The 288,358-nt window shown below is 45.7% G+C and overlaps 2 protein-coding genes across 6 annotated transcripts; both read right to left on the reverse strand.

Annotated features, from left to right (window-relative positions):
- Positions 1-13,853: 13,853 nt before the first annotated feature.
- On the reverse strand, positions 13,854-128,716 carry LOC141101357 (uncharacterized). Of its 2 annotated transcripts, XM_073590419.1 has the most exons (28): positions 128,549-128,716; positions 125,953-126,054; positions 124,509-124,607; positions 123,797-123,910; positions 123,499-123,603; positions 123,191-123,289; positions 122,936-123,037; positions 119,071-119,172; positions 118,648-118,746; positions 116,017-116,217; positions 114,751-114,852; positions 92,675-92,773; positions 91,212-91,340; positions 90,952-91,077; positions 85,499-85,615; positions 75,476-75,574; positions 70,818-71,018; positions 70,293-70,391; positions 68,623-68,829; positions 64,140-64,241; positions 63,078-63,176; positions 39,589-39,735; positions 39,328-39,435; positions 38,994-39,191; positions 38,519-38,725; positions 36,242-37,610; positions 34,527-34,673; positions 13,854-18,361 (listed from the first exon to the last, which is right to left on the reverse strand). In XM_073590419.1, exons 1-28 carry the CDS (start codon positions 128,687-128,689, stop codon positions 18,150-18,152), a joined length of 4,932 nt encoding a protein of 1,643 aa, XP_073446520.1. In that variant the 5' UTR covers positions 128,690-128,716; the 3' UTR covers positions 13,854-18,149. The 2 variants fall into 2 exon arrangements, with proteins under 2 accessions (XP_073446520.1, XP_073446519.1); XM_073590418.1 differs by lacking the exons at positions 114,751-114,852; positions 116,017-116,217; positions 118,648-118,746; ... (6 more) ...; positions 125,953-126,054; positions 128,549-128,716 and adding an exon at positions 113,476-114,634.
- A 30,648-nt stretch (positions 128,717-159,364) lies between these two features.
- PTP4A3 (protein tyrosine phosphatase 4A3) lies at positions 159,365-225,299 on the reverse strand. 4 transcript variants are annotated; one of them, XM_073590422.1, is made up of 7 exons: positions 225,165-225,299; positions 200,956-200,984; positions 169,891-170,561; positions 166,791-166,883; positions 162,981-163,111; positions 162,050-162,124; positions 159,365-160,987 (listed from the first exon to the last, which is right to left on the reverse strand). In XM_073590422.1, the coding sequence occupies exons 3-7, from the start codon at positions 169,993-169,995 to the stop codon at positions 160,870-160,872; spliced, it is 522 nt and encodes a 173-aa protein (XP_073446523.1). In that variant the 5' UTR covers positions 169,996-170,561; positions 200,956-200,984; positions 225,165-225,299; the 3' UTR covers positions 159,365-160,869. The 4 variants fall into 4 exon arrangements, 3 of the variants coding, with proteins under 3 accessions (XP_073446523.1, XP_073446521.1, XP_073446524.1); XM_073590420.1 differs by having other exon boundaries at positions 200,952-200,984; XM_073590423.1 differs by lacking the exon at positions 200,956-200,984 and having other exon boundaries at positions 225,165-225,268.
- Between the last annotated feature and the right edge of the window lie 63,059 nt (positions 225,300-288,358).

Genomic DNA, 288,358 nt, shown 5'->3' on the forward strand with positions numbered 1-288,358 from the left:
TCCTGTATATAATTATATATGTACAGCCAGTATAACCTGGGCATCTCCTGTATATAATTATATATGTACAGCCGGTATAAACTGAGCATCTCCTGTCTATAATCATATATGTACAGCCGGTATAAACGGAGCATCTCCTGTCTATAATTATATATGTACAGCCGGTATAACCTGGGCATCTCCTGTATATAATTATATATGTACAGCCAGTATAACCTGGGCATCTCCTGTATATAATTATATATGTACAGCCGGTATAAACTGAGCATCTAATAACTAATAAGTCATGTCAGACTAACTTAATTTCCTTCTATGACGGTATCACTGATTGGGTGGATCAAGGAAATGCTGTAGATATAGTATATCTTGACTTCAGCAAAGCATTTGACAAAGTCTCTCATACAATCCTTATTGAAAAAATGACTAAGTATGGAATGGACAAGGCAACTGTTAGGTGGATTCATAACTGGCTTAGTGATCGGACCCAAAGAGTGGTCGTAAATGGCTGCACATCCAGTTGGAAGAATGTCTCAAGTGGGGTACCACAGGGCTCTGTCCTGGGCCCTGTATTGTTCAACATCTTTATCAACGATTTAGATGAAGGAATTGAGGGTAAACTGATTAAATTTGCTGATGACACAAAGCTAGGAGGGATAGCTAATACTAGAGAAGAGAGAGAGAGGATTCAAAAAGATTTAAATAAACTGGAGAAGTGGGCAGTAACTAACAGAATGGTTTTTAACAGGGAGAAATGCAAAGTACTACATCTGGGCAATAAAAATGAAAAAAGCATATATAGAATGGGAGGAATAGGGCTAAGTGACAGCACATGTGAAAAAGACTTGGGTATACTAATAGATCACAGACTGAATATGAGTCAACAGTGTGATGCAGCAGCAAAAAAGGCAAATGCAGTTCTAGGATGTATTAACAGAAGCATACAGTCTAGATCACGTGAAGTCATTATTTCCCTCTACTCCTCTTTGGTCAGACCTCATCTGGAATATTGTGTCCAGTTTTGGGCACCACATTTTAAAAAAGACATCAACAAACTGGAGCAAGTTCAGAAAAGAGCGACCAGAATGGTGACCGGTCTGCAAACCCTGTCTTATGAGGAAAGGTTGCAGGATTTGGGAATGTTTAGTTTGCAAAAGAGAAGACTGAGAGGAGACTTAATTGCTGTCTACAAATATCTAAAGGGCTGTCACATTGTAGAAGGATCAACTTTATTCTCATTTGCACAAGGAAAGACTAGAAGCAATGGGATGAAACTGAATGGGAGGAGACACAGATTAGATATTAGAAAAAACTTTTTGACAGTTAGAGTGATCAATGAGTGGAACAGGCTGCCACGAGAAGTGGTGAGTTCTCCTTCAATGGAAGTCTTCAAACAGAGGCTGGACAGACATCTGACTGGGATGATTTAGCAAATCCTGCTTTGAGCAGGGGGTTGGACCAGATGGCCCAGGAGGTCCCTTCCAACTCTACGATTCTATGATTCTATGATTCTATGATTCTATCTCCTGTCTATAATCATATATGTACAGCCGGTATAAACTGAGCATCTCCTGTCTATAATCATAGAATCATAGAATCATAGAATCGTAGAGTTGGAAGGGACCTCCTGGGCCATCTGGTCCAACCCCCTGCTCAAAGCAGGATTCGCTAAATCATCCCAGTTAGATGTCTGTCCAGCCTCTGTTTGAAGACTTCCATTGAAGGAGAACTCACCACTTCTCGTGGCAGCCTGTTCCACTCATTGATCACTCTAACTGTCAAAAAGTTTTTTCTAATATCTAATCTGTGTCTCCTCCCATTCAGCTTCATCCCATTGCTTCTAGTCTTTCCTTGTGCAAATGAGAATAAAGTTGATCCTTCTACAATGTGACAGCCCTTTAGATATTTGTAGACAGCTATTAAGTCTCCTCTCAGTCTTCTCTTTTGCAAACTAAACATTCCCAAATCCTGCAACCTTTCCTCATAAGACAGGGTTTGCAGACCGGTCACCATTCTGGTCGCTCTTTTCTGAACTTGCTCCAGTTTGTTGATGTCTTTTTTAAAATGTGGTGCCCAAAATTGGACACAATATTCCAGATGAGGTCTGACCAAAGAGGAGTAGAGGGAAATAATGACTTCACGTGATCTAGACTGTATGCTTCTGTTAATACATCCTAGAATTGCATTTGCCTTTTTTGCTGCTGCATCACACTGTTGACTCATATTCAGTCTGTGATCTATTAGTATACCCAAGTCTTTTTCACATGTGCTGTCACTTAGCCCTATTCCTCCCATTCTATATATGCTTTTTTCATTTTTATTGCCCAGATGTAGTACTTTGCATTTCTCCCTGTTAAAAACCATTCTGTTAGTTGCTGCCCACTTCTCCAGTTTATTTAAATCTTTTTGAATCCTCTCTCTCTCTTCTCTAGTATTAGCTATCCCTCCTAGCTTTGTGTCATCAGCAAATTTAATCAGTTTACCCTCAATTCCTTCATCTAAATCGTTGATAAAGATGTTGAACAATACAGGGCCCAGGACAGAGCCCTGTGGTACCCCACTTGAGACATTCTTCCAACTGGATGTGCAGCCATTTACGACCACTCTTTGGGTCCGATCACTAAGCCAGTTATGAATCCACCTAACAGTTGCCTTGTCCATTCCATACTTAGTCATTTTTTCAATAAGGATTGTATGAGAGACTTTGTCAAATGCTTTGCTGAAGTCAAGATATACTATATCTACAGCATTTCCTTGATCCACCCAATCAGTAATACCATCATAGAAGGAAATTAAATTAGTCTGACATGACTTATTAGTTACAAACCCATGCTGACTCTGTTTAATCACTTCATTCTTATCCAGGTATTGACATACATGTTGTTTAATAATTTGTTCAAAGATCTTTCCTGGTATAGAAGTCAGACTCACCGGCCTATAGTTGCCTGGGTCCACCTTCTTCCCCTTTTTGAAGATAGGAACAACATTTGCTCTTCTCCAGTCTTCTGGCACTTCTCCTGTTCTCCAAGAATTTTCAAAGATTATGGAGAGGGGTTCAAAAATTTCTTCTGCTATCTCCTTCAGTACTCTGGGGTGTAATTCATCTGGACCTGGAGACTTGAATACATTTAGGTTAGCTAAGTGTTTCCTCACTATCTTTCTGTTTATAGATATCCTGGATTCTTCTATTCCCTTAATAGGACAGTGAATAACAGTTGATGTTACATTTCCTTTCTGAGAGAAAACAGATGCAAAATAGGAATTTAAAAGTTTAGCCTTCTCAACATCCTGTCTTACCATTTCATCATTTTCATCCTGTAAAAATCCTATAGCATCTTTGACTTTTCTTTTACTTTTGACATATCCCCAAAATCCTTTATTATTGCTTTTGACATCTCTTGCAAGCCTCAATTCATTTTCAGCTGGTATATGTATGTATATGTACAGCTGGTATATCCTGGGCATCTCCTGTATATAATTATATATGTACAGCTGGTATATCCTGGGCATCTCCTGTATATAATTATATATGTACAGCTGGTATAACCTGGGCATCTCCTGTATATAATTATACTGTATATGTACAGCCGGAATAACCTGAGCACCTCCTGTATATAATTATATATGTACAGCTGGTATAACCTGGGCATCTCTTGTATATAATTATATATTTACAGCTTGTATAACCTGGGCATCTCCTGTATACAATTATATATGTCCAGGCGGTATAACCTGGGCATCTCCAGTATATAGTTATATATGTACAGCCGGTATAACCTGGACATCTCCTGTATATAATTATATATTTACAGCTGGTATAACCTGGGCATCTCCTTTATATAATTATATATGTACAGCCGGTATAACCTGGGCATCTCCTGTATATAATTATATATGTACAGCAGATAAACCTGGGCATCTCCTGTATATAATTATATATCTACCGCCGATATAACCTGGATATCTCCTGTATATAATTATATATCTACAGCCGGTATAACCTGGGCATCTCCTGTATATGATTATATATGTACAGCTAGTATAACCTGGGCATCTCCTGTATATAATTATATATGTACAGCTGGTATAAACTGACATCTCCTGAATATAATTATATATGTACAGCTGGTATAACCTGGGCATCTCCTGTATATAATTATATATGTACAGCTGGTATAACCTGGGCATCTCCTGTATATAATTATATATGTACAGCCGGTGTAACCTGGGCATCTCCTGTATATAATTATATATGTACAGCAGATAAACCTGGGCATCTCCTGTATATAATTATATATCTACCGCCGATATAACCTGGATATCTCCTGTATATAATTATATATCTACAGCCGGTATAACCTGGGCATCTCCTGTATATAATTATATATCTACAGCTGGTATAACCTGGACATCTCCTGTTTATAATTATATATTTACAGCTGGTATAACCTGGGCATCTCCTGTATATAATTATATATGTACAGCCGGTATAACCTGGGCATCTCCTGTATATAATTATATATGTACAGCAGATAAACCTGGGCATCTCCTGTATATAATTATATATCTACCGCCGATATAACCTGGATATCTCCTGTATATAATTATATATCTACAGCCGGTATAACCTGGGCATCTCCTGTATATAATTATGTATAACCTGGGCATCTCCTGTATATAATTATATATGTACAGCTGGTATAAACTGACATCTCCTGAATATAATTATATATGTACAGCTGGTATAACCTGGGCATCTCCTGTATATAATTATATATGTACAGCTGGTATAACCTGGGTAACTCCTGTATATAATTATATATGTACAGCTGGTATATCCTGGGTATCTCCTGTATATAATTATATATGTACAGCCGGTATAACCTGGGCATCTCTTGTATATAATTATATATTTACAGTCGGTATAATCTGGGTATCACCTGTATATAATTATATATGTACAGCTGGTATAACCTGGGCATCTCCTGTATATGATATATGTACAGCTGGTATAACCTGGGCATCTCCTGTATATAATTATATATTTACAGCTGGTATAACGTGGGCATCTCTTGTATATAATTATATATTTACAGTCGGTATAACCTGGGCATCTCCTGTATATAATTATATATGTACAGCTGGTATATCCTGGGTATCTCCTGTATATAATTATATATGTACAGCTGGTATAACCTGGGCATCTATTGTATATAATTATATATTTACAGTCGGTATAACCTGGGCATCACCTGTATATTATTATATATGTACAGCTGGTATAACCTGGGCATCTCCTGTATATAATTATAAAAGTACAGCTGGCATAACCTGGGCATCGCTTGTATATAATTATAAAAGTACAGCTGGCATATCCTGGGCATCTGCTGTATATAATTGTATATGTACAGCTGGTATAACCTGGGCATCTCCTGTGTATAATGATATATGTACAGCTGGTATAACCTGGGCATCTTCTGTATATATATGCACAGTTCCCCTGGAATAACCTGTATGAGGATGCATCAGATAAGGAGACACTTTATGTTCTGTACGAGGATTTTTTCGTTGCAGACTCTTCATCATGTTTCCCTGTAGGACAATTGCCATTTGTAATAAGACAGAAACTTCTCCTTTTTCTGCACACTCAATGTCGAGCTTGATACATGACAGAGGACAAGAGGCGACTTGTCCGCTGCCTATGATAACAAAACCCGGATTTGTAGAATTTAGTCTTGCCAGCTGCAGTCAGTCATCTGTAAGCAACGGAGAGAAGAAAATAGACATTTTCATCTAGAGGCCAAAAGGCAACTTGTTTCTGAAGCGTCCTCCAGCGTTCTGTAAAAAGAAACATTTATTGGCAGGACGCTTTGTTGAAAAGTCTATGGAAAGGCCATCGCCTCCATTATTCCCAGCCTCTAATATGATGACATCCCGGATTATTCCACTTCTCCATGTATGGTCACAGACCAAGGAGCCAAGGACGAGATAAAAGATCTTCCATTCACAGTGGGCTGATTATGGAGATTTTAGGATCTTCTCGTGTTGATTTCTTGAAGTCGAGATGTATAAAGCCCACAAGGTGGAAACTTGTTCATTAAAGGTTTCCAAAAAAGAGAAGAAATTGCAATGGAAATTTCCTTAAAAATGCCACTTTTTGAGCTTAAAAGGCACCATGGTCAACACCTATCTGGTGAGGAGAGTGTCTTAGCTCGTGAAATTACACAGTTGCCTCTAGACATGACAGACAATAACTGGACATCCCTTTTTAGACGTTTTCCTCCATCATCTGATCATTACAGGCTTGACTCCTGTCACCCTTTGTGGGGTCAAGCTTTGTGTCGCCTCTCGTTTGTACTTCACCATTAAATGGCATCCATTCATTACATGGTCATGTTGACTCTACCAAAGTAGAATCTGCTCTTTTTCCATTCTACATGACGGCACTACGAGAGAGGGGATCCACCCAGCGAGGACAGGAAACCTTCAAGATAAAAGGGGCGGCTCCTCTCTCCGCATTAGTTGGTTTCCTGTCCTCGATGGGGAACCCTCAAGATGAAAACCTCTTGAAGATTCTGGAAGAAAGAAGAAAGAAGAGGATGCCTGGGCCTGGGTGGGGTGATTACTGGCAGGCACTGGTCTGCTACACCTGTCACCAGGTACCGGTAGTCACCTCGGGGGCCATATATTCCTATGTCCCCCCTGAGCGAGTGCATGGCCACAGCCCGTGAGGCAGTTGCCCGGGTGAAGTAATGATGCCTCGGAGACCACGGTTCGTGTACCCTCCCTGATGACCAAAACTTGCCCCATAGAAGTCCACGGAGGCCACTGTCCGTGCTCCCTCCCTGTCGACATATACTGGCCATGCAGCCTGTGAGACACATCGGTGTCCAGGCAGAATTAAAGCTCCACAGAGGCTATGTGGGTGTGTTGAGACAGGCACTACAGAAACGGCCCTGATGAGGAAATACCTGGTTTCAGTGGTGGCAGTGGAGATGCTTCACCAGGCCGGACTACAGGTATGACGGGCGACAGCGGGGCTCTCCGATCCAGTACCCGTTATCAGTGGTAGTAGTGCAAGTGGCTTCTTCCGGTAAAACCAGTCGGCAGCTTTGACGGGCGACAGCGGGGCTCTCTGCTATGGTACACTGAAACAGTGGTGGCAGTGCAAGGTATGGCTGACAAACCACGTTATATGAGAGCCGCTCGGGAGGTCCATGGTGTCGGAACACCGAGAACTGACCGCAGGTACGCACCGGAAGCATTACGGGCGCATACCGGAAGTGACCCCTGACGTGCATCGGAAGTGAAGGGTGCACGAGTCAGGGGAACGTGCATCGCCGGGTGCGCCCTTCAGCAGCCGCGCTTACGCCCAAAGGGATACACCCAAAGGGGGCGAGGGCACCGGAGGAGGTTGCTGAGTGCGCGCATAGGCCAGCTATAGCGCGCAGGCGTGGGGGCATAACCAGGAAGCGCAAGCGGCCGGCAGGTGCAGGATCAACCAGGTGTACCAATTAATTAATTAAAAAAAAAAAAGAGAGAGAGAATATGCTGCTATTTATAGGCAACATATAGGAAGGAGAGAAGTCCGGCTTTCAGGATCGCGCTGTTCCAGTCCAAAGTTCACAAGGAGTTAATCCAAGGACCAAGCAGTGATTATAACTTTCTTTTTATTCCATAAACTCTACGCGTTTCGTGTACACACTGTACACTTCCTCAAGGATGCTTACTATCATGTCCCGATCCGGCAACAAGACCGCAAATATCTCAGAGTGGCGGTCCAGATAAGGTCTCAGTGGCGTCACTTTCAATACAGGGCTCTGCCCTTTGGTGTAGCGATAGCCCCCCGAATCTTCACAAAATTAATTGCAGAGGTCACAGCGCATCTCAGGGAAAAAGACACTTCTTGATAGTGGGAAGAAATTTCTCTCACTGTCAAGAACAAGTCAAAATAGTGATGGAGACACTACAAACCCTGGGTTAGCAACTGAACCTCAAAAAATCCAATCTGGTACCAGCAATGATCCAGATTTTTTTGGGTTTAACAATGGACTCGGTGGTACAGGAGTGTCGCCTCCCAGAGGAGAAAGAAGAGAAGATCAAAAATCTATTCATGGTAACATTAAAAAAAACAGAAATGACTCTGAGAAGGGCCATGTCAGTGTTGGGGTCCCTCACTTCCTGCATACCAGCAGTAAAATGGGCCCAGTTTCACACAAGAGAACTTCAGTGGTGTGTTCTACAAAACGACCTGAGGCTTCCAGGGCAGTTAAAGCAGAAGCTCACCCTCCCGGACCCTGTACTCCAGTCACTCAAGTGGTGGTTACAGATAGAGTCCTCTCCAAGGGGAGTGCCCTGGACATATACAGCCTCCAGAGTAGTGACAACGGACACCAGTCCGTGGGGCTGGGGAGCCCATGTAGACACACTATGGCTCCAGGATCCCTGGGTCCAGGAGGAAGTAAATCTATCCCCAAACGAGTGGGAGCTACTAGCCATCGAAAGGGTGCTGGATGGATTGTTGACACACCTAAGAGGACATCATGTGAGAGTCCTATCAGACAACTGTACAGCAGTCGCATATGTGAATCACCAGGGGGGCACCCGTTCTCGGTCCCTGATGCGAATAGCAAGAAGGATCATTACTCTAGCAGAACACCAGTTCCTTTCATTATCGGCCCTGCATATTCGAGGCGTAGACAACCTGAAGGCAGACTTTCTGAGCAAGAACCACCTGAGGCAAGGAGAATGGTGCCTAAAAGAGTCCATTTTTCAACGGATTGTGCATATGTGGGGGAAACCCATCATAGATCTCTTCGCCTCAAAAACCAACAAGAAGGTTCAAAAATTCTGCTCCCTAAGTCCAGCAGACAGGCCGTTGGCAGTAGATGCATTCAGGATAAAGTGGACACCAGGTCTCATGTACGCCTTCCCTCCAATATGCCTCATTCCAGCAGTTCTGAGGAAGGTCAAGGAGGACCAAGCCAGAGTAATTATGGGTCTTCCTCCCAGGGCAGTGGGGGTACTCGGTACTGGGCCGGTGTCAGGGGGATGGTCACAGCGGCGGGGACCCGGTCCGTGGCCCTGGGCGCCCAAATCAAGGGTGGTCTGTAATGTGGTCTATATGAATAGTTCATGACGCCACCTGTGGTGTTCGGCAAGTGGGATGTTAGGCCGACGCTGCATGCAGATCCTCTGGGGCTGGTGGTGTGTTGCAGCCTAGATGGTGTAGCTCCCCACAGGCTAAGCCCCAGGGCAGTGTAGTTGCAATGGAAGAGGAGAGGCGCAGGCAGTGTAGAGAATAGTACCCAGCCACAAATGAATGGAGGACACCGGGGCTTGTAGTTCCAAAGCTTTACTCACAGTCCGTTGTTCACACACACGGGTGCCTGCCTCCGGGCCGTGTCCTCCGGGTCAGAGACTCAGTCAACCTCCAGGCAAAATGGAATGCTCCCCTCCAACACTCCGCCAACATGTACCTTTCTGAATGACTCCTCTATAGCGCCTTAAAGTGTGAAGATCTTGACTGATGTTCCCAAGAACTCTACTTGCAGACAGCTGTAGCCTGCTTCGGGGACTCCCTTCTCCTGAGTCCCGGCTCTCTATACAGTTGCTGTTGTGCCCCAAGTCTTAGATGGGAGTAGTGCATTTACAGCCAACTACTCCACCGGTGTGTGCTGCAGAACCATAAGTGTCCATGCAACCTCGGGACCGGGCCCCGGCCTTGCGCTGAGAACCTATTGGCAGGGTTCCTCTTCCAACCCACGTCCTCTCTGTTCTCTCTACTCCTTCGTTCCATACAAATCTCTCTTTCTTATGGAAGCTTAGGGTTCAGTTCTACGTCTTTCCACCTTCTTTCCTTTCCCGTGCCAGCTGGCTCAGGTCACTGAGGCAGCAGCAGCACTCCTTCCTCCATCCCTTCTTCCAGGGATCCTCACTTCTGTCCGAGTGACTTCCTATTCGACTGACCTTCTGTCAGACTGACCTTCCACCCTACACTTTCCCAATCTTTTATGTTTCTTATCTCCACCCACCTCCCAGCACGTCCAGTGTTCCAAGCAGGGAACCACCAAAGGTGCTCTGCTACTCTCTAAGCATGGAGCCGCAATGTGGTTGTGCAGAACTACCCTGTTGTGCGGGGTGCGGGTGTTGGAGCGTGGAAAGGAGTTCCCACCTTACCCGGATGGTGGGGCACTACACCTTAGGAGAAGGTGCAGTACCTCTGTGGTGACTGAGCCTCAAGGGCGCCACAATTATGATAACTCCTTTTTGGCCGAAAAGACCGTGGTTCTACTGGCTGAGAGTGATGTCGGTGACGGACCCATGGGTGCTCTCAGAGGACCACGACCTGCTAACACAGGGTCCCTTCAATCACCTTCCAAAGTCCAGGCTGCATTTGACAGCTTGGAATTTGAAAGGTCACTGTTAGAGAAAAAAGGATAATATCCACCTTACTCAGTAGCAGAAAACCAGTGACTACGAAAATTTATGGAAGGATATGGAGGAAATTTTTATCTACCTCAGGCCTGATACGGTTGGGAGAAGTACCGATAGGGGCAGTACTGGAGTTTCTGCAGAAGGGTTTAGAGTTGGGGTTAGCTGTCAGCACCCTCAAAGTTCACGTTTCAGCCTTGGCAGCCTTATTCAACTATGACCTGGCAAACAATAGATGAGTGGCCAGGTTTATCCGGGCCTGTACTAGAGTTGACTCTGTCCCGTCTCCTATGCCTCCTCCCTGGGATCTAAATTTAGTTCTATCATCTCTGACAGAAAGTCCATTTGAACCACTAAACACAACATCAGATAAAGTGTTAACTTTAAAGACAGCTTTATTAGTGGCACTCACATCGGCCCGTAGGGTTGGGGACTTACACGCACATCAGACCCGCCATACACTCAGGTCATGGACGATAGAGTTGTGTTAAAATTAGACCCAGCATACCTCCCTAAGGTAGTGTCGAAATTCCACAGGGCTCAGGAGATAGTCTTACCATCCTTTTGTCCTAACCCTGGTAACCAGAAGGAGAAAAGACTTCATTGCTTAGACGTTAGATGTATCCTACAGTATTTAGAGATGACAAAACCTTGGGGAAAACAGAGGACCTTATTTGTCTCATACCAGGGGGCAAGAAAAGGCCTTAAAGCCTCTAAGCAGACTATAGCTAGATGGGTGAGAAAGGCCATCATGCTAGCGTATAGTAGTGCAGGCAGGGCTGTTCCAGAGGGCCTAAAAGCCCACTCCACGAGGGCCATGGTGAGAGAGCTGACGCCTCCATCGACCAAATCTGTAAGGCGGCCACTTGGTCCTCTCCATCTACCTTTTTCAAACATTACAGATTAGACCTATCTGCTGCCTCTGATCTCACATTCGGGAGAAGAGTGTTACAAGCAGTGATCCCTCCCTAAAGAGAATACAAATCTCTGTAACTCTCTCGTGGTGCCATCACGTAGAATGGAAAAACACGGGTATTACATACCTGGTAATGTGTTTTTTCATGAGACATGACGGCACCCTTATATTCCCTCCCTGTTGATCACGTCATTAGTTGGGTGCATTATTAGCATTATACACTCCCTTGGTGTTGGAAATTTAGTAGTGTAAAGATGTATTATTTATGTGTACACTAACCTGCGGAGTTCCTCTCGTGCTCTGTAAAACAACTGATGCGGAGAGAGGAGCCGCCCCTTTTATCTTGAAGGTTTCCTGTCCTCCCTGGTCGGATCCCCTCTCTCGTGGTGGCGTCATGTCTCATGAAAAAACACATTACTAGTTATGTAATACCCATGTTTTTCCCTTCAGCTGTTTTTTTTGGCTCTTTGATGTTTGTTTTGGCTCTTAGGTGGCACCACCTTATCTATAAGTCCAAGTATGGAAGATGGGATTTGGGTTCTCCATCCTTTCGCAAGATTATATTCTTCCTGGTACCATTGAATTCCACCATTCACTACAGTGGCACTTTCTAGGTTTGTCAAATTTGTATTGTGTCTGATAATCTGCCTAGAAACACCTCTCATTGAACATTTTTGGAGCCATTAAGTTAATCTTTCATGATCTGAGACAACCGTCAGCCTTGATCCAGTTGCCCAAAATATAGAGAACAGTGTGTGACAATGTTTCCAAACCTCCCTACAATCTTTCACCCATCTGCCACAAGTTAAACTTGAGCTGAACTTCTGAGGAACTAGCAAAGTTCACTGGTGTATCTACCATGGCAGCTGCTACAGTAGTTGCTACGACTGTGATCTTAGGGGGCCGCACAGGACCACTGGGGGACATGCCCAAGATTTTTAGCATGATACCCAAGTGAACAACACTTAAATATTGTACTCATGTCTTCGAGGTACTAATATAGCAAAGAACATGGGCAGAGAACCATCGACTCCCTGCCCCATTATTTACTCTGGTAGACCACAGGCTGGTTTGGGGCTTATGAGAAATTGGGAACAAGCTGAGGATGTGCTCGGCCAAGCAAAGGAAACACAAAGACGTCACGCCATCCTGCTGCTTGCGCTTTGTCGCTGATGATACCACCAGGAAGAAACATCCTCTTGTCACGGTACTACGGCTTGGTATATAGTTTTTTCAAGATTGTTGTAGTTTAGAAATAGTGAAACAACTTTTTGTAAAAATTTAAGTTGGAATTTCCTTCTAAAGTCCTACGTGTGTTTGGGATAAATCTATGAGCATTTATCTTGTACTGGCAAAAAAAAAATAATGACCTGATACCATCTTTGTGGGGACAGCAGAACTTACCATCTCCATGCTGCCTTTGGTTCCTGAGATTTTTCTGTTGGTGGCTTTCATGTGTGTAGCCCCAGTTGTGGTCAAGTGTCCTGCATGGATACTTCGGCTGTAATCTTGGTTCCAGGTTTAATCTTGGGTCTAGTCTTCTTGTTGGGTTGATACTAGTCCATCTCCTGGCTTTGAATAGTTCTGAATTGATAAATCCAGTTTGTCACCACTGGTTCCCAACAAGGACTTTAATTCTACTTATTTACCACCATCACTGTTGGTGAAATATGGGATGTCTAAACCCTGCTCCAGGAACACTCTTTAAACTTGAACAAATCCAATTTTTGGACAGGCGAATACAAAACCTTTTTTTTTCCTCAAATTGAGACATTCCCAAATATATTAGGATTGTTTACAAAAAATTCCCAGCTGTTGGAAACTACAGATTGACCTCACACAACATTATTATGCCATCACAATGGATGAGGGGCTAGATGTGTGCGTAAGTGGCAGAATGGCTGTCTTGATGTTTTGGTGGGTGCTGAGTGCTAAGATGGAGGACTGTGAGAGTCAGTGAATTGGTGGATGCTTGAATGTAAGATCCAGTGTGCGGCAAGTGCCTGACAATAGGTGTCTGGATCCGAGAGCACCTAGACTTGGTAAATGGATTAATGACGAATAAAATATGTTATTAGGAAAACGTAGAATGACACTCAGATCTCAGCAGTCTGACATTATCCTTTCCTTGTCTGTAAAAGTCCAGGAACCTCCTCAGTTGCTAAAATAGTCATGGAGGAGGGAGATGCAACTGCAGCTTCTCTCTCTCTCAGTAGGCCGTCAGATGAAGTAAGGTGAAGATGTCTGATTGGCTCAGAGCACAGCTGTGACATCACAGCAGGAAGTGCCCGCCCACACGGAGAGTTTGCATAATTAAAGGGAGAGGAAGACCCCAAAACACAGGATAGACACAAGACCCCAGAAAATGGCTGCCTCGTCTTACCCACCTGGAACACAATGGTCATCTACCCCGGAGGAACGTTACACAGGGAAACACAAATATCTTCTTTCTCCTTGAAAAAGTCTAGTTTTTAGCATGTCAGACGTGTATAATATACAAGCCAAATAAAATATTCAACGTTTATTGATTCATTACAAAAATAGCAATATGTCCCCTCCGGTAGTCAAGTGAGGGCAATGAGAAACAATGGTGGAGGAGCGGTCATGACATTCATTAATGATCCATGACTTTCCTCTAAAACGATCCTAAAATAATGTCTTTTCCCATAAGAGGCTGTCGTCTGAGCTGCAGATGAGGAACGCTTCATCTGGTGTCTGAGGTACGGTATGTAGAGAGCCGACAGCGTGTGTGTAGGTATAATGTAGGTGGCTGATATTGGAGACTTCCCATCCATAACGGTGCATGCCGACCAATGGCCCAACATCAGAGACCACCATTTGTTTCCAGAGGTTGTTATGTGTTCAAGCCAAGCCCCCGGGGTCCATAGTTCCTTTCACATAAACCCCTGCCCTGTAGTAAAGCAGGGTCTGGCTGCTCTTATTACCCCACAACAAGTGAAATCCAGGAACTGCCCCGACCCATATTTTGTAATTTGCCATCCTCTCTTTCTGATATATTGGTCCCCTTTCATAAGCATTCTGCCAGCATCATAGGTGCAGAAACTTCCTTTCTCTTTCTTCCCCAGCATGCATTTGGATCGCCCTCCCAGGGCTGTGAGGTACTCGATACCGGGCCGGTGTCAGCGGGATGTGTCACAGCAGCAGTGACCCGGTCCGTGGCCCTGGGCGCCCAAGTAATGGGGGGGTTTGAAATGATGAAATGTAATTGTTTGAATGAATGGTTCGTGACGCCACCTGTGGTATTCGGCAAGGAAGATGTTAAGCCGACGCTGCATGCAGATCCTCTGGGACTGGTGGTGTGTTGCAGCCAAGATGGTGAAGCTCCCCACAGGTGGAGCTGTAGTCCCAGGGCAGTGTAGATGTAGGGGTAGAGGAGAGGCACAGGCGGTGTAGAAGCTGGTACCCCGATGTAGTGGTACAGGGTGTGTTAGCGCGGGAATAAGTGGAGGACACCAGGGCTTGTAGTTCCAAAGCTTTACTCACAGTCTGTAGTACACACAGGTGCCTGCCTCCATGCTGTGTCCTCCGGGTCAGGGACCCAGTCAACCTCCAGGCAAGATGGAATGCTCCCTTCCAACACTCCGCCAACATGAGTCTTTCTGAACGTCTCCTCTCGTAGCGCCTTTGGTGTGAAGTACTCCTAATACTTAGTTACACTGGAGTTCCTCCTGACAGATGTTCCCAAGAACTATACTTGTACGGCAGATAGCTGTAGCCTGCTTAATCCTTACTCCTAATTCCCGGCTCACTATCCAAGTTGCTGTTGTGCCCTCAAGTCTGAGATGGGAGTAGTGCATTTACAGCTCACTCCTCCACCGGTGTCTGCTGTAGGACCATTAGTATCCATACAACCTCGGGGACCAGGCCCCGGCCTTGTGCTTAGAGCTTCTAGGCAGGGTTCTCTCCTAACCCACGTCCTCTGTTCCCTTTTACTCCTTCATTCCGTACTAGTCTCTCCTTCTTATGGAAGATCAGGTTTCTGTTCAATGTCTTTCTCCTTCTTTCTTTTCCTGTGCCAGCAGACCCAGGTCACTGAGATCTGCTGCAGCACCTCCTTCCTCCATCCCTCTCCCAGGGATCTTCTCTCCTCACTCCTCTGAACCCAACTCACTGACTGACCTGAAATCCTAAACCTTCCCGCGCTTTTATGTATTCTAACTCCACCCACCTCCCAGCACGTTTCGTGTTCCAAGCAGGGAACCACTAAAGGTGCTCTGCTACACTCCAAGCAGGGAGCCGCAATGTGGCTTTGCTGAACTACTGTGTTGTGTGGGATGCAGGTGTTGGAGCGTGGTCAGGAGCCTCCAACTTACTTGGATGGTGGGGTACCACACCTCAGGAGGAGGTGCAGTACCTCTGTGGCAACTGAATCCTCAGGGGCGCCACACATTGCTACCACTATTGTGCAATGGCTTCCCTACCTTTAAAGGGAGTGTCCATCAGTGAAGGTCCAAAACCACCAACCCCTTCCTGATCAGCGGTTATTTGCTACGGCTGTTACTTGATGTAAACACTTTGAATGGTGCTGAAAAGCTCATCTCCGCTCAGTGTGTAGTGACTGCAGAGCAGCTCCAATTCAAGAAAATGGTCGGTGTTCTGAAGTACCTGGACACGGCTGACACTCATTGAATGGAGCTACACCTTGCAACTGCATCCCAAGTGTTTGCATCCGGCAGATGCCAGAGAAAATAAAAGCTGATTGGGAAGGGGGTGTCAGAACCACCACCAATATGATATCCATGACCTATCAATATATTGTGGCCGGATGACCCCTTTAACTGAAAGCCATTAGTTATGACTCCATGCACTGTGACAGGCAAGAGATCTGAAACAGAGAAACATTGACTTGTCCCACTACCTGCAGAGAAACAAAGAGGCACCTGCACTCTCTGCGATCCGTCTCGCTGCCTCTGCTGCTGAAGAAGGATTACACTTTACAACAGGCAGTGGACAAAAGTGGCTGCCACTTTTGGGTGCGTTTTCAGGGTTAATGTGGTATCACACAAAGAGGCCGTTTCTTTGGGATACCGGATATACAGTGTGTTTTCATATAAATGCTGTGCATTTATGTGCATTTTAAATACATTGTGAGACCTGCTGACAGGCAGCACAAAAAGAATTAATCTTCTTCTCGCAGGCTTGATTAGGTGACCCAGCTCTGTTTTAATATGCAGAAGGTTCTAGAAAAACGCCTCAGAGCCAATGACTGCAGCTCTACAGTCATATAGAAGGGGGTGGATCCAAGTCCTGGGGGATAGTTTTAATTTGAAGTGGCAGTTGGTGGTCAGACATCTTGAGAAGAGGAAGCCATTTTGTAGGTGAAGGAATTACCTACCTTCTCCCTACCGGTTCGGCTTAAAAAGGGGAGTTAATAGTCTTCATATGAGGAAGACTACCATGGCACCTCTAGGAGGAGGAATTACCTCAGGGCAGAAACAAAGCACAGTGCTGAAGAAGAGATATTCAGACATAAGAAAACCAGAGGTTACTAAGATCTGCCTGTCTGCAGGTACACAGCAATCATCAACTGTGAGTGTAATCCTGTACCTCAGTTTCCTGCTGTTTGTAAATAATAATTTGCCCCATTACCTTCAGTAAAAAGACTTCTGTTTTACATTCTTATGGCTGCTTCATGACTGGGGCTCAAATGCACCAACTACTACCACCATCATCATCTTCTGCCTAGAGGTAGTTACTGTAGAAACATTTTTTTGTGGAGTTTCGTGTGTTTGTGTGTGTGTGTGTAATTTGAGAAGGAAAGCTTGGCCACCGTAAAATACATCATATCCTATCAGGAGTAAAACCCTTAGCCATACACCACATGAGTACGCCACATAAAACATCATATTGAAAGTCTGATTTGCAGATTGTATGTTTATCCCATTTTCTATCAAGTGAGATTAAATTGTCTGAAAGTAGTGTAACCATTTAAGTGCTAATGTGCATAACATATTGTGTGATGAGACCCGCCTCTATGGGGGCTTAAAAGTAGCCGCTTTGTCTGATCATAAACGTAAAGGGGTAAAATGGGAATATTCAGTTCAATATATGGAGAAAAGTATCGGGAGTGGACACATGTTAAACAATAAATTCAGCCCCTCGCCACCCCTGGTGTATAACTTCCGGCCCCTCTACCCCTGGTGAATAACCTCTGTCCCCTGGTGAATAACCCCTGACCCCTCGCTCACTGGTGTATAAGGTGCCCCTTACCCTCGGTGTATAGCATCCGGCCCCTCACCCCTGGTGTATAACATCTGGCTCTCACCCCCTGGTGTATAACTTCCAGCCCCTTGACCCCTGGTGTATAAGGTGCCCCTTACTCCTGGTGTATAACATCCGACTCCTTACCCTCAGTGTATAACATCCGGCCCGGAGTTTGGTGGAAGAATATGACCGGTCTCCCCATCCAATACCTAGAACAGAGATTGTGACTCCCCTCAACATCAGGGTCTGACCTCACAAATGCTCTTCTGGATGAAGGGACAAAGATACCTACAGACGCCTCCAAAATCTTGTAGAAATCCTTACCAGAAAAGTGAGAGCCATTATATCTGCAGAGGGGCGACTCCATATCTATGGATGTAGGATGGGAGGTCAGAAAAACCAGCTGGAGGTGGATATGGAGTGATCAATATTCTATATGGTGAAAAGTATGCTGAAGGCAACTGTCCTCGCGGGTTATTGCTTCTCATGCTGAGGGACCTATGCCTCATGGATCTAAGTTTTCTGGATGTTCATCCCATGTGTCGGAAACTTGGGAAATGTGATGGTGGGACTTGAGTTATTGACCACACGGTACAATATGTCCATTATGTTGCTCAGTCGGTGATTTCTTGTTGGTTCCCATGATGTGAGGGATGATGGGTCTCTCCGAACTCGTCACTCCATCCATCTGACCCTTCAGAGACATAAATCGTACCGCTACAGCATGCCAGTCTATAATCTCATTCACATGAACGGGGCCCGGAAATGGATGGCTTCTATGTATCTCACCTGAAGGAAGGAGAGAGGATTAGCTACATTCCCATATTCATACCTGTGTTCTCATGTGTCATAATGTGTAAATGTGATAGGAAAGTGGAGCGCCCCGCGGGGCCTGGGGGTACTCGGTATCGGTCCCGTCGACTTCCATGGGGGACGGTGTCACGGCGGTGGCGACCCGGTCCGTGGCCCAGAGGCGTCCAGTAATAAAATAGGGGAAACTTGTGTGGTATTTTTGGGGTAAAAATAAAGATAATGTTTATAGATGATGAAATGCGTGACGCCACCTGCGGTTTCTGGTCAGAGGTGACCAGCGCTGCGGTGTTGCTTCTCTGGGATGGATGTTGGGCGCAGCTATGATGTTGTAGCCCTCCACAGGTAGGGCTGTAGTCCCAGGGCAAAGATGTTAAATAAATAGTAAAAAATGGCTGTAAACGTTGGGGTGCAGTTAAATGAGAGAAAGACACAGAGGTGCAGTTTCTTTACCTTTTACTGGTAATAGGTTGCAGTCCGGAGTACCACATACAGGTGATGGAATGAGTCCGGCTCGCCTGGAGGCATTCAGGGGATCCACCTTGCCAGGTGGGGATTTAGGACCTTCCTTTCTGCGCTTTGTGTGTGGGTCTCCGCTGTATATAACTATGCTGTGACCCTCTATTCGTGATGGTTTCACTAACCTGTACAGCTGTCAGCGTGAGCCTATTCCACGGGTACCGTTCTCTTCACCGTCGGCCACGGGCTCCTTATCCGCTGACGTGCCCTCAAGTGATCAATGTGTACAGGAATTTACAATCCCCTGTACTTTCAGATTCGGCTATCAGGGCGTACAGTTCCTGTCAGCCTAGGACTCTGATGTCCCTTTTCTCTTTATTAGCGCTTCACTCAGGGGTCTGCTATATGCAATATTTTAGCTTCCCTACAGTCTCTCAGTCTCTGCTCTTGTCCTTTCCCTCTTCACAGATCAGCTTTGCCTATCGAGCTCCTCTCAGCTCGGCTCCCTGTCTTCATCACACAGGATCTTCCAGAAAGATCTCTTTACCTCACGTCCTCACGTTTAGCTATCATTATCATTTCTCCTCACAGCTGCTTCGTTTCCATGACAACCCCCTCAGCTGACTTCTAGCTGACTCACCAACGCCCTCTGCTGGCCAGAATTTATAAGGCATCTCCCTTTTCTGACCTGCAGCAGGAAATTGTGATTAAATCTATGCTGCCTGGCATGGGGGTCCCTTTCTGCCTCCAAGCATGACTTTACCCATTAGGGGGAGGTAATGTCACTGTGACAACCAGACTCTGGGGTGTCACATTCCCCCCAGTTAAGTTCAGTACTCCTGGACTGAGGAAAATATAACAAGAATTGTTAACAGCAACAATTAATGCAAATCTACAAAGTCTTAAAAATGTAAAAATTATCAAAAGCCAGACAAGAAAAAGAAAACAATAGCACAGTTACTGCAGCGACCAATCCTTAAGCTGCTGTCCAGAAATTGTCTTTGTGCTTGTACCTGGAGTTTGGTTGGTGGGAACCGCCTTAGCCCACTTTGTGTGTCGTCTCTGGGCGTGGCTACAGGGCACTCTGTAGATGGGCCTGTTTTTTGGCCACACCGGCGGCTTATTTCAAAGGCCTTTTTGGAGTGACTATTTACAAATACAGTTCAGACCACACATAGTCCTGTGGCCCAATTGTTCATTAACTGGTTATTGCGAATACTTAAAAAGGTTCTTACAGTAAGTCTCTGTAGGCTCTCATGCTTAACGGTTACAACTATACATTCTTATTACTTTATTTACATTATGTAATCTCTGTAACGGGCAGGGATCTGACCTCTAGTACTACGAGTGGATCTACGCAGTATAGGTATTTCTTATGACCTGACCTGTTCTCTGATGTCTACTGTTGGTGCATTAGTCAATACGCTATAAGTAGACTTGTGTAAGAGAGGTATTCTAGACTGCCTTCTTTCTACTCCTAGACTCACCATGAGATTGTCAGATTCGCTGTTAGCAGGGGACAGATTTCCGCATTCCACTGCAGATGTGGTATCTGTTACTGGAGCCATTTCATTTAGAGTCTCTTCTTCATCTGGTGCAGTAGGCTTATGAAAGGTTAGCACTGGTACTACTATTGTCTGATTTACTTGTGTCCACGTCCAAGGAAATTCTCCAAGTATAGTTTGAATCTTTTCTTCCACCTCTACTATGGGTTGCGGAGTGTCTTGGACTTCTTTCTTGTCCTTCAATTGATCAGGGCACATCTTTAGATGATCTCTTGAGACTGCTTCGAAGGTTTCTCCTCCATCTTTGCTGATGATACATACTTTGGTGTTATTAAAGTCTGAAGGTATCACGGTGTATGGCTCTGCTTCCCACTGGTCGTCTAGTTTGTGAACACGTCTCTTTCTTTTAAGTACTTGTTCTCCTGGTGTCAAGGGAACTGCAGGGGCGTCTTGGTTGTAATTTCTTTCCTGTCTCTGTCTTGCTTGGGACAAACTTTTTTCACAAATTCTTGTACCTTGCGGTATTGTTGCTGCCGCTCTGTATCCCAGTCTGCATCTGGTGATGTTGTTTCAGGCGTTAAGACTCCCATGTCTAAATCAATGGGTAACTTGCCAGGTCTTGCTCTCATCAAGTAGGCCGGAGTGCAATTTGTGGAGTTTACCGGTATATGATTATATAGATTTACCAGATCTGGCAACTTCTCTGGCCACTGGTTTCGTTCTTCCAGAGGTAAGGTCTTCAATAAGTCAATGACCACTTGGTTCATCTTCTCACACATGCCATTTGTCTGTGGATGATACGGCGTCGTTCTGATTTTCTTGCAACCGTACATGTTACAGAACTCCTGGAACACTTCTGCCTCAAAGGCTGGACCTTGGTCGGTGAGCACTTGTTCAGGGTATCCGTGCGGTCGACAAAAGTGTTGCTGAAACGGCTTGGCTGCTGTCTTCGCTGTTTGGTCTTTAACAGGTACGGCTACCAAGAATCTTGAGTAATGATCCACGATAGTCAAAGCATAGGTGTAGCCATTCCTACTCGGAGTTAACTTCACGTAATCCAAGGCTACCAATTCAAGCGGCTGTTTTGTGATGATCGGCTGTGTGGGGCTCTCTAGCTGCTACGGTCTTTTCTGCGCAGGTTGCATGGGCCACATTCTCAGCACCACTTCTCAATGGAACTCCTCATACCAACCCAGTAGAATTTTTCACGAAGTAGAATTTCCAACTTTTTCCAACCGAAGTGTCCTGCTCCATTGTGCTACGCCTCTAAGACCATTGGCACATCCCTCTTCGGGACTACCACCTGCCACACCAGTTCGTGTGTGCGCGAGTTGATGTTCCTCCGACACAGTTTACCCTCATAGATAAACAGCTTGCCTCTCTCCTTCCATAGTCGCTGTGTTTCCTGTGGGTCATCTGGACCAGGGTGTGCGTCAGCTTCTGCCAGCCACTCCTTTACTAGGCGAGCAGCTAGTTCACTGTCTCGTGTCTCTGCCCACTCATGATGGGGTAATGGATTCAATGCTACCTCTCGTACGATAAAGCGCTTATTCCTTACTCCTTGAGAGCGCTGGGCTGCAATTGGACGGTGGAAGGCTGGTAACTCGATTTCTTCGAGTTTTTTTGGATCTTCTCCCCCGTCTGGTGAATTAGGCATTCTGGACAATGCATCCGCATTAGCGTTCTTATGTCCTGCTCGGTACTTGATGGTGAACTCATAGTTGGACAGTCGGGCCATCCATCGCTGCTCAAGTGCCCCGAGCTTTGCCATTTCAAGGTGGGTTAGCGGATTATTGTCCGTGTACATGGTGAACTGTTATGAATGAGTCACCGAAGAGCAAAAAACAAAAATACAAGCTAAGTCCAGAAAACCAGAGCCAAGTAATGCTTGAAGCGCTCTGTTGCCGCCCAGACTATGGCGAGGAACTCCAGCTTAAAAGAACTGTAGTTGTCGGGGTTCCTCTCAGTGGGACGAAGCTTCCTGCTGGCGTAGGCAATCACTCTCTCTCTGCCTTTCTGCACTTGTGACAGCACTGCTCCCAATCCCACGCTGCTGGCGTCAGTGTAAAGTACAAATGGTTGGTCATAGTCAGGGTAGGCCAGGACCTCATCTCCTGTGAGGGCCAATTTCAACTTGGTGAAGGACTCTTCTATCCTTTTGTTCCACTCGAACGTAAGTTTTTTGTTCTTGACCTTCTTGGATTGGCCCACTAGAAGATCTTGCAGTGGTGCTGCTATCTTGATGAAGTTCTTGATAAATCTTCGGTAGTAGCCTACTAACCCAAGAAATTGCCTCACTTCATGGATAGTGCTGGGTCTTTTCCAGTCCCGGATAACGGTGACTTTGTCAGGATCGGGTTCCACACCTTCCGCGCTCACCACATGGCCTAGGTACTGCACCTTGGGTTTCAAAAGGTGACATTTGGATGGCTTTACTTTCAGGCCAAAGTTTGACAGGGCTTCAAATACCTCGGCTAGGTGCTTCAAATAGTCTTCGTAGGTTTTGGAGAAGACGATGATGTCATCCAGGTACAGCAGAACGGTTTCAAAGTTTTTACGTCCAAGGCAGCATTCCATTAACCGCTGAAATGTTCCTGGTGCATTGCTGAGCCCAAATGGCATGTAGTTAAACTCGCAGAGACCCATTGGTGTTGTAAACGCTGTCTTCTCTTTGTCTGCCTCTGCCACAGGAACCTGCCAATACCCACTGGTGAGATCTAAGGTAGAGAAATAATTAGCAATTCTCAGTGCAGCTAGTGATTCCTCAATTCTAGGCAATGGGTACGCGTCTTTATGTGTAATGCTGTTAATCCGCCTGTAGTCTACACACATTCTCATAGTACCGTCTTTCTTCTTAACGAGGACTAATGGAGCTGCCCAGGGGCTACAACTATCTCTGCTTACCCCAGCCTACTTCATCTCTCGTAACATACTCTTGGCACATTGATAGTGTGCTGTGGGTACAGGCCGGTGTCTCTCTTTAATGGGTGGATGATCTCCGGTGGGGATATGATGTTGGACCCCTTTTGCCTGCCCAAAGTCTAGAGGATGCTTGCTGAAAACCCGTTCAAATTCTCGAGCCACCCGGTAAGCCCCATGCTTTTGGTGCGAAGGGGTGGAGTCAGTGCCTACGTGTAGCTGCTGACACCAATCCTCCTGTTGCCATTCAGAGCCATTCTCTTCCACCTTGTGAGATGGAAGCAAGGGTTCTAGTGCCTCTATTGCATTGTTACTGACGGTGAACAATTTAGCAAGGGTGGCATACCGGGGTAACTGGACCTCTCCCCACAATTTAAGATGCGTATTGGTACTCTCCCCTTGCGGACAGCAACTACCCCTCTGACTGTCAGGATAGTGGGCCTACTATCAGAGTACATGGGTTCTACCAGGGCTTGGTAATCTTGACCCCTTAGGCCTATTGCTGCCCGACACCAAATTAACATTTCACTTCTGGGAGGTACTGCAATGGGGAAAGGATCACTTACTCTGACACTTCTCCACCAGACACCTCTACCTGTTGTCTCTGCATCAAGGCTCTGATCTCCTTTTGCAGGACACGCTGCTGACTGGAGCTGGCGGTCTCGGCTACCTGTTGTAACCAAACAATAATTTCTCCAAGACAATTTTCAATAACATTAGTGCCTAAAGTGATCATAGGATGGCATTCCCGTTTGTCAATATCAACTATTATCAAACCTTGCGATTGCAATTCTACTCGGCCAATCTTCATGGTCACCTCTTTATATCCCATCTGAGGCAAGGGCTGACCATTGCTGGCAAAAATGGTAAGGTCTTTATCTGGGCTATGAGTAATGTCTGAATCAGACCAGTACTGCTTAAAAAGAACATATGGTATCATTGTCACCTGGGAGCCGGTGTCCAGTAAAGCGTTCATCGGAAAACCGTCAATCACAACAGGCAAGACTGGTCGTCCTCCTATGTACTTGTCTCACCAATTTGGTGGGCCTGGTCTTCTTATTCCTGAGGGTTGGCCCTTTGCCCCAGGGGTTGCTTGTTTAAATGACAGGATCTGGCTAGGTGTCCTGCCTTGTTGCAGCAGCGACAGATGGACTGTCCGTCCTCGTCCTAACCATCACTGTCTCTCCCTCTGGTCGGCGGGATCCTCTTTTGCTGTCGCCACGGGACGTCTTCTGGACTGGAGGTCAGCTGGATCTTCTTCTTTGGAGTCACTTGCAGGGACTGCACAGTTTTTGTGAGTGTAGCCACACTTTTAGCTAGTTCCTTGACATGGAAACGTAAGTCTGCAGCAGAGTCATCATCTTGGGACGGCTTGTCAGTCTCAATAGAGGTCTTTTGAAAGGATGCTGTCTCCTGCTGGTATGTAATTGCAGGATGCTTAAAGGGCTCTGTCCTGCTAGGGTTCAGTTCACGCAGCACTCTGATGGCTCTGTTGAAGAGCCAATATGCGCAGCTGTGCCCTGTGGTTGTTAGACTGGAGTCCCTCTATGAACTGCTCTGTTAGTAATCTATCTTCATCTTGCACGCTCTCAGGGTCAACCTGCTTTACGGCCCGAGGTGCCTCCTGAAGATTAAGGGAAAAGTCCCCTATACTGTCCTGCATTCTCTGTTTGCACCCAAAGAATCTCATTTTTATCTCTGTTGCAGTGAGGGTATCAAAAGTGTTCTTCAGTCTGGCCAGGATTTGTTTGACAGTTCCTTTATCAGTGTCCGGCCAGGACTTTACTTCCCTCTGGGCCGCACCAGTTAACTGGCCAATGAGGATACTGACTTTTTGGCTTTCTGACAGGGGGTACACTTTGTACAAAGTACATAGTCTTTCTTTAAAATCGCTCAGGGTGTGCGACTCCCTGAGTACTGTGGTAACCAGGCCGCTCCTGGTATACACTGTGTTCCAAATTATTATGCAAATTGGATTTAAGTGTCATAAAGATGTTGTTTTTTGTTTTTCAAATAAACTCATAGATGGTATTGTGTATCAGGGCTCTTTGGATCACTGAAATCAATCTCAAATGCCTGTGATAATTAGTTTACCAGGTGAGCTCAATTAAAGGAAAACTACTTAAGAATGATGTTCCACATTATTAAGCAGGGCACAGGTTTCAAGGAATTTAGGAAATAAAAAGGATCTCTCTGCTGCTGAAAAGCATCAAATAGTGCAATGCCTTGGTCAAGAGATGAAAACATTAGATATTTCCCAAAAATGTAAACGTGATCATTGTACTGTTAAGAGATTTGTGGTTGATTCTGAGCACAGACATGTTTGTGCTGATAAAGGCAGAATGAGGAAGGTTTCTGCCAGGCAAGTACATTGGATTAAGAGAGTGGCTGCTAAAAAGCCATTACAAACCAGCAAACAGATATTTAAAGCTGCTGGTGCCTCTGGAGTCCCTCGAACCTCAAGGTGTAGGATCCTTCAAAGGCTTGCTGTGGTGCATAAACCTACTATTCGGCCACCCCTAAACAGTGTTCACAAGCAGAACTGGTTGCAGTGGGCCCAGACATACATGAAGACTAATTTTCAAACAGTCTTGTTTACTGATGAGTGTCGAGCAACCCTGGATGGTCCAGATGGATGGAGTAGTGGATGGTTGGTGGATGGCCACTATGTCCCAACAAGGCTGCGACGTCAGCAAGGAGGTGGAGAAGTCATGTTTTGGGCCGGAATCATGGGGAAACAGCTGGTAGGGCCCTTTAAGGTTCCTGAAGGTGTGAAAATGACCTCTGCAAAGTATATCGAGTTTCTGACTGACAGCTGTCTTCCATGGTATAAAAAGCAGAAACGTGCCTTCAGGAGCAAAATCATCTTCATGCATGACAATGCACCATCTCATGCTGCAAAGAATACCTCTGAGTCATTGGCTGCTATGGGCATAAAAAGAGATAAACTCATGGTGTGGCCACCATCTTCCCCTGACCTCAACCCTATAGAGAACCTTTGGAGTATCATCAAGCAAAAGATCTATGAGGGTGGGAGGCAGCTCACATCAAAACAGCAGCTCTGGGAGGCTATTCTGACTTCATGCAAAGAAATCCAAGCGGAAAATCTCCAAAAACTCACAATTTCAATGGATGCAAGAATTGTGAAGGTGATATCAAAGAAGGGTTCCTATGTTAACATGTAACTTGGCCTGTTAGGATGTTTTGGAGTTAAATAGCATTTTTGTTCGGTGAATGTGACCACCTAATGCTGCAAATTCCACAAATGAGCATTTTCAGTTCTTTAAAACAGATCAAATGTTTAGAAATTCTACTGTGCCTAATAATTTGGAACACAGTGTATATGGCATTGATAGCGGCATTATGGAGGCTGTGGCTGTGACCGCCGCTGAATCTTCGCCCGCGTTGAGCTTTTTCTTCCTGCTTTTTCACTTGCTCACTAACGTCAGAGCACGGGCAGGGGCTTCGCGTCGTGCTTTATTTCTGGCTCTGTCCACAATTGCACTTCCCTCTCTGCTCGCACGCTCAGTGTGACGCAGTTATGGCGGTTATTTGAAAGCTCATTAAAGTCTTTAGCACTCAATTTAATAAAGTCTATGGCGCACAGTACCCAGCTTTGCTAGGCTCGATAAATCCTGTTCATGACGCCAGTTGGAGCGCCCCGCGGGGCCTGGGGGTACTCGGTTCCGGGCCCATCGACTTCCATGGGGGACGGTGGCACGGTGGTGGCGACCCGGTCCGTGGCCCAGAGGCGTCCAGTAATAAAATAGGGGAAAGTTGTGTGGTATTTTTGTGGTAAAAATAAAGATAATGTTTATAGATGATGAAATGCGTGACGCCACCTGTGGTATTCTAGTCAGAGGTGACCAGCGCTGCGGTGTTGCTTCTCTGGGATGGATGTTGGGCGCAGTTATGATGTTGTAGCCCTCCACAGGTAGGGCCGTAGTCCCAGGGCAAAGATGTTAAATAAATAGTAAAAATGGCTGTGAACGTTGGGGTGCAGATAAATGAGAGAAAGACACAGAGGTGCAGTTTCTTTACCTTTTACTGGTAATAGGTTGCAGTCCGGAGTACAACATACAGGTGATGGAATGAGTCCAGCTCGCCTGGAGGCATTCAGGGGATCCACCTTGCCAGGTGGGGATTTAGGACCTTCCTTTCTGCGCTTTGTCTGTGGGTCTCCGCTGTTTATAACTATGCTGCGACCCTCTATTCGTGATGGTTTCACTAACCTGTACAGCTGTCAGCGTGAGCCTATTCCACGGGTACCGTTCTCTTCACTGTCGGCCCCGGGCTCCTTATCCGTTGCCGTGCCCTCAGGTGATCAATGTGCACAGGAATTTACAATCCCCTGTACTTTCAGATTCGGCTATCGGGGCATACAGTTCCTGTCAGCCTAGGACTCTGATGTCCCTTTTCTCTTTATTAGCGCTCAGGGGTCTACTATATGCAGTATTTTAGCTTTCCTAGAGTCTCTCAGTCTCTGCTCTTGTCCTTTCCCTCTTCACAGATCAGCTCTGCCTATCGAGCTCCTCTCAGCTCGGCTCCATGTCTTCATCACACAGGATCTTCCAGAAAAATCTCTTTACCTCTCATCCTCACGTTTAACTGTCATTATCCTTTCTCCTCACAGCAGTTTTGTTTCCATGATAACCCCCTCAGCTGACTTCTAGCTGACTCATAAACCCCCTCTGCTGGCCAGAATTTATAAGGCATCTCTCTTTTCTGACCTGCAGCAGGAAATTGTGATTAAATCTATGCTGCCTGGCGTGGGGGTCCCTTTCTGCCTCCAAGCATAACTTTACCCATTAGACGGAGGTAATGTCACTGTGACAACCGGACTCTGGGGTGTCACAGAAGCACCAGGACACCCCCGTCTGGGCAGCTAAGGACATAAAATGCAACTGGATGGGGAAAAAAATGACAGTGTTTTGGGTGTAAATGAGAAAATCAGATGGTAACTCTCCAGGGATCTTAGAATAATTTATCCACCACCCTAGACCACCAGGAATATTAAGTATTATCTGCTAAGACCTCCACAAATTGTACATGAATGATGGAAAAACAGTGTGATGGAATACATGTAGAACGATGGGAAAATTTGCATAATTGGGAATGGAGGGTGATCGGTCGTGAGCACCAACCCACCTGGAAGCCCCATGGATGGACGGAGGTGGTTGATTAAGCACTGAAGAATTGAGTAGTCTCAGGAGTCTACTTAAAGTTTTTTTTAAACCTATTGGTTCCTGTTACCAACCATATTAGGATGGGGTGAAAAATTCCCGGTGAAACTAGTGCAAGATCAATGGTAAAATCTACGTATAACCCACGCCATGGAATCATGAGCTGCCAAGTGGAGGTTTGAATGTGGACATAACCTTAAAGCCCTGCTGACTCCAGGGCAGTAGCCTCAATAAGTGGTTAACCACAGATGAAAAAAACAAAACATGATAATAGTTTTTTTGGGGTGGATGGTTTTGGGTCTTAACAGAGTGGGGGACCACCGAAAAAAAGCAGTTCTTACTCTGTTGGAATCTAACGTGGCCGCTAGGTCGGGTCTAGCAAATCGATTCACACCCAATTCTAATAAAAGGTGAAGAAACATTTGAAACAAAAAAAAACGTCAACAATCCATCAGATCGATGGTAAATTTTATAATTGATTAATTTATTGTCACACATCATAAGTGTAGCGCCGCCACATGGACAAAAGAAGATCATGCAATTTGAGGACAGAAGCATGACAAGAGAGAAACTTAAGGGAATTACCTACTTTATAAAATCCATTTTCGCATGAAAGTAAAAGAAGGTCTAGCCAATGTAGGATTTCCTTATTAGCCAGTGCAGAGAGTAGGCTGCAAAGATTTCTCAATGAGAAGGGTGCAATACTCCATTATTCCTTTGGGGGCACTGCAGGGAAATTTGAGTACTTGCTGCCTGATTTTAGCACAGATTCCAGCAGATCGCTGGCCATCCAAGCAGACAATCGATGATCAGCTTATGGCCTGCCTCTTTAATTTTTGCAAATTAGTCACAGAAAACTCATTGAAAAGCTTTAAAGAAGTAATTCTGCGATGTGTCATCATTTATTATAATCAGATGATATGTATCTCTGCTGATTGCGTAGTCGCTGGGGGGGTCACATAATTTACAGCCTTCCTGAAAACTCATAGAGGATTCCTCTCCATTTGTGTGGTTCATGAGTTTTCCATATTTGTCCAAGCGGCAGCTTATATAATCCTTGTAATAGGCAGTAAAGTTTAGAGCAACCTGACACGACAGCGGAGCGATTTATTGGCATATTTGGCGCAATAATTGGTTTCAGAGCCTCGTGAAAGATCTACATACACAGCTCAATAAGTTTTGGATAAAGTTTTCTGTGTCCTCAGTAATGTAAGGGCTTGGGTAGAGAGTTTGCCGATTAGTGACCACCATGAAGGGGGCTTCCATTTCTATATAACTAAAACTTAAGATCTGTCAGATGTTTTCTGCCCCCAGTCCATACAGTCCTGCCCCAGTTATGTCGATGTCTATATTTCTAAGACTAATTTAGATAAAACAGCAGCTTGCACCAAATGCAAATTACCATCCTGAAGTCACGTAGGTGGAGACGCGCCGAGAAGTCAAACCGTGCCGATTAGGGCTTGCCATAACCTAATTCCTCACCATTTTTACCCTGAAGACATTGTACATCATCTAACAACCTTTCATACAGGTTCTACTTGCCTCGACTCCACACGCTACGTGTGCTGGACTTAGACTTCCAACATTTTATTGAGAGGTGCCAATGGAAGAACAAACCCCTCAGATGCTCCAGCCAAATTTGACCACAACATCAAGGGGGTGAAACTGCCGGGAATGGAGCAGGAGTAATATACTTTGCTTCTGCCTTGGTTTTGTAATAGGCTACAGAAACTGTTCCATGTCCCTTAAAGTAGAGTATAATGTTTTACTGCTGTGTATGTATGTAACTCTGCTATGTGTTATGTATGTAAGTAGAGATAGGGTAAGTGTAGTACCCCGAATCAGACGCTAGATGGGGCACAATAGTATACATAGTTATTTAGAAGGAGCTAGCCATGGTTAAGAGTAGAAGTCTTCCTGTGGTAAGGGAGTAGGGGTCCAGGTGCCCATGTAGGGTGGATAGCTCCGCAACGTTAAAGCAAAGTACCCAGCCAAAAGTTCAGCTGAAGCAGAAGCGTTAAAGCAGTGTGGAGCAGAAGTGAGAGAAGAGGTCCTAAACAGTATGGGGACGCAGGCCGCTCATCATGTGGCAGATTAACGCATGAGCTGATGCCCTCAGATCTGGGGCGAAACGGACAAGGGAACCCCCAAGCGCAGTGAGTCTGAACAGGGAGGATGCTGCGTTACCACAAGACGCAGTACGACCCGGGCACGTGGAGGGACGTAGAAAGAAGCGCAGGGAAAGTAGAGAATGTAGACTGTATGGAATTCTATGCTGATGCAATATCTGTAAAGGATATGCTGCAAAAAGTGTAAAGTAAAGTTTTACGTTTTAAGTTTGAAATGCATTCCGTCTCTTTATATGCAACAACGCCAGCAGTGGAACTTCAGCCAACCCGATGGGACCCTGACGGTGCAGAAGGTGAAGCAGAAGGTATGCTGCAGAGGGGAAACTATATTCATGTGATGGGAGACAAGGGCGTGTTAAAGCACATACTCTCAGCCATGATTACGGCTTTGGCACTCCCTCACAGTTTCTTGGGACACTGGGCCGGGCACACAAGATCAGTATGATGGACATATCTCTGGCCCCCACTCATGGAGGATAAGTCCCCATCTCAGATCATCGGGCAGGGATTTGTTTCTTGGAGACTACAATGGCACATTAACCCCTTTCTGACATCAGATGCACTATCCCATCCATGGGAGCCGGGCCCCTATGCCCATGGACGGGATAGTACTTCTAGCGCGATCAGCTGCGCTCACGGGGGGGAGCGCAGCTGATCGCGGCCGGGTGTCAGCTGATTATCACAGTTGACACCCTGCACTATGTGTCAGGGGCAGTCACAGACCGCCCCGACACATTAACCCCTGGCACACTGCGATCAAACACGATCGCAGTGTACTGGGGGTTTAGGGAAGCATCGGGAAGGAGGGGGCTCCTCCGTGCTTCCCTGAGCCCCCCGCAGCAGCGCGATGTGCAGCGCTGCTGCAGGGGCCTCCTTCCTCGTAGGTCCCCGGATCCAATATGGCGGGATCAGCGATCTGTCACATGACAGTGGTGTCCCCCCTGGGACATTGTAATAAAGTTAAAAAAATAAAAAAAAGTGTAAAAATAATTTATAAAAAAATCGCTAAAAAAATGTACAAAAAAAAATTCCCTAATAAATTCATTTTTTGGAAATAAAAAAACCCAAAAACAATAAAAGTACACATATTTGGTATTGCCGCATCTGTAACGACCTGCCCTATAAAGCTGTCCCACTAGTTAACCCCTTTAGCGAACCCCTTAAAAAATAAAAGTAAAAAAAAGAAAAAAATAATGATTTATTTATCATACCGCCGAACAAAAAGTGCAATAACGCGCATCAGAAAGACGCATATAAATATGCATGGTACCGCTGAAAATGTCATCTTGTCCTGCAATAAACGAGCCACCACACAGCATCATCAGCGAAAAAATAAAAAAGTTATAGCTCGCAGAATAAGGCAATATAAAAATAATTATTTTTTATATAAAATTGTTTTCATTGCATAAAACCCACAAAACATAAAAAAAGACATTAATGAGGTATCGCTGTAATCGTACTGACCCGAAGAATGAAACCGCCTTATCAATTTTACTGCACGCGGAACGGTGTAAACGCACCCCCCAAAAGAAATTCTTGAAAAGCTGTTTTTTGTTCATTCTGCGTCCCAAAAATCGGAATAAAAAGCGATCAAAAAATGTCACGCACCCAAAAATGATACCAATAAAAACGTCAACTCGTCCCGCAAAAAATAAGATCTCACATGACTCTGTGGGTCAAAGTACGGAAAAATTATAGCTCTCAAATAGTGGTGACAGCTGCCAAACATAAAAACCGCCATAAATAGTAAATCAAACCTCCCGTTATCACCCCCTTTGTTAGGGAAAAATAATAAAATTACAAAAATGTATTTATTTCCATTTTCCCATTAGGGTTAGGGCTAGGGTTAGGGCTAGGGTTAGGGTTGGGGCTAGGGTTAGGGGTGTGTTGGGGTTAGGGTTGGAGTTAGAATTGGGGGGTTTCCACTGTTTGGGCACATCAGGTGCTCTCCAAACGCAAAATGGCGTCTGATCTTAATTCCAGCCAATTCTGCGTTGAAAAAGTCACATGGTGCTCCTTCCCTTCCAAGCTCTGCAATGCGCCCAAACAGTGGTTTACCCCCACATATGGGGTATCAGCCTACTCAGGACAAACTGCAAAACAACTTTTGGGGTCCAATTTCTCCTGTTACCTTAGGAAAATAAAAAATTGGGGGCAAAAATATCATTTTTGTGGATAAAAATATGATTTTTTTATTTTCACGTCCGGACATTATAAACTTCTGTGAAGCACTTGAGGGTTCAAAGTGCTCACCACACATCTAGATAAGTTCCATGGGGGGGTCTAGTTTTCAAAACGGGGTCACTTGTGGGGAGTTTCAACAGTTTAGGCACATCAGGGGCTCTCCAAACGCAACATGACACCCGCAAACGATTCTATCAAAGTCTGCATTCCAAAACGTCACTACTTCCCTTCCGAGCCCGACGTGTTCCCATACAGTAGTTTTCTCCCACATATGGGGTGTCAGCGTACTCAGGACAAATTGGACAACAACTGTGGGGGCCAATTTCCCTGGTGCCCTTGGGAAAATAAAAAAATTGGGGACTAAAAGATCATGTTTGTGGAAAAAATATGATTTTTTTATTTTTACGCCCGGGCGTTATAAGCTTCTGGGGGGGTTCAAAGTGCTCACCACACATCTAGATAAGTTCCTTATGGGGTCTAGTTTCCAAAATGGGGTCACTTGTGGGGGGTTTTCACTGTTTAGGTACATCAGGGGCTTTCCAAACGCGGCATGGCGTCCAATCCCAATTCCAGCCAAAAAGTCAAATGGCGCTGCTTCCCTTCCGAGCTCTGCCATGCGCACAAATAGTGGTTTACCCTCACATAAGGGGTATCAGCGTACTCAGGACGAATTGCACAACAACATTTGGGGTCCTGTTACCCTTGGAAAACTAAAAACTGAGGGTGAAAAGATCATTTTTGTGGAAAAAATGTGATTGTTTTAATTGTACGGTTGTACGTTATAAACTTCTGTGAAGCCCTTGGGGGTTCAAAGTTCTCATCACATATCTAGATAAGTTCCTTTGGGAGGTCTAGTTTCCAAAATGGGGTCACTTGTGGGGGGTTTCCACTGTTTAGGTACATCAGGGGCTCTCCAAATGTGACATGGCGTCCGATCTGAATTCCAGGCAATTTTGCATTGAAAAAGTCAAACGGCGCTCCTTCCCTTCTTAGCTCTGCCATGTGCCGAAACAGTGGTTCCCCCCACATGTCAGGTATCAGCGTGCTCAGGACAAACTGCACAATAACTTTTCCAGTCCAATTTCTCCTGTTACCCTTGGTAAAATAAAAAAATTGGACCTGAAGTAATTTTTTTTGTGACAAAAAGTTAAATGTTCATTTTTTTTTAAACATTCAAAAAATTCCTGTGAAGCACCTGAAACTTCTTGAATCTGGTTTTGAGCACCTTGAGGGGTACAGTTTTTAGAATGGTGTCAATTTTGGGGATTTTCTATCATATAGACCCCTGAAAGTGACTTCAAATGTGATGTGGTCCGTAAAAATAAAATGGTGTTGCAAAAATGAGAAATCGCTGGTCAACTTTTAACCCTTATAACTTCCTAGCAAAAAAAAATTTTGGTTCCAAAATTGTGCTGATGTAAAGTAAACATGTGGGAAATGTTACTTATTAACTTTTTTGTGTGACATATCTCTGTGATTTAAAGGTATAAAAATTCAAAGTTGTAAAATTGCGAAATTTTCAAAATTTTCGCTAAATTTCCATTTTTTTCACAAATAAATGCAAGTCATTTCAATTAAATTTTACCACTAACATGAAGTAGAATATGTCACAAGAAAATAATGTCAGAATCACCGGGATCCATGGAAGCGTTTCAGAGTTATTACCTCATAAATGGACAGTGGTCAGAATTGTAAAAATTGGCCCGGTCATGAACGTGCAAAACACCCTTGGGGGTAAAGGGGTTAAGGACACCGGAAAACTTACTTTCTGGTGATACCTGCATGGTCCTTTTGGCAGTTGTTCCTAGCCACCCAAATGACGAGTGGGCAAGGAGGTCAATGGAGCGAGTGTCGGAGAAGCCATCTGTGTCCTCATTCATTAGAGTCCTGGCATTAGAAGAACACATCTTACCTGTAATATAAGTAGGAATAAGAAGTAAAGTTTCGGTGGCAAGATGAATAGAAGGGAACCAAAACGTGAAGGGTATACAATTTCTCCTTGTGGAAACTACCAGGCTTTAAACTTTAAGGGGAAGCAATCATCAGAAAATGAGCTATTGTTTAAATCAAGATTTTGTGCGACATGTTGTTCTTAAATACTTTTAGCGGTTTTTTTTATATCACTATCCTTTAAAAAAAAAAAAAAATTTTGGTTTTGTTTTTATTATGACTCCTACATTCTGTTCAGGAAATGCACATGAATATTAGCCATCGTATACTGACTCTGACCCTGTCTTTTGTATTGAAGCATCTAATGTGTGGGTGCAAAGGACATTGTGAAAAGAGGGGGAGCTGTGACAATGCCTATTGTGATTGGTGGATCCTTTGTTATCTGTCATTGTAAGGCTGTGTTCACATGGAGTTTTTTTTTGCTCAATTTTAGGAAAAAGGAGCGCTTCCAAATATCTCAGCAAAAACATAAAATGACTCAAAAATGTGGAGTTTACGTTCCAAAAACTCAGCAAAAAGACTCATTGTGAACACATTTTAGGGGTATGTGCACCTAGAGGTTTTTTTGGGGGGCGTGGATCGTCTACAAAATCCTCCTCAAAAAAGTGCTTGATAAGTTCTTTGAAAAAAAAACACTATTCCAATTGATTTCCATTTAGCTTTATATTTTTTCCTGAAGGGTTTTTTTTTAAAAAACAAAACAAACAAAAAAAAAACAAACACCTGATGGGAAAAAAAGAAAGTGACCATCAACTCTTAGAAGTGGATCCTGGAGGAAACTGCTCCAATCTAGGCACTGTCGAATCAAAACGCAGAAAGAGAACATTTCTGAAAAAAAAACCTCTTCTGAACTGTTTCAGGAAACAAAAAACTCCTCCAAGAAATCCCCCAAAAAGGAGAGTTTCCTGAAGTGGTTTCTGCTTGAAACGTGGGATTTTTTAACTCCTCAAAAAGCTTTGTGTGTGCAGAGTCCAACCCAACCTGTGATGATAAGGAGCCTGCTGAAAACGTTTCCTGGAAAGACAGGAAGTATAAGTCTAAAATAGTCGTAGTGGCCAATGTGAAAATCGCAAGATTACGAATATTGATGAAAAAATATATAGTCAAGAGTTGTTTTTTTTTTACAATACATATAACTCAGAAACCTGATATAACCAATGGATCATTTTATGATGATGTTTTCCTTGAAAGCTAGAAAGACAATGCTGTAAATGTGGACTCTTTAACAAGCCTTGCCATATCATCCAGGAGATTTAGCTACAACAGAGCCTTCTACCATGAGGCATGGCTCGTTAAAGGGTTTACAAAACCACCCAGCTTTTGGTAATCTGTGGGCTACTTGCAATGTTTTTGAGAAGATAGGAAAACCTTTTTGGGTTGTCTAGAAGTTGGGTCCTCATCTTACATGTCTTGACTATTCTAATACTTCTCAGAGTAAGACTCTGCTCACACCTGATTTGGTGGCCTCGCCAGGACATTGACAGAACCAGAGTTAAAATCTTTTTAACTTTTGCTAATTATCGATCTTACCTTTATATTTACATAGCAGTTTGATGTAGTAAAATAGGTTGGTGAAGAGGTTGAACGGAGACGGCGTCCCGGGTTTCCTGGTCATATCTCTTATTAAAGTGGCCCTTCCAAATTTCCATTCCGTGTCTGATTGCGCTTGTATGCGTTGGTAAGTATCACTCATCATCGCGATCAAGAGATTGATAAGGACAATTAAAGTAACAACTAGGTAAACTCCAAACACAAAGCGGATGATGACAAAGGTGAACTGCGGAGTCCTGCTCAACGAAGGAAGACAATCAGGTTCCACTAAGCCAAAGAGTGAGAAGAACAAGAGGACAGTGATGTCTATCGGATCCTGGATATTGGTCTCATTTTTGTGATCTCCCGTTTCGCTGACTGAACGATTGGATCTGGGTTCTGGATACACCGGCTGATAGACCGCAGATAGTTGCATTGTGAAGGCCATGTGAAACAAGGCAAGAATTACTGCAAATCTAGTGAGATCCTTGATCAAATCTCTTATAATGATCGCCCATGGTCCAAAGAGGTGATGAAAGGTGAGGAACTCCAAGAACTGGACGAATGAGAGAGTCATGGCGATGCCAAGAAAGATGTTCCTGGCAAATAGGCAGTGTAAGCGATCAATATCTGTAAACAAGAATGCTAGTAGATGGCAAAAAAAGGCGAAGGCAGAAAATCCCAAGACAAATACACGTATCCAGGCAAGACCTGCCCTTTCACCTTGATGAGTAAGCTCTGAAACCAACGTCCCCGACAACCAAGCGAGCAGCAACCACTCATTCCAAGATGGGATCATTCGTCCTTCATAAATTGGATTCAAAGGAGGGTAGACGATGGTGATGATGAAGAGTACCAGCAAGAATATGTGTGATGCCAAGTAACTCATGAACTTCATGATGGGGATTTTGTTAAATCTATGTTTGAGAGGCAGAGAGAAGATGATCCAAACTGGAGGGCAAGCTAAGAAAGTAAAGAAGAGAAGGACCAGCTTCCAGGCTGTCCAGTCTAGATTTCCGTACCAGACGTCAGTTAAGTATTTTTGAACTGCAGGGTGGGCAACCACATTTTTCTGCTCACACTCAATTAAACAGTCCAATATGGTGGTGCCACGGTGGTCTATAGCTCGGAGGATGTATCCAGCATTTTTACTGCCAGAAGCTAAAGTCAAAAGTTCAGTGGCCATTGTTTCAGTGTACTTGGCAGCATTGAGTAGGTCGACTGCCCTCTCCTTTTCTCTCAGGGCAGTGATGGTAAGCGCTCTGGAAAGTTTCACGGCAGTGTCCAGGGGAGCGGCAGAATTCAGGATGTACTCTTCTATAATCTTGTTTCTATTCAGCTTCCCACAAACCATCAAGTCAAAAACAAACTGTAAAACAAATAAAAAAGTGAAATTCATGAATGCTCATGTAAACCATAGAGTTAGAGATACAGATAATAGGTAAGGGGCTTGTGACGCTAGTCACATTTCACGGTCAAGCCGTGAGTCGGGGTAGTCAAGAAGTCCAAGGTCATAAGCCAGGAGGGTACGTCATAAACAGAAGGAAGAGACAAAAGCATAGTCAGGTATTGTTCCGAGGTCAGTATACCAGGAGGATAGTGGATCAGAGCAGAAGTGGTTAAACAGACGGATGGTAAGAACGAGATCCAAGGTCAGGCAACAAAAGATCAACATAGAAAACTCAAGGCACAAAGGAAACAAACCACACTTAGCTGAATGTACATCTGGCAGATGTCTGGGAGAAACATGTTAGTTAAGTAGCATGGCAATCACCTGGGATAATGAACACTTGGAGACAGCTGACGCCTCACAGTCTCAGATTGGATAGTCAGGCTGTCAATCAACACACTGATAGCTCAGCACACCCTGGTACCAGATTGGATGGCTGAGCTGTCAATAACTGTATCCCAGACACAGTGAGGGTTGGAACCATGACAAAGCTTTTTTTAGATAGACTATTGATAGCTTTGTGATCACGTTTAAGACCTTAGATTTTTTTGGACTATGGAAAGTAGACGATCGATAGAAATTGTAGGGTGTTCATGAAGCACTCAGAACTAAGCCAAAAATATATCTCTCTTTTATCCAATCAGTACCCTGCTTTGTGCTGATGATGGGCAAGATCCCTGAAACAGCTGTCTACAAGTGGGTTTCTGAGTTTGGCTCATATCTTTAGCCCTGCTAGAAGACTCAAAATAGGGTCAGATAAGATCACCCCTTCTGTTTAGCGTTCACACACTACACTTGTCCACATGTCACATTTTGATGAGAATTACCTTCCTGTCTTCGGTTAGTTTCAGGGTATTGTGGCTTCTCTTCAGTAAGAAACTCACTACATCATAGTGGTTGTCACCAGCAGCGTACTGGATTGCTGTCTTCCCGTCATTACACTCCAATGCAGGATTGGCACAACATTCAACAAGAAACCGAACTGTTTCTAAAAAACCAGACTTGGCCGCGAAGTGCAGAGGAGACCACCCGTTCTGCCCAAAAAATAGACACAAATTTACACAGGAAAGGATATTTCTGTAACTTTATTCTTAGGTCTACCTGGCCTTTGAAAACATAGATTATTAAGAAAGAACCACATCTGGGTGATAATAGACATGATATTTTAGTTGGAAAGTTTGTACATTGTTTCCTATTTTTCCTTATACTCAACCAAATGTGTAAATGTAATACATTCCAAAGCACCAAGCCCCGCCCCTGAGGAGCGCATGACGTCTAAATCACTTTAGTAAAGAAAGTCACCTTGTCAGTCCCATTAATCTCTGCTCCTTGTCCAATAAGGGCTCTCATCATCTCAATGTGACCATTGGCAGCTGCTAAATGGAGACACGTCCTTCCTCTGTTGTCTTTTACATGCAGTAGAGAGATAGATTTACTGAGAAGGAGACCTACGACCGCTGTGTGACCATTCTGTGCTGCAAGGTGTATCGGAGTCGAACCCTATGGAAGAGAAATTTCGATCGCATTTTACACTTGATATTCTAGAAAACCAGAAGTAGAAAACTTAGAAAGAAATAATTAGTTTCTTAATTGTCAAAATGCCGAAACATAGCAGTAACAAAATGAAAACAGTCACCTGGCGCCTGGTGGCAGCATCTGCCTGGACTCCTGGGTGGTTTAGTAAAAGGCGTACGAGACTTTCATAACCGGATTGAGAAGCCAGATGCAAGGGTGTGTAACCAGACTGCGTACGAAGAAGACTTATTGATACATAGTAGCTGGGTAGAATGCTAATTATACATTATATATATAATATATACATACACACAAACACGCACACACACACATCAGAACATCCCATCATCCCAGGACTTTGTTGTTCTGCATACACCCTTACCTCTCCACCGTGTTCTTTTACAAATACCACGTCACCCGTGAATTTCGGGACCTCACTATGGATCGTGGCCGGGACCTTTGTTAAAATCTCTCTGACAAAATCTGTTTGTCCAAAATGTGCTGCGACATGAAGTGCGGTGAATCCGGTCTGAAAAATAAGTTAATAAATGATGATAACTACAGTACAATTTTGATTGAGCTCCAATACCAGGAATCGTTATTGAAAGATGGAGTGGTAAAAAAAAAAATCAGATATCAAATATTACATAAAATAACATATAAAAATATTTGCCAGTGACATGAGCAAATTATTCTGTGTTCCTTAACCCCTTCCCTCCAGGGTCATTTTCCTTTTTTTTTTTTGTTTTCGTTTTTTCTTTCCCTGCTTCCCAGAGCCACAACTTTTTTTTATTTTTCCATAAATATAGTCAAAAGTGGGTTTGTCTTTTTGTTGGACAAGTTGTACTTTTGATTGACACTATTAATTTTATCATATAATGCACTGGGAAGTGGGAAAAAAAAATTCAAGTGCGTTGAAATTGCAAAAAAAAAGTGCAACTTCACAATTATATTTTGTTTTGTTTTTTTTTATTTACCATGTTCACCATACAGTATACTGACCTGCCAATAAGATTGTCCAGGTCAGTGTGAGTACGAAGATACCACACATCCATAGTTTTATTATTTTTTAAAATATACAGGTGCTTCTCACTAAATTAGAATATCATCAATAAGTTAATTTATTTCAGTTCTTCAATACAAAAAGTGACTCTCCTCTATTCTATAGAGACATTACACACAGAGTGATCTATTTCACGTGTTTATTTCTGCTAATGTTGATGATTATGGCTTACAGCCAATGAAAACCCAAAAGTCGTTATCTCAGTAAATTAGAATAACTAACAATAAACACCTGTAAAGGCTCCTAAGGGTTTATAAAGGTCCCTTAGTCTGTTTCAGTAGCTCCACAATCATGGGGAAGACTGCTGACCTGACAGATGTCCAGAAGGCAGTCACTGACACACTCCACAAGGAGGGGAAGCCACAAAAGGCCATTGCTAAAGAAGCCGGCTGTTCACAGAGTGCTGTATCCAAGAATATTAATGGAAAGTGGAGTGAAAGGAAAAAGTGTGGTAGAAAAAGGTGCATAAGCAACCAGGATAACCGCAGCCTGGAAAGGATTGTTAAAGGGAATCTGTCACCCCTTTTTTGAGATATCATATAATGATATCATTCAATTGCGTGTCACATAAGGATTCTCTTAGTACTTTTGCTTCCCCCTGACCCCGCACCTTTCATGCATAAATACCTTGTTTATATCGGTTCAGATGTATGTAAACTGCCGCTGCCCGGTCCGATGGGCGGGGCTTATTCAACTGCTCCCCCTCCCTGTCATGCAGTACCCAAGAAGAAATGTGTAGAGCAAGACAGGGAGGGGGGAGCAGGTGAATAAGCCGCACCCAGCGGACCGGACAGCGGCAGTTTACATACATCTGAACCGATATAAACAAGGTATTTATGCATGAAAGGTGCGGGGTCAGGGGGAAGCAAAAGTACTAAGAGAATCCTTATGTGACACGCAATTGAATGATATCATTATATGATATCTCAAAAAAGGGGTGACAGATTCCCTTTAAGGAAAGGCCATTCAAAAATTTGGGGAAGATTCACGAGGAGTGGACTGCTGCTGGGTTATTGCTTCACACCACACACAGACGTATCCAGGACATGGACAACAAGTGTCGCATTCATTGTGTCAAGCCGCTCACGACTAATAGACACCGCCAGAAGTGTCTTACCTGGGCCAAGGAGGAAAAGAACCGGACTGTTGTCAGTGGTCCAAGGTGTTGTTTTCAGATGAAAGTAAATTTTGCATTTCATTTGGAAATCAAGGTCCCAGATGTAGCAGAGTGTATCTTTTGAGAATCCACCGGTACACAGGAAAACTTAACTGAGCAAGTTATCTTGAGTAAACAGCATTTAATTCTTATGGGTAAACATGACATAAGAATTAAGAAGCACACAGCCATGCTGCTGGTATAATACAGTCAAAAGCGAAAGTAAAAGGTAACAACAACAATAGAGAACTTCCCTCCCCACAATACAGCAAACATATAACTTCACACTATCGCCATCTGCTGTCAGGCTAGTGTAAAGTCCTCCTTTACATAAACAGTAAGTCCATTTCTGTTACATATGCCAACACCCTTTCTCAACAGTAAGCACTTATTCAGTCAAACACAACTTTTTTTATTAGCCTCTGGTGTTTATCAGCATTCAACTCCTTCGTGAAGATGTCTGCTGTCATTTCTTCGGTAGGACAATATTCTAACTTCAAGACTCCTTGTTCCTGATGATCTCTCAAGAAATGATACTTCACATCAATATGGTTGGTTCTTGGATTGACACTTTCCATCTGAGCAAGAACAAGACATCCTTGATTGTCCTCTTTCAATTTTGTCAGTTCCAACTGTGGTTGTCCTAAGTCTGTCAACAATTGTCTTAACCACAGAACTTCTTGACTTGCATGTGCTGCGGCAACATACTCTGCTTCTGTGGAAGACAGTGTCACAATTGACTGTTTATTACTTGTCCAACTTATTGGTCCACCTGAGAGGAAAAAAAATATGTCCACTGGTAGATCTGCCAGTTGGATCTCCAGCCCAATCTTCATCAACGTATCCTGTTAAAATGCAATTATCACTTGTGGGTAGTTTGAGCTTAACATTGCTGGTTCCTTTCAAATAATGCATTACTCTCTTCACAGCATTCCAGTCAGCTTTATTTGGTTTTGACACCTTTCTGCTCTGGATTCCTACTGCTGCTGCGATGTCTGGCCTTGTAACAGTCGCTAGATACAGTAGTTTTCCTATTGTTGTTCTGTACTCTTCATTATTTGGTAACATATTTTTCTCACTATTCATCTCTTTAAGATAATTAGTTTCCATTAGAGACTTTACTGTTTTTGCATCCTTCAATCCAAATTTTTCTGTTATGTCTTGAATCATGTGATTTTGATTCAGTAGGAAACTTCCATCTTCTCTTTCTATCTGTATTCCTAGGTACTGTTTCACATTTCCCAAGTCTTTGATTTCAAAATGGCGCTTCAGGAATTTTAGAATGTTTTCTTTATCCCTTTCTTGTTCAGAACAAATGAAAATGTCGTCTACATATATGAGTACATAAATCCATCTATTCATCAGCCTTTTTTGTGTAGAAACATGGATCAGCTTTGCTTCTTTGAAATTTTTCATTCGTAAGCACTTCTGTGATTTTGTCATTCCATGCTTTAGCTGCTTGCTTTAAACCATATATGCTTTTCTGTAGTTTGCAAACTTTGGGTTTCTTTCATCTTTGAATCCTGGAAGTTGTTCCATGTAAATCTCTTCTGTTAAATCTCCCTTCAAAAAAGCTGTCTTTACATCCAGATGTATCAATTCCATCTGTTTCATTGCTGCAACTGTACGTAAATTTCTTATTGTAGTATGTTTGACAGCAGGAGAAAATGTCTCATCATAGTCTTCTCCATATTGTTGAGAATACCCTTTAGCTACGAGTCTTGCTCGGTATCTTTCAGGTGTGCCATCTGTTGGGTATTTTACTTTAAAAATCCATTTACATCCTATGGCTTTTCTTCATTCTGGTAAATCTGTCAGTGTCCATGTATTTGAGTCATGCATAGATTTATTTTCTGTTTATGTTGCTTCTATCCATTTATTAGCTTCTTCTTTAGGGAGTTTAAATATGTCTTCCCAAGAGGTAGGCTCATAAATTTTACTTGTGTTTGTCTTGTATGAGAGACATTTTGGTGGTTTTCCTTTATTTTCTCTCATTGAATGTCTTGGTTCTGTGTCTGTTTGTAGTTGTATTTCTTCATTTTCAGTATTCTGTTCTTCATCAATTTCAACTACTTTCTCATCAGATACCTCTTCAGCTATGTCACTGCTGTTTTTCTCATTTTTTGTGTCAATTGAAAATCATAGTGTCTTCATTTAGATCCTCAATGAATGTCACACTGTTACTCACCGTGACTCTGTCTGTTTTGGGATCAAGGATTCTGTATCCCTTGCAATTTTCACTATATCCAACAAATATTCCCTCCATGGATCTGTTTTGAAGTTTGGAACATTTTTCTGTTGGAATGAATATAAAAACTTTACACCCAAAAACTTTTAAATGATTGACACTTGGTTTCATACCTTGCCACAGTTCATATGGAGTTTTCTTCAGTTTTCTGGAAAAAAGTCTGTTCTGTAGATATGTAGCTGTCATTGCTGCCTCACCCCAATATTTCTCTGGGAGTTTGGAATCTGTCAGCATACATCTTATCATTTCTGTCAGAGTTCTGTTTTTCCTTTCTGCTACTCCATTTTGTTCAGGTGTGTACGGAACAGTTTTCTGGTGTTCTATACCATTTTGTCTTAAGTAGTTTTCTATTTCATGACCTATAAATTCACCTCCATTATCCCTTCTGATGACAATTGGCTTCCTTTGAAATTTGTGACTCGACCTTGTTAGGTAGTCTACAAGTTTATCAAAAACTTCATTTTTGTTCTTAATTAAGTATGTGACTGTGTATCTTGAGTAGTCACCTATGAAAGTCACCATGTATCTATTTCCTCCTGATGTGGTCACTTTCATGGGTCCACATACATCAGTATGCACCAAATCAAGTGGTCTTTTGCTTTTCGTATATAGTAACTACTTGCGCTAGCTACGTAAATCCGGGAAAGGCATGTATATAAATTTGGATGTATATAATAAATGCACTCGCTTCTATTCCCAAGCAAGATGATAGCGTCCCACAATAGTTAAAAAACAGCGCTATATCAAATCGCAACACAAACAGAACGATACCTTCATTCACATAGAGTACGAGATGATTAAGAAGAATCCTGGCTCCACAGTGTTCCAATTAAAAAGCAACAGTTCCAGCAGCAATAGTTCAAACAATGAAGCCCGCAGTCCAAGTACCCGGAGCACACTTTGCGGTTTCTGAGCAGCAGTTCCGACGGGCCAGACTAGATTCAGGTGCCGACTCTCGAGTCCTTTAGAGTGCGGTTCACAACCGTGGGTATCGGACGCTGTCCCGGCCGGTGACAGACGTCCCCCTACACGCCTGGCAGCCGCTAACGGTGGCAGATAAGCAGCGCGTGTAAGTTCAGAGCCAGCAAGGTTCAGCGATCCCCACAGGACCTTGCGTGACATCACGGTCACGTGGAGCACCACGTGACTGGCTACTGAGCGCGGACCGGACCACAATACTATCTTACGCGTTTCGGAATCGTCGGATTCCTTCCTCAGAGATGGTCCATAGAAGTCAAACAAGCGCTTATATGCCCACAGGTTCCCGCCTCTAAGTTCATACATTAAAAGCAAACAGTTCGATTTCACTATTTAGACCATTGGGAACCAATGTATTCATTTCGAATATCAATCTGCTTTCTTCCCTTGACATTTGTTGGATAAAGTTACCTCTCCTCCAACTTTTTTTAACTACTCTTATGCCGGTAATTTTGATATTCTTAATGGAGCCACCATGAAAATTAGTGAAATGATGTGAAAGGGGGTGGCCAGCAAATTTGTTCCCAATGTTACGCAGATGTTCAGCTATCCTTACGTGCATCGGGCGTATAGTGCGCCCAATATACAATTTCCCACATGGGCAGGTGATCCCATATAGAACCCCTGTAGTGTCACATGTAACAAAATCTTTAATTGGTACCTCCGCAAAACTGTTAGTAATCGCTAGTTGTTTCTTAATAGCCAGTTTTTTACAGGGACCACATTTTTTACATGGAAAAAATCCAACGGGTAATTTATTTGATACATTCCTGCTCAGAGGATTAGAAATAGGGGGGGCTATCATATTGCCCAAATTTTGCGCCTTCCTAAAGATGAACCTAGGATATGGCGGTAAAGATTCCCCTATGACTTTATCATTCCCCAAGATATTCCAATGCTTCTTCACGATTTTTTTAAGGATTATACTGTTCACATTATATTGTGTAATTATTGGGATCTCTTCCATGATGGAGTTATCCATTCTTCTCTTCCGTTGTCCCAATAGTTGGTTCCTTGGGAAGAGTCTTGAGGAGATCATTTGCATATTCCCAGTGCCTTCTGGGATAAGTGAAGAGTCTCCGCGAGCTCAACGATCACTGGGTTTTGGCCGTTGCAGCTGAAAAGAGGAAATCGGAAAAAATTTGGGCTCATCTTTCATCGTTTTTAAGAAATCTCAAGATGGAAGAGGCCAGGAGCCATTTGGTGAGCTGCATTTCTTGCTACATGTTCACAGATTTACCAGTGGAAAAGCCAAACTTCACATGCCACAAATGCAAGCTTGTGTCCCTGTTGGAGGAAAAGTTGCAAAATCTCGAACAGAGGTTAGCTACGTTGAAGATCATTAACCCCTTACCTACAATTGACGTAATATTCCGTCCATGTGACCATGGACCTAATTACCATGGACGGAAAATTACGTCATCGCGATCAGCGGTGCCCACGTGGTGAGCGCCGCTGATCGCGGCCGAGTGTCAGCTAATTATCATAGCTGACACCCGGCACAATGTGTCAGGGGCGGTCACGGACCGCCCCCGACACGTTAACCCCTTGCACACCGCGATCAAACGCGATCGCGGTGTACCGGGGGTTAAAGGGAAGCATCGGCAGGGAGGGGGCTCCCTCCGTGCTTCCCTGAGCCCCCCACGGCAGCGCAATGTGCAGCGCTGCTGCGGGGGGCTCCTTTCCTCCAGGCCCCCGAATCCAAGATGGCGACGGGGCCCTTCGGGGACCTGAGGAAGCTGGCTTCCTCAGTGCCTGCAAAGCGCAGGCATGAGGAAGTCTGCAGCAGTGCCTGTGTCAGATCGCTGATCTGTCACAGTGATCTGTGATGTGACAGATCAGCGATCTGTCACAGGACAGTGATGTCCCACCTGGGACAAGGTAATAAAGTAAAAAAAAAAAAAAAAAAAAGTGTTAAAAATAATTAAAAAAAATCGCTAAATAAATTAGTAAAAAAAAAAAAAAATATTCCCCAATAAATCCATTTTTTCAAAATAAAAAAAAACAAAAACAATAAAAGTACACATATTTGGTATCGCCGTGTCCGTAATGACCTGCCCTATAAAACTGTCCCATTAGTTAACCCCTTTAGCGAACCCCTTAAAAAATAAAAATAAAAAACGAAGCAAAAAATAATGATTTATTATCATACCACCGAACAAAAAGTGCAATAACACGCGATCAAAAAGACGCATATAAATATGCATGGTACCACTGAAAACGTCATCTTGTCCCGCAAAAAACGAGCTGCCACACAGCATCATCCGCAAAAAAATAAAAAAGTTATAGCTCGCAGAATAAAGCGATACAAAAATAATTATTTTTTTATATAAAATTGTTTTCATTGCAAAAAACCGACAAAACATAAAAAAACGACCTAAATGAGGTATCGCTGTAACCGTACTGACCCGAAGAATAAAACCACTTTATCAATTTTACCGCACGCGGAACGGTGTAAACGCACCCCCCCAAAAGAAATTCATGAAACGCTGGTTTTTGTTCATTCTGCGCCCCAAAAATCGGAATAAAAAGCGATCAAAAAATGTCACGTGCCCAAAAATGGTACCAATAAAAACGTCAACTCGTCCCGCAAAAAATAAGACCTCACATGACTCGGTGGGTCAAAATACGGAAAAATTATAGCTCACAATATGTGGTGATGCAAAAACTATTTTTACAATAAAAAGCGTCTTTTAGCGTGCGACAGCCGCCAAACATAAAAACCGCCATAAATCGTAAATCAAACCCCCCGTTATCACCCCCTTAGTTAGGGAAAAATAATAAAACTAAAAGAAAATGTATTTATTTCCATTTTCCCGCTAGGGTTAGGGTAGGGTTAGGGTTAGGGCTAGGGTTAGGGTTAGGGCTAGGGTTAGGGCTAGGGTTAGGGTTAGGGTTAGGGCTAGGGTTAGGGTTAGGGTTAGGGCTAGGGCTAGGGCTAGGGCTAGGGCTAGGGTTAGGGCTCAGATTAGGGTTAGGGGTGTGTTGAGGTTAGGGTTGGAGTTATAATTTGGGGTTTCCACTGTTTGGGCACATCAGGTGCTCTCCAAAGGCAACATGGCGTCTGATCTCAATTCCAGCCAATTCTGCGTTGAAAAAGTCAAATGGTGCTCCTTCCCTTCCAAGCTCTGCCATGTGCCCAAACAGTGTTTTACCCCCACATGTAGGGTATCAGCCTACTCAGGACAAATTACAAAACAACTTTTGGGGTCCAATTTCTCCTGTTACCCTTAGGAAAATAAAAAATTGGGGGCAAAAATATAATTTTGCGGAAAAAAATGTTTTTTTTATTTTCACGCCCAGGCGTTATAAACTTCTGTGAAGCACTTGGGGGTTCAAAGTGCTCTCCACACATCTAGATAAGCTCCGTGGGGGGTCTAGTTTCCAAAATGGGGTCACTTGTGGGGAGTTTCAATAGTTTAGGTACATCAGGGGCTCTCCAAACGCACATGACACCCGCATACCAATCCATCAAAGTCTGCATTCCAAAACGTCACTACTTCCCTTCCGAGCCCCGACGTGTGCCCATACAGTAGTTTTCTCCCACATATGAGGTATCAGCGTACTCAGGACAAATTGGACAACAACTTTTGGGGTCCAATTTCTCCTGTTACCCTTGAGAAAATAAAAAAAATGGGGACTAAAAGATGATGTTTGTTGAAAAAATACGATATTTTTATTTTCACACCCGGTCGTTATAAACTTCTGTGAAACACTGGGGGGTTCAAAGTGCTCACCACACATCTAGATAAGTTCATTAGGGGGTCTAGTTTCCAAAATGGGGTCACTTGTGGGGGGTTTTCACTGTTTAGGTACATCAGGGGCTCTCCAAACGCATATGACACCCGCAGACCAATCCATCAAAGTCTGCATTCCAAAACGTCACTACTTCCCTTCCGAGCCCCGACGTGTGCCCATACAGTAGTTTTCTCCGACATATGAGGTATCAGCGTACTCAGGACAAATTGGACAACAACTTTTGGGGTCCAATTTCTCCTGTTACCCTTGGGAAAATAAAAAAATGGGGACTAAAAGATCATGTTTGTGGAAAAAATACGATTTTTTTATTTTCACGCCCGGACGTTATAAACTTCAGTGAAGCACTGGGGGGTTCAAAGTGCTCACCACACATCTAGATAAGTTCCTTGGGGGGTCTAGTTTCAAAAATGGTGTCATTTGTGGGGGGTTTCTACTGTTTTGGTACATCAGGGGCTTTCCTAACGCGACATGGTGTCCGATCTCAATTCCAGCCAAAAACGTCAAATGGCGCTGCTTCCCTTCCGAGCTCTGCCATGCGCCCAAATAGTGGTTTACACCCACATGTGGGGTATCAGCGTACTCAGGATAAATTGCACAATATCTTTTAGGGTCCTGTTACTTTTGGAAAAATAAGAATTGAGGGTGAAAAGATCATTTTTGTGGAAAAAATATGATTTTTTAATTGTACTGCTGTACGTTATAAACTTCTGTGAAGCCCTTGGGGGTTCAAAGTTCTCACCACACATCTAGATAAGTTCCTTGGGGGGTCTAGATTCCAAAATGGTGTCATTTGTGGGGGGTTTCCACTGTTTTGGTACATCAGGGGGTTTCCAATCGCGACATGGTGTCCGATCTCAATTCTAGCCAAAAACGTCAAATGGCGCTGCTTCCCTTCCGAGCTCTGCTATGCGCCCAAATAGTCATTTACACCCACATATGGGGTATCAGCGTACTCAGGACAAATTGCACAATAACTTTTAGGGTCCTGTTACCCTTGGAAAAATAAAAATTGGGGGTGAAAAGATCATTTTTGTGGAAAAAATATGATTTTTTAATTGTACCGCTGTACGTTATAAACTTCTGTGAAGCCCTTGTGGGTTCAAAGTTCTCACCACACATCTAGATAAGTTCCTTGGGGGGTCTAGTTTCCAAAATGGGGTCACTTGGGGGGTTTCCACTGTTTAGGTACATCAGGGGCTCTCCAAACGCGACATGGCGTCCGATCTGAATTCCAGCCAATTTTGCATTGAAAAAGTCAAACAGCGCTCCTTCCCTACTGAGGTCTGCCATGCGCCGAAACAGTGGTTCCCCCCCACATATCAGGTATCAGCGTACTCAGGACAAATTGCACAATAACTTTTGCAGTCCAATTTCTCCTGTTACCCTTGGTAAAATAAAGAAAATTGAACCTGAAGTATTTTTTTTGTGAAAAAAAGTTAAATGTTCATTTTTTTTTTAATATTCAAAAAATTCCTGTGACGCACCTAAAGGGTTAATAAACTTCTTGAATGTGGTTTTAAGCACCTTAAGGGGTGCAGTTTTTAGAATGGTGTCACTTTTGGGTATTTTCTATCATATAGACCCCTCAAAGTGGCTTCAAATGTGAAGTGGTCCCTAAAAATAAAATGGTGTTGCAAAAATGAGAAATCGCTGGTCAATTTTTAACCCTTATAACTTCCTAACAAAAAAAAATTTTGGTTCCAAAATTGTGCTGATGTAAAGTAAACATGTGGGAAATGTTATGTATTAAGTTTTTTGTGTGCTGTATCGCTGTGATTTAAGGGCATAAAAATTCAAAGTTGGAAAATTGCAAAATTTTCAAAATTTTCGCCAAATTTCCGTTTTTTTCACAAATAAACGCAAGTTATTTGAATGCAATTTTACCACTACCATGAAGTACAATATGTCACGAGAAAACAATGTCAGAATCACCTGGATCCATGAAAGCGTTTCAGAGTTATTACCTCATAAAGGTACAGTGGTCAGAATTGTAAAAATTGGCCCGGGAGTTAACGTGCAAACCACCCTTGGTAGTGAAGGGGTTAAGGAAGGTGAAGAGTTCTTGGACAGAGCAGAATTATCTCTTCATGTTACAGAAAGAGAAGAAATTCGAAGTGCACCTGAAGAAACAGAGGAATGGAGACATGTGACCCAGAGAAGCAGGAGGATCAGGAGGCAGTCAGCACCCATACTGCTCAGAAACCAGTACCAGGATCTCACGCAGGAAAACGATGAAGAAATACATCAGGATAAGACTTTGCCAACAAACAGCAACCTTGTACGCCCTCAGAGTCCTCCTGGATGGAGAAAGAAAAATGTTGTGAAGAAGAAACGGAGAGTGGTGGTCATGGGGGATTCCCTGTTGAGAGGAACAGAGGCCGCTATCTGCAGACCGGATATAACTTCAAGAGAAATGTGCTGTCTTCCAGGTGCAAAAATTAAAGATGTGTCTGACAGGATATCAGGACTCTTCAGACCTACAGATGACTACCCATTCCTGCTACTACATGTGGGGACAAATGACACCGCAAGAAACGACCTGGAAACCATCTGCAGAGACTTTGAAGACTTAGGCAAGAAAGTGAAAGAACTGGGAGCGCAGGTGGTCTTCTCTTCCATCCTCCCAGTGGATGGCCATGGAACAAGGAGGTGGAATAAGATTCTGCAGGTGAACAACTGGCTACGTCGATGGTGCCGTCAGCAACGATTTGGATTTCTGAATCACGGAGTGAATTACTTATACGATGGACTACTTGCTAGAGATGGGGTGCACCTTACGAAGACTGGAAAGCAGGTATTTGGAAGTCGCCTTGCTACACTTGTAAGGAGAGCTTTAAACTAGAACAACATGGGAAGGGAAGCAAAAGACCAGAAAAAGCCATACACCTGACAAATGCTATTGAGAACTCTGCTATTAGAAGTGGAAAGGAAGAACAAAGACGAAAGAATCTAATTAATAAAAATATTGGAGAAAGAGAAACCAATCACAAACTAAAATGTTTCTATACTAATGCACAAAGCATGGGCAACAAACAAGGAGAATTGGAACTACTAACACAGGAAAAGAAATATGATGTCATTGGAATCACTGAAACTTGGTGGGACAATACACATGATTGGAATACAAGACTAGAAGGATACAACTTATTTGCAAGAAACAGACTTGATAAACGAGGAGGAGGTGTCGCATTGTATGTTAGAAACGCGTATATCTGCACAGAGATTGAAGCTTCAGAGACTGGGAGTTCTGTGGAAACTGTTTGGGTAAGAATACAAGGACAGAACAATGGAAAGGACACCATTGTAGGCATTTACTACAGGCCGCCTGTGCAAGCTGAAGATATGGATGAACTCTTTATGCATCAAATGGCCAAGTTCTCCAAAAAATATGACATAGTTGTCATGGGAGATTTCAACTATCCAGACATTTGTTGGGAATCTCTCTCAGGCAAAACTAACAGGTCAAGGAAATTCTTATCCTCTCTTGCTGACAACTTTATCTTCCAAAAGGTAAAGGAGAAAACAAGGGGAACTGCTACCTTGGATCTAATCCTTATAAACAGGGAGGAAATGGTTGAGGAGGTAAAAGTGGCTGGGACCCTAGGAGGTAGCGACCATGCTATTTTAGAATTTTGGATAACTAGAGGCGGAAGACCTGTGAAGACTCAGACGTCAAGGTTAGATTTCAGAAAGGCAGATTTTAAGGGATTCAGAAAGAGAATTGGAGGGATCCAATGGCTGGATATCCTTAAAGACAAAAATGTCCAGGAAGGATTGGAAATCTTGAAAAATGAAATTCTCAAAGCACAGTTGTTAACAATTCCGAAAAGATTGAAGAATAGGAAGCATTTAAGGAAACCAGGATGGATGAACACAGAACTTAAGCACATGCTAAAAAGGAAGAAAAAAATGTTTATAAAATGGAAAGAGGGAGGCATATCTAAAGAAGAATATAATGCTGTCTGCAGAACCTGCAGGGCACAAATCATATTAGCTAAAGCTGAAAATGAATTGAGGCTTGCAAGAGATGTCAAAAGCAATAATAAAGGATTTTGGGGATATGTCAAAAGTAAAAGAAAAGTCAAAGATGCTATAGGATTTTTACAGGATGAAAATGATGAAATGGTAAGACAGGATGTTGAGAAGGCTGAACTTTTAAATTCCTATTTTGCATCTGTTTTCTCTCAGAAAGGAAATGTAACATCAACTGTTATTCACTGTCCTATTAAGGGAATAGAAGAATCCAGGATATCTATAAACAGAAAGATAGTGAGGAAACACGTAGCTAACCTAAATGAATTCAAGTCTCCAGGTCCAGATGAATTACACCCCAGAGTACTGAAGGAGATAGCAGAAGAAATTTTTGAACCCCTCTCCATAATCTTTGAAAATTCTTGGAGAACAGGAGAAGTGCCAGAAGACTGGAGAAGAGCAAATGTTGTTCCTATCTTCAAAAAGGGGAAGAAGGTGGACCCAGGCAACTATAGGCCGGTGAGTCTGACTTCTATACCAGGAAAGATCTTTGAACAAATTATTAAACAACATGTATGTCAATACCTGGATAAGAATGAAGTGATTAAACAGAGTCAGCATGGGTTTGTAACTAATAAGTCATGTCAGACTAATTTAATTTCCTTCTATGACGGTATTACTGATTGGGTGGATCAAGGAAATGCTGTAGATATAGTATATCTTGACTTCAGCAAAGCATTTGACAAAGTCTCTCATACAATCCTTATTGAAAAAATGACTAAGTATGGAATGGACAAGGCAACTGTTAGGTGGATTCATAACTGGCTTAGTGATTGGACCCAAAGAGTGGTCGTAAATGGCTGCACATCCAGTTGGAAGAATGTCTCAAGTGGGGTACCACAGGGCTCTGTCCTGGGCCCTGTATTGTTCAACATCTTTATCAATGATTTAGATGAAGGAATTGAGGGTAAACTGATTAAATTTGCTGATGACACAAAGCTAGGAGGGATAGCTAATACTAGAGAAGAGAGAGAGAGGATTCAAAAAGATTTAAATAAACTGGAGAAGTGGGCAGCAACTAACAGAATGGTTTTTAACAGGGAGAAATGCAAAGTACTACATCTGGGCAATAAAAATGAAAAAAGCATATATAGAATGGGAGGAATAGGGCTAAGTGACAGCACATGTGAAAAAGACTTGGGAATACTAATAGATCACAGACTGAATATGAGTCAACAGTGTGATGCAGCAGCAAAAAAGGCAAATGCAATTCTAGGATGTATTAACAGAAGCATACAGTCTAGATCACGTGAAGTAATTATTTCCCTCTACTCCTCTTTGGTCAGACCTCATCTGGAATATTGTGTCCAATTTTGGGCACCACATTTTAAAAAAGACATCAACAAACTGGAGCAAGTTCAGAAAAGAGCGACCAGAATGGTGACCGGTCTGCAAACCCTGTCTTATGAGGAAAGGTTGCAGGATTTGGGAATGTTTAGTTTGCAAAAGAGAAGACTGAGAGGAGACTTAATAGCTGTCTACAAATATCTAAAGGGCTGTCACATTGTAGAAGGATCAACTTTATTCTCATTTGCACAAGGAAAGACTAGAAGCAATGGGATGAAGCTGAATGGGAGGAGACACAGATTAGATATTAGAAAAAACTTTTTGACAGTTAGAGTGATCAATGAGTGGAACAGGCTGTCACGAGAAGTGGTGAGTTCTCCTTCAATGGAAGTCTTCAAACAGAGGCTGGACAGACATCTAACTGGGATGATTTAGCGAATCCTGCTTTGAGCAGGGGGTTGGACCAGATGGCCCAGGAGGTCCCTTCCAACTCTACGATTCTATGATTCTATGATTCTACTAATCCTTTGGTTCTTTGTAAAGAGATTGGATCGTACCCTTTGTTCAAAAACATTTTAATCATTGTCTCTGTTTCTTTATTAAAATCCTCCCTTCTGGAACAATTACGGTGTGCTCTAATGAATTGACTTTTTGGAACGTTGAGCAACCAGCTTGGTAGGTGACAACTATCTAATGCAATGAAGTTGTTGGAATCAGTGGGCTTATGGTACAATTGCGTACCAATAACATGGTTCTCTACAAAAAATTTTAAGTCTAAAAAATTTATCTCTTTAGAACTAGTGGTCATAGAGAATTTTAAAAAAATAAGAATTTTTATTTAATACTTTAAAAAACTGTTCCAATAAAAGAGGACCACCAGACCATATAAAGAAAATATCGTCTATAAAACGGTGCCATAGCACCAGATTCGCCTGTAGCCCGCCGTCAGAGTAAATGGTTTCCTGTTCCCATTTCCCAACGTATAAATTAGCGTAGCTGGGAGCGAACCTGGTGCCCATGGCTGTGCCCCACTGCTGGGAGTAGTGGTGCACCCCATACCTAAAAAAGTTATGAGTTAAAATAAAATTAATACACTCCAGAAGATACTCAATCTGATCACTGGGTAATGTGCCATCTTTCATTAGAAAATGTTTCACAGCTTCACAGCCCTTTCCATGCTGAATGACTGTATATAAAGAAGTAATATCGAGTGTGCCCATGATATAGTGTTCGCGCCATTCTATATTATTTAAAATCTCTAAAATATGGGTGCTATCCTTGAGATATGACGGGAGTTCAGGTATCAGTCTTTGTAGATGACAATCCACAAATTTAGATAAATTCGATGTTAGACCTCCAATTGCTGATATAATGGGTCTCCCGGGTGGATTGTTGATATCCTTATGCACCTTTGGTAAATAGTAGAAATAGGGCACTCTAGGGTGTGGTGTGTTAATAAAATCCATTTCTTTTTTATTCAGGATGCCCTTTTCAAAGCCCCTCTTTATCAGATCTCGCATCTCGACCAAGTACTCATCGGAAGGGTCATGTTGTAATAATTTATAAGTTTGTTCATCATCCAAAATCCAGAGTGCTTCTCTGTCATAATCTGACTTCATTGCATTAGATAGTTGTCACCTACCAAGCTGGTTGCTCAACGTTCCAAAAAGTCAATTCATTAGAGCACACCGTAATTGTTCCAGAAGGGAGGATTTTAATAAAGAAACAGAGACAATGATTAAAATGTTTTTGAACAAAGGGTACGATCCAATCTCTTTACAAAGAACCAAAGAATTAGTAGAAAAGATACCAAGGAACCAACTATTGGGACAACGGAAGAGAAGAATGGATAACTCCATCATGGAAGAGATCCCAATAATTACACAATATAATGCGAACAGTATAATCCTTAAAAAAATCGTGAAGAAGCATTGGAATATCTTGAGGAATGATAAAGTCATAGGGGAATCTTTACCGCCATATCCTAGGTTCATCTTTAGGAAGGCGCAAAATTTGGGCAATATGATAGCCCCCCCTATTTCTAATCCTCTGAGCAGGAATGTATCAAATAAATTACCCGTTGGATTTTTTCCATGTAAAAAATGTGGTCCCTGTAAAAAACTGGCTATTAAGAAACAACTAGCGATTACTAACAGTTTTGCGGAGGTACCAATTAAAGATTTTTTTACATGTGACACTACAGGGGTTCTATATGGGATCACCTGCCCATGTGGGAAATTGTATATTGGGCGCACTATACGCCCGATGCACGTAAGGATAGCTGAACATCTGCATAACATTGGGAACAAATTTGCTGGCCACCCCCTTTCACATCATTTCACTAATTTTCATGGTGGCTCCATTAAGAATATCAAAATTACCGGCATAAGAGTAGTTAAAAAAAGTTGGAGGAGGGGTAACTTTATCCAACAAATGTCAAGGGAAGAAAGCAGATTGATATTCGAAATGAATACATTGGTTCCCAATGGTCTAAATAGTGAAATCGAACTGTTTGCTTTTAATGTATGAACTTAGAGGCGGGAACCTGTGGGCATATAAGCGCTTGTTTGACTTCTATGGACCATCTCTGAGGAAGGAATCCGACGATTCCGAAAAGCGTAAGATAGTATTGTGGTCCGGTCCGCGCTCAGTAGCCAGTCACGTGGTGCTCCACGTGACCGTGACGTCACGCAAGGTCCTGCGGGGATCGCTGAACCTTGCTGGCTCTGAACTTACACGCGCTGCTTATCTGCCGCCGTTAGCGGCTGCCACGCGTGTAGGGGGACGTCTGTCACCGGCCGGGACAGCGTCCGATACCCACGGTTGTGAACCGCACTCTAAAGGACTCGAGACTCGGCACCTGAATCTAGTCTGGCCTGTCGGAACTGCTGCTCAGAAACCGCAAAGTGTGCTCCGGGTACTTGGACTGCGGGCTTCATTGTTTGAACTATCGCTGCTGGAACTGTTGCTTTTTAATTGGAACACTGTGGAGCCAGGATTCTTCTTAATCATCTCGTACTCTATGTGAATGAAGGTATCGTTCTGTTTGTGTTGCGATTTGATATAGCGCTGTTTTTTAACTATTGTGGGATGCTATCATCTTGCTTGGGAATAGAAGCGAGTGCATTTATTATATACATCCAAATTTATATACATGCCTTTCCCGGATTTACCTAGCTAGCGCAAGTAGTTATTATATACTAATGTTTTTTTATTAGGACAAATTAGGTGGTTTTGTCCATATTTGCTGCTACTGGTAGCGGGACTTAACGACTTGCGCCTCTATATATTTATTTTTTTATTGTCTTTTGCTTTTCATCTCACTTTCATTTGGAATAGATATTCTTGTGGCTTTAGATTTTATACAACATTCACGTCTTACGGTAACTGAGCAATCTGATATCTTTAGATCTTTTGTCAATTCTTTTCTATGTAGGTATACTTATACTGTCAGTGTGTCTGTGTCCTAGACGTCTATGCCATACGTGAATACAGTTCTTGTGATCATGTGTACATACCTTCATCTGTTCCTTTGGTGTGTCAAGATGATATAATTCTTCATCTGCCTTGACATTGGTAATCACCTTGTTTCCTGCTAGAATTGCACACTCATTGTCTTTGAATTGTACAGTGAGTCCATTGGCTGTTAAGCGCTTCACAGATAACAATCTGCCTTCCAATTTTGGAACATACAACACATTCTGTACAAGTATCTTTGAATCTTGTCCGAACTTGTTTGAACAGTTTAGCATACCTTGTCCTATACCTTCTGCGGTTATTTTGCTTCCATCTGCAAGATAAATGGCTTCTTTCTTATCTAAATCAAGTTCAGTGAAGAAATTCTGGTCACTTGTCATATGACTCGATGCTCCTGAATCAATAAACCAACCAAGTGATGATTTCTTGTCTGTTACTTTAAATGTGCCATTCCAATTATTCTCACATGAATCGGAAATTGTGTTTTTCACTTTCTGTGTATGCTCTCTATGTTGTAATTTTTGTTCTGCTTTCCATATGGTACAGTCTTTCTTTAAATGACCTTTTTTCTTACATCTGAAACATTCTCTTGTCTCTTTATTATAGGGTTTTTGAAATTCTGTAGCGTTAAGAGCGTTTCCACTGTTCATTTCAGTAGAAGAATCATTTGTTTGTTCTTTTCTTCTCTGATATTCATCTATTAGTCTTGTTTTCACAAAATCTAATGTGATGTCTTTTTCAGATCTTGTCTCTAGTGCATTTATCAAGGCTGTAGTTTCCAAATTGGTAAACTGCACAATATTATTGCTGCCTCATGACTTTCTTTAATGTCTTCACCAATAGACCTTAGCTGTGATAGTACTTCCATCAATGAGAATATGTGCTTCTGCATATCATCATTTGCACTCAGTCTCATACTGTAAAGATTTCTATTAAGAAAACTTTACAGTATAACTTGTGATTTAAACTGAGTCTTTCATGTAATTTTCTCACTGCGTCCCACATTCCTTTCGCTGTTTCTTCATTTCTTATGTGTATTAATTGAGCATCATCCACTAATAAGCTAATGGTGGCTCTAGCTTCTCTATTCTTTCTATCCCATGTCTGATTATCTTCATCAGGTCTATCTGTAGTAATTACTTCCCATAAATCATCTTTAGATAACAACACTCTATTTTAAATTTCCATAACTGATAATTTTCACTGTTCAGTTTAGCTACTGTGAGTTTCAGCTCAGTGCTGCACATCATTTTTATATAATCTTACTTGTTTTATAAAGATATTCTTCTTTCTTCTTGAGAGTTCCTGTATATCCTGTGTCTGTGGTGATTCTCTATAATTATCTCCTGGGATTCTGTGTTCTGGGACTATCTCCTGGGCCCATAACCTGTAGCAGAGTGTATCTTTTGAGAATCCACCGTTACACAGGAGAACTTAACTGAGCAAGTTATCTTGAGTAAACAGCATATACTTCTTATGGGTAAACATGACATAAGAATTCAGAAGCACACAGCCCATGCTGCTGGTATAATACAGTCAAAACGAAAGTAAAAGTAACAACAACAATAGAGAACTTCCCTCCCCACAATACAGCAAACATATAACTTCACACTATCGCCATCTGCTGTCAGGCTAGTGTAAAGTCCTCCTTTACATAAACAATAAGTCCTTTTCTGTTGCATATGCCAACACCAGAGTCTGGAGGAAGAGTGGAGAGGCCACAATCCAAGCTGCTGGAGGTCTAGTGTGAAGTTTCCACAATCAGTGATGGTTTGGGGAGCCATGTCATCTGCTGGTGTAGGTCCACTGTGTTTCATCAAGACCAAAGTCAGCGCAGCCGTCTACCAGGACATTTTAGAGCACTTCATGCTTCCCTCTGCCAACAAGCTTATTGGAGATGGAAATCTCATTCTCCAGCAGGACTTGGCCCCTGTACACACGGCCAAAAGTACCAATACCTGGTGTACACACAACAGTATCACTGGGCTTGATTGGCAGCAAACTCGCCTGACCTTAACCCCATAGAGAATCTATGGAGTATTGTCAAGAGGAAGATGAGACACACCAGACCCAACAATGCAGATGAGCTGAAGGCTGCTATCAAAGCAACCTGGGCTTCCATAACCCCTCAGCAGTGCCACAGGCTGATCGCCTCCATGCCACGCTGCATTGATGCAGGAATTGATGCAAAAGGAGCCCCGACCAAGTATTGAGTGCATTTACTGATCATACATGTCAGTAGGACAACATTTCAGATTTTAAAATCATTTTTCAAGCTGGTGTTATAAAGTATTCTAATTTACTGAGATAAAGACTTTTGGGTTTTCATTGGCTGTAAGCCATAATCATCAACATTACCAGAAATAAACCCGTGAAATAGATCACTCTGTGTGTAATGACTCTATAGAACATAGGAGAGTCACATTTTGTATTGAAGAACTGAAATAAATTTTACTGATATCATTTCGGGGTAGATGTGAAGCTTTGATCACTGGCCAAAAAATGTAATTCTGGCATTTCGATTTTTTTTTCTTATTTTGCCGTTTACTGATCAAATTAATTTCCTTTATTTATTTTGATAGATCAGACTTCTATGAATGCAGCGATACAAAATAGATGTATTTTTAATTTTTTTTTCCAGTTGTGTTATTTTTAATGGGACAAAAGGGGAGTGATTTGAACTAATTTTTTTTTTAACTGTATTTAATAGTCCCCTCAGGGGACTTGAAGCTGCGATCATCTGATCGCTTGTGCTATACATAGCAGTGCATCAGTCCTGCTATGTATAGCGAAAATCACGATCTTCTATGAACACCGGCCATGGACTGGCTTTCAAAGAAGGATCGTAACGACAGGCAAGGGGTCTTCAGCAGACCCATTAGCTCCCTGTAATCACATCATGGGGGTGCCGATGGGCGGTGGAATGATGCGCCCCCCACCCCCCTCTTGCCGGTGCATGTTAAATGCCGCTGTTATTGTAGAACACCTCACTTGTGAAAGCTGTTTGTCTATTGGAGGAGTCCGGTCACATGCTTCTCCACAGACTTAAGTTCTGTGCAGTCTGTGAGGAAAGCTGCACTAACAAGAGAAAGTGGCCAAACCCTTTAATACGTAATGGTGAAATAGTAACTTAATTTACTCATAAGTGAAGGGGTTACCTGGACACATGACTCATTAAAGCATTGTAAAGTTTATTGGAGATTAAGGAACTTCATAATTTACTTGTTATTAAAATTCTGCTCTATTACTAAGCTGTAACATGCGCTGATGTGACCTCCAGTTCCTTGCATTTGATTGACAGCTCAGTGTCCAGTCTGGTGCAGGGGGCTGCTGAGCTGTCAGTGTTTTGATAGACATCTCGGCCGTCCAATCTAAGACTTGGAGGTGCTGGTTGTATCCAGGTGTTCATTGTCCCAGGTGATTGCTCTGCTACTTAGGTGGGCTGTAAGTCCCAGACCTCTGCCAGACATACATTCAGATAAGTGTGGTTTGCCTCTCTGTGCCTTGTGTTCTGCTTGTTGATCTTTCGTTCCTTTACCTTGTACCTCGTTCTGACCAGCCGTCTGTTTAATCCCTTTGTTCTGATCTGCAATCTTCCTGGTATTTTGACCTTGTACCGTTACCTGACTATGCCTTTGTCTCTTCCATCTGTTTATGAAGTACCTTCCTGGCTTTTGACTTTGGACTCCTTGACTATCCCAACTCACTGCTTGTCCATGAGAGGTGCCTCAGCGTCACATTGCTACTGTCCCTTCAAAGCACAGAGTAGAGATTTCCTGTCTGTGCTTTAAATGGCTCAGCCAGCAACTCTGCAGTATTCCAGGATGGTGATGTCATGGGGAGATTACAGCGAGTTTACAGTGACTGGGGTTGTGCACAGCAAGGAAGGAAGAGCACATTGCAATCTTCACACAGAACAAGTAATATCATCAACGTGTACCTTTGGCCAGAAGGAATGGTGCTGGGTATTCCAGAGTGCTACATTACATCAATGCGAGCTGTGGCAAGAAGGTTTTCTGTGTCTGTCAGTGTAGTATCCAGAGACACTACCAGGAGGCAGGCCAGTACACCAGGAGACATGGAGGGGGCTGTAGGAGGGCAACAACCCAGCAGCAGAACCGCTACCTCAGCATTTGTGCAAGGAGGAACAGGAGGAGCACTGCCAGAGCCCTGAAAAATGACCTCCAGCAGGCCACAAATGTGCATGTGTCTGCACAAACAGTTAGAAACCGACTCCATGAGGATGGTTTGAGTGCCCAATGTCCACAGATGGGGGTTGTGCTCACAGCCCAACACCGTTCAGTATGCTTGGCATTTCCCACAGAACACCAGGATTGGCAAATTCGCCACTGGCTCCCTGTGCTATTCACAGAAGAAAGCAGGTTCACACTGAGCACATGTGACAGACGTGACAGAGTCTGGAGACGCCGTGGAGAGCGATCTGCTGCCTGCAACATCCTTCAGCATAACGGGTTTGGCAGTGGGTCAGTAATGGTGTGGGGTGGCATTTCTTTGGAGGGCTGCACAGCCCTCCATGTGCTCACCAGAGGTAGCCTGACTGCCATTAGGTACCGAGATTAGATCCTCAGACCCCTTGTGAGACCATATGCTGGTGTGGTTGGCCCTGGGTTCCTCCTAATGCAGGACAATGTGGCTGGAATGTGTCAACAGTTTGTGCAAGATGAAGGCATTGAAGCTATGGACTGGCCTGCCCGTTCCCCAGACCTGAATCCGATTGAGCACATCTGGGACATCATGTCTTGCTCCATCCACCAACGTAACGTTGCACCACAGACTGTCCAGGAGTTGGCGGATGCTTTAGTCCAGGTCTGGGAGGAGATCCCTCATGACAACATTCGCTGACTCATCAGGAGCATGCCCAGGCGTTGTAGGGAGGTCATACAGGCACATGGAGGCCACACACACTACTGAGCATCTTTTCCTTGTCCTGAGGCATTTCCACTGAAGTTGGATCAGCCTGTAATTTGATTTTCCACTTTGATTTTGAATATCCTTCCAAATCCAGACCTCCATGAGATATTAATTTTGATTTACATTGATCATTTTTATGTTTTCTTGTTCTCAACGCATGCCACTATGTAATGAATTAAAAATTTGCAGCTGCAATATTTCATCCAGTGATATCTATGATGTGGTATCTTAGTGTTCCCATTATTTTTTTGAGCAGTGTATAGCATAGTGCTCCTCAGCAGCACACTAAGTTTGTATGGGGCCAGAGTCAGCACCTGTAACATTACTGACTGCAGGAGAGTGTCAGGACAGCACATACCAGGTGAAGTAGAGGGAATGTTAGGAAGGGCATATGATTTTTCCATCTTGAGACTGTACATGAGTATCATGGTGGTGCTTTGTATATAAAATGGGCAGGCACACATGGTGGAAGTAGATGAGAAATGGGAGAGATACTTCTCTGCCTTAGAGGAGTGTAGCCTATAGGCACAAAGGAGGAGCTGGCAGGAGGTGCATCAGGTAAGCAATAGGAGATCAAAAAAAGTATGAGAGGGAGCTAAAAACAAAAATAAATGCAGCAGGAGGCTTGGGAACTTATTGCAGGACCAGTCAGATTATTTTTTTGTGTGTGGAAAACCCCTTTAAATATTTATTACTTTTATTATACAAATGTCCAACTTTTTCGAAAATCTAAATATAATGAAATGACCCAACATGGAAATTTATTATCAACCAATCTGGATTTTTTTTTACAATCTACTGGTCATTAATAAATATATATACTGTATACAAAAGCTATGTCAAATCCTGCCCCCATTGGTCTGTGCTTGTAACTGCAGGGCAATATGTATATCTTCTGCTATTGGCTGCCCTCGGTGTTCTGAATTCTCCAGATCATACCTTACTGCTCGTAATATGAAACGAGACGCTGCCTTTTAACACGTCCAGGACAATGATGTGACCCTTCTTAGCTGCCAAGTGGATGGTGGTCATACCTTCCTGTAACACACAATGACATAGCTCTAAAAAAAGTGATTTATTGGCTCGTTGGAAAATGCATTTGAAGGTCAAATTCTTTGGGTGCACAACATCCGGGTCAATGTTGCACCAAAACCCCCTTGTTAATCCCTGATAGTAGTGGGGCTTGTTTGTCCCCATAGGTAAAGTTATAATGGATCCACCAATAACCCATCCATGGCTACTTCAGTTGATCGAAGTCTGACTAATCCATCCAGGAATCTTGTAGCGTTGTCTCGGAAGAAAGCAAAAACTCCCACAAGCAAAGTCTAATCTAATCAAAGCGGGAACAGCAGTTCTCAAAAAGGTCAAAACTGCAGGAAAAATGGTAATAAGCTCATCCTCGGGGAACCCTGCCCACAAAAAGGAGTAGGTAACCCTAGAGATTTTCAAAAGTTTCCCCCCCCCAAAAAAAAATCATTACTTAGCCATTAATTCTCCGCCACACCGATCCTGGAGCAATTATGTTAGGTCCATCGGTCACGTGACTCCTGAAACCAATCCTTACCGGACTCGCATGAGTCACCACTTAGGCCAGTGATTGCCTGCAGTGGTCAAGAGGCCAATGGATTGTTTGTCTGTGGCAATGCTGGAGTGGAGAAGGATTGAACGGGTGTGTAATGATTATTTTCTAATTTTTGTAACAATTCGTGCTACATTTTTGAAGATCCTGGACAATCCACATTAAGGGGTTGACATCTCTATCAGAGGGAAAACAAATGTATTATACTTTTCCAATTGATTTCTACACAGTGTCCATGTAACGCACAGATGTACCCGCTCCTCTGCGCTTCATGTTTGTCCCTCCCACTAATAGATGCCAAGCGGACCCCTTCCCCCCCTGATAATTATAATCCTTCTATAGAACATTCAAAAAATGTTTTTGTAAACCAATCGCCATTTTTATAAAATGGAGCGCAAGTCTCTCATCAGAGGTGAACTCACCGCATCCTCGTCCGAGGCAGATGCTCCTGCTTCCAGCAAAACCTTCACCACTTCTGCGTGTCCCCCCGATGCCGCCAGGTGCAGAGGCATGGAGTCATTAGTCTGGATACCGAAAATAGGAACAAAATAAAGCAGAAAGAAAGAGAGGAATGGATATATTTGGATTCTGGCACACTCACCTTGTTACTAGTGATGAGCAAACATGCTCGGGTGCTAATCGAGTGTCTTCGTTGTGCTTGAATAATATGTCCGAGTTCCCGCGGCTGCATGTCTCACGGCTGTTCGACAGCCACAACACATGCAGAGATCCCTGTTGAGACATGCAGCCACAGGGACTCGGACATATTTTTCGAGCATGCAGGAGAATCTCGGTTAGCACCCGAGCATGGCGGATAACACCTTATCTGAGGACGTTCGCCCATCACTACTTCCCGATCGCAAATGTCTGTTTGAGTTTTGCTATTGGCCAACATCAGGTTTTGATGGCAACTGGTGCGACCCATGGCATCGCCATCGGTGACTTATTTAAACACTCTTGACGTTTTAGAACCTCAAGTAAGAATCCGTCCAAACTTTACCATGTCCGGACCTTCAGTCCTGCCTTGAACCTTTGGATGTACGTCCGGCATCTGCTTTGCTAGACACCCGTTATTATCAGCAGTTCCATCTGCCAGATATTCCAGGTGTTGCCTTTACGCTTTTCAACCTGATGGGAAAAAGCTATATGCCCACTGCGTTTTTCTAGCTTTTTTTAGTAAATAGTTACTATTTGCACACGGAACCTTTTGGACCAGAAACATTTTTAAATAACTCTAAATTTTTAAAGGGAATCTGCCACCGGAAATTTGCAGGCTATGTAAATGCCCAGTGTCCGGTCCGATGGGCGGTGTTTTTTCTTCTTTTCTCCACCCCATCCGTGGCCGTCTTCCGCGATATTTTCTGGAATTAGAGTAGTTCTCCATATTTCACGCGTGCGCAAAGTAATCTTGCCTCGTGCACGCGCAGTATGCTTTGCCCAACTGTGGGCAAAGCCAAAAATCATTACTGTGCATGCGCCCGTACACTATGTCCTGTAACATAGCAAAATACTTCCGGGACATAGTGTACCAGCGCATGCGCAGTAATGATTTTCGGCTTTGCCCGCAATTGGGCAAAGCATACTGCGCGAGGCAAGATTGCTTTGCGCACGCGTGAAATATGGAGAACTACTCTAATTCCGGAAAATATCGCGGACGGTGGCCACGGATGGGGTGGAGAAAAGAAGAAGAAACACCCCCCATCGGACCGGACACAGGGCATTTACATAGCCCGCAAATTTCTGGTGACAGATTCCCTTTAAGGCATTTTTAAGATTTGGATGAAAGTTCCCACTCAGTTTCTGCTCTGAAAATTACTGGCAAAACTCACGTAGCTGGAGAGTTTCCACTCAGTAAATTTTTCTCTAAATATCAAGATTCCTCAAAAACTGAGTTTCTAATCAGTTTCTGCTCTGAAAATTCAGCTAAAAGATTGTGTTCAACATACCCTAAGAGGTCTTTAATCCGGAGATCTCTTGCTCACAGATCTTCTGCTTTAGACAGTGGGCGGATTAATTTGGAAGAAGTTAAAAGAAATGACATGAGCCGAAACAGGTGCACAGCAGTGCAGTAATGTCCATTTTTTGCAGCAGTTTTTCAGGCAGATTCCATGTTGGAATCCATCTGCAACAGACGCGTTCAGCACATAAGGCCGGAGTCACACTTGCGAGAAACTCGGACGAGTCTCGCGTCTCAATACCCGGCACTGCCGCCGGCTCTCGGACCAGAGCACTCAGCTGCATAGAAATACATGCGGTCCCGAGTGCCGGGTATTGAGATGCGAGACTTGTGCGAGTTTCTCGCAAGTGTGACCCTGGCCTAATCCTATTTTGGGGAAGTTTTGTACCGCATACCTGTATATACTCCATATAACACCGATAGTCCTGAGGAGGCAAGTACGGGATGTCCATAGATTATGCAGCACATGTATTATCACTTACAGGTTCCCGACCCATGGTGGATAATACTGTCCCTGTTATTCCTCTGCATCAGGACAATGGAGAGGACCGGGCAAACTCGGGAAGTCTCACTACTATTGTACGGTTTACATCAAAGATGTCGTACAGACACAAACATATCCGACATTACACAAGGTGGGGGATGGGGAGCGCCATACAGTAACCACTCTGCAAACAATAGGAACTTATTTCAGGGTAGATGGCTATTAGGATGTCACAGACTGAGGTTTAAAACAAAGTAAATCTATTTTAACACTTTAATTGCCAGATGAAATCCAGTGAATATACTCATGTATAGATAAGCGGTCAAAAGAACTCTTGTACAAGATGGAAAATGTTTACAGTCTATGCAAATATATTCTGAAAACTTCTACATCCAGTATTATACTCCAGAGCTGCACTCACTATTCTGCAGGTGCAGTCACTGTGTACATACATTACATTACTGATCCTGAGTTACATCCTGTATTATACTCCAGAGCTGCACTCACTATTCTGCTGGTGCAGTCACTGTGTACATACATTACATTACTGATCCTGAGTTACATCCTGTATTATACTCCAGAGCTGCGCTCACTATTCTGCTGGTGCAGTCCCTGTGTCCAGAAAATTACATTACTGATCCTGAGTTACATCCTGTATTATACTCCAGAGCTGCACTCACTATTCTGCTGGTGCAGTCACTGTGTACATACATTACATTACTGATCCTGAGTTACATCCTGTATTATACCCCAGAGCTGCACTCACTATTTTGCTGGTGCAGTCACTGTGTACATACATTACATTACTGATCCTGAGCTACCTCCTGTATTATACTCCAGAGCTGCACTCACTATTCTGCTGGTGCAGTCACTGTGTACATACATTACATTACTGATCCTGAGTTACATCCTGTATTATACTCCAGAGCTGCACTCACTATTCTGCTGGTGCAGTCACTGTGTACATACATTACATTACTGATCCTGAGTTACATCCTGTATTATACTCCAGAGCTGCACTCACTATTCTGCTGGTGCAGTCACTGTGTACATACATTACATTACTGATCTGAAGCTAAATGCACACTCCCTAGCCACACTCAGGCCTGATTACTGCCATACATGTTCTCAATCAAGAAATAATTTAAATGGGACCTGCCTAATAAAGTGAAGTAGACCAAAATATCCTCAAAAGCTAGACATCATGTCACGATCCAAAGAAATTCTGGAACAAAGGAGAAACAAAGTAATTGAGATCCATCAGTCTGGAAAGAGTTATAAAGCCATTTCTAACGTTTTGGGACTCCAACAAACCACAGTGAGAGCCATTATCCACAAATGATGAAAATATGGAACAGTGTTGAACCTTCCCAGGAGTGGCGGGCCGACCAAAATTATCACAAGAGTGTAGCGACGACTCTTCCAAGAGGTCACAAAAGACCCCACAACAACAACCAAAGAACTGCAGGCTTCACTTGCCTCAGTTAATGTCAGTGTTCAGGACTTCACCATATGAAAGAGACTAGGCAAAAATGACCTGCATGGCAGAGTTCCAAGGCAAAAACCACTGCTGAGCAATAAGAACATAAAGGCAAATCTCAGTTTTGCCAGAAAACATCTTGATGATCCTGAAGTCTTTGGGGAGAATACTCTGTGGACTGATGAGACAAAAGTTGAACTTTTTGGAAGGTGTATGTCACATTACATCTGATGTAGAAGTAACAAAGCTTTTCAGAAAAGGAACATCATACCAACAGTAAAATATGGTGGTGGTAGTGTGATGGTCTGGGGCTGGTTTGTTGCTTCAGGACCTGGAAGACTTGCTATGGTAAATCAAACCTTGAATTTTGCTTATCTACCAAAAAATCCTGAAGGAGAATGTCCGGCTATGTGTTCGTGACCTCAAGTTGAAGTGCACTTGAGTTATGCAGCAGGACAATGATCCAAAACACACCAGCAACACCACCTTTGAATGGCGTAAGAAAAACAAAATTAAGACTTTGGCGTGGCCTAGTCAAAGTCCTGACCTTAATCCGATTGAGATGCTGTGGCATGACCTTAAAAAAGGCAGTTCATGCTCGGAAACCCTCCAATGTGGCTGATTGAAAACAATTCTGCAAAGATGAGTGTCCAAAATTCCACCAGAGCATTGTAAAAGACTTACTGCAACCAGTTATTAGGTTTAGGGGCAATAGCTTTTTCACGCAGGGCCCTGTAAGTGTGGATTTCTTTTTTCCTTAATAATAAAGACTTTTCATTTATAAATTGTATTTTGTGATTACTTATGTTATCTTTGTCTAATATTTACATTTGTTTGGTGATCTGAAACATTTAAGAGTGACAAACGTAAAAAAGAATACGAAACAAGGGAAGGGGCAAACACTTTTTCACCAACCTGTATATTACATTGCTGATCCTGTATTATACTCCAGAGGTCATCATCAGTACTGGTTTATATTCTCACCTTGTTCCGTGCTGTGGTCACGCTGCTCATATTAGATTTGAGAAGTTCTTTGATCACGGCGACGCTGCCCTTGGCGGCTGCGATATGAGCGCACGTTGAACCCTCCATGTTGGCCGACGTCACCAGCTCCGGACGATGTTTCAGGAACAGCTTTACTACCTCGGAGTGGTCATTTTCAGCGGCGAGGTGAAGAGGGGTCTGTCCTTGCTGGAATAATTACAGAAGGACACAAGGATGATCGTTAATGATGCTGTTCCACTCTGTAGTCAGACGATCTCCCTGCTGCCACTACTTGGTGGAGCAAACTTATGGAAAGAGATTTTCCCAAAATCTTAAATTATCTCCTTATATGATTTGGGGAATATCCTTTCGATCAAAATGGAGAAAAATTCACTTAAATTACAAAGATACAATTAAACGTGTATGAAATTTGACTCAACAATTCTGGAATTTATTTGAAGTCGCAGACAACGACATTCTGCCCGATTTTGATGGAACATTATTTTCTGCATAAAGACAATGATGGCAATAAATGTTATGCAAACTGATCAACATGGACATCTCCGTTATGACTGGATCTCATGAAAATTGGGGATTATTACCCACCTGGAGGTCTACATCGAAAGCCCCCCTTGTGGTGGATCATTGACAGTCCAGCAGATTGATCCATGAGATGACCATCCAACATTGCATGAAGGTTTTCTTTTGGAGAGATGGCCGCCTGGCATAATATATGGTGGAAATAAAAAATCTGGTCTTCTCAAAGAGGTGGTCTTTCGAAAAGTTTTCGGAGACAAGGCATCCTACTGAGTGAATGCTACACAACTACTTGAAAGTGTGGAGAAACGTTGTATTTTCCTTTTTTTTAGTTTCGAATTTACCAAAACTTTGCAATAAGCTTAGGGATTAGTGTGGTCTCCTGGGACTGTCTGTTTTGCAAAGTCATTTTGTCAGTCCCAACTTTAGTCCGGAAGTTTGAGGAAATTCTCTCCACATTCCAGGCAAGGTCGCAGCTTGAGTGTCATTGGCGATGGAGTTAGGATAATTACTGGGAGGAAAGGGAGCAGCCCAAAGGGAAGTGTACTGATCTCCGACCGAGCCATCCAGGAAGAGATACTTAATGTGAGCGGCGCTCCAGCCTTTCATGTCTGATGTGACACTTGTGATAGAAGTGCCGCCTCTGATGTCAGAGAGTAAATATTATGTAGTGGACATGCGTCACACGACACGACAAACACAAATGTGGCATTATATACGTCTGACCACACCTCGAGCTCTGCTGCCACACGAGAATTCCTACATGGCCCACAGAGGAACACTGGCTCCGTACTCGCTCCATTGTAAAGCTTAGGCGATGCAACACTTTCATGTAGGCAGAGTTTGTATCTTGGATGATTCATTTGTTGGCAGCTTCCTTGCTAATTTTTCTACTCTATTCATGGACAGTCCCTTATTCGTTCTTAACCCAACTTAATCATAGAATCATAGAATCATAGAATCGTAGAGTTGGAAGGGACCTCCTGGGCCATCTGGTCCAACCCCCTGCTCATGATAGATATGTGATCAGTGCGAGTCAGATGCAAATGAAGAGGTTAACCAGCGACCTTACAGAAAAAAATGCAACCACCACCTGTCAAATCAATGGTAATGGGATTTCGAATGACTCTTACAATATCGGCAGCATAGACGTCGGCCTTCATGTTCAGGAGGCTGTTGCACACGTCCAGTTGACCATTCAAGGCAGCCAGGTGCAGAGGGGTCCGTTTGGTCTGCAGCATAATAGAAACAAAAAAAGTTGAAATCTGTGTTAAAGGGGTTGTACAAGTTTAACTTTTTTTATTCCACAGGCAAGGTCTTGGAAAAGTCAACCACATCAGTTTAAGTGACCAATTACTGCTCCGACACTTCCTTTCTGCGCTCCGAAGTCCTTGTTGACATCGCTGCAGCCAGTTCCTTGGATCAAGTTTACGTCATCATGACAGGTGATTGGCTGCAGTGGTCACCTGCTGCATTCGTGACAGGCACCACTACAGCCATGCCAACAAAGGCCAGGGGGTCAGAGGTGGAGAGCCAATGTTGGAACAGCAAACAATTCCAATTCCTATTCCTTTGGAATAGAAAAAAAAATGTGGACAACCAGTAGAGAGAATTCAGTTGTGACCCAGAGGCCATTGGGTTCTCTGTCTGGTATTTACCAATGACATGATATCAATACTGGCCAGATGGGTTTCCACAAGTAATCTGACTAGATGGTTGAAGCCATTTTGGGCACACAGGTGAAGAGGTGTCAGACCAAGCTTGGTTTTTGCATTCACAAAGGCTTTGTGCCAGAGCAGAACGTCGGCGATCTTGTCATGGCCGTTCTCACAAGCCAGGTGTAAGGCTGCTTTGCCATGCTGCAGATGAAAGGAAGAATAATGGATTATTACATATTGTAAATTACGGTATTATCTTTTGTGCTTTTCTTTAATTCGTTGATCAGACTTGCAGAATTCTCTATTCTGCTTCCTAACAAAATGCGTCACAAAATCCATCAACATCAGTGGACGTTAGAAACTAAGAAAACATTCATGCCCCCATAAAGTCTTAAAAGCTTTAGTACCATGATAATTGAATGATCTCACTTTATCAAATGTACATTTCTGTCCAAAATTAGGTTCAGAGAAGGATTGGGGAGGGGAGCATTCATCCAGAAAAGATGGGCAGTCCAGTTTCCATAGCGCATGTCAATCCTTTTGAGGGTACAGCCAGAAGAGACAGACATTAGCAGTGGTCTTAACACATTTTGCTTTGGTGAAGATAAATGAAGAAATGAATACTGTGCTTATTTCCCTAGGTATCAGTGGGTGAAAAGTGTATTTAATAAAATTGCATTGTACCTATCACTATAAGCTTAAAATGATCTGTGTATTGCTACCGTGACTATACACATTTTTGACACTTTTAATTATGACACTATCCTATAAAATTTCAAATGTAGAAATCAACCAGCCATAAAATACTCTTTTTGGTAGCTAAAAACTATACCATGTAAAAAAGTTGGACAATTTATTTTCCTCAGTAAATGTTAATCCATTGGAGGGCACAGGTATTAACAGATATCACAGCAAATCTAGTTTTGCAAAGATAAAAGAAGCTTGAATACTGTACTTAATTACCTAAGTATCAGGGGGTGAAATATGTAAGGGATGGGCCATGAGCAACGAATCATCAAAAATTGCATTGTACATGTAACCATGAGTACACTGGGTAGAACTTATCAGGGCTGTTTGCATCTTTACACCACTTTTTTAAACAAGTGGTCAGGAAAGTGGCCATGGTTATCTTGGTAAATAGGTCTAGGCAAGAGGTCTGAATTGCATCTTTGTAAGAAAAAGTTTCAATTTTCACTTCAGAGAGAAGTGGCGCAAAAAAAGAAAAACACTCAGCTAAATTTAACAAACAATGTGATATCTTTATATATAAAACTAAATGCATGTCTGTGTGTGTGCATGACCAACCAATCACGAAGCATCTTTCATTTCACCAGAGCTGTTCAAAAGAAGCTGAGCTTTGATTGGTTGCTATGAGCAACAGTTTTCCTTGCAACCAATCACTAAGCATCTCTCATTTCACCAGAGCTGGTTAAAAGAAGCTGAGCTGTGATTGGTTGCTATGAGCAAGTTTTCCCACTTGACAACACCTCAGCAGACACTGACATGGTGGGAGAAATCTAGCATCCCCAGGAACATATGGTATGCTCCCAGCAATTGTCTGCCCCCTCAGAAAGGAGCAGAGAGCACATGACAGGAATGAATCCCCCCCCTGCCCATATACACATCACACATCCTCTATCCCATAGGCACATCTTCCCTCTTAAAGGGATCCCCGGTATGGAAGTTAGGACCGTTCCAGTCAGCTCTGTGGTTCTGACCCCAGGGTCTCTTAAAGGGATCATTGGTATGGAAGTTAGGGCAAATCCACTCTGCATTTTGGTACTGACCCCAGGCCTCTCTTAAAGGGATTCCTGGTATGGAAGTCAGGGCAATTGCCTTCAAATGCTCTGGTACTGACCCCAGGCTCTCTTAAAGGGATCTCCTATACGGAAGTTAGGGAAAATCCCTCAGCGCTCTGATTCTGACCCCAGGGTTTTATTAAAGGGATTATTGGTACGCAAGTCAGGACAAATCCACTCAGCTCTGTGGTTCTGATCCCAGGCTTTCTTAAAGGGATCCCCGGTATGGAAGTGAGGTCAAATCCACTCTGCACTTTGGTACTGACCCCAGGACTCTCTTAAAAGGATCAATGGTATGGAAGTCAGGGCAAATCCACTCAGCGCTCTGGTTCTGACGCCAGGCTGATGGGATGATGTGGGATATTAGGGGTAGTAGTCCGGTGGCTCTGGATAACGAGATGATGTGGGATATTAAGGTTAGTACTCCGGTAGTTCTGGCTGATGGGATGATGTGGGATATTAGAGGTAGTAATCCGGTGGCTCTGGCTGATGGGATGATGTGGGGTATTAGGGGTAGTTGTCCGGTGGCTCTGGCTGATGGGATGATGTGGGGTATTAGGGGTAGTTGTCCGGTGGCTCTGGCTGATGGGATGATGTGGGATATTAGTGGTAGTTGTCCGGTGGCTCTGGCTGATGGGATGATGTGGGGTATTAGGGGTAGTAGTCCAGTGGCTCTGGCTGATAGGATGATGTGACATATTAGGGGTAGTAGTCCGGTGGCTCTGGCTGATGGGATGATGTGGGATATTAGGGGTAGTAGTCCGGTGGCTCTGGCTGATGGGATGATGTGGGGTATTAGGGGTAGTAGTCCAGTGGCTCTGGCTGATAGGATGATGTGACATATTAGGGGTAGTAGTCCGGTGGCTCTGGCTGATGGGATGATGTGGGATATTAGTGGTAGTAATCCGGTGGCTCTGGCTGATGGGATGATGTGGGGTATTAGGGGTAGTAGTCCAGTGGCTCTGGCTGATAGGATGATGTGACATATTAGGGGTAGTAGTCCGGTGGCTCTGGCTGATGGGATGATGTGGGATATTAGTGGTAGTAATCCGGTGGCTCTGGCTGATGGGATGATGTGGGGTATTAGGGGTAGTTGTCCGGTGGCTCTGGCTGATGGGATGATGTGGGATATTAGTGGTAGTTGTCCGGTGGCTCTGGCTGATGGGATGATGTGGGATATTAGTGGTAGTAATCCGGTGGCTCTGGCTGATGGGATGATGTGGGGTATTAGGGGTAGTAGTCCAGTGGCTCTGGCTGATAGGATGATGTGACATATTAGGGGTAGTAGTCCGGTGGCTCTGGCTGACGGGATGATGTGGGATATTAGGGGTAGTAATCCGGTGGCTCTGGCTGATGGGATGATGTGGGGTATTAGGGGTAGTAGTCCAGTGGCTCTGGCTGATAGGATGATGTGACATATTAGGGGTAGTAGTCCGGTGGCTCTGGCTGATGGGATGATGTGGGATATTAGGGGTAGTAGTCCGGTGGCTCTGGCTGATAGGATGATGTGACATATTAGGGGTAGTAGTCCGGTGGCTCTGGCTGACGGGATGATGTAGGATATTAGGGGTAGTAGTCAGGTGGCTCTGGCTGACGGGATGATGTGGGATATTAGGGGTAGTAGTCCGGTAGTTCTGGCTGATGGGATGATGTGGGATATTATGGGTAGTAGTCCGGTGGCTCTGGCTGACGGGATGATGTGGGATATTAGGGGTAGTAGTCCGGTGGCTCTGGCTGACGGGATGATGTGGGATATTAGTGGTAGTTGTCCGGTGGCTCTGGCTGATGGGATGATGTGGGATATTATGGGTAGTAGTCCGGTGGCTCTGGCTGATGGGATGATGCGGAATATTAGTGGTAGTAGTCCGGTGGCTCTGGCTGACGGGATGATGTGGGATATTAGGGGTAGTAGTCCGGTGGCTCTGGCTGACGGGATGATGTGGAATATTAGTGGTAGTAGTCCGGTGGCTCTGGCTGACGGGATGATGTGGGATATTATAGTGAATGTGGCTATGCAGAGTGGGCGGGGCTATACACTCAGCTTTATACATATAGATATAATCATTATAATTTGTTACAACTAACCGTAGCGGGCAGCGCCGGGCTCTTCAGCTAGTTTGGTATAAATAAAGGCACAATAAGCAAAACTAACCATCCCATTAGATACATTTTTCCCATAATCTATAGGTTTGGTGTTACTGTGGATACACATTCTTACACTGTCATACTACACTGTATAACCCCACAGATAAAAATAATAACTTCTCTAGTTTTCCCTAATTCTTACAATATCTTATACAATTCCAAATGTACTAGAAAACCAGCCATAATAAAAATTCTCTCTGCCAGCTAAAACCTAAAGTATACAAAAAAGATGGAGCGTTTAGTTTCTATGATGAAGTTGTCAGATCATTGGAAGATACCGACAGAAGCCAAAGGCACCGGCATCTGAACACAAAGTTTTGTGAGGAGAAGCAAGTAATGGATACCATACTAAGTTCCCTATGTATCAGAGGGTGAAAAGTGCATTTAATGTGACGTAAGCACCAGGTAATCACAAACTGCACTGTCCATTTCACTACAATAAGATAAGGAGCCTTAAATAAACTACTGATGTCCACAGTGTGGTAATGTATCATCATGAATAGACTTATTCTTGGTTATTTTGCTCACAACAAAAGGAGAAACAAAAAGTGTAAAGAGCTGATAGATGTCATTCAGTAAGACAAATGGATTCAAGAAGCTTGAGGGGATGTAAAATGTCAAAACAAGTTTTTACTTTTAGAAATATTTCATTTTTGCTGAGGAATAAAGTGGGGTAATGTGACAGTACATTGGGGCCTTGTGACCTCATATTACCTCATCAAATACATCCACTCTCGCGTGATTCTGTAACAGGATCTTCACAATGCCAATATGACCTCTCTCCGCAGCCACAAGCAATGGCGACCATCCGTTCTACAACAAAAACAGGGGAAAATTAAGGCTCAAATGTTCTTATTTATTTCCATCCTCACTGGGCAGAGAAGTAATTAGGAAATCAATGTTTATTATTTCTAACGCGTTCTGCTAGAAAAATAACCACGTATGAAATAGGAACCTGTGTGAAAATACAGATCACTAACCTACGACAAAACCTTTCTTCCTTTACAGCTTAGAACATAACAGAATCAGCGGCCAAAGATTTCTCCGTATTATTCATTTTATCTCAAATTACAAAGTAACAGCATGAAATAAAAAATAAATTATTCACATTTACCCCAAAGTTGAAATGTGATTGTACATAGTAATGATACCCGCTGCATGGCACGCCAGTATGGTGCAATCAAAATGCAACACTCCAAAAAGGCTAGTAAGTACATACAGCACACCTTCATTTATGTCACTACTCCTTCCCTAAGATATTAGGGAGACACAATGTTCATTCTAACTGTAGAATGACTATTGCCACCAGTTTACCATCAACACCCAAGTATAACATATAAATACTATTGTGATGGTGTGATATGTTATGTGGATGTCATTTTTTTGTATATTCCTATTTTTAACAATTCCAGTTATTTTCATAGTGTTTTTCTTATTACATTGTAAGTCTACAGCCTCACTGTATCTGTCTCTTGATGACCCCCTGTAGTGCATTAATCCCTAAGGCCCTTTGTTCTCCTCTGGGGGGCCTGGAAACTGCCTCAACTTATTTGACTTTCCCTGGACAAGGAAGGGGGTCGGGGGAGAACAGGAGCTGGGCAAGTCAGTTCCGGAGTTGACAGGATCGTGTTCAGACAGCACTTCAGAGAGAGAAGGACCCATTTTATCCTCTGGTGCTAGAGTTTTGGAATCTCGTTTCCCTGGACATTTTATCCTGTTACTGGACTGCATTCTTATTCTGGACTATCTTATCCTTTGTGTGGTGGACTGAATAGGGACCTTTTCGTATTTTTGCCTGAATAAAGGTCTTGGAATTGTTCACTCTTCGCTTGCTCTGTTGATTGTGTGATACCAAAGAAGGACCCCGTGACAACTGGTGGCAGCAGTGGGATCAACAGAGCGTAACCCAATGGAGAACCACCCACAGAGTGAGTACAGAAATTGGACTGTATGCAGTTTACAGGAGAGAGCCAGAGACCTGGGCCTGGACTACCAGGGACTGACTAAAGAGGCCTTAATCGATCTACTGGTGGGCGCTAGCCGGCCACCTCCTCCCAGATGTCTGAAGGACGAGCACTGGAGACAGGGATCCCCTTCCAGAAAAGCCAGTGGTTGGTGTGGTACGAAGAAGAGATGGCGATTCTGGGCCCCGGCGTCTCTCAGGAGTACAAGGAGGAGGCTGCCCGTCCGGCACAGCGGAGACAGGAAGCAATGGAGCTTGAAAGAGGGAGTAACGCAATGTGGAGTGTAACCCCAACAATCCGGGAGCCTGTACGGATCACCCCTTACTATCCGGCCGCAATGGAGGAGGCTTCTGGACAATGAACCACGGCCTGCTCCCACGCCCCGTCTCCCTCCAATTATATCTGCCCTTCCACCTAGTCGCAAGCCGATGACAAATACGCCTCACAATCCTAGGCCCCAACAGTTCCGACCACGACCTGGGGGTATCACAGATAGGAGGTGTTATGGGTGTGGGCAACCGGGACATTTGCAGTCTGGCTGTCCCTCCAGGATTCGGAGGGAGCCCCATGCAGCCCCACCTCGTCCAGTGCATCTTGTACACTCCACCACACCTGAGGAAGAGCTACCACCACCCCCACCAGAGTGGACCACCGACCACGGCACCTTAGATACCCCTCCTGGAGTGTACGGACTCCGGCCTCTGTCCTTTAGCTACTCAGAGCAACGGCAACACCACCTGCATGATGTCTTTATTGATGGATACAAAGTGTCAGGATTTAGAGACACGGGGGCATTCTTGACTATCGCTGACCCCTGTGTGGTTCGACACGAGGCAATTTACCAGGGTCCAGGAATTCCCATTGTCCTGGCGGGGGGTGCCCGCAAATATATACAGCGAGCTTCTGTGCGTTTGGATTATGGTTGTGGAGAAAAACTGTGTTGGATTGGAGTTATGGGAGGACTTCCTGCAGATATCCTCCTTGGGAACGACATTGGGGAGTTACAGTGCCAATTTGTGGGAGCAGTCACCCGACTACAGGCCCTTCAAGCACTACGTCATCCGGACCCCATCGGGGAGCAACCACCACGAACCGCATCAGAGTCGGTAAGCAATACTTTCGCTGCTACTACATTGGGAGAGTCTTGGGACAGAGAGGAGTTTAGGAGAGAAATAGAGGGTGACACTACCTTAGCAGCCCTTAGGCGAAAGGCAGAAACTGGGCACTTGGGAGATAATGGGGATGGCTTCACTCGAGAAAACGGACTGTATTATCGTGTAACAAAGGGCAGTGATCAGGGCAACCCTGACGCAACGACCAGGCAACTCATTGTCCCTCAGAAGTACAGGGCACAGCTACTTCAACTGGCCCATGACATCCCCTTGGCTGGGCATCAAGGGAGAAAAAGGACTGAAAAGAGACTGACCCAAAGATTTTACTGGCCGGGCGTCTCGCAGTCGGTAGCCCATTATTGCCGCACCTGCGATGTGTGCCAGCGAATGCGGCATCCAGGAGCTCGACATAAGGTACCCCTGCAATCCCTGCCCATAATTGAGGAACCATTTCAACATGTAGCCGTCGAAATCATAGGTCCTCTGGCCCACCCCAGCAGGTCAGGGAAAAAAATATATCCTGACCATGGTGGACTATGCCACTAGGTATCCTGAAGCTGTGGCCCTGTCCAGTATTACAGCAGTAAAGGTAGCCGAGGCCCTTGTTACCATCTTTACCCGGGTAGGGTTTCCTAGTGAAATATTGTCGGATCAAGGCACTCAGTTCATGTCAGATCTGGTCCAGTCCCTATGGCATACCTGTGGTGTTCGAGCCATTCGCACCACCCCATACCACCCGCAGACCAACAGACTATGTGAACGCTTTAATGGAACCCTAAAAAATATGCTCAGGGCTTTTGTTGACATTGAGAAAGACTGGGAAAAGTACCTGCCACATCTCCTCTTCGCCTATCGGGAGGTTCCCCAAGAGTCCACAGGGTTCTCCCCCTTCGAACTACTGTTTAGCCGGAAGGTCTCTCACTCTTCTGAAAGAACATTTGGAGGGAGACATCTCAGATACCGGAATGCCCATCGTTACCTATGTTCTAGAGCTCAGAGACCATCTCACCCAGCAAGCTACCTTCGCTAAAGAACATCAGCGAATGGCCCAGTCCAGACAAAAAACCTGGTATGACCGTAATGCCAGGAACCGGGAATTTATGGAAGGACAGCAAGTGCTCATGATTACTGCTTCCCCTGCCTACAAGCTTCAAGCAGTGTGGGAAGGCCCTTATCAGGTTGTCAAGAAAATTAATAACACTATGTTATTGCCCTGGACTCTAGTGGTCGACGACAGAAAACCGTCCACATTAACATGCTGAAAGACTACCACGACCGATCTCTGCCTGTTCTAGCTGTCTGCCACCCCACTAGTGATACCGCCGACGACGAGTATCTCCCAGATCTCCTCCAGGTTGCCCAAGCGGGAGGATCACTGGAACAAGTGCCCCTGGGCTCCCATTTATCGGATATACAAAAGGACGATATTGTCGCCGTACTAAGGCCGAGGGCTGCTGCTTTCTCCTCAAAGCCGGGGAAGACTACTCTCACCAGTCACCATGTGGAAACCCCCCGGACAACGCCCCATCCAGCAGGCTGCCTACCGGGTTCCAGAGGCCGTTCAAGGCATGATAAAGAACGAACTGGAGGAGATGAAACAACTGGGAGTTATTCAGCCATCTCACAGTTCTTGGGCCTCTCCTGTCGTCCTGGTCCCCAAGAAGAATGGTACAACACGATTCTGCGTTGATTACAGATGACTAAATGATGCCACCAAGAATGATGCTTATCCCATGCCCAGGATGGATGATCTATTGGATCGTCTGGCCAGTGCCCAATTTGTGACCACGTTAGACTTGAGCAAGGGGTACTGGCAGATACCCCTAACGGAGGACGCTCGGGAGCGCTCAGCCTTCATTGCTCCATTTGGGCTTTATGAGTTCCTGGGAATGCCCTTTGGGATGAAAACTGCCCCCGCTACGTTCCAGAGACTGGTGGATCGACTGTTACAACAATGTCAGGACTTTGCCTGTGCTTACTTAGACGACATTGCCATTTTTAGCACAACCTGGCAGGAACATCTTAAAAACTTGGGCATAGTGCTGGACTGTATCCTTACTGCAGGACTGACCATTCGCCCTGATAAGTGCCAAATACGATGGCTGAGGTGCAGTACCTCGGGCATAGAGTAGGGGGTGGGACACTAAGGCCTGAGCCTGCCAAGGTGGAAGCCATTAGCAACTGGTGTAGACCCCAGACTGAAAAGCAGGTATTTGCATTTTTAGGAACTGCTGGATACTATCGCAAATTTGTTTCTAACTTCAGCACCTTGGCCAAGCCCCTAACTGACCTGACCCGCAAGAACATGCCTAGGAATGTGACGTGGACGACGGCATGCGAGGATGCCTTTTCAGCGTTAAAGACTGCCCTTGTCACTGCTCCTGTCTTGGCTGCCCCAGATTATAAACGCAGGTTCCTTATGCAGACAGATGCATCCACCTTTGGGATTGGGGCAGTACTTAGCCAAGTGAACGCCGCCAGAGAAGAACATCCTGTTGCTTTTGCCAGTTGGAAACTACTGTATCGGGAAGTTGCCTATGCCACTATTGAAAAGGAGTGCCTTGCCATCGTATGGGCGCTAAAAAAATTGCAGCCCTACTTGTATGGCAGAGACTTTACAATTGTTACAGACCACAACCCCCTCACATGGTTGAATCGCATATCAGGGGACAATGGAAGATTGCTGCGGTGGAGCTTGTCCTTACAACCCTACAGCTTCTCCATCCAATACAAGCGGGGAAGCCAACACCAGAACGCCGATGGACTGTCTCGACAAGAAGAACCATAGGCTCCCCAGGCCGACCTACCCCTGCCACTGTACAAGGAACTATAAATAACTGAGCAATGTGGACAAAAGTGAGCAGGCCAGAGGTCTGTGTAGACCTCATGGCATGCTCACTGATTATGGGGGGAGAGGTTGTGATGGTGTGATATGTTATGTGGATGTCTTTTTTTGTATATTCCTATTTATTTTCATAGTGTTTTTCTTATTACATTGTAAGTCTACAGCCTCACTGTATCTGTCTCTTGATGACCCCCTGTAGTGCATTAATCCCTAAGGCCCTTTGTTCTCCTCTGGGGGGCTTGGAAACCACCTCAACTTGTTTGACTTTCCCTGGACAAGGAAGGGGGTCGGGGGAGAACAGGAGCTGGGCAAGTCAGTTCCGGAGTGGACAGGATCGTGTTCAGACAGCACTTCAGAGAGAAGGACCCATTTTATCCTCTGGTGCTAGAGTTTTGGAATCTCGTTTCCCTGGACATTTTATCCTGTTACTGGACTGCATTCTTATTCTGGACTATCTTATCCTTTGTGTGGTGGACTGAATATGGACCTTTTCGTATTTTTGCCTGAATAAAGGTCTTGGAATTGTTCACTCTTCGCTTGCTCTGTTGATTGTGTGATACCAGAGAAGGACCCCGTGACAACTATAATATCGCATCTTAATTAAAAACTGTAGTACTACTCTCTGTGTGCAAGAATATAACTACTATAATACTGCAACCTATGTACAAGAATATAACTACTATAAAACTGCATCTATGTACAAGAATATAACTACTATAACACTGCCCCTATGTACAAGAATATAACTACTATAATACTGCCCCATATGTACAAGAATATAACTACTATAATACTGCCCCTATGTACAAGAATATAACTACTATAATACTGCCCCTATGGACAAGAATATAACTACTATAATACTGCCCATATGTACAAGAATATAACTACTATAATACTGCCCCTATGTACAAGACTATAACTACTATAATACTGCCCCTATGTACAAGAATATAACTACTATAATACGGCCCCTATGTACAAGAATATAACTACTACAATACTGTCCCTATGTGTAAAAATATAACTACTATAATACTGTCCCTATGTACAAGAATATAACTATTATAATACTTCCCCTATGTACAAGAATATAACTACTATAATACTGCTCCTATGTACAAGAATATAACTACTATAATACTATCCCCTATGTTCAAGAATATAACTACTATAATTCTGCCCCTATGTACAAGAATATAACTACTATAATACTGTCCCTATGATCAAGAATATAACTACTATAATACTGCCCCTATGTAAAAGAATATAACTACTATAATACTGATCCTGTGTACAAGAATATAACTACTATAATGCTATCCCCTATGTTCAAGAATATAACTACTACAATACTGCTCCTATGTACAAGAATATACCTACTATAATACTGCCCCCTATGTACAAGAATATGACTACTATAATACTGCTCCTATGTACAAGAATATTACTACTATTATACTGCTCCTATGTACAAGAATATAACTACTATAGTACTGCTCCTATGTACAAGATTATAACTACTATAACACTGCCTCCTATGTGCAAGAATATAACTACTATAATACTGCCCCCTATGTACAAGAATATAACTACTATAATACTGCTCCTATGTACAAGAATATAACTACTATAATACTGCCCCATATACAAGAATATAACTACTATAATACTGCTCCAATATACAAGAATATAACTACTATAATACTGCTCCTATGTACAAGAATATAGCTACGATAATACTGCTCCTATGTACAAGAATATAACTACTATTATACTGCTCCTATGTACAAGAATATAACTACTATAATACTGCTCCTATGTACAAGAATATAACTACTATAATACTGCTCCTATGTACAAGAATATAACTACTATAATACTGCTCCTATGTACAAGAATATAGCTACTATAATACTGCTCCTATGTACAAGAATATAACTACTATAATACTGCCCCTATGTACAAGAATATAACTACTATAATACTGCTCCTATGTACAAGAATATAACTACTATAATACTGCTCCTATGTACAAGAATATAACTACTATTATACTTCTCCTATGTACAAGAATTTAACTACTATAATACTGCTCCTATGTACAAGAATATAACTACTATTATACTGCTCCTATGTACAAGAATATAACTACTGTAATACTGCCTCCTATGTACAAGAATATAACTACTATAATACTGCTCCCTATGTACAAGAATATACACTCACTGGCCACTTTATTAGGTACACCTGTCCAACTGTGTGTTAAGACTTAATTTCTAATCAGCCAATCACATGGCGGCAACTCAGTGCATTTAGGCATGTAGACATGGTCAAGACAATCTCCTGCAGTTCAAACCGAGCATCAGTATGGGGAAGAAAGGTGATTTGAGTGCCTTTGAACGTGGCATGATTGTTGGTGCCAGAAGGGCTGGTCTGAGTATTTCAGAAACTGCTGATCTACTGGGATTTTCACGCACAACCATCTCTAGGGTTTACAGAGAATGGTCCGAAAAAGAAAAAAAATCCAGTGAGCGGCAGTTCTGTGGCCGGAAATGCCTTGTTGATGCCAGAGGTCAGAGGAGAATGGGCAGACTGGTTCGAGCTGATAGAAAGGCAACAGTGACTCAAATTGCCACCCGTTACAACCAAGGTAGGCAGAAGAGCATCTCTGAACGCACAGTGCGTCGAACTTTGAGGCAGATGGGCTACAGCAGCAGAAGGCCACACTGGGTACCACTCCTCTCAGCTAAGAACAGGAAACTGAGGCTACAATTTGCACAAGCTCATCGAAATTGGACAGTAGAAGATTGGAAAAACGTTGCCTGGTCTGATGAGTCTCGATTTCTGCTGCGACATTCGGATGGTAGGGTCAGAATTTGGCGTAAACAACATGAAAGCATGGATCCATCCTGCCTTGTATCAACGGTTCAGGCTGGTGGTGGTGGTGTCATGGTGTGGGGAATTTTTTCTTGGCACTCTTTGGGCCCCTTGGTACCAATTGAGCATCGTTGCAACGCCACAGCCTACCTGAGTATTGTTGCTGACCATGTCCATCCCTTTATGACCACAATGTACCCAACATCTGATGGCTACTTTCAGCAGGATAATGCGCCATGTCATAAAGCTCGAATCATCTCAGATTGGTTTCTTGAACATGACAATGAGTTCACTGTACTCAAATGGCCTCCTCAGTCACCAGATCTCAATCCAATAGAGCATCTTTGGGATGTGGTGGAACGGGAGATTCGCATCAGGGATGTGCAGCCGACAAATCTGCGCCAACTGTGTGATGCCATCATGTCAATATGGTCCAAAATCTCTGAGGAATGCTTCCAGCACCTTGTTGAATCTCTGCCACGAAGAATTGAGGCAGTTCTGAAGGCAAAAGGGGGTCCAACCCGTTACTAGCATGGTGTACCTAATAAAGTGGCCAGTGAGTGTAACTACTATAATACTGCTCCTATGTACAAGAATATAACTACTATAATACTGCCCCCTATGTACAAGAATATAACTACTATAATACTGCTCCTATGTACAAGAATATAACTACTATAATACTGCCCCTATATACAAGAATATAACTACTATAATACTGCTCCAATATACAAGAATATAACTACTATAATACTGCTCCTTTGTACAAGTATATAGCTACTATAATACTGCTCCTATGTACAAGAATATAACTACTATAATACTGCCCCTATGTACAAAAATATAACTGCTATAATACTACCCCCTACGTGCAAGAATATACCTACTATAATTTTGCCCCCTATGTACAAGAATATAGCTACTATAATACTGCTCCTATGTACAAGAATATAACTACTATAATACTGCCCCTATGTACAAGAATATAACTACTATAATACTGCCCCTATATACAAGAATATAACTACTATAATACTGCTCCTATGTACAAGAATATAACTACTATAATACTGCTCCTATGTACAAGAATATAACTACTATAATACTGCTCCTATGTACAAGAATATAACTACTATTATACTGCTCCTATGTACAAGAATATAACTACTATAATACTGCTCCTATGTACAAGAATATAACAACTATAATACTGCCCCTATATACAAGAATATAACTACTATAATACTGCTCCTATATACAAGAATATAACTACTATAATACTGCTCCTATGTACAAGAATATAACTACTATAATACTGCCCCTATATACAAGAATATAACTACTATAATACTGCCCCTATATACAAGAATATAACTACTATAATACTGCTCCTATATACAAGAATATAACTACTATAATACTGCTCCTATGTACAAGAATATAACTACTATAATACTGCCCCTATATACAAGAATATAACTACTATAATACTGCCCCCTATGTACAAGAATATGACTACTATAATACTGCTCCTATGTACAAGAATATAACTACTATAATACTGCTCCTATGTACAAGAATATAACTACTATAATACTGCCCCCTATGTACAAGAATATAACTACTATAATACTGCCCCTATGTACAAGAATATAACTACTATGATACTGTTTCTATGTACAAGAATATAACTAGTATAATACATTTCTTACCTGTAAGAATAAATCTGCAATAATACCATCCCTATACTAAAACTATAATGCTGTACCAAGTAAAATAATATAACTACTATAATAATTCAGTCCATCTCACATCACGGACCAGACTTACCATTAGAGTGTGCACATAGAGGGGATAATGGCACTAAAAATGTACACTTTTTTATATGAGAGATTAAGTACGGTACATGTCGCACTTTCACTCAGTCACCGGTCACCTGTTCCTGTCTGTTCATGGTCTGTTGCATCTGATTGGAGCTTATATGTTTAATTATCTCTAGTAAAATGTCTTCATTCCCCATCCTGGTGCAGTAATGCAGTGGAGTCTCCCCAGTCTGCAGAGACGAAAAAAGATATTTTTAAAATCAAATTTGTACATATCACTGACAACATAAGAATGTAGGACTAGAAGTTTCAGAACACTTAGGCTGTGTGCACACGCTGCGGATTTTGCCGCGGTTCCGCAGCGGTTTTGGCCGCTGCGAACCCGCAGCAGTTTCTGCTGCGGTGTACAGTACCATGATTCCCTATGGGAATCAAAAACCGCAATGCAGACGGTGCGGAATTTTCCGCGCGGATTATCTGCGGTTTTCAATCCGCAGAAAGAATTGACATGTCAATTCTTTCTGCGGATTCTCCTGCGGTTTGCCATCTCCTCTATTGAGGAGATGAAAAACCGCAGGGCAAAACCGCAGAGCAATCCGCAGGTAAAACCGCAGGTCTTTTGACCTGCGGTTTCACCTGCGGATTTTACAAAATCTGCGCGGATGAATCCGCACCTAATCCGCAGCGTGTGCACACAGCCTAACAATACAGATCTGATAATACAGACAAGTGGCAGAGGATTATACAGTAAGCTGGGAAAATAGCACAACACATCTATTTACATTCAAGGTAAAATTATATATGTTTTTATTAAATTTCCAATATTATAACACCAACATAATCTGCTGCAATGTACAATAACTGCCATTACTCATATTCTTCTATAAGGGCAGTATTATAGTAGTTATATTCTTGTACATAGGAGCAGTATTATAGTAGTTATGTTCCTGTACATAGGAGCAGTATTATAGTAGTTATATTCTTGTACATAGGGGCAGTATTATAGTCGTTATATTCTTGTATATAGGAGCAGTATTATAGTAGTTATATTCTTGTACATAGGGGCAGTATTATAGTAGTTATATTATTGTACATAGGAGCAATATTATAGTAGTTATATTCTTGTACATAGGGAGCAGTATTATAGTAGTTATATTCTTGTACATAGGGGCAGTATTATAGTCGTTATATTCTTGTACATAGGAGCAGTATTATATTAGTTATATTCTTGTACATCGGGGCAGTATTATAGTAGTTATATTCTTGTACAAAGGGGCAGTATTATAGTAGTTATATTCTTGTATATAGGGACAGAATTATAGTAGTTATATTCTTGTACATAGGGGCAGTATTACAGTAGTTATATTCTTGTACAGAGGAGCAATATTATAGTAGCTATATTCTTGTACATAGGGGCAGTATTATAGTAGTTATATTCTTGTACATAGGAGCAGTATTATAGTAGTTATATTCTTGTACATAGGGGCAGCATTGTAGTAGTTATATTCTTGTACATAGGGGGCAGTATTATAGTTGTTATATTCTTGTACATAGAAGCAGTATTATAGTAGTTATATTCTTGTACAGAGGAGCAATATTATAGTAGCTATATTCTTGTACATAGGGGCAGTATTATAGTAGTTATATTATTGTATATAGGAGCAGTATTATAGTAGTTATATTCTTGTAAATAGGGGCAGCATTGTAGTAGTTATATTCTTGTACATAGGGGCAGTATTATAGTAGTTATATTCTTGCACAGAGTAGCAGTATTATAGTAGCTATATTCTTGTACATGGGGGCAGTATTATAGTAGTTATATTCTTGTACAAAGGGGCAGTATTGTAGTAGTTATATTCTTGCACATAGGGGGCAGTATTATAGTTGTTATATTCTTGTACATAGAAGCAGTATTATAGTAGTTATATTCTTGCACAGTGGAGCAGTATTATAGTAGCTATATTCTTGTACATAGGAGGCAGTATTATAGCAGTTATATTCTTGTACATAGGGGCAGTATTATAGTAGTTATATTCTTGTACAAAGGGGCAGTATTGTAGTAGTTATATTCTTGTACATAGGGGCAGTATTATAGTTGTTATATTCTTGTACATAGAAGCAGTATTATAGTTGTTATATTCTTGTACATAGAAGCAGTATTATAGTAGTTATATTCTTGTACATAGGGGCAGTATTATAGTAGTTATATTCTTGTACATAGGGAGCAGTATTATAGTAGCTATATTCTTGTACATAGGAGCAGTATTATAGTAGTTATATTCTTGTACAGAGGAGCAGTATTATAGTAGCTATATTCTTGTACATAGGGGCAGTATTATAGTAGTTATATTCCTGTACATAGCGGCAGTATTATAGTAGTTATATTCTTGTACATAGGGGCAGTATTATAGTAGTTATATTCTTGTACATAGGAGCAGTATTATAGTAGTTATATTCTTGAACATAGGGGCAGTATTACAGTAGTTATATTCTTGTACATAGGGGCAGTATTATAGTAGTTATATTCATGTACATAGGGGCAGTATTATAGTAGTTATATTCCTGTACATAGGGGCAGTATTATAGTAGTTATATTCTTGTACATAGGGGCAGTATTATAGTAGTTATATTCTTGTACATAGGGGCAGTATTATAGTATTTATATTCTTGTACATAGGGAGCAGTATTATAGTAGTTATATTCCTGTACATAGGGGCAGTATTATAGTAGTTATATTCTTGTACATAGGGGCAGTATTATAGTAGTTATATTCTTGTACATAGGGAGCAGTATTATAGTAGTTATATTCCTGTACATATGAGCAGTATTATAGTAGTTATATTCTTGTACATAGGGGCAGTATTATAGTAGTTATATTCTTGTACATAGGGGCAGTATTATAGTAGTTATATTCTTGTACATAGGGGCAGTATTATAGTAGTTATATTCCTGTACATAGGGGCAGTATTATAGTAGTTATATTCTTGTACATAGGGGCAGTATTATAGTAGTTATATTCTTGTACATAGGAGCAGTATTATAGTTGTTATATTCTTGTACATAGGAGCAGTATTATAGTAGTTATATTCTTGTACATAGGGGCAGTATTATAGTAGTTATATTCTTGTACACAGGAGCAGTATTATAGTAGTTATATTCTTGTACATAGGAGCAGTATTATAGTTGTTATATTCTTGTACATAGGGGCAGTATTATAGTAGTTATATTCTTGTACACAGGAGCAGTATTATAGTAGTTATATTCTTGTACATAGGAGCAGTATTATAGTTGTTATATTCGTGTGCATGGTAGCAATATTTATATTCTCATTTTGCCAACTTATTGCCTGGTTTATGGTGTTGCTCTCCAGTATTGTAATCACTTTTCCTTTTGTGTCCTGTGCGGTTGTCTTCCATTATCACTGTCTGGAGTGGAGGACTGCGCCGGAGCCAAGTGCCGGATATCGTTTATATAGAGGAGGTTTCAGCATAAACATTGATGTGTATGAAGCCGGGGTCTATGTACTGAGCCAGCCCCTGAATGTGCCGCCGGCCTGACAGTGGCATCTGATCCCTATGTATAGCCATAGATCTTCTCAGGAGTCAACAAGCTTTTCTGCACTGTAAACTTTCCAAATAAATATTATTATAATACTTAACATTTATTTAAATTGCGGTTTGGGATGTGAGAGGTGCAGGAAACATAATCCGTGACAGTAATGCTCAGAACAGAACATCGGGCATTCTGTCAAGTTTTCTTGCTTTGCAGAAAGTATTTAATTAATTGTACTTCAACATATTTCCTCTAATTATTATTATCTTAATCAAAGATTTAGGAGACCAGTCGGCGTTCAGGTGAATTCACCTTAGTACCCGGCACCAATACTTAAAGCCCAGGGCAGAATTCCAGGATTAGCAAATGCACAAATTGTGCGATAATGAAAATGTCAATGTAGGAATAGCAGCCTGGGAATGTCTAATAATTATTATTTCACTATATATGGGTGTGTTCAGCAATCACACTGCTAACACGTTTCGCCAATTTATCGGTTTCCTCAAAGGATGACACAATAGTGTAAATGAAAAAGTGCCCAGACACGTGTAAGAAGATGGAAGCTGTGCCCACGTTGCCCCTTGAAAAAATGTGTATTATTCTGCTGAGTAATGTGAACTGTGATATGAGTTGATGTTCTGCCTTGCCTGACAGTAGGGAGTGTTAAAGTAAAAGTTTGGGACTAGCCCATAGGGGGAGGGGTTAGAGGGAAGGAATAGAGTTGGTTTCCTTTTAGGACGTCAGATAGGGACCAGTTTGTGTACAAAGCAGACCTAAGGTCTGGTCAGTGAGCAAGAGTCGCATGACGTGGGTGTCCCTAACGTGAGAGGAGACCGTGACAGGAGATGGCGACATCCTGGTGGACAGAAGAGACTGAAAGAGAGAGTGATCGAGCGGAGACGGGTCCAAAGGAAGGACACCTAGCAGTACGGCCCAGAGTGTATAATTGAGAGGGATAACGGGCCAAGAAAGGACAGAGTACATGAGACGAAGAGAGAGCCCCGGGAGTTCCATGGTGTCAGAAAGCAGAAACGTTCCGGCCATACTGGCAAGATGGAGGGGAAAGAAGACGCAGAGCCGAATGTTGAGAATAAGACTCTTGCTAACTGGACTGTAGTGCTGAGCTGGGATGTGGCGAAGGAAAGTGAAATGGTGGAGATCGAGAACAAACAAGGAATGAGAAAGGACTTGAGGCTGTGAATGAACAATGCTCCGTATTGTAAACCGTCCCTAAAGTTGTGTACCCGCTACCTGCTGTGCACACATCCTGCACAGTTATCGCTACGTTAAAAGTTAATTTCTGTCTAGTCATCTCCCTTATTGAAGTCCTCAACATCTGGTCTTGCCAATCAAAGTAATCAGTAACATACGGACTGAAAGGGCATAGTGCCCCCCATGGGACAAGTCCACACCCCAAGCCAGGACCCCCACCTTCATGTGACATACCTCGCCCTGTGCCATGTCACACACGCACCCTATATAAAGCTGTGAACCATGTGACCACCACGTCAGCACTAAGGGCCGGCACAAAGAAAGCGACAAAAAAGGCACTTGCATCATCTGGTGACGTAGTGCTGAAACCATCAGCGTTAGATACTGGGCACACCGTCACATAGGAAGGGATAGAACACATACGAATTGTCCAATACATTTTATATCTATAGTCGACATGACGGCGATGCAGTATAATATTCATATCCCCGGTGTTTTTGCATCTGTGTTGGTAGACAATGTTCTGGTGCACTGATCAATAGATAAGAGTAAGGAAGGGGTTAATCTCCTTAGAGCTGTCAATAATGAGGGTTGTGACTGGGGGAATGCAGGGAGGGTCTTTTACTAATTATGCAGATAAGAATTCTGCTGTTTTCTACCTTGTATGATTTACCTAAATGTATGCACAAGGGTATAAAATAAAGAACACTCCGGGAAACACCGGAGATTGTTGGAAATCCCAAGCTGTGCATTTCCCATGTAAACATTGCTACTAACATTGGATATTCAGAGTTATCCTCACCTGAGACGTGGCGGAAATATCAGCATCATGATCCAGCAGGAGTCTGATGATCTGCACAGTCTCTTCCTGACAGTGGATCATGTTTTCACCCACGGCCGCTGCTAGATGTAGAGCGGTTTCTCCTTCCTGGAAGCAAAATACCCGGCATTCTCATGTATTGAATATACCTTTAGTCTGGCAGCAGACCGGACTCCCCGGCCGCCCACTAGTATCTGCTCTGGAGCTCGCCAATCAATGGATATTTACCGTCTGTGACCTACCTGGTTGGGTTTCCGGACGGAGGCAATGGCGTCCGCCGGGCTCCGCTCACTGGACAGGTAGTTAAGTATAACCTCCACAATAGGCAGGTGACAGTGCCGGACGGCCGTGTGCAGGGCGTTCTCTCCAGCCTGGGATGACAGGGTCAGAGTTATAATACTAAAGGAAAAAATGAGTGATGTTCCCCAAACATTCTGCGGGTGCTAAGATTTATGCAAACTAAAGGTGATCTCCATGACACCATGACACAACACTATGCAGAGGAGACGAGAGATGTTCGCCATTCCAATGCCAAACAAGTGATCTGTGAGTGCTAAAATGAATGCAAAACATATATCCCAATGTGGCGCCCCCAGGAGTATGGCCGCCACAGTGGCTTTGCCTTCCTCCAAGGAGGGTAATGCCAGGCTTGGAAGCAGTGAAGGGTCTCTCTCACAGTTAACCTATACATGCAACACAGTTCCACTCCAGGCCAGCAGGGGGGACTCTGAACCGGAATTGAAGGGAGGAGTGCTCTCTGAGGGCCAAGAGGAAGGAGTGGTCAGTTAGTATGAGGAGGGTGAAGTGTGCAGACGTGAGGGAGAAGCGCGGAGATTGAGCGGAGAGGAAAGGCTCATCTCCAGTGAGAGCGCATGAACTGGAGCCTGGTCTCCACGGTTGTACGGATACTAATGGTCCTGCAACAGATACCAGAGGAGTAGAAGGCTGTAAATGCCCTACCCGCATCTAAGACTTGAAGGCACAACAGCACGGAGTGAGCCAAGAGAGGAATAGCGGCTACAGCTGTCTGCCATACGAGGAGTGCTAGTACAAGAGAATTAGGAGGAACTTCAGTGTAACTCAGTACTAGGAGTACTTCACTCAAATAAGCGCTAAGAAAGAGACTGCACAGCCCGTCTGCTGAGAGAGAATTCCTGAGCTGCTTCCAGGCTAGCCTGCTCCGTTACCATCTGTAATCAGGACCCTGGACTGCAGTTATCAAGTAAACGTACAGAAATTTCATCCCACTGTGTCTTTGCTTCCTACCTTTCCGGCACCGCTACATCCCCGTGCCAACCACATCTACACTGCCCTGGGACTACAGCTTCACCTGTGGGGAGCTTTTACATCTTGGCTGCACCATACCATCAGTCCCAGCGGATCTGCATGCAGCGTCGGTTTAACATCTCACTTGCCGAACACCACAGGTGGCGTCACGAACTATTCCATTAACTACACTCCACCATTCAATCTCCCCTAATACTTGGGCGCCCAGGGCCACGGACCGGGTCACTGCTGCTGTGACACATCCCGCTGACACCGGCCCGGTACCGAGTACCCCACAGCCCTGGGAGGGCGACCCACCTGGGGCACAGAATACGAGCTTTTCATCAATATCTGCACTGTTAGGCCATGTTCACACGGTGAGTATTTGGTCAGTGTTTTACACAACAACAGATTAGAGGAATGACTGAATATGAAGCACCTTTGACTGCCACGTGACCTCTCCTCCCTCTTCCATCAATGTTCGGATCATCTTTACGTTGCCGTATTGAGCGGCTATATGCACTGCGGTCTCACCGTTCTGAGGAGAAGATGAAAAAAATGTCATTAATAAGACTGGAGATGCAAGAGCTAAGAAAAATAGACATTTCTAAGTTCAATGGGAGCTGTATGAATTCATATGTAGTGTGCGTTCCTGTATAAATCTGTATGTGGTGAGCTCCCCCTGGTGGTGGCTGTATAAATCTGTATGTAGTGAGCTCCCCTTAGTGGTGACTGTACAAATCTGTATGTAGTGAGCTCCCTCTAGTGGTGACTGTATAAATATGTACAGTTGTGGCCAAAAGTATAGACACCCCTGCAATTCTGTCAGATAATACTCAGTTTCTTCCTGAAAATGATTGCAAACAAATTCTTTGGTATTATTATCTTCATTTAATTTGTCTTAAATGAAAAAACACAAAAAGAATTGTCCTAAAGCCAAATTGGATATAATTCCACACCAAACATAAAAAAGAGGGTGGACAAAAGTATTGGCACTGTTCGAAAAATCATGTGATGCTTCTCTAATTTGTGTAATTAACAGCACCTGTAACTTACCTGTGGCACCAAACAGGTGTTGGCAATAACTAAATCACACTTGCAGCCAGCTGACATGGATTAATGTTGACTCAACCTCTGTCCTGTGTCCTTGTGTGTACCACATTGAGCATGGAGAAAAGAAAGAAGACCAAAGAACTGTCTGAGGACTTGAGAAACCAAATTGTGAGGAAGCATGAGCTATCTCAAGGCTACAAGTCCATCTCCAAAGACCTGAATGTTCCAGTGTCTACCGTGCGCAGTGTCATCAAGAAGTGTAAAGCACATGGCACTGTGGCTAACCTCCCTAGATGTGGGCGGAAAAGAAAAATTGACAAGAGATTTCAACGCAAGATTGTGCGGATGTTGGATAAAGAACCTCGACTAACATCCAAACAAGTTCAAGCTGGCCTGCAGTCCGAGGGTACAACAGTGTCAACCCGTACTATGCGTCGGCGTCTGAATGAAAAGGGACTGTATGGTAGGAGACCCAGGAAGACCCCACTTCTTACCCCGAGACATAAAAAAGCCAGGCTGGAGTTTGCCAAAACTTACCTGAAAAAGCCTAAAACGTTTTGGAAGAATGTTCTCTGGTCAGATGAGACAAAAGTAGAGCTTTTTGGGCAAAGGCATCAACATAGAGTTTACAGGAGAAAAAAAGAGGCATTCAAATAAAAGAACACGGTCCCTACAGTCAAACATGGCGGAGGTTCCCTGATATTTTGGGGTTGCTTTGCTGCCTCTGGCACTGGACTGCTTGACCGTGTGCATGGCATTATGAAGTCTGAAGACTGCCAACAAATTTTGCAGCATAATGTAGGGCCCAGTGTGAGAAAGCTGGGTCTCCCTCAGAGGTCATGGGTCTTCCAGCAGGACAATGACCCAAAACACACTTCAAAAAGCGCTAGAAAATGGTTTGAGAGAAAGCACTGGAGACTTCTAAGGTGGCCAGCAATGAGTCCAGACCTGAATCCCATAGAACACCTGTGAAGAGATCTATAAATGGCAGTTTGGAGAAGGCACCCTTCTAATATCAGGGACCTGGAGCAGTTTGCCAAAGAAGAATGGTCTAAAATTCCAGCAGAGCATTGTAAGAAACTCATTGATGGTTACCGGAAGCGGTTGGTCGCAGTTATTTTGGCTAAAGGTTGTGCAACCAAGTATTAGGCTGAGGGTGCCAATACTTTTGTCTGGCCCATTTTTTAAGTTTTGTGTGAAATGATCAATGTTTTGCTTTTTGCTTCATTCTCTTTTGTGTTTTTTCATTTAAGACAAATTAAATGAAGATAATAATACCAAAGAATTTGTGTTTGCAATAATTTTCAGGAAGAAACTGAGTATTATCTGACAGAATTGCAGGGGTGTCAATACTTTTGGCCACAACTGTATATAGTGAGCTTCCCCTAGTGGTGACTGTATAAATCTGTATGTAGTGAGCTCCCCCTAGTGGTGGCTGTATAAATCTGTAGTGAGATGTTATGAATGGGTCACCGAGGAGGAGAGCAGGTCCAGGCTAAGCCACAGAAAACCAGAGAGGTTGCTACCTAAGCGGATTGCAGACCCCTGATCCTATCCACACAACTAGCAGTAGCCGTGGAGCGTACCTACGATGATCCTAGACACCTTAGCACAGCCGGAGAGCTGACTAAGCCTAAAGCAAGAAAGGGGAAATCTAAACTGCCCCAGAACAGACCCAAAAGGAATAGATAGCCCCCAAACATATATTGTCGGTGAGACAAGATGAAAACCCAAACTCAGGCAGGAAAATAGACTGAGCAAATGATGGGGCCCACACTGACTAGACAGGACAGGAAAGGAAAGACACTGTCTGCAATCACGCAAAAAACCCTGCAAAAGATCCAACACGTCTGATGCAAAAAACACTGAAGTCACACGACTTCGCCCCCCACTATATCAGCACTCTGGTATATTCTGAAAGCAGAGCAAAAAGAGACCAATATAACAGGGGACAAAACAAACTGGCACATGCAGTAACATATTGGCGGTGATTCAGCACAACCCCAGCCGGAGCTGGTTGACCCGCACCAAGAAGAGATAGACAAAACCAGATCAAATGCAAACAGAATAGCAAATAAACCACTTAGCTGAACATGCAGGGACAGAGCAGGAGAAATCAGACCTCATGAGGAACAGGAAGCAAGTTACCAGCAGGGATAGAGGGAGTCGGCTGTCTTAAATCCCAATCCGAAACCTCAGATCTCCAATCGTCATCATTATCAGGTGGCAAGCCTCTGTCAATCAGATCAGCTCCATTACCTCCAGTAACCACCAGAGGGAGCCCAGAAAGAGTACTCGCAACCCCTATGTCGATCTGACCAGCTCCGCTACCTTCAGTAATAACCAGAGGGAGGCCAGAAAGCGAATTCACAACAGTGAGATCCCCCTAGTGGTGGATGTATAAATCTGTATGTAGTGAGCTCCCTATAGTGGTAGCTGTATAAATCTGTATGTAGTGACCTCCCTCTAGTGGTAGCTGTATAAATCTGTATGTAGTGAGCTCCTCCTAGTGGTGGCTATATAAATCTGTATGTAGTGAGCTCCCTCTAGTGGTAGCTGTATAAATCTGTATGTAGTGACCTCCCTCTAGTGGTGGCTGTATAAATCTGTATGTAGAGCGCTCCCCCTATTTGTGGCGATATAAATCTGTATGTAGTGAGCTCTCTCTAGGGTGACTGTATAAATCTGTATGTAGTGAGCTCCCCATAGTGGTGCCTGTATAAATCTGTATATAGTGAGCTTCCTCTAGTGGTAGCTGAATAAATCTGTATGCAGTGAGCTCCCCCTAGTGGTGGCTGTATAAATCTGTATATAGTGAGCTCCCTCTAGTGGTGGCTATATTAATCTGTATGTAGTGAGCTAACTCTAGTGGTGGCTATATTAATCTGTATGTAATGAGCTCAATCTAGTGGTGGCTATAGTAATCTGTATGTAGTGAGGTCCCCCTACTGGTGGCTGTATAAATCTGTATGTAGTGATCTCTACCTAGTGGTGGCTGTATAAATCTGTATGTAGTGAGCTCCCCCTAGTGGTGGCTGTATAAATCTGTATGTAGTGAGCTCCCTCTAGTGGTGGCTGTATAAATCTGTATGTAGTGAGCTCTCTCTAGTGGTGACTGTATAAATCTGTATGTAGTGAGCTCCCCCTAGTGGTGGCTGTATAAATCTGTAGTGAGATGTTATGAATGGGTCACCGAGGAGGAGAGCAGGTCCAGGCTAAGCCACAGAAAACCAGAGAGGTTGCTACCTAAGCGGATTGCAGACCCCTGATCCTATCCACACAACTAGCAGTAGCCGTGAAGCGTACCTACGATGATCCTAGACACCTCAGCACAGCTGGAGAGCTGACTAAGCCTAAAGCAAGAAAGGGAAAATCTAAACTGCCCCAGAACAGACCCAAAAGGAATAGATAGCCCCCAAACATATATTGTCGGTGAGACAAGATGAAAACCCAAACTCAGGCAGGAAAATAGACTGAGCAAATGATGGGGCCCACACTGACTAGACAGGACAGGAAAGGAAAGACACTGTCTGCAATCACGCAAAAAACCCTGCAAAAGATCCAACATGTCTGATGCAAAAAACACTGAAGTCACACGACTTCGCCCCCCACTATATCAGCACTCTGGTATATTCTGAAAGCAGAGCAAAAAGAGACCAATATAACAGGGGACAAAACAAACTGGCACATGCAGTAACATATGGGCGGTGATTCAGCACAGCCCCAGCCGGAGCTGGTTGACCCGCACCAAGAAGAGATAGACAAAACCAGATCAAATGCAAACAGAATAGCAAATAAACCACTTAGCTGAACATGCAGGGACAGAGCAGGAGAAATCAGACCTCAGGAGGAACAGGAAGCAAGTCACCAGCAGGGATAGAGGGAGTCAGCTGTCTTAAATCCCAATCCGAAACTTCAGATCTCCAATCGTCATCATTATCAGGTGGCAAGCCTCTGTCAATCAGATCAGCTCCATTACCTCCAGTAACCACCAGAGGGAGCCCAGAAAGAGTACTCGCAACCCCTATGTCGATCTGACCAGCTCCGCTACCTTCAGTAATAACCAGAGGGAGGCCAGAAAGCGAATTCACAACAGTGAGATCCCCCTAGTGGTGGCTGTATAAATCTGTATGTAGTGAGCTCCCTATAGTGGTAGCTGTATAAATCTGTATGTAGTGAGCTCCCTCTAGTGGTAGCTGTATAAATCTGTATGTAGTGACCTCCCTCTAGTGGTGGCTGTATAAATCTGTATGTAGAGAGCTCCCCCTATTTGTGGCGATATAAATCTGTATGTAGTGAGCTCTCTCTAGGGTGACTGTATAAATCTGTATGTAGTGAGCTCCCCCTAGTGGTGCCTGTATAAATCTGTATATAGTGAGCTTCCTCTAGTGGTAGCTGAATAAATCTGTATGCAGTGAGCTCCCCCTAGTGGTGGCTGTATAAATCTGTATATAGTGAGCTCCCTCTAGTGGTGGCTATATTAATCTGTATGTAGTGAGCTCTCTCTAGTGGTGACTGTATAAATCTGTATGTAGTGAGCTCAATCTAGTGGTGGCTATAGTAATCTGTATGTAGTGAGCTCCCCCTAGTGGTGGCTGTATAAATCTGTATGTAGTGAGTTCCCCCTAGTGGTGGCTGTATAAATCTGTATATAGTGAGCTCCCGTCTAGTGATGACTGTATAAATCTGTATGTGGTGACCTCCCTCTAGTGGTGACTATATAAATCTGTATGTAGTGAGCTCTCTTTAGTGGTGGCTGTATAAATCTGTATGTAGTGATCTCTACCTAGTGGTGGCTGTATAAATCTGTATGTAGTGAGCTCCCCCTAGTGGTGGCTGTATAAATCTGTATGTAGTGAGCTCCCTCTAGTGGTGGCTGTATAAATCTGTATGTAGTGAGCTCTCTCTAGTGGTGACTGTATAAATCTGTATGTAGTGAGCTCCCCCTAGTGTTGGCTGTATAAATATGTATGTAGTGAGCTCCCTCTAGTGGTGGCTGTATAAATCTGTATGTAGTGAGCTCCCTCTAGTGGTGGCTGTATAATTCTGTATGTAGTGAACTCCCTCTAGTGGTGGCTGTATAAATCTGTATGTAGTGAGCTCTCTCTAGTGGTGACTGCATAAATCTGTATGTAGTGAGCTCCCCCTAGTGTTGGCTGTATAAATATGTATGTAGTGAGCTCCCTCTAGTGGTGGCTGTATAAATCTGTATGTAGTGAGCTCCCTCTAGTGGTGGCTGTATAATTCTGTATATAGTGAACTCTTTTATTATAAAAATACAAAACTTACAATCAATAAATAGCAAAAATCAAACCCCAGCAAAAGCAACCGTCCGAGTCCAACATTACCCCCCCAGTCCAAAGCAAAGTCCGAGTCCAGCATAACTGCCCCCAGCCAAAGCAACCCCCCCAAAACAAACAAAAATCAAACTCTGTCTTCTTCTTTCTCAGAGAAGCTTCCTCCTTCATCTTTCTCTCTTATGCTGTTTTCTGTTCTTTACTCGTCTTTTCACTTTTTGATCCCTCTAGATCTCCTCCTCCCCATGTTAACTCACCCAAGCAGAGAAGAAACATTCTATTAACCCCTTCCCGACCCATGACGCCTACGTAGGCGTCATGAAAAGTCGTGCCCAAACGACCCATGGCGCCCCCGTAGGCGTCATGCTATAAATAGCGCTCCTGCGGGTCGGGTGACTGGGGTCAATGAAAGGTCACCCGACCCGCACACAAAGGACCCTTTATGCTTCACCATAGGGGGGGTGGCTTAGCCCCCACGTGGCTACGATCGCTCTGATTGGCTGTTGAAAGTGAAACAGCCAATCAGAGCGATAGTAATATTTCATCAATGAAATTTGATGAAATATTACAATCCATCCATGGCCGATTGCTGCAGTAGATTCGGACATGGCTGGAGAAACTAATTTAACCCCCCACACCGGCTGGCGGGGGAGATCGGCCTCCGCCACGGACTGACAGCAGCGATGGGCCGCTGCTGTCACGATCTGCCCCCCCCTCCCCTTCCCTCTGATCCCCCCCCGCAGTCCGATCCCCCCCTCACCCTCCTCGGTACCTGTCACGTCCCGCTCCAGCTCCCGGTGTCCCGCCGTCCCTCCTGCATGGGCGCCGCCATCTTTGAAAATGGCGGGCGCATGCGCAGTACGATTGTAATATTTCACCAATTAAATTTGGTGAAATATTACAATCGGTCCATGGCCGATGCTGCAATAGCATCGGCCATGGCTGGAGACAGCAATCAGACCCCTCACCCACCGACTGATGGCGCCGATTGGCTGCCGCCACCGACTGACGGCATCGATCGGACGCCGCAGTCATCATCAGGTCCCCTCCCCCTTCCCTCCGCTCCCCCTCCCACCGGCCCCGGTACCTCCTGTCGCTCCTGTCCCTCTGGCCGTCCTGGTGGCCGCCATCTTGGAAAATGGCGGGAGCATGCGCAGTGCGCCGGCTGCAGATTCATTAATTTATTTTGATCACTGTGAGAAACTCTCACAGTGATCAAAATAAAAAAAAGTAAATAAACCCCCCCTTTATCACCCCCATAGGTAGGGACATATAATAAAATAAAGAAAATATTTTTATTTTTCCTTTAGGGTTAGGGTTGGAATTAGGGTTTGGGTTGGAATTAGGGTTAGGGCTGGAATTAGGGTTAGGGTTGGGATTTGGGTTAAGATTAGGGTTAGGGGTGGGTTGGGGTTGGGATTAGGGTTGTGGTTAGGGTTATGATTAGGGTTAGGGGTGTGTTGGGGTTAGGGTTGGAGTTAAAATTGAGGGGTTTCCACTGTTTAGGCACATCAGGGGGTCTCCAAACGCAACATGGCGCCACCATTTATTCCAGCCAATTTTCCGTTTAAAAGGTCAAACAGTGCTCCCTCCATTCTGAGCCCCGACGTGTGCCCAAACAGTGGTTTACCCCCATATATGGGGTATCAGCGTACTCAGGAAAAATTGCACAACAACTTTTGGGGTCTAATTTCTCCTGTTACCCTTGGGAAAATAAAATATTGGGGGCTAAAATAATTATTTTTGTGGAAAAAAAATGATTTTTTATTTTCATGGCTCTGCGTTATAAACTTCTGTGAAGCACTTGGGGGTTCGAAGTGCTCACCAGACATCTAGATAAGTTCCTTGGGGGGTCTAGTTTCCAAAATGGGGTCACTTGTAGGGGGTTTCTACTGTTTAGGCACATCAGGAGCTCTCCAAACGTAACATGACGCCTGCAGACCATTCCATGAAGTCGGCATTTTAAAACGTCACTACTTCCCTTCCGAGCCCCGACGTGTGCCCAAACAGTGGTTCCCCCGCACATATGGGGTACCAGCGTACTCAGGACAAACTGGACAACAACTTTTGGGGTCCAATCTCTCCTGTTACCCTTGTGAAAATAAAATATTGTGGGCTAAAAAATCATTTTTTGAGGAAAAAAAATATTTTTCATTTTCATGCCTTTGCATTATAAAACTTCTGTGAAGAACTTGGGGGTTCAAATTGCTCACCACACATCCAGATTAGTTCCTTGGGTGGTCTAGTTTCCAAAATGGGGTCACTTGTGGGGGGTTTCCATTGTTTAGGTGCATCAGGGGCTCTGCAAACGTAACATGATGCCTGCAGACCATTCCATCAAGTCGACATTTCGAAACGTCACTACTTCCCTTCCGAGCCCCGACGTGTGCCCAAACAGTGGTCCCCCCCCCCACATATCGGGTACCAGCGTACTCAGGAGAAACTGGACAACAACTTTGGGAGTCCAATTTCTCCTGTTACCATTGTAAAAATTAGCGGGCTAAAAAATCATTTTTTGAGGAAATTTTTTTTTTTATTTTCACGGCTCTGCGTTATAAACTTCTGTGAAGCACCTGAGGGTTCAAAGTTCTCACTATCCATCTAGATAAGTTCCTTGGGGGGGTCTAGTTTCCAAAATGGGGGCATTTGTGGGGGAGCTCCAAAGTTTAGGCACACAGGGGCTCTCCAAACACGACATGGTGTCCGCTAACGATTGGAGCTAATTTTTCATTCAAAAAGTCAAATGGCGCTCCTTCCCTTCTGAGCCCTGCCGTGAGCCCAAACAGTGGTTTATGACCACATATGAGGTATCGGTGTACTCAGAAGAAATTGCCCAACAAATTTTAGGATACATTTTATCCTATTACCCATGTGAAAATGAAAAAAATGATACTTAAAGAAAATTTTTGTTGGAAAAATTAAAATGTCCATTTTTTCCTTCCATGTTGCTTTAGCCCCTGTGAAGTACCTGAAGGGTTAACAATCTCTTGAATGTAGTTTTGAGTAGCTTGAGGGGTGCAGTTTTTAGAATGGTGTCACTTTTGGGTATTTTCTGCCATATAGACCCCTCAAAATGGCTTCAAATGTGAGGTGGTCCCTAAAAAAAATGGTTTTGTAAATTTTGTTGTAAAAATAAGAAATCGCTGGTCAACTTTTAACCCTTATAACTTCCTAACAAAAAAAAATTTGTTTCCAAAATTGTGCTGATGTAAAGTAGACATGTGGGAAATGTTATTTATCAACTATTTTGGTTTAACAGAATAAAAATTCAAAATTGTGAAATTTTCAAAATTTTTGCCAAATTTCCATTTTTTTCACAAATAAACGCAAAAATTATCGACCTCAATTTACCACTAACATGTAGCCCAATATGTCACGAAAAAACAATCTCAGAATCGCTAGGATGCGTTGAAGCGTTCCAGAGTTATTACCTCATAAAGGGACACTGGTCAGAAATGCAAAAAATGGCCAAGTCATTAAGGTCAAAATAGGCTGTGTCATGAAGGGGTTAATACACGTTCACATACACACTTCACATTAAACCTGACAAAGAAAACTCTGGTCCATCGCCCAAAAAAAAACCATAAAAGCCACCTGGCTTAAAACACATCTATCTAAACCAGGGATGGGGAACCTCAGGCCCCAGGGCCATTTACGGCCCTCGATGACCTTTTATCAGGCCCCCGGGCAGATTCTCAGGGACAGCATTCTTGGGTAGGGAGCTGTGTTTTGATTGCCACAAGCTCATTAATTTCTTCTTGCTCTGTTACCACACACACGCAGTGTTCACTACTGAACATTGAAGGGCATGCAATGAAAGATTATGTCCTGACACCAGTGCCAGAGTCAGTATGTAATTTGCGGGCAGAGTTTGTACGGCCCCTGAAGGATGGTATAAGTATCCAAATGGCCCTTGGCAGAAAACAGATTCCCCACCCCTGATCTAAACCATAAACCACACATTTTTTTTTCCTTTTTATAAGTATATTTATTTATTTTTTTATTTATTTTTTTAACACAGCAAATACAACTATAACAAACCCACCACCAACCCCCCAACCATAAACAAAAAAACCCACACAATATAAAAATAAGCTCACTGAGGAACTCATGACCTCCTGCTTACAAGACAGGTGCATTAACCCTGTAAGCCACAGGATCATCACCCTACAATACAATGCTACATCTCTCTCTATAATGGGATTAAAAACACATGTGACATGCACAAATGTGAACAAGTCCGACCGACTTGTTCACATTTGTGCATGTCACATGTGTTTTTAATCCCTTTTTTCCTTGCTTATGCATGGTTTGAGAGACTCCACCCTTCTCTTGTGTGACATGCACATAAAGAGCTGTCTTACACCACGTGCCCATACTAGGAAGCGCCTGTCTGAATCCTGTTTATTTAGACACTGTTCATATGTTCAGGTTTTAATAAAGTAGACAGGGACTGCTCCATTAAGGGTTACCTTGACGAGGTGGAGTAGCTTGGTATACATTTTTTGCAAAAAAACGTATAGACTAAATACCCTGTATTTGTTGCCATCTTTTTACCAGCACTTGCTGATTACTGTCATATTTGTTACTGCAGGGTATTTCTGCACATTTGTCATTCTGTGTTTTCTTTTTGTGTTTCAGTCAGTGGGTGGTGTGAACACTGTCCGACCGACTTGTTCGCATTTGTGCATGTCACATGTGTTTTTAATCCCTTTTTTCCTTGCTTATGCATGGTTTGAGAGACCCCACCCCTCTCTTGTGTGACATGCACATAAAGAGCTGTCTTACACCACGTGCCCATACTAGGAAGCGCATGTCTGAATCCTGTTCATTTAGACACTGTTCATATGTTCAGGCTTTAATACATTAGATAGGGACTGCTCCATTAAGGGTTACCTTGACGAGGTGGAGTAGCTTGGTATACATTTTTTTGCAAAAAAGCATATCGACTAAATACCCTGTATTTGTTGCCATCTTTTTACCAGCACTTGCTGATTACTGTCATATTTGTTACTGCAGGGTATTTCTGCACATTTGTCATTCTGTGTTTTCTTTTCACTGATGAGGGGCAGTACCCCGAAACACAGTGTCTGCAAATGGAGAATCTGGCTTGGCTTTTATCCTAAGTCATGTAACTAGGCTCGTTAAAGGGTCAACATTGACTTTTAGGATTGCTACCTCCAATAGGTGGCACTAGAGTTCTAGTCCTCTTCCTCTCTGAAGAGACAATTTGCATAATTAGCATTCTTTTTGTGTATCACTCTCTATAATACAACACTTACCCAGAGCCAGGATTGGTGCCTGTAAGCCCGATATCAGTATTTCTCCTCTGCAAAACAAAAATCTGATAATGAAAAGCCCTCAGCCCGCCACCAGGAAACCAGAGATGACAGGCTTCTATCCTAACATTCCTTACTCTACCAGCCATCCCTACCTGTCTAAACATCTGCCCCTATTTATCTACCTACCTTTCCCTGTCTCTCCCTCCCTGACCCTACTGCCCTACCTAACTCACCACGTGCCTACCTAACTGTCCCTCGGCTGTCCCTGTCCTGCCCCTAACTATCTACCTGTCCCTACTGAAGCTATCTACCGGTCCCTACCACTTACCTGCTTATCTAAGCCCTAGGGTACATTAAATGAGAACCCTCTCCAGAGAAGAGAGGCCCTCGCTGCACCCAGCCTGTCATATTCCAGAGAGCGTACCTTCACCAGGCCACCCAGAATGCTCCTAACAACCTCGTCTCGGAGGAGGATTTTCTGCTGAGTTGACACTAGGCACCGTGCGTTCCACTTGTAAAACCTGACGACTAAACTGACTAGAAATAAAGTGCCCCGATCTCAGCCACCCAGGGATCTGAATGCCCCATACGCCCACTCCGCATAGGAAAGGTGTGCCAGCCGAGGCCAGCCTATGGAAGCACCCACCCTGTTGTAGACCCCTGTATTAAAAGGACACTGAAGGAGGAATTGCACCATGCTTTCCAGCGTGTCGCAACACTCATCACGGGGACAACCCCGATCTATGGAGTTCCTACACTTCAGGTTGTCCCTTACATACAGTTTCCCATGGAAGCAGTGCCAAGCCAAGTCCCAAAACTTCAAGGGGACCCGTGTAGAATTCCATAACCTCAGCCCGCCCTCCAGATCCCGACTTGGCAATCTTTGAGCACCAAAGGCTTCTGGAAATGGGTCAACAGGACCCTCCTGCCAAGGAATGTCCTCGACATGGTCCTGATCTCCCACATTCCCAGACCCCACCGGCGGATTGCCTTCAGAACCGGGGTAGCGTAAGCTGGAAGATGTCCATGCAGTGTGCGTAGGTCCTTCACTTGCCCTCCTGTCTCCCATTCCTGGAAGAAGGGCCGAAGCCATACCCTGCAGGAGAATGCCCACGGAGGAGCTCTCTCTGACCAGAGGTTGGCGATGTTAGTCTTGACAAAAGTGTTTATTAAAAACACCACTGGGTTGACCATACCCAACCCTCTTAGTCTCCTTGTGCGATATGTGACCTCCCACTTGACTAGGTTCAGCCTATTTCCCGATAACATCTGGAAAAACAGGCTGTAGACCCGTGTCCAGAGCGGCTCTGGCAACATGCAAACACTGCCCAGGTATATTAACAAGGGAAGCAAAAAACCCTTAACCAGGCTAACCCTTTCCCTCAGGGTCAAAGACCAACCCTTCCATTGGCCCACCTTCTGGGCGGCGATCTTAAGTCTGCCCTCCCAATTTTGCTTGGGGTAGTCCCCCGGGCCAAATTCGATGCCTAGAATTTATGCCGATGCCTGGGCCTCTGGAAGAGTGTCCGGGAGACCAAAACTAGGGTCTCCCCCTCCCAGCCAGAGACTCTCACACTTTTCCTGATTGATTCTGGACCCAGAAGCCTCCGAGTAGCGACCAACCTCAGACATGACCCACTCCGCCTCCTCAACTGAGGACACGAAAATGGAGACGTCATCGCCATACGCTACCACCCTCAGAGTGGCTGCTGGGGCCGCCTGGTCCATCCTGACTCCCGCCAACGGCCCTCGCTCAATCCTCCTTAAAAGGGGATCTACCGCGAACACGTATAACAGCGGGCTCAACGGACAGCCCTGGCAGACCCCAGACCCAACCTCAAAAGGGCGGCCAGACCAACCATTCACGAGCGGGAAGGTCTCTGCCCTCTTATACAAGATCTTTAGCCAATTCACAAACCCCCAGGCAGACCGTACCTCAGAAGGATGGATCAAAATCCTTCGCCTGGTCTAAAGACAGCAAATACCCCTTCCAGTGACCCTGCTCCACTGCCTCTCGGACACCGAGAACAGCACTAAAAGTGCTGCGGCCTGGAACAGAGCAATGCTGGGTCCCCGAAAGGAGCCGGGGTGCAAACTTCACCAGCCATTTGAACAGCACCTTTGCAAGAACCTTCCGGTCCTTACCCTTTGACAGGATAATCAGGGCTAACTGCCTCATTGACCGGGAAAGAGTGCCCGAGGAGAGACACTTGTTAAACACCTCAGTCAAGAGGGGGATCAAGGAGTCCCTGAAGGTCTTATAAAACTCGGATGTTAAGCCATCTGGACCTGGCGATTTCTTAGGCCAAAGCCCATCAATGGCCAGTCGCATTTCCTCTTCCCTGATTGCCTCTGTCAAAACGTGAAGCGAGGGGACATCCCCTGGCTCAGGGATGGCTTCGGCCAGGAAAGCCAACAACACATTCCGATCCAGATCCCTCTTCCCCAAGAGGTGTGAGTAGAAAGATCTGATCACCTCCAGGATCCCTGATTTGGATCTGTTCAGGGAACCTGTACTGTCGACCATACATGTCACTACCTTACAACTGACATCTTACAGTTTCTGTTGGGGTCGGGAGAGCGGTACCTCCCGAAATCCCTCTCAAAAACCAAAGATGTGTGCCTATCGTACTGACACCTCTTGAGTAAAGACTTCACTCTGGAGATTTCCTCACGGTCACCCCTAGTCGAGACGAGCTGTTCGAGTTTCCTCCTCAGGTTCTGATACAGGCAGTACCTGCTCAGGCTCCTGAGGCTCGAGAGCTGCGGAAGAAACTCGCAACCCGTTCCTTGAACATCTCCCACCACTTTGACTTATCGCTACAGAGATCCAAAAGCAGTACCTGGCTCTGAAGAAAGTCCTCAAAGGATTGTCTTATCTCTGCTTCTTCCAAGAGCGACGAATTCAGCTTCCATAGTCCTTTTCCCATCCGAGGGGTTTCTGAAACATTCAGAGAAAAAGAAATCAGACAGTGATTGGAGAACTCCACCTCAACAACGGACACTGCTGAAGAGATGGCTTCCTCCTTCAAAAAAAACCTGTCTATCCTAGACCTGCAGCTACCTCTATGAATGGTGAAACCACTGTGACCTGGGGTGTGCCGGATGTGGACATTCACCAGGCGAGCGTCACTAGCTATGCTATTAAGAGTATTGCTATCATAAGCCAGCCGGTCAATGGAGCCTCCCCTATCACGAAGCCTTATAGTCACCTCCAAAGACCACCTGCCGGCTCGTAAAGAGATAGGGCTTAATCTTCAGGAAGAGAATTTTCCGGTCCCACTTTGACTGTGGACCATAGATGTTAATGAAGATGTCTAAGACCAGGCACCTCCCCATTTCTACCTTGATAACTCTCCGGCATTCAACCGATGCAGTCTTAAAAAGGACTGCCACCCCGCTACATGGCTCGGCCGCAAGAGACCAGTACGAGGACCCGTACCTCCACTCGCTAACCGCCTTGCGTATGGTCCCCATATCTGTAAGTCTGGTCTCCTGCAAAAACAAAATGTCAGCCTCAAACCGGGTGAGAAAATCAAAGGCCGCTAATCTAGCCGCATCAGACTTTATACTAGCGACATTAATGGTCGCCAGAGTCAACGGGGTGCGTGCCGCCATCATGAGTGATCGAGTTAGATGGCCTTTTTCTTCCCCCCACCCATTTTCCTAGCCCGTTCATCTCCGGACGATGAAGCCTCTCCTATTCTTTTCAGAGAGACAGAGGTATCCATCTCTCCCACTTCTTTCTCATCTCCGGACTCAGGGTTGGCCCCACCTCCTGAGGAAGACACACCCCCTGGAGAAGGGATTCCGCCCCCTCCCAAAGACCCTCCCGATGTTAGCTCCGGAACCTCACCCCCGACCCCCATCTCAGCAGGGTCGTCAAGGACTTGGAACCGGTTAGAGAGGGGGATCAGAGGGAAGTCGGTGGGACCTTCCTTAGGCACCTTGGTCAGGGAGGGAGAAGATTTTCCATCTCCCTTCTTTTTCTTCTTTTTTTACTTTTGGCACTCTTGGTACCCTTGGTACCCCTGTCCCCCCTTTCTTTTAGCTGTTCCCCTCCATCCTCATCAAAACTTTCATATTGGGAGGCATCTGAGAGATCAGCCACCTCCTCATTCTCCATCCGTCTGATCTCCTCATTCACCGCTTCCTCCCCCGGGGCCTCAGTGACATGGGCTGTCTCCTCGGAGGAGGGGGCAGCCATCACCCCAGTTTCCCGAGGCACCTCCTGCCCCCTGCCCTCCTGACTCCTTGCCTGCCTCCGCTGGTTAGAGGGGCCCCTAGCCCTGCCATTCTTCATTGGCCCCTCAGCTCCTCCACCGCTGCCACCTCCAACCCCTGCAGAGGTTGCACCGCCAAGAACTTCCTCGCGGCTCCCCCCTGCCCAGCCGGCCATGGCATTAGAGAAGGAACGAGGGCAGCGGCTGAATGGGTGACCTAGATGACCACACAGGTGACATCGAATGACACAACAAGATGCGGCGAGGTGACCCACCTCGCCACACAAGGCACATTTCTGCACCTTGCAGTCCGCACTGAAGTGGCGAGGATCACCACACCTGTGGCAGACCTTTCGGCTGCCCCTGGTAGAAGACCAGAATCCGATCCCTTCCCAGGAAAGCCGAGGAAGGGATGTGGGTGACAGTGCCCCCTGAACGCTTCAACTTTACCATGAAGGTCCAGCCTCCTGACCAGATGCCAAAATCGTCCAGGTTCTTCTTAGGGACCTCCACAACCTCGCCGTACCGGCTCAACCAGGTCATTATGTCGATGCCAGAAAGAGACTTATTACATGTTAAAACGGTCACTTTCTTAGACCCACTTTGGCGAGAAATTGCCTCCACGGCAAACCCTCGCCAGCCGGGCTCCTGCCCGGCTGTCAGGAGTAATGATGTGTTGGTCGCGAACGTTCCGACACAAAGAGCCTGCTCCCTGCTGTGAACTATGGGAGCCGGCACCCCAGTGAGAGCCACTAAAATCCCCAAATGACTCTCACTGGGCCTAAAATCCCTATGTTCGGCAGGCGTAACTCCGCCCACCCGGACAAAACTCCGCCCACTCAGCAAACTAATTGGTTCCTAGAAAGTGGGCGGGGTTTACACGGTAGGTGTGCGGAGTTTCAGACGCCTGCACATGTAAGCAATAGGGATCCATTTAGGATCCAAAAAGAGACGGCTCTTTTTGGTGAATGGAGCCATGAGAGCCAGATCACCAAAAAGAGCCGGACTGCCCATCACTAGTCGCGAGGGACCACACGGTCTCCCCTCCCCTTTTCTCTTGGAAGGCAGCTAGACCAAACTTATATAGCCAGTAGGACAACTCAACCTCTCTTCCCTCTACATTGATCGTCCGCTCCCCTTTTTTGAGGGCCTCCAGGAAACGGCGGCGAAAAGCATCAATCCCTGGGTCTGGAGATGAGGAAGACCCCCGTAGAATCCCACCTGCAGCAGCCACATAACTAATGGTGCCTGCAGGTGAGGGGGGCGAAGGACCAGCCCCTAAAGTCCCTGAACTCTCAACCTCACAGTCAACCATCTCCACCTCACTGACCTCAGCCTCACCATTTTCCCTAGCAGAATTCACACCAACCATACCTCCAGCAGAAACCGCCCCTCCAACACCTGACCCTTCACCGTTGTCACAGACACTATTCACACCAACCATACCTCCAGCAGAAACCGCCCCTCCAACACCTGACCCTTCACCGCTGTCACAGACACTATTCACACCATCCATACCTCCAGCAGAAACCGCCCCTCCAACACCTGACCCTTCACCGTTGTCACACACTATTCACACCAACCATACCTCCAGCAGAAACCGCCCCTCCAACACCTGACCCTTCACCGTTGTCACAGACACTATTCACACCAACCATACCTCCAGCAGAAACCGCCCCTCCAACACCTGACCCTTCACCGTTGTCACAGACACTATTCACACCAACCATACCTCCAGCAGAAACCGCCCCTCCAACACCTGACCCTTCACTGCTGTCACAGACACTATTCACACCAACCATACCTCCAGCAGAAACCGCCCCTCCAACACCTGACCCTTCACCGCTGTCACAGACACTATTCACACCAACCATACCTCCAGCAGAAACCGCCCCTCCAACACCTGACCCTTCACCATTGTCACAGACACTATTCACACCAACCATACCTCCAGCAGAAACCGCCCCTCCAACACCTGACCCTTCACCGCTGTCACAGACACTATTCACACCAACCATACCTCCAGCAGAAACCGCCCCTCCAACACCTGACCCTTCACCATTGTCACAGACACTATTCACACCAACCATACCTCCAGCAGAAACCGCCCCTCCAACACCTGACCCTTCACCATTGTCACAGACACTATTCACACCAACCATACCTCCAGCAGAAACCGCCCCTCCAACACCTGACCCTTCACCGCTGTCACAGACACTATTCACACCAACCATACCTCCAGCAGAAACCGCCCCTCCAACACCTGACCCTTCACCGCTGTCACAGACACTATTCACACCAACCATACCTCCAGCAGAAACCGCCCCTCCAACACCTGACCCTTCACCATTGTCACAGACACTATTCACACCAACCATACCTCCAGAAGAAACCGCCCCTCCAACACCTGACCCTTCACCATTGTCACAGACACTATTCACACCAACCATACCTCCAGCAGAAACCGCCCCTCCAACACCTGACCCTTCACCGCTGTCACAGACACTATTCACACCAACCATACCTCCAGCAGAAACCGCCCCTCCAACACCTGACCCTTCACCGCTGTCACAGACACTATTCACACCAACCATACCTCCAGCAGAAACCGCCCCTCCAACACCTGACCCTTCACCGCTGTCACAGACACTATTCACACCAACCATACCTCCAGCAGAAACCGCCCCTCCAACACCTGACCCTTCACCGTTGTCACAGACACTATTCACACCAACCATACCTCCAGCAGAAACCGCCCCTCCAACACCTGACCCTTCACTGCTGTCACAGACACTATTCACACCAACCATACCTCCAGCAGAAACCGCCCCTCCAACACCTGACCCTTCACCGCTGTCACAGACACTATTCACACCAACCATACCTCCAGCAGAAACCGCCCCTCCAACACCTGACCCTTCACCATTGTCACAGACACTATTCACACCAACCATACCTCCAGCAGAAACCGCCCCTCCAACACCTGACCCTTCACCGCTGTCACAGACACTATTCACACCAACCATACCTCCAGCAGAAACCGCCCCTCCAACACCTGACCCTTCACCATTGTCACAGACACTATTCACACCAACCATACCTCCAGCAGAAACCGCCCCTCCAACACCTGACCCTTCACCATTGTCACAGACACTATTCACACCAACCATACCTCCAGCAGAAACCGCCCCTCCAACACCTGACCCTTCACCATTGTCACAGACACTATTCACACCAACCATACCTCCAGCAGAAACCGCCCCTCCAACACCTGACCCTTCACCGCTGTCACAGACACTATTCACACCAACCATACCTCCAGCAGAAACCGCCCCTCCAACACCTGACCCTTCACCGCTGTCACAGACACTATTCACACCAACCATACCTCCAGCAGAAACCGCCCCTCCAACACCTGACCCTTCACCATTGTCACAGACACTATTCACACCAACCATACCTCCAGCAGAAACCGCCCCTCCAACACCTGACCCTTCACCGCTGTCACAGACACTATTCACACCATCCATACCTCCAGCAGAAACCGCCCCTCCAACACCTGACCCTTCACCGCTGTCACAGACACTATTCACACCAACCATACCTCCAGCAGAAACCGCCCCTCCAACACCTGACCCTTCACCATTGTCACAGACACTATTCACACCAACCATACCTCCAGCAGAAACCGCCCCTCCAACACCTGACCCTTCACCGCTGTCACAGACACTATTCACACCAACCATACCTCCAGCAGAAACCGCCCCTCCAACACCTGACCCTTCACCATTGTCACAGACACTATTCACACCAACCATACCTCCAGCAGAAACCGCCCCTCCAACACCTGACCCTTCACCGTTGTCACAGACACTATTCACACCAACCATACCTCCAGCAGAAACCGCCCCTCCAACACCTGACCCTTCACCATTGTCACAGACACTATTCACACCAACCATACCTCCAGCAGAAACCGCCCCTCCAACACCTGACCCTTCACCATTGTCACAGACACTATTCACACCAACCATACCTCCAGCAGAAACCGCCCCTCCAACACCTGACCCTTCACCATTGTCACAGACACTATTCACACCAACCATACCTCCAGCAGAAACCGCCCCTCCAACACCTGACCCTTCACCGCTGTCACAGACACTATTCACACCAACCATACCTCCAGCAGAAACCGCCCCTCCAACACCTGACCCTTCACCGCTGTCACAGACACTATTCACACCAACCATACCTCCAGCAGAAACCGCCCCTCCAACACCTGACCCTTCACCATTGTCACAGACACTATTCACACCACTTCCAGTCTTATTTACATTTGTGTTTTTTACACTGTTTTCTGCTGGGGGGGGTTCTATTTGCAGTGCAGCTGCCCCTTTAAGAGTGATTCTGCAGGGTTTAATTACCACACCCTGCATTTCAGCAGAGCATGTGCTGGAAGCTGCAGACTGTTGCTCCAGCATCTCCTGCAGACCATCTCCACACTCCTGTGTGCCCTTCACTACCGGGTCCCCCACAGATACAGGTGACACACATGCAGAGAACCCCAGTGGTGCGACCCTCTCCAGCGAGGGTGCAGTCCGGGCCGGTGTTGCTGCAGCCATTACAGCTGCACCCGAGATGACCAGTCCCGGGGTCCCTGACTTTGACCCAGCATCGGATCTGCATGTGGGGGGCCCCGACACCACAGCACACGCCGCCGATGATGCGGCCCCTGGCTGACAGCGCACCACCAACACTGCGGGGAACGGCGACCAACGGCAAGGTACCCACAGTCTCCACATCCCGAGCGTCAGCGGGTGCAGCAGGCACCAGGCCGTCCCCCGTTTTCACTGAGGATTGGGCCTGGACACCTCCACAAGTGTTACTTCCGTCCGCCACAGGGCCCCACTCCAGACTATGCACACTGTCCGGCTCTGCAGCCACATGCCCACTCTCGCCCCCTATGCTACCGCCAGCAGAGACGGCGACCTGTGCCACGTGACTTGTACTCTCCCCGCTCCCGCACACCGCACCCACTGCAGGTCCCGGGCCGGGGTGGGTAGCGAGCTCCACACAGCGGGACCGGGTCGTCCCCGGAAGGGGAGCAAACACCAACCTCTCCTCCGAGGTTTTCATCCTTTGTTTCTTTTTCCCCCTCCTGGCAGCCTCGTCCCTGCAGTCCTCATCCCCAAATTTCAGGTGGGCATAACTTACTGGGGACTCTAGCTGACGGATCTGCTGCAAGACGAGGCAACCCCCACTACTGCTGTTATCGCTGCTGCTATCATCCGCATCACCCCCATCATCCTTTGAAATACTATGGTCTGATGGGAGTGGGACCTGCACTGGATCTATCCCGCTGTGCGTGGCCTGGAGATCACTTACCAAGCCCCCAGGTGGGTACGGTGCCTCCTCCTTCTCCACATGGTCCACCTCCTCCACCTGGGACGGATGCCGAGACCCCTCTGGCTCCTTTGCAGTAGCCATGTTGTGGAATCGGTCCTCATTCGCCAATTTTTCCCGGAAAGGCCCGCTGTTGTCCAATATGGCCGCTCTCCGGGCTTCAATGCCCTCAATACAGATACCCAGGCTGGATATCCTGGCTGTTAGGGCAGACTTCTCTGTGCGGGAGGCTCTGTCTGCAGCCTGCCTCACCTCCTTCATCTCCTCCTGGAGCCTCCTCAGGGTCTTCCCAGCCTCCTCATACCCGCAGAGGTACACATGGATGCGGGAGCCATAGCTGGTAACCGGCTCCCGTGCGGCCCTAGTGCCCCAATCCTGCACCATCGCTGCTACACCTCTGCAAGTACTCCGCTCACCTCCGGGAGGAGACACCGCAGCGGCCCTTGCCTCAGCCTTAGGGCCTCCTGGGCTCCTCCATGTTTCGGGCCTTGCCGGATCTGGTGACCCTCTTTGCCGGTAGCAATGAGCTCCCACCCCTCGCCGGCTTAGACCGAGGGGTGGGAGACAGGGACTTAGCCCACAGTTCATCCACTACACCCCTCTCTGACCCAGGAAAGAGAGGGGTGTAGTGGATTCCTGGGTGTAAAAAATAAACTGGTGACTCCTGGAGCAAGCAGATCAGCACACCTTCCTCCACAGGCTCCTAGTGGTGGCTTTATAAATCTATATATAGTGAGTTCTCCCTAGTGGTGGCTGTATAAATCTGTATGTAGTGAGCTCTCTCTAGTGGTGACTGTATAAATCTGTATGTAGTGAGCTCTCCCTAGAGGTGGCTGTATAAATCTATGTAGTGAGCTCCCTCTAGTGGTGGCTGTATAAATCTGTATGTAGTGAGCTCCCTCTAGTGGTGTCTGTATAAATCTGTATGTATTGAGCTCTCCCTAGTGGTGACTGTATAAATCTGTATGTAGTGAGCTCCCCCTAGTGGTGTCTGTATAAATCTGTATGTAGTGAGCTCCCTCTAGTGGTGGCTTTATAAATCTGTATGTAGTGAGCTCCCTCTAGTGGTGGCTGTATAGATCTATATTTCATAAAATAGTGGCTACAAGCAGAGAGAAAAGTACAGCAACATGTTACTCGATGGCGGCATAAGGGGAAGCAGTAGATACATCTTCACTAGACTTCAATGGCAAGGACCTCGGACACCGAGCAATTTCATTGGGAGTTTGGAATGACATTGTGTGGCGTCCTACTCACCTCTCGCTCCATGTTGACATCAGCTCCGCTCTTCAGCAGGATCTCGGCCACTTTCTCCCCATCTTTTATCCGCGCTGCAATGTGTAATGGAGTCTCCTGGTCCTAAGTGATAAATGCTGAGTTAAATGGATCAGTCTCGGTATAGGAGTCAGTCTGCAACCTTCTAACGTACTTTCAATCCTTCACCGACATCTAGATCTCTGTTTGTTGTGTCAATGAATGGAAACCCTCTTGATTAAATCTAGAGCAGGTGGGTTCCTCAGGACAGCCTTCGGGGGTCTCTATTTTTGACAGACTGTCATTCTAATTAGAATTAGGTAATGAGCGCGTGATCCCTGCCGATCCCTGGCGTTAGCTGACGGACGGACGTTGGCAGCGCCTTTTACCTTCTGATACAGAGGTGAGGGGCCATGGATATCCCCTGTTATCGACACATCACTGCAGACCAGTCTGCTACCATGAAGTCACATAGGTCTTCATAGGAGCTTTATACACAAACCGGTGGGAGATTCTGTAACCAAGACTTCGCCATACGGCATCATTTTTATCTGGTGATCATTCGTATTCTCGAGACAGAGTAACCAAACCTCAAGAACCGTCAGGATGGATGGCGAGATCTTGGCTCAGACCGATACAATGGGATTCTCAGGGTCTCCTATTACCCCAGAACCACATCAGACATACATTGGGGGATATGTGAAGCAGTTTGTGCCCCATACCACTAGGTCTACCCAGCTGTCCGCTTTTCGAGCCTGGGTTGACAACCTGTGACTTTTTGGGTTTTGCAAAACTACTGCAGAAGTTGTCAGGGTACGACGGAGAACACGGATGTAGATGAACAATCCAGCTGAGAATAAGTGAGAGATCCTTGTAAAGTTCTGCAATAAAAATAAACTAACTCTATTTTACGGATCTGGGCACAGAAATAAATCGCGGCTCCCAGCGGAGATGAGTCACGTCTTTGTCTTCATAATGCGTCATAAATGGAAGACGAAGCACAAACTCATTTGACTTTCTGATGGATCGAGTCCTATAAAACCGTCAGTGATACATTCATGGCTACATTGTATCAGCATGTGGGACTCTGTCGCCATCCTGTGGCCGTATCAAGTAATAGGCATGGGAAGCAATAAGGGTATTGAATTTCAGCTCTTTGTAGGGGCTCCTGCTGGACCCCCTCTATTACCCATACAATTACTTTATAGGATATCAAAAAAAGAACTGAAACAATGCTTTTTAGTTTCACATGGGCCTTTGTGCTCTCACCTTCCCTCCCTTGGGTTGTACTTGTGCTCCGAAGCCGAGCAGGATCTGGACCACCTGCGGTTTGCAGTTCTCCACAGCAATGTGAAGCGCGGTATAATTCTCCTTGGTTCTAGCATTGACTTGAGCCCCCTTCTGTAACAATGCTTTTACCACAGCAGTGTGCCCCCTCCTGGCTGCTGCATGGAGGCACAATGCCCCTGACTGCAAGGTAAGGGAACCATACAACAAAATTATCAATAATAATAATAATATTCATATACAGGGGTCTGCAGACTGTTTCCAACATTTAATATAATATATGATGGATAAATGTGCTACCCATTAATAGAGGCAGCCTTTAAAGTAAATGTACTTATTTTCTCAGGCCCTCGTGGGCGGTGCTTATCAATTAGACCCTCCCCTGAGCAGCTTATTTTCACTTAATATAAAAATAATACTATCTTCCTTTTCACTTCACATTCACTTCTTCTGTAAACAAACTTGTGCCCTCAAAATTTGGATTGTTGGGGGTCCACATGATAAGTTAGTCAAATAGATAGTGAGGTTGCAAAAAAGACAGAGCCAGCCTCATGTTATCCAGAAGTGAAGATCTAGAAAATGGAAAAACAACCACTAATGAGGTTTATGCCCTCACGTTAGTTGCAAAAAAATCCTTTGATCAAGAACTTATCTGATGTCACTTTATTTTAATATTCAAGTTCCCTGGATGCAGTCAGCAGTGTAAAGCATAAAGGTATTTTTTTTTAAATGTCCTCCAAATTGAATGCATTACATGGACTAATAAGAAGCTGCTAATATATTATATATTCACACACATACAGTACCTTGCGAAAGTATTCGGCTCCCTGGAACTTTTCAACCTTTTCCCGCATATCATGCTTCAAACATAAAGATACCAAATGTAAATTTTTGGTGAAGAATCAACAACAAGTGGGACACAATTTTGAAGTTGAACAAAATTTATTGGTTATTTTAAATTTTTGTGGAAATTCAAAAACTGAAAAGTGGGGCGTGCAATATTATTCAGCCCCTGTAACTTAATACTTTGTTGCGCCACCTTTTGCTGTGATTACAGCTGCAGTCACTTGGGGTATGTCTCTATCAGTTTTGTACATCGAGAGACTGAAATTCTCGCCCATTCTTCCTTGGCAAACAGCTCGAGCTCAGTGAGGTTGGATGGAGATCGTTTGTGAACAGCAGTTTTCAGCTCTTTCCACAGATTCTCGATTGGATTCAGGTCTGGACTGTGACTTGGCCATTCTAACACCTGGACACATTTATTTGTGAACCGTTCCATTGCAGATTTTGTTTTATATTTGGGATCATTGTCTTGTTGGAAGACAAATCTCCGTCCCAGCCTCAGGTCTTTTGCAGACTCCAACAGGTTTTCTTCAAGAATGGTCCTGTATTTGGCTCCATCCACCTTCCCATCAATTTTAACCATCTTCCCTGTCCCTGCTGAAGAAAAGCAGGCCCAAACCATGATGCTGCCACCACCATGTTTGACAGTGGGGATGGTGTGTTCAGGGTGATGAACTGTGTTGCCTTTACGCCAAACATATCGTTTGGCATTGTTGCCAAAAAGTTCGATTTTGGTTTCACCTGACCAGAGCACCTTCTTCCACATGTTTGGTGTGTCTCCCAGGTGGCTTGTTGCAAACTTTAAACGACACTTTTTATGGATATCTTTGAGAAATGGCTTTCTTCTTGCCACTCTTCCATAAAGGCCAGATTTGTGCAGTGTACGACTGATTGTTGTCCTATGGACAGACTGTCCCACCTCAGCTGTAGATCTCTGCAGTTCATCCAGAGTGATCATGAGCCTCTTGGCTGCATCTCTGATCAGTCTTCTCCTTGTTTGAGATGAAAGTTTAGAGGGACGGCCGGGTCTTCGTAGATTTGCAGTGGTATGATACTCCTTCCATTTCAATTTGATCGCTTGCACAGTGCTCCTTGGGATGTATAAAGTTTGGGAAATTATTTTGCATCCAAATCCGGCTTTAAACTTCTCCACAACAGTATCACGGACCTGCCTGTTGTGTTCCTTGGTCTCCATGATGCTCTCTGTGCTTCAAACAGAACCCTGAGATTATCACAGAGCAGGTGCATGTATACGGAGACTTGATTACACACAGGTGGATTATATTTATCATCATTAGTCATTTAGGACGACACTGGATCATTCAGAGATCCACAATGAACTTCTGGAGTGAGTTTGCTGCACTGAAAGTAAAGGGATCGTATAATATTGCACGCCCCACTTTTCAGTTTTTGAATTTCCCAAAAAATGTAAAATAACCAATAAATTTCGTTCAACTTCACAATTGTGTCCCACTTGCTGTTGATTCTTCACCAACAGTTTACATATGGTATCTTTATGTTTGAAGCATGATATGGGGGAAAAGGTTGAAAAGTTCCAGGGGGGCTATATATATATATATATATATATATATATATATAGCACAAACTTGTGATCAAAACTGCCATTCTTTACACTGCAGGCTGCATTCAAAGAACTGTGTAAATTAGAGGACGATGACTGCCCCATTTACTTCTCTGCTACTAAAGTGGCATTTGACCTTGGCGAGTCCATTATGTGACACATGACCTTGCCATCAATGTCATACACACCTTATTGGGCATATGTAGCAGGACGCCCTTCTTCAGGAAAGTGAGCGCAGTTTCTGAATGTCCACACTGGGAGGCGATGTGCATTAGAGTGTCGCCATCCTAGGAGGCAAATCAGAAGAACATGAGGAAATATAAAAAGGATTTGGGGTTACTTGGGCTTTGCTTGGGAGCAGGGAGGACTATAGGACGTCAGCACTGGTGCTCCACCTTGTGGTTACTGGTTGACATTGCAGCTCCTCCTGGAAATAATGTGCTGGGGCTACAGACTTCTGTTGTGTGGGTGTCACAGCCACAATCAACTTTTTGTTCTAGTTTTAGGCAAAGTATAAAGGCTGAGACTTCTCTGTTTCGTATCTGCCTTTATGTTTGTCTCAAAAACAGCTTAAAAATGCACGAGAGAAGAAGCTTACAGATTCTTCTCACCTTAGTCCGTGCTAAAACATTGGCCCGAAACTTCTCTGTGAGTATTTCCACAATCCCGGTGTGTCCTCTCTCAGCAGCAATATGCAGGGGAGATCTGTCCATCTGCAGAAAAACCAGAAGCAATTAACCCCATGATCTAATGTCATGTGTGATACTGCCTGCTGAGCTCTGTATCTGAGCATGTCATGTGTGATATTGCCTGCTGAGCTCTGTATCTGAGCATGTCATGTGTGATACTGACTGCTGAGCTCTGTATCTGAGCATGTCATGTGTGATACTGACTGCTGAGCTCTGTATCTGAGCATGTCAAGTGTGATACTGACTGCTGAGCTCTGTATCTGAGCATGTCATGTGTGATACTGACTGCTGTGCTGTGTATCTGAGCATGTCATGTGTGATACTGACTGCTGAGCTCTGTATCTGAGCATGTCATGTGTGATACTGACTGCTGAGCTGTGTATCAGAGCATGTCATGTGTGATACTGCCTGCTGAGCTCTGTATCTGAGCATGTCATGTGTGATACTGCCTGCTGAGCACTGTATCTGAGTATGTCATGTGTGATACTGCCTGCTGAGCTATGTATCTGAGCATGTCATGTGTGATACTGACTGCTGAGCTCTGTTTCTGAGCATGTCATGTGTGATACTGCCTGCTGAGCTCCGTATTTGAGCATGTCATGTGTGATACTGCCTGCTGAGCTGTGTATCTGAGCATGTCATGTGTGATACTGCCTGCTGAGCTGTGTATCTGAGCATGTCATGTGTGATACTGACTGCTGAGCTCCGTATCTGAGCATGTCATGTGTGATACTGCCTGCTGAGCTGTGTATCTGAGCATGTCATGTGTGATACTGCCTGCTGAGCTGTGTATCTGAGCATGTCATGTGTGATACTGACTGCTGAGCTCCGTATCTGAGCATGTCATATGTGATACTGCCTGCTGAGCTATGTATCTGAGCATGTCATGTGTGATACTGCCTGCTGAGCTCTGTATCTGAGCATGTCATGTGTGATACTGCCTGCTGAGCTATGTATCTGAGCATGTCATGTGTGATACTGCCTTCTGAGCTCTGTATCTGAGCATGTCATGTGTGATACTGACTGCTGAGCTCTGTATCTGAGCATGTCATGTGTGATACTGACTGCTGAGCTATGTATCTGAGCATGTCATGTGTGATACTGACTGCTGAGCTCTGTATCTGAGCATGTCATGTGTGATACTGCCTGCTGAGCTGTGTATCTGAGCATGTCATGTGTGATACTGCCTGCTGAGCTCTGTATCTGAGCATGTCATGTGTGATACTGCCTGCTGAGCTCTGTATCTGAGCATGTCATGTGTGATACTGCCTGCTGAGCTATGTATCTGAGCATGTCATGTGTGATACTGACTGCTGAGCTCTGTATCTGAGCATGTCATGTGTGATACTGCATGCTGAGCTATGTATCTGAGCATGTCATGTGTGATACTGCCTGCTGAGCTATGTATCTGAGCATGTCATGTGTGATACTGACTGCTGAGCTCTGTATCTGAGCATGTCATGTGTGATACTGCATGCTGAGCTATGTATCTGAGCATGTCATGTGTGATACTGCCTGCTGAGCTTTGTATCTGAGAATGTCATGTGTGATACTGCCTGCTGAGCTGTGTATCTGAGCATGTCATGTGTGATACTGCCTGCTGAGCTGTGTATCTGAGCATGTCATGTGTGATACTGCCTGCTGATCTGTGTATCTGAGCATGTCATGTGTGATACTGCCTGCTGAGCGCTGTATCTGAGCATGTCATGTGTGATACTGCCTGCTGAGCTGTGTATCTGAGCATGTCATGTGTGATACTGCCTGCTGAGCTCCGTATCTGAGCATGTCATGTGTGATACTGCCTGCTGAGCTCTGAATCTGAGCATGTCATATGTGATACTGCCTGCTGAGCTGTGTATCTGAGCATGTCATGTGTGATACTGCCTGCTGAGCTCTGTATATAAGACTGTGATGTATGGCAATTAACATTGGGGTTAAAGCAATACTTTCATCCTTTTCGGTATCAGCAAAGGCTACTTTTCAACTTTCTTATGGCAGTGAATATTGGGCAGAGAGTTGTTAGCTAACGAGCCCCCATCCTGAGATGGGAGCTGCCCAGGGAGGTTAATGTCCAGTGTTTATGTTGGGCGCCTCCTCTGGTCTGCAGTTATAACTGCTGCTAGAATGAGAACTCTATCAATAGAGGCGGCTCTAGATACTGCAGGTTGCTGTGAGTGTGCCTGTTGCTGCCGGAAACCACCAAGCTATGGGTCACACGACAGTGAGTAACCGCCAAGTATAATTGTCAAACTCAGTCCCTCAAATCTGATGTGTTATTTCCACATTTTGTGCCTTAATTCTGTATAACTGCCAAGCTCTGTAGCTAAATTTCATGAGTAACCTCCAAGCTCTGTAGCTACATTTCATGTATGGGAATTAGAGAAGGTGCGCACTCAGTAGAGTAAGTTGGTGCTGGCTGGACAGGACTAAGTCCAACTTGACAGTACAAAAAACAGCTGCACTCATAGGTGAATGCAAAATGTGAAAAGTTTTATTTACAGTAGTCACCACACACTAGAAATGTAACAAAAACTGATGATTCGGAAGACAGCTTGCTTTCTGCTATCTTCCAAATCATCAAATTTTGCTACATTTCTAGTGTGTGGTGACTACTGTAAATAAAACTTTTCACATTTTGCATTCACCTATGAGTGCGGCTGTTTTTTCTACTGTAAACGTTCATGTCTAACCATCAAGCTCTGTACCTACATTTCATGAGTAGCCACCAAGCTCTGTGCCTAAACTTTCATGTGTAACCACCAAGCTCTGTGCCTAATCTTTCATGTGTAACCTCCAAGCTCTGTGCCTAATCTTTCATGTGTAACCTCCAAGCTCTGTTCCTGAGCTCTGATCTGAAACCACCAAGCTTTGTGCCTAATCTTTCATGTGTAACCTCCAAGCTCTGTTCCTGAGCTCTGATCTGAAACCACCAAGCTCTGTGCCTAATCTTTCATGTGTAACCTCCAAGCTCTGTGCCTAATCTTTCATGTGTAACCTCCAAGCTCTGTTCCTGAGCTCTGATCTGAAACCACCAAGCTCTGTGCCTAATCTTTCATGTGTAACCACCAAGCTCTGTGCCTAATCTTTCATGTGTAACCACCAAGCTCTGTGCCTAATCTTTCATGTGTAACCACCAAGCTCTGTGCCTAATCTTTCATGTGTAACCACCAAGCTCTGTGCCTAATCTTTCATGTGTAACCTCCAAGCTCTGTTCCTGAGCTCTGATCTGAAACCACCAAGCTCTGTGCCTAATCTTTCATGTGTAACCTCCAAGCTCTTTTCCTGAGCTCTGATCTGAAACCACCAAGCTCTGTGCCTAATCTTTCATGTGTAACCTCCAAGCTCTGTTCCTGAGCTCTGATCTGAAACCACCAAGCTCTGTGCCTAATCTTTCATGTGTAACCTCCAAGCTCTTTTCCTGAGCTCTGATCTGAAACCACCAAGCTCTGTGCCTAATCTTTCATGTGTAACCTCCAAGCTCTTTTCCTGAGCTCTGATCTGAAACCACCAAGCTCTGTGCTTCAATCTGATATGTGAACAACAAGAGCTGTGACTAAACTTTAATATGTAACTGCCAAGCTCGGTGCCCTCACTGGAGGACTGACAGCCGGACTAGTGGCTCAGTAAACATCTGCTCCAGATGAAGCATACGGTAACTTAACACACAATCAGAACCGACCTTCTTACAAGCGGACATCTTTTCTGTGGATATCAAGACCTATAAACCCCAATACAAGATGAGGAAGGAGAAAACAAAGAGTAAAATACAATCCCTCTTCCGAGTTACCATGTCAGTGACGTTAGGGTCGGCTTTGCATTGATGAAGGAACTTCACAGTCATCTCATCACCTTCCCAGGCTGCAACGTGGAGCGGGGTCTGACCGTCACCCTGTGCCAGAAGATCTACTATTAGTAAATAGATAGATAGATAATAGATAGATAATAGATTAGGTAGATAATAGATAGATAAATAATAGGTAATATATACATAGATAGATAGATAATAGATCGATAGATAGATCATAAATAGATAGATACTCACATTTTGAGAATCCACAGAAGCTCCATATTCCACCAGGAGTTTGACCACGTCCACGTCTCTCTTTCTACACCCTGTATGGAGGGCGCAGTCCCCAGTTCTCTGCAGTCAGGATATAAACATGCAAATGTCACAATGTAACAGAAACAATGTATCAGGGCAGCAAACCTGGCATCTCATACTGATCAGATTATCACAGCGATCCCCCTGATCAGAGCATTGCCGAGCTGGTTCTCTACAGTCTGCGGCATCTTCTATTTGATACTTGGGCGCAATGTTCCGCCGGCTGCGGTCACTTTGCTCTTTCTTACTTTGCTTGTAGCACTGATCTGGGCGTCTGCGTGAGACAAGAGCAGTTCTTTACACATCCCCAGGTTGCCAGATTCTATTGCCAGAAATAGAGGGATGCAGCCGTCCTGGGGGGGAACAATACAATTAATGTGCAGATAATCTAATATCCTGAGCCCGGTCGAGGGGAAGGCGAGCAGGCTCCTGCCTGGGGCATCATGGAGAGGGGTGCAGACAGGGGCGAAACACATCTGTGTTCATTAGATCCTGATGTCCGTGTTATAGCATGGCTCTTGCATGGATGGATACAATTCCCCATACCTTGTCTTGGATGAGTCGGGCATCCTTGTGGGAGGCTCTCAGCAATGTCTGGATGACACTGATGGCCCCGGTGGGTCGCTGGGCCGTGTAGTGCAGGGGTAGCTGCTCTTTTAGCTGTGGAACATCATAGGACAATAATAAGTACTGTACATAAGTATCAACCAGGAACCGTATACTGGTATATGGCTGATACGTTCTGTATGTACTGTGCAAAAGTTTTAAGCAGGTGTTGAAGCAATTCTGCAAAGTATGAAGCGTGAATAGTTTTGCATAGTTCGGTATATCTATCCACATTCATGGGGGAAATTCTCAGCAAAATCAACCTGCAGTTTTCAAGGACTCAGAGCGGCAGTTCCATAGGTTATGTCATTGCCAGCAACCTCAGCCAAAATAGGTGGCCTTAAAGATGTCTCCCAGAAGGGCCTAGTGCATAACAGTCATCTGTCTTGGATGAAACAGCAGCACAAGAACTGCTCATCCAGAGCATCGTAGGCTGGGATTTATAAGGACGACACAAGTCTGCACAATGCCAGGTGTCTGCACAATGCCAGGTGTCTGCAGGAGGTGTGTAAAGCCACCACCATTGGGACCATTAATGTAAGAAAAGAAGACCTGGTTCAACTTTCAGGTTTAATAATATGGGGGTTCACATACTTTCTGGCCAGGTATGTAAATTATTCCTGTATAATAAGAACTCATGGTGCTTGTTTACCCCTCCAGGAAGGTTTGGTTCTGCTTTTTTCACCAGAAGAAGTCGGACAATCTCATCCTTAGAACTGGCTGCGGCGACGTGTAACGCTGTGCGACCGTCCTACAAATTAAGAAGAAGAAGAAGACTGGTTACTAGTGATGCATACCCGAGCAACCGAAGCAAACTCCAGAATCAGTGCTCATCACTAGAGTTCAGCGAATTTGCTCGGGTCCCTGCTTTTTTGGCAAGCTATAGCTCTTACCGAATAAGCTGCAGAGGGAACCCGGCTTCCTGGAGCGCACTGGCTGATCAGCTGTTCGGCTCCGCAGCTGCAAGTGGCTCGGCTGTGTGACAGTCACAATACACAGGCTCTCCATGCATGTGTCATGACTGTCACACAGCCGCAAGACATGCAGCTGCGGAGCCGAAAGCTGCCGGAGCGATCCAGGAAGCCGGGTTCCCTCTGCAGCTTATTCGGTAAGAACTATAGCTTGCCAAATAAGAGGAACCAGAACAAATTCGCTCAACTCTACTCATCACTACTCGTCACCTCTACAGCATAATAAAGTTGTCAAAAGTTCCCGTCTTCCCACCAGTAGTGATCAGGCACATTGGTCGGAGACGACTGCAGGAGCAGCAGGCACACTGTCAAGAAACCTCAACTACCATTACGCCGATTGCCATCGCACCAGGGCTCTCAGGAAGAGCCAAGGTGAAGCACCAGACTTGGAGCATCTAATGTGATATGGTAATTCTGTGGTGGCTGTGGGCTGGTATTTTCAGGCTGAGAAGGGCCCAATTACCAGGGATTTTCCCAGCCTGATAATATCAACCCCAGCTGTCTGTTTTACCTTGGCTGGTTATCACGACCCCAAGTCATTTATTTATTAGCTTAATACATGTACAGTAAACCACATGCAAGACACTAATTATATATCTCATGGATATCTATCTATCTATCTATATCTTTGCATAGCTAATCTAACATACCAAAGAGAGACAAAAAGACATAAAAAGCATGTTGCAAAAATACATTAAAAAACGCAAAGAAAAATGCAAGTGAGCTGAGGTGCGGGATTCATGCGGAAATTCAACTGTGTGAAAGCCTGAACAAACACTGAACGCACCCTTAGAGTCTGAGCTGTAGCGCTTTAGTTGTTTTACATTTTCTCTAAGCATTACCTAGTGAGAATGAATTGCCAACTGTCTTGAATGTTTCCCACTTGTGAATAATATTTCTCACTTTAGAATGAAGGAATCCAATTTTTGGGGAAATAGCTTCATAACCTCTCCATGATTGATGGGCAGACACAATTGCTTCTCTTAGATTATTGCTGATGTTAGCACCTGTTTGAATGCTCCAGACCAGCAAACTGCCAAAACTTCTGCTCTTATACTGTAGAAGTGGTCAGGTAACACATACTGATGAACAATTAATCAAGGGAAGATAGATTTTACTACTTGCCTCCGTTTTCTCTTGGAGATTTACTCCCAGGTCAAGAAATCGTTCCACTATGGACAGCCGGTTCTCTCTCACAGCGATCATGAATGGAGTTAGACCAGATTCCTATTGATATGATAAAGAATCAGCAAAGTATTATACTGCCCCCTGAGTAAACGGGTTTTCCAGTACTTTGGCATTGTTTGATTGGTGAGGGTCTGACACCCCGTACGCCCCAACATTCAGCGGTACAGTGCTCATCACCGTACACTGTGCCATAACGGGATAGGTCATCAAACTGTACCATGGTGGTCTACATGGATGTCCACTAAGAAGAGGATGGTTCCACAGTGACGTGGAGCCCCGGGCCATCTGGGTGGGAAACATGTCGCGGATTGTAATGTAACCATTGGACAGGAGTCACTGGGAGATGCGGAAACTCCCCGTATTACAGTACCGGGATGTGCGCGCCGCTGGCTGGGCGCCACACACAAATACTTTGGGTGTCAGTTCCGGTTACAATGACTCAGTCGGTTTTTGTTTCATTGTGTTTATCTCAGTCATCTCCTCTCCAGAGAATAATAGTCGGCTTCCAGGAATGTTTGCCGGGGGGGGGGGGGGGGGGGATGGGGTACAGGACCTCACCGTGAGCCACCTGGAGGCGTGAAGGGTGCGGGGAGGCGCTGAGACTAGGATGAGCTGCTTTACAACTTAGAAGACTTTCATAAACTTTGTATGGCGGTATTAATCAGGCATTGTATGGCGGTGCTGTGTCACTGTCACGTTATGGCAGCATCATGTGGACATTTTCGGAGCAGCATTATTCGGGCATTGCAAAGTGTAACCGTCATTATACAATATACATATTAGTAACCCCACCGGTTGCACAAAATACCGCACTGATGTGCACAGCTGTTGCATGCAGACCGCACAGAGTGGTGTATAATACGTCTGGGTCAATACGCCGCTCTGTGAGATCTTGTGCACAGACCCATACACTTACTAATTAGCCCGTACACCGCTCTGTGTGTGGTCTGCATGCAAAAGCTGTGCACATTAGAGCGGTATTTTGTGCGATCAGTGGGGACTCATGATCTGCCCCCCCCCCACCACCACCACCGATTGTCAGCTATTTTCAGTGTCTATTCTACATAAAAAATTAGCAACATGGCATTTACAGTTTGAGCAGATAATGGGGGCGTTATCATAGAATCCTACCGCAATGTTGTTTGAGTAGTGTAATATTGACAGACTATATAGCAGCAGTATTAAAACCGTATGGCTGTGTATTTTTTTGCACTTTATGGTGGTGTTCTGCAGGAATCTTATGGTGGGGGAATCGGATGCTGTATGGTCAAGTTATCTGGAAACTGTGTGGCAGAATTACTGAGCTTCGTATGGCTGTATAATATGAGCACATTATTGAAAAGTGGATGGCAGCATTAATTGGGAAATACTTCTCAGTGCTATTTGTGCTGATATTATTGGGGACTTTATGGCTGCATTATTTCAGCACTTTAATTGATTACTATTTCGGCACTGTATGGCAATATTATTTAAACACCATACGGCAGTATTTTTTGTGCACTCTATACTGGTATTACTTGGCACAGTTTGGCAGCATTATTGTACTACATTATGGTATCATTAGTGCGACATTGCATGGAGGTATGCGACACTGTATGGCAATATGATTTGCACACTATGCGGATGTATTTATTCACTCCACAGCAGTATCACTTGGCGCTGTATAGCTGCATTTTTTTCCAGCACATCATGGTATTATTCAGCTTCTTTTTTTTATAGAGACACTGTTTGGCAATATTATTTGCAGAGCTATTATTAGTGCACTGTATGGCGGCACTACTGGGACTCCTTCCCTCTGTCTAAGTGCTATGGTGGCAACTGACTGCAGCATCTAAAAGGTTAATTGTTGTTCTCGACCAGGACCGGTGGTCTCTCCTTGTCTCAGACCACTTAAGTGCTGCGGTCGCTATTGTCTGCACCATGTAAGGAGCTAAATGAGAGGATCCGTCTTCTTTCTCTCTCTAACCCCCTGAGTGCCGTGGCCTCCATTGACCGAGGCATTTAAGGGATTAAACTTCAAGGATAGTTGTTTTTCAAGGACCCCCACAGTGTCGGCCAGCCGGTTGCACTGGTACAACGGCAGCGCCCACCTGATATATTCCTCATGGACAAACATTAGAATTTATTCCACCAGACTCGGTAATAAAATATTATTGTTTTTCTGCTTAAAGGGGCAGAGAGGTAGATAGCAGCTTCCTTACAGAAGCGCCCCCTTGTGCGCGGTATTGCATTAGCTCCAAGGAGCTGAGCTGCATTTCCACACACAACCTATAGTAGAAGGGGGCGCTGTTTCTTAAAGAGAGCAGCCACGTTTTTGTAAATCCCTTACAGTAACAGCATTATTAAATGTTAATCTTATGCCAGGAAATTGTAATATAATAACACCCCCCCCTGCAATAACTATATAAGTGGCGTCGCTCACACATTAAATGAGAAAAATGCATAAATGGCAATTACATAAAGAAGCGTCATGTCTAGGAGATTGCACAGCTAGAAGTATTGGATATAATGAAGAGTTAGTGTCGTCACCCACTGGGTCGGTCTCAGAGGCTCCCAGATCCCCTTTGTCGATCCCTTTCAGCGTCTGCTCCAGGGTGATCCACTCCCCTCGGGTGGCCAGCGGCAGGATCCTGCTCTCGGCCTGGGCCATGTTGTGGGGCCCCGCGAGCGGCATGTGTGTGACATGTATGTGCAGTGTGTGCCAGGCAGACTTAGCAGGAGGTAGTGACCCCTCCACATCCTCCTCTATTGACACAGGCTCCCAATCACAGGCGCGGGCCCGGCCCGGCTCTATTAAACGCCGCCTGTGTAGCTTGGTTACCTTGGCACTGGGACTCATTCGATGGGGGGTGGAGGAATTTGGCATTTTCTCGCAGAAAGAAAAAAAAAAAAAAGAAACAAAGTATCATCTCTTACTTTCAGAAGTTTTTTTTTTTTTTTTTTTTACAAATTTTCATTTATTTTTATACTATAATAAATAATAAAGTATCCGTCACTTCCGGAAGTTTCTTACAAAGTACCATTTATTTATTATACAGGGTGATTCACTCGCTACTTTACCCGTAAAAAAAACTCCTAAAATTACTACTGCATAAGTATTCCTTAACCCATCAACGACCAGAGGTATTTTTGGCTTTGCATTTTCGCTTTTTCGCTCCCCTTCTTCCCAGAGCCATAACTTTTTTTTATTTTTCCGTCAATATGGCCGTGTGAGAGCTTGTACGAGTTGTACTTTTGAACGACACCATCGGTTTTTACCATGTCGTGTACTCGAAAATGGGAAAAAAAAAAATCCAAGTGCGTTGAAATTGCAAAAGAAAAGTGCAATCCCACAGTTGTTTTTTGGTTTTTTTTTTCACCATATTCAGTAAATGTTAAAACTGCCCTGCCATTATGATTCTCCAGGTCGTTACGAGTTCATAGACACCAAACATGTCTAGGTTCTCTTTTAAGTAAGTGGTGAAAAAAAATTCCAAACTTTGTTGAAAAAAATAAAAATTGCGCCATTTTCCGCTACCCGTAGCGTCTCCATTTTTCGTGATCTTGGGTTGAGTTAGGGCTTGTTTTTTTGTGTTCCGAGCTGATGTTTTTAATTCTACCATTTTGGTGCAGATACGATCTTTTGATTGGCGGTTATTGCATTTTAATGCAATGATGCCGAGACCGAAAAAAACTTAATTCTGGATTTTAATTTTTTTTCTCGCTACGCCGTTTAGCGATTGGGTTAATCCTTTTTTTATTGATAGAGCGGGTGATTCTAAACGCAGCAATTCCTAATATGTTTCTGTTTGATTTTTTTTTCTTTTATTTTATTTTGAGTGGGGCGAAAGCGGGGTGATTTTAACTTTTATATTTTTTAAAAATTTTTTAAAAACTTTTTTTTTTTTTTTTACTTTAGGCATGCTTCAATAGTCTCCATGGGAGATGAGAAACTGCCACAACCCGATCGACTCTGCTACATACAGGCCATGATCAGATCACCTCTATGTAGCAGAATTGCTCACTTGCTATGAGCGCCGCCCACCGGGTGGCGCTCATAGCAATCCGGCGCTAACAACCATAGAGTTCTGCAGGAGACCTCTGGTTGTCATGATGACCCATTGGTGACCTGCGATCACGTGATAGGGTCACCAATAGACAGATTTCCGGCGCAATTGCCGGAAGCGCATGTTAAATGCCCCTGTCAGAGTCTGACAGCGGCATTTAAGGGGTTAATAGCCATGGGTAGATTGTGATTCCACCCGTTGCTGTTCCGGGCACGTCAGCTGTTCAAAACAGCTGACATATGCCAGGAAAGATGTGGCGCCCACATCAAAGGGAGAGAGTCTGACATCGGCGTACATTTACGCCTGATGTCGGAAAGGGGTTAATATCTTTAGGTCAACCAATTTTTTGTTGCTCTCCCACCTTCCACCTATCTGTGTCTGTTATGATGGATTTTTAAAGTCATGGACAAAAGTGTTGGCACCCTCGAAATGGTTCCAGAAAATGAAGTATTTCTCCCGGTAAATTATTGAAGTTACACATGTTTTGTTATACACATGTTTATTTCTTCTGTGTGTATTGGAACAACACACAAAAAAAACAGAGGAAAAAAAAAAATTGGACATAATTTTACACAAACCCCAAAAATGAACTGGTCAAAATTGTTGGCACCCTCAACTTAATATTTGGTTACACCTTTTTTTAGTAAATAAGTGCGATCAATCACTTCCTATAACCACCAACAAGCTTCTTACACCTCTCAGCTGGGATTTTGGACGACTCTTCTTCTGCAACCTGCTCCCGGTCTCTCATATGTGAAGGCGCCTTCTCCCAACAGAAATTTTAAGATCTCTCCACAGGTGATCAATGGGATTTAGATCCAGACTCATTGCTGACACTTCAGAAATATCCAGTGCTTTGTTTCCATACATTTCTGGGGGCTTCTTGAAGTATGTTTGGGGTCATTGTCCTGCTGGCAGATCCATGACCTAGGAGCCACCTGGTTTCTGACATCGGGCACTACACTGCGATCCAAAATCCCCAAATCCTTTGGTTATTTTCAGATTTCAACCTTGCACACAGTCAAGGCACCCAGTGCCAGAAGCGGCAAAACAGCCCCAAAACATCTTTGAACCTCCACCATATTTGCCTGTAGGTAGTGTGTTCTTTTCTTTTTAGGCCTTATTCTGTTTTCGGTAACAATAGAATGATGTGCTTTACCAAAAATCTCTGTCTTGGTCTCATCTGTCTACCAGACTCTTTCCCAGAAGGATTTTACCTTATTCACGTACATTTTGGCAAACTGCAGTCTAGCTTTTTTATGTCTGTGTCAGCAGTGGAGTCCTCCTGCGTCTCCTACCAGAACGTTTCATTTCATTCACATGTGGGTGGATAGTTCACGCAGACATTGATGCACCCTGGGCCTGCAGGTCAGCTTGAATTTCTTTGGACCTTGACTGGGGCTTTTTCACCATTCAGATTATCCTGTGTTGCAACCTTTCATCAATATTAATTTTTCTCTGCCATCTCTGTCCAGGGAGATTAGCTACAGTGGGTTGTAAACTTCATGATTATGTTGCACACCGTGGACAAAGGAACATCAAGATCTCTGGAGATGGACTTCTAACCTTGAGATTGTTGATATTTGTCAAGCATTTTGGTTCTCAAGTCCTCAGACAGTTCTCTTCTCTTCCTGTTCTCCATGCTTAGTCTGACACACACAGACACACAATGCAAAGATTGAGGCAACTTATACCCTTTTTATCTGGTTTCAGGTGTGATTTTCATATTGCCTACACCTGTTACTTGCCACAGGTGAGTTTGAACGAGCATCGCATGATTGAAACAAGTTGTTTACCCGCAATTTTGGAAAGGTACCAACAATTTTGTCCAGACCACTTTGGGGTTTTTGTGTGAAATTATGTACGCTTTGCCTTTTTTTCTCAATTTTTTTTCTTGTGTTATTCCAATACACACAAAGGAAATAAACGTGTGTGTATAACAAAACGTGTGTAATATCAATAATTTTCTGGGAGAAATACTTAAATTTGTGGAACAATTTCATAGGTGCCAAAAGTTTTCTCCATGACTGTATCTTTCCTACTGTTTTTTTCTCCTTATTTTTATTGTAATTAATATGAATTTATACTATTTATATTGAACAGTTTCCCAGCACAATTTTTTATTTAAATTACATGGAGTCGCCCTTCCATGTTTTTATGGATTTGCTGGGAATTTTCATTGGAAATTGTCTTGTCCCTCATCATTTTTTACTTTGACTTAAAAGTGTAATTCTGTCTGCAAAAATTATCACCTATAAATGGCCAGAATTAGGAACTTGGCTCTTTCTGGGGCATAAGACCATAGCCCAGAGGAGTGAAGCATTGGGTCATGTGTGTAACTGCTCCAACTCAGGTCTTTGGCACGGGGCAACATAGTCTTATCTTAGATGCTTTAGATCTAGGAGCGCGCGTCAGGGTGCATGCACCACCAGGTGCCCCATTCAGCATCTCCTTGCTGCGGTCTTCTTGCTGCAGAAGAACCAGATAAGGGGATACAAAATCTCTGTTCTAGTGATGAGACTAGGGCTGCCACCTGGCAATGGACCTGGGCAATCACTCCCCTTGCATTTGGGGGCCAACTAGGGGCAGATTTCCATTGGTGACATGCACCAGCACTCAAGAGTATCTGCTGTGATCAGAGCTAGCTCAGAAAATGATCCTCAATATATAGGATGGAGGATAAACTAGTGATCCCTGGGGGTCTGATCGCTGACACCTCCTCTAGCAACCACATCAAACAAGAAAAAGGGAAACTAGGATGTCATAAATATACATGACTTAATTGAAAAATCTCTTTAAAAGACAATTAAAAAGTGGGTGTATGGTGTAAATGACCTAATATGTGTCCTGATATTTGGAGCAGAAAGAGGCTTAAATCAGCTGCAATGTGATGTCACTGGTGTCTGGTGTCAAAGTGTCTGAGCAAAAATACAGCTCAAATCAACAGCGTGATATGAGAAGATCAATATATACAAAGCACTAGTAAGTCCAAAGCAGACATATAGAGTAAATATGCTGGCAAATTACCTTCAAATGGTGGCGGTACCCCGATGCGCGTTTCGGGTATAGCTTTTTCCAAAAGGGGAAAAAGCTATGCGCAAAACGCTCATCGGGGTAAAGATATTTTTCAATAAAGTCTTGCATTTTTATGGCATCCTAGCTTCCCTTTTTCTTGTTTGATGTGTTCTGATATTTGGAAGTTGCCACTAGGCATTGCTCTATTTGGATAGACCTCTAGCAACCAATTAAACAGGGCAGAGGTGCACATATTCGACCTGTGGATGGGACTGCTGTGATTGTCAAGTGTGTGCACCTTCCACTCCATAAGGACTGAGCTCTGCAGACCTCCAGTGATCAGTAAGTAGATCGTCCTTTGTCCGACAGACAGTAGGTAATTCTCAATGAACATAAAGGGTAAGAATAAAAGTCATAGACATTCTTTTTTTCCTTGCCCCTTGGATTGTGACGTGGGTCAGAATGGGATCCATTATGCAAAATCAAAAATATTGATATTTTTTCTCTTTTCTTATAATCTTCAAATTTACTGCCCCTTTAAGAATGTGTCATTTATGTACATAGATTTCAGTCCTTCCAAGAACATATGAAGAAGTCCGGATCAGCAGACGTCTGAGGACGGTGTCAGCGTGTTAGGAATAATGACGTTAATGAGACATAATTACCCAGTGATCACATGACATAAGGGGGGGGATTCCCATCAGACTGGTATTAGGTTTTCATTCAATTGGTGCAGCAGAGATATTGCTGAATGGTCTCATTGTGTCACATTTATCTCCATTTCATCAGAAATAATAATTACTGGAGACACCGAGACACTTACTGATGACTGGTCTGTACTGATAGTTTTCCCCAATGTTTCTGTCACTGGTATTAAGAGGAAAGTGCTCACTTTTAGACATTTACTTTCCCGGCAGTTGATTTAATGACTATAATGACTAAATTTAATTGCTGCCCCCATATACTTAGGATTGACAATTCAGAGATACACCACTAGGGGGAGCTTATGACCTTACTGCATATGACTCCCATTGATCTGATTACTTTGTCTTCAGTGAGCTCCCCTTAGTTACAGAATATGGTAAAGAGGCTTGGTGGTTACAGTGTATGGTACAGAGGCTTGGTGGTTACAGTGTATGGTACAGAGGCTTGGTGGTTACAGTGTATGGTACAGAGGCTTGGGGGTTACAGTATATGGTACAGAGGCTTGGGGGTTACAGTATATGGTACAGAGGCTTGGGGGTTACAGTATATGGTACAGAGGCTTGGGGGTTACAGTATATGGTACAGAGGCTTGGGGGTTACAGTATATGGTACAGAGGCTTGGGGGTTACAGTATATGGTACAGAGGCTTGGGGGTTACAGTATATGGTACAGAGGCTTGGGGGTTACAGTATATGGTACAGAGGCTTGGGGGTTACAGTGTATGGTACAGAGGCTTGGGGGTTACAGTATATGGTACAGAGGCTTGGGGGTTACAGTATATGGTACAGAGGCTTGGGGGTTACAGTATGTGGTACAGAGGCTTGGGGGTTACAGGGTATGGTACAGAGGCTTGGTGGTTACAGTATGTGGTACAGAGACTTGGTGGTTACAGTATATGGTACAGAGGCTTGGAGATTACAGTATATGGTACAGAGGCTTGGGGGTTACAGTATATGGTACAGAGGCTTGGGGGTTACAGTATGTGGTACAGAGGCTTGGGGGTTACAGGGTATGGTACAGAGGCTTGGTGGTTACAGTATGTGGTACAGAGACTTGGTGGTTACAGTATATGGTATAGAGACTTGGTGGTTACAGTATATGGTACAGAGACTTGGTGGTTACAGTATATGGTACAGAGGCTTGGTGGTTACAGTATATGGTATAGAGACTTGGTGGTTACAGTATGTGGTACAGAGACTTGGTGGTTACAGTATATGGTACAGAGGCTTGGAGATTACAGTATATGGTACAGTGACTTGGTGGTTACAGTATGTGGTACAGAGACTTGGTGGTTACAGTATATGGTATAGAGACTCGGGGGTTACAGTATATGGTACAGAGACTTGGTGGTTACAGTATATGGTACAGAGACTTGGGAGTTACAGTATATGGTACAGAGGCTTGGAGATTACAGTATATGGTACAGTGACTTGGTGGTTACAGTATGTGGTACAGAGACTTGGGGATTACAGTGTATGGTACAGAGGCTTGGGAGTTACAGTATATGGTACAGTGACTTGGTGGTTACAGTATATGGTACAGAGGCTTGGTGGTTACAGTATATGGTATAGAGACTCGGGGGTTACAGTATATGGTACAGTGACTTGGTGGTTACAGTATGTGGTACAGAGACTTGGTGGTTACAGTATATGGTATAGAGACTCGGGGGTTACAGTATATGGTACAGTGACTTGGTGGTTACAGTATATGGTACAGAGACTTGGGAGTTACAGTATATGGTACAGAGGCTTGGAGATTACAGTATATGGTACAGTGACTTGGTGGTTACAGTATGTGGTACAGAGACTTGGGGATTACAGTGTATGGTACAGAGGCTTGGGAGTTACAGTATATGGTACAGTGACTTGGTGTTACAGTATGTGGTACAGAGACTTGGTGGTTACAATATATGGTACAGAGGCTTGGGGGTTACAGTATGTGGTACAGAGACTTGGTGGTTACAATATATGGTACAGAGGCTTGGGGGTTACAGTATGTGGTACATAGGCTTGGGGGTTACAATATATGGTACAGAGGCTTGGGGGTTACAGTATGTGGTACAGAGGCTTGGGGGTTACAATATATGGTACAGAGGCTTGGGGGTTACAGTATGTGGTACAGAGACTTGGTGGTTACAATATATGGTACAGAGGCTTGGGGGTTACAGTATATGGTACAGAGACTTGGGGGTTACAGTATGTGGTACAGAGACTTCGTGGTTACAGTATATGGTACAGAGGCTTGGGGGTTACAGTATGTGGTACAGAGGCTTGGGGGTTACAATATATGGTACAGAGGCTTGGGGGTTACAGTATGTGGTACAGAGACTTGGTGGTTACAATATATGGTACAGAGGCTTGGGGGTTACAGTATATGGTACAGAGACTTGGGGGTTACAGTATGTGGTACAGAGACTTGGTGGTTACAATATATGGTACAGAGGCTTGGGGGTTACAGTATGTGGTACAGAGACTTGGTGGTTACAATATATGGTACAGAGGCTTGGGGGTTACAGTATGTGGTACATAGGCTTGGGGGTTACAATATATGGTACAGAGGCTTGGGGGTTACAGTATGTGGTACAGAGACTTGGTGGTTACAATATATGGTACAGAGGCTTGGGGGTTACAGTATATGGTACAGAGACTTGGGGGTTACAGTATGTGGTACAGAGACTTCGTGGTTACAGTATATGGTACAGACGCTTGTGGGTTACAGTATATGGTACAGAGGCTTGGTGGTTACAGTATATGGTACAGAAACTTGGTGGTTACAGTATATGGTACAGAGGCTTGGTGGTTACAGTATGTGGTACAGAGGCTTGGGAGTTACAGTATATGGTACAGAGACTTGGGGGTTACAGTATGTGGTACAGAGACTTGGGGATTACAGTGTATGGTACAGAGGCTTGGGAGTTACAGTATATGGTACAGAGACTTAGGAGTTACAGTATATGTTACAGAGACTTAGGAGTTACAGTATATGGTACAGTGACTTGGTGGTTACAGTATATGGTACAGAGACTTGGGAGTTACAGTATATGGTACAGAGACTTAGGAGTTACAGTATATGTTACAGAGACTTAGGAGTTACAGTATATGGTACAGTGACTTGGGGGTTACAGTATATGGTACAGAGACTTGGGAGTTACAGTATATGGTACAGAGACTTGGGAGTTACAGTATATGGTACAGAGACTTGGGAGTTACAGTATATGGTACAGAGGCTTGGGAGTTACAGTATATGGTACAGAGACTTGGGAGTTACAGTATATGGTACAGTGACTTGGGGGTTACAGTATATGGTACAGAGACTTGGGAGTTACAGTATATGGTACAGAGACTTGGGAGTTACAGTATATGGTACAGAGACTTGGTGGTTACAGTTTATGGTACAGAGGCTTGGGAGTTACAGTATATGGTACAGAGACTTGGGGGTTACAGTATGTGGTACAGAGACTTGGGGATTACAGTGTATGGTACAGAGGCTTGGGAGTTACAGTATATGGCACAGAGACTTAGGAGTTACAGTATATGTTACAGAGACTTAGGAGTTACAGTATATGGTACAGTGACTTGGTGGTTACAGTATATGGTACAGAGGCTTGGGAGTTACAGTATATGGTACAGAGACTTAGGAGTTACAGTATATGTTACAGAGACTTAGGAGTTACAGTATATGGTACAGTGACTTGGGGGTTACAGTATATGGTACAGAGACTTGGGAGTTACAGTATATGGTACAGAGACTTGGGAGTTACAGTATATGGTACAGAGACTTGGGAGTTACAGTATATGGTACAGAGGCTTGGGGATTACAGTGTATGGTACAGAGGCTTGGGGATTACAGTGTATGGTACAGAGGCTTGGGAGTTATAGTATATGGTACAGTGACTTGGTGGTTACAGTATGTGGTACAGAGACTTGGGAGTTACAGTATATGGTACAGTGACTTGGGAGTTACAGTATATGGTACAGAGGCTTGGGGGTTACAGAATATGGTACAGAGGCTTGGGGATTACAGTGTATGGTACAGAGGCTTGGGGGTTACAGTATATGGTACAGTGACTTGGTGATTACAGTATGTGGTACAGAGACTTGGTGGTTACAATGTATGGTACAGAGGCTTGGGGATTACAGTGTATGGTACAGAGACTTGGTGGTTACAGTTTATGGTACAGAGGCTTGGGGATTACAGTATATGGTACAGAGACTTGGGGATTACAGTATATGGTACAGAGACTTGGGAGGAACAGTATATGGTACAGTGACTTGGTGGTTACAGTATGTGGTACAGAGACTTGGTAGTTACAATATATGGTACAGAGGCTTGGGAGTTACAGTATATGGTACAGAGGCTTGGGGGTTACAGAATATGGTACAGAGACTTGGTGGTTACAGTGTATGGTGCAGAGGCTTGGGGGATACAGTATATGGTACAGAGACTTGGTGGTTACAGTATATGGTCCAGAGGCTTGGGTTTTACAGTATATGGTACAGAGACTTGGTGGTTACAGTATATGGTACAGAGGCTTGGGAGTTACATTATATGGTACAGAGACTTGGAGGTTACAGTATATGGTACAGAGGCTTGGGTTTTACAATATATGGTACAGAGACTTGGGGGTTACAGTATATGGTACAGAGGCTTTGGGAGTTACAGTATATGGTGCAGAGACTTGGGGGTTACAGTGTATGGTACAGAGACTTGGGGGTAACAGTATATGGTCCAGAGGCTTGATGGTTACAGTACATGGTACAGAGAGACTTGTTGGTTACAGAATATGGTACAGAGTACAGAGGCTTGGTGGTTACAGTATATGGTACAGAGACTTCGTGGTTACAGTATATGGTACAGAGGCTTGGTGGTTACAGTATATGGTACAGAGACTTCGTGGTTACAGTATATGGTACAGAGGCTTGGGAGCTACAGTATATGGTACAGAGACTCGGGGGTTACAGTATATGGTACAGAGGCTTGGTGGTTACAGAATATGGTACAGAGACTTGGTGGTTACAATATATGGTACAGAGGCTTGGGAGTTACAGTATATGGTACAGAGACTTGGGGGTTACAGTATATGGTACAGAGGCTTGATGGTTACAGTACATGGTACAGAGAGACTTGTTGGTTACAGAATATGGTACAGAGTACAGAGGCTTGGTGGTTACAGTATATGGTACAGAGACTTCGTGGTTACAGTATATGGTACATACGCTTGTGGGTTACAGTATATGGTACAGAGGCTTGGTGGTTACAGTATATGGTACAGAAACTTGGTGGTTACAGTATATGGTAGAGAGACTTGGTGGTTACAGTATATGGTACAGAGACTTGGTGGTTACAGTATATGGTACAGAAACTTGGTGGTTACAGTATATGGTACAAAGACTTGGTGGTTACAGTATATGGTACAGAGGCTTGGGGGTTACAGTATATGGTACAGAGACTTTGTGGTTACAGTATATGGTACAGAGACTTGGTGGTTACAGTATATGGTAGAGAGACTTGGTGGTTACAGTATATGGTACAGAGGCTTGGTGGTTACAGTATATGGTACAGAGACTTGGTGGTTACAGTATATGGTACAAAGACTTGGTGGTTACAGTATATGGTACAAAGACTTGGTGGTTACAGTATATGGTACAGAGGCTTGGGGGTTACAGTATATGGTACAGAGACTTGGTGGTTACAGTATATGGTACAGAAACTTGGTGGTTACAGTATATGGTACAAAGACTTGGTGGTTACAGTATATGGTACAGAGGCTTGGTGGTTACAGTATATGCTACAGTGGCTTGGTGGTTATAGTATATGGTACAGAGACTTGGGAGTTACAGTATATGGTACAAAGACTTGGTGGTTACAGTATATGGAACAGAGGCTTGGAGGTTACAGTATGTGGTACAGAGACTTGGCGGTTACAGTATATGGTCCAGAGACTTAGGGGGGGTTACAGTGTATGGTACAGAGGCTTGGGGGTTACAGTATATGGTACAGAGGCTTGGGGGTTACAGTATATGGTCAAGGGACTTGGTGGTTACAGTATATGGTACAGAGACTTGGTGGTTACAGTATATGGTCAAGGGACTTGGTGGTTACAGTATATGGTACAGAGACTTGGTGGTTACAATATATGGTACAGAGGCTTGGGAGTTACAGTATATGGTACAGAGACTTGGGGGTTACAGTATATGGTACAGAGACTTGGGGGTTAAAGTATATGGTACAGAGACTTGGTGGTTACAGTATATGGTCAAGGGACTTGGTGGTTACAGAATATGGTACAGAGACTTGGTGGTTACAATATATGGTACAGAGGCTTGGGAGTTACAGTATATGGTACAGAGACTTGGGGGTTACAGTATATGGTACAGAGGCTTGATGGTTACAGTACATGGTACAGAGAGACTTGTTGGTTACAGAATATGGTACAGAGTACAGAGGCTTGGTGGTTACAGTATATGGTACAGAGACTTCGTGGTTACAGTATATGGTACATACGCTTGTGGGTTACAGTATATGGTACAGAGGCTTGGTGGTTACAGTATATGGTACAGAAACTTGGTGGTTACAGTATATGGTACAGAGACTTGGTGGTTACAGTATATGGTACAGAGACTTGGTGGTTACAGTATATGGTACAGAAACTTGGTGGTTACAGTATATGGTAGAGAGACTTGGTGGTTACAGTATATGGTACAGAGACTTGGTGGTTACGGTATATGGTACAGAAACTTGGTGGTTACAGTATATGGTACAAAGACTTGGTGGTTACAGTATATGGTACAGAGGCTTGGTGGTTACAATATATGGTACAGAGGCTTGGGAGTTACAGTATATGGTACAGAGACTTGGGGGTTACAGTATATGGTACAGAGACTTGGGGGTTAAAGTATATGGTACAGAGACTTGGTGGTTACAGTATATGGTCAAGGGACTTGGTGGTTACAGAATATGGTACAGAGACTTGGTGGTTACAATATATGGTACAGAGGCTTGGGAGTTACAGTATATGGTACAGAGACTTGGGGGTTACAGTATATGGTACAGAGGCTTGATGGTTACAGTACATGGTACAGAGAGACTTGTTGGTTACAGAATATGGTACAGAGTACAGAGGCTTGGTGGTTACAGTATATGGTACAGAGACTTCGTGGTTACAGTATATGGTACATACGCTTGTGGGTTACAGTATATGGTACAGAGGCTTGGTGGTTACAGTATATGGTACAGAGACTTGGTGGTTACAGTATATGGTACAGAGACTTGGTGGTTACAGTATATGGTACAGAAACTTGGTGGTTACAGTATATGGTAGAGAGACTTGGTGGTTACAGTATATGGTACAGAGACTTGGTGGTTACGGTATATGGTACAGAAACTTGGTGGTTACAGTATATGGTACAAAGACTTGGTGGTTACAGTATATGGTACAGAGGCTTGGGGGTTACAGTATATGGTACAGAGACTTTGTGGTTACAGTATATGGTACAGAGACTTGGTGGTTACAGTATATGGTAGAGAGACTTGGTGGTTACAGTATATGGTACAGAGGCTTGGTGGTTACAGTATATGGTACAGAGACTTGGTGGTTACAGTATATGGTACAGAAACTTGGTGGTTACAGTATATGGTACAAAGACTTGGTGGTTACAGTATATGGTACAGAGGCTTGGGGTTACAGTATATGGTACAGAGACTTGGTGGTTACAGTATATGGTACAGAGACTTGGTGGTTACAGTATATGGTACAGAGACTTGGTGGTTACAGTATATGGTACAGAGACTTGGTGGTTACAGTATATGGTACAAAGACTTGGTGGTTACAGTATATGCTACAGTGGCTTGGTGGTTATAGTATATGGTACAGAGACTTGGGAGTTACAGTATATGGTACAAAGACTTGGTAGTTACAGTATATGGAACAGAGGCTTGGCGGTTACAGTATGTGGTACAGAGACTTGGCGGTTACAGTATATGGTCCAGAGACTTAGGGGGGGTTACAGTGTATGGTACAGAGGCTTGGGGGTTACAGTATATGGTACAGAGGCTTGGGGGTTACAGTATATGGTCAAGGGACTTGGTGGTTACAGTATATGGTCAAGAGGCTTGGGGGTTACAGTATATGGTCAAGAGACTTGGTGGTTACAGTATATGGTACAGAGGCTTGGGGGTTACAGTATATGGTCAAGAGGCTTGGTGGTTACAGTATATGGTCAAGAGGCTTGGGGGTTACAGTATATGGTCAAGGGACTTGGTGGTTACAGTATATTGTCCAGAGACTTGGTGGTTACAATATATGGTACAGAGGCTTGGCGGTTACAGTATGTGGTACAGAGGCTTGGCGGTTACAGTGTATGGTACAGAGACTTGGGGGTTACAGTGTATGGTACAGAGGCTTGGGGGTTACAGTATATGGTCAAGGGACTTGGTGGTTACAGTATTTGGTCCAGAGACTTTTGGGTTACATTATATGGTAGAGAGACTTGGGGGTTACAATATATGGTACAGAGGCTTGGCAGTTACAGTATATGGTACAGAGACTTGGGGGTTACAGTATATGGTACAGAGACTTGGGGGTTACAGTATATGGTACATAGACTTGGGGGTTAAAGTGTATGGTACAGAGGCTTGGGGGTTACAGTATATGGTCCAGAGACTTGGGGGCTACAGATATGGTAGAGAGACTTGGTGGTTACAATATATGGTCCAGAGACTTGGTGGTTACAGTATGTGGTACAGAGGCTTGGTGGTTACAGTATATGGTACAGAGGCTTGGTGGTTACAGTATATGGTCCAGAGGCTTGGTGGTTACAGTATATGGTACAGAGGCTTGGTGGTTACAATATATGGTCCAGAGACTTGGTGGTTACAGTATATCGTCCAGAGACTTGGTGGTTACAGTATATCGTCCAGAGACTTGGTGGTTACAGTATATCGTCCAGAGACTTGGTGGTTACAGTATATGGTACAGAGGCTTGGGGGTTACAGTATATGGTGCAGAGGCTTGGTGGTTACAGTATATGGTACAGAGGCTTGGTGGTTACAATATATGGTCCAGAGACTTGGTGGTTACAGTATATCGTCCAGAGACTTGGTGGTTACAGTATATGGTACAGAGGCTTGGTGGTTACAATATATGGTCCAGAGACTTGGTGGTTACAGTATGTGGTACAGAGACTTGGTGGTTACAGTATATGGTGCAGAGGCTTGGTGGTTACAGTATATGGTACAGAGGCTTGGTGGTTACAATATATGGTCCAGAGACTTGGTGGTTACAGTATATCGTCCAGAGACTTGGTGGTTACAGTATATGGTACAGAGGCTTGGGGGTGACAATATATGAATACTTAGTCTGAGTGCTATCTGTGCAGGGGGCACCATGGGCATTAAGGCGTTAATTCATCAAAAGTGATGTTTTTTGTGCGCTGGAGATCGTTGGCCAGAGACGAGCCCTTGTTCCTGAATTTGGCGCATCTTTCAGCTCCCATGCAAGATATCTTTTCCAGTCAGTCCCTTTTTTGGTGTAAATTAGGATGAATTTGTCAGTCACACTCAGCCATGACACACACTTTTTAAAATAATGGTGGACCTGGATGCATCTGACATAAAAACGCCAACATTTTTATATATTTTTTTTTGTGTACAATTTTGAGTTTCGCACAAATTTGTGCAACATTTCAAGCAGTTTTACACCAGAAAATGAAGTGGGGCTTTAGTACACTGTGCCAGAGGATGCCCGTATTCGCTGTTTGGATGAAAGCAGTTTTCCTTGACACACATTCATGTCTCAGCTTCATCCCCACTAGGGGGCAGCCTATGACTAGATGTATATCTGCACAATAGTCTGAGGTTACATAAGGCCTTGCAGGGACACTGATGATCCCCACAGGACGTCCCCTGCGACAGATGATGCTTCAGACCCTCATGTATCAGGACATTGCTATGGTAATTGTGTAATCCATCACAGCACTCTCTACACCAAATCACTCATCATGGACGCGGCACTATCTGATCTGGCAGCACTCGCCATGTCTGAGCCTTGTAATGTATCCACCATAGTATGGCGTGAACCTAGCGGCTCATTGTGTAATTAGCACACACAATATGGTTATGGCTCCAGTAACATTCATTGGATTCTTTCCTAAGGGGTATGTGGTCATCTGTGATCACCATTTTGTTTTTGGCTTTTTTCTAAAAAGTCCAAAGTTTTGAGCTGCTCTAAGTCTGGGGATAATTGTCTTTATCAGCTGCCATCAATCTTTAGGTTTCTAGCTTCAAATCCTGTGTAATTAAATGCACGTGTCATGTAGTCACCACTAGAGGGAGCTCAGGGGCTTGCTGAATACTGTTTTCTACACACCTCTCCGGGCTTCGGCACCATCTCTCTCTGTTCCTCTGCAGATTAGATTATTGTGGCAGCCAACACTCTCCTCTGATGTCCTGCTCCAGGCCTTATCGGCTGGCTCAGGTGAAGGGACACTGCCTGAGTATTCAGGTAGTTGGTGTCCACACTGCTACTGTGTACTGCTTTGCCTAAAACTCTCTGACAAACATAGCTCTGCTACATTGCTGGGTATCTCTGCTACCCAACTGACCAGCTTTTCCTTGAACTTTTTTGACAGAATCTGGTTCTGTTTCATTGGTGAGTAACTCTACTATGTCTCTGAGCAGCTCTGCCTTGGACCTTGTAACAAACCCAGCTGTTACTTCTGATACTCCACTGGATATCTGTGCTATATCTATATACAATTCTACATTGGACTCTGTTACAAACTCAGCTCTACCTGATTCACCACTGCATTAGTTGTGCATTGGACTTTGTAACAAACCCAGCTGTTACTTCTGATAATGCGCTGGTATATACAGTTCTACATTGGACTCTGTTACAAACTCAGCTCTGCGTTATTCACAATTGTATTCGTTCTGCATTGGACTCTGTGACAATTCCAGGTGTGTTACTTCTGTTACTTTGCTGGGTAACTCTGCGTCGCTGTTTTTTTTTAATGCTAAGTTAATTCTGCTACGTTCTTCTCTGCTTACCCCTGGTCCTTGTCGCTGGGTCTCCTCTGTTTCCTTCTGGATAAGGACTCTGTTACATATTAATGTAATCTCTGCTTCATCGGTTCACTTGATTCCCATTTGCTCCTCCTGATGCCATTCTGCCCCTTCTGTTGTTCCTTCTGGATCTCCCTGCTGCACCAATGTCACCAGTTCGTGCTGGAAAACAACTGCTCAGCTGGACCAAGGGCTTTGATGGTCCAACTCATCAGGTGAGACATAACACAACTGATATATTGTACTCAATAATATCACACTTTGCTGGAAGCTTAGTGAGACTCCTGACAGACAGAAGTTCATTTCTTAACTATTTACTTACAGGAGGATTTGGCATTTTCTGCAAATCACCCAAGAAAGCAGAAACACTTTCCCATCCCCATCCAGATATAAGGGTTCCATTATAAGCAGCAGTACCCAGGCCCTCGTGTCTGAGCGCACCCCTCTTTCACATATGGAAGCATAAATATTATTAATGTTTTATCCACCTGTCCTAGTTCTAGCTCTGTTCCAACTCTGCTGCATCAGTTTCCTCTCTTCCAGCTATTCTACATCTATCATTGCTGTTCCACCTCGACTACTTCAGTTTCCGCTGATCTAGTTATGTTACATTAGTCATTTTTGTCATTGCTACATCAGTATCTGCTGCTCCAGCTATGCTACATCCATCATTGCTGTTCCGTCTCAGTTACATCAGTATCTGCTGATCCAGCTACACTACTTTCGTCGCTCGTCACTGTTCCAGCTCTCTGCTAGATCAAATCCCGCTGTTCCAGCTCTGCTATATCCGTCATTGCTGTTCAAGCTCAAGTACATCAGTTTCCACTCTACATCTATCATTGCTGTTCCAGGTCAGCTACAGTGCTTTGAAGAAGTATTCATACCCTGTGAACTTTTTCAGATTTTGTCATGTTGCACCCACAAACTTAAATAGATTTTATTGAGATTTTATATGATACCAACACTAAATAGCAAGGTATTTGTGATGTGTAAAGGAAATGATACAAGGTTTTCTAATTATTTTAAAACTATAAATCTGCTAATTGTGACGTGCATTAGTATTCAGCCCCTGTAGTCTGATACCCCCCCCCAAATAAAAACTTCAGTGACCAATTGCTTCTAGAAGTCATAGAACCAGTAAATTGAGACCACCTGTGTAATGTATTCTCAGTGTAACTACAGTTGTTCTGTGAAGGTTTGTGTGAGACCATTAGGGAACATACAGTATTATGATAACCAAAGCGCCCACCAGACAGGTCGGGGATAAAGTTGTGGAGAAGAGTAAAGCAGGGTTAAGTTATAAAAAATAGCCCGAATTCTGAACATCTCACGGAGCACTGTTCAATCCATCATCCAAAAATGGAAGGCGTATGTCAGAACAGCAAACCAACAAGACATGGTCGTTCACCTAAACTGACAACCCAGCAAGGAGAGCACTAATTAGAGAAGCAGCTGAGAGGCCCATGGTCACACTGGAGTTGCTGCCAAGATCCACAGCTCAGATGGGAGATCTGTCCACAGGACAACTATTAGTCATATACGCCACAAATCTGGCCTTTATGAAAGAGAGGCAAGAAGAAGCCATTTTTGAAAGCGAGCCATTAGAAGTCCCCTTTGTAGTTTGCAAAAAGACATGAAGGGGACACAATGAGCATGTGGATGCAGAGACTTTGGTCAGATGGTGCCAAACGAGAACTTTTTGGGCTAAATGCAAAACGTTATGTGTGTTGGAAAACTAACACTGCACATCACCTTCATAACATCATCCCCTCCATCACACATGGTGGTGGCAGCATCATGCTGTGGGAGGCTTTTCTTTAGCAGGGACAGAGAAGCTAGTCAGAGTTGATGAGAAAATACATGGAAGCTAAATTCAGGGCGATCCTGGAGGAAAACCTGTTAGAGGCTATAAAAGACTTGAGACTGGATTGTAATTTAAACCTTCCAGCAGGACAACAGCCCTAACCATCCTGCCAGAGCTAAAATGTATGGTTTAGATCAGAGCATAGTTATGTGTATGAACAGCTCAGTCTCGGTCCAGACCGAAATCCCAGAATCTGTGACAAGATTTGAAAATTGCTGTTCACAGACGTCTCCATCCAATCTCACTGAGCGAGAGCGAGAGTGCAAAGAGGGAGCAAAATGTCTCCTCCAGATGTGCAAAGCTGGTAGAGACAGACCCCAAAAGACTGCAGCAGTAATTGCAGCTACAAAGTGTTAACTCAGGGGGCTGAATACAAATGCACCGCACAATTTTCAGATTTATTTTTTTTAAATATTTAGAAAACCCCATTTGTCATTTCCTTTATACATCACAAATATTTGCTACTTTGTGTTGGTAACACATAAAATCTCTATAATATACATTTAGGTTTGTGGGTGTATTGTAAAAAAAAATGTGGAAAAGTTCACGGAGTATGAATACTTTTTCAAGGCACTGTACATCAGTTTCCACTGTTCCAGCTAGGCTACATCTGTCTTTGCTATTCCATTTCAATTACATCAGTTTCCACTGTTCCAGCTATGCTATGTGCGTCATCTCTGGTCCAGCTCCCTGATACATCAGTTTCCATTGTTCCAGCTATGCTATGTGCGTCATCTCTGGTCCAGCTCTCTGCTACATCAGTTTCCACTGTTCCAGCTATGCTATGTGCGTCATCTCTGGTCCAGCTCTCTGCTAGATCAGTTTCTGCTGTTCCAGCTATGCTATGTGCGTCATCTCTGGTCCAGCTCTCTGCTACATCTGTTTCCACTGTTCCAGCTATGCTATGTGCGTCATCTCTGGTCCAGCTCCCTGCTACATCAGTTTCCACTGTTCAAACTATGCTATGTGCGTCATCTCTGGTCCAGCTCCCTGCTACATCAGTTTCCATTGTTCCAGCTATGCTATGTGCGTCATCTCTGGTCCAGCTCCCTGCTACATCAGTTTCCACTGTTCCAGCTATGCTATGTGCGTCATCTCTGGTCCAGCTCTCTGCTACATCAGTTTCCACTGTTCCATCTATGCTATGTGCGTCATCTCTGGTCCAGCTCCCTGCTACATCAGTTTCCACTGTTCCAGCTATGCTATGTGCATCATCTCTGGTCCAGCTCTCTGCTACATCAGTTTCCGCTGTTCCAGCTATGCTATGTGGGTCGCCCTCCTAGGGCCGTGGGGTACTCAGTACCGGTCCGGTGTCAGCGGGATGTGTCACAGTAGCGGTGACCTGGTCCGTGGCCCTGGGCACCCAATTAACAGGGGAAGTTAAATGGTGGAATGTAGTTAATGGAATAGTTCGTGACGCCACCTGTAGTGTTCGGCAAGTGAGATGTTAAGCCTACGCTGCGTGCAGATCCACTGGGACTGATGGTATGGTGCAGCAAAGATGTAAAAGCTCCCCACAGGTGGAGCTGTAGCCCCAGAGCAGTGTAGATGTAGGGGCAGAGGAGAGGCACAAGCGGTGTAGAAGCTGGTACCCAGATGTAGCAGTGCTGGGTGTGTTGGCGCAAGAATCAATGGAGGACACCAGGGCTTGTAGTTCCAAAGCTTTACTCACAGTCTGTAGTACACACAGGTGCCTGCCTCCGTGCCGTGTCCTCCGGGTCAGAGACTCAATCAACCTCCAGGCCAGATGGAATGCTCCCTTCCAACACTCCGCCAACATGTGCCTTTCTGAACGTCTCCTCTTATAGCGCCTTTAAGTGTGAAGTACTCCCAGTACTGTGTTACACTGGAGTGCCTCCTGACAGATGTTCCCAAGAACTCTACTTGTACGGCAGACAGCTGTAGCCTGCTCGGGGACTCCTTACTTCTGAGTCCATTAGTATCCATACAACCTCGGGGACCGGGCCCCGGCCTTGCACTTAGATCTTCTAGGCAGGGTTCTTCCTCTAACCCACATCCTCTGTTCCCTTTTACTCCTACGTTCCGTACTAGTCTTTCCTTCTTATGGAAGATCAGGTTTCAGTTCAATTTCTTTCTCCTTCTTTCCTTTCCTGTGCCAGCAGACCCAGGTCACTCAGGTCTGCTGCAACACCTCCTTCCTCCATCCCTCTCTCAGGGATCTTCTTCCCTCACTCCTCTCTGAGTGACTCTCCAACTGACTGACCTCAAATCCTAAACCTTCCCGCTCTTTTATGTATTCTAACTCCACCCGCCTCCCAGCACGTTTCATGTTCCAAGCAGGGAGCCACCAAAGGTGCTCTGCTACACTCCAAGCAGGGAGCCACCAAAGGTGCTCTGCTACACTCCAAGCAGGGAGCCACCAAAGGTGCTCTGCTACACTCCAAGCAGGGAGCCACCAAAGGTGCTCTGCTACACTCCAAGCAGGGAGCCGCAATGTGGCTTTGCTACACTACTTTGTGATGATGGGTGCAGGTGTTGGAGTGTGGTCAGGAGCCTCCAACTTACCTGGATGGTGGGGCACCACACCTCAGGAGGAGGTGCAGTACCTCTGTGGAGACTGAGCCTCAGGGGCGCCACACTATGTGCATCATCTCTGGTCCAGCTCCCTGCTACATCAGTTTCCACTGTTCCAGCTATGCTCTCTGCTAGATCAGTTTCCACTGTTCCAGCTATGCTATGTGCATCATCTCTGGTCCAGCTCTCTGCTACATCAGTGTCTGCTGTTCCAGCTATGCTATGTGCGTCGCTTCTGGTCCAGCTCTCTGCTAGATCAGTTTCCACTGCTCCAGCTATGCTATATGTGTCATCTCTAGTCCAACGCTCTGCTAGATCAGCTTCCACTGTTCCAGCTACCATACTTCCAGCATTGCTGTTGCAGCGCTCTGCTACATCAGTTTCCACTGTTCCAGCTCTGCTATACCAATTGCCATTGTTCTAACGCTGCATCTTGTGCTGCCATTGATCCTTCCCATCTGCCCTGCTGCATAAGACCTGCATCATCCATATCAGGGGCAATATAGAACATGGTAGCTGTCAGGCGATGTCACAGGTTTTGCATTAGCTTTCAGTTGCTGCTCTAGCTCAGAGTGCATGCTTATAGGAGGGACAGTCTGTCTAGCGGACAGCTGGGTGATATGTAGAGCTGACCTCTGGTGATATGGTGATACCCAACTATTATTCCAGATTGTTCTAGGTGCAACTCATGGATGCAGCAGGGTCTCCTTCCATGTCCTGGTCAGGGCTGTATCATGGCTGTAGAGCCCAGCTATTATATTACCAGGGCTTAGGCCAGTTCATCCCTACATCTCTATCACAGGAGCACATCCTGGCCCTGCCGCGGGTTTAATGACCTTTGGTCATTCTGAGATAGATGTACAGGGATCCATACATATTATGCGCCTGTGAAACTTTTATTAAAGAGCCATTAACCTATTTCTGTGCAGCAGGAGAACAATTTACTGCGGTCTTTCTATCATAAGGCTGACCCTGTTTTCTCTATTGAAGCATCTAATGAGCGAGTCCAAAGGTGATTGTGAAGGGAGGAGGAGGTGAGCTGTGACATCACTTATTATGAATGATAGATCCTTGTGTTATCAGCTGTATATAGAGGTGTTCAACATGATAGGCTATGGGTTGAACTAGATGGACTTAAAGTCTCCCTTCAACCTTAAATACTATGTTACTATGTTATGTGTTTTTGTACAGAAGGGGAAAAGAGGTGAGCTGTGACATCACTTATTGTGAATGGTGGATACGGTGTTATCTACTGTATACAGAGATGTTATCAGTCGTTGTACAGGAGTGGGAGGAAGTGAGCTGTGACTATTTGTGAATGGTGGATCCTGTATTATCTACTGTGTATAGAGGTGTTATCAGTCTTTGTACAGGTGGAGGAGGTGAGCTGTGATATCACCTATTGTGAATGGGGATCCTGTGTTATCTACTGTATATAGAGGTGTTATCAGTCATTGTAAAGGAGGAGGAGGTGTGCCGTCACATCACCTGTTGTGAATGGTGGACCCTGTGTTATCAGCCATTGTACAGGAGGAGGAGGTGAGCTGTGACATCACCTAGTGTGAATGGTGGACCCTGTGTTATCTACTGTATATAGAGGTGTTATCAGCCGTTGTACAGGAGGAGGAGGTGAGCTGTAACATTGCCTATTGTGATTGGTGGACCTTGTGTATAGAGGTATTACCTGTCATAGTTATCCTGCCTCTGCTGATGAGCCTGCTGAAAACTGTTTTTAAAAGTACAGAAGGTATGAGTCTAAAGGGCCCGTTACACTAAGCGATATCGCTAGCAATATCGCTATAACGTCACTGGTTTTTGTGACGTAGCAGTGATATTGCTAGCGATATCGCTATGTCTGATACTTACCTCCGACCGGCTCCCCCGCTGATTATCGCTGATCGCGCGAGAACGTCCTGGGCCGTTTCTTGTCGTCAACTTCCTGCTGGGCTTCCTGTGGAGAGACGAGTGACACGTGGACGCGGGTGGGAGGACGCAGGATCGCCTGGTGTGACAGGTAAGTAGCGACCCCCGACCCCAGCGATGTCGCTAGTGAGATCTGCCTGTGTGGCAGCTCACCAGCGATCCTGACCACGTCATATCGTGGTCGGGATCCCTGGTGCATCGCTAAGTGTAACGGAACCCTAAAATGTGTCCAGTGTGAAAACTGTAAGGAACGAAGAGGCAAAAACAATAAAGGAGACTAAAACATTTTGTTTAAGAAAAACTATTATATATTAAAAAAAGGCTAAAAATTAAAACCTGATGATATAATTTGCAGATTTCATGTCTGACATTGGAATAATAGTGATATATTAAGCACCTCCGGAGCATCGCCCGCGCTCCCCCATGATGCATTGCACCCTGTCAGGTGCAGAGCATCGGATCGCTGCTGGTTTTCAGCCCAGGAAGGATGTAGAAAATGTAAATAAGGAAACAGATTGTTCCCCGAGTCAAAGCCGCGTCTGTCGGAGACATTACTGAGCGCAGAAGGGACGGGGCGAATATAGGCGCTATAACAGGACAGGTCGTGGTGGCAGCAATGCCCCATGGAGCACACCGGACACCAAGAAGCACAAATAGCTGAAAGGAGCCGCGCTGCAATACCAGTCACAGCCTGTAGACGGAGGTGGCGCTGTTTTTCTTCAATCTAGTACCACCCATCCGCCGCTCACATAATAGAGGGGGGCACTGCCTCCCCCCAGCAGCTATCATTGAACCGCAGATACACGAGTAGACCCGCTGCGCCATGTTTATCCAGAAGGGGGAAGCACAGCTCAAAAAGAAAGAAAAACATCTGTAATGTGACCTTTACGACAACGCAGAAATGTCCGTCTGTTCGGTCCCAGGTGTCAGAATCAGGCGTGACTGGCACCAGAGGGGTTAACGGTTACAGTGAATTTCACTGCAAAATCCACATATTAAAGGCTCGCGGCAAGTCTCCCATCCGCTATAAAAATGGCAAGAAAAATGCAACTTTTGCCACAATTCTTAAAAAAAAAAAATCACCAAAGAATCCAGGTAATAAAAAATGTGTGAAAAAAACGTTACATGCGTGCTGCCGACGGACTTCTCTGATGGCGGCTTATCTTGACGAGAACCAAAGGATCGGCAATCCTAAATTGGACATTTTGGATCCTTCTGTCCCTGACATAATCTGCCAGATGAGAATTGTGAGGCACCAATACATACCAGGCTGTCAGTCGAGCTCGAGGACACCATCAATCTTGACCAGATCCTGAACTTGCTGAAGCCTCCACCATGCTTCACTGTGCCTGTACACCCTCATCATTGTGCTGCTCTCCAGTCCTTTGGGAACAAACTGTCTTCTGTTCCAGACCACTATTACTGTACATATTGTGACCTGCTGACCTTTCTGCACCCTGGTTCCCATGTTTTCGTGCATAGATGAGTCACTTGGCCTCATTTCCATGTGAAAAGGTTTGTTTTTTGTCCGTTATTTTACCATGAAGACCATTTCTGACCAAAGACTAGCTGGTCCCACTGGCTGCTGCCAGTTCTGAGCTGATGGCACTGCTGGACATCTTCCAGTTTTGAATGGAAGGAACATGATGTATCTTTCATCTGCTTTACTAGGTTTGCTTGGCCGACCCTTGCATCTATGGTCCTCAACATTCCCCATTTCTTGCTGCTTCTTCCCGAACTCCACATCTTGTAACTCCCGTCGGCTTTGATGTCTGTTTCCGGATGACACCTCGCTGATGCAGCATAATTGCCTTGCATCTTGTTGCTGTGCTCAGGCTTGCCATAGTGCCTGTCCTGTGACATAAAACTGTTTTCCACGACCTCACCTAGGTCGCAGAGTTTGTCTGTTCCTCACCCAGTTTTAAGCCTCCTACACAGCTGTTTCTGTTTCAGTTAATGACTGTGTTTCAACCTAAATATGAAAATGCTCATTATCACTTGTTTGCTATGATAGTTTATTTTTACCAATTAACTCTTCTATTTCTGGAAGTTTCTTACTTTGCCGTATGTTTTCCACACCTGCCTAAAACGTTTGTTGGTGTCACCTTAAAACTGAGCTCACTTCACACCAGATACTCTTTCTTTACCATTTACATGAGAGGGGGGGGGCAAATATTATCAATAATCAGAGTTTACAGCCGGGATTCCGACACCATAAACTCCATGGACGTTCCGATCAGCGCACGTGTCCGGTCACAAGGATTTAATGTCATCGCCTGACTCCCAATCTTGCAGGAGCCCCGGAGCCACCAGGGCGACATATATAGGATATCCTCATGACACGGGTAAGGTTTCCACACATGTCTGACTACTTAACATTCCACCACACCGCCCTCTGCAAACACTGAAGATTACTGGGCCTTACTGAGGAGAAAGAACCGGATCAGAGCGGAGCGAGCTCAAGGTGGGGGTCCGTAAGAGAATACCCCGGTGCCGACCGCCCTCACCCGGCTCCGCCATCATTCGGTTTACCCCATAAATGTCCTTTCTGTGACAGGTGGCCGCTCTGCAGACTCCTGCTCTGGACCACGCGGAGGAGACCCCAGAAGATTCTCCCCTAATTATCCTGCAACATATCCACCAATATATTAGGGCAATCGATCAGGGATTAAGAGATCAGTCAATTTCTACAAATCAAACAGCTGAATCCTCTGGTGATCAACAGATTCCTACAGATCCAGCAGCTGAATACCCTGGTGATCAGTTGATTCCTATAGACCCAGCAGCTGATTCCCTTGCCTATCAGTTGATTGCTACAGATCCTGCCGCTGAATCCCCCTGGTGATCAGTTGATTCCTACAGATCCAGCAGCTGACTCCCCTAGCGATCAGTTCATTCCTAGAGAACGAGTAGTTGAATCCCTCCAGCAATCAGTCGATTCCTACAGATCCAGTACCTGAATACTCTTTCAGTCAGTTCATTCCTACAGATCTAGCTGCTGAATTCACTGCTGATCAAGATTCCTACAGATCAAGTAGTTGAATCCCCTGGTGATCAGTCGATTCTTACAGATCCAGTAACTGAATCACCTGGAGATAAACCGATTCCTATAGATCCAGCAGCTGATGCCCCTGGTGATCAACAGATTAATAGATCCAAATGCTGAATTCTCTGGTGATCATAGACTCCTACAGATCTAGTGGCTGAATCCACTGTTGATCAGTTGATTTTTGCAGAACCAGCATCTGCTTCCTCCCTCTGGCGTTCAATAGATTCCTACAGATCCCACAGCTGAATCCTCTGGCGGTCAAGGGTTAATAAGTCATAGGCAGGATTGCCCTGTAGAAAGGGATCTACTGGCCCACTGGGGTTAGGGTAAGTGCACACGTAGTTTTTAGGTTGTGCGGCGCCTGCGGTTTTGCACCTCATAATGATAAGGTGTGAAACCGCAGCGAAATCCGCACAAAGAATGGACATGCTGCGGATTGTAACCCGCGGAAAAACCTGCAGCATGTGCACAGCGTTTTTTTATATCGATAGTTAATAAAGGTTCTGTACAGCGCAGCAGAATCTGCAGCGACCCGCAGCGTGTGCACATACCCTTAGAGTTGAGCAAAAGATTTGCAGGACCATGGTGGTAGTCACTGCCTGCCGGCCTAGATCCCTGCTAACCTCTGACCTACTGGCCTTCGCCGCATCCTCTGATAAGCCGGGCCGGTGTGATGTCACTACGCAGCGGTGTGTATGAAAAATGACATCACAGTGGAGAATCCCAGGACTCTGGCCCAGAACTGCTGATGGGGACCTGCAAGTCAGAGAGCGCGGGCGCCCATCTAAGCACATCCGTAATTTGCTCACACGGACTTGAAACATTTCTACAACAAAGATGTGCAGATGCAGCAGAGCTGAGTGTGCGATCACAGTAAGTTATACGTGCAGATGTAGCAGGGCTGAGTGTGCAAACACAGTAAGTTACATGGGCAGATGTAGCAGAGCTGAGTGTGATCACAATAAGTTACATGTGCAGATGTAGCAGAGCTGAGTGTGCGAACACAGTAAGTTACATGTGCAGATGTAGCAGAGATGAGTGTGCGAACACAGTAAGTTACATGTGCAGATGTAGCAGAGATGAGTGTGCGATCACAGTAAGTTATACATGCAGATTTAGCAGAGCTGAGTGTGATCACAATAAGTTACATGTGCAGATGTAGCAGAGTTGAGTGTGCGAACACAGTACGTTATATGTGCAGATGTAGCAGGGCTGAGTGTGCGAACACAGTAAGTTACATGGGCAGATGTAGCATAGCTGAGTGTGCAAACACAGTAAGTTACATGGGCAGATGTAGCAGAGCTGATTGTGCGATCACAAGTTATATGTGCAGCTGTGTACGATCACAGTAAGTTATATGCGCAGATGTAGCAGAGCTGAGTGTGCGATCACAGTTATATGCGCAGATGTAGCAGAGCTGAGTGTGCGAGCACAGTAAGTTATATGTGCAGATGTAGCAGGGCAGAGTGTGCAATCACAGTAATATGTGCAGCTGTAGCAGAGCTGAGTGTGATCACAGTAAGTAATATGTGCAGCTGTAGCAGAGCTGAGTGTGATCACAGTAATATGTGCAGCTGTAGCAGAGCTGAGTGTGATCACAGTAAGTAATATGGGCAGCTGTAGCAGAGCTGAGTGTGCGATCACAGTAAGTTATATGCACAGATGTAGCAGAGGTGAGTGCAATCACAGTAAGTTATATGTGCAGATGTAGCAGAGCTGAATGTGCGAACACAGTAAGTTATATGTGCAGATGTAGCAGAGCTGAGTGTGCGATCACAGTAAGTTATACATGCAGATGTAGCAGAGCTGAGTGTGATCACAATAAGTTACATGTGCAGATGTAGCAGAGTTGAGTGTGCAAACACAGTAAGTTATATGTGCAGATGTAGCAGAGCTGAGTGTGCGAAAACAGTAAGTTATATGTGCACATGTAGCAGAGATGAGTGTGCGAACACAGTAACTTACATGTGCACATGTAGCAGTGCTGAGTGTGCGATCACAGCAAGTTATATGTGCAGATGTAGCAGAGCCGAGTGTGCGAACACAGTAAGTTACATGGGCAAATGTAGCATAGCCGAGTGTGCGAACACAGTAAGTTACATGGGCAGATGTAGCAGAGCTGATTGTGCGATCACAAGTTATATGTGCAGCTGAGTGTACGATCACAGTAAGTTATATTTGCAGATGTAGCAGAGCTGAGTGTGCAATCACAGCAAGTTATATTTGCAGATGTAGCAGAGCTGAGTGTACGATCACAGCAAGTTATATGCGCAGATGTAGCAGAGCTGAGTGTGCGAGCACAGTAAGTTATATGTGCAGATGTAGCAGGTCAGAGTGTGCGATCACAGTAATATGTGCAGATGTAGCAGAGGTGAGTGCGATCACAGTAAGTTATATGTGCAGATGTAGGAGAGCTGGGTGTGATCACAGTAATATGTGCAGCTGTAGCAGAGCTGAGTGTGCGATCACAGTAAGTTATATGCACAGATGTAGCAGAGGTGAGTGCAATCAAAGTAAGGTATATGTGCAGATGTAGCACAGCTGAGTGCGATCACAGTAAGTTATATGCACAGATGTAGCAGAGCTGAGTGTGCGATCACAGTAAGTTATATGTGCAGATGTAGCACAGCTGAGTGCGATCACAGTAAGTTATATGCACAGATGTAGCAGAGCTGACTGTGCAATCAGTAAGTTATATGCACAGATGTAGCAGAGCTAAGTGTGATCACAATAAGTTATATGTGCAGATGTAGCAGAGCTGAACGTGTGATCACATAAGTTATATGTGCAGATGTAGCAGAGCTGAGAGTTATCAACAGGTTATACAGGACGACAGGTAACCGAGCCGCTATGTGCACTCCGCCATGAGTCATTCAGCTCTGCTACATCTCATCGCGCGGTGTGACAACGAAGGAGCCGGGTAGAAGTCGCTTTCCATTCAGTCATCACTTGGAGGAGCCGATCCGAAAATCCCGCAGAATTATATCGACTTACAAATGTAAAAAAGAAAAGCAGAGAAGAAATAACACGAGCTCTGGATTATCCGGACGCCGCGCTCGCTGAGAAATATGCTTGGGAAGCTTAAGTTATTCAAGGAAAAGGACAATGCAAAGTATTGAGCCCAAACCCGTGAGCAGAATGGTGGCCACATAGCTAGAATTCTCCGAAGGGCGGAAAAAAAAAATTTAAAAAGATCGACAAAAGAAAGCAAGGCAGAGGAGAGCGCAAGCATCCAACACATTTCATGATATCTGACCTGCAATACCAGACACAACCAGGGGGCAGGTGTGGCGCTGCTCATGGATAAAATGTTTTCTAATCCCAGACAATCCCTTTAATTTTTATTCCCCCCCCTTCCTGTCTTGGCCTTTGGCTCCTTCCACATGCTTTACACTGCTCCATTAAAGCACAGCTATGACCAGTCATTTCTGCTTAATGGCACTCACTTGCAATCTAAACCCCCCCCCCCCCCCCCCCCGGACTCATTAGTTACTGGGCGTCGCTTTACACTGCAGCTCTGCTTCATTTTGGCCACAGCTAGGATCAGATCCATCTGCTGTAAAAGCCAACAGGACTCCGAGGCTCTTGTCCTCTGCATGGGGAGAATTCAATGATACAATTCAGATTTCTTACAGCAACCACCAGGGGGCGCTCCCCGAATTGGATTATTGAGTACAAGTGTATAACAATGGGCAGCCAGTGCCTCAGCTCCCTCTAGTGGTGGCTGTGGGAAGGCAAAACTTCAGCATTTCTCTTCACGTTTCCAACCAAACTTTCTAGCCAGAACTTTATTTTTTCGATTGGCTTTTAGACGTGGAGTTGATTTTTTTTTTTTTTCCCCCCCATTTAATGGTGGCATTTAATTTCCTCTATAATGTACTTCAGAAAACAAAAAAAAAAAAACCCCACAAAACAACTTGTGCAGCAGAATGAAAAAAAAAACAATTTATAAGATACTGTAGATTATTTACAAGATATTTACAAAAACGTTTGCAATTTAAATTAAAAATGTTGCACTGTCTGCCTCCTATAGCATCTTTACTACTGGCTGCAGAATGGGCTAACTGCGAATAAGGCAGTGAGCTCGATTTAATAGGAGAGTTTTTAACTGCACATGTCCATGTTCTTCCTGAGATTTTCCTGCAAAAGCAGCTTGGAGGAAAAGGTCAGCATTGGTTTTCCTTTATTTTTAAACAGTGAGCAACTTTCAGAAGTATTGGCAGGACCGGTCGTTTTTTTTTTGCACCTTTAAAACCGCTTTGTAAAGTTTAAAGGTGTTAAAAATAAAATCTCTAAAAAGATAGAAGAGTTGCTCTTTTTTTGCCCTTCCATGTGTTGCAAAAACTCTCCAATCGAAATTTGGGGTTTTTGGAGAGTCTATGCTCTAAAAACCATCCGGGCTGGAAAAATTATCCGAGCCAAAAAATTATCCGAGCCAAAAAATTATCCGAGCCAAAAAATTATCCGAGCCAAAAAAATTATCCGAGCCAAAAAAATTATCCGAGCCAAAAAAATTATCCGAGCCAAAAAAATTATCCGAGCCAAAAAAATTATCCGAGCCAAAAAAATTATCCAAGCCAAAAAAATTATCCAAGCCAAAAAAATTATCCAAGCCGAAAAATAAACCGAGCCAAAAAATAAACCCGAGAATAGCCCGAAGGTTTTGTGCACACAGAGCTTTTTTCAATGTGGTCAAAAACTGCCATGTTTTCGATGTGGAATAGTTTATTTTGTGAAACAGTTTGAGTTTGTGAAGTTTTTTTTCCTTGAACTTTTATTTGCAGTTTTTTTTTTTTTTTTAATTGGCGAGTGCAGAGTTTAGACTACAGCGGATTCCGTCAGGAGACGCTCCTAAGTAATAAAAGGGTACACTTATTTTTGGTTTAAGTATTTTACTGCACCTCTACGACTTTTCTATAAGGGGGAAAAAAAATAAAAAATGACTTGAGCTGAGATGTGAATGATGAATCAATGAATTTTTTTAAAGTATTTTTTCAAGAATTGTACAAAAAAAAAAAAAAAAAAAAAAGTTATTTTCCAGAATTCTGTCCGATTTATCTCCTAATTTTTTCCCGGACAGTGCTGCACTCTGGGGGGGGGGGGAAAAAAAAAAACAAAAACAAAACAAAAAAAAAACACAAGACTTTTCAATTTAATAATAAACTCCAGTGCCTTTTATTTTATTCCAAAATCTCCAATACATGGGCATAATCAAAGTGTTAAAAGACACAGAACTTCTCGATTGGACGAAGTCGTCCCAGAAGAATTTTTCTTTTTTTTTTTCAAATTCTTTAAAAAAAAAAAAAAAAAATTCTTTAACTGATACAAGAAATCCTCCGGTCGGCCATTTTTTTATACAGAATACGTCGTCAGTCATCTTGTAGAACACGTGATGTGTAGAAAAGTGATTGTTACATACGGCTTCACAACCATTATTTATACCAGCTCAATACCGAAAAATGTAAAAAAAAAAAAAAAAATTAAAAACAAATTTTCAGCACTGAGCTTCCCCGACACTCATCCGAATGGCGTGCGTTGTGACCGGTGCGGGCCGACGGCTGTTGCACAACCCTCTGCAGGAAGAGGTAGATTGGACCTGTAAATACAAGTGCTATACGAAGCAGGGGCTGCAGATTTACGGTTATGGAACCGCCGTCAGGGTTTTTTTTTTTTTAAACATTTTTTGTACTTTCTTTAAGTTACCCTTCGAGTTCATACAGTCATGAAGGAAACCACTTCCCCGAAAGAGAAAAAAAAAAAAAGAAAATGTAACAGACATTTGTACAAGTGAGTCACAATCATCGTTTTAAAAGTTTTCAAAAGTTTTTTCTTTTCTTAATACCCTCACAGATCATCAGACCCTAACGCCACTCCTCTCAACCATTTTCCATCTGTGACTTAAAGGCTACTGTGACCCCAAAAAAAAAAACAAAAAAAAAAAACAAAAAAGTGTACCCGAGAAAACCCCCCCCCCCAAAAAAAAACCTTTAGTCAGCGAACGCAGATTTACAGGATTCAAAAAAAAAAAAAAAAAATTCTGCTCATATTTTACAAAGTATACGCTGGAAATCCCAAGTGTTTAGAAATCGCTATATATAAAACCAGACTTGGTTTGAGCAGATGCCAAATCCACATTTTAGGTTTTGTTTTTTTTTTTGTATCTCCCCAATGTGGTTGCTGGCGGCACTTTCAACATTTTTTTTTTTTTTTTCTTTAAAGATAATTCGAAGACGAACATCTTATGAAATGGATCAAGCTCGAGAGGAGAAGCGGTGGTATAGTAAGGCTCGGATGTGTCAGACGCTTCCTATAGTGTGTGCACAAGGTCTGATGGGACAAGCTTAGGAACCAATGCACCCTTTTTTCCACAAGGGGGCAGCAAAAAGGGAAAAAGAAAAAACAAACAAACAAAAAACCCAACAAAATATAGCAGACGCATCTGATCTCCTTCACATGGGTGGTATCTGCTGGTATGGGAATATCCGGCGTTTATCTGCCGGACTTAACCCTGTGCATGCTATTGCTGGTACTTCTAGTACTGGCGGATTTGTGTCAGTCGATGGCTGGAGGAAGCTGCGGACTTATGGCAGAAGCTCGTGTTGCGGAGGAGGGGTATGGGGCGCCCGTGTGAGAGCTTTGGCAATGAGTCTGGGCGTCTACATGATGCAGCACTTGTTTTTGTGGTTGTGGGGGTCCTTGAATCGCAGTCTCTGCTTTGGCCGGTATTTTTCCAGGTACGTCAGTTGTTTGCTGTTGATGGCGCCTCTGCGCTTTCTGCAAGTGAAACACATGGCGGTCACTGAGGAGGACAAGGATCTTTGTACAAGAGCAACAGGGGGTGCACAGATATGGGGTGAGCTTACAAAAGACATGGCACAAGCTGCATCAATGGAGGAGAGGTGGGGGAGAGGCGAGGGGGGGGGGAAGGAGAGGCGAGGGGGGGGGAAGGAGAGGCGAGGGGGGGGGGAAGGAGAGGCGAGGGGGGGGGGAAGGAGAGGCGAGGGGGGGGGGAAGGAGAGGCGAGGGGGGGGGGAAGGAGAGGCGAGGGGGGGGGGAAGGAGAGGCGAGGGGGGGGGAAGGAGAGGCGAGGGGGGGGGGAAGGAGAGGCGAGGGGGGGGGGAAGGAGAGGCGAGGGGGGGGGGAAGGAGAGGCGAGGGGGGGGGAAGGAGAGGCGAGGGGGGGGGAAGGAGAGGCGAGGGGGGGGGGAGGAGAGGCGAGGGGGGGGGAAGGAGAGGCGAGGGGGGGGAAGGAGAGGCGAGGGGGGGGGGAAGGAGAGGCGAGGGGGGGGGAAGGAGAGGCGAGGGGGGGGGAAGGAGAGGCGAGGGGGGGGAAGGAGAGGCGAGGGGGGGGAAGGAGAGGCGAGGGGGGGAAGGAGAGGCGAGGGGGGGGAAGGAGAGGCGAGGGGGGGGAAGGAGAGGCGAGGGGGGGGAAGGAGAGGCGAGGGGGGGGAAGGAGAGGCGAGGGGGGGGAAGGAGAGGCGAGGGGGGGGAAGGAGAGGCGAGGGGGGGGGAAGGAGAGGCGAGGGGGGGGAAGGAGAGGCGAGGGGGGGGGAAGGAGAGGCGAGGGGGGGGGGGGGGAAGGAGAGGCGAAGGGGGGGGAAGGAGAGGCGAAGGGGGGAAGGACGGAAGGAGAGGCGGAAAAAAAAGGGGCAAAAGTAAGGGAAAGTCTGATGAAGGGGCAAAGTAAAGAATAAGCGTGGAAGGGGTAAAGTGAGGAAGATAGGCAAGGAAGGTGGCAACTGAGGGGAAAGGTAGGGAAAGGATGGTGAAGGAAAGGCATGAAAATTTTTTATTTTTTTTTTTTTTTTTAATGAAGACAAGAAAGCAAAACACTTACTGCCGAATAAACTGAATGGCATCTTCATATTTCATCCCGCTCTCGATGAGTGCCAGAGCAACCAAGACGGGAGCCCTAAAAAAAAAACAGGAATTAATGCCTCATTCTCATGTGGGTTCTTCATTGACGACTTCTCTTCACGGTTTCACACTCAGAATAAACAGTTAATGTTTGCTGCCCGTGTGCAGTCGCCCATTTTGTACCTCAAATTTTGAGAACCTAGATATAAATTTCAAGTCTTTCAAATTGCTCCATGCAGATCCCGGCCTATGTGCCGAGATTGGTCCTTGAGCCCGTAGTCCGGTTTGGGTCGGAGTTTCCTTTTATTAAGCTCTACCGAGAGTGACCGAGGATACGACGCCCGAGCTCAATTGTCACTTAAATTCTCTTTTTGACGTTCCGCCCCAACATCTCTGCGGGGGCTCACCGTGACCTTGTGTTCAGTATTCCGGTCTATTTCTATCACCAGATGTTCTGGCACGCAGCCCGAGAACCGCCGTCCTTTCTACGGCCAAAGCAAAGCGCCGCGCCCCATCAGAGAATCCGTCTGCAGAGTCCGAGATTTGACAAATGGACCCCAAAGGGATCATTCATTATGGGCTCACGCTGATCTTCGATGCGACGCGTCTCTGGCTATGGTCCGGATACTGGAGGTTTCGTGGGTCAGTAGATAAGCCCTTTTTCTGGCCAGCCCCCATAACACACAGTATTTGGCAGAGCTCAGATTCTGGGGATGCACAGACAGGCGCCAAGGGTCAAATCATTTTTCAGAATTCCTGAGGATTTCCACCCAAGACACGCATATAAATCAATATTCATGCATTTTATCTCTTATTGTAATTCGAAAAGATTCGCCATTATCAGCTTACTGATGGTTTCCACTTAGGAACAGAGCCATGGTCTTTTGTAAATTGGCGACCACGTTCCTCACCTGCCCAATCCGGCAACGCAGTGCACGGCCACGCAGCAGCCAGGATCTTCACAGAATTTTGCTTTCAGCAAGCTAAGCCAATCGTCCACGATCTTGCTGGGAGGCGGCGCGCCATCATCGAAAGGCCAGTCCTACAAAACGAGAATCACCGTTCAGAAAATAAACCAACGTCAGTGACACAAATTTCCACCCTGTGTATGAAGGATCAGATGTAGTTGTGGGGCCTCCTGCTCTATGTAAACCAGTCACATGTATCCGGCTGCTCTCTCCCCCCTCTCACAGCATTCACACTCACAGACGCTGCAGCTGCATCGCCCTCCTCCGTCCTACCAAATAGCTTTGCTCTAGTAGGATTCATAAAGACTGAAATAGTTTCTTAACATTTAATCTGCAAGAGAAATTAAAAAGGACAGAAGGAAACTCCCCTAGAAGTTTGGGATGTCGGCCGCAGCACTTTTGGGTGGGAGATGATGTGGTGGAAAGTGAAGGAATTCACAGGAAATCTGTCTCTCCCGCCGCACAGCTGAGAGCGCAAAATAATGGAAGTGGAGTCTTCCAGGAATAACGCCTCTTGTATCCTACTGTCCCTGAGACAAAGGGGAACTCTGGAGTCTCGAGTTATCACCTCCAGAGAACGTGCGAGTTTCTGCAATAGCGACAGAGGCGAAGGACAGAACAAAGAATCCTGATTACCCTGCAGAAAGCTCCCGGCAGGCCATCTGGAGGCAAAGACGACCCTGTGAAACCAGCTGGCGACTGGCACAGGCCTCCTGGCCAATGCCCTGAGCAGACAAGATGGCTGGCACCACCAAGTTCAAAGGGGCCGTCACTCCTGGCAGCTGCGCATCATTCCCGCCAAGAAAAAAAAAAATGGCTGCGATGTGGATAAGCAGCTCATTTACTGCAGCACAATGCTCAGACTGGATTTCTACAGGTGGCAACACCAATGGCTTCTAGGAGTCATCACTGGAGCACAAGGCTGAGAACCAACAGCCACAGATGTGATGAGAGCAGGAAGTTGGCCACTGCCACCGACGAACAAGCCAATGGCAGGGGAAGGTGCTCGGGCCCTGGCGGACAGGCTGGTGGCCACGGCGCTGGCAGGGGAAGATGGCTCCAGCTTTGGCAGGTGAGGCAGGGGAAGATGCCCGGTCCCTGGCAGACAGGCTGTTGGCCATGGTGCTGGCAGGTAAGATGGGCACGGGAAGTTGACTGTAGCCCTCAGCGAACAAGATAATGGAATGGAAGGTGCTTGGGTTCTGCCGGACAGGCCGGTGGCCATGACGATAGCAGGTGACCGGGCATGGCCAGTCACACCCCTACTCTCCTCCGGGCACGGCCAGTCACACCCCTACTCTCCTCCGGGCACAGCCATTCACACCACCGCTCCCCACCGGGCACGACCAGTCAAACCTCGGCTCCCCACCGGGCACGGCCAGTCAGACCCCCGCTCCCCTCCGAACACTGCCAGTCACACCCCTGCTCCCCCCCGAACACGGCCAGTCACACCCCTGCTCCCCCCCGAACACGGCCAGTCACACCCCTGCTCTCCACTGGGCACGGCCAGTCACCCCCCTGCTCCCCCCTGGGCACGGCCAGTCTCACCCCTGCTCCCCTCTGGGCACGGCCAGTCACACCCCTGCTCTCCCCCTGGGCACGGCCAGTCACACCCCTGCTCCCCCCGAACACGGCCAGTCACACCCCTGCTCTCCACTGGGCACGGCCAGTCTCACCCCTGCTCCCCCCTGGGCACGGCCAGTCTCACCCCTGCTCCCCCCCTGGGCACGGCCAGTCACACCCCTGCTCTCCCCCGAACACGGCCAGTCACACCCCTGCTCTCCACTGGGCACGGCCAGTCACCCCCCTGCTCCCCCCCGGGCACGGCCAGTCACACCCCTGATCCCCTCTGGGCACGGCCAGTCACCCCCCTGCTCCCCCCCGAACACGGCCAGTCACCCCCCTGCTCCCCCCCGAACACGGCCAGTCACCCCCCTGCTCTCCGCTGGGCACGGCCAGTCACCCCCCTGCTCCCCCCTGGGCACGGCCAGTCTCACCCCTACTCTCCTCCGGGCACAGCCATTCACACCACCGCTCCCCACCGGGCACGACCAGTCAAACCTCGGCTCCCCACCGGGCACGGCCAGTCAGACCCCCGCTCCCCTCCGAACACGGCCAGTCACACCCCTGCTCCCCCCCGAACACGGCCAGTCACACCCCTGCTCCCCCCCGAACACGGCCAGTCACACCCCTGCTCCCCCCCGAACACGGCCAGTCACACCCCTGCTCCCCCCCCGAACACGGCCAGTCACACCCCTGCTCCCCCCCGAACACGGCCAGTCACACCCCTGCTCCCCCCCCGAACACGGCCAGTCACACCCCTGCTCCCCCCCGAACACGGCCAGTCACACCCCTGCTCCCCCCCCGAACACGGCCAGTCACACCCCTGCTCCCCCCCCGAACACGGCCAGTCACACCCCTGCTCCCCCCCGAACACGGCCAGTCACACCCCTGCTCCCCCCCGAACACGGCCAGTCACACCCCTGCTCCCCCCCTTGGCACAGCCAGTCACAGTGACCTGTATGGGGTGCAGGAGATGTCGGGGGCCCGGGATGATGTCGGCGCTGTCCTCCGGGCCTCAGCTCGGCTATTTTTAGTGTCCTGTAAACAGGCGAGCGGCTGAGTAGGAGATAAGGGCACATTACTGGGATTTCACAGCCGTCTCCTGAGCAGAGAAGACCGGGATCTCTCTCTTTTTTCGCTTTTAAGTGTATTTGGTCTTCGTCCGAATATCTGATGTTCTGGGACAGTCGCCCGGTTCAGAGGACGGAAGATTTAGAGGATTAATAAGCGGCGGAGGCTTTTATAGAGCGAGGCCGCACGACTCTTCCTGGAAGGCTTCTCTGCTGAAGGGCAACAGACTGGAAAATCGCCCATCAGCAAACAGGCGGGCACTGCCAAGTATGCCATCCAGGAATCTGCAGAGCCTGGCACTGGGACACCAGCGCTCACACAGCTTCTCTACAGTCCTGCATGGCTAATCTAAGGGACAGACATGGGCGCGCGTCCAGGAGCCGGCCCAAAGCCTACGGCTAAGGGGCAAGGAAGCTGTGTCCTGGGGGGCAGGAAAAGGGGCGCTGGGGGATCTGCCACATTGGTCATCACAAAACAGCAAGAACTAAGAAACCGCGGCCCCGGCGGCGATGAGATTACAGGGCAGCACGAGGCCCCTGGAGGCTCAAGAGAGCCGAGAGTCAAGTTTCCACTGCCTCGTCCTTCAGTTATTTACAGCTCTTCTAATCAGCGCCGGCAAACGGAAAACGCGTTACTTATCAAAAGCGCAGAACAGGGGGAGAAGAACGAAAATCCCAAAATATAACAAACATGGGGGGGGGGGAAAGGAAAATTTTTATATATATATATATATATATATATATATATATATATATCTCAAAAAAGGCAAGTTAAAAAGGGTTTTTTTAGCAAAGTTTTTTTTATTTTAATGATGCAAGGTTTCAAAAATAAACATGGAAAAAAAAGTTTGTTTTTTTCCAATAAACATTAACTAAAGTAAAATAAAATGGCAAAAGAAAAGACAATTAAAAAAAGTAAATATTTCTATACGTACATATTTAAATATATATGTATATAATTTACATATAAATATTTACTATAATGGTCTTTTCTTTTGCCATTTTATTTTATTTTTTTAGTTAATGTTTATTGGAAAAAAAAAAAAAAAAAAAAAATCTATCTACGTCTGATCTCATCCGCTCGCCGGCAGCGGTTGTAGCTAGCGGTCCTCGGTCTTACCATGACAGTGATGCCGTCCTTCTCCAGAGGGGTCTTGTCGTAGGTCACCTCGCAGACCCTCACCACCGTGGTGGCCCCGTACTTCTTCAGATCCTGGATAAGAGACAGAAAACCGGATGTCAGAAGGTAAAAAGTGACGGAGGCGGCCGGACCTCGAGGAGCACTTTGCCGCTGGTGGGTTTTAGCCTCAGACACGACTCTTACATCCACCCAGGAAGACGTCTCATTCCTTCCGACAAACGTAGCAGAGCGGCCATTGTTACACCGACACAGATTTCATCTTACATAGGACTGCACAAACACGTAGAGGGGGACGTGAATTCACCAAAACGGCAACTAGGGATCTACAGGCCCCCAAACCGCCACCACAACCAATCACTCGCGGTGCGCGGCAGCCGGGTGAGGCGACCACAGCAATTTACATTTGCAAAACCCAAAAGTCAGTGCATGCAAATAGTGGATTTGGACGGTCACAATGAACATGCGAGGGGCGGGAGTGTCCTATACATTATATCCATAGGAGGCGCTGGCCGGAGGAAGTCATTAACGACCTGGACGCTAAAGGCCGGAGATGCTGCCGGCGACAGCGGGAAGAAGGGGACCGGACGGTTGGCAGGCATTTTCTCTTGGCTGCGCAGGGTTACTCCGGACTGTGAGCACGGCGCGATTAACTGCAGAAAGTTCTTCTGTGGCCGGATGATAATTCGCCTTTTTTGTGCTCCCCAAACCCAATTTATGTTTAGGCTTCAGCGCTGTGCGTGGGAGACGTCCAGCCTGCGCAGATGATGGCCCATAGCCCGGTGCGGCCCCCCGCTGCCGAGTCCCTGGCTGAGCACATGGAGAGGAGCGCAGCACTGGAGCTTACAGCATTAACCCAATAACTGGCACCTTAGTCCAACATCCCAGTTACACCCAAAGCTGCCATCCAGCTTGCAGCTTTGAGTGTGTGCGGGCTGCAAACCCAATCCGCTCGGCACTCGAGTTCGGCCTTTTAGAAGTTTTATCACAAACAGGCGCCATTTCCAAAAGGGGTAAAAAGGGCTAAATTAAGAACTTGCATTATTTGGACTCGCTGACCGCGCAGTGCGGGAGACCGTGCCAATTTCTCAAAATTGACGAGGCCCCAACACATGGGAAAAAGGGGGAGCAGGGCTATGGAGGGACTAGTACAGAGCAAAGTGGAGGGAATCATCAGGGCATGCTGGGATTTGTAGTTTAAGGGTTTGATAAGTGACATGAGCCGGCGTGCTCCCACAGCACAGACAATCTTCCTTGCGGAATAATGTGGATCAGACGGAAGGTTTCTCATTATTCTCCTTTTTAAGGGTTTATAATTGGTTGTTAAATGGTCGATGCCCAACAAACTCTGCATAAAGTACCAATAAACGTGAGAAGCGTTTCTCCATCTAGGAGCCACTTCTCCCTGCAGCTTCTTAAGCTCAACATTCACTCTGCATTACTGATAAAATCTGTAAGACAGACTTCCAGCTCACTGAGGAATCGCATTACAGCTGCCGACTGAAACCTATACACAGCGGAGGTGAAGGGGTGAGGAGCAGAGGGAAAGAAAGCAGATACAGATTGTGGTGCTGCTGCTTTCTAGTGTTTTACTCACAGCTACACTGTTCAATACTGCTGTATAGTCTATTTCACGCTGCTATTGTATTTCTCACCCCAGAGCTGGATTTACATCTACACTGCTCAGTACTGGTGTGCAATGTCCTCCATGCAGCTGCTTTCTAGCGTTTTTATCTCACTCCAAATCTGCATTCATAGCTACACTGCAGTAAAATGATCTCCATGCTGCCTTCTAGCATTTTAGCTCACCCCAGAGCTGGAATCACATCTATGTAGCTCAGTACTGATGTATATTGTCTTCTATGCTGCTGCTCACTAGTGTTTCATCTCCCCAGAGCTGTATTCACAGCTACACTGCCCAATGCTGCTCTATAAATGTACGCCATGCTGATGGTTACTAATGTTTTCTCACCCTATAGCTGGATACACAGGTAATACTTCACAGTACTGCTGTAAAATGTCCTACATACTGCTGAGAAGTGTAATACTGCTGAGAAGTGTACCTGTGTATCCTGCTCCAGAGTGAGATAAAACACTACAAACCATCAGCAAGGAGTACATTCTAGAGCAGTTATAAGCAGTGTAGATGTGAAGACAGCTCTAGGGAAGAGCTAAAACACTAGAAAACAGCAGCATGTAGGACATTCTACAGCAATAGCGGTCTCTAGTGTTGGATTCATATCTACACTTTCCTCCATGCTGTTGCTTTTTAGCATTTTATCTCTCCCCAGAGCTGGACTCACAGCTACATTGCTCATGTACTCCATGCTGATAGCTACTATTGGGTGAAATAAAATACTAGAAACTATCAGCATGGAGTACATTATACATCAGTATTGAGAAGTGTAGCTGTGAATCCAGCTCTGGGGAGAGATAAAAATGCTAAAAAGCAGCAGCATGGAGGAAAGGGTAGATATGAATCCAACACTAGAAAAACTCATTACTGCTGTAGAATGTCCTACATGCTGCTGTTTTCTAGTGGTTTAGCTCTTCCCTAGAGCTGTCTTCACATCTACACTGCTTATAACTGCTCTAGAATGTACTCCTTGCTGATGGTTTGTAGTGTTTTATCTCACTCTGGAGGTGGATACACAGGTACACGTCATAGTACTGCTGTAGAATGCCCTACATACATTTTTCTACTGTTTTAGCACACCCCACAGCTGGATTCACATCTACACTGTCCTCCATGCTGCTGCTTTCTGGTGCTTTACCTGTGCTATGTATGGGGGACACCATAGCAGACTTCCCCCCCCCCCCCCCCACTAGCTCAGAGACAACTGAAAAGTGGAGATAGAGGCTGCAGAGGGGAAACCGGGTAAAAAATGAAGTCATAGGTGGAAGGAAAAAGAAAAAAGTTACTGAAACAGGTAGACTTAAACATAAAAATATCTCTTAAGGCTACAAAGCTGAATTAATGGAATTTAATTATTTGTGAAAGTGGCATAAATCCCAAGAACAGAACGAAGTTCTCTGCAGTACGGGGTGAAACCACAAGGTGCGTCCGTCAGCCTTCACTCACCTCTATGAAGGTGTTCAGCGTGGCATTTGTAGGGTTGTGGGTGATGAGGAAGCGCATGTTTTTGTAGCAGACTTCCACTGGAGCCGGGCGATTAATCCGAGCCATGGCGAAAACGTTCAAGAGATACAAAGAGATAAAAACGTACAAAAAACCTAACAAATATTGTGCAAAATATCTTAAAAAAAAAAAAACACAACAAAACACCCAAACCAGTGAAGGGGTCGGGAGGTTGTAGGAGAACAGCCCGTGTGCAAGGCTCAGGATCCAAATTCCACGGACGAAAACTTTCCAAAAGTTCTTAACACTTCATTCCCGAGACTTTTCCTTCCGTATTGGAAAAAAAAAAAAAAAAAAAAAAAGAATCTTTGTGAGGAGTCCTGGCAGCTCAGAGGAAAACAGATAAGATCCTTTTGGACCAATCACGTTACCCCATCTGGATAAACTGTGAATTTTACAGCCGGGACGGACTGTGACTGGAGAGCAGGGTTCCAGAGACGCAAGAGTCTTTTGCTGGAGGAGAACTGTGCACAGAGGCCTCTAATGGTGTGCGCTGCCCGCGACCCGGCTCCTGAGCAATGGGCAAAGCGTGAAATTCATGCGGAGAGAGGGTGTTGGGCGTGACAGTATTCAAAAGTGTTTTTCAGCAGCTCCATATATCTCCAAAGTCAGAACTAGAAGACAAAAAGAAAAAAAAAAAAGTTAGGTACGAGTCACAACCAATATTCACACTTTACAGCAGTCTGGAAAGCGAGACCTTCAACAAGGAAGCATGTGCTCTACTGACACCTAGAGGTCACTATGGACACTGCACTTTACACCTTATACGGAGCCATTTTTTATTTCGATTCTTCGTGTCAGTATCATGATGGCGATGCTAATCCGAACAGTGTTTATTTTTCTTTTTAGTCTTTATGTACTGTTTAAAGATTAACTCTTTCTGAGAACAGACCTTTTCAAATCTCATGTACGTGGCGTAACGCCGATTCATGCGGTACGGGTGCATGACGCTCCTAGTGTTTCACGAGCCCATAATCTACCTCCGTGTGGCCGCTGCACGGCGTGTTATGGAGGCTAGAGTAAAAGCTCCCTTACGGTGGCACCATATGGCGGCACAGCAGAGCCAACGTTACACATGAACTCCTCCACGTATGTGAAGAACAGCACAAACCTTTTCGTTTAATATGTATGTGTGGGCGCACGTCTCCAGAAACCAATCCCTCGCTGGTGGCAATAATTAGCACATCCAAAATTAGAAGACCTCATGCCAAACATGTATCCATAAGAAACCGCAACGTATGGGGCAGTGACCGGCCCTTATCCAGGTGGCGCTATATGGCGGTACATTGAGATCAAAAACTAACTAATATACGAACGTCTGAAACAATGCAGCAAGAAGAACCGGGCGATGATAAACAATCTGGTAGTGCCACCTTGTTTTTAATTCCTTCCTTACAAAAAAAATAAAAATTGAAATGCCTGAATTTGTGTTATGTTTACTGCACAGGTTAATCAACTTTACAGATTATACTGGGGGCACGGAGACACCAAATATTTAAAATTTGCTTTACAAATTGAGAAAAATGGGGCACTTTTGTAATTTTTTTTAAGGGGAATCTGTCAGCACGTTTTTGCCACCTAATACAAGAGCATAATGTAGGGACAGAGACCCTGATTCCAGCGATGTTTCATTTACTGGGCTGCCTGCTGTAGTTTGATAAAAATCACTGTTTTATCAGCAGGAGATGATCACTGGGGGGACTAGTAGGCCTGCTGCCAGGTAATCCATCCTCACCCCCCACTACAGATTGGCAGTTTTTTGTTTATGCAGTGTACACAGGAAGCCGCCAATGAGTGGTGTGGGCGGGGTTATACACAGAAAGCCGCCAATGAGTGTGGGCGGGGTTATAAAGGGCTCAGCATTCAGGTCTGCAGCATTGAAACCAGTGATTTATTAAAATGGCAGCAAGCAGCCTGGCAAGAGACTTATCACTGGAATCAGGATCTCTCTCCCTACATCATACAGCTCTTAGATGGGGAGCAAAACCCTGCTAACAGATTCCCTTTAAACTTTTTTTTTCCACAATATATATACAGGGGTCATTGTTTGCAGAACGGTGACCATGTGGACTGCATCCATCTACTGCTGTCCGTAGTCATTGGAGATCGCTCTGATCGTGGATGCAGCGGTAAAGCACAGCCAGCAGCCACCATGTATGGGGCGGGCACAGCTCAGTCCATCCACACCAGATGTAGGTAAGGCTTCTTATGGAGACTATGGGTATAAGCACAATAGCCCTCCACAGGGGGACGCCAGCGGCGCTGCAGGAAGGTGGGACTGGAGCTGCCCAGACTGACCACCTGGACTTCAGATGGGGTCTTCGTGACCCTCAGTCTCCTAATGGCTGGGTTGTATGACCCTCCGGCCTTGCAGCACATGTGGATGTGATCTTCGGGCGCTGACCTCTTTTTGAGGTCGGGGTTTGCAGCCGGTTCCGGGTTGAGCTTCCGGTGGGAAGTTCAGGACGGCAGCCGCGGCCGTGCACCCGGCTTCTTATCCACGCCTCTATATTTAGACCCGTATTGATCACATGGAAGCCCCGGGGTGACATACGCCAAAGCACATGTTTATCGGATGACTGACACCGGAGGGGGAGAGCGCAGAATAGGAGGATGCCACCCGGGTGACGTCACTCCGGAGCCCCACTATTTATAGCCGGCTGCACACAATGACCATAGGTACAGCCGTGGCTCGGCCCCTGCGTCATCGCACTCATCGGTTACTGACCTACGTGGGTTGTCGTTGCTGGAGGGCTATTCAGCAGTGTTTGCTCCTTGAGCTTACGTGCCGGATTAGGCGGCTCCGCTGTGGGGGTGGAAGGGGCGAGGACTCTACCTGGTGATAACCACAATGAGAGAGGGACAAACTGGCCAAACGGGTCAACTCTGGAAGAACAAGACTGAAAGTGACTGTGGACTCCTGACCCTGCCCTCACAGCAGATGCCAGAGGCCAGAAGGATGGGGCACATGGCTCCCGACATGCCCGATCCCTCTGTCCTCTGGGGAAATGAGCGGCATTTGGGAATCTGTATGGGGGGGTGATCATTAGTATTTGTATGGGAGTCAGGATAAATGGCCCCAATACACCAGTGCCCGGCCGTGTCTAATGGGGAGAAAGTGGCAGCCAGACACCTCTGCCAGAGATATTCCGACTGCCCTCCCCTGATATCACCTGCCGGGGGGTAAAGAGACCCCCATATACTGCTGAAACAGGCAAGTAAAGGGGCTTGCTGAATAGTAGGGGACCGACTGCTGGGACCTGCACCCATAAGAGGGAATTTATCCCCCCTGTTCTTCACCCAGTCATCCTTATATTAATAATAATAATAATAATAATCTTTATTTATATAGCGCCAACATATTCCGCAGCGCTTTACAGTTGAACAGTTTCAAACACAACAGTCATAAGTAACAACGTTAACAATACAATAATTAAAGCAAAATAAGACGACCCTGCTTGTGGAGCTTACAATCTACAATGAGGTGGGGGAGATACAAAGCACAGGTTTGTATTTACAATGATGTATTTACAATGACGGTCCAGCCATCTTCAGGGGGTGGGGGTTAGATGGAGATAGTGAATGGGCTACACACACACAAACATAACATGACTTTGATTACTGAATGTGATAGGCCGCTCTGAACAAAAGCGTTTTGAGCGAGCGCCTAAAACTATGCAAATTGTGGATGATCCTAATATCTTGGGGTAGAGCATTCCAGAGGATTGGCGCAGCACGGGAGAAGTCTTGGAGTCGGGAGTGGGAGGTACGGATTAGGGCAGAGGTTAGTTGAAAGTCATTTGCAGAGCGCAGCGGTCGGTTAGGCCGATAGACAGAAATGAGGGAGGAGATGTAAGGGGGTGCCGCACTGTGGAGAGCTTTGTGGGTGAGAACAAGTACTTTGAATTGTACCCTGTAATGAACTGGCAGCCAGTGTAACGACTGGCGAAGAGCGGACGCGTCTGAGTAACGATTAGCCAGATGGACAACCCTGGCTGCTGCATTAAGGATAGACTGGAGAGGAGAGAGTCGAGTGAGGCCAATTAATAGAGCATTACAGTAGTCCAGGCGGGAGTGGATCAGGGCGACAGTGAGAGTTTTTGTTGTTTCCATTATATTATATTCCGTTATATTAAAGGGGACGTCATGGAATTCGGAAAAAATATTCCTAATCCTGGAAAGCGCACTGCAGGTCCGGTGCTCACAGATGTCTAGTGCTGAGCTGCAGTACCACATACAACCTGTGCACAGCAGTGGCGCCATTGTATGTAGCACCCGATAGTCACAAGCCCACACTTCCTCCGAGCCGTAGAAGTCTGATAATATGGGAGCGATTTTACAGCATTAAACCTAAACTAAGGGAATGTGGAAAGTGACCCGTGCATGATCCCGCTGCAGGAGCAGCTCCTCCCGGCGATGCCGCCTCTGACCGGAGAAAGCCCTCGCGGCTCCTCGGCGGGATGCATCCACTCGTAGGCATGTCATGGGACACAGGCCTGATATTACTTGTCAGGACCAGCAGACATTTATACATCGGCCCTCGGGGGCGGCACAGTCTTGGGGGCGCTGAAGACTTCTTTGCTGTCCAGAGTCTTAGATTAATGGCAGCAGCCGCCTCTCTAGAGATACAAGCAGAGGGGGGCGACAGGAATCCCAGTCACATGACCATCGCCCCCAACCCTTTACAAGCTGGCCGTGGCACACATCGTGCCGGGAGGGTGGCAGCGCGTTCTGATAATAGCCATATATTGTATGCTTAGACGTCTTTTGCTGCAGTTTTCAAAACCTCTGAGAAGACGATAAAACTTTTAAAAAGTTATGGAAAAGTTTCTCCTGTGCCACTGCAGAGGGGGAGTTCTCAAAAGTTTAATAAAAAAAAACAGACTACTCCCCTCCCAGGTGCTCCAGGTAGGAGGTTGGATGTAGAGACCAACAAGGTACCAGGGAAGGGGAGACACGGTGGCACCAGGGCAATGTCCGCCCCACCCTGCACCCACACAATCGGGGGCTGCAGGGGAACCTGCTCAGGAACACGAGGGAGCGCGGATGGTGCGGGTTTGCCTCGTGCTCGCTGCAGGCACAACAAAGTACCTGGAGCCGGATCCAAAGTGTCACACTGGAGTCATCCCCTGGTAACGTACCAGCCCCGAGGGTCCCAACAGGTACAGCCGAACCGGAGATTCAGCTCCATGCAGCCCCTCAACGAGCCCCTGACCCCAAGATGGAGCAGAGATGAGAGGGGCGGCCGACAGCAATCACCTATGTGCTCGACCCTTCACTCATCCCATTGACTAACACGACAGCCACCCTCTCCCAAGCCGGGCCAGGACAATGGGAGGGGGGAGTGGGGTGCTGGGCCAGGACATGGGGGCGCGCCGGGGACCAGGACAAGGGTTGCAGATACAGACCTAGTACCTGTAGTGATTATAGGGGACCCCTGTACCGGTATATATATAGGCTGTATATACAGACTTGGTACCTGTAGTGATTATCGGGGACCCCTGCCCCGGTATATATAGAGGCTGTATATACAGACTTGGTACCAGTAGTGATTATAGGGGACCCCTGCCCCGGTATATATAGAGGCTGTATATACAGACTTGGTACCTGTAGTGATTATCGGGGACCCCTGCCCCGGTGTATATATAGAGGCTGTATATACAGACTTAGTACCTGTAGTGATTATAGGGGACCCCTGCCCCGGTATATTTAGAGGCTGTATATACAGACTTGGTACCTGCAGTGATTATAGGGGACCCCTGCCCCGGTATATATAGAGGCTGAATATACAGACTTGGTACCTGCAGTGATTATAGGGGACCCCTGCCCCGGTATATATAAAGGCTGTATATACAGACCTGGTCCCAGCAGTGGTTACAGGGGATCGTGGTGCTGCTGGTCTCGTCAGGCGTGTGCAGGCTCCGCACAGAACCAGTCCCAGCTGCCTGCTCCTGACACACGATGCTGACACCGTCACACACTGCTCACACTTGTAAGGCTCTTACAGTTACTAATCCCAACACAAATACGCTTTTCTTTCTCCTCCTCTTCGCTCAGGGCTGTTGTGCGGATCCAGGCTGTCAGCAGCACGCAGTCCCCACTATCACAGCTGCAGAGTCACACCGGGAAAGGGTCTCCATTACACGGAGTGCAGGGAACTCCCATCTGTAATGTCACCAGGAGAAAAGCACAGAGAGGACACTGCCTGCCCCCCCGCCTACACAAGAGGGTGCGCTACAGCTCCCCGCTATCAGCCATTACTGGGGGAGGAGACTGCAGGACGGGAGACTACAATCTATTACTCCCCGTTATCAGCCATTACTGGGGAGGAGACTGTAGGACGGGAGACTACAATCTATTACTCCGCGTTATCAGCCATTACTGGGGAGGAGACTGTAGGACAGGAGACTACAATCTATTACTCACCGTTATCAGCCATTACTGGGGAGGAGACTGTAGGACAGGAGACTACAATCTATTACTCACCGTTATCAGCCATTACTGGAGGAGACTGTAGGACGGGAGACTACAATATATTACTCCCCGTTATCAGCCATTACTGGGGAGGAGACTGTAGGACAGGAGACTACTATCTATTACTCCCCGTTATCAGCCATTACTGGGGAGGAGACTGTAGGACAGGAGTCTACAATCTATTACTCCCCGTTATCAGCCATTACTGGGGGAGGAGACTGTAGGACTGGAGACTACAATCAGCCATTACTGGGGGAGGAGACTGTAGGACAGGAGACTACAATCTATTACTCACCGTTATCAGCCATTACTGGGGGAGGAGACTGTAGGACTGGAGACTACAATCAGCCATTACTGGGGGAGGAGACTGTAGGACAGGAGACTACAATCTATTACTCACCGTTATCAGCCATTACTGGAGAGGAGACTGTAGGACAGGAGACTACTATCTATTACTCCCTGTTATCAGCCATTACTAGGGGGAGGAGGAGGACAGGAGACTACAATCTATTACTCCCCGTTATCAGCCATTACTGGGGGAGGAGACTGTAGGACAGGAGACTACAATCTATTACTCCCCGTTATCAGCCATTACTGGGGAGGAGACTGTAGGACAGGAGACTACAATCTATTACTCCCCGTTATCAGCCATTACTAGGGGGAGGAGGAGGACAGGAGACTACAATCTATTACTCCCCGTTATCGGCCATTACTGGGGGAGGAGACTGTAGGACAGGAGACTACAATCTATTACTCCCCGTTATCAGCCATTACTAGGGGGAGGAGGAGGACACATACATTCAGTGCTCCCCCCCCCCCCCCATGACGTGGTACGTGGCTTTAGAGGAACCTTGTGCGGTTCCCTCCGATGTGGAGACATTTGTGTCCTGACATCGGCCCCTCTTATTACGCTGTCAGACCCTTATCAGGCGCTGCGGGTGTCTTGCACATTGTTCGGGGGCTTTTGTGATGTGGGGATGAGGTTTGTCGCTGGCAGTGGTCTCATGGTGACGGATACATGTCGCTCTACCTCTAATCAGCCATTCAGAAAGCCTCTGTTGCCATGGCAACAGCCGGGCCGTATGATGGGGTTGTAATAGAAAAACCCTGCAGACGCCATCAAGGTGTAAAATGCTGCAATTGGAATGGGCGACGTGTAAGCGGCATCACGCGGGGCCTGGAATAAGGAGAGCAGCCTCCCCCTCCACACGAGGAGCGGGGCGCCGGGACAAAAAGGGCCAATCATTACAGGAGAGGGGCAAAGATAGATGGCCCCGGGAGCAGCTGCACGGGTGGTGTGGAGGCTGGGGGGCATAGATCCATGTCCTAAGGTAACTGGCACACATTCTGCCCCGAAACCCAGGCTGGGGGGTCTCAGTCCAGGGGCTGGTGTGTCCAGACCATGTATATGGAAACACGCCATTCATTGCCCACAGGAAGGCCCGAGACCACCGAGGACATCGCAGGAGAGGCCGCCTGTGGGGGAACGTCAGCCATGGTCTCAGGATCGTGAGGGGCAGACACTGGGGGACCAGCAAGATATCAGCTCTGATGGACAGATAACCAGTAAAGGCTTAACCTAAAATACCGCCATCTCTGCTTGCTGTGAGAATGAAAGCGTGAGTTGAGGGCCCTTTACACATAGCGATATCGCTAAAGCGTCACCGATTTTGCGGCGCAGCAGCGATCTCACTACATGTGATACTCACCTCCGACCGGCCCCCGACTGGATATCGCTGATCGCGCGAGATTGGCCTGGTCCATTTCTCGTCGTCGGCTTCCCGCTGGCGCCGACGAGCAAGCTATGGACACGGGCGGAAGACGGTCACCCTCGCTGCGTCTGACAGGTGAGTACGACCGCCGAGCATCGCTGGTGAGATCTGCCTGTGTGGCAGCTCACTAGCGATCATTTACCGATGCACCAGCGATCCTGACCGGGTCATATCGTGGTCGGGATCGCTGGTGCATCGCTAAATGTAATGGGGGCATTACAGCTAGAGGGTTGATGGCTTCCACCTGCCCCCGGCGGGGTACAGACCCTCCATGCAAAAGCTCTGCAGCTGGTCTACATGTAAACCCGATTGTACCCATTCACCCCAAATCTAACACTGACAGCAGGGGGCAGCCCTCCTGTGAATCCCCAGGTCCATACTTGCTGTCAGTGAATAGAATAAATCTCTTTTCCAAATAGAACAGCAGCAGAATTTGACCTGTGCAGGTGTCAGCGGGAAGCTCTCTGGGTGGGATAGAACCCTGCAGGTGTAATGTAACCCCCCAGGTGGAAATACCGTTAATCACTACCCTGAAAGACGTTTTAAAGGGCATGTCCTTTAGTACAGTTTTAGATATATATTATATAAAAAAAAAGAAAATATATCATGTATACATACACTTTTTTTAAATGCACAAAAACTGCAGGCTATTGCCAGAAATCCAGTGTAAAATTATCTGCATTTTTTTTGTAAAGGACATTTTGATGCTAAGCCATTCTGATCTCTATGGGGAAAAACTGCAGGAAAAATACAAAAGGCAAGGCGGACGGAGGAAGGGCAAGGGCAAGGGCCAAGGCGGACGGAGGAAGGGCAAGGGCCAAGGCGGACGGAGGAAGGGCAAGGGCCAAGGCGGACGGAGGAAGGGCAAGGGCAAGGGCCAAGGCGGACAGAGGAAGGGCAAGGGCCAAGGCGGACAGAGGAAGGGCAAGGGCAAGGGCCAAGGCGGACGGAGGAAGGAGGAAGGGCAAGGCAAAGAAGGGAGGAAACCAGAATGGCACAGCAAAGGGAAGGGCAAGGCAAAGAAGGGAGGTAACCGGAATGGCACAGCAAAGAAGGAGGATGAAGGGAAAGGCAAAGGAGGATGAAGGGAAAGGCAAAGGAGGATGAAGGGACGGGGCAGGGAAAGGCAAAGGAGGATGAAGGGACGGGGCAGGGAAAGGCAAAGGAGGATGAAGGGACGGGGCAGGGAAAGGCAAAGGAGGGAAGGGGAAAGGAAAGCAAAGGAGGGAAGGGGAAAGGAAAGCAAAGGAGGGAAGGGGAAAGGAAAGCAAAGGAGGGAAGGGGAAAGGAAAGCAAAGGAGGGAAGGGGAAAGGAAAGCAAAGGAGGGAAGGGGAAAGGAAAGCAAAGGAGGGAAGGGGAAAGGAAAGCAAAGGAGGGAAGGGGAAAGGAAAGCAAAGGAGGGAAGGGGAAAGGAAAGCAAAGGAGGGAAGGGGAAAGGAAAGCAAAGGAGGGAAGGGGAAAGGAAAGCAAAGGAGGGAAGGGGAAAGGAAAGCAAAGGAGGGAAGGGGAAAGGAAAGCAAAGGAGGGAAAGGGAAAGGAAAGCAAAGGAGGGAAGGGGAAAGGAAAGCAAAGGAGGGAAGGGGAAAGGAAAGCAAAGGAGGGAAGGGGAGAAAATAAAACAGGAAGGGAAAGGCAATGAGGGAAGAAAAGAAATGAAAGGCAAGGAAGGAAGAAAGAAAAAGCCACACGATGAAGTATAGGAGGACGAGTTACATAACGGAGAAGTCTCTACATGTACTTGTAGCACGAGACCAAGATCAGCAACAACAACTCCACCAGAGAAATCATCCCACAGCCCTCCATGACAACAGTTTCCCGGTTGCCACAACAGCAGTAACCTTGTTTTGATTTATGTAAAGTGGCAACTACTTAATATCAAGTTTCAGAAGTTAAATCAGAGGGAAAAAAAACAAAACAAAAACCTAGGATGTTGTTGACTCATGGGGTCAGAATGGGCTCACCAGAGATCAGCAGTGCAGCAATCAGCAGAAAGTGCTCGGTTTTCCTGCAGCGCCACCCTAGGTGACAAAGCATTGCACAGCACTCACTGATCTAGTGCATGTAATGGCTGGACATATTGGGGTCGGGTGAGAAAACTGTCCCTTTACAACCCATGTCAGGGGAAGGATCATACATGCTGGGTTAGGACAGTCCCGAATCTTTGCTCCCGTCAGAGTGGTCCCACTGCTGCTTATGCCCCCTTACCATTGTAACCACACGCACGGGAAAGTGTATACGGATGAATATCTGCCAGCTAACAGCTCATATAGGGCTCTGGTCATGTTAGATGTCACAGTACTGTAAAGGGAATCTGTCATCAGAATTTCACACCCCAAATTATTTTTGTGCGCATGTACATGTTTGTGTGCCCCTGGCCAAAATTACAGTTATTTTGAACAGTTAAGCAAGTTGGAAATGAATTGATCTCTAAAAGGCCTAAAGTTAAAGATGACAAATTTCCTTCATATTTTAGGCAAAAATTATATATATTTTCATCTTTTACACTGCAAAAAATTCCAAAAAGGAAAATGGGCTGATGCTGGATTGTTTACCATAATCGGGGGGGATCAGGTGCTGAAAGTTTCCAAGCTATATAAAAAAAACTCAGCCTCCTGTAACCTTGTGCCAAAAAGCAGCAGCCATGAGTTCTTCTAAGCAGCTGTCCAGCCCTCTGAAAATGGTGGAGGGCCACAAAGCAGAAGACTATAAGAGAGCAAAAAGTTTTCAAGTTGCCCTTTCCCCAGTCCAAAATGTTATTAACAAATGGCAGTTACCAGGAAAAGTGGAGGTCAAGATAAGGTCTGTAAGACCTAATATATCAGTGAGCTGCTCGTAGGATTGCTAGAGAGGCAAAACAGAACCCCCGCTGCAGAAGGCCTTCAGAAAGATTTAGCAGATTCTGTAATTGTGGTGCATTGTTCTACTCTCCAGCGTCATCTGCACAAATATGAACTTCATGGAAGAGTCATCAGAAGAAAACCTCTCTTGCGTCCTCAACACAAGTTCAGAGTCACAACTATGCAAAAGAACATCTAAACAAGCCTGATGCATTTTGGAAACAAGTCCTGTGGACTGCCAAGGATAAAATAGAACTCTTTGGCCACAATGATCAAAGGTATGCATGGGGAAAAAGGCACAGAATTTCTCCAGAAAGAACATCTCGCCAACTATTAAGCATGGCAGTGGATCAATCATGCTTTGAGGTTGTGTTAAAGCCAATGGCATGGGCAACATTTCTTGATGCAAACACCATCTGTAAAAAAAAAAAAAAAGCTGATAGTGAAAAGAGGAAGAGGATGACTTCTACAAATGGCTAATGATCCAAAACACATGTCAAAATCTGCAATAGACGACCTCAAAAGGCGCAAGCTGAAGGTTTTACATTGGCCCTCACAGTCCCCAGATGTGAACATCATTAAAAATCTGTGGCTAGACCTCAAAATAGAATCTCATGGAAATGGAAGAACTGAAAAACACTCGTTTGACTGCAAAAAGCATTTACAAGCCGTGATACTTGCAAAAGGAGGCACTACTAGGTACTAACCATGCAGGGCGCCCAAACTTTTGCATCAGCCCTCTTTTTTGTAATTTTTAAAATGTAAACAATGAAAATATATATATTTTTTGCCTAAAATACAAAAGGAAATGTCATCTTTAGCCCTTTTAGAGATCATTTAATCTTCAACTTGCTTAACTGGTCACAATAACAGTCATTTTGACCAGGGGTGCCTGAACTTTTACATACCACTGTAGGTCTTTCAAAGACAAGTCCAGCAATACCTTTACATGTCCAGTCCATTCCTCTGCTACTGAGAAACACCAAGGTTACTTACCGGTAGCAGGTTTTTCCAGAGCCCATGACGGCACACGAGAGAGGGGATCCGCCCAGCCAGGACAGGAACCCTACTGAAGATAAAAGGGCCTCTCCCTCGCTTCAGTTGGTTTACAGAGCAGGAGAGGCCCCCCGGGTTAGTACACATGGTAAAACTATCACCACATTATATCTAACTAAAAAACAAAAACCCAATAGTGCACACCAAAGGAGTGATAAGGTGGGGAAATATACAGGTACCGTCATGGGCTCCGGAAAAACCGGCTACCGGTAAGTAACCTTGGTGTTTTCCAGTCTCCCATGACGGCACACATGAGACTTTTGTAGAATAAGACACCATTAGGGAGGGACCACCACTTGCAGCACCCTTCTACCAAAAGTTAGGTCAGTAGAAGAAGATAGATCAAGTCGGTAGTGCTTAAAAAAGGTCGAAGGTGAGGACCAAGTAGCGGCTTTACAAATTTGTTCAATCGATACCTCAGCCTTCTCTGCCCAGGAGGTAGCCACGGCTCTGGTGGAGTGAGCCTTGATGCCTTCTGGAACCAGAGCACCACTTGCAGAGTAGGATAACATAATGGCCTCCCAGATCCATCTGGCAATGGTACTCGTAGCTACCCCGTGCCCTTTTCTACTACCCTGAAAGGCTACAAAAAGGGACTGATGTTTCCTCCACTGACTAGTTATTGATATATACTGTAACATGGCCCTCCTTACATCTAATGTATGGAACTTTTGCTCCCCAGGGTTTCTAGGATTAGTACAGAAAGACAGCAAGGAGATTTCTTGAGTCCTATGAAACTTTTGGACTACATTGGGGAGGTAGGCCGGGTCTGGTCTTAGAACCACTCGGTCATCCAAGATCTGCGTATATGGAGGGCATATAGATAGAGCTTGTAGGTCACTCACTCTACGGGCCGATGTTAAGGCTACCAGTAACACAATTTTAAGTGAGTAATTTTGGCGACAGTTCTAATAATGGTTCAAAGGGATCCTTGGTTAAAGCCTCTAAGACTAGGTTGAGGTCCCAGGGTGGCATCTTTGGGATAATGACCGGCCTAGACCTGCCACAAGACTTTATGAACCGGGACAACCACCTATTGGCTGCTAGGTTGCAGTTATATAGGGCCCCCAGAGCTGCGTCTTGGACTTTGAGGGTGTTAGTGGTTAACCCAAGTTGCAGCCTCGACTGTAGGAATTCTAGGATAGGTCCCACTGGAGCTACATCCCATAAAGGTTCCCCCAGGAAGTCTAGGAACTTTTTCCATGTTCTACCGTAGATTTGGGATGTTATAGGTTTCCTACTTTTCAACAGGGTGGAGACTAACCCTGGAGAGAATCCCAGGCGACTCAGTAGCGCCCTCTCAAATTCCAGGCTGCTAGATGGAAGCCCTTCACCTGAGAGTGGACCACTGGTCCCTGGGAAAGCAGGTCTGGAACCTCCAGTAATATCCATGGATCTGTCACTGACATGAGTTTCAGAAGGGAGAACCAAGGCCTCCTCGGCCAAAATGCAGCTGTAAGAATTATTCTCGCTCGATCCTCCCTGATTTTCCAGACCACTACTGGGATCATTGTTATCAGGGGGAATGCATAGGCCAGGGTAAACTTCCATGGTACTTGTAGGGCATCTACTGCAAAGGGGTTTTCGTTTGGATTTAGTGAGCAGAACTTCCTGACCTTTCTGTTGCGTGCGGTGGCGAACAGGTCTATTTCTGGTTTGCCCCAGGCTTGAACTATTTGTTGGAAGACTTGGAGGTTTAGGGACCATTCCCCCTGTCTTAGGTGCCTGCGACTCAGGAAGTCTGCCTGTGTATTCTCTACCCCCTTTATATGCAGTGCTGTGATGGATAACAAATTGGAAAAGTAGATCTGATTTTTCCATGAGGCCCCGAGATCTTGTTCCCACCTGGTGGTTGATGTAGGCTACCACTGCCTGATTGCCCGTCATGACTCGAGTGTGGCAGCCCCGAAGCAAGGGGAGAAAATGTTTCACGCCTTTTTCTACTGCCCATAGTTCTTTTACGTTTGAACCGTGATCCTTTTCTAGCGAGGATCAGGTTCCCTGTATTGAGTGGGATCTTAGGTGTGCTCCCCATCCCGTGGCACTCACATCGGTTGTGATGTCGTCGACTGGTTTTTGCCACGGAACATTGCCTGTTAGATGCTTTTCTACAGTCCACCAGAGCAGGGAATCTCTTACAGCCACTGAGAGACATAGTTTGCCCTCTAAATGCCCTTTCAATTGTTTCTGTGCTGACAGAACTTCCCACTGTAGTTGCCTTAAGTGGTACTGCGCCCATGCTACTGCGGGTATGCATGATGTCAACGAGCCTAAAAGGGACATTGCGTTTCTCAGTGTCATAGCTGGCCTTTGTATTGCTGTGTGAGCTAGGCCCCTTATCTTGGTTACCTTGTTCTCTGGTAGAAGGCAGCGTTGTCGCTCGGAGTCCAGTATTAACCCTAGAAAGGATTGCACCCTTACTGGTGTTAATCTTGACTTGGGGATGTTTACTATCCATCCTAGTCCTACTAAGGCCTCTTTCACACTTCAGTTTTTTTGCATCAGTTCAAATCCGCCAAAAAGTCATAGAAGCGGATCCGTTGTTAACTGATGTGAACAACTTTTGGCGGATCCTCAAAAAAAACGGATGCAACGGACAGCAATCCGCCATTAATGCAAGTCAATGGGGAAAAAAACGGATCCTCAAAAAAAAATTTGAGGATCCGTTTTTTTCAAAACCTGGCGGATTGTGACTGATTGTAAAAAACGGAAGTGTGAAAGAGGCCTAAGGTTGATATCACTTCCTTCACTTGGTGTGTGCAGTGGGTCTCCGACCTCCCTACGACAAGAAAGGAGTCCAGGTACGGGACGATCACTATGCCCCGGGAACGAAGAAAAGACACTTCGGCCATCACTTTGGTGAAAATTCTGGGGGCTGTGGACAAGCCGAACGGAATGGCTGTGTATTGGTAGTGTTTTACCTGACCTTGGACAGAGCGCTACTCTCAAGTATTTTTGATACTCCCGATGAATCGGGATGTGATAGTAGGCATCTTTTAAGTCTTTCACTGCCATGAGGCAGTGCTGGAACAGGATCTTTGTGGCCGTATTGATTGACTCCATTTTTAAGGAGCAATTGTCTACCCACTGATTGAGTCTCCTCAGGTTGACTATGGTTCTCCAAGAGCCATCTGGTTTTTGTATTAAAAAGAGGGGGGAAGTAAAACCCCCTTCTTGCACTGGGACTTCTAGTAGGACCTGTTTTTGCACTAGTCCCAGGACTTCTGTCTCCAGGGCCAGCTGCTGCTCTTGGGCTCTCCTTCGCGGTGTCATTATAAAGGTATGCCTGGGCGGAGGGGTGAATTTTATTTTTAAGCCGTCCTTGATTATGTTTAGGACCTATGTACTGGGGGAGATATTTGCCCAGGCGCAAAGGAAGAGAGAAAGCCTTCCCCCTACCTCCGACCTGATGTCATTGGGGAGATATTTTGGAGTAAGTAACATAGTAACATAGTTATTAAGGTTGAAGGGAGACTTTAAGTCCATCTAGTTCAACCCATATCCTATCCTAACTTGCCCTAACATGTTGATCCAGAGGAAGGCAAAAAAAACCCATGTGGCAACAGTAAGCTTCACATTGGGGAAAAAAATTCCTTCCCGACTCCACATACGGCAATCAGACTAGCTCCCTGGATCAATGCAATATTAAGGAAACTAGTGTATATACCCTGTAATATTATACTTTTCAAGAAAGGCATCCAGTCCCTTCTTAAATTTTAGTAGTGAATCACTCATTACAACATCATATGGCAGAGAGTTCCATAGTCTCACTGCTCTTACAGTAAAGAATCCGCGTCTGTGAGTATGCTTAAACCTTCTTTCCTCCAGACGTAGAGGATGCCCCCTTGTCCCCGTCACAGGTCTAAGAGTAAAAAGATCATTAGAAAGGTCTTTGTATTGTCCCCGCATATATTTATACATTGTAATAAGATCACCCCTAAGCCTTCGATTCTCCAAACTAAATAACCCCAAGTGTAATAACCTGTCTTGGTATTGCAGACCCCCCAGTTCCCTAATAACCTTGGTCGCTCTTCTCTGCACCCGCTCCAGTTCAGCTATGTCTTTCTTATACACCGGAGACCAGAACTGTACACAGTATTCTAAGTATGGTCGCACTAGTGACTTATATAGAGGTAAAATTACGTTCTCCTCATGAGCATCTATGCCTCTTTTAATGCATCCCATTATTTTATTTGCCTTTGCAGCAGCTGCTTGACTCTGGCCACTAAATGTGAGTTTGTCGTCCACCCATACACCCAGGTCTTTTTCAGTGACTGTTTTGCCCAGTGTTTTACAATTAAGCACATAATTATACAACTTGTTCGTTCTACCCAAGTGCATGACCTTACATTTTTCCCCAATTAAAGCTCATTTGCCATTTATCAGCCCAAGCTTCTAGTTTACATAAATCCTCCTGTAATATAAAATTGTCCTCCTCTGTATTAATTACCCTGCAGAGTTTAGTGTCATCTGCAAATATTGAAATTCTACTCTCTATGCCCCCTACAAGGTCATTAATAAATATGTTAAAAAGAAGCGGGCCCAAAACTGACCCTTGTAGAGGGCCCTTTAAACATATAGCCCGATCCTCTCCTTTCTTTAAAGTCCCAATTTTTCTTATCTCCCATGGGACGCCCCCTGTTAAATCTTCTCCTTCGAAAGGGCTGCTTTTTGGGTTCTCCCGGAAATCGGGGAAAGCCTTTCTTCCTATCCTCCGCATGTTCCAAAATTTCCTCTAGTTTTTTTCCGAAGAGGAATTGGTCATCACATGGAATGGAACATAATCTATGCTTTGATGGCAAATCTCCTGGACACTAAGCCACAGGGCTCGTCTTGCCGCATTTGACAGGCTTGCTGCTCTGGCTGTCAATCTCGCGGAATCTGCAGAGGTATCCACTAGGAAAGCCGCTGTTCCATGTCCAGTGTCAGATTAGACAGTATTTCATCCCTAGGAACTCTATCCTTGATCAGGTCCTCTATTTGTTGTAGCCAGACCATGAGGGCACAAGCGGTACAAGTACCAGCTATCACTGGTTTTAGTCTACTTGCTGAAGCTTCCCAGATATGCTTCAGGAAACTGTCTGCCTTTTGAGGATTTGGCTAGGGCTCTGAATTTTCGGGACTTTCTCCCAGGTCTCTGAATCCTTTTGCTCAAAAGGGTACCTCCTTTTTGATGTAGAAGGCAAGCCCCCTGACCTCTCAGGTTTTTTCCCATTCCCTGTCAATTAAGGTCTTTATCTTATCCTTTACAGGGAAGGTGCGCTTTTTCCTTTCCTCCAGTCCTCCAATAATTTAGGAGTCTTTTCCTCCTTAAGGTCCATAGTAGCCCTGATAGCTTTGACCAGCTTTTCCACGTCCTCTGTTGGGAAACACGGACGGCCCCCTATATCGCTGTCCGAGGAGGTTTCTGATGACTGAGAAGAGGAGGTGGAGGGGGATCTGGATCTCTCCCAACCTTTCCGCACTAGCGAGGCCTCCGAATCAGAATCTCTTCTACGGCTTTTTCTATCCTTTTTAAGCGCTGCCTTTAGGGAGCCTTTTACCTCCTGTTGTATTAACGCCTTAAGGCTAGTCACCAAATCAGGGGTTTCATCCTGTATGGTTTTATTTATACAGTCAGCGCAGAGGTCTTTCTGCCACTGATCTGCCAGCGGGTGTTTGCATAGAGCGCACTCTATTCTTTGTTTTGCCGCTAGACTTCCTCGACCCCTAGTAATCAAACAGAGAAAATGGAACCCCGTTACCATAAGGGTGACATTCACGTAGATCACTCACCACCGCTGTCACTCAGGGGTACCGATCTCAGAGGCTCCTCAGATGCCCGCGCGACGTTTTTTCTGGACGTCTCAGTCATGCCGTTTACGACTGCGGCTCCCACTTGAGCGGCTGCTCCTGGTAAGCTGGCGGCTCGGCCTGGCATCTGGCGAGAGCTCTTGCTGCTGCCACTCATCCTGCCCCACTTCCATTGTGAAGCTTTGGGCATGAGTGCGTCTTCTGTGGACATCCCCCTTATAAGGGGAATCCACTGCACTCTCCGCCTCCTCCGGTTACCCCCACAGCCCCTCTCCCCAAAGCCCCCCCCCCGGCAGGCCGCCGGGATCTTTTAACCGGCCGGCGTTTTCCTGATGGGCGCCGCCATCTTGGATTTCGGCGCCGCCTCCCAACGTCACGCAGGCACGCCCCTTCCCAGCGTGCAACATCAGAGGAGCGCCACCCAGAAGCGGCCGCTCCTGTATTCATGGCAGAGGGGGGAGGGCGGCGCGGCAGCCACAGCAGAGCACCCGGACACCGGGCCATGCTGCTCCTACGCCCGCTCGGACGCTGAGCCCCCGACACACAGCGCCCAGGACCCCGCCTGTTCTTCCACGCCGGCATGGTCAGGACAGGAAACCCAACGAAGCAAGGGAGAGGTACCGCCCTTTTATCTTTAGTAGGGTTCCTGTCCTGGCTGGGCGGATCCGCTCTCATGTGTGCCATCATGGGAGACTGGAAAATCAGCATTTCAATTTATATGCAAATGAAGATTAAGAGCTATGGTAGATCTGAAGCCTCGGTCACTCCAGCTCTATTCCCTGGCCCAGAACCACCTCCCTTTGCTTGACTGACAGCCTCTAATCTCTGTAATTAAAAAGGCACAGGAACCATCAAAAAGATTCCCTTTCATGCAACTTGATCTCATTAGACAGAGAATGTGACAATCAGCAAGTAATTTACAAATAACATTTTGCCTTATCCCTGATAAATCACCCGAGTCTGAAGTGCCGACCACTAGGCATTTCCCTTCAGTCTAATTTGCTGTCCACTGCCTGTTGTCAAGCGTTCTGTATATAGCAGAGGAAGGCTGTGGGGGAAACAGTTCAGGAAACTTAAGTCCCTGCTCCTATTGTTCTGGCAGAATGCTGACGAAGGAGCGCTCTGAATTTGCCCCCCATCCATCAACTAAGGACTGTACAACAGATTGGTTTCTACACCAGAAAACCCCTATTAAACATGCTCTTGCTCTGGATGACTTAGAAGCCCATTGATTGAAATGAGAGAGAAGTAATTCCTCAGCTGCCCTGCGGGGGCACTGTATGGTAACACCACTTCTCAAATCCACAAACACTGCAGCAGCGGTGCGCACAGTAAGATCTGGTTGTCACCACTACTGATATATTAATGTTCGGCCCCTCGAAAAAGGTGGAGAATGTTCCTGGGTTATTACTGACGGTGGCGAGAGTCTTGGCTCCCGCACAGATTGACTTGTGAGGGTGCTCCAGCCAAATATAGGAGCAGCCGCCCCCCGTGTAACCGGAGCTCACATCACACGTACACCAGGTTACATGGGACTGACCGGTGTGTTCTCCGGGGGGGGGGGGGGGGCGCGCGCATTTCAGACTTTACCTTATATGCTCTGATCGCAGGGCCCAGTGCACAATATATCCCCCCCATCATCCACAGCAAAACTGGACCTAGAGGATCAACTCCGGAACAAAGACGGAAATCCACAGGAAATCCCACGACGGGAATCCCGCATGAAGCATCAACGGTGGCGAGGGACGCCAAGGGGAACATCACTGCACACCCTCCAAAAAGACCAGGAAGTACAACTTCTCGTACCGAGGTCTCAGTTGTTTGACGGGTGGCTGGGAAATCGGGGACGGGCTCTGTGCATGACCCTGAGCGTTGGGGATAGCTCTGGGGATGAGGTGCCCATGGTCCTCTCTCCCCCCACCCCCCCATACATGCACGCTCAAATCCACCGACCGCTGAGGTGTTCCAATATGGAGACAGGAGGCGCAACCCCACAGGCAAGCGCCTCAGGCGGCAATGCATCTCGTGGCAGAACAAGAAAAATCAAGGGATTCAACCCCCATTATCTCTCTCCCCCCGATGCCACCTATTAGGGAGGAGACGCGAGAGAAATGGCCGACTTTACGATAGTCATCTCCAAACTCTGCGCCTGCACCGTGCCCAGGATGGATAGAGACTATTGGAGAACGCACAGAGGACTATGGCGCTCTCACAAAAGGTCCATGAAGAACACCACATCCAGTAGGAGCAGAAAAGTTTAAAGAAGTTTAAGAGCCCCACCTGCAAGCAAATAACACAGGCGAATTAGGGCGCCCCCTATGGGCTTGGTACTGTGAGGCCACGACATACGTATCCTGGCACGGGAGGAGACGGCACGGCGCGGGCGCCTGTGCTATATCAGGCAGCTAATCCTCAGCTTTCACAGTCCGTGCGGGACAGCGTGTAATTTAGGCTCGATGGCGGCCGTCTGATGTGCAGTGACTGCACCAATGAGCCGGATCTGGGAGCTGGCACCACGGCCGGGCGCATAATGACAGAGCGCTGGGTGCCAGCCGCGTGGGCAACAACGCAGAGATCTCATCTGCTACAGTCTGCTGCCTCCGGCGCCCTATGCCAGCGCTCCTGCCACATCGCTGCCCTTACCAACTAGTCATGCCAGCGAGCGATAAAGGGTTAACCCTTCTGCCCAGCGCCACCCGCCATCATACATGGGCGACCTTTAAGGCGGCCCAACAGTGGCAACTTTTAGGTGGTTTGGCATTCAATTCCTCACTGAGATCTGCTCGGTGTCCCTACTACGCACAGCTGAAGGTTTGTTACAGTTGTCTCTTATCCAGACAATGCTCTGTGAGCGGAGTCCACCGGCTGCACACAGCTCTGCCTGTTCTTACAGCTCGTAACAATGTTATCAGTATGGAGAAGAAAAATGGAAACCATCGCTCACATCCCGTACAGGACAATTGTGGCAGAGTTCTTCATAAGACAGCGCCACACCAGTCCACAGGTCGTGTGCGGTACTGCAGCTCTGCTACATTCACTTCCACCACAATACAAGAATGACTGGAGGATACGTGGGGCGCAAGGAGGAAGCGGACAGGGCCTTCAAGTCCCTGCAGATTGTGTCTCCATTTACAGACAGCAAGCAGAGATGTGTAAAAATGGTGAAAGTCCTGCAGATGGCAGCTCAGCAGTGCCCGGCAGCGCCAATTATCCAGCACACGGGCAGGTGACAGCCAATTAGTGCAGATTCCAACAGATGCAACGGGCCCATGGGGGCCACTGGTCACATCAGGGGCCACTGGTCACATCAGGAGCCACTGCACACAAGACCAACAGGACATTTACCCCGGCTCAGCAATAACGGGCTGTCCGCTGGGACCCAGAACGCCACAGCTTGTGGAGCGCCACCACAGGGGAAAGGAGGGATTGCACCGTAAACACTGGGCATCCTCAGCCCTCTCTACACGGCCTCCATTACAGTTCATGGTGGATATTCCTAAAAGTGCAAACTTCCCCTATTAAAGGGGTGCTCTTATTTTGTACATTTATGGCATGCCTGCAGCTGTCAGCAAGCAAATCTTAAAAATGGAGCCCTGCTGAGCGCTGCCGGCGATTCTAGATACACAAGTATGTGAGCGCCCACGGGGGGGGGGGGGGGGGGGGGGGGGGGGGGGGGGGTCTCCATTTTTGAGATCTAAAGTTTGGGGGAAAACAAAAAGGGGCCAGGACTGGCTGCACGCCGGCTCCCCCCCCCAAGCCAGGACTGGCTGCGCGCCGGCTCCCCCCCCAAGCCAGGACTGCACACTGGCTGTACACTGTCCTGCAGTAGAGGCAGCTTTGCCGCCTCTTCACCTGCGTTTCCCCCCCCATAGTGCATTGATGTTGGCCACATCCAGCAAACCTGATGCTTACAAGATCTATAGAAAAGAGCTTGTAAGTGCTGCATGCCTTGCTTGAAATGCCAGCCAGTGCTCAGACTACAAAGATTTGCAAAATTCCTCGTTTTTGCATTTCACCATTTCTGATCAGGAGATTAACCCTTTAAATACATCAGCAGTGACAATGTATCAGCGCAGATAAAAAGTTATCTGGAGGAAGAACGTGCAGACTGGACACAAGGCAGACCCTTTCCCAGCGGTGAGAAGCTTTGGCTTTAGCCAATGGAAGCAGAAATCTCTGGAAAAAAACTGAACAAACTGGCAACAAGTCTTTCTACTCAGACCGTCCATGATATCACAGGACCATGATTAATTATCTAATCTAAAAGATGTAAAAGCAGGTCCACTCCTGACCAATGGGTGCAGACGAAGCCAAATTTGTGCTGCCTATTTGCATATATTTGATTATATTTGCATATTTCTGTGTTGGATGTTTCCAAAGAACAAACAAAAAAGTCATTGCGTTTTCTGGTATTTGCGGTTGTGGCGAGGTCACGAGGACAGGGGGCGCTGCGCTCCAGATGAGGGGTCTGTGCTGGGTGCTCCCGCCGTGGTCTCCACCTGGGCCCCGCGACGGGGGCGGCCGCTGATCTCCTGCAGTCACCGTCTCATACACAGCTGGAAAGGTTTAGTATTAGGTGACATAAGACCACACACCGAACCTCTACGGGGGTCCGACGCAGGCAGGGGGACGCTACGGGAGCACTTGTAGATTGATGGAAGTGCTACGGGGCGCCCCGCACAATCACATACACTGGAAAACTCCCTTATTCATTCGTTCTTCCTGAGCCTCCTGCTTCACATGTCAACTACAGGGAAAACTGACTAACATATATTCCCAGGCCGAAAACTATAAGGCTACGTGCACACGCTGCGGATTCCGCTGCGTTTCTGCAGCGGTTTGGGCCGTGCGGACCTGCAGCAGTTTTAGCTGCGGTGTACAGTACCATTCAAATGAATGGTCAAAAAAAAAAAAACCGCTGCGCTGACGTTACGGAAAAATACGCGCGGATTTGCTGCGGTTTTGAAACCGCAGAAAGAATTGACATGTCAATTCTTTCTGCGGAATCCGCAGCGGGTTCCTATCTCCACCATTGTGGAGATGGTGAATCCACAGGACCAAACCGCACATAATCCGCAGGTCTTTTGACCTGCGGTTTATCTGCGGTTTTTGCAAAATCCGTGCGGATTAATCCGCAGCGTCTGCACACACCCTAAAGCCTGTACCCCAATCTTGGCTGGTAGACCCCAAGTTACGCTACGGCAATTGGAGGTAGGGCATATAAAAAAAAAAAGAAAACTTAAAGCTGCTTGGCAGGAAGGGGTTAACGTTGTGGCACGGGTGCCCTCCATGTGATGGTGCCCCTCCACTACACCAGGGCACAGCGACATGGGAAAGAGGACACCGAGAGGGTCCGCACGGTACATGGCTGGGGACGGGCATCCAAGACCGGCAGCGCTGCAGACTGTGCCGCCGCCATTTCAGTCACTTCTACGGCCCGGACCACACGGGGTGAATAAAGCGAGCCGCGTAGTAGACCCCGACCCACAGTGATAACGGATCCGGTACAAAAGACCACCCCGACAATCAGGTGTCAACAACCCACAGTCCAGGCGCACCATAGCGTGACCGGACCCTCGCTGCCGTCACTGGCTGTGTGAATGCTATTGTTATCTGTTATCAGCCGCTGCAGGTTACGGGACATCAGATTATGGCTGAAAAGTGGGGGGGCTGCAATGCAGCACTTATACCCCCCCCACTGTATACACCGCCGCCGGTCTGCTATATACTCCAGGCGCCCGGTCCATCCCTTTACATCCGATATTCTCAGATCATCCGGCACCAAACATTCAGATTAAAGACAAAAGTTACAAAGTAAAGACCCCAATAACCCAACACGTGCGTGCGCGGCCTACATGCGCACAGCGTACACTGGATATATATATATATATATATATATATATATATATATATATATATACACACACACACACAATTCAAATAATAAATAAAAACAGAAAAAGAAAGTATCCATAACGTAGTAGTCTCCAACTGCTGTAGGACTACAACTCCCAGCATGCCTCGGGTAGTCCCCACTTTAGGTAACAAGGGGTGTCCAGTTGCGGGGGCCGGGGGCACCAGATAAAGGTCCCAAACCCATAAAGACACCGATCACTGGTGCCCGCTCCCCAGCACGTCAGGATTTGGGGAGCGATTTACTCTGAGGACATAAGATTCTCCCCCCCCCCCCCCTATAAGAGCGCTGGCGTCCCCCCGTGGCCGGACCCCGTCACTCACCTGCGGTGCAGCCGATGTGGCGGTGCTCGTCGAGCCTCTATCCCTGGGATTTCCCTCCTATCAGCGGCCGGGAACTTTCCTACGTTTTGCGGACGTCATAGGTTTTCCTGGCCGGGATGGAGCGTGATCAGTAAATCCGTGCGGCTGGGAGAAATCTGCAGCGCGACACACACAGCGCCGCACGCTCTCCTTGTGTCTGCCGTGCAGGGGGGACGGAGCGCTCCGCCACCGGAGCAGGGGGGGGGGGGGGGAACGCTGCTTATAAGGCGAGACATTCACTTCCCAAAATACACCCAGATGTAGCAGAGCTCAACCTGTCAGCCGGCTCTTAAAGCAGGAGGGTTGACGCTCAGCCTACAGTCCTATGTAAAAATCAGAGCTTAATCTTATCCGGCACTGCTACATCTGACATTCAGTTGAGTCGGGTCACAGATTCCACACCCGATCCTCACAGGCGGCAGGACCTTGCTCTAATGTACAGTGACCTGTAGTGTCAGTCTATACTGCAGCTCTAGAATCACATTCACGAAGCAGGAGGATCAGGATGAACAGGACATTGCAGTCGTAATAATAGCCCGCGATGAGCACAGTCGGCTCTGCTGCATCTGCAATCCATGGAGGCTCAGCAGCCATGTGTGGTGGAGCAGAGCGAGGGTCTCCAGGCATTTCCTGCCGTTCTCCATCTCCGGTCTGTCTTCAATTAGTGCTGTCAATGCCAGCCCCCAACCACGAGCTCTATAGGCCAATAATCTGACACACTGTAACAAACCATCAGCAGGGCAGGAATTGTCCGCACTGGAGACATTGTAACAAAGTGTCAGCTCTAGCAGACAAGCTCCCGAGCCCCCCAGACCCCAGCCTGGTACGTGGCAGCCATATAACGGCTGGCCACGTACATCTTCACTGACCACAGCGGCGTTACATTAGTTTGCTACAATGTATCAGCGCAATGAGTTTATATCAAAGGGACCACAATGTAACAAACATCGGATGAGGGCGGCAATCTATCCGCTCCGGGTAGAATACACAGCCAGACCCTACGCTCTACGCTGGGACGGCGGTGTTCTTGGCGCCATGTCGGCGGAGGAGGAGCGCGGTCAGTCACAACCTCCACAGAGAGCCATTGTTCTGCTCGTGAAGGGTTTGATCAGAGGAGCGGCCGGCTTTACTGGAGGGGAGCACACGGACGCAGCTCCGGCAGGAGAAGGGGGGATCCCAGCCCGGCGCGCCCCGTGGGTGACCGCGGCAGGACCGGCTCAGGGGGGTCAGACGTCGCTTCCAACGAGTCTCAGGACGGAGGAAACGGCTCAGTGTCGCCCCCTAGTGAGTAATATGCTGCCAAGAAAAGCGAGGGGAACAGTAGTGTTTGGGACCCCCACTCCATTCTGTGGACCCCCCCCCCCCCCCAACCACCAATTAAGAGAACAAGGGTCCTAAAATCCCATGAGAATGGAGGGGCATTGAGTAAGCACCACCGCTCTATTCTCACTGGGGGGCACTGGTGATCGAACCCCCAGAGATCGCACAATCACTACCGATCCTGTGTGGAGAATAGGCTGCTGTAAAGGGAGATCCCTAATATACCGTGACCGCCAGGATGCAGGTCATCACCATGTCTGGCGGGGGTCCGACGCCCGGGGTCAGCGGCAGCTCCTATAGTCGCAGGGTCAGGGAGTGCCTGAGAGCGGCCATTACAGTGACCAGATGACCAAGCCCCCCTATAAATCGGTGATCAAACCCCTCCCCACCCCCTGCGATCAGTGATGACACCATCAGAAACCGCATTTGTCGGTGCCCCTGGGGACCCCTGTTACATCACTGTCGGCTCGGGCCGCCCCGGGGTCATGGGATACAGCTGCGCTTTGATGAGCGCTGCTCCGGACGCGGCAGAATATAACAGGACAGAAATATATCAGGGCAACGAGAACAAAAAATCTGACAATATGGGAGAATATTCCGGCTCCGGCAGAGAGGAGAAAGCAGATTTGCATAAAGACGACGCAGCGATTTATTCTCGCTCCTCGGAAACACAATGTCCCAGCGTTACCGAGAAATGACGGGCAGAAGAGCAGGAACGAGATCTGCCCGTCCGAGGACAGGCATCACCGAGGTCACAGGCGGAGGAGGCGCCCATCATGGCCTCAGGCCTCCTGAAATCCTCTGTGCTGCTGGGAACAGTTCCTCAATCCAATGTCCGAAATGAACATCAGCACATTCCCCTCCAGAAATCCTCTGTGCTGCTGGGAACGCTGCTCTCCGCAAAATGATCACGTGCTGAAATCCTCTGTGCTGCTGTGGATCTGTCAGCACTGGCCTCGCTACAATCACGGTCATTCTGTACCAACAAGAACAAGTCTATGTAAAAGCGGTGAAAGGCGCCAGAGGAAGAATGAGGGGCTCCCGAAAATTACACCGCCTGATACAGCCAGGCATAATGGTGGGTTGCCCTCTCACGTAAACACGGACGCCCGTGGGGTTGTATCTGCTGCTCACCTAAATGGGGCCAAGCAGCAATACCGAACACAGCCAAAGGGCAAGAGGGGGCGCTCTTCTAGGGGAAGCACAAGGCTCTCTAGTCATCATCATACAGGTCACTTTACATTAATCACGGAAAACGCAACATAAGCTTTAATGAGACTGCAAGTAACACGGGAGATATAGACACGTACATAGTACAGACACATACGCCGCCGTACACCGTACAGACACATACACCGCCATACACCGTATATAGTACAGACACCTACACCGCCATACATCGTATATAGTACAGACACCTACACCGCCATACATCGTATATAGTACAGACACCTACACCGCCATACATCGTATATAGTACAGACACATACGCCGCCGTACACCGTATATAGTACAGACACCTACACCGCCATACATCGTATATAGTACAGACACCTACACCGCCATACATCGTATATAGTACAGACACATACGCCGCCGTACACCGTACAGACACATACACCGCCATACACCGTATATAGTACAGACACATACACCGCCATACACCGTACATAGTACAGACACATACACCGCCATACACCGTACATAGTACAGACACCTACACCGCCATACACCGTATATAGTACAGACACCTACACCGCCATACACCGTATATAGTACAGACACCTACACCGCCATACACCGTATATAGTACAGACACCTACACCGCCATACATCGTATATAGTACAGACACATACGCCGCCGTACACCGTACAGACACATACACCGCCATACACCGTATATAGTACAGACACCTACACCGCCATACATCGTATATAGTACAGACACATACGCCGCCGTACACCGTACAGACACATACACCGCCATACACCGTACATAGTACAGACACCTACACCGCCATACACCGTATATAGTACAGACACCTACGCCGCCATACATCGTATATAGTACAGACACCTACACCGCCATACATCGTATATAGTACAGACACATACGCCGCCGTACACCGTATATAGTACAGACACCTACACCGCCATACATCGTATATAGTACAGACACCTACACCGCCATACATCGTATATAGTACAGACACATACGCCGCCGTACACCGTACAGACACATACACCGCCATACACCGTATATAGTACAGACACCTACACCGCCATACATCGTATATAGTACAGACACATACGCCGCCGTACACCGTACAGACACATACACCGCCATACACCGTACATAGTACAGACACCTACACCGCCATACATCGTATATAGTACAGACACCTACACCGCCATACATCGTATATAGTACAGACACCTACACCGCCATACATCGTATATAGTACAGACACATACGCCGCCGTACACCGTATATAGTACAGACACCTACACCGCCATACATCGTATATAGTACAGACACCTACACCGCCATACATCGTATATAGTACAGACACATACGCCGCCGTACACCGTACAGACACATACACCGCCATACACCGTATATAGTACAGACACATACACCGCCATACACCGTACATAGTACAGACACATACACCGCCATACACCGTACATAGTACAGACACCTACACCGCCATACACCGTATATAGTACAGACACCTACACCGCCATACACCGTATATAGTACAGACACCTACACCGCCATACACCGTATATAGTACAGACACCTACACCGCCATACATCGTATATAGTACAGACACATACGCCGCCGTACACCGTACAGACACATACACCGCCATACACCGTATATAGTACAGACACCTACACCGCCATACATCGTATATAGTACAGACACATACGCCGCCGTACACCGTACAGACACATACACCGCCATACACCGTACATAGTACAGACACCTACACCGCCATACACCGTATATAGTACAGACACATACACCGCCATACACCGTATATAGTACAGACACCTACACCGCCATACACCGTATATATAGTACAGACACCTACTCCGCCATACACCGTATATATAGTACAGACACCTACTCCGCCATACACCGTATATATAGTACAGACACCTACTCCGCCATACACCGTATATATAGTACAGACACCTACACCGCCATACACCGTATATATAGTACAGACACCTACACCGCCATACACCGTATATATAGTACAGACACCTACACCGCCATACACCGTATATATAGTACAGACACCTACACCGCCATACACCGTATATATAGTACAGACATACACCGCCATACATCGTATAGTACAGACACATACACCGCCATACATCGTATATATAGTACAGACATACACCGCCATACATCGTATAGTACAGACACATACACCGCCATACACCGTATATATAGTACAGACATACACCGCCATACACCGTATATATAGTACAGACATACACCGCCATACATCGTATATATAGTACAGACATACACCGCCATACATCGTATAGTACAGACACATACACCGCCATACATCGTATATATAGTACAGACACATACACCGCCATACATCGTATATATAGTACAGACACATACACCGCCATACATCGTATAGTACAGACACATACACCGCCATACATCGTATAGTACAGACACATACTATGCCATACATCGTATATAGTACAGACACATACTATGCCATACATCGTATATAGTACAGACATACACCACCATACATCGTTTATAGTACAGACACATACACCGCCATACACCGTATATATAGTACAGACACCTACACCGCCATACACCGTATATATAGTACAGACATACACCGCCATACACCGTATATATAGTACAGACATACACCGCCATACATCGTATATATAGTACAGACATACACCGCCATACATCGTATAGTACAGACACATACACCGCCATACATCGTATATATAGTACAGACACATACACCGCCATACATCGTATAGTACAAACACATACACCGCCATACATCGTATAGTAGACACATACTATGCCATACATCGTATATAGTACAGACATACACCACCATACATCGTATATAGTACAGACATACACCACCATACATCGTTTATAGTACAGACACATACACTGCCATACATCGTATTTAGTACAAATACACCGCCATACATCGTATATAGTACAGACATACACCACCATACATCGTTTATAGTACAGAGACATACACTGCCATACATCGTATATAGTACAAATACACCGCCATACATCGTATATAGTACAGACATACACCGCCATACACGGTATATAGTACAGACATATATACAGTGGGGAAAATGAGTATTTGATCCACTGAGATTTTGCATGTCCCCCCCCCCCACAAATGGAGAGGGCTGTAACTTTTATCGTAGGTACACTTAACCTGTGAGAGACAGAATCTAAGAATAAAAACCAGAAAATCAAATTGTTTGATTTTTACATAATTTTGCATTTTATTTCATGAAATAAGTATCTGATCACCGACCAACCAGCAAGAATTCTGCCTCTCACAGACCTGTTTTCCTGTAAGAAGCCTCCTACTCTGCACTCATTAACTGTATTAATTACAACTGTGACCTCGTTACCTGTATAAAAGACACCTGTCCACACACTCATCACACTCCAACTTCCCCACAATGGCCAAAACCAAAGAGCTGTTTAAGGCCACCAGGGACAAATAGACAAGCAGCTTGGCGAGAAGACAACTGTTCTTACAATTATTAGAAAATGGAAGAAACACAAGATGATTGTCAATCTTCCTCGGTCTGGGGCTTCATGCAAGGTCTCGCCTCGTGGGGTAAAGATGATTCTGAGGAAGGTCAGGAATCAGCCCAGAACTACACGAGAGGACCTGGTCAATGACCTGAAGAAAGCTGGGACCACAGTCTCAAAAATTACCATTAGTAACACTACGTCGTGGATTAAAATCCTGCAGGGCACACAAGGTCCCCCTGCTCACTCCTGCACATGTCAAGGCCCATTTCCAGTTTACCAATGACCATCCGGATGATCCAGAAGAGACATGGGAGAAGGTCATGAAGTTTATGTGGTCAGATAAGGTAAAAAAAAAAAAAAAAACAAAAAAAAAAAAACTTTGGCATCAACGCCGTGTTCGAAGGAAAAACAAGTACAACCAAGAACACAATCCCAACCGTGAAGCATGGTGGGGAAACATACTTTGGGGCTGCTTTTCTGCAACTGCACCATATTGAATGGAGGATGGATGGGGGTCTTGTATCACGAGATTTTGACCAACAACCTCCTTCCTTCAGGAAGAGCATTGAAGATTGGTCGTGGCTGGGTCTACCAGAATGACCATGCCCCCGAAATACACAGTCAGGGCAACTAAGGAGTGCAACACATACATAGCAAAAAAACTCACCTACCACCGGCCGTTGTGAAGCTTTAACACTACCTGAAATAAAGAATAACAGAGTTAGCGCTTTGTCACCTCCATCAGGAAAATAATTCAAAGTATCAGTCACAAAGACTCCCATAAAGGGGAATTTCCCACAGAGTATTAATGCGGATGCCTAGGACATAAGGTCCGTCCTCAGACCAAGTCGCTGATCGCCGTAACAATTACATGTCGGGTTATAGGCAGTTGACTTCAGAGTGACCGCCCACTACCGAGGGGGGGAGAGGTCACCCGACCGCCCACTACCGAGGGGGGGAGAGGTCACCCGACCGCCCACTACCGAGGGGGGGAGAGGTCACCCGACCGCCCACTACCGAGGGGGGGAGAGGTCACCCGACCGCCCACTACCGAGGGGGGGGAGAGGGCACCCTGACCGCCCACTACCAAGGGGGGAGAGGGCACCCGACCGCCCACTACCAAGGGGGGAGAGGGCACCCGACCGCCCACTACCAAGGGGGGAGAGGGCACCCGACCGCCCACTACCAAGGGGGGAGAGGGCACCCGACCGCCCACTACCAAGGGGGGAGAGGGCACCCGACCGCCCACTACCGAGGGGGGAGAGGGCACCCGACCGCCCACCACCCCATACTCAGGGTCTAAGAGCCTCGATTTCAGCATTGATGGGTGATCCAGACAGGACCCCTCTGCACTGACCAATACCATAACCAATTTTTTATTTACTTATTTTTTTTAAAGAAGGATTAACCCTTTAAGCCCAGAGTGTTTTCATTCACTTCCAGGAAGCACATATACTAAAAATGGTAAAGAATAACAATGACCATCACATAACTGCTCCTTTAATACCGTAAAAGCTCTTTAATACCAGGATAAACTTCAGACTATTAAATCCTCAGAGATCTAGAACTGCGACCAATCATGGACTGGAAACTTTGTGGAAAATAAGTAAAATGTGGCGGCAGAAGAAGGACAAGAATAATCCTCACCACCATCAGCGGGATCTGTAACTTCAACACGTGGTGCACCCAGGCCCACCGCCGGTTCAGGAGCAACCGTTAGAACATGTCTACCTCTCCTACATGTGAGCACCTTGCAATGTGCTCTGCAGAAGACGCAGTCAGCCGTCCCGAGGGTGGGACAAGCCCCTTGTTTCGGGCTGGTAGCCCAGGCATTCTTGGCACCCACTCTCTGCAGAGCTTACCAGGCCAGTGTACCCGCTAAGGGACGGAACGCATCACATTCCCAAGCGGAGTGGTGTGGAAAGCAAAAGATTGATTTGAGGAAACCCCAGCACAAAGTTCGGGTCACAGCACATTAATGTGTCCACCTGAAGAAGCTCCCGATGTGAGGGAAACAGAAGACAAGACGCCAGAGCAGCTCCCGGCAGGAAACTATGGTCACCTGCGCACCGTAGTGCCCCCCTTAGTACCTGCTCAAGGGTCTACAATGGAGCCGCATACCGGGCTGTAAATCCAACGAGGTCTAACTCGCAATCAGTGGTCAGGAAACGTCAGAAACTCAAAGTAGGAGGAATCCGTGTTCTACAAATCTCAATATTCTACATTTGCTTTAAGCTGAGATTCATGTAGGCTCAGTAATCGCTTCCCCAAGGTTATAAACAAAGCAAGAATGTGCAGGAAGCGAAGCCGTCCACAGCGCTGCGCAGATGCCCCAGAGCACGGCTCATATTCCCACAGAAAGTCACTGCGCTCCTCACCCACTCACCAAGTCTCAGGTTTACTACATGCAGGCGAAAGGAAAAGATGTGCCCCACCAGAGAGTGCAGAGAAGTATTCACCCCCCAAAACTCTGACTAACCCCACCAACTGTGCACATCAGCAGAGGGCAATATTATAGTAGTTATATTCTTGTACATAGGGAGCAGTATTACAGTAGTTATATTCTTGTACATAGGGGGCAGTATTATAGTAGTTATATTCTTGTATATAGGGAGCAGTATTATAGTAGTCATATTCTTGTATATAGGGAGCAGTATTATAGTAGTTATATTCTTGTACATAGGGGCAGTATTATAGTAGTTATATTCTTGTACATAGGAGCAGTATTATAGTAGTTATATTCTTGTATATAGGGAGCAGTATTATAGTAGTTATATTCCTGTACATATGAGCAGTATTATAGTAGTTATATTCTTGTACATAGGAGCAGTATTATAGTAGTTATATTCTTATACATAGGAGCAGTATTATAGTAGTTATATTCTTGTACATAGGGGGCAGTATTACAGTAGTTATATTCTTGTACATAGGAGCAGTATTATAGTAGTCATATTCTTGTATATAGGGAGCAGTATTATAGTAGTTATATTCTTGTACATAGAGGGCAGTATTATAGTAGTTATATTCTTGTACATAGGGAGCAGTATTACAGTAGTTATATTCTTGTACATAGGGGGCAGTATTATAGTAGTTATATTCTTGTATATAGGGAGCAGTATTATAGTAGTCATATTCTTGTATATAGGGAGCAGTATTATAGTAGTTATATTCTTGTACATAGGGGCAGTATTATAGTAGTTATATTCTTGTACATAGGAGCAGTATTATAGTAGTTATATTCTTGTATATAGGGAGCAGTATTATAGTAGTTATATTCCTGTACATATGAGCAGTATTATAGTAGTTATATTCTTGTACATAGGAGCAGTATTATAGTAGTTATATTCTTATACATAGGAGCAGTATTATAGTAGTTATATTCTTGTACATAGGGGGCAGTATTACAGTAGTTATATTCTTGTACATAGAAGCTGTATTACAGTAGTTATATTCTTGTACATAGGAGCAGTATTATAGTAGTTATATTCTTGTACATAGGGGCAGTATTATAGTAGTTATATTCTTGTACATAGGGGCAGTATTATAGTATTATGCATTTATATAGCGCCATTTATTCCATGGCGCTTTACATGTGAAAAGGGGAAATATAGACAAGTATAATAAAAATGTGTAAGACAAGGGACACACAAGTACATAAGGAGAGGGGACCCTGCCCACGAGGGCTCACAGTTTACAGGGATGGGTGAGGATACAGTAGGAGAGGGTAGAGCAGGTCGTGCTGTGGTTCAGTAGACAGAGGATCATTGCAGGCTGTAGGCTTGATGGAACAGGTGGGTCTTCAGGTTCTTCTTGAAGGTTTCCGTTGATGGTGAGCGTCTGATGTGTTGCGGCAGAGAGTTCCAGAGTATGGGGGAAGCACGGGAGAAGTCTTGTATGCGGTTGTGGGAAGAAGAGATAAGGGGGGAGTAGAGAAGGAGATCTTGAGAGGATCGAAGGTTGCGTGCGGGTAGGTACCTAGAGACCATGTCACAGATGTATGGAGGGGACAGGTTGTGGATGGCTTTGTAAGTCATGCTTAGGGTTTTGAATTGGATCCTCTGGGCAATAGGAAGCCAGTGAAGGGCCTGGCATAGGGGGGAGGCTGGGGAATAGCAGGGAGACAGGTGGATTAGTTGGGCAGCAGAGTGTAGGATGGACTGGAGCGGAGCCAGAGTGCTAGAGGGGAGGCCAGAGAGTAGGAGGTTGCAGTAGTCGAGGTGGGAGATAAGAGCATGCACTAGTGTTTTTTGTGGTTTCGTGGTTGAGGAATGAGCGGATCCAGGAAATATTTTTGAGTTTGAGGCAATAGGAGGAGGCGAGGGCTTGGATATGTGGTTTGAAAGTCGAGGATCACCCCAAGGCACCGAGCGTGTGGGACTAGGGAAAGAGAGCAGCCATTGACATTGATGGATAGGTCTGGTGGAGGGGTAGAGTGAGATGGGGGAAAGATGATGAATTCTGTTTTGTCCATGTTCAGTTTGAGAAAGCGAGCAGAGAAGGCGGCTGAGATAGACAGACATTGTGGGATTTCAGTCAGTAAGGAGGTGAGGTTGGGTCCAGATAGGTAGATCTGCGTGTCATCGGCATAGAGGTGATACTGCAAACCGTGGGATTCTATGAGCTGTCCCAAGCCAAAGGTGTAGATGGAGAATAGTAGGGGTCCTAGGACAGAGCCTTGAGGAACACCAACAGACAGGGGGTGAGGTGAGGAGGTGGTATGTGAGAGGGAGACACTAAATGCTCGGTCTGTTAGGTATGATGAGATCCAGGATAGGGCCAGGTCTGTGATGCCAAGAGATGAGAGAGTCTGTAGCAGGAGGGAATGGTCTAAGGTGTCGAAGGCAGAGGTCAGGTCCAGGAGAAGGACAGAGTAGTGTCGCTTGCTCTTGGCGGTTAGTAAGTCGTTAGTGACTTTAGTTAGGGCAGTTTCAGTTGAGTGATGCGGTCGGAAGCCAGATTGTAACCGCTCAAAGAGGGATCAGGAGGAGATGGGAGGACAATTCAAGATATACATGCTGTTCCAGTAGTTTTGAGGCATAAGGGAGAAGAGATATTGGGCGATAGTTAGAGGATGGGTCAAGGGAAGGCTTTTTGAGGATGGGTGTGATTGAGGCATGTTTGAAGGATGAGGGAAAGAAACCATTTGTAAGTGAAAGGTTGAAGAGGTGTGTTAGAGATGGGATGAGGACTGTGGCCAAGTTAGGCATGAAGTGAGACGGGAGTGGGTCGAGGACACAAGTGGTGAGGTGTGATCTTGACAGAAGGGTGGAGAGCTGATCTTCTGTCATGGTGGAGAAGCTGGCTTTTGCAGAACTGGGCTGAGCGGCTAAGAGGGGCATTGAGGGCTGCGGGCCAAAGTTTTGTCTGATCGTGTCGATCTTCTGCTTAAAGAAGGAGGCAAAGTCTTCAGCAGAAATGAGAGGAGGGGGAGGAGTTGATGTGGGACGGAGTAGAGAATTGAAAGTGTTGAAGAGTTGTTTAGGGTTGTGAGCCAGGGAGGATATGAGAGATGTGAAGTTTGTTTTGCAGCAGAGAGCGTGGACTTAAAGCTGGCAAGGGACTCTTGTGAGGGTGCAACGTCATCAGCGGTGTTTCACGCAAAACATTACTGGGACCGGAAGGTGCTGGGCGCGTGGTGAGAGGAGGGAAAGAGTCCAGGGGCCGTTGGAAGGCGAGTATATCACTATTTTTATTTTAATTCTATTTTTTACAGGTTTATGGCACCCAGGGCCTGGACATAGGGGTAGTATTATAGTAGTTATATTCTTGTACATAGAGGCAGTATTATAGTAGTTATATTCTTGTACACAGGGGCAGAATTATAGTAGTTATATTCTTGTACATAGGGGCAGTATTATAGTAGTTATATTCTTGTACATAGGAGCAGTATTATAGTAGTTATATTCTTGTACATTGGAGCAGTATTATAGTAGTTATATTCTTGTACACAGGGGCAGAATTATAGTAGTTATATTCTTGTACATAGGGGTAGTATTATAGTAGTTATATTCTTGTACATAGAGGCAGTATTATAGTAGTTATATTCTTGTACATTGGAGCAGTATTATAGTAGTTATATTCTTGTACATAGGGGCAGTATTATAGTAGTTATATTCTTGTACATAGTGTAAGGTAGAGCTTATTGTTTGTGTTGGGGGACACTCACTTGGCAGCAGATTAATAGGGTCAGGCACAGGTTTTTTCACATAACCAGTCCATAAGGTTTATTTTTACACAGCATAAACCATGGAAGCATGAAGAAAAGTTATCGGTCTTACATCAGACAAAATGAATGTTCATAATAGGGCTCCGCTCTCTCCGACCTGTGGTCACACAGGCTGTGCCATGTCCAGAAAACAGGCTCTATAACCTCACAGTTATTTCCCCCTATCCGGGGTTACCTCTTAGGAGCTCCTGCTCCACACGCTAGCTCCTGTCAGTACTCTCTCTCAGGGAAGCAGCACTGGGGTCAGCGTTATGGACAATGCCTTATTCACTAGGCCGCCTCACAGTTCCAGACCCACAGCCGGGCAGTTGCTTCCCCAAAAGCAGGCAGTCACAGACTACTCACACACGTGACCTGTTCGGGTGCTATTCAGGGATCCGGTCCTCCTCCCAGGATCTCCCAACACAGACCTTAGAGCAGGGTTCCCCAACTCCAGTCCTCAAGGCCCACCAACAGGTCATGCTTTCAGGATTTCCTTTGTATTGCACAGGTGAAGCAATTATCACCTGAGCAATACAAAGGAAATCCTGAAAACATGACCTGTTGGTGGGCCTTGAGGACTGGAGTTGGGGAACCCTGCCTTAGAGGACCTTGCAGTCTGCACCATTCAGGTACACAAACTCTGCCCATGTGACCCACCCTGGTCACATTATGTGGTCCGTAACCACACCCACAGGTGAGGTATGGATCACATGGCCATGACCTCACTACAGGTCCTATTACACATGCAGGAACACACACGCTTTCCTCTGGGCGTTCAGACAGACGCCCCTGGGTGGGTTTGTAGGTGACTGGTCCCACCCATCTCACCAAGTCACACGGAAGTTTCCCTAGTGTAAAACGGAAACCATCAGCAGTACCTCTGCTGATTAATACACGTTCCAGCTTCCATCACAGGGCCACCCACCCTGTGATACATATCGGCCATTTACAATCCTGCCGCTCATCATTTCCCCATCACAATAAAGGCAACGCCTGCATGCAGTCCTGGGAAGCCCATACAGCACTCCCTAGTTGTCACAGGGGGTCACTGCATCACAATAGGAGCAGTAAACTGTGAAATGCTTCTTATGAAGCCACTCCATAGCTGTTCTTGCTGTGTGTTTCAGGTCATTGTCATGCTGGAAGACCTAGCCACAACCCAACTTCAATGTTCTTACTGAGGGAAGGAGTTTGATGGCCAAAATCTTGCGATACATGACCCCAGCTATCCTCCCTTCAATATGATGCAGTCGGTCCTATCCTCTTTGCAAAAAAACACCTCCAAAGTATGATGTTTCCCCCACCATGCTTCATGGTTGGGATGGTGTTCCTTGGGGTTGTTCTCATCCCTCTTCAGCTTCCAAACACTGAGTGGAGTCGAGACAAAAAAAAAAACATCTATTTTGGTCTTATATGACCACGTGAACATCTCCCATGCCTCCTCTGGTTCATCCAGATGGTCATTGGCAAACTTCAAACAGGCCTAGACATATGCTGGTGTGAGCACTGAGCAGGGGGACCCTTGTGTGCCCTGCAGGATTTTAGTCCATAATGCAGTGTGTGACTAACGGTAATGTTAGACTGTGGTCCCAGCTCTGTTCAGGTCATTGACCAGGTCATTGACCAGGTCCTCCTGTGTAGCGCTGAGCCAATTCCTGACCTTCCTCAGAATCATCCTTACCCCACAAGGTGAGATCTTACATGGAGCTTCAGTACGAGCAAGACTGTTTCTTCCATTTTCTAATAATTGTGAGAACAGTTGTTGCCTTCTCACCAAGCTGCTTGTCTATTGTCCTGTAGCCCCATCCCAGCCTTGTGCAGGGCTACCAGGGCTGTGGAGTCGGAGTTAGTTTTGGTTGGAGTCGGTAGAAATGTACCAACTCCAGCTTTAAAAAAAATGTATTAATATTTCATAATTGAACTTTCATTCATATGAATTTTATAAATGTTACTCAAATATATATGTTCTATCAAACTATAAACAGTGATAAGCAGTTCTGCTGGAGATAGAGACAATTCTTACTTCTTGTGTGTCACTGTTCTCCACTGCCCTTATCTAATCTTATACTTGGTTAACCTCATGCTGCCCCAACCCCCCTACTTACAATGTATGAAACTGAAAGTGAAAATGTGTTGCAAATTCTTAGTAGTAAAGCTCCTCCTCTAGACTAGATCATACTAGGTGTGCGTCTTCCAAGCATCTCACAGCTGCCTGCTACTCAGAAGAGGAAGACTAAGAAGTATTATCCTTTCAACAAACTTTGCATCAGTTAACTGTGAGTACATGAGGAATAATAACAGTATTACTGACCACTATATCAGTTGTACGACCTGGCAATAATTTTGTACAATTGTTTTTAGGAAAAACAATTGTCATTTGGATTGTGAATGCAGAATTAAAAACCTGAGAATGTCAAAGAAGCATCACATTAAATCAGCTGTATTTGAACATTTCACCATCACTCAAGATAGAAAACATTATGTCTGTCAGTGTATGACAAATGATCCAGACAAAAACAAATGCTGTGAAGCCAAGATGAGTGCATATTCAGGTAAAGATAAAAATGCTCCTACCAGAGCTTCTAATCTAAAGAGACATTTACAGCGCTTTCATCCACAAGTACTGAAAGCAGTGGATGAGAAAGACTGCATCCAAACCAATGAACCAGTGCCCAGCTCTTCCAGCCAAACAAAGGAGCAGAGAACTTTGCAGCCATCAGTTACAAGATATTTTGTAACTGACAAAGTTACTGTGACAATGACAGTAGATACATTTAAAAAACAGATCATAGAGCTTGTTGTAAAGGATAGTGTGCCTATTTCATTATTTTCACGACCAGCTTTTATGTGTCTGAATGGGGAAATGGCCCGCAAGCTTGGTGTTTCTCTGGAGAGAGAGAGAGTATTAGAAAATTAGTAATCGAAGAAGCTTTTAAACAAAAGGAAGAACTTAAAAAAAACTCTCAAGGGACGCTTTCTGTTTCTTAAAATGGATGCCTGCACACGTCACAGAGTGAACTATTTTGCCATCAATGTCCGATTTGTTTGTGACAAAAATGAAATAGTTACCAAGACATTGGCAGTAAAAGACACCAAAGCTCATCACACCAGTGAGTTTCTCCAGGTCTTGGTGGAAAAGGTTCTGCAAGACTATGAACTTAAAAAAGAGCAAGTTCTTTCTGTCGTAACTGACAATGCTTCAAATATGATAAGTACTATTAAGCTAATGAATGAGAGTAAAGATGGTGACCAGCAGCTAGAAGAACATTCTGGGTCCACAGACACAGAAATGTTTGAAATAGAGGAACACAGTATTGTAACTGAGGAGCAAACTGAAGTTGCTTCAGATGAACAGCAACATGATAGTTTAGATGATCTTGTTGAAACTGTGTCAATATGTTCTTTCAATCATCACATGCGCTGTGTTGTGCATACGCTACAGCTGGCTATAAGAGACCGTCTGCAAGAAGGACATGCTGCTGCACTGATTGGCAAGGTGAGAAAGTTGGCTACTGTTGCCAGAACCCCTAAAGTTGACTCAATTTTGAAGAGACGTGCTGGAAAAGGGGCAATTATTGATCAAGCCACACGATGGGGCAGTACTTACTTAATGATTCAGTGCTTGGTTGAACTGAAAACCTTTCTTGTAGACATGGCTAACCCTCAACTGATGCTAAATGAAAGTCAGTGGAATCAGGTGACTGAGCTGGAAAAATTGCTAGCGCACCCATTTACAGTGACTAAAAAATTACAAGCAGAGGACTTAACTCCAGGTATTTTCTTAAAGGAGTGGAAGAACGTGATGTTTCGCCTGTCCCAAAGAGGAGGGTTAATTGCAAGTGGCATTGCTACATCAATGAAACGGAGAGAGGAGCTACTATTACAAAATAACATTCTTTTGGCAGCTGTTTATGTAGACCCAATGCATCGGATTCTTCTAGATGATCAACAGCTAAGTAAAGGAAAAGAAGCTCTGTTTGAAATAGCAGTAAGGATGAAAGGGTTGCAGAACAGTCAGGAGGAACAAGAAGAATTTGGTCGTCCTGCCACATCTTCACCCTCATCATCAACTGATGAAGAATTTAATTTTGAAAAATATTTGGATCACAAGGACCGTGCAAAGCGTTCCCGCATAGAAGAGTCATCCCCATCAAGGAACACAGCCAGCACATTTCAGCAGAATTTTTCATGTGCACTAAAAGAAATTGAGAAATTTGACCGTTCATCAAAAATAACAGTGCAACAAGCGATTCCTCTGTATCCTGACATTGTCAGAGATGTTGCCCGAGTGGTTACTGCTTTGCCACCAACACAAGTTAGTGTAGAGAGGTTGTTCTCTGCTCTCAAAATAATTAGATCAGATTTGAGGGCATCCATGAAGGAGGATCTGACAGAGGCAATACTTTTTCTGAGGACAAATTTATAGATTTCTTATTAACTGCATAAAAGCGTTTATTGCATATTTACTTACAGTTTAGAAAAGTTTATATTTGCTATATTCTAATTGTATTCTAATAAATGTAGTTTTTGCTCTAAGTGGTCTGATTACTTATATGATGGTGAGAAACTGAATAAGCACGATGTTTAATATTTTACAACAGTAAATTTGTTGTTATGAATTGGCCATTTATGAAGGAGTCGGAGCCTGATAAAATCCAGGAGTCGGAGTCGCAACTGTGGCTTACCGACTCCACAGCCCTGAGGGCTACAGTTTTGTCCCTGGTGTCGATAGGCAGCTCTTTGGTCTTGGCCATGGTGGAAAGGGTGGTGTGTGATTGACACTGAACAGGTGTCTTTTATACAAGTAACGAGTTCAAACAGGAGCAATTAATACAGGTAATGACTGTAGAGTGAACTAACAGGTCTGAGAGAATTCTTGCGGATTGGTCGGCGATCACTTATTTCATCCAAAAAAATGCAAATTAATAATGTAAAATTCATTTGTATAACGTGATTTCCTGACTTTATTTGTAGATTATGTCTCGCACAGGTGAAGTGTACCTACAATAAGAATTACAGACCTCTCTGTTCTATGTAGGGGGGGGAAGTTGCAAAATCGGCTGTGCATTAAATACTTATTTTCCTCACTGTATATTTTTTTTTAGAGATACTGGGAATACAAATAAAAGATTGCAAAAACTGAGTAATCAGTGAAGTCTTGGGAGAAGGTTAAAATCATATTAGGAGTTCATTAAAGACACTCCAAAGGATGACATTCTGCCCCCACATTAATGGGAATCCAGATGGTGAGCGGCTCAGCGAGGGAAATCGCGTCAGCACGGCTATAGATACCCCACCGGCCTCCGCTCGCCGGGCACATGGAGGTTTATGTCAAAATAAATAGTAGAGAAGGTCTTGGCTCGCTCTTTGCTTTGGAGACCCCAAGCGTTTTTTGGCAGCCTCGAGAGCAGCAAGAACAGACTCTTTCAGTACCCGAGCCAATTCACCAGCCTTCTGATTATCACAGAACCTGACCTGGGGTGTAAAGCTCAGGACGACACAGGAATCTGCAAGAGTTCCTGTGTGAACCAAGGAAAGCTCCGCTGCCAAATCAGGAGGCTCAAGAGTTCCCAGGAACCAAAAAGATGCTTCATTTTAACGCTCAATAAGACAAAAGAAAAAAAAAAAAAAAAAAGGAGCAGTATTATAGTAGTTATATTCTTGCATATAGGGGCAGTATTATAGTAGTTATATTCTTGTACATAGGGGACAGTACTATAGTAGTTATATTCTTGTACATAGGGAGCAGTATTATAGTAGTTACATTCTTGTACATAGGAGCAGTATTATAGTAGTTACATTCTTGTACATAGGAGCAGTATTATAGTAGTTATATTCTTATACATAGGAGCAGTATTATAGTAGATATATTCTTGTACATAGGAGCAGTATTATAGTATTTATATTCTTGTACATAGGAGCAGTATTATAGTAGTTATATTCTGATACATAGGGAGCAGTATTATAGTAGTTATATTCTTGTACATAGGGGCAGTATTATAGTAGTTATATTCTTGTATATAGGGGCAGTATTATAGTAGTTATATTCTTGTACATAGGGGCAGTGTTATAGTAGTTATATTCTTGTACATAGGGGCAGTATTATAGTAGTTATATTCTTGTATATAGGGGCAGTATTATAGTAGTTATATTCTTGTACATAGGGGCAGTGTTATAGTAGTTATATTCTTGTACATAGGAGCAGTATTATAGTAGTTATATTCTTGTACATAGGAGCAGTATTATAGTAGTTATATTCTTGTACATAGGAGCAGTATTATAGTAGTTATATACTTGTACATAGGAGCAGTATTATAGTAGTTATATACTTGTACATAGGGGCAGTATTATAGTAGTTATATGCTTATACATAGGGGCAGTATAATAGTTATATTCTTGTACATAGGGGCAGTATTATAGTTCTCTCATATATTAGGTAATATTTCTATGACTTATGCATCTATAATCTGTTTTTAGGATAAAACAAACTATGATAACCTTGAGGATATTACCAAACAAACATTTTTCTTTGTTAAGGCTGTGTGCAGTGTTTTTTTTAGCGTTTTTTTTTTTTAGCAGATTTGCCAATAAATCCGCTATAAAAACGCTAAAAATAAGCTTCCAATTCATTCTTCAATTTTTTTGGGCATATTGATGCGTTTACCGCTAAAAAACCGCTTCGCGGTAAAAAACACAGCGTGCTCACTAATTTCATGGATCTTTCCACATTTCTGGCTATTTGTGTGTCTGGAACCGCGCAGGAAAAAAATGCATAAAAACCGTGCGTTTTTGCGCAGAAAATGCACAGAAGACGCACAGAAAAAAAACACGCGGTTTCTGGGGAGTCCGGTTTTTAAGCATAAATTTTCTGCTGCGTGTGCACATAGCCTGAGTCTCTTAACCAAAATATAAAAATAACACGACTTGCCTAGATTTTGCTTTGTACATATTTATTCAGACAATTGCCGCTAGACTTTGTACAGATCGTTTTCACAGTGCAATAGGCGGACAGTGAATGGAGGGGGCTGGGGACGACTTCAAAGGCATTCCAAGTATCTGGCAAGGATGAAGCGGGAATTACTGGCACAATAGTGGCCCCTCAGAGCCCAGCTGCCAGGGAAGAGCCGGGTTATTCAGCCCCGGCCTGGGAACAGTGGCCCACATTCCTAGCACAAGCTTTCCTCTTCCTTTCTCCATTCACCAACCAGGCGACATGTACTTAAAGTGACTGTGGAATGGAACCGCAACAACAAAGACATAAGAAGAACCACAGTTGCGGTGAATTCACACACTGCGGTAGCGACTGGCCGCATTCCTGGAGGTTAACGCTCGCTCTACAGAACAATGAATCCCAGCCGCCAGCAGAAGACTCCACCAAGCGGTTGTCCGGAACTCCCATGCTTGGTGGTCGATGACGTTGGGCGTGCAGGTCAAGTTCTTAGTTTCTATTTCTTCTTCCACAAAAGTTATTGCGGGCAATTAACCCTGGCGTTGCCTCTCCGCAGGACACAACGCTCAATAAAGTCAAACGTTTGTAGCCATTTCTATAGTTTACGAGAAGGGAACGCCCAAGAGGCTGCAGAAGGTGCCGCGAGAAATCCAGAGCCCAAATATCAGGACTTCTGATGGGTCAACAAGACATCTGGAGTCAATGTGGTGATCCAGAAGTCGGGAGCTCTTCTCACCAACGTGGTTCCACTTGGTCCTCCATGTATAGCGGTGGCTTTGGTGCACCCATGAGAAGGGAACGCCCAAGAGGCTGCAGAAGGTGCCGCGAGAAATCCAGAGCCCAAATATCAGGACTTCTGATGGGTCAACAAGACATCTGGAGTCAATGTGGTGATCCAGAAGTCGGGAGCTCTTCTCACCAACGTGGTTCCACTTGGTCCTCCATGTATAGCGGTGGCTTTGGTGCACCCATAGAAAGCATTCGAGAACTTTCCTGACCATGGATCTAAAGGCACGCAATGGAAAGTCATCGTCCTGCACGGTCGGTTCCTTAGATCCAAGGTCAGGCTTGGACTAGTGCCCATAAAATGCTATTAGGAGCCCCAGCAATGACTAGAGCGTGGGTCAACAACCGGAGAGCGGGGACGGCGCTGCCCCATTTAAAAGGGGGTTGTCCTTTTTAAAGCCTAATTGGGGAACAACCAATGACAGAACAAGCACCACCGTTCCGTTGAATGACCTGTCATTCTAGCGCTTGCTTTTCATTTTTTTTTTATTACAGGAAAGCAGAGGGTGGTCCCATCTACGTTACCGCTGCAGCCGATCACTAGTCAGTATTCTGCTGCCATCTACCTTGACATGGCTATTAAAGCCAATAACTGGCCGCAGTGGGCACGTGTCGTAAACGTGAAGTCACCATTGCAGGCGAAGACCAGCGAAGCAGCCGGGGCTCTGATGTTGCCATTTTACATGTCTACTTTCTCCGCAGCGTAGTGAAGATTATATCACGAAAATGCAACAAAAACGTCCTCCGATGCAATTTGCATCGTCTACCAGCTTGGTTTAGTAGAAGTGGCGTCTGCATCACCTCCTAATGGACAGATGGGTAGTAAAGCACCTACAACTGCTCAGTCGATACCTAGGTGCAGTCTCAAGTTTATTTTTAATGGTCCGGATTCTGACCCTGCTGATTCGGTTAGTAAAAACCCAAAATGCAAAAGGCTTCAGGTAACCAAATAGGAACCTGAAAAACAAAACAAAAACAACTCCAGCGCCTGATTCATTTCTTCCTAGTTGCCCTTTGCAAGATTAGAAAGTTCTCCGTGTAACTTGCAAGGTAGGGAATGTTCCATGGGAGCCGTCATCCTGTCATTCACATGGCCTAAATTTACTAGCTGATCTGGCCTTTCCGACATGGACCCCGGAGAGGGAACGAGGTATCAATAGCCCAATACTTGGTACAACTCCAGGAGCGAGCAGAACGACGGCAGCAGCTGGATATGTGCAAGCCAGGGTATTCCAACCCTTACCGGTCTCACATAATCACCGCCATCCAAGGTCAGAGATCTGTGCAATCACAAAACCATACAGGAAGAGATACCATGCGGAGAAGAGAGAAATGGAGAGTCCTTGGTGAAGGTGATGGGAGAAACCTGGTGTAAGGCAGAATCCGAGGACTCCTGAGGACCGCCGGCCGGCCAAACGTTCCCAGACCAGTCTCCACTATGGCTAATGGGGGCATCCAACATAGTGAACACTACTACATCTTCCAGATCTGAGATTCTTCTTTGACCGTCCAGATAGGGGTGAAGCTTCAAATCTAACAAAGTTGTGTTCCCAATATAACCGAAGTCTCCTGAACATCCATCCAACACAAAACACGAGCAAAAGCCAACACAATCCCAAAGATATAAATATGTATTCCCCTCATTATGTAAAGTGTTCGCTACATCTTTTTATAAAATCTGGATTTTTCATGGTCTGAGCCCAACATAAACCATCCCGTGCCAAGACCCTCTCACCCCCCCCATGACTGGTGAGCCAATGTCAATAAGCAAGAACAGGATGGTCCTGGGCTCCGGGGCGACCCACATTAACACGGCATTCCAGCTGTGGCACGGCATGTCCAAATGTTACACAAACATGGCTTTTATAATGGACATGGGAATAGTAAACCTCCGAGAACTGTGAGAACCTCAGCGCCGAATACAACACAAAGCCCAACGTACAAAAGAGCACGAGCAAAGATATGCAAGAAGGAGATTAGACCCAACATGGAAGCATCCTGCACTATGTATGGTCCAATAAGCACATGTGCCCAGATCCAACCAGCACATGCGACCACTGAAGCCAATGCACCGGGAGCAAGGTGCACTGTGCCCGGCATTATTCAAGCATGTGTCCACTGCCAATGCACATTGTGTAGCTGAAGCAGGAAAACTCTAGGCCTCCCTCACCCCAACTGGAGCCCACCACGTGGCGAGGCGGCTCTCCCATTTCCTCCGGCGCCCACCACGTGGCGAGGCGGCTCTCCCATTTCCTCCGGCGCCCACCACGTGGCGAGGCGGCTCTCCCATTTCCTCCGGCGCCCACCACGTGGCGAGGCGGCTCTCCCATTTCCTCCGGCGCCCACCACGTGGCGAGGCGGCTCTCCCATTTCCTCCGGCGCCCACCACGTGGCGAGGCGGCTCTCCCATTTCCTCCGGCGCCCACCACGTGGCGAGGCGACTCTCCCATTTCCTCCGGCACACACCCTGTGGCGAGGCGGCTCTCCCATTTCCTCCGGCGCCCACCACGTGGCGAGGCGACTCTCCCATTTCCTCCGGCGCCCACCACGTGGCGAGGCGACTCTCCCATTTCCTCTGGCACACACCCTGTGGCGAGGCGGCTCTCCTCTTCCCCCACCAGGTAAGGCTTAGCACTTATAACTACGGTCAGCCATGACATGGATATGTTGGCAGGGCTGAACCCATGGGCCTGATTTTGCAGGACTGTATTTGGGGGCTGCAGCTCGGGGTCCTTTTTCCTGGTACTGAGATCTAACACATTATCAGAGTGTAATGCAGCTCTGTCTAAACACATTTATGTTAATTATCAGATCCATGAGGAGGAGAAGACAATTCATGTCCACAACCTGTAATCACCTAATCCCCAAGTCGTAATTACGCTAATCAGATCCTGACGGGAAAAGGCGGCTGCAGGAGGACGCCGCTGGAGCAGAAACTGCCCGCTGCCCATCAGCGCCATCCCTGGGCCTCCATGGGATCCTCATTATCCCAGATCCAGCCAGTCACACTTATGGACTTTAAGCTGCACTATTGCAGTCAGAGCAGCGCTTGGCGCTGGATGAACTGGTAAATTACCGCCCCGCACTAGTGACATGAAGGCATCATTGTGACATCTGTACTTTTAGCACAGAATTTACCTCTAAAGTGATGCCATTGGCTTCAACAGGTAACTTTCTGCAGTGGTTTTAATATAAATTATGCCAAAAAACTGATGGTTTCCCCCTTTGAATAAGATTGATCCTCAGGGAAGAATAAAACTGAGAATCCGCAGAAGACAAAGCTGAAGGCTCTACAGCGAGTACCACATGCAGTCACAAGGATCGGCCGCAGCTTTTTGCTGCATTGTTTTCTTAGGCTCTGTGCACATGCAGCGCTTTTTTGCATCTTTTTTAACGGGGGGCAGGGGAAATTGCTCTTAAAGTATCAGAAAAAGCTGAGATTTCACAGGTCTCACGCACACAATTTACTAAACCTGTACTGTATACAAATCACGTGTGGTCTGTAAGCAAAAAGAGGGACAGAAACCGGAAAAAAGCAAAAAGGGGCATTTTGACTGCAGCAAATTTACTGCTAAGAAAGTCACATTTTGCTGCCGAGGCAAAGAAAGCTGCGTGTGAACATCGCCTTAGAAGCACATCTTCCAATGGACGTGCAGCAGCGTCTGGCCTCCTCCGGACAAAAATCCACGGCGCATCCATGGGTGCACGGCTCGTTACAATGTATCAGACGGGAGTACGGTAATGAGGTATCAGGAGACACAAGTGCCGCCACCTTCCGTAATCGCACCGGCCGTCACCACCGCTCATTTATCCCTTCACTTCAAAGGAGACTTCAGCTCTGGAAATATTAATGAGTAACAGAAGAGTCCACCGGCATGGACTGCTGGCACGGCTTATCCACCGTCACCGGAGAGGGAATCCCTGAATCAAATCTCCCCTGCCCCCATCGCAGCCGGCAGCTACATGAAGCCCGGACAATAAGGTGCACGTTCACGGCTGTGAAGGATGAAATCTGCGGCATGGGCTCCATCCTGTGTGAACGCACCCTTAAAGCTTGCTGCACGTGTGCACAAGCCTCATGTGCAAAATGCAGATCTTCCACCAGATTCCACACTTCATCATAGAAAAGTGTGAAAGCAAAAAAAAAAAAAAAATAAACACAACCCTGCAACGAAAAAAAGGCACACGTCAACGCAGGCTAATGGAGTCTGGTTACATATGAGCCACATGATAATCGCTTCGGTGAGCGAAAAATTGCCATGGCAACAGCAGAATACCACCCGGGAAGAGATTCCGCGAGCGAGGGCACCGCCTGCTGGTATATACCGTATATCCTTCAGTAAGCGGCGGCTGCAGAGGTATTACATTGCCAGAATGGCTGGACCAGTCATCTCCCACCTGAGAGCATGTTGGGGGTTGTAGTAATGGCACAGATTGGCGGGGTGCACAGATCTCCATTTCTTCCCTTCCTAGGAGGCGCTGGGGTTTCGGCCGGGTGTCACAATCCTTCACCGCGATCGAAGCTGTCAGACAATGAGTAATGCACAAAGGTTTGGCCAAAAGGCACAAAACCCAGCGTGAGTCACCCGCAAAACTGGGTCACCGTGTATCCGTGCCACCCGGCCAGGGCACGTACCGTCCCAACGATGCACCCAATCTACATGTGCCAGCGGCTCCGAGGTCGGACCCCACTGATGCCCAGCGCAGAGGGGCAACAGCCCGCAGAGCTCCTCATTGCTGGAGCCATTTCTCCACATTCTCGGCACGTTCCTCCCAAACAGAGGCGTCATGTATCCTCTCACCGATACATAAACGAGTCGTAAATTCCTGTATATCTGCGAGGGCGGTAATGAAGGGTACAGCACCGAGATCATAGTCTACCTCCAGAGTACAGGGCTGCCCCTCCGCACGGGGGTCTCTGGGATAGACAAAAAAAAAAAAAAAAAACTAAAAACTTCCAAGCAAACCGGTCACACTTGGTCACTTTTTCCTCCTATAATCTGCGACTTTCCCTTAGCTGCAATGTCTAGTGGGGTCCATAGATGCTCTGGGCCGAGTCTCCCATACTCCGGGGGGCTCCCATGTCCTCCCGAGAGGGACGGTGACAGATCGGGAGGTGACAGGGATGGGTCTGGGAGAACAATGTGGTCAGCAGTCTGAAATCTGCAGTTGACTTCTCCCCCGACCATCAGTCAGCCACCAAGAAACAGAATTCTCGGGGCGCCCTCAGATCCCACGTGTTTGAGCTCTCGGCATGACACGGATGTTCTCATTTGTCGCCCCCTGGTCACACGACAAACAATATCACAGCTTGTTGCTGGAGAAGCCCTTCAGCTCGGTTATTATGAATGTGGCCCCCCAGGGACCCTCTTGTCCCTGCTGGCCGTTGTGTCCTCTGGAGGATATTTAGACATCAGGATGGAAATCCCATCAGGAGCCACAGAAGACACTTTCCATCACAATGGCAGAAAAAGTAACGAATGCAAAGCAGCAAAGTGACCAGAAGGGAAACCAGCGCTCGCCCAGATTAACCCCTTCTGGATGCAGACGATTCTACAGAGACCCCCCCTAAAATTATAGCGGGGACATCAGAGACCCTCCCCTGACTATGGTGGGGGTCTTGGCGATCACCTGTCCTTGGATGGATCAGAGCTGTTTTTTAGAGGGATACACCAGTCATTAAGCAAAATCATCAATATGCAACCAGTGGGGGGATCTGGTCTCATCAATATGCGATCAGTGGGGGATCTGGTCTCATCAATATGCGATCAGTGGGGGATCTGGTCTCATCAATATGCGATCAGTGGGGGGATCTGGTCTCATCAATATGCGATCAGTGGGGGGATCTGGTCTCATCAATATGCGATCAGTGGGCGGATCTGGTCTCATCAATATGCGATCAGTGGGCGGATCTGGTCTCATCAATATGCGATCAGTGGGCGGATCTGGTCGGGGGTTTACATTCCACACAGCCATTCATAGAACCACAATAGGCTGCAGACACTGGGAGGGGGGGGCTTATCAGGAGACCACTGCAAGGAAAGGCCATAAATGCAAGTCAGGAGGAACCATATATAGACAGAACGCTCACTAGATGGGGCGTCAAGAGCCCGGTGCACCCCACACTAATATGTCTGCAGCCGCCGAAGTGGGGGGGGTCGCAGCGGATCCTACATGACATCAGGAGGATGTGACCGGCAGAGGTCGGGAGTCACCAGTGATGGGAAGAGGCAAGGAGTCCGGGCTGATGTCACCTCCACGGTGACAATCCAGCAGTGAGGACGGGCAGCGCCATCTGTTACTCTGCTGGCAACAATGTATCACAGTGCGGAGCGTCCGCCGCACGTCACACCGTACACCGCTGATGGGGTCATATATACAGAAGATCACACACACTGGCACACAGGCAATACACCACTGTATACTCAGCGCGCAGACCGGGACGTATCACACCGGCTTGTATCCAGCACATATGGCCGGCCCTGCTAACACACAGGTGATATATTGTACATGTACGTTATATGCAGGACCTGTATCATGTGTGCGGTATACACAGGACCACCAAACACAGTATACACCACTGATGAGGTCATATATACTGGAGATCACGCCACACAGTGCGGTATACAGGAGAACGCACACACTGGTACACAGCGGACGCGCCACACAGTGCACAGACTGGGACGTATCACACCGGCTTGTATCCAGCACATATGGCCGGCCCTGCTCACACACAGGTGATATATTGTACATATACGTTATATGCAGGATCTGTATCATGTGTGCGGTATACACAGGACCACCAAACACAGTATACACCACTGATGAGGTCATATATACTGGAGATCACGCCACACAGTGCGGTATACAGGAGAACGCACACACTGGTACACAGCGGACGCGCCACACAGTGCACAGACTGGGACGTATCACACCGGCTTGTATCCAGCACATATGGCCGGCCCTGCTCACACACAGGTGATATATTGTACATATACGTTATATGCAGGATCTGTATCATGTGTGCGGTATACACAGGACCACCAAACACAGTATACACCACTGATGAGGTCATATATACTGGAGATCACGCCACACAGTGCGGTATACAGGAGAACGCACACACTGGTACACAGCGGACGCGCCACACAGTGCCGTATACAGGAGAACACACACTGGCACGCGCCACACAGTGCCGTATACAGGAGAACACACACTGGCACACAGGGGACTCGCCACACAGTGCAGTATACAGGAGAACGCACACTGGTACACAGCGGATGCGCCACACAGTGCGGTATACAGGAGAACACACTGGTACACAGCGGATGCGCCACACAGGAGAACACACACTGGTACACAGGGGACGCGCCACACAGTGCGGTATACAGGAGAACACACACTGGTACACAGGGGACGCGCCACACAGTGCCGTATACAGGAGAACGCACACACTGGTACACAGCGGACGCGCCACACAGTGCCGTATACAGGAGAACGCACACACTGGTACACAGCGGACGCGCCACACAGTGCCGTATACAGGAGAACGCACACACTGGTACACAGCGGACGCGCCACACAGTGCAGTATACAGGAGAACACACACTGGTACACAGTGGACGCGCCACACAGTGCCGTATACAGGAGAACACACACACTGGTACACAGGGGACGCGCCACACAGTGCAGTATACAGGAGAACGCACACACTGGTACACAGCGGACGCGCCACACAGTGCCGTATACAGGAGAACACACACTGGTACACAGTGGACGCGCCACACAGTGCGGTATACAGGAGAACACACACACTGGTACACAGGGGACGCGCCACACAGTGCAGTATACAGGAGAACACACACACTGGTACACAGCGGACGCGCCACACAGTGCCGTATACAGGAGAACACACACTGGTACACAGTGGACGCGCCACACAGTGCGGTATACAGGAGAACACACACACTGGTACACAGGGGACGCGCCACACAGTGCAGTATACAGGAGAACACACACACTGGTACACAGTGGACGCGCCACACAGTGCGGTATACAGGAGAACACACACACTGGTACACAGGGGACGCGCCACACAGTGCAGTATACAGGAGAACACACACTGGTACACAGCGGACGCGCCACAGAGTGCAGTATACAGGAGAACACACACACTGGTACACGGGGTCGCGCCACACAGTGCCGTATACAGGAGAACACACACTGGTACACAGCGCACGCGCCACACAGTGCAGTATACAGGAGAACACACACTGGTACACAGCGGACGCGCCACACAGTGCGGTATACAGGAGAACACACACACTGGTACACGGGGGACACGCCACACAGTGCCGTATACAGGAGAACACACACACACTGGTACACAGCGGACGCGCCACAGTGCAGTATACAGGAGAATGCACACACTGGTACACGGGGGACACGCCACACAGTGCCGTATACAGGAGAACACACACACACACTGGTACACAGCGGACGCGCCACAGTGCAGTATACAGGAGAATGCACACACTGGTACACGGGGGACACGCCACACAGTGCCGTATACAGGAGAACACACACACTGGTACACAGCGGACTCGCCACACAGTGCAGTATACAGGAGAACGCACACACTGGCACACAGGGGACGCGCCACACAGTGCCGTATACAGGAGAACGCACACACTGGCACACAGGGGACGCGCCACACAGTGCCGTATACAGGAGAACACACACTGGTACACGGGGGACGCGCCACACAGTGCGGTACAGTGCGGTATACAGGCTGAGAGATTAGCAAAGTTAGGATTTAGTCTAGAAAAAAACACGACTGAGGGGCGATCTAATAACCATGTATAAGTACATAAGGGGACAATACAAATATCTCTCCGAGGATCTGTTTATACCAAGGAAGGTGACGGTCACAAGGAGGCATTCTCTGCGTCTGGAGGAGAGAAGGTTTTTCCACCAACATAGAAGAGGATTCTTTACTGTTAGGGCAGTGAGAATCTGGAATTCCCTGCCTGAGGAGGTGGTGATGGCGAACTCAGTCGAGGGGTTCAAGAGAGGCCTGGATGTCTTCCCGGAGCGCAACAATATTGTATCTTACAGTTATTAGGTTCTTTAGAAGGACGTAGATCTGGGGATTTATTCTGACTATTTTATAGGCTGAACTGGATGGACTGTTTTTGGCCTTACTAACTAAAGCTATGGTACAGTGCGGTATACAGGCGGTACACACAGGCAGTATACAGTGGGGTATACAGGTGGCACAGTGCGGTATACACAGGCGGTACAGTGGGGTATACAGACAGTACACAGGCGGTACAGTGGGGTATAGTGGGGTATACACAGGCGGTACAGTGGGGTATAGTGCGGTATACACAGGCGGTACAGTGGGGTATACAGACAGTATACAGGCGGTACAGTGGGGTATAGTGCGGTATACACAGGCGGTACAGTGGGGTATACAGCGGTATACACAGGTGGTACAGTGGGGTATACAGACAGTACACAGGCGGTACAGTGGGGTATAGTGCGGTATACACAGGCGGTACAGTGGGGTATAGTGCGGTATACACAGGCGGTACAGTGGGGTATAGTGCGGTATACACAGGCGGTACAGTGGGGTATAGTGCGGTATACACAGGCGGTACAGTGGGGTATAGTGCGGTATACACAGGCGGTACAGTGGGGTATAGTGGGGTACACACAGGCGGTACAGTGGGGTACACACAGGCGGTACAGTGGGGTACACACAGGCGGTACAGTGGGGTACACACAGGCGGTACAGTGGGGTACACACAGGCGGTACAGTGGGGTACACACAGGCGGTACAGTGGGGTACACACAGGCGGTACAGTGGGGTACACACAGGCGGTACAGTGGGGTACACACAGGCGGTACAGTGGGGTACACACAGGCGGTACAGTGGGGTACACACAGGCGGTACAGTGGGGTACACACAGGCGGTACAGTGGGGTACACACAGGCGGTACAGTGGGGTACACACAGGCGGTACAGTGCGGTACACACAGGCGGTACAGTGCGGTACACACAGGCGGTACAGTGCGGTACACACAGGCGGTACAGTGCGGTACACACAGGCGGTACAGTGGGGTACAGTGCGGTACACACAGGCGGTACAGTGGGGTACAGTGCGGTATACACAGGCGGTACAGTGGGGTACAGTGCGGTATACACAGGCGGTACAGTGGGGTACACAGGCGGTACAGTGGGGTACACAGGCGGTACAGTGGGGTACACAGGCGGTACAGTGGGGTACACAGGCGGTACAGTGGGGTACACAGGCGGTACAGTGGGGTACACAGGCGGTACAGTGGGGTACACAGGCGGTACAGTGGGGTACACAGGCGGTACAGTGGGGTACACAGGCGGTACAGTGGGGTACACAGGCGGTACAGTGGGGTACACAGGCGGTACAGTGGGGTACACAGGCGGTACAGTGGGGTATACAGGCGGTACAGTGGGGTACACAGGCGGTACAGTGGGGTACACAGGCGGTACAGTGGGGTACACAGGCGGTACAGTGGGGTACACAGGCGGTACAGTGGGGTATACAGGCGGTACAGTGGGGTATACAGGCGGTACAGTGGGGTATACAGGCGGTACAGTGGGGTACAGTGCGGTATACACAGGCGGTACAGTGGGGTACAGTGCGGTATACACAGGCGGTACAGTGGGGTACAGTGCGGTATACACAGGCGGTACAGTGGGGTACAGTGCGGTATACACAGGCGGTACAGTGGGGTATAGTGCGGTATACAGGCGGTACACAGGCCATATATCGCACAGCCCGGAGCTGCTGTGTCGCCGTCGCCGCTGCTGCTGACACCGTGATATGACGGGACTCTCAGCCCTTTGTGCTGAGCAGCAGCGGCGGCGCCTCCGTCCCCCTTCCCGTCGCTTACCGTGCACCGCCCGCTCTCCTGCCGCTGCTCCTCCGAGGACTGCGTGCCGACACTGCCTCTCCCGACACCGATCAGCCGCCTCTGCTGCACGCTCCGCCCTTTCACGCAAAACGCCCCTAAACCATATAATTTATAGAGCCACGCCCTACTATGAGCAGCGTCGGGCATACCACGCCCCCTCATTGCGTGTCACACGGCTCTAGCTTATAAGGCCCGCCCACCGCTTGGTAACCCTGGACGCGCTGATTGGGCGAGGCTTCAGTGAAAAAATGTGGCCGTCACGTGACCTGGAGCAGAGGAGGCTAAAGTGTCCTGAGGTGACCTGGACACCGGGGAGAGAGGGCGGGAAACCCCGGACCACCGGCCGCGGAGACCCCGGGGCCGCCCCCTCCTCCACACCGTCAGCACGTGCAGGGAGGATGTGTGTAGGTGCTGAGCTACAGCTGACGGTATCACACGTGACAGGATAATGAGACACACAGCTCAGCAGTCAGTATCACACAGGATTGGATACATGGCTCAGCAGTCAGTATCACACAGGAGAGGATTGGATACATGGCTCAGCAGTCAGTATCACACAGGAGAGGATTAGATACACGGCTCAGTAGTCAGTATCACACAGGATAGGATTAGATACACGGCTCAGCAGTCAGTATCACATAGGATTGGATACATGGCTCAGCAGTCAGTATCACACAGGATAGGATTAGATACACGGCTCAGCAGTCAGTATCACACAGGATAGGATTAGATACACGGCTCAGCAGTCAGTATCACACAGGATAGGATTAGATACACGGCTCAGCAGTCAGTATCACACAGGAGAGGATTAGATACACGACTCAGCAGACAGTATCACATAGGATTAGATACACGGCTCAGCAGTCAGTATCACACAGGAGAGGATTAGATACACAGCTCAGCAGTCAGTATCACACAGGAGAGGATTAGATACACGGCTCAGCAGTCAGTATCACACAAGATAGGATTAGATACACGGCTCAGCAGTCAGTATCACACAGGAGAGGATTAGATACACGGCTCAGCAGTCAGTATCACACAGGAGAGGATTAGATACACAGCTCAGCAGTCAGTATCACACAGTATAGGATTAGATTCACGGCTCAGCAGTCAGTATCACACAGGATAGGATTAGATACACGGCTCAGCAGTCAGTATCACACAGGAGAGGATTAGATACACAGCTCAGCAGTCAGTATCACACAGGAGAGGATTAGATACACGGCTCAGCACTCAGTATCACACAGGAGAGGATTAGATACACGGCTCAGCAGTCAGTATCACACAGGATAGGATTAGATACACGGCTCAGTAGTCAGTATCACACAGGATAGGAATAGATACACGGCTCAGCAGTCAGTATCACACAGGAGAGGATTAGATACACGGCTCAGCAGACAGTATCACACACGATAGAATTAGATACACGGCTCAGCAGTTAGTATCACACAGGAGAGGATTAGATACACGGCTCAGCAGTCAGTATCACACAGGATAGGATTAGATACACAGTTCTGTAGGCAGTATCACAGGATAGGATTAGATACAGCAGTTGTGGATAGTGATTGCCTTAGCGGTGACTTTTCCATGGTCAGTTGTTGGTTCGGGATTGGTGAGTGACTTGTTCCCCCTGGAGTGGACGCTGCCCCCTATAGAAGACGGTGGACACGTGACCTTGTGAGGCTGCTGCTCTGTCTTTAGGGCCTCGTTCAGACGTCCGTGATTTCTTTCCTTCGTATATACACAGCTCCAGAACCTAAAATAGGAATGAAGCACAGTCCCTGTGGCTGCCTGTTTTTAGGCTGGTAGCTGCCACACATGCAGGGATCGCCTAACCTATAGGTAATCCCCTGGTGTTGCGGCTGTCGATCAGCTGCTAATCTGCAGCCGCAGGACTCCCAAGATACTAGGCTCACACTGTATCCAAGCACGTCCGCTCATCAATACAGAGGCCCTGCAATGCATTCCTGTGGTCACAGGTTACAAAACATGGACGTCTTCTTTTTTTTTTTAAATGCTTATATTTTGGGCTAATTTGTCTTCCTTGTTGCCACTTTTGCCTTTTAAAGGCTGATTGTGTTGCTGGCCATTTCAGTCTGTCGGCGAGCTCGGTCTGATGAAGAGTTTGTATCTCATTTATTATTTTTCTTTTTTTTTGTACGTTTGCAGTATTTCTCAGCCCCATAGGGGATGGAGGCAACGACTATCGAGTCTCCACGTTCCCTGTTCTGTCCCCGCGGCCGGACACCCACAAATTAATAAGTTATCACCTATGTTGTGGATATGGATAGGAGAACTTGTTTTCACCAGACAATAAAAAACGTTCTAAAGTTGTCCATACACTTTAAAAGTCTTTTTTTTTTTTTTTTTTTTTTTTTTACACCCTTTTAAAAACTTTTTCTGAGTACAGATACAATATACCATCACTTTTTGATCGGCGGGGGGCCGACTGCTATGAGGACAGAGGGTCTGTGTGGCTGATGTAGCGCAGTGTCCCCTCCATTGTTTTTCTTCCTCCATTGTAGTTGTGGCCTGTTCATTCTTCCATTGGCCAGCCCAGATAAGAAAGTATAACCTTGGTGATAAGCTGGGAAAAAAAAAACACTTTAATCAGTGTATAAGGACACTCCTCAGCTTGCTTTCATTGAATGGAAACAATCCTGGAGACTGACCCTGACCCATTTTTACTGCTAGTTCCCCGTATTTGCTTTTATGTGGGCACAGAACAGATACATAAGCGACCTTTAAGACCCCCTTCGGGTCAGGCTGTTTACTAATCGACCAAGCAGGTTATGTCCTTAGGGAAATCTAATCATAGCTGTAGCTGAGGAGCTATTCACACCATGGCCTGCTGACGCCAGCGAGGCAGAGGCGGTCATGCTTCTGTAAGGTCACATCAAGACCAATCAAATTATGACTGGTATTAGCGAGTGGATAACTGTCTAGGTTTCCCACTCATCGGCAATACGTTCCTCTTCCTCCGAGCAAATGACCTGTCTTATCTGCCCATGTATACAAGGCAAATTCTCAGGATAGCACAGTGTTTATCGCAATGTTACGTATCAAAGCGTAAGAAATCTAGAGCCTCCGGATGGTTTACTGATCGGGAGACTAAGAAGCTATGTGAACGGGGACACGTAGAGTTACTGATGGCTTGTTGTTCACTATAAGATTGAAATATGCATTATCTGATCTCTCTTTTACAATATAATAATAATAATTTTTATTTATATAGCGCCAACATATTCCGCAGCACTTTACACTTAAGCGGGGACATGTACAGACAATAAATTCAATACAAGTTAAGACAATTCAAACAGTGACATTAGGAGTGAGGTCCCTGCTCGCGAGCTTACAATCTACAAGGAAATGGGGGGACACAGTAGGTGAGAAATGCTTGTTTAGAAAAATGTTGTCTGTCCAAATATATATGTAATTTTTTTTTCCCCAATATATCTGTTTGTAAAGTTGCAGGTTTAGAGCTTAGTGGGTTTTCCCTCTGTGTTGAAGTTCAGAGCTCGGTGGCGATTTTGAAGACTGCAGATCTAGAGCTTTGGAGGCTTCTTTTTTTTTTTTTTTGTGTAGCTGAACGTTCAGTGCTCGGTGAGGGGTTATTGCTTGTTGGGTATTTCCTGTTAGGCAAGCAGTGTTCAGAGATCAGCAGGTGTTCCCTGCTGTAGGTTTAGGCTGAGTGCAGATGGAGTTTTGAGCCCTGCGGATTTTTCCGCGCAGAATGGAAGAAATCCGCAGGTCAAATGACCTGCATTTTTCATGCGGTTTTCCATTGCGGTTTTCCCCCTGCGTATTTGGTGACAGGGGAGATGGAAAACCGCACAAAAGAAGTAACATGCTGCGGATTTTGTACCGCGGAAAAATCCGCAGCGTCTGCACAGCGTTTTTTTTTTACATTGATTTTAAGGCTACTGTACATCACAATGCAGAAATGCAACGTTTCTGCGCGGTAAAATCCGCTGCGGAACCGCTGAAAATCTGCATCATGTGCACACAGCCTTAGAGCTCTAGATATTCGTTTTTTGAGAAGCTTCAGGTTAGAAGCTCATTGTTACTTGTTTGGTGAGATGCAGATTCAGACCTCAGTGAGTGTTCCCTGCTTGTGGAGCTGCAGGTTCACACCTCAGTGAGCGTTCCCTGCTTGTGGAGCTGCAGGTTCACACCTCAGTGAGCGTTCTCTGCTTGTGGAGCTGCAGGTTCACACCTCAGTGAGCGTTCTCTGCTTGTGGAGCTGCAGGTTTACACCTCAGTAAGTGTTTCCTGCTTGTGGAGCTGCAGGTTTACACCTCAGTGAGTGTTCCCTGCTTGTGGAGCTGCAGGTTCACACCTCAGTGAGTGTTCTCTGCTTGTGGAGCTGCAGGTTTACACCTCAGTGAGTGTTCCCTGCTTGTGGAGCTGCAGGTTCACACCTCAGTGAGTGTTCTCTGCTTGTGGAGCTGCAGGTTCACACCACAGTGTGTTTTCCCTGCTTGTGGAGCTGCAGGTTCACACCACAGTGTGTTTTCCCTGCTTGTGGAGCTGCAGGTTCACACCACAGTGTGTTTTCCCTGCTTGTGGAGCTGCAGGTTTACACCTCAGTGATTGTTCCCTGCTTGTGGAGCTGCAGGTTCAGACCACAGTGTGTGTTCCCTGCTTGTGGAGCTGCAGGTTCAGACCTCAGTGAGTGTTCCCTGCTTGTGGAGCTGCAGGTTCAGACCTCAGTGAGTGTTCCCTGCTTGTGGAGCTGCAGGTTCAGACCTCAGTGAGTGTTCCCTGCTTGTGGAGCTGCAGGTTCAGACCACAGTGAGTGTTCCCTGCTTGTGGAGCTGCAGGTTCAGACCACAGTGTGTGTTCCCTGCTTGTGGAGCTGCAGGTTCAGACAACAGTGTGTGTTCCCTGCTTGTGGAGCTGCAGGTTCAGACAACAGTGTGTGTTCCCTGCTTGTGGAGCTGCAGGTTCAGACAACAGTGTGTGTTCCCTGCTTGTGGAGCTGCAGGTTCAGACAACAGTGTGTGTTCCCTGCTTGTGGAGCTGCAGGTTCAGACAACAGTGAGTGTTCCCTGCTTGTGGAGCTGCAGGTTCAGACAACAGTGTGTGTTCCCTGCTTGTGGAGCTGCAGGTTCAGACCTCAGTGATTGTTCCCTGCTTGTGGAGCTGCAGGTTCAGACCTCAGTGATTGTTCCCTGCTTGTGGAGCTGCAGGTTCAGACCTCAGTGATTGTTCCCTGCTTGTGGAGCTGCAGGTTCAGACCTCAGTGATTGTTCCCTGCTTGTGGAGCTGCAGGTTCAGACCTCAGTGATTGTTCCCTGCTTGTGGAGCTGCAGCTTCAGACCTCAGTGAGTGTTCCCTGCTTGTGGAGCTGCAGCTTCAGACCTCAGTGAGTGTTATCTGCTTGTGGAGCTGCAGGTTCACACCTCAGTGAGTGTTCTCTGTTTGTGGAGCTGTAGGTTCAGAGCTCATTGAGCCTTCCCTGTAAAGCTGATCTTTCATCCCTCTATTCTCATGATGATTTGTGTGCATGTCCTCAACTTACTGTCATAAAAGTGCAAGCTATACTTTCTAAGATGCATAACTATGTAAATAACAATAATATGCTGTGATTTAATGTGTCTACATGGCTATGAATGAGGTAAACAAGAAGCTGGAGAGTTAGGCTATGTGCACACGTTGCAGATTCTGCTGCGTTTTTGGCCCTGCGGAAAAGCAGCCGTTCCGCAGACATGGTACAGTACCATGTTAGCCTATGGCAATTCAAATCCGCTGTGCTCACGCTGCGTTTTTTTCCGCGCGGTTTTGCTGCGGTTTACAAACCGCAGCATGTCAATTTTTTGTGCGGATTCCGCAGCGGTTTCACACCTTTAACATAGTAGAGGTGTGAAACCGCAGGGTTAAACCGCGAGCTAAACCGCAGGTCACTTCACCTGCGGTTTTACCTGCGAATCCGCGTGGAAAAACCCACTGGTGAATCCGCAGCGTGTGCACATAGCCTTATAGGTAACTGTGCACAGTCAGTAACCAATGTACAGAAACTGCATCAACCTTGGACACATAGACACTAAATACAGAAACATATGTCCCTCCAGGAGGCGGCTGGCAACTAGCAGGAGCGTTATACAGTACTGCTGACTCAGATTATACACATGCTTCATAGAAGGGGAGGATTTTTTTTTTTAATCAAGACTCTCCAAGTGAACTCTCTGTTGTGCATGGGAGACCTCATAATTCTCCCATCACATAAAGGCCCCGTCTCACTAAGCAATCTCGGTAGCGAGATCGCTGCTGAGTCACAACTTTTGTGACGTAACAGCGATCTCACCAGCGAGATCGCTGTTTGTGACAGTGATCAACGAGCGGCCCCCCTGCCGGGATCGCTGGAAGAAACCTCTGGACATTTCTTTGGTCGCTGGTCTCCCGCTGGCCAGCACGCATCGCTGCGTGACAGGCGGGAGACCAGCGATCAGGTGTAAAAAATAATTAAAAAAAATATAGTTATTCTCGCCTTACGACGTCTTGTTCAGCCTTCCTGCCTCTCTCCACGCTCCGGTCCCAGTGATCCTTTGCACGAATGACCGCGAGACTTTGTTATCCCTCGAGACCGGTCATTCATGCAAAGGATCACTGGGACCGGAGAGAGGCAGGATGGCTGAACGGGACGTCGGAAGGTGAGAATATATTTTTTATTTTGATTCTATTTTTTACAGTGATGGCCAGCGATGCCGGGCGCTTGGCATCGCTGTGCTGATCGCTGGTGAAGCTGTCTGTGTGACAGCTCACCAGCGATCACATAGCGACTTACTAGCGATCCTGACACCTTGATATCGGTGTCGGGATTGCTGGTAAGTCGCTTAGTGTGACGGGGCCTTAAGGGGGATAGGAAGGGATTGGGTATATTCAATTGCAATGAGGGACCCAGAAGTGCCAGCAGAGGCTTCTACTCCCCTCCCCATGCAAAGAACAAACATCACTGTTGTCTATGGGTGGGCTTGGGAAGATAGCAGTAGACAAAACAATCAGTTTACACAAATGATTCCTTATCAAGGGGCCAAACTCCATAGGGCTATCACCTGACGGAGCCGAATGCGGAGACAGTGCTAATATGTGACGGAAAAATAGGAAGTTTGTGAACGAAAAAATCCATGTGAACAGATAATTACAGTAATTAGTCGTGTATATAGGGGCAATATTATAGTACTTATATTCTTGTACATAGGAGCAGTATTATAGTACTTATATTCTTGTACATAGGAGCAGTATTATAGTAGTTATATTCTTGTACATAGGAGCAGTATTATAGTAGTTATATTCTTGTACATAGGGGCAGTATTATAGTAGTTATGTTCTTGTATATAGGGGCAGTATTATAGTAGCTATATTCCTGTACATAGGAGCAGTATTATAGTACTTATATTCTTGTACATAGAAGCAGTATTATAGTAGTTATATTCTTGTACATAGGAGCAGTATTATAGTAGTTATGTTCTTGTATATAGGGGCAGTATTATAGTAGTTATGTTCTTGTATATAGGGGCAGTATTATAGTAGCTATATTCCTGTACATAGGGGCAGTATTATAGTAGTTATATTCTTGTACATAGGGGCAGTATTATAGTAGTTATATTCTTGTACATAGGAGCAGTATTATAGTAGTTATGTTCTTGTATATAGGGGCAGTATTATAGTAGTTATATTCTTGTACATAGGGGCAGTATTATAGTAGTTATATTCTTGTACATAGGGGCAGTATTATAGTAGTTATATTCTTGTACATAGGGGCAGTATTATAGTAGTTATATTCTTGTACATAGGGGGCAGTATTATAGTAGTTATATTCTTGTACATAGGGGGCAGTATTATAGTAGTTATATTCTTGTACATAGGGGGCAGTATTAAAGTAGTTATATTCTTGTACATAGGGGGCAGTATTATAGTAGTTATATTCTTGTACATAGGGAGCAGTATTATAGTAGTTATTGGGTCACCCTCCAAGGGCTGTGGGATACTCGGTATCGGGCCGGTGTCAGGGGAATGTGTCACAGCAGCGGTGACCCGGTCCGTGGCCCTGGGCGCCCAAGTAATGGGAGAATGTAGTTAATAGAATGGAATAGTTCGTGATGCCACCTGTGGTGTTCGGCAAGGGAGGTGTTAGGCTGGAGTCACACATAGCGTCTCACCAGCGATCCTGACAACGATATCAATGTGTCAGGATCGCTGGTGAATCGCTATGTGATCGCTGGTGAGCTGTCAAACAGACAGCTTTACCAGCGATCAGCACAGCGACGCCCGGTGTCGCTGTGCACGTTAGTAACCAGCGCGCTGATGCAGGAAGCTGGTAACTAACGTACACATCGGGTATCTAAGGGACGCACATCCCTTGGATACCTGATGTGTACATTAGTTACCAGCAGATCGCTGGTCTCCCGCCTGTCACACGCAGCGATGCGTGGTGGCCAGCGGGAGACCAGCGACCAAAAAAAAGTCCTGGCCTTTCCTGCAGCGATCAGCGATACCGGCAGAGGGGCCGGTCGCTGATCGCTGTTACACACCGCGATCTCGCTGGTGAGATCGCTGGTGTGTCACAAAAATTGTGACTCAGCAGCGATCTCGCTAGTGAGATCGCTATGTGTGACGGGGCCTATGAGCCGATGCTGCAGACAGATCCTCTGGGACAGATGGTGTTGTGCAGCAGTGATGGTGTAGCCCTCCACAGGCAGGGCTGATGACCCAGGGCAGTGTAGTTGTAATGGTTGTGGAAAGGCGCAGGCAATGTAAAAGATGGTACCCAGATGTAACGGTGCTGAGTGGGTTGGCGCAAGAATGAATGGAGGACACCGAGGCTTGCAGCTCCAAAGCTTTACTCAGTCTGCGGTACACAATGGTGCCTGCCTCCGGGCCGTGTCCTCCGGGTCAGAGACTCAGCCAACCTCCAGGCCAGATGGAAAGCTCCCCTCCAACACTCCGCCAACATGTACCTTTCCTGAATGACTCCTCTATTGCGCCTTAAAGTGTGAAGATCTCCAGTACCGTGGTACTCTGGAGTTCCTCCTGTCAGATGTCCCAAGAACTCTACTCGTATGGCAGAAAGCTGTAGCCTGCTTCGGGAACTCCCTTCTCCTGAGTCCCGGCTCTCTATCCGTGTTGCTGTTGTGCCCCAAGTCTTAGATGGGAGTAGTGCATTTACAGCCAACTACTCCACCGGTGTCTGCTGCAGAACCATAAGTGTCCATACAACCTCGGGGACCGGGCCCCGGCCTTGTGCTGAGAACCTATAGGCAGGGTTCCTCTTCCTGGAGTTCCCACCTAACCTGTATGGTGGGGCACTACACCTTAGGAGAAGGTGCAGTACCTCTGTGGCGACTGAACCTCAGGGGCGCCACATACCCCCCTGTTAAACACAGCACGTCTGCGGGCTGCAAGACAACAAAGTTGACAGCAAAGAAACATACAAAAATTTTGCAATGCAGAACAAACTTTTCTTATACTAAACTTCCTAGTATAGGAGGTACTCATTCTTGAAGGTTACCAACAATTCTATCTAAAATTCTAAATTAAACAGTGCAAATTTTCCTTAATTCAAAAGTGCTGTACTCTGTAACACATTTCTTTATCATTTTTCTCTCTCTTCTAGACTCAAGACGCGGACCGGAAGTACCTGGTCTGTCACCTGTCATGTTCAATTCTTTATTCTTAATTCTCTATCAAAACATTCCTAATTCTCTGTAAAAGCCGTTTCTCAATTACTAATACTCTTATAAAACACATTATCAAATACTTTACAGTAAAACATTCAAAGATTCTTGTAAGTGCTGGACACCGCTCCCAGCTGGGATCTCTTGCAGTGTCCTTTGAGGTAGAAATCATCTTCACAAAGTGTCTTTTATGTAAAACCAAGAGAGGGCGCCTAAAGAGACGCAAACTATTTACAAGAGAGTTTGTGATGCACTCCAAGTTCATGATCACTGTAGTTCAAGTGGGAGGACGCTGCCAATCAAAAACTAGGCAACAACTGAAAAAAACATGATAAACAAAAATAAGGCACAACTGGTGCATCAAACCCTCCTGGGTAACGAGAGTTACTTTCTTATTGACTAATTGTGGTCCCCTCCTGGGGTTCTGGAAGCTGATGGGGAACTGCTACCAGATGTGGTATCTTCATCTTGATTTCTGGTTTCTGGCTAAACACATGTATTCTGCTTCCAACAGGGAGAGATAGGGACTGGTCAGGGTAATTGAAAGGGCCATAGAAATGTCCTCTGCCTGCGGTGATGGCGCATCCGCTGCCAGCACTGTTGCTGCTGTTGGCGATTCTGCCGGCGCCGTCACTAATTCCTCTGGATCTGACTCCTCAGTGTCCATTGGGACTTCAGTCAATGGTGCAGTCGGGGATTGTCGACTGAGGCCAACTGGGCCATCCCCATCCAGGGGCTCCGCTCCCAAAGCTAGGGTCAACCCGGGGGCAGTATTCATACCTGGCGTTTCCAGCCGTGGTTCCTGCTCCGGTACCGGGTGGTAGATGGCAGCAGCCGCAACTCCCGGGGTGACTGATGGGATGGGCCGCAGTTGGATCCGGGCCGGGGCCAGGCCGGTCTCGGCCGGGGTCGTCGGTGGGGGTCGGTACAGCCGCGCCCGGTCCAGGCGGGGGCGCGGTCCTGGCCCTCCGTTCTGCTCCAGAGCCCTCAAATATCTCCGGATGGGACTCACCCAATGGCAACATTGGTTGTAAGGTGGTGGTGGCCGCTGCAGAGGATGGATCAGCGGTTGCAGCCTCCGCAGGGACGGCCTGGGAGCGAGTGGCCTCTCCTCCCCCTGCTCTTCTGACTTCTCTCTTTTCATCATGGCGTTCTGGCGTTCTTCCTGCCTCGGCCCCTTTCCCGCCACTGGCTTCTTCTGCCCCTCCTTCCGGGGGCGGCATCTTCTTCCAGCGCCTCCATACCAAGCCAGTATACGAACCCCTCGGGGGGTGGGCCATGTAGATGTCACGTAGTAATTCTGGCAGGGGAGGCCCAAGACTCTTCGCTGTCTTTTCCTAGGACCTCCTATCTCTTCACGCCCTTCTTTTCCACGCCAGCGGCCATTTCTAATGTCCATTTTACAGTCCATCAAATCAGGTCTTCTGCACATTTTCAAAAGTGTAAAATCCAACAAATCTCAGGCACACAGAACCCGATGGCATCGGGTCTCGTCATCTTGTTCGGGACACCAAGTTGGGTCGCCCTCCCAGGGCTGTGGGGTACTCGGTACAGGGCCGGTGTCAGGGGAATGTGTCACAGCAGCGGTGACCCGGTCCGTGGCCCTGGTCGCCCAAGTAATGGGGGAATATAGTTAATGGAATGGAATAGTTTGTGACAACACCTGTGGTGTTCGGCAAGGGAGGTGTTAAGCCGACGCTGCAGACAGATCCTCTGGGACAGATGGTATGGTGCAGCAGTGATGGTATAGCCCTCCACAGGCAGGGCTGATGTCCCTGGGCAGTGTAGTTGTAATGGTTGTGGAAAGGCGCAGGCAGTGTGAAAGATGGTACCCAGATGTAGCGGTTCTGAGTGGGTTGGCGCAAGAATGAATGGAGGACACTGAGGCTTGCAGTTCGAAAGCTTTACTCACAGTCTGTGGTACACAAGGGTGCCTGCCTCCGGGCCGTGTCCTCCTGGTCAGAGACTCAGCCAACCTCCAGGCCAGATGGAAAGCTCCTCTCCAACACTCCGCCAAAATGTACCTTTCCTGAATGACTCCTCTATTGCGCCTTAAAGTGTGAAGATCTCCAGTACCGTGGTACTCTGGAGTTCCTCCTGTCAGATGTTCCCAAGAACTCTACTCGTATGGCAGACAGCTGTAGCCTGCTTCGGGGACTCCCTTCTCCTGAGTCCCGGCTCTCTATCAATGTTGCTGTTGTGCCTCAAGTCTTAGATGGGAGTAGTGCATTTACAGCCAACTACTCCACCGGTGTCTGCTGCAGAACCATAAGTGTCCATACAACCTCGGGGACCGGGCCCCGGCCTTGTGCTGTGAACCTATAGGCAGGGTTCCTCTTCCAACCCACGTCTCCTCTCTGTTCTCCTACTCCTTCGTTCCGCGCTGTTCCTTCTCTCTCTTATGGAAGCTTAGGTTGCAGTTCTACGTCTTTCTCCTTTCCCTTTCCCGTGCCAGCTGGCTCAGATCACTGAGGCAGCTGCAGCACTCCTTCCTCCATCCCTCCTTCCAGGGATCCCCACTCCTCCTGAGTGGCTTCCTTCCTCACTGACGTTCTCAGACTGAACCCCTAATCCTACACTTTCCCACTCTTTTATATATCTCAACTCCACCCACCTCCCAGCACATCCAGTGTTCCAAGCAGGGAACCACCAGAGGTGCTCTGCTACTCTCTAAGCACTGAGCCGCAACGTGGTTGTGCAGAACTACCCTGTTGTGTGGGGTGCGAGTGTTGGAGTGTGGAAAGGAGTTCCCACCTTACCTGGGACGGTGGGGCACTACACCTTAGGAGAAGGTGCAGTACCTCTGTGGCGACTGAGCCTCAGGGGCGCCACATAATATTCTTGTTTATAGGGGGCAGTATTATAGTAATTATATTCTTGTACATAGAGGCAGTATTATAGTAGTTATATTCTTGTACATAGGGGCAGTATTATAGTAGTTATATTCTTGTACATAGGGGCAGTATTATAGTAGTTACAGTGGGGAAAAAAAGTATTTAGTCAGTCAGCAATAGTGCAAGTTCCACCACTTAAAAAGATGAGAGGCGTCTGTAATTTACATCATAGGTAGACCTCAACTATGGGAGACAAACTGAGAAAAAAAAATCCAGAAAATCACATTGTCTGTTTTTTTTTCATTTTATTTGCATATTATGGTGGAAAATAAGTATTTGGTCAGAAACAAGCAATCAAGATTTCTGGCTCTCACAGACCTGTAACTTCTTCTTTAAGAGTCTCCTCTTTCCTCCACTCATTACCTGTAGTAATGGCACCTGTTTAAACTTGTTATCAGTATAAAAAGACACCTGTGCACACCCTCAAACAGTCTGAATCCAAACTCCACTATGGAGAAGACCAAAGAGCTGTCAAAGGACACCAGAAACAAAATTGTATCCCTGCACCAGGCTGGGAAGACTGAATCTGCAATAGCCAACCAGCTTGGAGTGAAGAAATCAACTGTGGGAGCAATAATTAGAAAATGGAAGACACACAAGACCACTGATAATCTCCCTCGATCTGGTGCTCCACGCAAAATCCCACCCCGTGGGGTCAGAATGATCACAAGAACGGTGAGCAAAAATCCCAGAACCACGCGGGGGGACCTAGTGAATGAACTGCAGAGAGCTGGGACCAATGTAACAAGGCCTACCATAAGTAACACACTACGCCACCATGGACTCAGATCCTGCAGTGCCAGACGTGTCCCACTGCTTAAGCCTGTACATGTCCGGGCCCGTCTGAAGTTTGCTAGAGAGCATTTGGATGATCCAGAGGAGTTTTGGGAGAATGTCCTATGGTCTGATGAAACCAAACTGGAACTCTTTGGTAGAAACACAACTTGTCGTGCTTGGAGGAAAAAGAATACTGAGTTGCATCCATCAAACACCATACCTACTGTAAAGCATGGTGGTGGAAACATCATGCTTTGGGGCTGTTTCACTGCAAAGGGGCCAGGACGACTGATCCGGGTACATGAAAGAATGAATGGGGCCATGTATCGTGAGATTTTGAGTGCAAACCTCCTTCCATCAGCAAGGGCATTGATGATGAAACGTGGCTGGGTCTTTCAACATGACAATGATCCAAAGCACACCGCCAGGGCAACGAAGGAGTGGCTTCGTAAGAAGCATTTCAAGGTCCTGGAGTGGCCTAGTCAGTCTCCAGATCTCAACCCTATAGAAAACCTTTGGAGGGAGTTGAAAGTCCGTGTTGCCAAGCGAAAAGCCAAAAACATCACTGCTCTAGAGGAGTTCTGCATGGAGGAATGGGCCAACATACCAACAACAGTGTGTGGCAACCTTGTGAAGACTTACAGAAAACGTTTGACCTCTGTCATTGCCAACAAAGGATATATCACAAAGTATTGAGATGAAATTTTGTTTCTGACCAAATACTTATTTTCCACCATAATATGCAAATAAAATGAAAAAAAAAAAACAGACAATGTGATTTTCTGGATTTTTTTTTTCTCAGTTTGTCTCCCATAGTTGAGGTCTACCTATGATGTAAATTACAGACGCCTCTCATCTTTTTAAGTGGTGGAACTTGCACTATTGCTGACTGACTAAATACTTTTTTTCCCCACTGTATATTCTTGTACATAGGGGCAGTATTATAGTAGTTATATTCTTGTATATAGGGGGCAGTATTATAGTAGTTATATTCTTGTATATAGGGGGCAGTATTATAGTAGTTATATTCTTGTACATAGGGGGCAGTATTATAGTAGTTATATTCTTGTACATAGGGGCAGTATTATAGTAGTTATATTCTTGCACATAGGGGGCAGTATTATAGTAGTTATATTCTTGCACATAGGGGGCAGTATTATAGTAGTTATATTCTTGTACATAGGGGGCAGTATTATAGTAGTTATATTCTTGTACATAGGGGGCAGTATTATAGTAGTTATATTCTTGTACATAGGGGCAGTATTATAGTAGTTATATTCTTGTATATAGGGGGCAGTATTATAGTAGTTATATTCTTGTATATAGGGGGCAGTATTATAGTAGTTATATTCTTGTACATAGGGGGCAGTATTATAGTAGTTATATTCTTGTACATAGGGGGCAGTATTATAGTAGTTATATTTTTGTACATAGGGGCAGTATTATAGTAGTTATTGTCTTGGACATAGCGGCAGTATTATAGTAGTTATATTCTTGCACATAGGGGGCAGTATTATAGTAGTTATATTCTTGTACATAGGGGCAGTATTATAGTAGTTATATTCTTGTACATAGGAGCAGTATTATAGTAGTTATATTCTTGTACATAGGAACAGTATTATAGTAGTTGTATTCTTGAGATGGCTGCAGCACTTATGTTCTCATCAGCATTTAGCGGAATGGCTCTTGACAATTGATTTTTATTACATTTTTATTACCTCACCACAGTACACGGCTTTCAGTGTCATTTCCTTGCTGGACCTAAACGGATGTTTTTGTGATACAATTTCCCTTGTGGCCGATATTTTATGGCAGTGTCACTACCAACACAAAGGAAGTATCATAACCACAGTATCTCAGTAGGGAAGTCCAAACACACTTTGTGCAGAGTTCAAAGCCTCTTCCCCGGCTGTGGAGCGCACTGTACAATTGTCTGGGAATATGAGCGCTTCCTGTTTTATCACTGTAACGGTCTCTTCTGTTTTTAGCCGCCCGGACCTGTTCACATGTACAATGTCTGATTATATAGCACAAAATAAACTGCAATTTCATAGTTGTGATTTTCTAGAGCTGGATAATTTCACGTCTTCTTGTTTAGCAGTAAATTTTTCGAGGAGCCTCCGCTTCAAAATAAATTGTAATGCTACATGTCATTGCTGATACCATTTCTTTTTAAGGTAGATTTTAACAAAATCAAAAAACACCTGTAAAGGCTTCCTAAGGGTTTATAAAGGTCCCTCAGTCTGTTTCAGTAGCTCCACAATCATGGGGAAGACTGCTGACCTGGCAGATGTCCAGAAGGCAGTCACTGACACACTCCACAAGGAGGAGAAGCCACAAAAGGTCATTGCTAAAGAAGCCGGCTGTTCACAGAGTGCTGGATCCAAGCAGATTAATGGAAAGTGGAGTGGAAGGAAAAAGTGTGGTAGAAAAAGGTGCACAAGCAACAGGGATAACCGCAGCCTGGAAAGGATTGTTAAGAAAAGGCCATTCACAAATTTGGGGAGACTCACAAGGAGTGGACTGCTGCTGGAGTCATTGCTTCACACCACACACAGACGTATCCAGGACATGGGCTTCAAGTGTCACCTTCCTTGTGTCAGCCACTCATGACCAATAGACAACGCCAGAAGCGTCTTACCTGGGTCAAGCAGAAAAGGAACCGGACTGTTGTCAGTGGTCCAAGGTGTTGTCTTCAGATGAAAGTAAATTCTGAATTTCATTTGGAAATCGCGGTCCCAGAGTCTGGAGGAAGAGTGGAGAGGCCACAATCCAAGCTGCTGGAGGTCTAGTGTGAAGTCTCCACAATCAGTGATGGTTTGGGGAGCCGTGTCATCTGCTGGTGTAGGGCCACTGTGTTTTATCAAGACCAAAGTCTGTGCAGCCGTCTACCAGGAACCTTTAGAGCTCTTCATGCTTCCCTCTGCCGACAAGCTTTTTGGAGATGGAAATGTCATTCTCCAGCAGGACTTGGCCCCTGTCCACACTGCCAAAAGTACCAATACCTGGTGTACACACAACAGTATCACTGGGCTTGATTGGCAGCAAACTCGCCTGACCTTAACCCCATAGAGAATCTATGGAGTATTGTCAAGAGGAAGATAGGAGACCCCAGACCCAACAATGCAGACGAGCTGAAGACTGCTATCAAAGCAACCTGGGCTTCCATAACCCCTCGGCAGTGCCACAGGCTGATCGCCTCCATGCCACACCGCATTGCTGCAGTAATTAATGCAAAAGGAGACCCGACCAAGTATTGAGGGCATTTACTGAACACACATTTCAGGAGGCCAACAATTCTGTATTTTAAAATCATTTTTCAAGCTGGTGTTATAAAGTATTCTAATTTACTGAGATAATGACTTTTGGGTTTTCATTGGCTGTAAGCCATAATCACCAACATTACCAGAAATAAACACATGAAATAGATCACTCTGTGTGTGATGACTCTATAGGAGAGTCACTTTTTGTATTGAAGAACTGAAATAAGTATGGTGAACAGAACACAGCAGTTTGTAAATACGGTATTTGAGTCCTCCATTAGACTACGTATATACGTTGCAGCCAAGACCAGCGCCGACATGCAGACCGCAGCTGCTAAATGCTCTCATTTTTAATGGCTTTGCATTGTGCAGTGACCCTGGCAATAGTTCAACCATGGTGTTTTTAGCTATTGTAAATTGCAAACTGCACTGATCGGCATGGTGGCGCAGTTTTCACCGTGTGAACGCAGCCTGAATTGAATCTTAAGCTGCATTTACACTGAAAGATAATCGTGTACTTGCATTCTTAAGATCGCTCCTTTCGTGATTCTCTTTCAGTGCAAACAGGCTGCCGATCGACCTGATGAAAATGCAAAATGCTCGTTTCATCAGGTGAAACGATTTCATGCAGTGCAAAAAAAAAAAAAATCATTCTTGGCGGTGCATCACCTTGTCTAAAAAGAGTCGCACGGCCGAGAATCATGACGGGCTATGTGTACTGAGCGATCTAATGTAGGTCTAGTACAGACTGCTTGCATACCACCTCAAAGAGTTTGGTTAAGACAAGCTATTGCCTACCCATGGGATAGGTAATAATTTGTTGATCGGTGGAGATCTGGTCAGTGGGGCCCCACCAATCCGCAGAATGGGGAATTTTACCCCTGTTTGGAGTGACCCATAGAGAGTGAACGGAGCCGCGGCCGTTAGTCCAACTTACCACAACATTTCGAAAAAGGGATTCACACTGCCCGTTACTTGTGTAGCAGAAATTTAGTGACGGATCCCTTTAAGGGTATGTGCACGCGCTGCGGACTGTGCTGCGGATCCGCAGTGGTTTTGGCCCTGCGGATCCGCAGCAGAATTAGCTGCGTTGTACAGTACCATTATATCCTATGGAAAATGGAAACCGCAGTGCAGACGGTGCGCAATTTTCCGCGCGGTTTTTCCTGCGGTTTCCAATCCACAGAAAGAATTGACTTTTACTGTGACATTAACTCAGCCTTGGATGAAGATGAATTCTCTTCTGACATCATAACCATCGTCAATAAAGAACACAGCCTAAGATGAAATCCATTTACAGTTATGACATCATCAAAGCTTGAACACAGCCTTAAAGTAAGACAAGTGATACTCTGACAACAAAACAATCAGCAATCTAGAACACAGCATGGAAAAAGAGAACAATCATGGTCTCCTAACAGTAGAACACAGTCTTATGGGATTGGCACACATTGATGCCTGTATAAAGACTATGTACTATGCTAAAAAGAATGTCAACAAATGTCTTTTTGAGCTTCAGTGGGTAAAAGTGACCTGATTGTTCTGTAGGTAATTTTTGTTTGGAAGCTGCTTGCTAGTTTCTATATTCAGTAAAAAAAAGACTGGAAAAGCCTCTTCCAAGAAGATGCCTACGAAGACGATTCGAGAAAAACTACTTTTGATATTTTCTGAACATCTTCACAAAAAAAAAGTCAGCGAGTGTGCCGGAGTCTTAAAGTAAGACAAACCATATTGTCACATCATAACTGGCTATGTTCAAACTAAGTTTTTTTTTTTTTTTTTTTTTTTTTTTTTTTTTTTTCCAGGGGTCAAAAAAAGAGTTTTCTACTGGAAATTGCAGGAAAACTCTCATTCTTGGAGGCATTTTTGGTTTTGAGAAGTTTTTAAAGCATTACGAATTTTGTGCATAATTTTTTTTTTTCCAGTGGCAGATCTGCAGAGTTTCTCTGTGCAAAGCTGCTTCATGAGAATGCCGGCAGTCTTTTTCCTAAAGTGACTTTGCAAGCGATTTCAGCATCGTTTTTACGCCACCTTCGCCGCCATCGTCTTTTCTCTGTAAATGCCATTATAGTGGCAAGCGGCTTTCTAATGGAAGCTGCCTGAAGTATGAGCTTGCTACTCTGAAACCTGGAGCAGTTAATATGTAGAAAAAGGCGGTTTCCGAACCCTGAAGCGGGTAAAAGAAGTAGAAAAATACGGTTTCCGAACTCTGGAGCGGGAAAAAGACGGTTTCCGGACCCTGGAGCGGGTAGAAGCAGTAGAAAAAGACGGTTTCCGGACCCTGGAGCGGGTAGAAGTAGAAAAAGACGGTTTCCGGACCATGAAGCGGATAAAAGAAGTAGAAAAAGACGGTTTCCGAACTCTGGAGCGGGTAGAAGCAGTAGAAAAAGACGGTTTCCGGACCCTGGAGCGGGTAGAAGTAGAAAAAGACGGTTTCCGGACCATGAAGCGGATAAAAGAAGTAGAAAAAGATGGTTTCCGAACCCTGGAGCGGGAAAAAGACGGTTTCCGGACCCTGCAGCGGGAAAAAGAAGTAGAAAAAGACGGTTTCCGAACCCTGGAGCGGGAAAAAGAAGTAGAAAAAGACGGTTTCCGAACCCTGGAGCCGGAAAAAGACAGTTTCCGGACCCAGGAGCAGGTAGAAGTAGAAAGACGGTTTCCGAACCCTGAAGAGGGTAAAAGAAGTAGAAAAAGACGGTTTCCGGACCCTGGAGCGGGTAGAAGAAGTAGAAAAAGACGGTTTCCGGACCCTGGAGCGGATAAAAGAAGTAGAAAAAGATGGTTTCCGGACCCTGGAGCGGGTAGAAGTAGAAAAAGATGGTTTCCGAACCCTGGAGCGGGAAAAAGAAGTAGAAAAAGACGGTTTCCGAATCCTGGAGCGGGAAAAAGACAGTTTCCGGACCCAGGAGCAGGTAGAAGTAGAAAAAGACGGTTTCCGAACCCTGAAGCGGTTAAAAGAAGTAGAAAAAGATGGTTTCCGGACCCTGGAGCCGATAAAAGAAGTAGAAAAAGACTGTTTCCAGACCCTGAAGCGGGTAAAAGAAGTAGAAAAAGACGGTTTCCGAATCCTGGAGCGGGAAAAAGACAGTTTCCGGACCCAGGAGCAGGTAGAAGTAGAAAAAGACGGTTTCCGAACCCTGAAGCGGATAAAAGTAGTAGAAAAAGATGGTTTCCGGACCCTGGAGCCGATAAAAGAAGTAGAAAAAGACTGTTTCCAGACCCTGAAGCGGGTAAAAGAAGTAGAAAAAGACGGTTTCCGAACCCTGGAGCCGGAAAAAGAAGTAGAAAAAGACGGTTTCCGAACCCTGAAGCGGATAAAAGTAGTAGAAAAACACGGTTTCCGAACCCTGGAGCCGGAAAAAGAAGTAGAAAAAGACGGTTTCTGGACCCTGGAGCGGATAAAAGTAGTAGAAAAAGACGGTTTCCGAACCCTGGAGCGGGAAAAAGACGGTTTCCGGACCCAGGAGCGGGTAGAAGAAGCGGGAAAATGAAGTAGAAAAAAAACGGTTTCCGGACCCTGGAGCCAGAAAAAGTCGGTTTCCGGACCCAGGAGCAGGTAGAAGTAGAAAAAGACGGTTTCCGAACCCTGAAGAGGGTAAAAGAAGTAGAAAAAGACAGTTTCCGAATCCTGGAGCGGGTAGAAGTAGAAAAAGATGGTTTCCGAACCCTGGAGCGGGAAAAAGACGGTTTCTGGACCCTGCAGCGGGAAAAAGAAGTAGAAAAAGATGGTTTCCGGACCCTGGAGCCGGAAAAAGACAGTTTCCGGACCCAGGAGCAGGTAGAAGTAGAAAAAGACGGTTTCCGGACCCTGGAGCAGGTAGAAGTAGAAAAAGACGGTTTCCGGACCCTGGAGCGGGTAAAAGAAGTAGAAAAAGACGGTTTCCAGACCCTGAAGCGGGTAAAAGAAGTAGAAAAAGACAGTTTCCGAATCCTGGAGCGGGTAGAAGTAGAAAAAGATGGTTTCCGAACCCTAGAGCGGGAAAAAGACGGTTTCTGGACCCTGCAGCGGGAAAAAGAAGTAGAAAAAGACGGTTTCCGGACCCAGGAGCGGGTAGAAGAAGTAGAAAAAGACGGTTTCCGAACCCTGGAGCGGGAAAATGAAGTAGAAAAAAAACGGTTTCCGGACCCTGGAGCCAGAAAAAGTCGGTTTCCGGACCCAGGAGCAGGTAGAAGTAGAAAAAGACGGTTTCCAGACCCTGAAGCGGGTAAAAGAAGTAGAAAAAGACAGTTTCCGGACCCTGGTAAAAGATGTATAAATGGACACATGTGACACTTTTTCGGGTGGATTCCAGGCTGCATCTGTCTGAATAATACATTATGAACGAGTAGCCTTACAATTTTTTTCCATGAAGCTGTTTTTGCATCCTTTTGGTTGTACAGTGCATGGTTTGGAGCTTTTTCCATCAATATTTGCGTAAAAGAAAAAAACCTGAAGCATTTAAAAGACGCTGAAAAGACTGAACTTATGGACAACAGGTCGTTTTTCTATAGAAATGAATGGGAAGATTCTTTTACACGTTTTGTGAGCGATTTTTTTTTTTTTTTTTTTTTATTTTTTTTTTTATTTTTTATTTTTTTTTTTTTTGGAAAAAGAGGCGGTAGTGAACATTCGCTAAGCGTGCATTGAGACAAGCAGATTTCTACCCATAACCAAGCACCAAGTGAGTATACAGGTGATCGGAGCTCATCAGAATAATGAAAACAGGCTGTGAACTCCATTCATCAAATGTTCATCAAGACGGCGTTGATGAGGGGCAGGCCTGGGTCAGACACTTTTGATTCATGAATCTGGAGCGTCTGACGAGTGGTACGCGCTTCCGTGCACTGCGCCAGAAATCCTACTCTAGTCAGGTATTGGAGTGAGATTTCTGGCATAAGGAATGCTGATGATTTCGACGAGCTGTGGAGTGTCGCTTTAATGTATGATTAATGCAATGTTTTAGTTCCCATACACCTTGCATATTGTCGGCAACACATCCCTATTTATGTATGATTGTTATGCTGGCATAAATGATCAGATAAGTCGATGATCGAGCGTTGTGCTCATTCCTCATCTGACTGTATACTTACATGGTGTGATCATCTGTAATTAGCGCTCTTATATATCTTTCTCTGATTTTCTACTAGTGCAAATGAACCTTGCACTAAAACAAGATGTGGTGAAATGCAACAGATCTGAACTGCAAATCCAGAGCAAAAAAAAGTACCGTATACTCCTATAGACAACCGGGAGAGGGAATCGGTGGTACTGTATGGGGGCACTTCTGAGGGATGTTATCGAGGGGATCATCTGTAGCATACTATGGGGCAACTCAGCTGGGATAAGCCGAAAACTGGGTGACGGGGGGTACATTAGCGACCAGAGGGATCCGTTTGCAGACAGGTCCCTGCATCGTCTTCGGAATTTGCCAACAAAAATCAAAAGTGTATGGCCATCCTTACAGAATGGGAAGTCACGGCTCCCGAGTTCAGGCGTGATTTGTGGGTTGTGTATAATCTGCTGCTGAGCACGTCATCCCTACGTTAGTTTTTCTTCTGAAATGGGTCAGAGAAAGTTGACGGGATTCCTGGGATTCAAGCGTTTTGCAGACTATGGGGCCAAAGATCAGATTTGGTCTAGCACTCACAGAGCATCTCTAATGAAAATCGTCCCGCAAACCTTGGACAAGATTTCCCTTGCTTTCAAGAGGAGTTGATGGATGGCTATCTACTTGCCCTAAGGCTTCAGAGATGCAGAACTCTGCAATCCAGTGGTGAATAAAAGTTTTCTTCAGCCCTGAGAACTTCAGACATCTGTTATCATATCTGGAAGAATGTAGTTCTCTACGTCTGTGAAAATGGTTGGAGAAACTGTAATATCGTCCATATCCCAAGCTGATACCACGACATTAATGGAAGTGGTGCAGGACCCACTGATTTCTCGCTGGTGGGATCCTTCTGACAGGACTGTCAGGAAGCCATGGAATATACACTGCTCAAAAAAATAAAGGGAACACTTAAACAACAGAAAATAACTCCAAGTAAATCAAACTTCTGTGAAATCAAACTGTCCACTTAGGAAGCAACACTGATTGACAATCAATTTCACATGCTGTTGTGCAAATGGAATAGACAACAGATGGAAAATATTGGAAATTATCAAGACACCCTCAATAAAGGAGTGGTCCTGCAGGTGGGGACCACAGACCACATCTCAGTACCAATGCTTTCTGGCTGATGTTTTGGTCACTTTTGATTGTTGGTTGTGCTTTCACACTCATGGTAGTGTGAGACGGACTCTACAACCCACACAAGTGGCTCAGATAGTGCAGCTCATCCAGGATGGCACATCAATGCGAGCTGTGGCAAGAAGGTTTGCTGTGTCTGTCAGCGTAGTATCGAGATTAAGTATAAACCTAGAAATGGATTCAGTTCAGTGGAATATCAGAGCAGGGTATGTCTGGTGACTCACTGGTTTGAAGCAGCATAGTCCACAGGAACAGCAGAGCTGGGTATGTCAGGAGGCACACTTGTAGAGATGTAGTTTAGCGTTGTTTATGTTGGGTGACTATATGCAAAGCTAGTACTCGAGTTCCCACCAACTACCTGATTACTCAGGAAGAGTGCCACCGCCTGAGCAGGCCTATAAGGTTTAGGTGTATAATAACCACAGTACACACATAGAAGGCCATATGCTGGGGGCAGAGGACAGAAAGGCTGGCGCTGTAGCCAGGGCTGGTGAATAAACAGTACCATGCCATTCTCCAGTGAAGTTAGGATGCTGAATAACTTTGCTTTACTTATTCTGAACACATCATTTTACTGATTTCCGATGAGCTCTCTGGCAGCTTAACCAATCTACGCTACTGTGCAGCCCCTCAGAAATGTGGGATGGGAGCCATTTATTTGGATGGTCATCCATCTAATACTTCAATTTTATTTAGCAATGGCTATAAAAGTGTCAGTTTCCTGGGAGACTCTGATTTCATATTAATTTACTTGCAACATTTGCACAACTTCTCACAAACCGCTGTATATGTACAGTGCTGGAAAGTAGCGGGCTCAGGAGCTGAAACTGTACTGTCTCAGAAAGCTGTTTGAAATATGCTGCTAGGCTCATGCTACAATGGGCAGGGTCAATGATTACTCTGATCCTTGCCATTTAACCTCTTGAATGATGCAGTCAGTATCATCTATGGCATCTAAGCAGTTGGGGGTCCCTCTGTAAACCTTACCCCCCACCTGCAACGAGTAACATGTTTTATACCATTGTGGCCAGTGGTTTGCACGTTCTATGTTATAGCTATAAAGCGACATACATTGGGAGTATTTTGTCAGAGAATACAATGGCAAGCACAATGTTTCAGCCTTCCTTTGTAAATTCAGTTTATTAGCAAAATTTACAAATTTTCTGCTGTTGGTTTCAATCAAATCCTAGGAAAAAATATATTTTGCCACCTGTGAAGAAGCTAAAGCTTGGGCACCACTGGAACTTCAGTGAAGCACGTGACTTGGTGATGTCTGCAATGAAACTTGGCATTGACTTGGTGATGCCTATAGTTAAACATGGCGCGCTGGCTCAGTGGTGCCTAAAGTGAAGCATGGTGATGCCTTTATATTTGCATGGCAAAGGTTTGATGATGCCTACAGTGAAACATGGTGGAAGCAGGTGCTATGGGTCTGCTTTGCTTCCTCTGCCACTGAAAATCTACAGTTAGTGGAGGGCAAGATGGCCATTTTTGAACGTTCCATCAGGATAATGCTCCCAAAAATACTTCCAAGTCCACCAAGACTTCTTATTAAAAGCCCTGGAGTATTCTGGAGCAGTCATCAGTCGCTTGACTTGACATACGCAGAAAATTTTGGGCAGGATGAGAAGAATGAGGAACCACAAAAACGTGTCCTGGACATCATTGCCCATGAGGAATTGGCTAACATTCATCAGGAACCCTGGTAGAAGCTGGTCTCTCTCTGAATGTCATGTCTGCAGCAAGTTATAACAGCCAGAGGGGTTGTACTAAGGACTAAACGTGCTGTTAAAGAAGGGGAGAATAACTCTTAGGCTGCTGTGGTCGGTAAAAGTAAATTTTGTGCTGAATTTGTAGAAACCTCTTGTTATATTAGTTGTGCTCAACTAATTACATTGTTCTTGTTTCATTGTTTTATTTTACCTATGTAATAAAGTTTTCCTGAAACTTTCTTGTGAAGTGGATGCATTTTCAAGGTTGATGCAAGGACTGAAGACTTGCAGGAAGTGTGCTGCTATTTATGCCTCTGACACTTCTTAGGACACTTTGTTAACAACTTCTCACTTTGTATTTATTTTCTTACAAGTGGCTTCCCGGAACATCACAGCTGAAATCAACAGAAATGCACCTGCACCTAAGCAGCTGTCACCGGGTGTTAGAGGCAGTATACATTAGCACCAAGGGCTAGGGCTCTGTTTATTTGTTATAGGGCTTTTCCCCTATAACCGCTTCCTTGTGATTGTGATGGTCCTCCTGGGAGTAGTGGTCGGCAGGAGGAGGATGGGTGGGACTCACAGCTGACCTTCAATACTAAAGACCAGGATTGGAGAAAATTCTGATCCCGGGGGTTTAATCCTGACATAGGAAAGAGGTTTTCATAATATCAGGCAGGATCACAGCATTTATGTGGAATAATGACACACTTTCTGGTATTTTTACTTCTTTTTTTGCAAAAAAATGTTGTGTCTATATTTTACATTTAAGGTTATAAAGAACTTTTGTAAAACCCTTTTTGGTGAGCGATGTTTTTGGAATAAGTCAGCTTTGCACTGGGTGTTACTACTTTTTTGGCATTTTTCAAGTCCGATAGCGGGATCTATATGAGAAGTGACAGAGAAAATGTGTTTGTTACGGGTTTACCATGATAAAGAGGAGCCAGATGACCGCAGCATCTGATTTCTCCTGCTTCTGCACTGATTAGAAGCACTTCACCTTCGTATTAAATGCAGGTTTCTTTTAGCAGTGCAGGGGTTAGTCTGCTCAGTTGAGCTCTCCTGGAAGCTTTCCTGCATTAAGGCTCTCCGCTGTGCACTGTTAGCCATTCCCGCCTCCTATATAATGTAGGCCCTGGCTAGCACTCATTGTCAGAGCTAGCTTATGCTGCCTGGCTGGAGGTTGATTGGTGGTTGTTATTTGAGAAGGCATTTGGATTTATCTGACACTGCTTGTCACTGGGTCCTTCTCTGGTATCCCACAATCAACAGAGCAAGCGAAGAGTGAACAATTCCAAGACCTTTATTTAGGCAAAAATACGAAAGGTCCATATTCAGTCCACCACGCAAAGGATAAGATAGTCCAGAATCCGAATGCAGTTCAGTAACAGTATAACATGTCCAGGGAGATGAGAGTCCAAAATCCAGCTACAGAGGATAACATGTTCCATATACTCTTCTTTCTTTCTCAAGTCCTGTGTTCACAAGAGGCTCTCCACACAGGAACTGACTTGTCCAGCCCCTATCCTCCCCACCCCCTTCCTTGTGTCCAGAGGTAGTCAAACAGGTTGGGGCGGTTTGCAGGCCTTCCAGAGGAGAACAAAGGAGCCTTGGGGATTAAGGAACTACAAGGGGTCAGAGACAGATACAGTCAGACTGTAGACTTACAAGGCAACAAGAAAAACACTATGAAAATAAGTGAAGTAGAAATATTCACAAAATGATATCCACATAGCATATCACACCATCACACTGCTGCTAGGTTTTGTGTGTGCTATTTCCCCTTCTCCTACTTTAGTTTTACCCCATCCTCTACTCGCCAGAGCATTCCTCTGTTATGTGTGTGAATATATTTGTATGTTTGGTATTTTTCATTACCCATTACCTTGGTACTCTGGTTAGAGTACTACAGTACACTACCTCTTCCCTTTTGTGAAGGAAGGGTACACATGGAGGGTGGATTTAGGAGCTAAGGCAAGGTACGTGGTCCCGGCGTCTTCACCATCAGAAGTAATCCGGGGAACAAGGAGAGCTAGGGTGCCACTAGCGTTAGGGAGAGGGAAAGAGCACATGGTTCTGGGACACTGGACAAGAGTCGTGACATGTTACAAAAATTACAATGCAGGCTCCATAACACCAGCCTGGAGCCTAATCAAGGTACCCAGAACGATCCAGTATAAGCCCCTGTTATAACCAAATGTTAGGTTACACTGTATATACATTACAAAAGAATAAAACAAATTTAGCATATGTCAGTTGGTGGGACCAGAGATAAAATGTTTTGATTTTCTTTTTTTAGATATTTGTATTTTAATAAAGTATATTTTCTTCTGCCAAAGCATTCAGTGATTTTTGGATAGTGACTTAAATAAGTGTTAATGAATAATTGTGATGCATGAAGGTACCTTATTATGGAGTAGGTTTTTACATACTACCACATATCCAAATAAATAGATGAGAGCATCGATTAAAACTTTAGGAAAGTTGCTGGACCTGGTAAATTTTAATAATTTGTGATTTATTGCGAATCATCAAAGATACCCTCCACCATGTTACACAGAGCTGAAGACTGTATCGGCCGGACAAGGCTCACATGATCATGGACGCAGCCTAGCGAGCTTCCTTGCAACTATCACATCACATTTTATAAAACCAAAGCTAAGCAAGAGGAAGTATTATTGCCTGTATAAAAGCTGAGGCATGGAAGGCAGCAGCCACTCTAGGATGAATCTGGACAGTGAGAGGCTCACAAATTAGCCATAGAAATGAGGAGAGACAGTATAGACAGTGTTGGACAACACAGCATTGAAGAAAATTAGTGTGTGACAGTAGCGCAGTGAAAAATGTTTACCATCTGTTTACCTATAGCCATATACTGTATGTGGAGGTCACTTTCACATAACTATGACTGCTTTTGAATTGCAGAGATTGCCTGGGACTTTACCATTGATGACATATTTTTAGGATAGTTCGTCAAAGTCTATTGGTTGGGGGTGCTACACCCGATGCCCCCGCTGATCAGCTGTCCCCAGTGGCGGCAGCCGGAACTGCTCAGCATAGCTCTGTCAACTGTATAGTGGCCATGATCGTGTACTACACTCTCCCCTATTCAAATCAAAAGGGGGCTGATGTGCAATACCTGACCGCGGCCATTATTTCGTCTACAGAGCTGCGCTGAGCCAAAACCAGGAGAAGCTGCCCGATGGGTGTTCCATGTGTCGCACCCGCACTGAACAGACATTGATGACCTATCCCGTGGATAGGCTATCAATGTTAAAGTCCTGGACAACCTCTTAAATAGCTTGAATGGGGTTGGAAACAGTCTTAGGAGACATCAGGGTGTTAGATGCATCTTTTCAGGGCAATTGGAAAACTTGTGATTTATGTTTGAAAATTTGGGAAAAATTCGGCAAAGCTGGCGATTTCAAAAGATTTGCTAATGTCCACAGATAAATACAACCTCGGTGTTACTCCTACTACTAAATATAATAGGGGGGAATTGAAATAAAGTTCTGGCTAATACAATGCTAAAAAGGCAAAAATGAAAAATCTTGAGGTCTTCTCCAGATTTGACGTCAACATGCGGCGCACCCAGGCAAGTGCAGAGGCCTTGACCAAGCTGGAGGCCCACTCGCCTTTGTGGACTGCGGCATGCTATTGGGCCCATGAGTTGGGGGAGCCAGGTGCCAGTGCCCTGAGTGGGCCCACCCCCCCACCTGCTCAGGGTCTTGGCACTTGCAATACTTCTCCCTGTTCCTGCACAGCTCTGGTGGTCTTCTGCATCTTCTGACTCTGTGACATCTCATGGTAGAGGGCATGATGACGTTACTAGTGTGCACCCTCTCTGATCAGTCACAGTGCAGAGAGCTAGAAGACAGTGACTCTAAGGAGCCCGGACTTGCGGCCAGCGAGGAGAGGTGCGTATTTGATTTTTTTTTTTTACGTACTGTGGTGTAGTGACCACTGTGTCTGCTAGGGGGCGCTGTGTGGATGTCCGAGGAGAGAGAATGAATGACAGAGTCATGAATGACCATTATGTATCTCAAGGTGGGTGGCCTTGAGATGGAGACTAATGTGTGTGTTGATCAGCAGTGATACTGCTGACGTGTTGTGTCAATGTGTCAGGGAGAAGTCTCCAGGTAACTGGGGAGACGGGCGGACCCAGGTAACTGGGGAGACGGGCGGACCCAGTTACCTACAAACCCACCCAGGGGGTGTGTTTAAGAACGCTATTCCAAAGTGTCTGTGAATGGTTCAAGGACCTGTGATGAGGTCATAGCCATGTGACCCAGTGTGCGTGGCTACGGACCATATAAGGTGGCCAGGGTAGGTCACATGTGGTGAATGCAGGGACCTGGTTGGTCCGTTGTGGAAGGTCCCGATGGGAGATGTCTCCTGGCTAACAACATGTGAAGTGCCTGTGTGTAGTGGCTGCACGTGTCTGCGAGTCCCCAGAGGAGGAAATGGACATCTGCAGCATGGAGGAACAGCCATGAGGTAGAACCTTGACGGGTGAGATAACTATGAGGCTGAAGAGCCTGCGTATGGAACAGTGTATAACCTGTGTGACCACAGGGAAGACAGAGCTGAACTCTGTCATGGACGCTTTGCTGAGGTGATGAACTTTATGTTACTGCTGTGGATTTATGCTGCACAATAAACCGCATGGACTATAATTGTTTTATGGAAAACCCGTGCCGGATCTGGTTTTGTGGCGGCGAAGCGAGTATCCCCTACCCGAATAACAGCGCTACCTCACAGTATCTAGCAACATATAGGGCCCATACTGTATGGTGCATTATGGGACCCATTATTCATGAAGCATTATATGGGGCAAATTCTGTATGGAGCATTATATGGGGCAAATTCTGTATGGAGTACTGTAAGGGCTTTTTCTGTATAGAGTATATGAGGCATTGTGGCCCATTATTCTTTATGGAGCATTATACAGGGCTCATTATACTGTATGGAGTAATATATGGGGCTCATTTTATTGTATGGGATAATATATGGGGCTCATTATTCTGTATGGAGGACTATGTGGTGCCCATAATACTGTGTGGAGGATTATATGGTGCCCATAATACTGTGTGGAGATCTATGTGGTGTCCATAATACTGTATGGAGGACTATGTGGTGCCCATAATACTGTATGGAGATCTATGTGGTGTCCATAATACTGTATGGAGGACTATGTGGTGCCCATAATACTGTATGGAGGACTATGTGGTGCCCATAATTCTGTATGGAGGACTATGTGGTGCCCATAATACTGTATGGAGATCTATGTGGTGTCCATAATACTGTATGGAGGACTATGTGGTGCCCATAATACTGTATGGAGGACTATGTGGTGCCCATAATTCTGTATGGAGGACTATGTGGTGCCCATAATACTGTGTGGAGGACTATGTGGTGCCCATAATACTGTATGGAGGACTATGTGGTGCTCATAATTCTGTATGGAGGACTATGTGGTGCCCATAATACTGTGTGGAGGACTATGTGGTGCCCATAATACTGTATGGAGGACTATGTGGTGCCCATAAAACTGTGTGGAGGACTATGTGGTGCCCATAATACTGTATGGAGGACTATGTGGTGCCCATAATACTGTATGGAGGACTATGTGGTGCCCATAATACTGTATGGAGGACTATGTGGTGCCAACAATACTGTGTAGAGGACTATGTGGTGCCCATAATACTGTATGGAGGACTATGTGGTGCCCATAATACCGTATGGAGGACTATGCGTTGCCCACAATCCTGTATGGAGGACTATGTGGTGCCCACAATCCTGTATGGAGGACTATGCGGTGCCCACAATCCTGTATGGAGGACTATGCGGTGCCCACAATCCTGTATGGAGGGATATGCGGTGCCCACAATCCTGTATGGAGGGATATGCGGTGCCCACAATCCTGTATGGAGGGATATGCGGTGCCCACAATCCTGTATGGAGGACTATGCGGTGCCCACAATCCTGTATGGAGGACTATGTGGTGCCCACAATCCTGTATGGAGGGATATGCGGTGCCCACAATCCTGTATGGAGGACTATGCGGTGCCCACAATCCTGTATGGAGGACTATGCGGTGCCCACAATCCTGTGTGGAGGACTATATAGGAGGAAATATATTTGACTTTTGTAAAGGGTACACTGCTGAGGACAGTCTCTACTGGTGTGGTACATTTATCAATATCCCATTTACCTCTAATTCTACAGGTACTGAAACCTGTGGACCCTCGATCACCTGAATCCCCTCTGCTGTACGGTAGAGTAGGATTTACAATAGATATCACTCATGTAAGAAGTGAAATCTTTGGCATTGTCTACCTATATTTCTCTGCCGTATCTGTGCTTCATGAATCGTGTTCTGTGTTAAAGGGGCCACTGAGAATGTTTCACCCGGGGCCACAAAAACCTGGAGCCGGCCCTGGTCATCTCGTTTTTGCAGATAGCATTGCATGATGGATAACTTCACTACATAGATAACATGGGATCCATTCACAGTAGACGGTATGGCAGCGCACCGCCTGCCTCTGACCCTGGCACCGATGCCGATCACAGAGCATGCCCCCACCGCTCTCCAATAGAAGTCAATGAGCAGCACCAGACCCCTGAATTCTGTGGCCCACGACGCAGATGTAAAGCAGATCTAAAAATGAGGTTGGGAAATAACAAATTGGACAACATGGCTGCCCGATAATCATGCACAAAATCCAGAGTAATAAAACTAATAGGTGGCACATACTCCATTAAAGGGGATCTTTAATTTTCAGGCTGCAGCCACGTCTGTGCTGCGATTTTGCTGAGATATCCAACTCAGGGGCCAATGTAGTGCTGAGCCCCATTCCCGCTGCAGAGGCGGTGGAGCGGCAGGGAGCGCCGTCCTGCAGCATCAAAGAGATACCACGACCTGCCGTCAGATGTCAGAGAATCTCCACTACTGTCATTTTTTTTTTTTTACATTTTCCACAGAATTTCAAGCTCTGCAACAATTCAGCTTCGCCGACATTTCTTGTTCCGTTCAATTATAACCCCCATTATAAATAAGCTCTAATTATGACATGAGACTTCCGTGTGCAGCTAAAAATTGCTAGAAGTTATACAAAAAGGGAAATGCACTTACTGGAACTGCTGCAGGTGGTAAAAAGCAATGTTTCCTGTCACTGATAAGGGTACAGAAAATACATTACCGAAAAACTGAAATGTCCTGTACACACAAAGCATTGCAAACAGCTAAAAATCATTAACCGCAGGAAAAAGGAAACAGAAAAGCTATTATAGTAGTTATATTCTTGAACATAGGGGGCAGTATTATAGTAGTTATATTCTTGTACATAGGGGCAGTATTATAGTAGTTATATTCTTGTATATAGGAGCAGTATTATAGTAGTTATATTCTTGTACATAGGGAGCAGTATTATAGTAGTTATATTCTTGAACATAGGGGGCAGTATTATAGTAGTTATATTCTTGTACATAGGGGCAGTATTATAGTAGTTATATTCTTGTACATTGGAGCAGTATTATAGTAGTTATATTCTTGTACATAGGGGGCAGTATTATAGTAGTTATATTCTTGTGCATAGGGGCAGTATTATAGTAGTTATATTCTTGTACATAGGGAGCAGTATTATAGTAGTCATATTCTTGTACATAGGGGGCAGTATTATAGTAGTTATATTCTTGTACATAGGGGCAGTATTATAGTAGTTATATTCTTGAACATAGGGGGCAGTATTATAGTAGTTATATTCTTGTACATAGGGGCAGTATTATAGTTATATTCTTGAACATAGGGGCAGTATTATAGTAGTTATATACTTGTACATAGGAGCAGTATTATAGTAGTTATATTCTTGTACATAGGAGCAGTATTATAGTAGTTATATAGTAGTTACAGTGGGGAAAAAAAGTATTTAGTCAGTCAGCAATAGTGCAAGTTCCACCACTTAAAAAGATGAGAGGCGTCTGTAATTTACATCATAGGTAGACCTCAACTATGGGAGACAAACTGAGAAAAAAAAATCCAGAAAATCACATTGTCTGTTTTTTTTTTCATTTTATTTGCATATTATGGTGGAAAATAAGTATTTGGTCAGAAACAAAATTTCATCTCAATACTTTGTGATATATCCTTTGTTGGCAATGACAGAGGTCAAACGTTTTCTGTAAGTCTTCACAAGGTTGCCACACACTGTTGTTGGTATGTTGGCCCATTCCTCCATGCAGATCTCCTCTAGAGCAGTGATGTTTTTGGCTTTTCGCTTGGCAACACGGACTTTCAACTCCCTCCAAAGGTTTTCTATAGGGTTGAGATCTGGAGACTGCCCTTGCTGATGGAAGGAGGTTTGCACTCAAAATCTCACGATACATGGCCCCATTCATTCTTTCATGTACCCGGATCAGTCGTCCTGGCCCCTTTGCAGAGAAACAGCCCCAAAGCATGATGTTTCCACCACCATGCTTTACAGTAGGTATGGTGTTTGATGGATGCAACTGAGTATTCTTTTTCCTCCAAACACGACAAGTTGTGTTTCTACCAAACAGTTCCAGTTTGGTTTCATCAGACCATAGGACATTCTCCCAAAACTCCTCTGGATCATCCAAATGCTCTCTAGCAAACTTCAGACGGGCCCGGACATGTACAGGCTTAAGCAGTGGGACACGTCTGGCACTGCAGGATCTGAGTCCATGGTGGCGTAGTGTGTTACTTATGGTAGGCCTTGTTACATTGGTCCCAGCTCTCTGCAGTTCATTCACTAGGTCCCCCTGCGTGGTTCTGGGATTTTTGCTCACCGTTCTTGTGATCATTCTGACCCCACGGCGTGGGATTTTGCGTGGAGCACCAGATCGAGGGAGATTATCAGTGGTCTTGTATGTCTTCCATTTTCTAATTATTGCTCCCACAGTTGATTTCTTCACTCCAAGCTGGTTGGCTATTGCAGATTCAGTCTTCCCAGCCTGGTGCAGGGCTACAATTTTGTTTCTGGTGTCCTTTGACAGCTCTTTGGTCTTCACCATAGTGGAGTTTGGAGTCAGACTGTTTGAGGGTGTGCACAGGTGTCTTTTTATACTGATAACAAGTTTAAACAGGTGCCATTACTACAGGTAATGAGTGGAGGAAAGAGGAGACTCTTAAAGAAGAAGTTACAGGTCTGTGAGAGCCAGAAATCTTGATTGCTTGTTTCTGACCAAATACTTATTTTCCACCATAATATGCAAATAAAATGAAAAAAAAACAGACAATGTGATTTTCTGGATTTTTTTTTCTCAGTTTGTCTCCCATAGTTGAGGTCTACCTATGATGTAAATTACAGACGCCTCTCATCTTTTTAAGTGGTGGAACTTGCACTATTGCTGACTGACTAAATACTTTTTTTCCCCACTGTATATTCTTGTACATATGAGCAGTATTATAGTAGTTATATTCTTGTACATAGGGGCAGTATTATAGTAGTTATATACTTGTACATACGAGCAGTATTATAGTTGTTATATTCTTGTACATAGGAGCAGTATTATAGTAGTTATATTCTTGTACATATGAGCAGTATTATAGTAGTTATATACTTGTACATACGAGCAGTATTATAGTTGTTATATTCTTGTACATAGGAGCAGTATTATAGTAGTTATATTCTTGTACATAGGGGCAGTATTATAGTAGTTATATTCTTGTACATATGAGCAGTATTATAGTAGTTATATACTTGTACATACGAGCAGTATTATAGTTGTTATATTCTTGTACATGGGGCAGTAATATAGCAGTTATATTCTTGTACATAGAGGCAGTATTATAGTAGTTATATTCTTGTACATAGGAGCAGCATTATAGCAGTTATATTCTTGTACATAGGAGCAGTATTATAGTAGTTATATTCTTGTATATAGAGGCAGTATTATAGTAGTTATATTCTTGTACATGGGGCAGTATTATAGTAGTTATATTCTTGTACATAGGAGCAGTATTATAGTAGTTATATTCTTGTACATTGGAGCAGTATTATAGTAGTTATATTCTTGTACATAGGGGGCAGTATTATAGTAGTTATATTCTTGTGCATAGGGGCAGTATTATAGTAGTTATATTCTTGTACATAGGGAGCAGTATTATAGTAGTCATATTCTTGTACATAGGGGGCAGTATTATAGTAGTTATATTCTTGTACATAGGGGCAGTATTATAGTAGTTATATTCTTGAACATAGGGGGCAGTATTATAGTAGTTATATTCTTGTACATAGGGGCAGTATTATAGTTATATTCTTGAACATAGGGGCAGTATTATAGTAGTTATATTCTTGTACATAGGGCCAGTATTATAGTAGTTATATTCTTGTACATGGGGGCAGTATTATAGTAGTTATATTCTTGCACATAGGAGCAGTATTATAGTAGTTATATTCTTGTACATAGGGGCAGTATTATAGTTATATTCTTGTACATAGGGGCAGTATTATAGTAGTTATATTCTTGTACATAGGGGCAGTATTATAGTAGTTATATTCTTGTACATTGGAGCAGTATTATAGTAGTTATATTCTTGTACATTGGAGCAGTATTATAGTAGTTATATTCTTGTACATAGGAGCAGTATTATAGTAGTTATATTCTTGTACATAGGGGCAGTATTATAGTAGTTATATTCTTGTACATAGGGGCAGTATTATAGTAGTTATATTCTTGTACATAGGGGCAGTATTATAGTAGTTATATTCTTGTACATTGGAGCAGTATTATAGTAGTTATATTCTTGTACATAGGGGCAGTATTATAGTAGTTATATTCTTGTACATAGGGGCAGTATTATAGTAGTTATATTCTTGTACATAGGGGCAGTATTATAGTAGTTATATTCTTGTACATAGGGGCAGTATTATAGTAGTTATATTCTTGTACATATGAGCAGTATTATAGTAGTTAGATACTTGTACATACGAGCAGTATTATAGTTGTTATATTCTTGTACATGGGGCAGTAATATAGCAGTTATATTCTTGTACATAGAGGCAGTATTATAGTAGTTATATTCTTGTACATAGGAGCAGTATTATAGCAGTTATATTCTTGTACATAAGAGCAGTATTATAGTAGTTATATTCTTGTATATAGAGGCAGTATTATAGTAGTTATATTCTTGTACATAGGGGCAGTATTATAGTAGTTATATTCTTGTACATAGGAGCAGTATTATAGTAGTTATATTCTTGTACATTGGAGCAGTATTATAGTAGTTATATTCTTGTACATAGGGGGCAGTATTATAGTAGTTATATTCTTGTGCATAGGGGCAGTATTATAGTAGTTATATTCTTGTACATAGGGAGCAGTATTATAGTAGTTATATTCTTGTACATAGGGGGCAGTATTATAGTAGTTATATTCTAGTACATAGGGGCAGTATTATAGTAGTTATATTCTTGTACATAGGGGCAGTATTATAGTAGTCATATTCTTGTACATAGGGGCAGTATTATAGTAGTTATATTCTTGTACATAGGGGCAGTATTATAGTAGTTATATTCTTGTACATTGGAGCAGTATTATAGTAGTTATATTCTTGTACATAGGAGCAGTATTATAGTAGTTATATTCTTGTACATAGGGGCAGTATTATAGTAGTTATATTCTTGTACATAGGAGCAGTATTATAGTAGTTATATTCTTGTACATTGGAGCAGTATTATAGTAGTTATATTCTTGTGCATAGGGGCAGTATTATAGTAGTTATATTCTTGTACATAGGGAGCAGTATTATAGTAGTTATATTCTTGTACATAGGGGGCAGTATTATAGTAGTTATATTCTTGTACATAGGGGGCAGTATTATAGTAGTTATATTCTTGTACATAGGGGGCAGTATTATAGTAGTTATATTCTTGTACATAGGGGCAGTATTATAGTAGTTATATTCTTGTACATAGGGGCAGTATTATAGTAGTTATATTCTTGTACATAGGGGCAGTATTATAGTAGTTATATTCTTGTACATAGCGGCAGTATTATAGTAGTTATATTCTTGTACATTGGAGCAGTATTATAGTAGTTATATTCTTGTACATAGGGGCAGTATTATAGTAGTTATATTCTTGTACATAGGGGCAGTATTATAGTAGTTATATTCTTGTACATAGGGTCAGTATTATATTAGTTATATTCTTGTACATAGGAGCAGTATTATAGTAGTTATATTCTTGTACATAGGGGCAGTATTATAGTAGTTATATTCTTGTACATAGGGTCAGTATTATATTAGTTATATTCTTGTACATAGGAGCAGTATTATAGTAGTTATATTCTTGTACATAGGGGGCAGTATTATAGTAGTTATATTCTTGTACATAGGGTCAGTATTATAGTAGTTATATTCTTGTACATAGGGGCAGTATTATAGTAGTAATATTCTTGTACATAGGAGCAGTATATTGTTAGTGAATAGTGATGAGCTGAATACTAGATTTTGGAACATAAGGTACCTCCAAGTCTGTGTTTATTACATAGTGAATACTTTGAGTTTTATGACTTAGTGAAGCCTGACATCTAGTGGTCATAGGATATCATATATCAATGCTTCTAAATCTTTTCTTGGTATGTGGATGCTTTATGTTTCTTCACCAATTTTGACAGATTGTTTCTTCTTAACCCCTTAGTGACGGAGCCAATTTGCAGCTTAATGACCGGGCCAATTTTTCCAATTCTGACCACTGTCACTTTATAAGGTTATAACTCTGGAACGCTTTAACGGATCCCGCTGATTCTGAGACTGTTTTTTCAGGACATATTTTACTTCATGTTAGTGGTAAAATTTCTTCATGAAAAAAACAGAAATTTGGCAAAAAATTTTTAAATTTTGCAATTTTCAAACTTTTAATTTTTATGCCATTAAATCAAAGAGATATGGCACACAAAATACTTAATAAATAACATTTCCCTCATGTCTACTTTACGTCAGCACAATTTTGGAAACACATTTTTTTTGTTAAAAAGTTATAAGGGTTAAAAGTTGACCAGCGATTTCTCATTTTTACTGCAAGATTTACAAAACCATTTTTTAAGGGACCACCTCACATTTGAAGTGACTTTGAGGGGTCTATATGGCAGAAAATACCCCAAAGTGACACCATTCTAAAAACTGCACCCCTTAAGGTGCTCAAACCCACATTTAAAAAGTTTATTAACCCTTTACATGCTTTATAGGAACTGAAACAATGTGGAAGAAAAAAATGGACATTTAAACTTTTTTCACCAACATTTTACTTCAGAACCATTTTTTTAATTTTTTTTCAAGTGTAAACAGTGAAAATAAACCACAAAATTTGTTGTGCAATTTGTCCTGAGTAGGCTGATGCCCCATATGTGGGGGTACAACACTGTATGGGCGCACGGCAGAGCTCAGAAGATAAAGAGCGCCGTTTGACTTTTTCAATGCAGAATTGGCTGGAATTGAGATCAGACGCCATGTTGCGTTTGGAGAGCACCTGATGTGCCCAAACAGTGGAAACCCCTACAATTCTAACTCCAACCCTAATCCCAACACACCCCTAACCATAACCCTAACACACCCCTAACCCTAACCACAACCCTAACCATAACCCTAACACACCCCTAATCCCAACTCTAGCCCCAACCCTAACCCTAACTTTAGCCCAACCCTAACCCTAATGGGAAAATGGAAATAAATATATTTTTTATTTTATTATTTTTCACTAACTAAGGCTGTTTTCACACTGGCATTTTTCAGCGCTGCGCCTGGTGCGCGATCATGCGCATTGCTCCCCTATCTGTAACATGGTGGGTGCATGGTATAGCGCTTATATGCATTCTTGTGCATTTTCCTGCGCTGCATTTTTTCCAGGTGTGCGCCCAGGTGCGCCAGACGCAACATGTTACATTTTTCTGTGCACCCAACTGCTGCCAAAAAACGCATGCGCACGTTAGCGCACGGAATGTGCAAAAAAACATTACAGTCTATGGTATTGCACGCATGCGCTAGGACATGCGCACGCATGCGTTTTTAGAGTTTACATGACGACAAATTGGTTAAATCGCATGCTTAATGCGTTTTTTTGCATGCGTTTAGAATGCGCACGAGGCACAGTGCAAAAAAACGCTAGTGTGAAAGTAGCCTAAGGGGGTGGTAAAGGGGGGTTTGATTGACTATTTTTTTTATTTTGATCACTGTGATAGGGTCTATAACAGTGACCAAAATGAACCAATAGGAGAAATTTCCTATAGCTGCCGGGTGCCGGCCAGCAGATCTTGGTTGGCGCACTACAACCTTTCTCCCACAAGAAGATGCCAGCATCCCAGGGGACATCATGGGGGCATGGAGGGACCGGGGTAAAATTTCTTCAATATGACTTGCATTTATTCAAACCCTATTTCTCTCTCCTTTGATGTGCGATCACATCAGAGGAGAAAGTGATTAAATGGCACATCAGACTTTTTTTTTTCTTTTGTTGTCACCGTTATACCATTAATAATGGCGATCGTAACACCGGAGTCAGTAAAAATCGACCCGAATCATGTTCTCTGGGGTCTCAGCTACCCCCGGTAGCCGAGACCCCGGAAAAATTCCGTCTCTGTGGGGTGCTATACACTTAAACCTCAGCGTCATTAAGGGGTTAAATTGCCATTTTCTAAGACCATTTTTGTCACGTTTACTGATGTAAAAGGGTTTGATTTGACCAATTTTGCCGAATTTTCCCAAAAATGCTAAATACGGCAAAGCAGGTAACTGAACGGCAAAGAGATGTATAACACTCAGGGGTCTTTTAGGACAGTACTGAAACCCTATTGAGCTTTTTAACTCCTTCAAGCCCTGGCCAATTTCCGTTATTTAATTTTTCGTGTTTTTCTCCCCTTCTTCCAAGAGCCATAAGTTTTTTTGATATTTCCATCAATATAACCGTATGAGGGCTTGTTTTTTTGCGAGTTGCACCTTTCAATGTCACCATTGATTGCAAAATATAATGATTGAAATTGCAAAAAAATGTGCAATTTCACAATTTTTTATTTATTTTTATCTACCATGTTCACTACGTGGTATAATTGACCATCCGTTATGATTCTACTGGTCAGTGCGAGCACGTAGATACCAAACATGTATCGTTTATTTTTTATTTTTGCTTTTTTTGCCATTTTCTGAGACCAGTAGCTTTTTTAATTTTTTAGGATCTGGGGCTGGGCGAAGGCTTATTTTTGTTCATCCTGGGCTGATGTTTTTATTGATACCATTTGGGGTAGATATGATGTTTTGATCCCCTCCTACTGCATGTAATTGTCGCGGCAGCCAAAAAAAGCGTAATTCTGGTGTTTTTGTGGTTTTGTTTCATATTTTTAAAAACTTTTTTTCCCCACTTTTTACTGTCTTCAATAGTTCCTTAAGTTGACTTAAAGCTGCGGTCATCCGATCACCTGTGCTACACATAGCAGAGCCGAAGCTCTGTGCAGCAGAAATCACGATCTATGAATAGCGGCCACAAGCCGTCATTCACAGGGAATTCACAACGACAGTCACGAGGGTCTCCTGTCACATTATGATACCTCAAATTTGCTTTTCTTTTTCCATTTATGGAGCAATGGGATGTGAGTTTTTTTTATCAAGCTGTAGTGTTTATTGATGCCTTTTTGGGGTATATATGACAATTTAATGCCTTTTCTTGCATTATACATACATATTTATATGCTGTATCACTTTGGAAAATTGTATACTCCGTGGTGCCAAACATGTTAAATTTTTTATATTTTGTACTTTTTTCATTTACATTTGGGAAAAACAGGACTTTAGGATTTAAAATTTTATATATACAGCAGCAGGTAAAAGTTTGGACACCACTGGTCAAAAATTACTGTTAAGCAAGTTGAAGAAGATGAAATGATCTCTACAAGGCCTAAAGTTAAAGATGATGCATTTCCTTACTATTTTAGGCAAAAAAAAATAAATATATTTATTTTTCAGAGTTTACATTTTAAAAATTACAAAAAGTATAATGGGCTGATGCAAAAGTTTGGGCACCCTTGGAGATTTCTGTGCTCAGATAACTTTGACCAAGGTTTTAAACCTCAAATAGCCTGATAGGGTTATGGCTTGTTCACTAACATCATTAGAAGAGGCCAGGTGATGAAAATTTTCCCAGCTTTACAAAAACCCAGCCTCCTCTAATCTTGAGCCAAAAAACAGTGGCCATGGGTTCTTCTAAGAAGTTTCCTAACACTCTGAAACTGAAAATGGTGGAGAACCACAAAGCAGGAGAAGGCTATAAGAAGATAGCAAAACGTTTTCAAGTTGCACTTTCCTTAGTTCTAATTGTAATTAAAAAATGGCAGTTAATAGGAATAGTGGAGGTCAAGATAAGGTCTGGAAGACCAAGCAACATTTTAATGAAAACTGTTTGTAGGATTGCTAGAGAGGCAAATCAGAACCCCCGCTTGACTGCAAAAGACCTTCAGAAAGATTTAGCAGACTCTGGAGTTGTGGTAGATTGTTCTACTGTTCAGTGACACCTTCACAAATATGGCCTTCATGTAAGAGTCATCAGAAGAAAACCTCTCCTGCGACATCACCATTACATTCAGCATCAGAAGTAGTATGCAAAACGTACATCTAAACAAGCCTGATGCATTTTGTAAACAAGTCCTGTGGACCAATGAGGTTGAAATAGGACTCTATGGTGACAGTGATCAAAGTTATGTGTGGAGCAAAAAGGGCACAGAATTCCTGGAAAAGAACATCTTGCCAACCACCAAGCATGGGGGTGGATCAATCATGTGCTTTGGGGTTGTGTTGCAGCCAATGGCATGGAAAACATTTCACGGGTTGAGGGAAGAATGGATTCAATGAAATTTCAACAAATTCTTGATGGCGACATAACACAATCTGTAAAAAATAAAGATGAAGGTGAAAAGAGGAAGATGATGGCTTCTACAAATGGATAATAATCCTAAACACATGTCAAAATCCAAAAACAGATGACCTGAAAAGGTGCAAGCTGAAAGTTTTACAATGGCCCTCATAGTCCCCTGATGTGAACATCATTGAAAATCTGTCGCGAGACCTCAAAATAGCAGAGGATGGAAGACGCCCCTGGAATCTCACAGGACCAGAAGAATTTTCCAAGGAAAAATGAAAGAAAATCCCTCAAACAAGAACTGAAAGTCTCTTGTCTGGATGAAAAAAGCATTTACAAGCTGCGATATATTCAAAAGGGGGCGCTACTAGGTACGGATCATGCAGGGTGCCCAAAATTTTGCATTGGCCCATCTTCCTTTATAGAATTTTTAAAATGTAAAAAATGAATCAATGAATGAATATATATATATATATATATATATATATATATATATATATATAGGATTTTGTTTCCCTGGCAGCAGATGGAGTGACATTTATTTTGCAATACAGCTATTCCACCAATTACTGTCACATGTGTTTTTGGCAGACAACTCTTTTGTCTGATTTATAGATTGCTGTGATCGGGACGTACAATGTCTAACTCTGGCGCAAACCTACATGGAAGGTGACCACCGAGAGCTCACATTGACCCTGTGGGGAAATCCTGGAGGGCAATAATGCCATGATGGGGAATAAGCAGATTGTATCATTTATTCTCATGTTTACCAATGGTACAAGGACTTGTTTAATGCACCATTCGCTCATCCAAATATTCACCAATATGTTCTGTTCACAGGTAAAAACTATGACACAATTTACCTTGTAATGCGTATCAACTGTGCTGTGTTTTCCAGCAGAAGCCTCTAGGTGGCGCTCACAACATACACGTTTTTACAGCATTGATCGCCACCTACTGGCTGCTGTGCTTGATGGTGATCACTCGCACTTTGAAGGGAAGAAATTTAGCATGAAAGGTAACTTTAAAAGCGGTCAATGTTCATTGTGTTCTTTGCATCTTACCACTAAATATTTGCGTGCACAATTTCAGCTCTTGGCGCACACGCTTTGTTGTTTATGTCTTATTTTGTCCTTGCGGCTTCCATCACATCGGCAGGACTATCCGTCTCTTATTTGTGCGATTTTAGAGAACATTTTAATTCAATACGATTATATAAAGGAAAGACACGCTGGAAATCCCGCAGTATTGCGATTTGCACATGGAGGAGATCTGCATGAAATGTTACTCAGAAAAGAAGCCGGGTGGATTCTGCGCACTTGGGCGCGAGGGGTAACAGGATTTAATGGTAAAATTGACATGTCTGTTTTTTCTTTTTATAACTCTGACAAATGTTTGGTTTTATTTTTGTGTCTGTATTTTAAAGAATGTTGTTATTAAGTTGTTCTTTTAGGCTAGTTTCACACTAGCATTTCCTGGAGGTGCGTCGGGCTGCGCATGGCCGCTGCTAAGCTCCGCCCATGGCCACGCCTACTCCTGCCAGCTCCGCCTATGGGCGCATGACGTTGCACGCGACCTGCATACCCTATCTTTAGCACTGGGTGCGCAGTCCGTGCGCAGGTATGCGTTTGCCGGCGCATGCGTTCTTTTTGATGGTGCACCGACCTGCGCCAAACACACCTTGTTGCATTTTGGTGTGCTCGCCGCACCGTCAAAAAGACGCATGCACCGGCAAACGCATACCTGCGCACGGCCTGTGTACCCAATGCTAACGATAGGGTATGCAGGTCGCATGCAACGTCATGCGCCCATAGGCGGAGCTGGCAGGAGGAGGCGTGGCCATGGGCGGAGCTTAGCGGCGGCCATGCGCAGCCCGACGCAGCTCCAGGAAACGCTAGTGTGAAACTAGCCTTAGTTGTTTAATAGGTGGTATGAGGTCTCCATTTGCCTGGTGGACGTCAGAGAAGGGGTGGTCTTGTGCCTCTTCATGAGGCTCGTCACTTCCTCACCATCTAGGACCCATAGAAGCGCATTTGCTGCGCGAAACGGCGGTCAACCAGTGCATCTCCATGGCACACTTCTCTGCTGTTTAATGAAGGACATTTTAGGGAGGGTGAGTGCCATTTTGCCACTTCTTTGCTGGATATTTGGACATTTGCTTTCACACGTGTTTCGGCAATACCCCCCAATTCCTTCCATTCGGTTCCTAAACGTGATCCAGGAGCAGTGCAGCTGTGCCAATCCATTTTGCTTGTTTGTGTAGAAATTTAGTATGCGCCCAGGAAACACCCAGCTCTGATCACTATAAATATATAACGTGAATGTATATGCTTGATATAAACTATAATAACAGCTGAAATCTGTCAGACTGATGGCAGACATCACATAAACCCATTTAAGATGTCCCTTTACTACACTAGTTGAGAAAGATTCTTTTAAGGTTATGTGGACAATAATATACACTGCTCAAAAAAATAAAGGGAACACTTAAACAACAGAATATAACTCCAAGTAAACCAAACTTCTGTGAAATCAAACTGTCCACTTAGGAAGCAACACTGATTGACAATCAATTTCACATGCTGTTGTGCAAATGGAATAGACAACAGATGGAAATTATTGGCAATTATCAAGACACTCTCAATAAAGGAGTGGTTCTGCAGGTGGGGACCACAGACCACATCTCAGTACCAATGCTTTCTGGCTGATGTTTTGGTCACTTTTGAATGTTGGTTGTGCTTTCACACTCATGGTAGCATGAGACGGACTATACAACCCACACAAGTGGCTCAGGTAGTGCAGCTCATCCAGGTTGGCACATCAATGTGAGCTGAAGGATGTTGCAGGCAGAAAGATCACTCTCCACGGTGTCTCCAGACTCTGCCACGTCTGTCACATGTGCTCAGTGTGAACCTGCTTTCATCTGTGAAGAGCACAGGGCGCTAGTGGTGAATTTGCCAATCCTGGTGTTCTGTGAAAAATGCCAATCCACCATGGTGTTGTGTTATGAATGGGCACCGAGGAGGATAGCAGGCCCAAGCTAAGCCACAGAAAACCACAGAGGTTGGTAACTAAGCAGATGCAAACCCCTGATCCTGTCCACACAACTAGCAGTAGCCGTGGAGTGTACCTACGATGATCCTAGACGCCTTTGCACAGCCGGAGAGCTAACTAAACCTAAAGCAAGAAAGGGGAAATCAAAACTGCCCCGGAGCAGACCCCAAAGTAATAGATAGCCCCCAAACATATATTGTCGGTGAGACAAGATGAAAACACAAACACAGGCAGAAAAATAGACTGAGCAAACAATGGGGCCCACACTGACTAGACAGGAAAGACACTGTCTGTAATCACGCAAAAAACCCTGCAAAAGTCCAACAAGTCTGATGCACAAAAGCACTAAAGTCGCACAACTTCGCCCCCACTATATCAGCACTCTGGTATATTCTGAAAGCAAAGCAAAAAGAGACCAATATAACAGGGGACAAAACAAACTGGCACATGCAGTAACATATGGGCGGTGATTCAGCACAGCCCCAGCCAGAGCTGGCTGACCCACACAAAGCAGAGATAAACAAAACCAGATCAAATGCAAACAGAATAACAAATGAACAACTTAGCTGAACATGCAGGGAAAGAGCAGGAGACATCAGGCCTCAGAAGGAACAGGAAGAAAATCACCAGCAGGGATAGAGGGAGTCAGCGGTCTTAAATCCCAATCAGAAACCCCAGATCTCCAATCATCTTCCTCATTATCAGGTGGCAAGCCTCTGTCAATCAGATCAGCTCCACTACCTCCAGTAACCACCAGAGGGAGTCCAGAAAGAGAACTCGCAACCCCTCTGTCAATCTGACCAGCTCCACTATCTTCAGTAATCACCAGAGGGAAGCCAGAGAGAGAATTCACAACAGTGTTGGGCTGTGAGCACAACCCTCATCTGTGGACCTCGGGTCCTCAGACCATCCTCATGGAGTCGGTTTCTAACCATTTGTGCAGACACAAGAACACTTGTGGTCTCCTGGAGGTCAATTTTCAGGGCTCTGGCAGTACTCCTGTTACTCCTTGCTCAAAGGCTGAGGTAGCGGAACTACTGCTGGGTTGTTGCCCACCTACAGCCTCCTCCATGTCTTCTGGTGTACTGGCCTATCTCCTGGTAGCGCCTCCAGCATCTGGACACTACGCTGACAGACACAGCAAACCTTCTTGCTACAACTCACATTGATGTGCCAACCTGGATGAGCTGCACTACCTGAGCCACTTGTGTGGGTTGTATAGTCCGTCTCATGCTACCATGAGTGTGAAAGCACAACCAGCATTCAAAAGTGACCAAAACATCAGCCAGAAAGCATTGGTACTGAGATGTGGTCTGTGGTCCCCACCTGCAGAACCACTCCTTTATTGAGGGTGTCTTGATGATTGCCAGTAATTCCCATATGTTGACTATTCCATTTGCACAACAGCATGTGAAATTGATTGTCAATCAGTGTTGCTTCCTAAAGGAGGCTTTACAAATAGCGATATCGCTGGCAATATCACTAAAGCGTCACTGATTTTCAGGGGGTTGGACCAGATGGCCCAGGAGGTCCCTTCCAACTCTACGATTCTATGATTCTATGTGTGATACTTACCTCCAACCGGCTCCCCCGCTGGGTATCATTGATGCTGGGCTTCCTGCTGGCGCCGACGAGCGACGCGTGGACACGGGTGGAGGACGTCATCATTGCTGCGTCTGAAAGGTAAGTAACGTCCGCTGCTGCGTCGCTGCATCGCTGGTGAGATCTGCCTGTTTGGCAGCTCACTAGCAACCATTTAGCGATGCACCAGTGATCCTAACCGGGTCATATCGTGGTCGGGATCGCTGGTACATCGCTAAATGTAAAGGGGCCTTAAGTGGAAAGTTTGATTTCACAGAAGTTTGATTTACTTGGAGTTATATTCTGTTGTTTAAGAGTTCCCTTTATTTTCTTGAGCAGTGTATTACACATGTGACATAGCATCTCAGTAACTGTGACTTTGCTAATAGCAAAAAGTCATGATGACCCCAGTCTATAACTGTAATAGCTGAAGAGCCCGGCGTTGCCTGAGCATAGTAACCAACTGTGATTAGTTATAACAAATTATAATGATTATATTGCACATAAAAACATTTCACATCATATATTCAACACTACAGATTTGCAACACAATTTAACTAAACGATTAACCAAGTATTGATAGTATTTTATTTTCAACTCATTCAAGAGCCTTTTGATAAACAACATGTTTGTTTTTTCCTTTCGGTGCAAAGATGAATAGATTTTTGGCAGTTCCAACTCTTGAACAGATCGCGTAAAGTTGACCATGAGAAAAGCATGGAGATTGCAAATTGATCCCTACTACTTTCAAGGACTGGCCCTGAGTATTGTTAATGGACATTGCAAATAGCAGTTGAACTGGAAACTGGAGACGTTAAAAATCAAAAAACAAATCAGATGGAATGAGTGGAATTCTTGGAATGAAAATGTCCTCTCCTTTGGCACATCCTGTTTCTGAGCCGTGTATCTAACCCTATCCTGTGTTATAATGTCTGCTGAGCTGTACCTAATCCTCTCCTGTGTGATACTGTCTGCTGAGCCGTGTATCTAACCCTATCCTGTGTGATAATATCTGCTGAGCCGTGTATCTAATCCTATCCTGTGTGATACAGGCTGCTGAGCTGTGTATCTAATACTATTCTGTGTGTTACTGACTGCTGAGCCGTGTATCTAATCCTATTCTGTGTGATACTGGCTGCTGAGCTGTGTATCTAATCCTATCCTGTGTGATACTGAATGCTGAGCCGTGTATCTAATCCTATCCTGTGTGATACTGGGCTCCTCCTGCAGTCTGTGTCAGAGGGTGGTCTGTGTTGTCACGGTAATAAATTGTGTTATTTCCAGCTTTACAGAAGGACGATAACACCATAGACATGATAAGAATAATAGGCCTCAGTTACCACAACTGTCTACAAAGAAAACTGTTGTTGATAGTGTGGGGAGGAGGGCCCCCGCGGCGTGTCCAGGCCGGAACCAAGGGGGCCACCATCTAGGTTCCCAAGGAAACTGTACCCGGGGGGCGGAGGAGGAAGGTGGACGGCTGAGAGTGACAGAACAGCAAGGGCAGGGGCGAGTATAAAAGGGGCAGGGAGCACAGTTGGCAGAGCGGCGGAGACTGAGCAAGAGACGGTGGGAGCACGAGAGCCAGTACAACAAACTGTGAGCAGGGGGAGATTTAACGTGGCCTGCTGGGAGGAGGCGCCTGGCTTTCCGACAAGAGACTGCCGCTTCACTCCAGTCCGGAGTTGCGGCCTGCCCACGGACAATCGCGGCTTGTGCCGCTGTACTCCAGCCCGCCGCGGCCTGCCCGCCGCCTCTCGTGGCCATTCCCGCCCTACTCCAGTCCGCGGTTGCAGCCTGCCTGCTGCCGCCTGTGGACGCCACCGCTCCGCTTCAGACTGCGGCTGCGGCCTGTCCATCACCGCCTGCAGCCGCCATCTCCCCGCTGCAGTTGGCAGTTGGGGCCTGTTCCTTGGCAACAAAGACACTCTGCACACAGCCTCAATCTGCGCTCCTGGCCAGTAAACCGCCACTCTTAAAGACTGCGACACCACCCTGCTTGGATACAAAAGCCTGATTGAACTCTCAAATAAGCCGAACCTCGCTGTGTTTACAGGGCGTTGCCTCTTCAAGAGACTCCTTCAGGGTCCGTTGTGCCCCACCTCCAGGACTCCTTCAGGGCCTGTTGCGCCCCGACATCAAGACTCCTTCAGAGCCTGCAGTGCCCAATTCCAGGAATCTTTCCGGGCCTGTTGCGCCCCAACTCCAAGACTCCTCCAGGGCCTGCTGTGCTTCAACTTCTCCTGGGTGCTGGATCGCCCGAAGATTACGACAGACCTTCAGCAGCTGGGCCCAGCGGCTGCGGCGCCAACACAGCCCATCAGCGGCATCGAGGGACGCCAAGACGGATACGTGGTGCATTATAAATAAGGACCCATAGTCGGCCATATTGTGGCCGTATAGCAACCGGCTGTTGCCGGATTATTCGTGTACTCAGTTAAAGTGCTTGTTGGTGCAAAGTCCCTGTGAGGACAGCATCTACTATTGCCATAGTTTTGTTGCTTAGCATAGCCCAAGTGGCTCTAAGTTATAAAAGTTTCTTTAACCAAAGTTCACCCAGTCTCGCGTGTCATCACTGCATCTTGCGTACCTACTGATGCCTACATTTGGCGTAGTCGGCAGGATGCAGTCTCCGAGCGCGGACAGCAAGGGCCCCCGGCCCAGCATTTCTTTGGGGGCTATGCTAAGCAATCTGCCCAGGTTCTCCGGCAGCAATACTATGCTGTGGAACTGGACGGAGCTAATGCGTGGGCTATTTAGGATGCATCCGCTTACCCCTGACCTAGAGGCAGAAGTGGCCCTGATGGCGTTGGGCGGGGAGGCACGGGATTCCGTAATGTTGAGGTCCCCAGGGCAGCGAAATACCTTCAACAGGGTGTTACAGATCTTAGAAGGGACCTTTGGGGACCTGATCGATGTGGGGGAACTGAGAACCCGGATGTTTAGTCGCATGCAGAAAGAGGGGGAAACAGTGACGCAGTATATGAATGTTTTGCAGGAACTGTTAGAAGCCATTGAAAGGAAGGATGGAGTCGGCGTGGGGACCGTGGACGTAACATTGTGACCTTTTAGTGACCGGGCTACGAGACACCCTGATGAGACAGGATTTGCGAGAGCGGGTGCGAGTGGACCAGCATCTGACCTTTTCAGAGACAGGGAAGGAGGCACGTGTTCGGGAACAGGAGCAAGGGGTGACGGTCCCTGTGGGGATGGCTCAGAGTATCGAAGCATCCGTAAGCGCCCTGGGCGAACCTCACTGGGTACAAGAGATGAAGCAAGAGATAAAGTATTATACGTGAATTGGCCGAAGCCAAAAAAGAGGCCCCAAGGAGTCGGCCAGGGCCGGGCCAAGGAGGCATGAACCATCGCGTCCCTCACCCAAGTAGGTTCCCACGATCATTCGCCTGTTACAATTGTGGAGAATTGGGGCACTCTGCCCGAGAGTGCCCACGTTGCAGGAGAAACGTGCCCCGCTGGCCAAGAAGATCAGTGGACCCTAAACCGTGGGGACGCAGCCCGGAGCCAGAGCCCACCACACAGGGTGGTAGAAGTTACGAAGGCCTGGTCGTGCGGTGTCCAGTGGTGTGGGCAGAAGTCGAGGGCCATGCCGTCCGATGCCTAGTAGATACGGGGGTCGCAAGTAACGACCATGCCAGAGACTTATTTTTGGCAGCATTTCCCCGAAGCTGTGAGACCTCAGTGTGGGTCCGCGATAAAGTTAGTAGCCACCAACCAGCTACCAGTTCCTGTCGTCGGAGTAGCCTGGATGCAGATTTCGCAAATCACTCGGCCGCCGGGAAGTGGTCCTGACCCAGGGAGACGTGAACAGCAAACATCCGGTTACCCTGGGTATGAACATACTACGTGAGTTCGGCAACCTCCTCCTCAATGAGCCCACGCACGAGACCCTGAAGCAGTGGGGTTCTCGCACAGCCCAAGGACAGGTATTCCAGCAGTTGGTGCGGGAAGCGCGAGTACACCAAGACTGCCGGGAGGGCGAAGCTCTGGGCAAAGTCATAGCGCCAGCGGCTCCCCTGCTTGTACTGCCCCCTGGGCAGATGGTGATGGCTCTGCCCATCCGAGCCTCGATACCGTTGGAGGGTGTAGAGATGCAGGTGGAGCCATGCTACTCAGAATGATTGCCTCCTGGCATACTGGTGGCCTGCTCCCTGACCACAATGCAGAAGGGGATTGTCCTGGTGTGCTGCGTCAACCTTGAAGACCAAGACATCATCCTGAAGCCCCGGACCAAACTGGCCAAGCTAGTAAGACCTTTGGAAGAAGTGCTGCCGGCCCCTGCGGTCCAATTGAGAGTGTAACCCGAGGACCCTTGGGCAGTCACTATACGGACTCTACAGGCAGCCGAGACCCCTACTCTTGTGAGTTCATTTTCTGGTCCACCAGTTGTGAGTTCTCCTGCCAGGCTCCCTCTGGTGGTAACAGGAGGTAGTGAGGCTGATTTAATCAGTAGAGATCTGCCACCTGATAATGAGGATGACAATTGGACCTCAGGAATCTCAGACTGGATTTAAGACAGCCGACGCCCTATTCTGGTGCTGGTGATTCCTTCTGGCTTGTCAGGTCTTGGTTTTCAGCTCTGTTCCAGTCATCTAAAGCTAAGTTTTTCTGCTAATGTTCACACTTGATTTTGTTTGTCTATTCAGTTGTTTGTGTGGTCAGCCAGCCCCGGCTGGGGCTGTGCTGAATTTCCACTCTTATTTACCTGTATTTGCCAATTTGCTTTTTGTCCCTTATTAGATTGGCCTCTTTTTGCTCTGTCTCAGAATATTTCAGAGTGCTAATACAGTGGGAGAAGTCTAGTGACTTCATGGTTAATTTTGCTATCAGAAGTGTTGGACATTATTTTTGTAGGGTTTTTTGCAGATTGCAGACAGTGTATTTCCTTTCCTATCCTTTCTAGTTAGTTTGGGCCCCATCGTTTGCGCAGCCTATTTTTCTGCCTGTGTTTGTGCTTTCATCTTGTTTCAACGTCAATACATGTGTGGGGGCTGTCTTTCCTTTGGGGTCTGCTCTGGGGCAGTTAGTTTTCCCCTTTTCTTGCTTCAGGCTTATGTAGTTCTCCGGCTGTGATGAAGCATCTAGGATCATCGTAGGTACGCTCCACGGCTGCTGCTAGTTGTGTGGTTAGGATCAGGGATCTGCAATCTGCATAGTTACCAACCTCTCTGGTTTTCTGTGACTTAGTTTGTTTTGTTTTTTTTCTCCTCGGTGACCCATTCATAACACCCTACCCAGGAGAAGGGTCGAAACATCCTGGAACAAATGCAGGCCGAGCTCTCTGGCCTGACTTCAGCTCAACTTTCCCAGATAAAAACACTGCTCGGACAGTACCACGAGGTATTTGCTAGTCACGAGGCTGATTTTGGATGCACCACCGCCATCACCCATCCCATGGAATCCCCACGGCAGGAGCAGCCCCCATCCGCGAACGATATCGGCAGATTCCTCCACAGCTATACCAAGAGGTGAAAACTTTACTGGCTCAAATGCTGCGAAAGGGAGTCATCCGAGAAAGCCAAAGCCCCTGTTCGGCTCCCATTGTGTTGGTCCGCAAAAAGGATGGCACCCTACGGTTCTGTGTGGACTATCGAAAGCTGAATGCTTGTACCATCAAAGACTCGTGCCCACTACCCCGGATAGAAGAATCCTTGTCTGCCTTGGGGAAGGCGACGTACTTTTCGACTTTGAATCTGGCCAGTGGGTACAGGCTGGTGCCCATGTCAGAAGAAGACAGGGCTAAGACGGCATTCATTCTTCCCATAGGACTATTTGAGTTCAATCGAATGCCGTTCGGGTTGGCCAACGCCCCGGGAACCTTTCAGCGGTTGATAGAGCGGTGTCTGGGGATCTCAATTTCGAGGCCACATTAATATACCTAGACGATATCATCATCTACGCTGCCACGTTTGAGGACCACCTGACGCGGTTGGGGCAGGTACTCAGCCGGCTGCAAAAGTACGGGTTGAAGGTAAAACCCCAGAAATGCTACCTATTTCGCACCCAGATCGAGTACTTGGGGCATATCGTCTCAGCGGAGGGTGTAAGACATCCCAGGAAAAGGTTGCTGCCATCCAGGGATGGCCTACCCCCGAGATGATAAAAGACGTCCAGCCTTTCTGGGGTTGGCCGGATACAACCGTCGTTTCGTAAAGAATTTAGCATGTCGAGCCCGAGCCCTGCACGACCTGCTGAAAGGGGCTCCTGCCGGGGCAAATGAACAGAAAATCCAGTGGCAACAACCCCAAGAAGAGGCCTTCCAAGGCCTTAAGGCTGCACTCTCGGGTGCCCCGGTGTTAGCTTATGCGGATTTCTCGCAACCGTTCATCCTACACACTGACGGGAGTCTTCACGGGCTAGAGGCTGTATTGTCACTGTGGCGCCCCTGAGGGTTCAGTCGCCACAGAGGTACTGCACCTCCTCCTGAGGTGTGGTACCCCACCATCCAGGTAAGGTGGGGACACCTGACCACACTCCAACACCTGCATCCCACACAACATAGTAGTGTAGCACAGCACCTTTGGTGGCTCCCTGCTTGGAACACGAAGAGTGCTGGGAGGTGGGTGGAGCTTAGTCTGCACCAAAAGGTTGGGAAGAGTTTAGGATTTAGTCAGTCAGTCTGGCAGTCAGTCAGTGAGGCTGACGGGGTCGGAAGGAGAGAGAAGGTCCCCGGAGAGGGATGGACGAGGGAAGTTCTGCAGCGGACATCAGTGACCTGGGTCTGCTGGCACAGGAAAGAGACATAGATGGAAAGCCTGACTCTTTATAAGAAAGATAGATTTGAACGGAACGTAAGGAGAAGAGGAGGACTGAGGATTAGGGTTAGAGCAGAACCCTTCCCAAATTCACAGCGCAAGGCTGGGGTCCGGTCCTGGAGGTTGTATGGATACTAATGGTCCTTAGAACAACGGAGAAGGAAAGGAGCGAAACGATGATTGCAAAATTATCAAAAATTTATTAAATAATTTACAAAGAAGTGCACAAAGTCATGATGAAGTGTCAATATAAAACAGATGAATATACACCCAGAAAGGTTCCCTCCACTGACCCAGATGAAAACTGTGTCCACCTGTATATGATGTTATGAGTATATCCACAATAGATAGTTCAAATTGCAACACAATTAAGATAAAGAATGCCCATGGACACCCGATGATAATCAAAATATTACTATATGCATATATGATGTTAGCAACAGGTCCAAAAAGCCCCACCAAGGACCTGCTGTAATATCATACTACACCATTAAATAGTATGTTGTCACCACTTTATTCCCACACAAGACTTGGGGGCACAACAGCATCGTGAGTGAGCCAGGACTAAGTAGCAAGGAGTCCCCGAAGCAGGCTACAGCTGTCTGCCGTACAAGTAGAGTTCATAGGAACATCTGACAGGAGGAACCCCAGTGTAACTCAGTACTCAGAGTACTTCACTATAGGCGCAAAAAGGGAGACGTTCAGAAAAGGCACATGTTGGCGGAGTGTTGGAACGGAGTGCTTCATCTAGCTTGGAGGTTGACTGAGCCCCTGACCCGGAGTACACAGCACGGATGCGGGCACCTGTATGCACAACAGACTGTGAGTAAAGCTTTGGAACTACATGCCCTGGTGTCCTCCGCTTATTGCTGCGCCAACATCCTCAGCACTGCTACATCTCTGTGCCTGACACTGCACCATCTACGTCTCTCCCCTATCTCTTCACCTACACTGCCCTGGGACTACTGCCCTACCTGTGGAGGGCCACAACATCATTGCTGCACCACACCATCTGTCCCAGAGGATCTGTCTGCAGCGTCGGCTTAACATCTTTATTGCCGAACACCACAGGTGGCATCACAAATCATTCAATGAACATTTCCGCGATTTACAATGGGCGCCCAGGGCCATGGACCGGGACATAGCTGCCGTGACAACAACAACCCCCTCGTAGAGATCCGCGGGCCTGGTACCGAGTACCCCACCAGCCCTGGGAGGGCGACCCATCACAAGTTCAAGATGGCCGGGAGAGAGTGATCGCGTGCGGAAGCTGATCACTTAATGACTCCGAGCGCAACCCTGACAATTACATCTCCTTTAAGCTCGAGCTCCTCGCAGTAGTGTGGGCCATGACGGTGCGGTTCGCAGAGTACCTAGCGGGCTCCAAAGTGGTGGTGCGGACGGACAATAACCCGCTGGCCCATTTGGAGAATGCCAAACTGGGACCTCTGGAACAAAGATGGGTGGCCCGGATGGCTAAATTTAACTATAAGATAATCTATAAACGATGGGCCAAAAATGTACACTCTGATGCCCGCTTCAGGATCCGACATACAACTCCAGGGAAGAGTCGAAACGACGAACTGGAAGGAGAAGAGATACCGTTCGCCCTCACCGCTGCAGTGCTCACAGCTGACACTCAGAAAGTATCCCCCTTGGAAACCCTAAGGGGTATGCTGGAACAATCCCGTGACAAATGGTTTCAACAGCAGCAAGAAGACAAAGAAATTGGACTCCTCTGACAATGGGTGGCTGCTGGCGAACTGCCCACTGACTCCCAAAGACAGACTTTGATGCAGGATATGTCACTGATGTTAAGACAATGGGAGAAACTGGTTATCAGAAAAGGACTATTGTATCGTAAAACGATATTGCGGGCGACATCTATGACGATTTGGCAGGTAGTGGCGCCCGGAGCCCAACTCAAGGAACTGGCCAGGGAAGCCCACGAAAAAGGGGCTCACTTCGGAGCTCAAAAAACCTTGCAATGGTTGCAGCAGATAATTTACCATCCACGCTTACATGCTGTTGTAGACGAGACTTGCCGAGCCTGTCGCCTATGCGAGTTAGCCAAACCGCCCACACAGCGAGCCCCAGTGCAAACAATAGTGACCTCAGCGCCCCTCGGGCTTTTGACGGTGGATTACTTGACCATTGGTCCCGCATTCCAGGGGTACTAACATTGCCTCATCATGGTGGACCATTTCACTAAGTTCGCTGTGGTCACTCCCACTCGAGACCAAACCGCGGAGTCGGCCGCCTCTGCAATTTGTAGGAACTTCATACAAGTGTACGGCTGCCCTCAACGTATACATTCCGATCAAGGAGCATGCTTTTTGGGGAAAGTTATGGAGGAACTACACCGTCTTTACGGAATCGACAAATCCCGAACCACGCCATACCACCCGCAGGGGAACGGGGCCTGCGAACGATTTAATTGGACACTAATTCAAGTGTTGCGCACTCTGGAGAGTGACAGGAAGGCCCGCTGGCCCGAATATGTCTCTGAACTAGTATGGGTCTATACCAACCGGGTGCACCGGGTTACCGGCTATACCCCTTACTCCCTGCTATTCGGACGAGAAGGCAAGGGGATCACGGAGGTAGAGTTGGACCCAGAGGAGCCCCAGCCCTGGACTGAAGTATCATCATGTGTATGAAATCACCAACACCGGCTGCAAACTCTTCACCGAATTGTTCATAGCAAGCTCCAAGACTTAGAACATCCAGGAAGGAATCTACCTCCACCTCCCAACCTCCAAATCGGAGACCGAGTACTAGACCAACGCCCCCAGAACAAATTAGAGCCACGCTGGGAAGAGAGTCCCTACCGAGTTCTACGCCGCATAAACCCTGAAGGACCTGTATACGAAATACGATGCGAAAAAGACGAAACACTGCCTACTCGCATTGTGCACTGTAATATGTTACGCACCTGTACTTCCACCGACCTGGTACAACCTGAGCCTACCCCCCAGATCTCTGAACCATTGCCAGTGGCCAGGGACTCGGACGACAAAGAAGACTTTCCCCCAACTTCCTGGGACTCTCCACTCAGTGACAGCTCGACTGACCCAATTAGTCTGCCAGTTTATATGGCAGCGCCAACTGACATCACAGACCAACCCCAGCATACTAAGGCCCTCGCCCGAGGACTGGTGAGCATACAGGGTGGGGGAGTGTGGGGAGGAGGGCCCCTGCGGCGTGTCCGGGCTGGAACCAAGGGGGCCACCATCTAGGTTCCCAAGGAAACTACTCGGGGGCGGAGGAGGAAGGAGGACGGCTGAGAGTGACAGAACAGCAAGGGGAGGGGGGATTGTAAAAGGGGCAGGGAGCACGCAGGGAGGACAGTTGGCAGAGCGGCGAAGATTGAGAGATGGTGGGAGCGTGAGAGAGCCAGTACAACAAACTGTGAGCAGAGGGGAGATTTACCGTGGCCTGCTGGGAGGAGGCGCCGGGCTTACCGACAAGAGACTGCCGCTTCACTCCAGTCCGGAGTTGCGGCCTGCCCAAGGACACTCGCGGCCGGTGCCGCTGTACTCCAGCCCGCCGCGGCCTGCCCATCACCTCTCGTGGCCGTTCCTGCCCCACTCCAGTCCGCGGTTGCGGCCTGCCCGCTGCCGCCTGTGGACGCCGCCGCTCCTCTTCAGCCATCACCCCGCTGCAGTTGGCAGTTGGGGCCTGTTCCTCGGCAACAAAGACACTCTACACACAGCCTCAGGCTGCGCTCGTGGCCAGTAAACCACCACTCTTAAAGACTGCGACACCACCCTGCTTGGATTCAAAAGCCTGATTGAACTCGCAAATAAGCCGAACCTCGTTGTGTTTACAGGGGGTTACCTCTTCAAGAGACTCCTTCAGGGCCCGTTGTGCCCCACCTCCAGGACTCCTTCAGGGCCTGTTGCGCCCCAACGTCAAGACTCCTTCAGAGCCTGCAGTGCCCAATTCCAGGAATCTTTCAGGGCCTGTTGCGCCCCAACTCCAAGACTCCTCCAGGGCCTGCTGTGCTTCAACTTCTCCTGGGTGCTGGATCGCCCGAAGATTACGACAGACCTTCAGCAACTCGGCCCAGCGGCTGCAACGCCAACGCAGCCCATCAGCAACATCGAGGGATGCAAAGACGGATAAGTGGTGCATTATAAATAAGGACCTGTAGTCGGCCATATTGTGGCCCTATAGCAACCGGCCGTTGCCGGATTATTCGTGTACTCAGTTAAAGTGCTTGTTGGTGCATAGTCCCTGCGAGGACAGCATCTACTATTGTCATACTTTGGTTGCTTAGCATAGCCCAAGTGGCTCAAAGTTATAAAAGTTTCTTTAACCAAAGTTCACCCAGTCTCACGTCTCGTCACTGCATCTTGCGTACCTGCTGATACCTATGTGGCGCCCCTGAGGCTCAGTCGCCACAGAGGTACTGCACCTTCTCCTAAGGTGTAGTGCCCCACCAACTAGGTAAGTTGGGAACTCCTTTCCACACTCCAACAACCTGCACCCACACACAGGATAGTTCAGCAATGGACCAGATTGCGGCTCCATGCTAAGAGGATTGCAGAAATGACGTGGAAGTGCAATAGGGACTGCGCTTGCTTCTGGTAGAGTAAAGGGTTCTTTATTCAGGCTGAATAAAGAACCCTTTACTCTACCAGAAGCAAGCGCAGTCCTTATTGCACTTCCACGTCATTTCTGCAATTCTGTCCTAGGACCCTGTGCAGACTTGCTGCTGCTTCTTAAGCGTTCATGGGTGTTGTGACTTCCTCACAACCCCAATAGGTGAGCACCTTCCTTACTGTTCCACAATTTTAATTGTTTTATACGGATTTCACACAGTGGATGCGCCCTGTATCTCTCCTTTTATCTCATGCTAAGAGGATAGCAGAGCACCTTTCGTGGGTCCTTGCTTCGTAACACGAGATGTGCTGGGAGGTGGGTGGAGTTAGGTATAAAAGAGTGGGAAAGTTTAGAATTGGAGTTCAGGTCAGTTCAGTCTGGAGGAGAGGCTGAGAGCAGGCTGACCTGAGGGGAGCTCAAGGTGGAGGAAGGCAGTCAGTCAGGAGAGGCTGAGGACTGGTCTTAGTGGAACGAGCTCCCTAGGAGAGGAAGAGAGGAAGGAGTGCTGCAGCTGTCTCTGTGATCTGAGTCAGCTGGCACTGGGAAGGAACAGAAGGAGAAGGACGTAGAACTGCAACCTAAGCTTCCATAAGAGAGAGAAGGAACAGCACGGAACGAAGGAGTAGGAGAACAGAGAGGAGTTGTGGGTTGGAAGAGGAACCCTGCCTATAGGTTCTCAGCGCAAGGCCGGGGCCCGGTCCCCGAGGTTGTATGGACACTTATGGTTCTGCAGCAGACACCGGTGGAGTAGTGGGCTGTAAATGCACTACTCCCATCTAAGACATGGGACACAACAGCAAATGAATAGAGAGCCAGGACTCTGGAGAAAGGAGTCCCTGATAAAGGCTACAGCTGTCTGCCATACGAGTAGAGTTGTTAGGAACATCTGACAGGAGGAACTCCAGAGTAACCACGGTACTGGAGCTCTTCACACTAAAAGGCGCAATAGCGGAGTCGTTCAGGAAAGGTACATGTTGGCGGAGTGTTGGAGAGGAGAAGCCTAACTTGCCCGGGAGGTTCATTGAGTATCTGCCCTGGAGGACACGGCATGGAAGCAGGCACCAGTGGTTACCAAGAACTGTGAGTAAAGCATTGAAACTGCAAGCCCTGGTGTTTTCCAGTCATTGTGCGCCAACACCGTCAGCACCGCTACATCTGGGTATCATCCATTACACTACCTGCGCCTACACACTGCCCTGGGGCTACAGCTTCACCTGTGGGGAGCTACACCATCTATGCTGCAACACACCATCAGCCCCAGAGGATCTGCACGCAGCGTTGGCTTAACATCTTGCTTGCCAAACACCACAGGTGGCGTCACGAACTATTTCACTACAAACCACCATTGACATTGGGTGCCCAGGGCCACGAACTGGGTCACTGCTGCTGTGACACATTCCCCTGACACCGGCCCGGTACTGAGTACCCCACAACCCTGGGTGTGAGGGCGATCCACCTACATAGCAAACAATCACAGCTCATTTTTCATCTTTTAAACAGCTCTGGGACAGCGTGGCGAGTTTTGAGTGGCGACTTTTGTGTTTCGACTTTTATGTGGTGTGGTTAGTGTATGTGTGGTGAAATGTGTGCTGAGGGTGGTCTATGTGTTGGAGCACGTGGTAGTGTGTGGCGCATTTTGTGTGTGTGTTCATATCCCTGTGTGTGGTGAGTATCCCATGTCAGGGCCCCACCTTAGCAACTGTACGGTATATACTCTTTGGCGCCATCGCTCTCATTCTTTCAGTCCCCCTTGTTCACATCTGGCAGCTGGCAATTTGCCTCCAACACTTTTCCTTTCACTTTTTCCCCATTATGTAGATAGGGGCAAAATTGTTTGGTGAATTGGAACGTGCGGGGTTAAAATTAGAGAAGCATCACATGATTTTTCGAACAGTGCCAATACTTTTGTCCACCCTCTTTGTTATGTTTGGTGTGGAATTATATCCAATTTGGCTTTAGGACAATTCTTTTTGTGTTTTTTTTCATTTAAGACAAATTAAATGAAGATAATAATACCAAAGAATTTGTGTTTGCAATCATTTTCAGGAAGAAACTGAATATTATCTGACAGAATTGCAGGGGTGTCAATACTTTTGGCCATGACTGTACATACATACACACCCACATTCAGCTTTATATATTAGATACACATCTCCATGCATTCTTCGCACTGACCACTAGATGGCACTTGCTAGTTGTTATTCCTAAGCACTACAGAGTGATACAGAAGAATGCTGCATTATATTCTTCCTCTCTCACAGTCGATGTCCATTAATGGATATGCTGGTAAAACACAGAAAATACTTTTGTGCTTCAACTTTTATCATTAAGCTGCTGCCACGAACATCATGTACTAAATGCAAAACAAAAGGAGAATATAGTAAGAAAATGCAATGAAATGAGCGCTATAACCTGCTGCACCTCACAGTCTGTCTGTAGTTCATCAGAATAAGCTGAGAATGCTTATAGGATCTCCAATCATGCCCTATTCACAGTATGCAGCGTGTAAATTAATATGGATGACGTTTCCCCAATATATCTGAGAAAGGAGGACAGATATTGTTCTCTCTTAATTCTGATAAATGTTTTCTGCGGCGCTCACTATAACCACTGATGAAGTAATGCGCCTTATATGAGCTGTAAGTGCTACAAGTCCAAGAGCTATCAAGATCATTCAGTCATGGCCACAACGAAATGTATAGAATATATCTTAACTATACTGCCTCCTGTAATACCGTCCCCACTGTACAAGAGTATGACTGCTATAATACTTCCCCCATATCTACAAGAATATACAGTGCCTTGCAAAAGTATTTGGCCCCCTGGAACTTTTCAACCTTTTCCCATATATCATACTTCAAACATAAAGATAGCAAATGTAATTTTTTGGTGAAGAATCAACAACAAGTGGGACACAATTGTGAAGTTGAAGGAAATTTATTGGTTATTTTAAATTTTTGTGGAAATTCAAAAACTGAAAAGTGGGGCGTGCAATATTATTCAGCCCCTGTAACTTAATACTTTGTTGAGCCACCTTTTGCTGCGATTACAGCCAGGGCCGGCGTTAGGGGAAGGCAGACCAGGCAGCTGCCTAGGGCCACCGCTCCCCCAGGGACCCCCAGCTAGTGGCACATCATGCAGCTGCTATGGGGCCCCTGTGAGGCAGGGGGGCCCACCTGCCCCCAGCGCAGACTCCCCCGCCGCTGCATTGAACTATACCGGTGACTGCCGGTACAGTTCAAAGCAATAATGGAGGAGAGAGCGTCAGCCGACGCTCCCTCTCCCATCATTCCCCGCTCTGCCTCTGACACAGTGGGTGCGCGATGACGTCATTGCGCACTCACTGTGTGCCGGCAGAGCAGGAGACAGGAGCAGCCAGCAGCGCGGGCAGGAGGAGAAGGTGAGAATAGTGGGTTTTTTTTTAATATATCAGTGTGAGTACTGGACTGTGGCGCCATTCGGAGGGGGGGGGCTATATGCTATGCTGGGCTGTATGCTATGCTTGGCTGTATACTGTGCTGGGCTATATACTATGATGGCATTGGTGGGCTTTATACCATGTTGGGCTTTATACTATGGTGGGTTGTATACTATGCTGGGCTATATACTGTGCTGGGCTATATACTATGCTGGGCTGTATACTGTGCTGGACTGTATACTGTGCTGGGCTATATACTATGCTGGGCTGTATACTATGCTGGGCTGTATACTGTGCTGGGCTGTATACTAAGCTGGGCTATATACCATGCTAGGCTCTATACTATGCTGGGCTCTATACTATGCTGGGCTCTATACTATGCTGGGCTGTATACTAAGCTGGGCTATATACCATGCTAGGCTCTATACTATGCTGGGCTCTATACTATGCTGGGCTCTATACTATGCTGGGCTGTATACTAAGCTGGGCTATATACCATGCTAGGCTCTATACTATGCTGGGCTATATACTGTGCTGGGCTCTATACTATGCTGGGCTATATACTATGCTGGGCTGTATACTGTGCTGGGCTATATACTGTGCTGGTCTGTATACTGTGCTGGGCTATATACTGTGCTGGGTTATATACTATGCTGGGCTATATACCATGTGGTGCTGGGCTATATACAGTGGGGCAAAAAAGTATTTAGTCAGTCAGCAATAGTGCAAGTTCCACCACTTAAAAAGATGAGAGGCGTCTGTAATTTACATCATAGGTAGACCTCAACTATGGGAGACAAACTGAGAAAAAAAATCCAGAAAATCACATTGTCTGTTTTTTTTTTTCATTTTATTTGCATATTATGGTGGAAAATAAGTATTTGGTCAGAAACAAAATTTCATCTCAATACTTTGTGATATATCCTTTGTTGGCAATGACAGAGGTCAAACGTTTTCTGTAAGTCTTCACAAGGTTGCCACACACTGTTGTTGGTATTTTGGCCCATTCCTCCATGCAGATCTCCTCTAGAGCAGTGATGTTTTTGGCTTTTCGCTTGGCAACACGGACTTTCAACTCCCTCCAAAGGTTTTCTATAGGGTTGAGATCTGGAGACTGGCTAGGCCACTCCAGGACCTTGAAATGCTTCTTACGAAGCCACTCCTTCGTTGCCCTGGCGGTGTGCTTTGGATCATTGTCATGTTGAAAGACCCAGCCACGTTTCATTATCAATGCCCTTGCTGATGGAAGGAGGTTTGCACTGAAAATCTCACGATACATGGCCCCATTCATTCTTTCATGTACCCGGATCAGTCGTCCTGGCCCCTTTGCAGAGAAACAGCCCCAAAGCATGATGTTTCCACCACCATGCTTTACAGTAGGTATGGTGTTTGATGGATGCAACTCAGTATTCTTTTTCCTCCAAACACGACAAGTTGTGTTTCTACCAAACAGTTCCAGTTTGGTTTCATCAGACCATAGGACATTCTACCAAAACTCCTCTGGATCATCCAAATGCTCTCTAGCAAACTTCAGACGGGCCCGGACATGTACAGGCTTAAGCAGTGGGACACGTCTGGCACTGCAGGATCTGAGTCCATGGTGGCGTAGTGTGTTACTTATGGTAGGCCTTGTTACATTGGTCCCAGCTCTCTGCAGTTCATTCACTAGGTCCCCCTGCGTGGTTCTGGGATTTTTGCTCACCGTTCTTGTGATCATTCTGACCCCACGGGGTGGGATTTTGCATGGAGCACCAGATCGAGGGAGATTATCAGTGGTCTTGTATGTCTTCCATTTTCTAATTATTGCTCCCACAGTTGATTTCTTCACTCCAAGCTGGTTGGCTATTGCAGATTCAGTCTTCCCAGCCTGGTGCAGGGCTACAATTTTGTTTCTGGTGTCCTTTGACAGCTCTTTGGTCTTCACCATAGTGGAGTTTGGAGTCAGACTGTTTGAGGGTGTGCACAGGTGTCTTTTTATACTGATAACAAGTTTAAACAGGTGCCATTACTACAGGTAATGAGTGGAGGAAAGAGGAGACTCTTAAAGAAGAAGTTACAGGTCTGTGAGAGCCAGAAATCTTGATTGCTTGTTTCTGACCAAATACTTATTTTCCACCATAATATGCAAATAAAATGAAAAAAAAACAGACAATGTGATTTTCTGGATTTTTTTTTCTCAGTTTGTCTCCCATAGTTGAGGTCTACCTATGATGTAAATTACAGACGCCTCTCATCTTTTTAAGTGGTGGAACTTGCACTATTGCTGACTGACTAAATACTTTTTTGCCCCACTGTACCATGATGGGTTATATACTATGCTGGGC

This window comes from Dendrobates tinctorius, unplaced genomic scaffold (genome assembly GCF_039654945.1).
Source record: "Dendrobates tinctorius isolate UK_male_01 unplaced genomic scaffold, ASM3965494v1 ptg000116l, whole genome shotgun sequence".
NCBI classification, from domain to species: Eukaryota; Metazoa; Chordata; class Amphibia; order Anura; family Dendrobatidae; genus Dendrobates; species Dendrobates tinctorius.

Excerpts from the sequence above, each read along its gene's own strand:
- PTP4A3 (XM_073590422.1), bottom strand. The coding sequence starts at position 169,995 with ATGGCTCGGATTAATCGCCCGGCTCCAGTGGAAGTCTGCTACAAAAAC. Across the intron at positions 163,112-166,790 it reads AGGACGGCATCACTGTCATG|GACTGGCCTTTCGATGATGG; the intron begins GTAAGACCGAGG and ends CTCGTTTTGTAG. Across the intron at positions 162,125-162,980 it reads TGCGTTGCCGGATTGGGCAG|GGCTCCCGTCTTGGTTGCTC; the intron begins GTGAGGAACGTG and ends TTTTTTTTTTAG.
- LOC141101357 (XM_073590419.1), bottom strand. The coding sequence starts at position 128,689 with ATGCCGCTCGCGGGGCCCCACAACATGGCCCAGGCCGAGAGCAGGATC. Across the intron at positions 124,608-125,952 it reads ATCTCCAAGAGAAAACGGAG|GACGGTCGCACAGCGTTACA; the intron begins GCAAGTAGTAAA and ends CTTAATTTGTAG. Across the intron at positions 85,616-90,951 it reads ATATTTCCGCCACGTCTCAG|ACTGGGGAGACTCCACTGCA; the intron begins GTGAGGATAACT and ends TCGTCTCTGCAG.